Source organism: Globicephala melas, chromosome 12 (assembly GCF_963455315.2).
Source record: "Globicephala melas chromosome 12, mGloMel1.2, whole genome shotgun sequence".
Lineage (NCBI taxonomy): Eukaryota > Metazoa > Chordata > Mammalia > Artiodactyla > Delphinidae > Globicephala > Globicephala melas.
Genome location: NC_083325.1, coordinates 64,945,036 through 65,223,590, shown reverse-complemented (window position 1 = coordinate 65,223,590; position 278,555 = coordinate 64,945,036). Strand labels below are relative to the sequence as shown.

At 37.0% G+C, this 278,555-nt stretch overlaps 3 protein-coding genes and 1 pseudogene across 8 annotated transcripts; 2 read left to right on the top strand and 2 right to left on the bottom strand.

Annotated features, from left to right (window-relative positions):
• Window positions 1-37,333: 37,333 nt before the first annotated feature.
• MEMO1 (mediator of cell motility 1) lies at window positions 37,334-179,876 on the bottom strand. Of its 2 annotated transcripts, none has more exons than XM_030858001.3 (10): window positions 179,802-179,876; window positions 179,030-179,107; window positions 114,805-114,886; window positions 97,545-97,613; window positions 90,442-90,554; window positions 88,060-88,171; window positions 70,659-70,801; window positions 62,441-62,517; window positions 52,503-52,607; window positions 37,334-51,153 (listed from the first exon to the last, which is right to left on the bottom strand). In XM_030858001.3, the coding sequence occupies exons 2-10, from the start codon at window positions 179,088-179,090 to the stop codon at window positions 51,022-51,024; spliced, it is 894 nt and encodes a 297-aa protein (XP_030713861.1). In that variant the 5' UTR covers window positions 179,091-179,107; window positions 179,802-179,876; the 3' UTR covers window positions 37,334-51,021. The 2 variants fall into 2 exon arrangements, with proteins under 2 accessions (XP_030713861.1, XP_060165757.1); XM_060309774.1 differs by having other exon boundaries at window positions 179,561-179,850.
• Window positions 179,877-186,990: 7,114 nt separating this feature from the next.
• Window positions 186,991-198,349, bottom strand: DPY30 (dpy-30 histone methyltransferase complex regulatory subunit). 2 transcript variants are annotated; one of them, XM_030858009.2, is made up of 5 exons: window positions 198,268-198,349; window positions 197,959-198,030; window positions 197,826-197,873; window positions 189,350-189,492; window positions 186,991-187,335 (listed from the first exon to the last, which is right to left on the bottom strand). In XM_030858009.2, exons 2-5 carry the CDS (start codon window positions 197,992-197,994, stop codon window positions 187,263-187,265), a joined length of 300 nt encoding a protein of 99 aa, XP_030713869.1. In that variant the 5' UTR covers window positions 197,995-198,030; window positions 198,268-198,349; the 3' UTR covers window positions 186,991-187,262. The 2 variants fall into 2 exon arrangements, with proteins under 2 accessions (XP_030713869.1, XP_030713868.1); XM_030858008.2 differs by having other exon boundaries at window positions 198,130-198,337.
• Window positions 193,683-194,424, top strand: LOC115854147 (transmembrane protein 33 pseudogene; annotated as a pseudogene).
• Window positions 198,350-210,789: 12,440 nt separating the features above from the next.
• On the top strand, window positions 210,790-273,342 carry SPAST (spastin). Of its 4 annotated transcripts, none has more exons than XM_030857997.2 (17): window positions 210,790-211,488; window positions 227,805-227,888; window positions 229,883-229,966; window positions 236,498-236,593; window positions 241,699-241,886; window positions 242,931-243,064; window positions 243,345-243,438; window positions 256,019-256,093; window positions 257,476-257,547; window positions 258,981-259,056; window positions 259,304-259,395; window positions 259,539-259,618; window positions 261,686-261,728; window positions 262,931-263,010; window positions 264,800-264,870; window positions 266,235-266,275; window positions 270,368-273,342. In XM_030857997.2, the coding sequence occupies exons 1-17, from the start codon at window positions 211,074-211,076 to the stop codon at window positions 270,488-270,490; spliced, it is 1,848 nt and encodes a 615-aa protein (XP_030713857.1). In that variant the 5' UTR covers window positions 210,790-211,073; the 3' UTR covers window positions 270,491-273,342. The 4 variants fall into 4 exon arrangements, with proteins under 4 accessions (XP_030713857.1, XP_030713856.1, XP_060165073.1 ...); XM_030857996.2 differs by having other exon boundaries at window positions 227,802-227,888; XM_060309090.1 differs by lacking the exon at window positions 236,498-236,593.
• Window positions 273,343-278,555: the final 5,213 nt, after the last annotated feature.

Genomic DNA, 278,555 nt, shown 5'->3' with positions numbered 1-278,555 from the left:
AGGCCTCTTACTGTTGTGGCCTCTCCCATTGCAGAGCACAGGCTCCGGACGCACAGGCTCAGCGGCCTATGGCTCACGGGCCCAGCCACTCCGCAGCACGTGGGATCCTCCCAGACCAGGGCACGAACCCGTGTCCTCTACATCGGCAGGCGGACTCTCAACCACTGCACCACCAGGGAAGCCCTATCTACCTTATTTTAAATTACATTCCTGCTTTGTCTTCTTTGGAGTATAATTGAAGAAACATGAGCTTTGAAGTCTGCTAGAACTGGTTTCAGCTTGGCCCTGCCACTTGACAGCTGTGTGAATTTAAGCAAGTTACTTAACTTCTATTTACCTTGGTTTCTTTAATCTGTAAAATGAAACTGATGTGGAAGCTCCTTTGGAGGTTCTTCAGAAGAAAATATCCATAGCTTCTACAATCCCTGTTTCTACAACTGGTCCATCATAGATATCTATAACTTCCTTCTTCCACTACCCATTCCATGTTCCATTGCCCTCAGTCATCCCCTCATCTAGAAATGTCTCTTGATCTAATAGGGTAATTCAAAATTTCATTCCTGAAAAGTCTGAATCACTAGCCTGTATTGGGTTGCTATAGTATGCCATTAACTTTTACCACTGGTCATGGAGACATGAGGAGACACTCTAACTGGTTTATTTTATAGAAGAGGAACTCAAGGTTAGAGAGGTGAAAATGCAAGAAGATAACCTGTATCAAGGACCATATAAATAACCAGTGTCACATCAGTATGGAGTAAAACAAGTATTATTTAAGAAGGTAGGACTTAACCAGATCTCTAAGGGAAGAGTATGAAGAGAGCATTCCAAGGAGGAATGAGGGAATCAGCAAAATTATGGCAATCAAAAGGAACATGATATGTTGGGGAAAACAGTAACCAAGCCAGTTTGGAGGGAGCAGAAATTTCTTTCAGGGAAGTAGTAGAAGATAAGGCTCGAATAGTAGGTTGGGGTCAAAACCTGGGAGCCCTTAAATATCAGAGTTCAGACTATCCTGCAACATTGGGGTGCTCTTAAAAGTGTTTTAATATTAGGATGACTTGAAAAAGATGGTGATTTTGAAAGATAAACCAGACACCAAGGAAGGTCAGGGGACTGCACTGGAACCAGACAGACTAGTTAGAAAGTAGGAAGTGATGATGTCTGGGCTGGGGAGACTATAAAAGAAATCAAAAAGAGGAAGCAGACTGATTCATCATTAAAACTTGAGAAAGACGATGGGAGAGGGGTAAACATCAAGAGTGAATTAAAGATTTCCAGCTTATATGACTGGGAGGGTGAGGGTCTGAGGGGAAAAAAAGAGAGGGGGGAGGCAGAGAAAATAAACTCTTAAACCTGGAAAATTCCTTGCAGATTATCTCCTCCAAGTAGTGTGTTTTACAGATGATGACCAGGTGAATGCTGGTGCTGGAGAAAATGGGGAGACTGCTTTTAGTCAGAGTTCTTAGAATGTGTCTCTCATTACCTTAAAGGCCAAGAATGGAAACATCCACTGATGGAGAACAGCAACAGCCTTAGGCAGAGTTGCATCTGGCCCCTGGGTGGGGCTCATCCTGCTTCTCTTTCTTGTCTGGTCTGTGCAGCCCAGGATCTGCCCTGCGCATGGATGAAATCTTCTTCACCTGGATCTCTGTAGCTTCCCTGTTCCCTTGCCTGGAGTATTCTCTTACCTAAGTCCAGGCCTTTTATTCTGACCCCAGACTCATCCCCTCTGCTTAGACCTGCCCTGAGCAGATGCATGCTAGCTCCACAATATCCCTTTCTGCATTCTCCTTCAGTCACTCCTTCACATTCATTCATTCAAGGTTTTATAAGTCCTGGAAATACAATAGTAAGCAAGACATCGTTGGTGCCCTCATAGGGCTTACATGCTGGAATTGAAGGCAGGCCCTTCCCACTAACCCTTCAAAACAAGTAAACAAATAATTAAAACAAAATAATTTAAAATCATGATAAGTACTAGCAAGAAAAACAGGGCTGGGATGTAAAATTATGGAGGGTTTTTGCAATCTATGTGGGGAATCAGAATAGTCAAAGAAGGTGCTCTGGGGAGGTGTCACTTGAGTTGAGACCTAAAGGATGAGGAGGAGCCAGAATTCCAGCTATGTGCAAAGGCCCTGAGAATTTATGCACTCAAGGAATTGAAAGGAGGCCAGAGAGACTGAAGCACAGTGAGTAAGGGGGGAGACATACAACCATGGAACTAGACAGTGAGGAAAATTCTTTCAGAAAAATAATACAGAATTTTGAATACAATATTAGGTACAAAACTAAGTTTATTTAGAATGAGAAAAGATATCACACAAATTATAAATTTGTAAAAGCTTAGGAACTAAAATTTTAGAATTATTAAAACTTTCTAGTTGTTTGAACCTTTTATCATGAACTGAGCCGCTCTAATAATGCTTTCTAACTTAAAGTTTACTTGTCTGACAATAACCATACCAGTTTTCTTTTAGTTAGTTTTTTCCATGGTATCTTTTCTCATTCTTTATTTTCAACCTTTTGGAAACATTATGTTTTAAATCTTTTTCTGATAAACAGTCTATAATGGGTATTTCTTAAATTCCATCTTAAAAAAATCTTTATCTTTTAACTAGAGTACTTGGTTCATTTATATTTAATGAAATTACTGATAAATTTGAATTTAAATCTATCATTATTTTCGTCTATTTGAGCCACTTGTTCTATGTTCCTTTTCCCCTCCTTTCATGCCTTCCTTTAGATTGACTGTTTTTTATCATTCTGCCTTTTCCATCTATGAGTTTGGATATTGCACAGACATTTTGCACTCTCTTCATGATTATCCCAGTGCATCTTTGAAATATCAAAGTCTGATGCTAATCTTTACTTTTACCCTCCCCCTGAAAAAATGCAAGAAACTTGGAGTACCTTAACTATGTCTTCTTCGCCTCCAAAAAATCATATGTAGTATTATGTGTTTTGATTGTATATAGTTTTAAAACCCCACATGTTATTATTATTATTGTTGCTTTATATAGTTAATGGTCATTTAGATTCACCTACATATTTACCACCTTCTTTGCTCTCCTTTCCTTTCTACATCACAGAGCTTCCATCTGGCATCATTTTCCTTCTTAGTGAACAATATCCGTTAAATTTTTCTTTAGTGTGTGTCTGTTGGCAGGAATTTTATATTTCCATCAGCAGTGTATGAGGGTTCCAATTTCTCCACGTCCTCCCCAAGACTTACCATCCATCTTTTTAATTATAACCACCCAAGTGGGTGTGAAGTGAAATCTCATAATGCTTTTGATTTGCATTTCCCTAATGACTAATGATAGTGAGCATCTTTTCATGTGTTTATTGGTCATCTGTATATCTTCTTTAGAGAAGTGTCTACTCAAATTCTTAGCCCATTTTTAAATTGGGTTATTTATCTTTTTATTATTGAGTTGAATGAGTTCTTTATATACTCTGGATACCAATCCCTTATCAGATATACAAACTGCATATGTTTTCTCCCACTTTGTGGATTATCTTTTCACTTTTGTGATGGGATTGTTTTTAGCATAAAAGTTTTTAATTTTAATGAGGTCAAATTTATCTATTTTTTTCTCTTGTTGCTTGTGCTTTTGGTTTCACATCTAAGAAACCATTGCTTAATCAAGGCAATTAAGATTTACTCCTATTATTTCTAAGAGTTTTATAGCTTTAGCTCTCACAGTGAGGTTTATGATCTACTTTGAGCTAATTTTTGTGTATACTGTGAGTTACGGGTTCAAGTTTATTCTTTTGCATGTGGATATACAATTGTCCTGGCAATAATTTTTTTAACATCTTTATTGGAGTAAAATTGCTTTACAATGGTGTGTTTCTGCTTTATAACAAAGTGAATCAGCTATAGATATACATATATCGCCATATCTCCTCCCTCTTGCGTCTTCCTCCCACCCTCCCTATTCCACCCTTCCAGGTGGTCACAAAGCACAAAGCTGATCTCCCTATGCTATGTGGCCAGCAGTACTTTTTGAAAAGACTGTTCTTTTACCATTGAATTGTCTTGGCATTCTTATCAAAAGTCAGTTTACCATAATATAAGGTATTATTTCTGTATTTTCAATTCTACCCCATTTATCTATATGTCTATCCTTCTGTCGGTACCACACTGTCTTTATTACTATATCTTTGTAGTAAATTTTGAAATAGGAAAATGTGAGTCCTACAGTTTTGTTGTTTTTCAAGATTGTTCTGCCTTGCATTCTCATATGAATTTTAATATCAACTTGTCCCTTTCTGGGAGAAAATCAGCCAGGATTCTGATAGGGACTGTGTTGAATTTGTAGATAAATTGGGGGAATATTGCCAGCTTGACAACACTAAGTACTCCAATCCAGGAGCATGCATATTTTTCCATTTATTTAGATTTTCTTTCATTTCTTCCACCAATGTTTTGTAGTTTTCAGTGTACAAGTCTTGCATTTCTTTTGTTAAATTTATATCTAAGTATTTTATTATTTTTATGCCATTGTAAATTGCATTGTTTTCTTAATTTCATTTTCATAACGTTCATTGTTAAGTTTAGAAAAATGCAACTTTTCTTTGTGTGTTGATCTTATATCCTGTAACTTTGCTGAATTTACTAGTCCTAATAGTTTTTTTAGTGGATTTTTTAGGATGTTCTCTACACAAGATCACGTCATCTGTGACTAGAGATGGTTTTATTTCTTCCTCTCCAAGCTGTATGTCATTTATTTATTTATTTATTTATTTATTTATTTATTTATTTATTTATTTTTCCCAGGTGTCCCTGCTAGAACCTTCAGTACAATGATAAATAGAAGTGACAAGAGCAAATAACCTTTTCTTGTTCCTGATGTTAAGGGGAAAACATTCAGTGTCACTCCTTTTTTTTTTTTTAATATTTATTTATTTATTTGGTTGTTCCAGGTCTTAGCTGCAGCATGCGGGCTCCTTAGTTGTGGCATGCAAACTCTTAGCTGTGGCTTGCATGTGGGATCTACTTCCCTGAACAGGGATCAAACCCAGGTCCCCTGCATTGAGAGCACGGAGTCTTATCCACTGCACCACCAGGGAAGTCCCCAGTGTCACTCTTTATGTATCTAGTTCCCTGATGAAATTTTTAAGCTCCAAATTTATCTCTATGAAGTTAGTAAGCATAGTAGTTCTACAGTCCATATCTAATAATTCCAGTATCTTATGTCTCTGTGGAGCTACTTTTTCTGCTAGTTCTGGCTTATACTCTTTTATCTCTTAGTGTATCTCATTGTTTTGAAGCCATTTTCATTTTTAATTACTTGCAGAAGTAATTTGAGGCCTTAAATGGTGTTATCTTCCTTCAGAGGAAATTTTTTTTCCCCTTCTGCCAGGTACCTACAGGCCCCTTGCTGTTGGGAACCAAGGTTTTCTGAGTTGCCAAGATGACCTACCAAAGTATAGTCATATCCTTATTCCCAAGGCACATCTTGTTGAGGTCTCAGTCCTGAGCAGTGAGTGTTTCAACGTTTTTTCCACCCTTGGACTGTGCTGGACTCCAATCCTTACCTCTGCCAAGATAGAGTATAGTTCTACATTTCATTCTTTTCCCTGAAATGAGCATATGCCCCCAGGATAAAAACATTTTTGAATGGTGCAACTTTCATTTTGAATGGTGTGGGAGTCTCAACCTCCTGATTCCAAATCCCTCCTACACTAACCCGCAGAAAGTGTAGCTTTGTCCCAATCAATGAACACCTCCAGGGCAGAAGCAGCTGAGGCTTATCTCTCTGAACTATCTTTCTCAAGCTGATCACAACCTCATAATTATTCACTATCATTCTTCCTCACTATTACTTTTAAGACTTCTTTTTCTGTCCAGCATTTTTAGTTGTCTTCAGAGGAAATATTACCAAATCCAGAAAATTCCTTTTCATCTTAGTAAGTTTGCTCTCCAAATAGAAGAGGATATTTCTCTTCATAGATGAAGCCCAACTAATTATTGAAGAAAGAATGACAAATTTTGAATATCATTGTTTTATAAACCTAGTGAAGTAATGAATCTAAGTATTGAATTATTAGCTGCTAAGATCACAAGAAGAGGGACAATCAGACATTGCAAGCCTCCTAATAGAAAAACACAATGCCACTATGAAGTAGTAGTCTCACAAAAAAAAAAACACACCTAAATTTAATCAAGCCTCTAAATCCATCTACAAATCTATCTACAAGAAATACTAAGGACAAAGGGGCATATTAAAATGTAACATAAAGATGTAATAGGCAAAATCCAGATTGTGAGACACTCATGAGAAATAGCTTGGTTTCTTTAACAAATAAATTGCATGGGAAAAAAAGAGGATTGGGGGACTTAGAGATTAAAATAGATTTATGAGACATATGAAAGAATCACATTGCACAGATCTTATTTGGATTCTGATATTTTAAAAACTATTGAAACTATGAAATTTATGATACAACTGAGAATTTGAATACTGAATCAAAATTATTTGATAACATCTTTAAATATTATTACATTTTAAAGTATGCTAATACTATTGTGATTATGTTTAGCAAAAAGAAGTGTGTTTGTATCTGTGTGTGTACATACATATGTACATACAAATGTATATGTACATACGTACATACATAATATGTGTATATTATACTATACACACATATATAGTATAGAAGTTATAAGTGCAAATGTTACTGAACCAAACTTGAGTCCACTTGCTGGTGTGCAGTAAAGCCAATCTACTGACACCGGCTTGTGGTGAAGGAAAGTGCAGCATTTATTGCAAGGCGCCAAGCAAGGAGCTCGGACCTTTTAAACACTAGCTGCCCAGACTCCTTGCTTGGCACCTGCAATAAATGCTGCAAGATCCTTCACCACAACCCAGTGTCAGTAGATTGGCTTTACTGTGCATGGGCAAGTGGACCCAAGTTTGGTTCAGTAACACAAATATTAAGATGTCCGAGAGTTGTTTAAAACTAACACAGGAAGGTAAGAGGTGGATGGGGGTGTGGAAGCAGGGGAAAAAAAGAAGACTGTGTGGAGAATAGGAGAATGGGTTGGTAATAACAAGAATGCAGAAAAGGAGACCATTTGGGAGCCTACTGTTGTGTCCAGGTGAGAGATGATGGTGACCCAGACTAAGTCAATGAAGCAACGTGGAAATTTTTTATTATATGAAGGTGGCCTTGATTGTAAATTGAATGTCTGGATCAGGGAAAGGGAAGAACCAAAGGTCACTTCTTAAGGGAACCCTCATATATTGTTGGTGGGAATGTAAACTGGTGCAGCCACTATGGAGAACAGCATGGAGATTCTTCAAAAAAATTAAGACTATAACCACCAAACTACCAAATGATCCAGCTATCCCACTTCTGGGTATTTATCCAAAGAATACGAAAACACTAATTCTAAAAGATATATGTATCCCTATGTTTATCACAACATTACTTACAATAGCCAAGATATGGAAACAACCTAAGTGCCCACCAACAGATGAATGGATAAAGAAGATGTGAGATATATATACACACACACACACACACACACACATACACACACACACACACACACAGAATGGAATACTACTCAGGCATAAAAAAGATGAAATCTTGCCATTTGCAACAGCCTGGATAAACTTGAGGATATCATGCTAAGTGAAATAAGTCAGATGAAGAAAGACAGATACTGCATAATTTTACTTATATGCGTAATAAAAAAAATGAACAAACCAAACCAAACAAAAGCAATCACACCAATACAGAGAACAGAATAGTGGTTAACAGAGGGAAAGGGTAAAGGGGGTCAACTGTGTGGTGATGGATGGAAACTATTTTTGGTGGTGAAGACACTGTAGTGTATACAGAAGTAAAAATATAATGTTGCACACGTGAAACATATAATGTTATAAACTAATGTTACCTGAATAAAAAATAAATTTAAAAATAATAAAAATACCTAACAGCCAAAAACAAAAAAAGTGACTTCTCAGTTTCCAGTTTGAATAACTGAGTTGGTGTGATAACACTTACAGAGAAAACTTGAGAACAGGTGTGGGGAAGGGCAGGTTGGTGGGGAACAGACTTCTGCTGACATTTGTTACATTTTGACTTTGAGATTTCTGTGAGAAATCCATGAATACGTAAGAAGATAGTTGCCAAGGAAAGATTATATAATTTGGAATGAACTTATATCAATGAAAAGATGATTTTTAAATCTAGATGAATTAATAAGCCTAGTCAGGAGGAGAACATAAAGGCAAACATTTACTGAAGCCTAATATATCAGGCACTCAATAGATTTACAATCTAGATGGGGGAGACAAGTCAGTGGTAAATGCTGTGATAAACACGGGCCAAGTAGAGTTTTGAGTGGGGGTGTGAGGCAGGATCACTCTCTATTCTAGCTCCCCAACCAGTTACAGGGGATGGACTGTGAATATGGGTCGAGAAATGTAAACTGAATGATGTCTGAGATGTTGTCACTGTCTGAACTGCTCAACTTCCTCCAAAGGAAATCGCCATTTTTATTGATAAAATCATTCTTCTAGCCTTGTCTTTTTAAAAAATGAATTTTAAAAGCTTTAGGCACAGGGTAACATGTCATGCCCAGCATTTTGGATGCCCTCAGGATCAGGACAAGATGGAGCCTGAAGCTGCTGGTCAGAGCAGCCACGAGCAAACTAGGCTCCAATTTTCCTTGGTAGGAAGGCACTGGAACAGCCAAACAGGATGGGGGGAGAAGCCAGTCCAAGAGTACATTCTCGCTGGCTCACAAGGCCTGTTTATGCAACCTCTCATGCCCTTCAAGTTTTCTCCCACCCTGAATGCACAGGCTGTGAGTGAGTGCTAGTTTATAGGCACGGCTGATTCCAGTCTCTTACATATCATCTCCTAATGTTTTATGACGTGCTGAGAAGACCTCTGGCAAAAAGTCTCTGTTTGAATTCCTTTTATTATTTTCTCATTTGTGATGTATCAGGCCAGAGGATGTGTGCAACCTGATCAACCTAGTAAAAATTTTAATCCCTTCTATTTTTATGGCCTTCCAGGAAAAATTCCATTTAGGGGAAAAGTAATGAGTTTCAGAACTAATTCACAAACATCCTGTCAACATGTTACCAAAAATGGGGCCCAACCTTGTCAGGGGTCTCAACTCATCTAAAAGTTTTCCTAATAGTTTTTGTTTAAAACGTGGTGCGTTGGAGCACTTGGGAAGCAGAGACTTGAGCAGGGGACGGGTGAAGGGTTCACTGAGAGTGTGTGTGTCTGTTTGTGGGAGGAATGGAGGAAAAGACTTAGGAGTGAAGAGTTGTTAGGATGCCTATTTCCAAGACCTTTAGTCCACAGAAACTAAAGGTCTTTCTTGCTACCAGATCACTCAAAATACTAATCACAGCTAAAGTCACAATCTCTTTGGTTCTCACAAAAAGCCTGTGAAGTAGGTATTCCACACATTGCAACCCCATTTTCCAGATGGGGAACTAAAGCTGGGAAAAGCTAAATGACTTGTTCAGGGCCATATGGCTTAGTGAGCAACAGCTTTGACCTGGTCACTTCTGACCTCCATGTCTAGTTTTGTTCCTGCCCTGTGCATGGGCCAAACTACCTCCTACACAGAAGATTGCTCCCCAGTATAAACATTCCCCCACCTCTACTCAAAGAGCCTGGGAACCAAAGGAGGGCAAATTTGAGAGTAACATACACAAGAGCTGCAGCATCATTCCATGTATAGCATCTTCAGTCTAATGATTCTTACCTCCTTTTTATCTCACTCCCACGATAGTTCATGTACACCTGGGATCACCTCATCAGCATAGGATCACCCATCTGTAATTCCAGTACTTTCTCTCTCACTTAAAGAGAAGCATAGCAAAATTCAGGTAAGAGCGATATTAAATCAGCTCTAATTTATCTTCATGTCAGTCATTCACAAACATTCCATAATTAGTAAGAACAAGTTATTAGTAGCACCAATTACTTGCAATGTAGTTTCAAACTGTCACCAGAAGTGACACCTGTTGTTCCATCCCAGTGATAACCACTTATTCTTTTTCACATCTACTACTGTTTCCTATTCACAACCACACACTCACTTTCACTAATTGAGGTCAGACCACATGCCTGCCTTCAGATAATACCAAGAGAGACAAGAGACCTGTCCCCATGGAGGAGGCTATGCACGGAGGTGTGTCAGAGGAACCACAATGGTGAATGACTCCCAAACTGAATCCCAACACCGTAAGTGCAGGTATGACACAAGAGATAAATCAGTAATGGAGAGGCAAAACACAATGAAAAGCGAGATCATCTCAGGATCATATGTTAGTGAATCATCAAAGGATTGATAGGATTCTACCAGAGGAGTTAGCTATATTTATTCTATCAGCTAACGAATCCATTTTTAAAATCTTAAATCTGACACTGATCACTGCTCACTCAAAATCTATAATGGTGCTATGCTGTCTTACCAGGGATTCCTGTCCAGTATTATCTGTATCAAAAAATGAAGATATGATATGTAGCCTCAGCTGGTGCCCCAGGGCCACTCTCTTCACTGACTGACTCTTAAGCCCAGTTTTACAATCATCACTCCATACTTTTTCCACTCTCTTTAATCCCTCAAATAGAAACTCACACCATACTCCCACACTCCACGTCCAAATGTACAGATGACCTAGCCTCCTAGGAGGTTTTGTGAAGCCTGAAGCTTATACAATTTGGGGAAAGGGGTTCTTTAAGGAAAAGAATGCAAAATGATGAATACAATAAAGAAATAATGCAAAGCACAAATTTTTTAAACGTGAAAAATACCACATCGTCATAATATATATAAAAAATACATAATGTTTTTAGTAATTAACTGCCTGACATATCTCTTATATTTTTCTTACAATTTTTTGCCTGCAAACTCTGTGATCGTCTCTTCATATGACAATGGCTTTATAATATAATTTTTTTATAGAGAGAACAGAAAGGTCATTATCTTTCCCTTAGCATGGTTGATCAAACTTTGTGGGTTTTTTAAATTCATATTTTAGGAGAGTTTCTTTCAATTTCCCAATTCTGTTACTGGTGATGTGAAGCAAATTTTTAGGATCATTGTCAAATTTAGGAAAACCTCTATTAAGTTTCTTTCATATATAAGCTATAAGATATGGAAGAAATTCCCATAGATTAGTTTATGACTCCTTATTTTTCAAACTTTGTTTCTCCTCCACTATCCACACACTCCTGATGCCTAGCACTGTAGAAAATGTTCGTTTGGGGTTATGACCTTTGGCTGCACACCTTCATGTCATGATGCCAGGTTAAGTCAGCTCAGTGGGCTGTAGAGTATTCCTGGATGTCATTCCTACACCGGGATTGCTATGAATGACTTAACTATACACAGAAGTGACTGAGAACTGAATAAATACACCCCACTAAACCTAATTAAATATATCCCCAACTTACTTCCCTGTAGCCAGATCCTCAGAATGTCCTCCACACTCCAATGTCAATCCACATGAGGGAAAAGTGTGACAAATAGGAAGCTGGAGTGGAAAGAGACAGCAATCTTAACCAAACGCAGTTTAAATATTGTACTTTTGCAAATCTTATAAAAACATGTGAACACATTGCTAGACAAGGGAGGGGCCCATGAAAGTAAGGGGTTCTGAAGCTTTAAGTTTCATCAGATTCATGGTAAATCTACCTCTGTCTCTTAAGGGATTTGAAGTCATCCTACATAAACTTCCTCAGTTCCTCTCCCTTCTTTTTCAAAATGTGTCCATATCTTTAGCTATCCTCTGACCGTTCCCTTCTGTTTCTGGAGAAAAAGCATACCAACCTATTTGCAATAACAACCCTTCCATTTAATCCCATCTCTGCTGAGCTCTTGCCCAACCCATCATCCCTTCTTTTTTATCTCACCCTTCCCTGCACTATTAGTTTCTTTGACTCAGCCTGGAGATATACCAAAGTCCCAATACACCTTAAGGTGTTTAGACTGTGCTTTTTATCTTATCCCCATATCTGCTCTTTCTTTGTGTTCTCCTTTTTATTATGACTTCCATCATCATCCTAGACCCACAGGCTACAAGACTGACATATTTCACTCCCATATGAATCCTTTTGCCAAGTTTGGTCAAGTGTACATCCACAATATCTTTCTTAATCAGACACTCCATTTTTATATGACCTACATATAGTAAACAAACTAGGCTCTCAAGTCTATAGTCTTCCTGCTCTTACCCAGCCAAATACTGGGTTGACAGAGTGGACCGCTGTTGTTTTTTCTACCGAGCATTCACCCTCCTTTCTTACTGTCAATAACAATACCCCAATTTTTTGTTGAGGAGCCACCCCACTCCCATCCTCAGTCCATCTGTGGGCATAGACCTAAACATGGACAATCAGAGAATTCCATTTCCCTGGCCATAGTGATCAGTTCACATGTGGGCATAAACGACTTACCCAGACCAATGAGACTCCATTCTGAGTTTGGGGTGTTTTTTCTTAATTACTGGGGATGAGGAACTGGTAATGATATCTTACTGGATCTCTCACTAATAAATGGGTTAAATAAAATCTTGACACATTTATTTTACATTTGTATTGGAATCATGATTTTACCTTTTTTTTTTTCAATTAATGATCTTTCTGGAGGTCCTCCACCAAGATGCTCAGTGAATTCACCTGACACAACTGAGTAAACTGCATTGCCAGGAAAGTGCACCCAATGGATAGCTTGAGGCCAGACACATATTATCTTTGCTCCCAGAGATGAATGCCAAACAGCAATTTATCTTGAACTTTGCTGACTCTCCACTTCTCTAGTTCGTTTGATTTTTTTTTAATTTCCACTAATTGTGTATGTGTATATTTCATTTATGACTGATCAATTATTCCCCATCGGTGTCAGCAAAGATTAGGAATTTGGTTTGAATGTATGACCATTTTGGCAATCTCCAAAACTGCATTAATAGACTGTAGAGATCTTTTTATGTTGTTGTTGCGTTAGAGAAGACAGAGAATTTGTTTGTTTGGTTCGTCTATTTGTTTATTTTGAGCTCAAGCCAGTCAAGAATTTGTGCTCACTGGGAAGGAGAACTGTTCTTTGATATCTAGACCAGAGTGTTTTGCTATTTCTGTGCCAACTCTTGACTGGTGGCTGAAATTATAGAACTGAAGCATTAAGCTCTCCATCTGTATGTCTATGTCTATAATTCAGAAAGGCTTCTACCTCTCTTTGTGGGTGTGTAATGTTTTCCTAACTTCCAAGGGTATTAATAGATTAGATCATGAAATCTCATAAAGGAGCTCTGTTCTGATTAATTACACAAGAGACAAATAAGGCCAGGAGTCTCAGGCTATCTGAGCTACCTCAGGAAGGGAAGAATTCACCCAAACTTATAGACACTGCAGGTGGAATCTGATGGAGTTCATTGGCTTTGGTTTCCTAGCTTCAAGGTTCCCAAATAATAGATGCCTTTAAAAGTCCAATCTAAGATTCCTTTTGAAAATTTCCAAATAAAAATTAATTTTTTAACTCTTCAATACTGTATGACTCTTGATTTGGCAAAGCAAATTTAAGGAGGCCTGTATAGTAAATTAACATTCTTGCTTCACCTATGATAAATAATAAAGCCAAATCTAATGAGTCAGATTTATTATGTGATAACTTTTTTCTCTTTTTTTTTCAAGATTATTATGATCACAAGGTGGGGGAACTACCAGAAAATTTTGTCAAAACTTGGAAATGAACAGAAAAAGATTAGAGGGTATTTTGCCTAGCTCACCAGGTTACCTCAGCCTTTCCATGTCTTTGAGCTATTTCACAACTCTGTAAATTGTAAATAATTAATAGCAATGTAGATGATATTTTCCATAGTAATGCAAGTTATGCCTAGTGAAGAACCCATTGATTCCCAGCACCTTCTCCCCTACCCTTGTAGAAAAAGACAGTTTTCAAATTTAAAAATTTTTTTAATTGAAGTATAACTGAAAAATAACATTAAAATTTTAGAACTTTTTCTGGCTATTTTTACATGTCTCCCTTTCCCTCTAAATATTAGAATTAGTTTGTCTGGCTTTTAAAAATAATTTTGGAATTTTTCACTGGAATTGCATTAAATTTATAGATTAAGTTACAAATTATAACTTTGTGAAGTCGAGTTTTTTTTGTTTTGTTTGTTTGTTTGTTTGCGGTACGCGGGCCTCTCACTGTTGTGGCCTCTCCCGTTGCGGAGCACAGGCTCCGGACGCGCAGGCTCAGCAGCCATGGCTCACGGGCCCAGCCGCTCCACGGCATGTGGGATCTTCCCGGACCGAGGCACGAACCCGTGTCCCCTGCATCAGCAGGCGGACTCTCAACCACTGTGCCACCAGAGAAGCCCTAGAGAATTTTTAATTTCATTGATTGTGTTGTTCATCACTGTTTGTTTGCTCTTTAGTTCTTCTAGGTCCTTGTTAAACATTTCTTGTATTTTCTCCATTCTATTTCCAAGATTTTGGATCATCTTTACTACCATTACTCTGAATTCTTTTTCAGGTAGACTGCCTATTTCCTCTTCATTTGTTCGGTCTGGTGGGTTACCTTGCTCCTTCATCTGCTGTGTGTTTCTCTGTCTTCTCATTTTGCTTAACTTACTGTGTTTGCAGTCTCCTTTTTGCAGGCTGCAAGTTCATAGTTCATGTTGTTTTTGGTGTCTACCCCCAGTGGCTATAGTTGGTTCAGTGGTTTGTGTAGGCTTCCTGGTGGAGGGGACTAGTACCTCTGTTCTGGTGGATGAGGCTGGATCTTGTCTTTCTGGTGGGCAGGTCCACATCTGGTGGTGTGTTTTGGGGTGTCTGTGACCTTATTAGGATTTTAGGCAGCCTCTCTGCTAATGGGTGGGGTTGTGTTCCTGTCTTGCTAGTTGTTTGGCATAGGGTGTCCAGCACTGTAGCTTGCTGGTCATTGAGTGGAGCTGGGTCTTGGCGTTGAGGTGGACATCTCTGGGAGATTTTTGCCGTTTGATATTACATGGAGCTAGGAGGTCTCTGGTGGACTAATGTCCTGAACCTGGCTCTCCCACCTCAGAGGCACAGCCCTGATGCCTGGCTGGAGCACCAAGAGCCTGTCATCCACACAGCTCAGAATAAAAGGGAGAAAGAAAGAAAGAAGATAAAATAAAATAAAGTTATTAAAATAAAAAGTAAAAATTAATTAATAAAAAAAAATTTAAAGTAATAAAAAAAAGGAAAGAAAGAAAGAAGGGAGCAACCAAACCAAAACACAAATCCACCAATGATAACAAGTGCTAAAAACTATACTAAAAAAAAAAAAAAGTACACAACCCTAAGACAAATGGTAAAAGCAAAGCTATACAGACAGTATCACCCACAGAAGCATACACATACACACTCCCAAAAAGAGAAAAAGGGAAAAAAAAAATATATATATATATATATATACTGTTGTTCCCAAAGTCCACCTCCTCAATTTGGGATGATTCGTTGTCTAAAGGAGGGAAGGAAGGAAAGAAAGAATGAAGATAAAGTAAAATAAAATAAAGTTATTAAAATAAAAAGTAATTATTAAGAAAAAAAAAAAAACAGACGGATAGAACCCTAGGACAAATGGTGGAAGCAAAGCTATACAGACAAAATCTCACACAGAAGCATACACATACACACTCACAAAAAGAGGAAAAGGGGAAAAAATCATAAATCTTGCTCTCAAAGTCCACCTCCTTAATTTGGGATGATTCGTTGTCTATTCATGAATTCCACAGATGCAGGGTACATCAAGTTGATTGTGGAGATTTAATCCGCTGCTCCTGAGGCTGCTGGGAGATTTCCCATTCTCTTCTTTGTTCGCACAGCTCCTGAGGTTCAGCTTTAGATTTGGCCCTGCCTCTGTGTGTAGGTCGCCTGAGGGCATCTGTTCTTTGCTCAGATACGATGGGGTTAAAGGAGCAGCTGATTCGGGGACTCTGGCACATTCAGGCCGGGGGTAGGTAGGGGTACAGAGTGCGGGGTGGGCCTGGGGTGGCAGAGGCCGGCGTGATATTGCAACAGCCTGAGGCGTGCCGTGCGTTCTCCCGGGGAAGTTGTCCGTGGATCCCGGGACCCCGGCAGTGGCAGGCTGCACAGGCTCCCGGAAGGGGGGTGTGGATAGTGACCTGTGCTCGCACACAGGCTTCTTGGTGGCTGCAGCAGCAGCCTTAGCGTCTCATGCCCGTCTCTGGGGTGCGTGCTGATAGCCGCGGCTCGCGCCTGTCTCTGGAGCTCCTTTAAGCAGCGCTCTTAATCCCCTCTCCTCGCGCACCAGGAAACAAAAGAGGGAAGAAAATGTCTCTTGCCTCTTCGGCAGGTCCAGACTTTTCCCCGGACTCCCTCCCAGCTAGCCGTGGCGCACTAACCCCCTACAGGTTGTGTTCACGCCGCCAGTCCTCTCCCTGCGCTCCGACCGAAGCAGGAGCCTCAGCTCCCAGCCCCGCCCGCCCCGGCGGTTGACTAGACAAGCTTCTCCGGCTGGTGAATGCCGGTCGGCACCGATCCTCTGTGCGGGAATCTCTCCACTTTGGCCCCTCAACCCCTATTGCTGTGCTCTCCTCCACAGCTCCGAAGCTTCCCCCTCCGCCACTCGCAGTCTCCGCCCGCAAAGGGGCTTCCTAGTGTGTGGAAACCTTTCTTCCTTCACAGCTCCCTCCCACTGGTGCAGGTCCCGTCCCTATTCTTTTGTCTCTGTTTATTCTTTTTTCTTTTGCCCTACCCAGGTACGTGGGGACTTTCTTGCCTTTTGGGATGTCTGAGGTCTTCTGCCAGCGTTCAGTAGGTGTTCTGTAGGAGTTGTTCCACGTGTAGATGTATTTCTGGTGTATCTGTGGGGAGGAAGGTGATCTCCTCGTCTTACTCTTCTGCCATCTTCCGATCGCCTATGAATATTTTTAACACATTTTTATTAATAGAGGACAATCAAGAGTTTGTGACAGATAGATAAATGATAGACAGATATCCAAATACGTGTTCTTGTACAAACTGTAAAGTTAGGTGAATAGGAGTAACTTGGAAAAGTTAGAAATAAACTGAATAAAACTAACGGTGAAATGTTAAATACTTATCAATTGAGTTCTGTTTCCAGCCCTATGGTACAAATGAAGGTCAGAAAAATTCCTCTTTGTACTGAACATTTTTTTAAAAAGCTGGAATATACATAATTCATGGCTGAGCTGAAAGAAGAATGACAGTACATTGAAAAGACAGGAATAACAATACTAGAATCATATTTATCCTGCAGAAAAGCTGGAACAGCCTTCCAATTTCAGCCCTGAAATACAAAGCTTCTAAGTCATCATTCCTATCTTTAGTAAAGTCTTCCAAGTGCGAAATTTTAAACTAGGAGATAAGTAGTGAAGGTAGTCTTAGCTGTCTACAGAGGTCTGGGCTTGTCCTTGCTCAAGAGATTTTCATAAATTCAATGAAATTATGACAGCCCAAAAAAGAGATCATGCAAATTAACATTGTTTAAAAATAACTAGAGACAAGTGAAAAAAACCCACAACACACCAAACTTATGGGATGCATCAAAAGTGGAGCTAAGGGAGAAATTTAAAGCGCTAACCACTTACATTAAAAAATAAGAAAGATCTCTAATCAAACTAACTTTACAACTTAAAGAACAAGAACAACAAACAAAACCCAAAGCTAGCAGAAGGAAGGAAATAACAGATTAGAGCAGAGATAAAGAAAATTTAGAATAGTAAAACAACAGAGAAAATCAATAAAAACAAAAATTGGTTCTTCAAAAAGATCAACAAAACTGACAAACCTTTAGCTGCATAGACTAAGATAAAGAGGAAAGACTCAACTACTAAAAAACAAATGAAAGTAGGGACATTACTACAAATTCTACAGCAATAAACAGGATTATAGGCAGTTTTGGTCCAAGATGGTGATGTGGAAAGATCCTGAACCCACTTCCTCCCATGGACACTCTGAATCTATAACTATTATACATATGGATCAATTTCCACTGGGGGGGAAAAAAAAACCTAAAAGCCAGCTGAGCAACACCTACATATCAGGGAAACAAGAAAGAAGCCACATTGAGCAGGTTGCTGGTATAACCTGGAAAGGAATTTGTAAACTGAACTGGAACCTTGATTTTTGTGATTGCAGTCCAAGAGACACCTCTATATCACCTGGCTCTGGTGGCCAGTGGGACTTATACTTGTGGTCCACAGGACTGTATATATTTGCATACTTTAAAAGCTGCAGCCTGAGGGCTTGGCTCCCAATCAGACTGAATATAGGTGCTGACAGAGAAACTTCCCTTTAGGACATTGACAGGCCTTGGCACACCCTCAGATACGGGGATCCACTAAAAATGGGCTGTATGGATAATCACAAAGGTTTGAGAGATAATAAAGAGTTAGGGCAGGGTTGAACAATAAGGTTCATCTACACAAGGCCATTCCATTAAGACTGGAAGAGGTGGCTGTTTTATCTAATGAATAGAAACTAACAGAGTCAAGGAAAAAGAAGCAGCAGGGGATTATGTTCCGAATAAAGGACAGAAAAAACATCAGGAAAAAAAATAAAGTCCTTAATGAAATGAAGATAAGAGATTTACCTGATAAAGAGTTAAAAAATAATAGCCATTAAGATGCTAACCAACGCAAGAGGGAAGAGATATAGGAACATATGTATATGTATAACTGATTCACTTTGTTATAAAGCAGAAACTAACACACCATTGTAAAGCAATTATACTCCAATAAAGATGTTAAAAAAAATGCTAACCAAACTCAGGAATGATAAATGCAGTGAGAACTTCAACAAAGAAACAGAAAATATATGAAAATACCAAATAGAAGTCACAGATATATATATAGATATAGATAGATAGATAGATACAATAACCAAACTGAAACATGCACTAGAGAGGTTCAACAGCATGCTAGATGAAGCAGAAGAAATGATCAGTAAACTCAAAGACAAGGCAGTGGAAATCACCAAATCAGAGGAGCAACAAAAGTAAAAATAATAATAATAATAAATAAATAAAGTGAAGATAGCTTAAGGAACTTAAAGAGACAACACCAAGGTAACAAACATTTGCATTATAGGGGCTCGAGAAGAAGAGAGATAGAGAAAGGGGCAGAAAACTTATATGAAGAAATAATGACTGAAAACTTCCCTGACTTGGGAAAGGAAACAGACATCCAGATCCAGGAAGACCAGAGAGTTCCAAATAAGATGAGCCCAAAGAGACCCACATCAAGATACTTTACAATTTAAAAGTCAACAAAGACAAGGAGAGAATTTTTAGAGGAGCAAGAGAAAAACAACTTGTTATATACAAGGGAATCCCCATAAGACTGTCAGATTTTTCAGCAGAAATGTTATAGGCCAGAAGGGAGTGGCAAGATATATATCTCATGTTCATGGATCAGAAGAATTAATATTGTTTAAATATTCATACTGCCAAAGCCATCAGTAGATTAAATCTAAGCTCTATCAAAATTCCAATGATATTTTTCACAGAAATTGAAATCCTAAAATTCATAGGGAACCATAAAAGACCCCGAATAACCAAAACAATCTTCAGAAGGAAGAACAAAGTTGGAGGTATCACACTTCCTGCTTCTAAACTGTACTACAAAGCTATACTAATCAAAATAGTGTGGTACTGGCAAAAAAAAATACACATTAGACCAACAGAACAGAATAGAGGACCCCAAAATAAACAACCCCCTGCATATATGGTCAACTAATATTTGGAGCCAACAAGGGAGCCAAGAGTATTCAATGGGGAAAATATAATCTCTTTAATAAATGGTGCTGGGAAACTGGAAGACCACATGTAGAAAAATGAAACTGGACCCATATCTTACACCCTTCACAAAAATTAACTCAAAATGCATTAAAGACTTAAAATAAGACCTGAAACCATGAACTCCCAGAAGAAAACATAGTCTGTAAGCTCCTTGACATCAGTCTTCGTGATGACTTTTTGATCTGACTCCAAAAGCAAAGGCAAAAAAAGCAAAAATAAACAAGTGAGACTATATCAAACTTAAAAGCTTTTGCACAGCAGAAGAAATCATCAACAAAATGAACCTACTGAATGGGAGAAAGGCAACCTATTGAATGGGAGAAAATGTTTGCAAATCACACATCTGATAAGGGGCTAATATCCAAAATATACAAAGAACTCATACAACTCAATAGAAAAAAACAAACAATCGGATTAAAAAATGGGCAGAGGAACTGAATAGACATTTCTCTAAAGACATACAAACAGTAGATACATGAAAACATACTCAACATCACTAATCATCAGGGAAATACAATCAAAACCACAATGACATATCACCTCACACCTATTTGAATAGCTATCATCAAAAAGATGAGATACTAAGTGCTGGTGAGGATGTGGGGTAAAAGGAAACTTTGTGTACTGCTGTTGGGAATATAAATTGGTTAGCCATTATGGAAAAGAGTATGAATTCCAGCAATTCCAGTTCTAGGTATATAGCAAAGAGAAAACAGTGATATTGAAAAGATATCTGCACACCCATGTTTATTGCATCATTATTCACAATAGCCAAGACATGGAAACAACGCTAAGTCTCCATCAATGGGTGAATGGATAAAGGAGATATGGCATATCTTGAGGGCATTATGCTAAGTGAAATAAGCCAGACAGAGAAAGACAAATAATGTATGATACCACCTATATGTGGACTGTAAAAAAAAAAAACCATACACACTCATAGAAACAGAGTACATTAGTGGTTGACAGTGGCTTGGGGGGTGGGGGAATTGGTCAAAAGGTACAAACTTGCAGTTCGAAGATGAGAAAGTTCTGGAGATCTTATGCACAGCACTGTGATTATAGTCAATACTGTGCTAGGGCTTCCCTGGTGATGCAGTGGTTGAGAATCCGCCTGCCAATGCAGGGGATAGGGGTTCAAGCCCTGGTCCGGGAAGATCCCACATGCCACGGAGCAACTAAGCCCGGGCGCCACAGCTACTGAGCCTGCACTCTAGAGCCCGTGAGCCACAACTACTGAAGCCCCATGCCTAAAGCCCGTGCTCCGCAATAACAGAAGCCACCGCAATGAAAAGCCTGCGTACCACAAGGACGAGTAGCCCCCGCTCGCCACAACTAGAGAAAGCCCGTGCGCAGCAACGAAGACCCAACGCAGCCAAAAATAAACAAATAAATAAATTTAAAAAACTAATAATAATAATACTGTACTATACACTTCAAAGTTGCTGAGAAACTAGATCTTAAATCTTCTTATCACACACGCACACACACACACACACAAAGATAATTATGTAATGTGATGGAAGTATAAGCTAACACTATGGTGATAATCATATTGCAATATATAATTGTATCAATTCAACATGTTCAATTCAACCTTAAACTTATACAATGTCAATTATATCTCAATTTTTTAAAAAAGAATTTTAGGTCAAGTCTTCCACCATGTCTACTTCCACTTGCCTCTTAACATTTTCAAAATATACAGAATACTAAGAATTTCTTATACTTCAGTAAAGCTCTTTTTAAAATATTTATATTTCACATGTCATTCTGATGACCCTGTGTAGTAGGTAAGACAGAGATTATCATTATCTACACAGCTAATAAGTAGTATTAAAGCCTAGAGATAAGAAAATGTTAGCATCCTAGACAAAGAGGAGATGGCTCTAAATTTCTGATATGCTGAGTTTATGGAGGGAGGAGGAGTCAAATGAGATAGGCAGCTCTCTCACTTTCAACAGCTTGCCAATCTGAAAGATTATTGGTGCATAGTAGCCTAAGCTAGTACATTGTTATATCCTTTTCCGGTTTTAGATCTGAATTTCCCAGATCTGCTTTTTTTTTTTTTGGCTGTGTCGGGTTGTCGGATCTTAGTTGCGGCACGCGGAATCTTTCATCGCGGCGTGTGGGCTTCTCTCTAGTTGTGGCGGGCAGGCTCTGTATTTGTAGCACATGGGCTTATTTGCCTTGCAGCATGTGGGATCTTAGTTTCTCGACCAGGGCTCAAACCTGCATTGGAAGACGGATTCTTAACCACTGGACCACCAGGGAAGTCTCCCAGATCTGCTTAAGTATCTTCCTATTCCAAGCTTGGATACCCTCTAAATAAAATCAGAGCAGGCATTTCGTGTACATGACTATTTTGAAGCACAATGCTGACACCTAGTGTATTGACTGATTTTTTTTCTTTCATTCTTTCTACTTTCCTTTTCTTTCATCCCTTCCTTCCTTCCTTCTTTCCTCCCTCCCTACCTACCTCCTTCCCTTCCTTCCTCCGTCCCTCCCTCCAAAAATGGCTACTAGGATATAGTTGTGTTTGTTTTTTTTTTCACACCACACGACTTGCGGGATCCTAGTTCCCTGACCAGGGATGGAACCCTGGCCCCCCACAGTGGAAGTGAGGAGTCCCAACGGCTGGACTGCCAGGGAATTCCCTAGGATACAATTTAATAATAGCAAACATTTATTAAGAACTTAACAGCATATCAAGCATTGTGCAAAGCATTTTAAAATATTTATCTTCATCAACTACAAACAATTCTTTATCATCATCCCCATTTCATTAAAAGAAAAGGGGGGGTGGGAGAGGTTAAAAGTTTAAATTTTATGACTGCAAAAGTTAGGATTCAAATGCAGATGTCTGACTCTGGAGCTTAGGTATGCACTCAATCACTATTTTTAAAGGCTTTTAAAAAATAGTTTGATTTGATGGCTAAGTCAGTTTACGTGTTATTCACGTGGAGTACATGTTTACAACAGAGACTATTCATAAGACTATTCATAAGAGTTAAGGCAGAAAATACGACAAATATTAGGTCTGCAACTTTGAGCCAGCCCTTCTCTTGATTTAATGTCTCTCTATGACAGGACGTCAGCCCTAGGCTCATCCAGGCTCTTTGCCCTTTCATTCTCCCTCTGAGGGCATAAGAAGACTCACAGAGTCTTCTAGGCAGGTTCTGGTTACCTCTGGCTTTTCAAAAAGAAGAGCAGTTATCCCGTGAACAATATACATTATAGTGTAGTTTCTTGTAGGGAGAGCCTACCTTTCCTTAGGTTAACTTGTTTCTTCTAGACTGAATGCTGCAAGAAGCCAGAACGTATGCCTTTCTCATTTTCAAAGGCAGAAAACTTGGCATGTAGTGGGTACTCAGTAATAATGTGCTAAATACATTAATGGAAGGCTGAGAATCTGTTATTTCTTTGCACGTTTTATTTAGAATATGCAGTTCTTTGAGTTCAGTTGCTTGGTGCTTGGTGTAAGACTATAGCTGTGAGTACAATCTCCAAGTGAGTAGCCTAGCTTCTCTCTGAGAAAACAGGGTCCCCAGGGCTTGACAGCGTCTCCATCCAAAGGCTCTTTCAAGAATTTTATTTCCCTTTCCCTTCTCCTTGCCTGACAGTTCTGATACTAGGATGCATCAACTGTTCTAATGCAATGGGAATAAAGTGGTTAGAGAGGCTAAGTAACATGCACAGTGTCAGGCTTTCCAGTTAGTTTGAGCAAGCATAACTTGGCTGCTTCCAGGACTTCCCTTTCAACTTCCTTGGATCAGCCTGTCACTAAATCTTTGTGTTTAAATCTTTGTAATTAAACCTGAAAAGAACCTGTCAAAATACTTCTAGCCTAACTCTTCTAGACTAGATTTTATTCTTCATTTCCAGTGTCTAGTATACAATGGATTCTCAAGGAGAGTTTAGTAATAGAGAAAATATTAAAAGCTAACATTGATCGAATACTTGGCACATGCAAGTTCATTGCTTAACACAGCACACACATTATCTCAGTTCACAATACTAGAAAAAAAACTATTATTATTGTTCCAATTTTACAGATTAGGAAACACAATAAAAGAAATTAAGTAATTCATCCAAGGTCAGGTTCCAGATTAATATTTGACTTAAAACCCAACACTTTACAGCTATGAATCCCAAGTCCAGAACTGAGCTTTCTTTTGCCCCTTTTGGATCAAAAAGGCAAGATGTTCCTGTCAGGCCTGGACTTTAGTTCGAAACTGTTCTCCAAACGTCTGTCTGAAAAAAGTAGTGATGACCTTTTAACTCTATTCAAAAATAGCCTCTGGATGCAGAACATCCCACAACGCCTTTTTTGGGAAACTCTGTAATAAATTCATTAAAATTAAAATGTATGTGATTAATGACTTGTTCACTTGAGGTACAGGCCTTTTAGGTGAAGTAGAAATTTAGAGTTGTTTTAATACCATATTATTTCTACAAAAGTTGGACAAATCCATATTCAGCAATACTACCTCCTTTTCCATAAAATCAGATTCATTTCTATCACTGACTTACAGTTTGTTTCAGGAAAGTATATTCCTTTGTCTCAAAACTGTAGGTATTAAAGATATTGAACATCTGATAGAATAACATTAATTTCCTCACACTCCCAATTATACACATTTTACAATCACTTCAGTAGTTCTCAAACTTCAATGTGTAAATTCTGTTGGGAAGACTGCTAAGAATTGGGGTTCCTAGGCTATTCTCAGAGAATTCTAATTAATGGCTCTTGTTTGGAGCCTATATAATAAACAACTAAGCTAATTGCTTTTTTTAAAATTTTCATGACATATTTATTATGTCAGTATATGCAAAGTGTTATCATTTCAACATGTAATCAATATTAAAACTATTGGGTTATTTTACGTTTTTTTGCACCAAGTCTTTGAAACATAGTATGTATTTTACATTTATAGTACACCTTTTAAAAATTTTTTATTTTATATTGAAGTATTGTTGATTAACAATGGTGGGTTAGTTTCAGGTGTACAACAATGTAATTCACTTATACATATACATGTTTCTATTCTTTTTCAAATTCTTTTCCCACTTAGGTTATTACAGAATATTGAGCAGAGTTCCCTGTGCTATACAGTAGATCCTTGTTGGTTATCTATTTTAAATACAGCAGTGTGTACATGTCAATCCCAAACTCTCAATCTATCCCTAGCCCACACCCGTCCCCCCAGTAATGATTAGTTCATTCTCTAAGTCAGTGAGTCTGTTTCTGTTTTATAAGTTCATTTTTATCAATTTTTTTTACATTCTGCATATAATTGATATCATATTTGTCTTTCTCTGACTTACTTCACTTAGTATGATAATCTCCAGGTCCATCCATGTTGCTGCAAATGGCATTATTTCATTCTTTTTAATGGCTGAGTAATATTCAGTCATATATAAGTAACATATCTTCTTTATCCATTCATCCATTGATGGACATTTAGGTTGCTTCCATGTCTTGGCTATTGTAAACAGTGCTGCAATGAACACTGGGGTGCATGTATCCTTTCGAACCATGTTTTTCTCTGGCTATATGCCCAGGTGTGGGTTTGCTGGGTCATATGGTAGTTCTATTTTTAGTATTTTAAGGAACCTCCATACTGTTCTCCATAGTGGCTGTATCAACTTACATTCCCACCAACAGTGCAAGAGGGTTCCCTTTTCTCCACACCCTCTCCAGCTTTTATTGTTTGTAGATTTTTTTAAGATGGCCATTCTGACCGGTGGGAGGTGATACCTCATGGTAGTTTTGACTTGCATTTCTCTAATGATTAGAGATGTTGAGCATTCTTTGATGTGTTTGTCGGCAATCTGTATATATTCTCTGGAGAAATGTCTATTTAGGTCTTCTGCCCATTTTTGGATTGGGTTGTTTCTTTTTTTGATATTGAGCTGCATGTGTTACTTGTAAATTTTGGAGATTGATCCTTTGTCAGTTGCTTCATTTGCAAATATTTTCTCCCATTCTGAGGGTTGTCTTTTCATCTTGTTTATGGCTTCCTTTGCTGTGCAAAAGCTTTTAAGTTTCATTAGGTCCCATTTGTTTATTTTTGGTTTTCATTACTCTAGAAGGTGGGTCAAAAAAGGTCATCAGTGTTCATGAGGGATATTGGTTTGTCATTCTTCTTTTAATGAGTTTTTCTGAATTTTTGTTTGGTTGTGTTTTGGTTTGGTTTGGTATCAGGATAATGTTGGACTCATAACTTGGGAAATGTTCCCTACTGTCCTATTTTTAATGAGTTTGTGTAAAATTAGTATTGTTTCTTTCTTAAATGCTTGGTAGAATTTACCAGTGAAGTCATCTAAGCCAGAAATTTTATTTGTGAGAAGTATTTAACTCCTTTAAAAGGTATGCCTATTTTTCCAGTTATCTAGTTTCTTCAGTGAGCTTTGGTTGGTCAAGTTGTGTCTTTCAAAGAACTATCCATTTCACCTAAGTTGTCAAATTTATTGGCATGAAACTATTAATTTCTTTATTTTGATATCTGTATGATCTGTAGTGATGTCCCCTCTTTCATTCTTGTTATTAGTTGTGTCTTCACTCTTTTTTGACCTACTTGGATAGAAATTTATCAGTTATATTGATCTTTCACAAAATCAGTTTTGATTCCATTTATTTCTGTTTGTTTTCTGTATCACTGAGTTCCTCTCTTATCTTTGATTTCCATCTTTATACTTACAGTTACTTTGCTCTTCCTTTTCTAGCTTCTGAAACTGGAAGGTTAGATTATTAACTTGAAATCTTTTCTATTTTCTAAAAAAAAGCATTAAATTTTTCTTTAAGCACTACTTTAGCTAAATCCCATACATTTTGTTTTAATTTTCATTCAGTCCAAAATATTTTGACTCATTATTTAAAAGTATGTTTTTTAATCTTCATATATTTGAAGTTTGTTCAGACAAGTTTGTTATTAATTTTAGTTTAATTCTACTGTGATTGGAAAAAATTTTTTTGAACTTACTGCGATTTATTGAGATTTGTTTTATGGCCTAGTATATGGTACATCTTGGTGAATGTTCCATGTGAGCTTCAAAGAAAATATATCCTGCTACTGTTAGGTGGAGTGATCTATAGATGTCAGTTAGGTTAAGTTAGTTAATAGTATTGTCCAAGTCTTCTATATCCTTACTGATTTTTCTCTCAACTCATTCTATCAGTTATGAGAAAGGTGTTCTGAAGTAGTCAACTATGATTGTGGATTTATCTAGTTCCCCTTTCCAATCTATCAGCTTGCGATTTGTGTATTTTGAAACTTTATTATTAGGTGCATCAGAGTTAAGATATTCTCATTTCCTCTTGATCAGTTAACCAGGCTGTCATAATACAAAATCCTTCATTATCCATAGTAATATTTTTCGATCTGAAGTATACTTTATTTGACTAACACAGCCACTCCAACTTTGGATTACTGTTTGCATATAACTGGGTTTTGCTTTTTCATCCAGTGTGACAATATCATCTTTTAATTCTGGTGTTTAGACCATTTTCATTTAATATAATTTAATATAATTATTCATATGGTTGGGTTTAAATCTACGCTTTTCATAGTTTTTTCTATTTGTCTCATGTGGTCTTTGTTCCTTTCCTCTTTTCCTAACTTCTTTTGGGTTTGCTGAGGTTGGTTTTTGTTTCTTAAATAATTCAAATATTTTTAAATACCTCTTTGTTTTGTTATTTTGTCTTAGTAATTGCTAGAGTTTACAATATAGTCAATCTTCAAATAACATTACACCACTTCACACATACTGTAAGAACCTTACTAATGCATGCTTCCCATCCCCCATTTGCACACTGTGATATTATTTTTAGACATTTTACTTCTACATATGCTATCCACCCCAAATGCATTGTAAATATTTTTGCTCTACATAATAGATTATTCCATAAGATTTAACAATTAGAAAAATTAATCTTTTTTATTTACTCACATACATGTGTCCAAATATCTGGTTGTTCTTGTTTTTTCTTGCTAGGAAAAGTTACTTGTCTTTTAGTATTGGTCTACTGTCAATTTATTATCTCGCCTTTTGTCTAAAAAAGTGTTTATTTCAACTTCCATTTTAGGAAGTGTTTTCTTGGGTCAAATTTGTAGGTTTAGGTTTTTTTTTAACTTTTTTTTTTTTTTTTGCGGTACACGGGCCTCTCACTGTTGTGGCCTCTCCTGTTGCAGAGCACAGGCTCAGTGGCCATGGCTCATGGGTCCAGCTGCTCCACGGCATGTGGGATCTTCCCAGACCGGGCCATGAACCCGTGTGCCATGCATCGGCAGGTGGACTCTCAACCACTGCACCACCAGGGAAGCCCTAGGTTTAGTTTTTTGTTGTTGCTTTTGTTTCAGTGCTTTAAAGGCATCCATTGTTACAGCCTGCATAGTTCCCGGTAAGTCAGTTGTCATTTTTATCTTTGTTTCTCTGTGTCTTACCATGTCTTTTTCCCCTCTGGTTTCAGATTTTCTCTCTATCAAAGGTTTTCAGCAACTTGTTTATAATACGCCTTGCTGTGGTTTCTTAGCATTTATTCTTTGTTCAATTTGCTTCTTGAATCTATGTGTCCAGTTTTTATGAAATTTGGGGAAATTCTGGACATTATTTCTTCAGATACTTTTTTTGTCCCTTCCCCAACCACCCCCCTCCTTTTTTTTCCCCACTGGGACGCCAATTACACCTAAATTAAACTGCTTAATACTATCCCATAGATCACTACTGCATTGTTTATTTCCTCTTCCCCTGACTCTTTTTTTTTTCATTATGGATAATCCTGTCTTTGATTTAGTGTCTAATCTGATAATCCCATTTAGTGTATTTTTCACTTCAGCTACTATATTTTTCATTTCTAGAAGTTCCAGTTTGGTCTTTTTTATATCTCCCACTTCTACCATGCTGTTTTCTTCTGCCTTCTTGGCCACGTGGAGCATTATTTTAAAGTCTCCAGTATAAGACAACACTCAATCGGCTAAAAGATTCCAGAGTAAGTCCTTATGATAATGAAGGCCACCAAAGGCTGGCCTTCATCCAAAGAAGGTGATATTGTGTATATGGTGGGATTGGAAGGGAGTCCTCTATTATGAGCCCCTTCTGGAAAACCAAACGATTAATTCCAACAAGTACTGCTCTCAGTTAGACCAACTGAAAGCAGCACTTGATGAAAGCATCAGAATTAGTCAACAGAAAACGCATAATCTTCCATCAGGATAATGCAAGACCACATGTTTCTTTGATGACCAGGTAAAAACTGTTACAGCTTGACTGGGAAGTTCTGATTCATCTGCCATATTCACCAGACATTGCACCTTCGGATTTCCATTTATTTTGGTCTTTATAGAATTCCCTTAATGGAAAAAAATTCAACTCCCTGGAAGACTGTAAAAGGCACCTGGAACAGTTCTTTGCTCCAAAAGATAAAAAGTTTTGGGAAGATGGAATTATGAAGTTGCCTGGAAAATGGCAGTAGGTCGTGGAATAGTGAATACGTTGTTCAATAAAGTTCTTGCTGAAAATGAAAAATATGTCTTTTATTTTTACTTAAAAACTGAAGGAACTTTTGGCCAACCCAATAGTATACATAATGTAATGTCATATATTTATATAGTTATAATTTATATATTTAGATGTACTGTTATATATGTACTATTTAATTTAGAAAGTAAATGCATACACACACACACACACACACACACACACACACACACACCCCTATCTATATATCTATACCTATCTGTCTATTTCTCTATCTACATATATCCTTTCTAACTGCCCAGGGCTCTTTTTCTCAAAAGAATGCTGTTCAAACTAAAGGGCACACCAAACATTATAACAATAGAAAAGACACTGAAAAATTTTTTTAATTACAAGAAAACATCTTGCTGCTTTATTGTGGGTAGTTTTGATGAAAAGAAAAAAAAATGACATGCTATCAGACCCTGTCCTTGCAACACCATTCTTCATCTGGAATGCCTCTGAGCCGAGATGGACAAGGCAAGGAACATGTAGACAGGTGTGAAGAGGGTTTTCCAGGCATCATAAATAGCAGATGTAAAGCCATAGAAGTGCTGAAGCGTAATTTTGGATGGTTAAAGAAGAGGATGAAAGAGGTCATAGATGAGGTTGAAGAAGAAAGCTCTTTAAGAGCCTTATAAAAGAATTTCGACTTTATCCCATGGATAATGAAATGGCATTCAAAAATTTAAACACAGAAAAAGCACAATCATATTTTCCTATTAGAGAACTCTGGTGCTGGTGTAAATGAGAGATTAGGGACAGTAGAAGACTCGAGGTGGGAAGACTAACCACAAGAGTCTTATCTATAAAATGTGGACAATGATATCTGCTTTGCCTATTTCACTTAGAGTACTGTGAGATGACCAAATGAGAATATATGTGAAAGTGTTTTGAAAACATAAGTAGTAAACAAATGCTTATTATATCCAGAAGGTGAACTGTGCATAAGATCTGAGTGTTCATACTATTTCTGAAGAATCAGACAGCAATAAAGATGGCAAAAGACCAAAAATTGGTAAATACTCTTCACTTTTTCAAAAGTAGTAAAAGGTGCATTTCCAGAAATGTAAGACTGGTAAAATTGACCTCAAGCCCCATTCCTACCAAGAATCATCCCTATACTTTTTAAGACATTCAGGGCCAAACACATGGGATGGTCTAAGTTCTCCCAGCCCACTGTGAATTTAGAGGTTATAAAAGGATGAACCTTAAATGCTGTGTGCAAGGCATCCTTATGATGTTGTATAGTCCCTTCCCCTTGAGTAACTTGCTTCTACCCAACTTTGAGAGGGTGTCACTTCCATAATTAGACTACAAAAGATTTTGACTTCTGTCTTGCTAGTAGACTTTCTCCCTTGCTCTGATGAAGTTGTCATGTTTGGGAAGCCTAGATGACAAGGAACTTCTGGCCTGCGGCCAGCTACACATCTGAGGCCTTAGTCCAACAACCCCAAAAGAACTCAATCCTGCCAAAAACCACGTAAGTGAGCTTGGAAGCAGACCTTTCTTCAGTCAAGCCTTCAGATGAGACTCCAGCCCTGGTTGACACTTTGAATCAATATGAGACAGCCATGAGGCAGATGACCAACCAGCTAAGCTGTGCCCAGATTCCTAACCCACAGAAACTGTGAGATAATAAATAGGTGTAGCTTTAAACTATTACTTTTGTTGTAGTTTGCTATGCAGCAATAGTTAACCAATACATACTAGTAGGATTACCTTGGACAAACACAATGGTTGTAGAACATTCAATTGAGCCAAAGTTTTTCCCAAAAAAAAGCAACTGACTATAAGCCAGAATACTCTAGCATTCCCTTGGGAAGAAAACTGTTACTGTCATGGCAACCTGATAAAGTGGCCTTATTTTAGGAGATAAAAGATGTAAACAGCCTGGCCCAGGACTTCATTATAACATCATGTTCCTATTATCAAAAGATGATAGGGCTTCCCTGGTGGCGCAGTGGTTGAGAGTCCGCCTGCCGATGCAGGGGACACAGGTTCGTGCCCCAGTCTGGGAAGATCGCACATGCCACGGAGCGGCATAAGTACATAAGGGATAAATGAATACATATGTACGGTTAGGTAAAGTTATAAAATTTCCCCCTAGAGATTTGAAAGGAAGAAAGAACAGGTTATTCTCCATAACCCAGTCAAGCTCTGTGCTTCTGGAATCTACACATCAATTCAAAACACCACAAAACAATGACATCACAAGTTTTAATATTCTGACTTGGCAAAAATATGGGAAGCAGCACTGAACAAGTACAGCCATGTGTCCCGATACTAGTCTAGAGAGTATGGGTTAGCAAATGTAGTCATGCCTATCCATAGGAGTATTAACTACTACTCTGATTACTGCTGCTATAATCTTTGGTTGTCTAGACAGCTGTAACTATCTTAAAAAACGCAACAAATACTGTATATAGATTTAAGATAAATTTAAATATCAAAAGAAAATCTTCCTTATCACCTGCAAGTTAACTCTGCCAGAAAGGAAACTTGTGAATAGATGGTCATCACTCAACCCTTTACTGTGCTAGGATACCAACAGATCATTACCACATTAACCACGTAACTGCACTAAATCGCCCAGGTACCTTTAAAAGACAGCTTTTCTCAAATCAAACCACTGCATCCAGAGTCTGAAGAACCAGAACTTGTTTCACTGTTTAAGAGAGGCCTTAAGAAAAGAAAAAGAAAATATGGAAAAAAAAACTATAGTGAAGTTGGGTTCTTTAGTTTTTTACAGTCTGATTCCAGGTAACAGTTTCATTCCAGATATGCCTCACACAGAAGACTTTAATTCTTCAGAGTTCTAAGTAGATGAACAAAGGAAAATAACTTTACAAGGTTTTTAAAAAATTTTTTTTTCTGGCCAGTTACCCCTTTGGTTAAGGTCTTGATATAAAAGCGCGCCATAGGAATGATGTCAGCGAGATGACAAAATAGGAAGCCTTCCCCCAACAAACACACCAATTCAACAACAATTCATGGATAAATTCCCTTTGTGACAAACCCTGAAACTAGTTAAGTAGCAAAAATCCAAAACACTGACAACACCAAATGCTGGAGAGGATATGAAGCAACACGAACTCTCATTCACTGCTGCTGAAAATGTGATAACAATACCACAGTCACTCTGGAAAACGGTTTGGCAATCTCTTACAAAACTAAACGCACTCTTACCATACAATCCAGCAAGCGCACTACTTGGTACTTACCCAAATGAGCTGAAAATTTACATCCACACAAAACCTGCACAAAGATGTTTATAGTAGCATTATTCATAACTGCTGAAACTTGGAAACAACCAAGATGTCCTTCAGCTGGTGAATGGATGAATCAACTGTGGTACATCCAGACAATGGAATATTAGTTAGTGCAAAAAAAGAAGTGAGTTAAAAAGCCATAAAATGACCTGAAGGAAACTGAAATGCACATTAGTAAGTAAAAGATGCCAATCTAAAAAGGTTACAATAGCCTATGATCCCAAATATATGACATTCTGGAAAAGATAAAATTATGGAGACAGTAAAAAGAACAGTGATGGCCAGGAGTATGGAGGTTGGTGGAATGAATAGGCAGGAGCATGTAAGATTTTGAGCAATGCAACTATTCTGTATGATACTATAACGGTGGATACATGTCATTACACATCTGTCAAAACCCATAGACGGTACAATATGTGATGTTGTAAACTGTGGACTTTGAGTGATTATGTGTCAGTGCAGGTTCATGGATTTTAACAAATATACCACTCTGGTTCAGGCCATGATAGTGGGAATGGCTGTGTACATGTCAGGGAAGGGGATATATGTGCACTCTGTACTTTCTGCTCAGTCTTTCTGTGAACCTAAAACTGCTCTTAAGAAGTCTATTTTTAAAAAATTAAAATTAAACTTCATAGGCGCAGGTAGTCTGACAAAAACCTCAACTAATTTCTTAAATGTTCCAACCTGTTTCCTGTCCTTCTTAAGGCTTAAGGTGATCATTGAGAAGAATCAAAAAGAGTATCTTGCAAGTTGTGAAGATAGTTATAGAAAGTGCCAAAGTACTGATAAGTGGTCAGCTACCCACAGATATTGCCACAAGGACAGCAGCTGTCTGTGTACATGAATTCGGATAAGTTGGTAGAAGACAAAGGTCTCTTCAGTTGACAGGCATATCTTATTCAAGGGGATCATCACATAGTATCCAAATCCTCTTTTCCTGAAAGTCTACTGTTTGTATATTGTTTAAATTTTGTTGTTATGCAGATTTTATTTTAAACAGTACTTTCTATAATGAGATTTAACCTGTAATATAGCCTCAAATTGGCTGAATATTACAAAGTTACATATCATTTTCAATTACTAGGTATATAATATAATCATAATGCTCATCAAATGCTTTTACCAAAAAAAAATATTTTTTTAAAATGTGACATTTTAAAAGAAATTTTATGAGAATCGCTAAGAAAGAAAAACTGTTTAAGAACACTGCTGTTTTAAAAGCACAGCTAACAGTTTTAAAATGACATTACTTCCCTGAGAATCACAGCTGTAGATGCCTTAATTCCTGTGCCAGATTAAAGAACATTAATTCGTTACCAAAAAGTAAAACTGAAGGACTTCAATACAAACATTTCTTTTAAATTTTAACGAAGTAAAAGTTAAGATTTTTCTATATCAAAATCACTAACTGAAATTTCCCCAAATTTCACAGTGGTTCTAAGGAATTCTAATTGTTAACAAACAAACAAAAAAAACTTTAAACTTTTGCATTTTCAAAAACTGCATTTTTATACCAGTTATCAATTTTCACTGAAACGTCTAGGAGTTTCACATACATAACCTCTAAGTATTTAAGTAATTTCAATTATGTTACATGGCCTAAAGGCTGTCCATCAAGTTAAAATCTTGACTATCCCGCTCACAGAAGTGAATTTAAGGTAAAGCAATGATTTGAAAACTTTTGAGGTGTATTCTTTCTTGCTTCCCTCCCCTCCCACACACCCACAACAGACAACACACAAAAGGGCTGTGGCATTAGGCTTCATAATGAATTCTACAATCTCACCTTGAACTAAGAGAAATTTCACTTAATCTTTGAAACTCCTCCTGGGCAGAACCTTACCTAAACCATTCTTGATGAAGCTACGTCCCCTCTTCTTCACCAAACCGTCCTATGACTGTGTGCTCTGTTATGCTCCTACAGCTGCACAAGTGTTTCCCAGGGTCTGGTCTGATTTATGACTATTTAAAACTAGCTATTGGGCTTCCCTGGTGGCGCATAGGTTGAGAGTCCGCCTGCCGATGCAGGGAACACGGGTTCGTGCCCCGGTCCAGGAAGATCCCACATGCAGCGGAGCGGCTAGGCCCGTGAGCCATGGCCACTGAGCCTGTGTGTCCGGAGCCTGTGCTCCGCAACGGGAGAGGCCACAACAGTGAGAGGCCCGCGTACAGCAAAAAAAAAAAAAAAAAAACCAAAAAACTAGCTATTGACTGAAATAAAAACAGCTCATTATCACCCAGAACATGTTCCTAAAGATAAAATCAATCCTGACCTCTCCTCTTTACTATTCCACACAGTTTTCTTAAATCTTCCTCCAAATCCTATTTCCTCAAATCACATGTGCCACTTACTCTGAACTTTTTTTCTCCTTTTTTCATGTGTGGAGTCCAAAATCAAGCATAAAACTCTTACAAATGTTTAAACGATGTGTAAGGACTCTGCAAAACACCGTTAGGATGGCCATTTTTCTCCCATCGTACCTATGATGCCATATTATAAGTGGATGGCAATAAGCAAAGTTTGTATTTCCAGAAGAGTTATTTTTTCTCTTTTTGAAAACTCAATGGGAAGGCTTGCATTCCTGGGTCCCTTGAAACTGAAACAGAGAGGCAGTTCTTAGTAGACTACCACCCCCACGGCACTGCGAGGACAGCAGACTGAAACACACCCCCGTCTTTCTGGAAAAGAGGCCTATTTGCTTGTCCTGGAACTTCAGCCTGAGGGGCAGCCTTCTGGTTTGGCACACACCTGGAGACTACAGAGGTGCTCTCAGGGAACAGGATGCCATCTTTGCACTCTCCATCTGCCTCACAACAGCTCTCGGATATTTTCCAGAAAGGAGCTTATACACTCATCTGGAGCACAGATTTGTGCACCTGTTGCCTAGGGAACACCTCCAGATTGCCCAGCTCTAGTGGCCAACAGGGCTTATGCTTGCGGTCCCACTGGTCCCACTGGTCCCACTGTATAAGTCTGCATGCTTCAAAAGCTGCAGCCTAAGGGTTTGGCTCCCAATCAGCCTGAATCTAGGTGCTGACTAAGATACTTGGACAATGACAGGTCTTGACACACCCTCAACTACTGGAAATTATTAAAGATAAAACAGGCTACATGAACAATCATAAAGCCTTCAGATACAACCAACAGCTAGGGCAAGGTTGAATGATAAGTTTCATCTCCTAAACAAGGCTACCCCTTCAAGACTGGAAGAGGTGGTTTTTAATCTAATGCACAGAAACGAGCAGAGAGATGAAACTGGACCACTATATTACACCATACACAAAAATTAACTCAAAATGCATTAAAAACTTGAATGTAAGACCTCAAACCATAAAACTCCTAGAAGAAAACATAGGTGGTAAGTTCCTTGACATCAGTCTTAGCAATGATTTTTTGGATCTGATTCCAAAAGCAAAGGCAACAAGAGCAAAAATAAACAAGTGGGACTTTATCAAACTAGAAAGCTTCTGCACAGCAAAGGAAAACAACAAAATGAAAAGATAACATACTGAATGGGAGAAAATATTTGCAAACCACATATCTGATAAAGGGTTAATATCCAAAATATATAAAGAACTCGTACACCTCAATAGGAAAAAAAAATCCAATTTAAAAATGGGCAGGGAATGTGAATAGATATTTTTCCAAAGAATACATACACATGGCCAACAGGTACATGAAAAGCTGCTGAACATCACTAATCATCAGGGAGATGCAAATCAAAACCACAATGTGATATCACCTCAAACCTGTTAGAAGGGTTATTACCAAATAGACAATAAATAACAAGTGTTGGAAAGGACTTGGAGAAAAGGGAACCCATGTACACTATTGGTGGGAATGTAAATTGGTGCAGTCGCTATGGAAAACTGCATGGAGGTTCCTCAAAAAATTAAAAATAGAACTACCATATGAGCTAGCAATTTCACTTCTGGGTATTTATCTAAAGAAAATGAAAACACTAACTCAAAAAGATATATGCACCACCATGTTCACTGCAGCATTTACAGTAGCCAAGATATGAAATCAATCTAAGTGTCCATCAATGCATGGATAAAGAAACTATGGTGATCACATACCAATACACAGTATTTATTATTCAGTCATTTTAAAAGTATAAAATCCTGCCATTTGCAACAACATGGATGGACCTTGAGGAGATTATTCTAAGTGAAATAAGTCAGAGAAAGACAAATACCATAAGATCTCACTTACATGTGGAATCTAAAAAAACAACAAAAACAAAACCGAGCTCACTGATACAGAAAACAGATTGGTGGTTATTAGAGGCAGGCAATGATGAGTGGGTGAAATGGGTCAAACGGTACCAACTTTCAGCTATAAAATACATAAATTATAGGGATATAATGTATAGCATGGTGACCATAGTTAATAGTACTGCATTACATATTTGAAAGTTGCTAAGAGAGTAGACCTCAAATGACCTCATCACAAGAAAAAACATTGTATAACTCTATAGTGACATGTTAACTAGACTTATTGTGGAGACCATTTTGCAATATATACTAATATACTTTATGCCAATTATGCCTCAACCCAAAAAAGAAGAAAAAAATGACATTCTTTCTTAGATAAAGGGAGAAAGAGACATAGGATAAAAAAATGACAAAATAGAGAAAGCTGTATCCCTTCTGATGTCATATGATGAAAGAAACTGAGATTTAAGTGTTGTTTTAGGCTTGCAAAATTTGCCCTATTACACACAAAGGAACCCCATTCAAGAAGAAACTAAAAATCCATTTTTATTAATGATTTTTGTAAGAAAACAACATATTTACATACATGTTTACAAACATTTGCATAAAATTTTCCTTTCCTTTTAAAAGGTGTTGTTCATTTGGCAAAAGATTAAAACATTATTTACCACTAGCAATGAAATCCAGTAACTTTATAAATGGTTATTTCTTCCCTTCACCCTTTTCCTTATATTAAATACACTTAAAGGCTACCCAAACTAACACTAATATTTAGAAGGACAATGAACTAAAGGAGCATGACTAATGGTAAGAATGCCTGTTAGGAGATAATGCTAAATTTATGCGTGCTAATTAAGAATATGAAATACAGCAATTGCATACTTACAAGGTCCTATTTTCCTTGATGTGTTTCATTGAAGGAAGAGGGAGAAACAGTAAAGGAGTGAGGGAAAAGGGGCAAGAAGGGGGTCGTTGCTGGTGGGGTTTTTTTGGGGGGTGGGAGGGATGGAAAGGTCCTTGGAGGGGACCACAAAAAAGCATCTGAGACCACAAGTACAGTTAGAGAACATGCCTAACACCATTCCTGCACACAAACATGGGGCTGCTGGGTATTATCTCCTGAGTTCCACTCTCCATTAAAAACCAGGACATGGAAGCAACCTAAGTATCCATCGACAGATGAATGGATAAAGAAGATGTGGCACATATATACAATGGAGTATTACTCAGCCATAAAAAGAAACGAAAGGGAGTTATCTGTAGTGAGGTGGATAGACCTAGAGACTGTCATACCAGAGTGAAGTAAGTCAGAAAGAGAAAAACAAATACTGTATGCTAACACATATATATGGAATCTAAAAAAAAAGGTCATGAAGAACCTAGGGGCAGGACAGTAATAAAGATGCAGACCTACTAGAGAATGGACTTGAGGACACAGGCAGGGGGAAGGGTAAGCTGGGACAAAGTGAGATAGTGGCATGGACATATACACACTACCAAATGTAAAACCGATAGCTAGTGGGAAGCAGCTGCATAGCACAGGGAGAACAGCTCAGTGCTTTGTGACCACCTAGAGGGGTGGGATAGGGAGGGTGGGAGACGCAAGAGGGAAGAGATATGGGGATATATGTTTATGTATAGCTGATTCACTGTTATAAAGCGGAAACTAACACACCACTGTAAAGCAATTATACTCCAATAAAGATGTTTTAAAAAAAATGAATTGTAGGGAAAAATGAAAAAAAAAAAACAAAAGTCAAGCCTAAGGATACAAGAGAATGAATAGATTACCTACTGCCAGAAGCCACAGGTTGTGAGCTATCTTGAAAAAGTTTCTCCCAGGTTAAAGCAGCCTCTTCAGGACTACAAAAGTAGGCTGTCGTCGTTGTTTTCAATATACAGGAAAACAAAAATACAATAAAGAGAAAAGAAGAACGGATACAGATCAGTATCTTTCTTCACATCACCATGTTTTATCTTAGAGGTAATCTTTTTTTTTTCCAACAGCTTTATTAACATTAGCAGCTTCATTCGCATACCATACAGATCATCAATTTAAATCAAAACAGTTCAATGGTTTTTAGTATATTCACAGACTTAAGCAACCATCACCAAAATCAATTTTATCACCCCATAAAAGAACACCTGTGCTTTTTATTTTTTGGGGGGGTGCTGCATTGGGTCTTCATTGTTGCATGTGGGCTTTCTCTAGTTCGTCTAGTGGGGGCTACTCTTCATTGCGGTGTGTGGGCTTCTCATTGGGGTGGCTTCTTTTGTTGTGGAGCACAGGCTCTAGGTGCACAGGCTTCAGTAGTTGCAGCACGTGGGCTCAGTAGCTGTGGCTCACAGGCTCTACCGCGCAGGCTCAGTTGCTCCACGGCATGTGAGATCTTCCCAGACCACGGCTCAAACCCATGTCTCCTTCATTGGCAGGCAGATTCTTAACCACTGCGCCACCAGGGAAGTGCCACCTGTGCTCTTTAGTTATCATCTCCTTCGTCTCTCTGTCTCTAAAGATTTGCCTATTCTGGACATTTAATATAAATGGAGTCATGTAATTGGTCTTTTATAATTGGCTTTTTTCACTTAGCATGATGTCTTCAAGGTTCATCCATGTTGTAGAGTGTATCAGTCTTTCATTCCTTTCCATTGCTATGAATATACTACAATTTATCCATTCAGCAGTTGATTTATACTTTTTGGGTTTTATATGAATAATACTGCTATGGACATTCATGTAAAACTTTTTGTGCAGGCACGTTTTCATTTCTCTTAGGTATGTAGGTAGGAGTAGCACTGCTGGGTCAATCATAAGATACCTCTCTGCTTAGCTTTTTAAGGGACTGCCAGACTATCTTCCAAAGGGGCTGCACCATTTTATATTCCCACCAGCAATGCACAAAGCCTCCAATTTCTCCACATCTTTGCCCACATGTTGTTATCTATCTTTTTTATTATAGCCAGCCCAGTGTGAAATAGTATCTCATTGTGGTTTTGATTTGCATTTATTTCCCTGATGTCTAATGATGGTAAGCATCTTTGCTTATTGGCCATTTGTACAACTTCCTTGGAGAAATGTCTATTCAGATCCTTTGCCCGTTTTTAAATTGAGTTTCATTTTGAGTTGTGAGTTATTTATATATATATAAAATACAAGTCCCTTTCCAGATATGTGATTGCAAAATTTTCTCCGATTCTGTGGGTTCTTTTATTTTCTTGATGATGTCCTTTGATGTAAAAAAGTTTTAAATTTTGATGAAGTCCAGTTTGTCTTTTTTTCCCGTTTGTTCCATGTGGATATCTAGTTGTCCCAGCACCACTTGTTGAAAAGACTATTCTTTCCCCATTGAATTATCTTTACACTCTTGAAAATCAATTGATCATACATGAGGATTTATTTTTAGACCCTCAGTTCTATTCCATTGATCTATATGTCTATCTTCATGCCAGTACCTCCCTGTCTTGACTACTGTAGCTTTGTAGTAAGTTTTGAAATCAGGAAATGTGAGTCTTCCAGTTTTGTTCTTTTTCAAGATTGTTTTGGCTATTTTAGGTCCCTCGCCTTTCCATATAAGTTTTAGCATCAACTTGTCAAAATCTATAAAAAAGGGCAGCTGGGATTGTGATAGTGATTGTGTTGAATCTGTAGATTACTTTAGGGACTGAGGCAATGTCTTTTTAAACGTTAGGGGATAACAAGTATTATAGAATTAAACCAGTAATACTACTGTTGAATTACTTGTATCAATTAACTAAAAGTGGGGAGAGAAACAGATAAAACTTGGCATTTACTGCTTTAGTTCCCAAATACATGAAAGATAGATACTCCTAGGAATAACCAATTTAGTTTGCCTTAAAAAGGGTTTAAATTTTTTAAACAATATTTTGACTATTCATATTATTTTCCATTTATTATATAAACCTCATTATCTTTATTTGAAAGACTATTATTCTTCAGTGAACATGATAAAATCCCCAAGCTCAGTAATCTCAGCATCTCTATTTTGCTACACAATCCACTGTTGCTTTCTTGAGGGTGTTCCTAGGCTGATTTGCAAATAAGTACAAAATTTGGTAAAGGTTTATTTTTTAAGAATATTAAGTGCTGCAAACTCTGTTATAAGAGAGAGAAGTATAGCTCCCTATCACAGTGCTGCTCATCTTGGGCAGAAAGACTAAAATTCAGTGAAAATAACTCCACTTTCAAATATGTAGTTTTCCTTAAATTGTAGAGAAGGTACTGGCAATGTAGACTTTTTTTTTTTAAGGAGGGGAAAATAATAGGATAGAAACTAACAAGAAAAGCTAAAGATTCTAACCAGATAGCTTTTTGCTACCATGTGGTATTGAAATTACTATAAAATTTTGCTAAAAATAATTTTTATAATTCATTTTATATCAAGAGTAACTTCAATCATCTACGAGTTGGTTACAGAAACCTGAAGCTATTATAGACAGATATAACTTCAGTTAAAGAGGTAAAATTTCAATGAAAAAAAAAGGAAATGTAGTTGTACCACATAAAAGCTGTTATCGCACACTGAACGAAAGGAACAAAAGTTCAAGTAATAAACTACTAATGATTTAAATACTGTACATTTACCTAAATTTCTATTAGCTAAAAATTTTTTTAATCTTCATTTTATGAACAAGCCTAAATGAAGGTAGAAATTTAAAACAACACTAATAATGCAAAACCTCTACATTACACTTAAAATGTAAATTACAATCAAGCAATTTTGAATCTAGTATCAATTCTAATGTAAATACCTGAGTGGAAACTGATATCCTTCAGATATTCAATCACAAACCTAATGCAAAACACTAGACCTAAATTTAGACCAGTTTTAGTAATAACAATTGGTTCAACTTTCCTCATTCAATAATGTAAACATTTAGTTAAAAATTATTTCTGTTGAGACAATAAATGTGAAGATTTTTCAAACAGCAAAAAATGTAAATCAAGCACTGCAAGGTACAATATTTTCCTAACACAAAAACAGTAAGAACCAGAAATTACAAAATTATCTGTGTCAATTATGGAGATCTACTTTTTAAATAGAAATTTTAAAATATTTTAACTATTAAAACATGCATCATTGTTTCATCCAAGTTAATTTTCTCTGACAACTGTACCAAGTAGAACTTTCAGGAACAGACTAACACTATAAGATTCATCAAATTAACAAACACTCAGAAATATAACATTGTTAAATACAAGTACTTAACATTAATGTAGGCAGGGAGCACTTTTTAAACCTTAAAAAGTCCAGGTTGTACTTGAATACTTAGTACAGAGGTATTGCATAAGTGGCCTACTGGTGATGGAAAATATGTGAACTTTTGAAAAGAGACAATTTTTCAAGCTTGTTTTACATCAAGTTATCATGAGATTGTTCACATTTAGCACAAAGAATCAGCTTCCAGTAAAGACTGTAAAAAGATATTTCACATTTTTGATCTAACATTCCTTACAGAAAATATTTAGTGTTCAGGAAATGGGACAGCCTTCTTGACACATTTTAAAAATCATCTCCGGTTCTTACTCCAAATTTTCAATCTATCATATTGAGATATTTGAAATGTCAAAAGCCTTGACTGGATTTGATAATAAATTAGTTGTTGGGAAGTAACACGTCTAAAAAATAACAAGATTAATGTTTTTGAAATAACAGAACTTATATTTACAAATGAATAGTTACTTTAATAGACTACAAGCTTTTTCCAATATGCCACTGCAGAGATTCTGAGGAGACAGTTTCCACTTTAGACCAGTTTGATGTGTCCCAGGAGAAAGTCAGACTTACTCCTTTGTAACTATTTTCCCCCTAGACCATATTATCCAATTTAATCACCCAGCTGACCTTTGAACATTTCTAACAGACAAATGTAACCTCAAAGGTCAATAAACGCCCTGTCATATATTCAAAAGAACATGGCAGAATGTGAAGTTACCACAAGGCAACTGCATTGAGGGAAAATACTCTGTATACACTCTCTGGTATTTTTGCTTAAAAAAAATACAAATGTTTAAAGATGTTACTTTACAAAAAGGATAACTAATTAAAATACATTCTTTAAATGTTTTGTTTTTTCCTATGGAAAAATATCTGTGCGTGCTAATCTTAGGATGGCCCTATAAATAGAACTATAAACTTGGTTAAATTCATGCATGTTCCATCGCATAAACCAAATCAATAGAGAATACATTTCAGACATACAAACACAATTTTTACATGGAAAAAAGAAGAAGACTGATAACTAACATATACCTAAAAGGAATACAAATCTCCCACATCAATTTTTTTAAAAACATAAAAATCATTATTTCTAGTTCAAAAAAAAGGTATCCAAGAACTACAAAAGATGTACTTACAATACACTGAATTTAACATAGCGCTTATTCAACTTTAAAACTCCATATTCTTAATCTTTAATAAATCAGAAAAAGTTTTGAGTTAACAAGGACCACAGAGCAATCTTTGGGGAAATTAGCCAGGAACTAAATTTATCCTTACAATCAATGTTCATCAAGGCTAATCCTGGTCACAGATTGTGAATAAGCAGGTCCTGGTAAGAGATGAGAAGGCTGGATTCAAGTAGAAAATAATCTATAATGTTGGCTGAACCAAATTCCATGTTAATTCAATTTCTACCAAAATAGATAACCAGTGTGTCCTTATAAAGCATTTGGAAAATCAGGCCATAACTTTTTTTAGAAGGACAAAAAGATATGGTAGAAATATTTCCACATAAGATATTTACCCTGAATTTCTACTTAAGAGTTTTACCTTGAATCTTTCCTTTGTTAGGAAATGAAGCTAAGGAAATTAATTTGAACATGGATGTGATTATGAGACTAATTAAAGACAGAGAAGAAGAGGAAGAAAATAAAGAATGCATATTTAACAGTCTCCTGTTGTGGGCAATGAGGTCCAGCCCCACTGGAAACTCTAGGAAACAACATGAAACATGCCTCAAAGTATACCAGAAGGGCAAGGAAGCTGGAATAATTATTCTCCGATTCCCATCTATCACTGGCTGAGGGATGCTCCCAGAGGATTATCTTCCTAGCACTTCCAGTCTGCCCTGTGTGCAGGTGAGAAAATCCAAGGCAGAGTCGCAGGTGCTTGCAGGACACGTTAATGCATGAACTGGAATGGTGAGAGTGTCTGCTGCAAAGTCTCACCATCAGAAATCACAAAACTTAAATTCATTTTTTGTCACAGTCGCATTACAAAGAAGAAGTGCATTTTTAACGATGCAAGCAATAGCACAGAATTTTGAGGTCTAAAAGCAAACCTCCCAGCAAAGAGAACAGAAGTCTGCAGTTATTAGGAGTATTTTAATCCACCAAAAAAAATCTATTTTTGCCTGAATTAATCAAAGTAGATGTTTACATGAATCATTCCCATTTTCACTAAATTTGCACAAACCCATTACTATTTGAATTCAATATGATATCTCAAAGAGCCAGCACCAAAAACAAAACATAGAATAATAATATGGTGTAGCATTTGTAACACACAAGACTAAAAATTAGAAGAGCTGAATTCTTGCTAGCTCTTCATACTAACTAGCCATGCAAACTTATATAAGTCATGTTATTTGTATGGGCCTCGGAGTCTCTATCAGTAAAAATACAGTAACGTCTGGCCTACTTATTGTTGAGACTAAGAGAAAAGAAAAAGGTGTGAAACATATTTTTTAAATTACAATATGTTAAAAGTACAATATATTAAATAATAAGGTATTTTTATTATCATCATAAAAAGTCAAAGGTGGAAAGGCCCTTAGGAGTCATACTATTCACTTCTAACACACATTAATAAAGAGATAAACTCTGCTCTAGGAAAGACCAATGATTTGTTCCAGCAAATCAGTAGCAACTCACTGGCAAAGCTGAAAATGGATTCCAGTGCAAAGCTTCTAGCACCTCAAAACATCTTTTTACTTGAGAGTTGGCTAGACATGTCATTGGACAAACAGCTAAAACACAGTTTAATAAGCTGTTTTAAAAACTCTGTAACACTTTTAAATAACAGTAAACACCATAGGATATTATAAAATATGAGCTAAGAATCATGGGCCAATGGTTTCAAATTTACCAGATCACTTATATTATCATTCATTTGGCATTACATAGAGCCTAGGAATATTAAATTCTACCATCTTTTAAAATTAATAAGGAAGCTGGTTTCCACAATCAAAAACTGAACATGGAAAAAGCCAATTAAAAATTGCTTCCAGTTAAAAGGTTTGTTTTCCTGTCCTTTAGAAAACACTTCATATAAAGATTGCCTTTTGTTCTCCTTGCTTTAAAATTCAATTCATCAAAGTTGAACCAATACCAACTGAAGTCTCTTATGTGCTAGATTTAAATGGGTAAATTTTAAATGGAAAAAAAAACTTCTTAGAAAAGAATTTCCATTTATAAAATTGTTAAGGTAAAAATATTTTATTAAATCTAGTTCAACAGTCTAGGTATTTAATTTTAAAACTCACAAAACTCAGTCTTGTCATTTATATGATGTCATTCACATGTCATTCTAATTTTCTTAGTTTTCATCTTGCTTTAATATTTTTTACTTAAATGTATATAATATCACATTCAGTAAGTAATTCAGAGAATACTGTGGTCACAAAAATTAAAATATTTTCCAAAGTTTACATTGGCAGACTTAAAGACCAGAACTAAGGTCTTACTCATAGCTGAATACACTTGGCCTTGAATAAGTTAATAACATTCTCTTTGGTTTCCTTATTAGGCTGATAGGAAAAAAATAGGACTGTATCTAGTAAAATTACAAACCTCACTTTATACAGTATGAAATATACATTTCAATATAGTGTACAATTTAAAAACCAATTGCATTATATGGCTTTCAAAATTAGGAGAACTGGCTTTAAATTTTTTCCATTATTTTTCTAGGGTGATGGCCAAAACCTTGCATTAGAATTAAATACAAACACTGTAAATGTGATAAGCCCTGGGTACAAACCACTCTGTGACCACTGGAGAACCCTTGAACAAATGACAAATCTAAAACTCTACGGTTCTTCACAGAGGACCCAAAAAACAGAACATATCAATTAACTTAGGATAGGCAAACAAACTCCATACACAACAATTACGTTACAAAGGCAGAAGTTCCAGTTACCAGCATTACTTTTACCAAATGTATATAGCATGGTCAATGTAATACTGTGACATGCCACTCGGTCATATTTACAGCATAGGAAAAGAGGAAAAGGGCAGAGAAAACTTATCTGCCAGCTGCTCTTGGTTCCCCTCCCAATATTTTGACATTAAAATAATATAATATAAAAAGAGCAAGCTCCCTCAATACCCTTTTCTGATACTGATATAGCTCTGTTTTAGATTTAGGAAAGCTAAGTCACTTTCACTAACAATTAAGTAACAATCATCAATTTATAATCTCTGTTGAAAGTTAGTGTTAAATGATCAAAATCAGTTTTTATTTAAAAATGATTTCCCTTAACAGTTTTATACAAATGAAATAAGTTCCATTTTATTTATACTAATTCCATTAGCTTTTTTTCAGCTTGGTGATCCATAATTTCAGGTCTACACAGGTAATATACCCCAGTGGTGGTGCTGATGCTGATAGTATAGGGCTCCTACTTTGAGAACCACTGATCTAGCTTTTGTGCGAATACTTCCAATGATTTTATGAGGACAGAGCTGATTTTCATGTAGAAATTCTCATACACATAATTCTCCTTAAATGTGGAACCAGAAACTTCCATTTCTTATAATTAATTTTTCCACCTAGAACAAGACAGAACAATTCTATTCCTTCTTACACATGGCAGTCACTCAAATATCTGAAGAAAACTCCCTCTCTTTAAACTTATTTTCTCCAAAATAAGTATCACCAATTTCTTTGCATCCCACTCAAGACTTTCAACATTCAGTCTGCCTCCTTATGAACACTATACTTCACAATGTCATTTTTGGTATGTGGCGCTTACAATTTTCAGTCTGCCTCCTTATGAACACTATACTTCACAATGTCACTTTTGATATGTGGCACTTACAATTTAACACAATAATATAAAAGTTTTAGTCTGAATATCAGAGTACATGTGGTTTACTACATCTCCTTATCAATAATAATTTTATAACTACATTAGATCTTTCAGCAACTGTATCACAGCACTTTCCAACTGCCAGTCTGTGGACTGATACTACTCCTTGATGAAATTTTCAGTGATACAGAGTAGATGAGAAAAGAACAGGTGGAGCAATTTTTCCATCAACTTAAAGTCATTCAACTTAAATAACTCTCTTTTATCCTAAGTTCATGTTCTTCCTAAATATGGGAGGAATTTGAGGGGGTCTTAAACAAAGTGATGGTGATGGAAGATGGTAGTTATTTTTCCAACAGTCTTTCTTTATATGGCAAAATAAAGTCACATTTCACAATTTCTCTTATCTGTTCCACCCTCTACTATCATCTAGGTAGCCAAGTGCTTAAGAATAATTTATATAATCTGCAACCACCAATCACAACCTCCACTCATCACTCTTTTGATTAACTATGGCAGCAAAGCAAAACTCTAATGGGCTCTAGCAAATAAAAGGGCTTCAAAGTGCTTTTTTCCCTAATAGTTTCCAGTTTCCCATACCCACTTCCCACTTACCTTTATAATCCTAAATAACATTCAAACCCAGCCAGCCAGACTACATCAAATCAAGAGAGGGCTGGAATGACAGAAACTCACAACCATTTGTTGCAGTTTAAATTACTAGCCAGTAATTTGAACTACAAGTGAACTATACCATCTAGGACAGCAAACTACGGCCTATGGACCAAATCCAGCTCACCATCTTTTTGTGTAAATAAAGTGTGAGTGAAGCACAGCCATAATGACTCATTTACACATTGTCTATGGCTGCATTTGTGTTACAATGGCAAAAGTGAATAGCTGTGGAGCGACTAGATGGCCTGAAAAACCTAAAATATTTATTATGTGGCCCTTCACACAAAACATGTACCAACCTCTAATCTACGATAATGAACTATTTGCTACCAAAGAAAAATTTGAGATCTGCAATAATAACCATTAACTAACTCAGGACACCTACTATCTCCATTGGAATATCTAAACACTGGAATCTGAATAATCCTTTATCCCTACTCTGTATAAAAGATTTGTTGCCCACCCAAGACAGGAGCATTTACTTACCTGCTCACTGAGCTAATCTTTAACATACATTTCTCAAGGACTCATTACCCGAATAATGAAGAATCCATGAATATACTGCTCTGTGCAATCTAAGGTTTAAAAAAAAGTTGCTGCTAATAACTCAAAAGTATATCAAAAAAAAGAAACTGTATAGAACTACATAAAATTTCCTTTACATTTTATATTTCAAATAAAAATACTTTTAAAGGCACTTAAAGCAGGAAAGCTTAAGTTCAACAATTTAGGTACTATTAACTGCATTAAGTAATGCAAATTAATTTCCCTTTTGTATTAAAAAAAGGACTTTCGTTTTCATGTATGTAGAGTTGAAATCAAAAGATAATACTTCTAATCCAATTCAACCATGTAGTTTTTTAAACATAAATGACATTAGAACCTCTAGAGAGCAAAATCACAAGATCAAAGTACTTTGAAACCGGAAAGTGCTTAAAAGATCACCTCTACATTTTACAGTTAAAGTTTTGATACAACATGAAATATTTATGGTGAGACAAATAATTAGTGGCAGAGGCAGATCCAGAACCCAACACTTAACTATCAGTTTGGAACTCTTTCTACTTTATGACTAAGAAAGATAGCTCATATTCCAGGATAAAGTAAAGTGATGTTGAAGTACTTTGGAGATTTAAATGTACAGTAAACATACTCAGAGGGCTATAGCCCACTCAACCTACCAACCCTCTTGTGTTTTTTATTAATCAATTAACTATAAAATTACAGAAGGGAAAAAAATAATTCATTATAAAGCCACTCTTAATAGAATGATCAAAAGAACAACCAATTATTTGCTTAACAAATTGTCAACGATTAGAAAAAATAATAGTGGAAAAGCGGCAGTATGATGAGTACTCATAAACTGCTAATTTGGTACAATCTTTCTGAAGGATAACTTGGTCATATTTTAAAGAGCTTAAAAAGTTCTCACCATCTAAACCAATTATCCCATTCCCATGAATATATCCTAAAGAACTAGTCTAATATAGAATTCAAATTTCACATACAAAGATGTCCATCCCACTATTATTTATAATTGTCAAACATTAGAAACAATCTAATATCCAAAGAGAGAACTGGTTAAATCATGTTGTATTCATACAATAGAATATTAGGCAGCCATTTCTAAAAATCACATTTTCAAAGACATGGGGAAGTACTTATGATGGTCAGTTATAAAAAGTAGGATATACAACTATATGATCAGCATAATCTCAATTTTGTTATTACGCACACACACAAACACATATACACACTCATACATATAAATAGCATAGACAAAGACCGAAAGGAAATACAAAAAATATTAACAGTGTATATCTCTGAATAGTGAGATTGCAGGTAATTTTTTTTCTCTTCTTTATAGCTATCAGCATTTTCTAAATTTTCTGTAATAATCATGTAATTAGTTTTATACCCAGAAAACATTAAAAATGTACTCTGTAGTCAATTTTGAAATTTTTATAGTCTATATAATAAATAAGGAATAAATATTTACAGTACTCAAAAGTATATCTGAATGATGAGAAATAAATCACTAATATGTAAGAATATAATTTCCACATATGGATTGGTGGGTAATTTTGAATCCAAAAGATTACAGTATTTTATCTCAGTTCTTGAGTATAGAAAGTTGGTATTTAGTAAGAAATGCAAATCTTTAAGTAAAATTGGTGCAAGGCATCTAAAAATTGTGCTATTCTGGCATAACACTGAAGATATAAATGCTCTCCAATGTAATAATACCCACTGTTATATTAAAATAGGTATAATCTAGTACATACATGATGGCCAATATTAACTAATTGAATTAACTTTTTTTTTTTTGCCAAAGTGACTACGATTGGTCTATGCTAAAGGAAGAAATACAACACCATACCATTATTTTAGTTGGAAGAGCCGCACCAAAAATCATGACAAAAAAAATTGTAGAACTGTAAGAAAATCCAGTGGTTTTTTGTTACTGTTAATGACTTCTTGCTAAAAATTCAAGTAAGACAGTCAAATTGCTTGAAGCACTAAAAAAGCATAGCAGCAGTGTATGGTCTGCAATGATTTGAAAACCACTAAGAACATTCTTCAGTATTTCCTCATTTGCAGACTACTGCCTATCAAGCACTATCTCTGAATTACAGGACTACACCTATGTTCTTTACCAATCTTGAATTTATATTGTGTTATAATACAGTAATGACACAAAGTGATGTCACACATAAAAAGGCAAACTGTATGTAATTTTAAAAGCTAACTTTAAAATATGATTCTAATATCTGTGATAAAAAAATCACATAAATATGTAAAATATAAAAATACATCTTAACATATTTTTACATAAGAGCTAAAGTTTACCACTTTTAACATAAAAATTCTGAAATGGAATTAATAAAAAACAATTTTCATATGTACCACAGAGCAATAAGTTTAAATCAGACTATTTTGAGTTGTGTAGCCCTTTATTAGCAACTAAAATAGAAGGTATCTGTTGTACAACACGGGTAGTAATTGACTATAACTGGAGATTTTTATATTCTAATACAGATCATTTATAAATGCAATTTCTTTATTAAAAAGCTTCCACCCTTTTTGTTTGTTTGTGTACAATTTGCAAAACTATTCTGAAAGCGGAGTATATGTGCACAAGTCTGCAAAGAGTGCAAATTTAGGATATGGTAAATGCTTTACAAGTTAACTTTCAAAAAACTGACTGCCACAACTGTGCCTTTACATTGCCTTTTTTTTTTTTTTGATCAAAATATTTTGATGCCAGCCTTCCTTCCACTGCTCTAAACTATAAAGCATTTTTTTAATGAGTTGAAATTAAGGAAGGACTACACCTACTAGAAAAGAAGAAAAGAAAGTTCCATTAGTTTGAGGTTTCAGAATTCCCCCAAACCAGGACCAGTATCTTGGTAAGGGTTAGGCTGGGACCCTGGACAGAGTATGAGTATGTGCAGGTGGCATCCCTGAGGATTCAGAGCTTCAGTGAACCGTGAGTGCTCCAGCTGCATAACTCACTGAACTGTCTTGCCAGTTTCGACACTGGCTTGACTGGGCATAATTCAAAAAGGAAAAGCTCATATTCATTCCATTCTTCTGCAGCTCTGTGATAGCCTAGAAAAAGAAAAATTTGGTTATGACAGACATCACACAAAAAAGTGAGCACTCTTTGAATGTGCTGGTAGCTTAACTTTGAAGCCTAGATCTCTCTCTCACTCTTAGTTTCTTGAATTTCTCGTCACCCCATATTAAATAGGAAAAAGAAAGAACTCCTTATTTCATTCTCTCAAAGAACTTCTCCTAATCTAGCTTCTTGATAAATATCAGTCATCTTCCACTCTACCTCTCCCTGTATTTAATAAGGCACTTTAAAAAATAAATAAATAAAAAAATTTTAAAAATCATAGTATCTTTCTTTCTATTCTCTAAACCAAACCTTGGCCACTTTCGTCTTGAAATGTTGGAGTCTTTTCTTTGTCTGAAATTTTAAATGTATATAAATTGACTACCAAATCTAAGAGGTATACCAGGGTTTTTACTTTAATTGTGAATTGGCTCATCATTTATTTTACTAAAGTTTTATTTGACCCAATTCAAACTTTGGTAAATTAGTATAGCTTATTCTAGTTTAAATTTCATAAATCAATTTAAGCCCTTAACAGGCTTTTCTCCCAGTCAATCAACACTGCTTAAGAGAAGACCTTTCCTAAAAATCCACAATGTACTATTTTTCAAATCACAGTAATACTAGACCTTTAGGTTCCTACCCTAGACTATTCTAGACTACATTACCAACTCCAGTATTTCTCTGCCTCTCCAAACAATGAACCCATTATTACTTCCTCTAACCATTCCTGAGTGTACACCGTCTTCTTTTTGAGTCTCTCATTTTCTTTCAATTTCAGTTTTATTAGGAAAAAAATTAATGTTATTATCTCTTTAGAAAATCCAGCTAACCAAAACTTCTGCCTCTTTACCAGTCTTTAAATGAAATATTGTTTTTGTTATAAGTAGAAAAACATATACATGTCATCTGCCTTGCTTTATTAAATTATGAATATCTAAAACTCAAGAGCAGAATCTTCCATTTATTTTTTATAAAGTCAAGAACACTAAATAAAACCAAAAAATTAGTAAGACCATATTTCTTGAGACGTTACTTTGGTTTATATTTGTAAAGAGCATATTGGAATTGGCTCAGAGTCAAGAGAAAAAAATGGGTTTCTCTTCTAAATAACTTTCTGTATTTAAAAGAAAGTATTGACCTGTCATACAGTGATGTATAATTTTATTTAAGTAACCAAAACAATGGAAATTTAAATTATCTTAAAGGAACTAGAAAGAAAATTGACTATATATCTAAAATCAAAGCTAATAAGGTATGACAGATGATAACAATTAAGACATTTTGAAACATAATAGGATCAAATTTTAAAAAATCAAGGCTTCCTAAGGATACTCACATTTAATAACACCCCAATGGGATGTCTTCCACATATAGTATTATGGTATTTCTTCAAGTAATTGCTAAAAGATACAGGGTCTAATTGTTCTATAATACTCATACCCTAAAAAAAAAGAAGAAGAGAAAAAAAAGAATGAAAGAAAAAGAAAATAAGACAATTTATTATTTCCTAATTATATTTTAAAACTGTTACTTAGAGCTAACAATCATAATTTTTCAATTAAGGAGAAGTAAAGAAAATACATTAAACATTAAACTCTGTGAAATATCAAATTCATTCATCCAAGATAATCTCATTATAGTCAACTCTCAATAATATACATACTTTATTAAGTATGTATATTAAACATACTGAAACATTTAATCTCCAGTTTTCTCTGACCTCCTGGCATGTTTCTACACCACCTTCCCCAGTTGTCACTCAGCTCACAAATCCTCAAACATTTCATGATTTTATGTTTTTCATATATAATATTTACACAAGTAAACATGTTGTGAAAATTTTCACACAAAATCTAAAATTAAATTTGATATATGGCTGTTTTTCCAATGTCCATTATACTTCTCATACCACTGGTATAAATAATCAAGAGCTGATTATAATTTATCTTTTTCCATAACATATACTTAAACATCAACAATGTGTAAGGCATTTTGAATTATCAGTATTTAGGTATGTGATAAAAAGAGTCCACGAACTAAGAAAATAGTTAATGTATTTTAATCAATTTAAAGCTCATAAAAGACTGATAAAAGCTTAAGCAAAATGGGTCTTTAAAAATAAGTGGAAAAAATAAAAGTTCTTTATCTCTTCAACTAGAATGCTTTGCTTTCAAGATTTTAATTGAGAATCAAAATTTTTAGACTACTATTGAAACAATAACTATCATTTGGACACTTGTTTATACTTAATTCTGTATTCTGCAAATGCATTCAAAATAATGTGCTCAAAATACATCAATACAGAGCAACTTTAACTCATTTGAATCAAGCAAATAAATCAATGATTCTAACTCATCCATTCACCAACTACCTTACCTTGTTTTCTTATTCAGGTGAAATACTTTACATTTGTGTTTAATAAACTGGCTTAATATCCTCTGGGAAAAATGTAAATGGTGGTTTAACTCAGGAATTAACTGATACATTTTTGTGTTTTTTTAATTATATTTCAACATGTTTTAACAAGCACAGTGTAAAATCACCTAGAGTAATCAGATGAACACTCAACTGAAAAATGATAGCCATCAGTAGGTAACACAGTACAAATATTGCAATGGCGGTATGTAAATCAAATTTTAATTTTATAAAGAATCTTTCTTCAGAATATCCAAGTCTTTCATAAACATTATCATATTTTTCTACAAATATATCTGAAAGATAAGCGTATGTGTGTATAGTCAACTTTCAATTGCTTGCACATCAATTAGCCACTCTCAGATTTATCCACAACCAGTGTTTAAGGCTAAGTTGGTTTTCCCCTGTCAACTAGGAGGCTTACAGGTCACCATTCTCCACTGACATTTGGTGCAAACCGAGTGAAATATGAACTAATTTAAAAGTTAAACCTAAGATAAACAATTAGTATTATAATTCTGGTACATAGAAAATCACTCATATTTCTAAACCAAGTAGTAATGCAGAGATGGGGTTACAAATCTCTTCCATAAATATGCATAATCAAGGTAGAACTCCCTAAAGATGAAGAAACTAAGGCATAAAAAAGGTTAAAAGCTTGTCTCAAATTTCTAATCCTAGGCTACTGGATTTCTAATCCTAGGCTTCTCATTGACTTACTCTGCTTCATATAGAATAACAAGAGACATACCAACAATTCTTTAATACTCTCACATAGGTACAATTGGTATACATATTATAAAAGAACTTTCAATGCTCCTGGGTGAAGTCTAGGACAGCTTACCTTAAATAGAATTCCACTTGTTAATAAATCATGTAACACTGAAGTTCAAATGTATATTTTAATACTAAAATCTCAAAGCACATTGTGAACAAACATCACATTTATATATATTAACATGAGTAATTCAAAGAGAAGAAAACTAATGATCACATTTGTAGAAGAGAAAGAATTAAAAGTAACTGGCCAAGAAATTTCACACAGAAAATATAGAATTATAAATGTAGAGAAGTGTAAATAAATAAAGTGTTAAAAATGAAGATATAATGGTTAAATTACAACACAGAAAGTAAAAAATTCAGGTGATGGAAGTTAAGGTATTACATTTAAAATTTTAATTTCCTGAAGTGTGCTATGTACCTACCAGGGCAAGAATCAATTCCATTATACTCAATTCTCTGACAAATATGACAGTTAAGAGGTATGCCTTTTTGGGACTTCCCTGGTGGTGCAGTGGTTAAGAATCCTCCTGCTAATGCAGGGGACACAGGTTCGAGCCCTGGTCCGGGAAGATCCCACATGCCGCGGAGCAACTAAGCCCGTGTGCCACAACTACTGAGCCTGCACTCTAGAGCCCGCGAGCCACAACTACTGAGCCCACGTGCCACAACTACTGAAGCCCACGCACCTAAAGCCCGTGCTCCTCAACAAGAGAAACCACTGCAATGAGAAGCCCGCGCACCGCAACAAAGACCCAATGCAGCCAAAAGTAAAAAAAAAAATTTATATAAAAAAAAAGAGATGCCTTTTTATAAAGGAGGGATAGAGAGAAAAATTAAGGCACTTCTCATGAGTGAACCTCTCCAAGTGGAAAATTCATGAAGTTTGTAAACAACAGCAAAAATGATTAGTAAAACTGCAAACTGGGACACCCATTAACTAACACAGAACACTGACAAGCACTTTTGTATATATTTATGTTTTGATGCAAACAATTTTGAAATTACTATTACCAAAATTCCAAGAAGATAAAAATGCTAGTTTGATACTACTGCACAAATTCCAAAAAGATGAAAAACAAAAATGCTTCCCAAATACGCCTAAAGAACTTTTTGATTTCCTAACATACTGGAAGATATGATCAGTAAATCTAAAGTCCAGGTGATAGAAAGCTTGCCTAGGGCCTGGTATATTGAGAGTTTGTTCATATGAACTTAATCTAATATGAAGCAGTGAAGTGGGTTACTACCCATTCAGCTCTAAGATACAAACAGACATTATAAACACCAAGAGCCTATCCATCACAGTACGGGTTTCTGAGGAATTTTAACAGTTTCAGCAAGAAATTCTCAGACTGAAAGCTAACTCCCTACCTTGAGGGGAAGAAGGGCGGAGGGAATCTATCATTGTGCTGACTCTCTCCAAGTAATGAGTGAAAGCTTGTATTGTCAAATCCTAAATGGTAATCCCAAACCTACTAGGCAGTTTTAACTGCCTATTTAACAGAGCTGCAAATTCAAGACTCGACAACAAAGGTCTTCCCTTTTTAAAAGTTTATCTATATATAACAAATTATTTAATTTAAATTTTATTTAATTTTAAATACTATCACCTAGATGTAATCTAAAGTAACACACACAAAAGAGTAGCAAAACATTCTTAGAAGTCTTTGAGAAATAAGAACTAGAATCATGTCTATCAATTATTAACAGATAATTAAAACCATATTATCAAATCATTAGGACTGTGGCCTTATTTTTTAAAATAAGGATATACATTTATGTTGAAGAGATGGGTACACATTTAGGAAGATGAGGTAGGAAAAGGAAATATTCTAGTTTCTTTAAGAGGTATCAAGATAAAATCTTCATTAGAAAGAAATTTTATGGAAAAAAGAAATCACCCTAAATACAGCAGTGCTAAGAACCAGTGTACTAATAAATAGCTACCTTAAAGATGATGCTGTAAAACCGACTAAAGACTACTAAAGAAACTAAACTACTGGCCTAAGTTCAAGAGAAAGAAGTACGAGTGGACAAACATGAACAATTTCACTTTCAGAAGAGTAAAAGGAAGAAAAGAAGTTGAAGTTCAAAGTAAACAAAGTGACTACTAGTAAATTTGGAAGGAAAAGAAGTTACAAAGCTGACTACAATGACATTTTCAGATTCTCTCTGCCAAATCATAAATAGTATGCCAATAGCCATAGAAACACTGGTCTATATCAAAAGTAGTACGGAAAAAATAACCTGTGGTCATGTAATATATATAAAATATGTATAAATGTGGCTAATGTTTCCAGTATGCGATCTAAAAGGTTCACAAAAATCAACATCTTAAAATATGTTCTGCTTTGGTCACTATAATTACTGAAATTGCAAAGTACTAATTTCCAAAAAACATGGTCAGTAGTCAGTAATATTCTAAGACTTTCAGAATCTATATCTCTTATAACTAGTTATTTTCTCCCAAATACAACATTTGGAAGATTGTTTGTTTTCCAATTCATTCTTCCTTCCTTATGCGTTTTCTTCACATAATTAACTTCCAAGATGTTCAAATGCTGGACATAAAATTTTTGCCAAAAAAAAAAAAAAAGAATTAGCAGTTTTTCTTTTGGAAACTAAAAACTTTCAATTATTTTCTAGCATTTTAATAACTATATTTAATAAGACTTTTCTGATAACAAAAAAGGGACCAAAACTTAATTAACATAATAATATTTAAAAATTAAATCTAAAATTTTATACTTAAAAATAATCTTTTCACTCTATCAAACTTTCCAAACGTATAATTACAATTCAGAATTGCTAACATTTTTGCAATACTTGTACAGAGAAGCATCCTACTATATTTTGCTCTGAAAAGATTGCATATAGCAACTAAGATATTAATTCTGAAATGAAAGAAATTATTTACAACATAAAATGACACTTGTGAAAAGCAATATACAGTGGGATATTCACCATTTGGTTATATAAACCAATTAAGAAAACACATTGTATAAGAGTCTGCCTAATAGTGAGTGTACATATACTCATACATGTATAAAACCATATATACATGAGTATATGTACAGACCTAACCATGCTTATTATTTTAATCCATTTATTCTAACTCCCAGAATGGACTTATAACTTGAATTAATAGCATGCTAATAAAAGAACAGACCATTTTAGACCCCTTTAAAAATTCTATATATTATAAAAAAATTCTATATATAAATAGAAATGTTTCAATAAACGGACCACAAAAATCAAGTTCAAGTCAAATGTTACATCAAATACTAAATTCAAGCATATTAATATGAAGCAAATACTCAATAATTCACTGATTTACAAATTTGCAAAATTAAATGTTGCCTGATTAAAGTTTACAAATGATTTACAGAGCTGAGTAGAAAACAAAGGGAAAGAAGATGAATAGGAAATTTTCTTCTACTTCAACAGATCAGGGGCCATAATAGGCTAGCTCAAACTCACCTACGAAGCTATTCTGGAATAAAGTTGTTGGGACTCTCTCCATATTACTGAAAGTGGATATCCAGGGGTGGGTATGGGCAGGTCTATTTTGAAAAAGTTCCACAAGTGATTTCAGTTGTAAAGATGGGGTTGAGGATTACTATAGTAGACAACCTTATCTCTGCCCTGGCTTTGATTACCATCTACATGTTGAGAATGCCCAAACTTACTCCAGACCTCTTCTCTGAGCTCCAAACCAATATAGTCAATCCATTAGCAAAGCCCTGTTGAATACAAGAACTCAAATCTATGAACTTCTTTCTATCTCCACTACTACCACCCCAGTCCAAATTACTATCTTCTCTTCCCTAAACTCCTGCCAATGCCCACTGTTACTATCCCTGACCCTCTTGTAGAATCTATTCTCTACACAACCGCCAGACCGACTTTTAAAATAATTATTTCATTACTACATCATTTCACTTCCCACTGTATTCACATAAATTTCTTACCCTGGACTATAAAGCCCTACATTATCTGATCCCTGCCCACCTCTCTTACCAGAGCTGTGTCACTCTAACCCCTATCTACTATATTCCTACAACCCTGACCTTTTTCCCATTCTTCTAACACACTAGCCTCTTTCCCATCATAAAGTTTTTGCAATGGCAGTTCTGTCTAGAATGCTCTTCCCTCTAATCTTCACTTGGTTTGCTCCTTCTTATTTGTATCTCAATTTAATATTCCTTCTCAGGAAGTCCTTCTCCAATCATTCAATCTAAAGCAGCCTAGAATTATATACTGTTTAAAAACCCTTTTAATATTTTCTGCATAGCACACATCACTATTAGAAACTAACTTCTATACAATATCCTTAACTTAAAAAAAAAAAATGTATCTCCTCCCATTAGAATAAAATGTCCGTGAGAGCAAGTTGGCTTGTTTACTGCCATATCTCCACCAGTGCCTAGAACTGTAAATGCACTCAAAAATAACTGGTGAGGGCTTCCCTGGTGGCGCAGTGGTTGAGAGTCCGCCTGCCGATGCAGGGGACACGGGTTCGTGCCCCGGTCTGGGAAGATCCCACGTGCCGCGGAGCAGCTGGGCCCGTGAGCCATGGCCGCTGAGCCTGCGCGTCTGGAGCCTGCGCTCTGCAACGGGAGAGGCCACAACAGTAAGAGGCCCGCGTACCGCAAAAAAAAAAAAAAAAAAAACTGGTGAAAAGAAAATCCAAATGCCTACTTGGTTGACATCTCCACTTGGATGCCTTAAAAGCAATAGCAAATATAACATATCCTAATACAATTTATGATCACCCTACCTTGTAAAAAATCTAGTCCTATCTTCTTGTGCTTCCGACTTAAGAGAACAGAACCAAGACTTAACCAGCAGCATAAGCCAGATATCTAGGAAACATCCTTTTTTACTTTTTTAATTTTTATAAATTGTTAAAGGTTACATTCCATTTACAATTATTACAAAATACTGGCTTTACTCCCCATGTTGTATGATACATCCTTGTAGCCTATCCTACACTCAATAGTTTGTACCTCCCACTCCCTCACCTCCATGTTGCCCCTCCCCCCCTCCCCACTGGTAACCACTAGTTTGTTCTCTAAATCTGTGAGTCTGCTTCTTTTTTGTTATATTCACTAGTTTGTTGTAGTTTTTAGAAGGAATTATCCTTGATACTTCCTTCCCCTCCAAGTTCAATTGATCTCCAAGTTCTATCATCAATTTGTCTCTAAAATATACTGGATACATCCACTCTGTCCCTCTCTTCCACCATCACCAACCCATCCACTGTCTAAATTACCATGTCTCACTTGGATTATCAAACTAGTCTACTCATTTCTCCTCTGGCATCCCTCCAACCCATTTGCTGCACTGTAACTATACGATCTATTCACATACAATCTGATTTTATCACTTTCCTATTAGATATCCTTTAAACAGCCTGTTCTAGATTCTCTAGCCTAATTTCTCACTACTCTCCCATCCACTCATCCATTAATTTAACAAATACATATACTGAGTACCACAAACAGGCTGATACAAAATGGACAAAGATCCTGATCTCACGAAGCTTATCTAATAGGGCAAGTTTTCATCAACAAATCAACAAATAATAAGTCACACAGTAATAAGTACTAAGAAGAAAAATAAAGCAGGGTAAGGTCACAGAATAACTGTTCACCACAGGGGCATAATGGAAAATTGTGGGCACATTTCTGGGTTGTGCCAATAACTAGAAGATACTGTCAGGGGATTTGGTAGATGGAATCCAGGGATGCTGACTGTCCTGCAATACAGGACAGTCCCACACAGAAAGAACTGTTCTCATCCTATAACACTTTCACACGTCCATGTATGCGAAAAACCTGCTTATAATTATCTACACTCTAACGCCATTTTACATACAAACACAAAGAAGTTTTGCATGATTTTAATATACAATAGATTTCCCAGGAACAAACTATCATATAAAGTGAGGGAAGACTGTACTTTGTTTAGTTTACAGTTTTGCCAAGAAATGTTCACCATTTTGGAAAATCAAGTCACCCACCAACGTAACTTGGTAAACGTAAGACAAATATAAACAACTGTTTGTATGTGGCTGTTATATTAAAGATACTATGTGTAAGCATCTAACTACTTCATTGTCTCTTTTAGTACAGTTGGTGCCTGAGCATTTACATTATTAAATATATATTAATATATTATAAATTACTTTCCTTTTATTTCTTTCTCAGAGTACACTTAGGGTATTCATTTAACTCAATTATGTATATAGGAAGATTATAGTCACCAATTCATTCATTTGAAAAGTATTTGTTGAGCACCTACTTATGTTCCAATTGCTATTCTAAGCACTTGGATACATTAGTGAACAAAACAAATATCCTTATGTAATAAATAAGTAAAATATTCGGTTTCTTAGAAGAAAAAGTGGAACTCGGTAAGGTGGACTGGGAATGCTGAAAGGGTGGAGTGTAAGATGTCAAATTAAATACGGTGGTCAGGGCTTCCCTGGTGGCGTAGTGGTTGAGAGTCCGCCTGACGATTCAGGGGACACGGGTTCGTGCCCCGGTCCGGGAAGATCCCACATGCCGCGGAGCGGCTGGGCCCGTGAGCCATGGCCGCTGAGCCTGCGCATCCGGAGCCTGTGCTCCGCAACAGGAGAGGCCACAACAGTGAGAGGCCCGCGTACAGCAAAAAAAAAAAATACGGTGGTCAGTAGGCCTCATTGGGAAGGTGAAAACGGAGCAAAGCCATAAAGTAAGTGAGACAGTCCAGTGCAAAGAGGGCAAAAGCCCTAAGCTAGGCACACATATGGCATTATCAAGAAATAGTAAGGAGACCAGTGTTTCCACACTGCCTCATAAATATCTTATATCTCTATATTGTAACAGCTTCTTTCTAAATCTGTTCGATGATTAGACTGTAAGATCCATTAAGTGGGAGATCAGGTTTTCTCTTCTTAGTATCTTCAATACTTCACATAGTACCAGACACACAGTGGATACTCATTAACCATTTGCTATATGAAGAAAATAAATGATATAGAACCAGAAAGTTTTCTGAGGCAACTAAGAACTAAACCTCAGAAAAATAAGATTAGAATAATAGCCAGAAAAGAATTAACTGACTGAAATGGCAACATAATAAAGCCAAAAAAAAAAACAAAAGTCAGTGAATTAAAATCCAAACAAAATTCCAAAGGTAAAAGCATTAGGCCATAATTGGATTTAAAGTAACAGAATAAATTTAAATATGATAAAATCTCCTAAGTAACTATTTTGTATGATAAAATCTCCTAAGTAACTGCATTCATTCCATTTGACTTTTAATAAAATAATACTACTCAATATAATCTACTTATAGTTTCAGATCCAGATTCCTTAGTAAAATGTTTTATCTACTTTAGACTAAATATTTTTATACTAAAACATATACATAAAGCTTTTCACACACTGGTAAAGTTGACTTTAACTTTAACAGATTACAGACTTAAAGGCTGGTGGAGTTTAAAGACAATTTAGAGACCAAGCCTCTCCAAGTCTCTCATCTTAGAGATGACAAATTGAAGACTAGAAAATTGAAACGATCTATTGAAGGTCAGAGAGAATTAGTGATATATCTGCTAGATTCAACTCCTGGACTAGTTAAGAATACAATAATGCTTTAAAATTCTAATTTAAAACAAATTAAAATTCCATTTAAGAAAAACCCAAATGGCAAAAAAATATAACTAAATAATAAAATAAACTTAGAATTTGTTATGGTTGTTTCTGCTTAACAGTAAGTAATGGAATTAGTATCCCATTGTCCCTAAAACTAAGACATTCCCCAAATAGTATCTAAAAATCTGTATCTAATTATTCAAGGTGTAATTAATCAAATAAAATTAAGATGAAGGAAATTTCTACTAATAGAACAGGGATTATTTTTATAATCAATATCACATGACTACAAAATATATATTGCACATTTAGTTAAAGATAGGGAAAGAATTATTAGCCCATTGTATATTTTAACATATTAAGTCTTGAATCACTAATCTGAAATTAAAGAAAAAACCTTAGAGCAGTAAAACCCCACACCTGAAGGACTTACCATTTTATCTAGATGTTCAATGGATCTATAAATCTCCCCCTGGGATTCATCATAGTAACTGTAACGGAACCTTTGACCTTGAAACAAATATCATGTACAAAATAAAATAGGGAAAAATTAGAAGCTAAAAAGAAAGCAAGCGCTTACCAAATAATTTCAGTTCTCATGGAAGGCAAAGCACAGCTTAAGCCTCTGAGAGAATCATTCCCAAGAGCCCTTGTACATAAAAATAAAAGGCATATTTGGGAAGGTAATAAAGAAATGATATATCACCAGTGTTTCATGATGTTGAAAACTATTTCAAACTGTAAAACCTTAAAGTCACGAGCAATACAAAAGACTATGGAAACAAACAGTTTAAAAGTTAGAAGCATTGTTAAACATATTATATCGGTCTATAATGGAAAGTAAACGCCAAGAATATGATTCAAGAAAATTTGGCTTAAGGAAACTATCTCAATTTAACAAATCAATGAAAGCTTAGCTTTTGTTGTACAAATGCAAAGATTTAATCTCTACTACAGAAAAGAAAGAAAAAAAGTAGGTCAGAGATATATGTGGCTTGTATAATTTTTATGACCTAGATTTTAAAAATTTATCTCATTTTTGCACAATTTTCTACTTGGAAAAGGATCAATACAAGTGCCTTTAAGTAGGATACACAGAAGTATAAATATAACAAATAGTCCTACTCTGACAATAAAATCTCAACAAAGGTACAAGCACAGGACATTCAATGTTTAGCTATTCTCCAAAGAACAGAGAGGGTAAAATGGAAGAAGTTTAAAAAGAAGGTAGAAAACAAAAGGCTCAGGAAATAAAATTTGCTTCCTACTATAGTCAAAGAAAAGCCAAAAGTTAAACATATTCATAATTAATTACATATTATTATTCAACTGATTATGTTGTATTTCAGATATATCTAAACCTATTTTTCAGCAATGCCTTTATTTCCAAGAACTCATTACTTTTATATTCTTTATTTTTAAAGATTCACCAAAACGCAATTTTGATGGTATCAGAGTACACTAATCATACACACACATACTATGCATCTTGTGCTTCAATTTTACAGCGAAGTTCACATATCCAATTATTATCCTCCCATCTGAGGAGGCGGGTTTCTTTGGCTGGATAATTATGATTTTTAAGTTTTCTGTTTATCTCACTAAAAAAATCACCTTATAAATAATGAGACATGTAAAATTATAACACCCTTTTGATGTCCTTTTTTAGAGAAACTACACATCACAGTTCTTAACATTTCATTAACTTGTTGATGCTAATCATCTCTGATGGTCACCTTTCTACAATATACCATATTTCCTTTACTTTCACATATTAACTTTTCACATACATTAACATGCACAGCTACTCAATGTGGCAGTTCTTATTTCCCTGCACCCCCTGCCCAGCGCCACTATTAAATAAATATTTCATCTTAAAATTCATGATATCCTATAATCAAGCAATAGGGTTCTGAGACAATTACCTGCATTCTGAATATAACAACCTTTTCTGGTAAACACTGGAGATTACTGCATGTTGCTATAACTATCAGATTCATTACAGTCCTTGCACTAAAAAAATTCTTAAACAGTGACAATTCTATCACTGAGTACCCCTATATTAAATAATTCATCAGACATTTCTTACAAAATTTAGAGTTAAGTATAGCTTTGTTTTTCTTTAAAGAATATATGTACTTCCTCCTAGCTAACAACAGGAACTATATAATTCACCCTATTTTTCCTATTCGTCAGCTGGCTGCCAGAAGATTCAAAGCCAAATGTAATGTCTGTCATAATAACTTAGTGATTCAATTCATTGGTACTAAATTTCTACTTCTGTTTCAAAGTTCTTTTGATGAAGCTGCCCCAAATCTTCTGTGAAATGAATAAACAATTAAAAGAATAATCTTAGACAAGAAAATTCTAACTCACTGTCACTGTAATAAGAGTAATATCCTTGGATGAAATCAAGATGAATATTCTTTGAACCCGAGCTGCTTCAGGTTTATACTAACACATTCTCTTTTTCTTGCTTCTGGTGCTGTCAGTTTTAGTTGTCAATAATCCCTGTGACTGGGACATAATTGTCTTATCTCAAGACTGCTACTCTCAGGTGCAAAGAAAAATGCATGTACTTTGTGACATTTACTATTCGAAAGTCCTTTCTATTTATTTCCAAGTTCAGAGCCGCTGTTTCAAACGCTGAAGTTGGTCAAACCTGCCTTAATCATAAGTCAGAAGTGTAACTATATTTTAAAACTCGGTCTTGTTCATATGGACCATTTTCAATGTAACTTTCACTTAAAAACTACTTCTGAAGTAAGAGAGAAGTACATAGAATGTTTAAAGTAAGTTAAAATACTAAATCAACATGTGATTTAATAAGAATGAAAATATACACAGAAAATCAATGAGCAAATGTTTAATATTTTGCTATCTACTTTTTGCTACTCTTTAGTAGCCACCTCCCATTTAGTAGCTGAAGAACTGAGTAGAAATATTTGATAAGTGTTAAAGGATTTATCAGTTAAGAAGCTAAATTTACACTACTAAGCTACTACACTGAAAAAAGTATCCTACTTATGATAGCTCAAATTGTCTTACGATCATTGTTTTTAATTATACAAACATTTCAAAATTACTTTTCAAAATTACTACATTCTGGTCAATATACTTAAAGAAAGCATCTTATTTGAAGTAAATAGTTGCCATCATCCTAGCCTAAATGTATATACATACATATGTATGAATATATGTGTGTGCACATGAGTACACACACATACAAGTTCAGTTAAATACTACTTGGAATTTGAGTTCAAAAGATTTTTTTGTTTCTAATTATTAAAAAAAAAAGTTTGTCAAAATTTTATTTAACAAGAAATAAAAAAGACAATCCTAGTGCAATACACTGATCATAAATGCAATTTTAAGTATTTATTGTTCATTTAAAATATATTATGATTTCATGTACCTCATGAGTTTTGTTTTACAATATTTCTAACATTCAGTTAAGTTTATGCATCTAAACTGAACAAATATAGTTGCCTATGTGCCTGGAGAACTGGACTTGTGAACTTTTATATTAAGTATGAATAAAGCATATCACATAGTAAGAGAAAATTACTTACCTGAAACTTATCCTTTCAGAAGGTACACTGGGAAAATGGATTCTTTGAGCCCCTGTTTCAACTCCAAGTATGAGCTTTCTAGCTTTAAGAGCCATTGACACTGCCCCTAGGGGCAGCACAAGCTTTGGAACTCCCCTAGTGAGTATGTCAGTAGTTTCTTCAGGTGCCTTCCCTCAGTTCTTTTCAAATTCAAAAGATGAGAGGAAAAATAACCCAAGAAAAAAATCCTGTAAAGCAGAAACCTTACTCTTTGAGGGAAGGAGGGTAGCTCATTTGTGAATCCATTCCAGAGCACGCTTTCTGAGAAAAAGAAATACAGGTAAGTAATTTTCCCATCTCCAAAGGTGACTGGTGATTAATGAGTGGATTCACAGAGTGTGGAGAATAAGCTCCAGGGATGTCTGTTTAACACACAACAATCAACTAATGAGGACAAACATAACAATGAATGGTACAAGAACCAACACTACTTTTGAATTACCTCAAAACAAAAAGTAAAAAAAATATTAAATACCTCAACATTAAGCTATACACTAGATTGCAGAAACAAACATGAGCTTGGAAAGTTGTTCAATAAAGCCCCCAAAAGATCAGTCAGTAAGACAGACTACCAGACTTATGTCCAGTAAAAACTGTACTGTTATACATTTACTTAATCACTTTATGTTTATATGTTAAAACGTTTTCAAATATTTGAGTTAAACCTCACAACAACCTGTGAGATAGACTATTAAACCACAGTACACTAAGGATCTAAACTGGGGACACTCATAATTGACGTCACTACCAAAGAAAAAATGTACTTCACAAAGAAAATATTATCTAAGTATCTCAAATAAGGTAATCATTTTCATAAGCAAAATACTATAGTCCTTTCATTCTGAAGTCTTAGTTATAATGTAAAATTATTGGCTTTATCTCAAACTTGTAAAAGATTAAAACCCTAAATATGTGAAATCAGTATGTACCAGTATTTGAGAAGACAAATGTGAAAGCCTGAATAAGATATATTTCAGGAATTAGCTAGCTTACACTCAAACCAATTTAAATATTTAGAAAATAGTAATACCCTCAGACCCAAGAGACTAACAACAGAAAGGAAGAAGAGTATGCATGAATAATCACGTGTTAATATATATTAAACTAGAATTCTGAATAAAGATATAAATTTCATAAACATTGAAGGAGAATGCCAATTTTAATAAGTGGCACATATTTATAAAAAAGAAATTACGTAAACCTAGACAAATATAAGTTTATAGATAAAAATCCAAAACTGCTGAAGTGACTGTAGTGTAAACTCCATTCATATTTTAACAAAATAATATAATTTATCATTAACATCTACCAAATAAATTTACTGAAACTGATTTGAACTTAAAACTACCATTTAAAAAGAAAATTAAATAGAAGCATGAACCCACTTTTAAAGAATCAATTTGTTAGGTCCAGTTTCATTCAGAAACTTCTTAGAAGTTAACTGAAAGTTATGTTAATGAAAGTTGTCAGTAATCTAAATTTGGAAGTATAAAGTTCAGGGTGATCAGGAAAACACAAATATTAACAGTATATACGGAAAAGAGCAAAAATGAAACTCAGGAAAATAGAATAAAAATTCTACTAACTAGAAAAACTAAAATAGGCCCAGACAAAATCCTCTTACACGGAGCCATCCTCTAGGATGTGGAACTTGGTAAGTACACAAAGTATGGGGACAATATTACTTCACCATGGTAAAAGTCAAATACTAGCAGCAAGTGTATGCCACTCTTCCTGGTAGTAGTAGGAAAGGTGAAAAGAGGTGGGATCATTAAAACATTACCAGGGAAACATCATCCTATTGGACTCCCTAATGATCAAATAAAACGCAGGAATTGAAACGCAGGGGGTTGGCAGGGTGATTCAAGTGAGGGGATAGAAAGACAGGGCACAATAGAATCTAGGTTCCCAACTCTCCCTTTGCTTCTCTCACCCAAAAAGAAAAATTGAGAGTATTTTAATCTTTCTATTTTTTCTCTAATATCTCTTTCAAGTCTAAATAAGAGCTAAATGGTATCTGAAAGATGAACATCTTTAAAGTAAAATACCCTTAAAAAAAAAGTCATTCTTATAATGGACATTGGCTAACAAATAAGGTTGACAAAGGCAAAATCCTTCCAGTTACACACATATAGGTCTCCTAACTGTCTCTATCATCAAGTTTCTCATTTTATTTTCCACAGAAGCTGGACATTATATTATATAAAGAGAAATGACCACTGGAGATGAAAGATGTCGTCACTGCCAGTACTCTATTGTTCAACAAAAACAAAAAAATTCCACTGTATATATGTGAGTAATTGATCAACTGTACCATAATCAATTAAGTGATTTTTCTTCAAAAACCAGCTATTCAGAAATGTGGAGTGTGTTAAGAGCATAACTCAATGAAACTTCTAAGATCTCTGAGTACTTGAGGAAATGAATCCTTCCTGTGAAATGACTTAGAATTCAGTGTCATCATTATTTAGTATGGTAAGATCAATCTGCACAGCATCTTTAAAACAAGAAGAAACTACTAAGTATTATTGTCATGAGAAAAAGCTAGACTTTTGAGATGGAAATATACCCCTCATTAATTTAGGAAAGATGACCAATGCCACTAAAGCATGAATTTGAAAAATACGAAACAATTTCTAAGTAACCACAGTTTAACCCATAACTAGCCAATGATTCATATTATTTCAACAGGCATATAAAATAGAAAATGAAGCTTATTTTACAAGAATGACAGTTACTATTACTATTGTAGAAAGAAGTCTACCAATTTTGGAATAGTGTCCATGTAACTCTTTCCACTTACTCCCAAACCTCCATCAAATTTCCTAACAAGAATTAGTACAGTGCTTTCCATAAGTACAAAGTAAGCACTTAATGAGTATTGTTAGTGATAGTGATACTGAAAAAATAAACACTTGAAAAAGTTCCATTACTTAATCACCAAATGTAAATATAAATATGTTCTAGTCTCTAGATGATCCCCATAGCTAACAATCATCAACCTCTGGAAATTTTGAGTTCTTTTTTGTAATTATCACCAAAAAATTCTATCTTGCAATTTAAATTCCAAAATTTTCAAGAAATCATGAAAATGATTTCTTGGCCTAAATAATTTTCTGAGGACCTAGATAGAATATAAGACAAAATTCATCTTTCTCTCTCAACATTCTACTTAAATATAGTAGTGGCTTAGGATTTGCTTTATAATCATCAATGAGGTAAAAAGGATGAGTCCACATAAAAGAGCAATATTAAAACATCTACTCATGTTTTATGTGGATTTATGCTGTGGTTGTACGTGCTGCCAAACTTGAGGGAGGGCCCTGAAGAACACTATCAGGGGAGTGAATTATTCAAATCATAAAAGTGATTTTAAATGATTCATAAGAGCCTTAATTAAAAGTGAAGAGGGAGGGAACACATGCTTCAGGAGCTTTTAATTTCTAAAACATGCTTTATTATCAACACAAATTCATAACACTAAGTAAAATAGCCTTTTTTTCAATAATGATACTCCCTAGTTTTATTACTAAACTTCAAAGTTCCCAAGAAAAGAACTCTTTCAAGCATCTACCTACTCAGATCTAAGTAATATACTTATATCCATAAAAAATAACTTCTGCCAAAGGTAGCAAACCAACTAGCAAATAGAATTCATTATTAAAGAACCCTGAGAGCCTCTTAATGAGTTTGACAAGGTAGCAGAGCTACATGCATACCCTAATCCAGGGCTTCCAACCTGAGCACTATCAACATTTGGGGCAGGATAATGCTTTGATGTGGGGGGCTGTCCTGTGCATTGTAGGATGTTTATTTAACAGCTTTCCTGGACTCTACTCCTTAGATGCCAATAGCATCCCCACCTCCTTCCCCACCCCAGCTGTGATGACCAAAAATGTCTCTAGGCATTTCCAAATGTCTCCTGGGGGGACAGTCAGCCCCAGCTGAGAAATCAGTGCCTTAAACAGAAATACTTATCTAGACCATTAGGGAGGATGGTTCTCTTGAACCGAAATCTCAAGGCCATGCATAGTGCAGCATGAGGTAAGAGAAGAAGAAACCAGCCTATCCAGGCCTGATAAATGTTGAATAAACTCCAGCAATCAATGATAAGACATGTAAAAGCCAGGGCTCCCTATATCTCATTAAGAATGTTTTTCTGGCCATTCTGTATCTGAAAATTTATGGTGTTGTGCCTTATGTCTTTACTATAATCAAAGAAATAACTAAAGAATGAACAGATAATGGCATCCTTAAACCATTAAAATAAATGAGTCAAAGAGATGTCCTAAAAGGAATAGGATTCAGAAATATTCTACAACAGTAATGGATAAATGAGAACAAATTGTATCCAAAGAATTCAAAACACAAAATTTACTAAACAAGGCATCCATAAATGTCTCACTTCCTTTATGATCTATTCACTGTGAAGCTTCCTTATTCTTTTAATTCACAATAATAACAAAAATCTCTTAGGAGTCCTTACCCTTATGAACCATTACCAATTTAGACCACAGTGCTAATAGCTAACATGTAACAACCATTGGAGGGTAGTTCTAAACTGGCAACTATGGGCAAAAATTAAGCACCAAAGGAAAAAAAGAAAGAAGAAAAGACTAATTACAAAAAAGGAAATGTGGAAAAGGACTTGCATAGCACACAGTGCTCTTCTACGGTCTAAAGAACATTTGTTTTATCTACCAAAAATTTAACTTCAGAGAATCTATCACACAACTCTACCTGGAAATGGGGTTAAAAAATCTTAACTCCCACTAACCTAAGTGTCTAAGCAAGGATGCCCTCACAGTGTGAATCCAATTATACCAGTCGCCTTTGGAAATGTATCCATCATCCCCTATTACAATCTCATCCTTTTTAAATGACCAAAAGACTTTTTTATTCACCTTTAAACACTGTTGCTAAAAGTAAAACTTTCCACGGAAAGTGATAAAGAACTGAAAATCAGAGCTTAGAATGAAAAGATACCTTTAACCACAAGTACATAATATCTACCATGAAATGTTAAAATCTAGAACTTACCCCAATGGCAGAAATCAGAAGAAACCACAAAGAGATTACTAGGATCCGCTAGATATTTACTGAAGAGTTTTCCGAATTCCTGTTCTTTTGACTCACTCAGAGCTCCAACCAATACAGGAATAATGGTAAACTCATCCTTATGGCTTAAAGAAAACAGAAAACAGAAAAAAAAAAAAAAAAAGTCATTTAAGAAATATAAGAATAAAAATAGTTTTCCAATGTGTTGGCACTAAAAAGTGGAACATTTATTAATAGTGGAATGGATAATATACATAATATTGCTGAATTCTTAAAATCTATAAATTAATGTTTAAAGAAAACCATTTAAAAATATGAGGTACAGAATACTAAAAATATCTATTTAAATTACAGAAATGTACAATACTTCTTTAGGTAAACAAAGCTATTTTACTACTAATAATATCTTCGAATGTAAAAAGAAGCCCATCAAACCATCACCAAGTCAAGTCTTCTCAACTACCCATAAAAACTACAGTCATCTCTGCCCAATGCTTCTGTAATTTTAAAAGAGTATTAAATTCTTCCTCACTTATTTTAATTCTATCCGATTATAAATACCACCATTTCTGGCACTTGTTCTATAAACCTGCCAAGTGAGACCTACAAAACTTATCTTGGCTCCTGTAAGATTCACCAAATGCACCTTACTCCTATACTAATAAACAGATACAGGACAGTCTGAAGATACAACTCAAATTTCACTGGCATCTAGGGTGGACATAGAATTCAAGGAAATAGATATTAATTTCTAGCAACAAGAAAAAGACGCCACGCCCATCCACAATGTTTATGGCATATCCACAAGTCCCTTTTTCACTCTATAGATTGAAAGATTTATGGAAAAGGAACAGAGCAGATTAATTAAGAATAACTGTGACGGGCTACAGAAACAGACCTTTTAAATTTTTCATTGTAGTGAAATTTTGTTTACATATATTCAATATTATTTATATTCTAAAGGATCCCAGATTTGGAATTTTAGAAGCATGAATCATGTTTGTCTGACTTGTTCTAAACAGGACTTTTAAAAAAATCATTGTAATAAATGCTTTTTAATATAATCCGGCACTTAATTGATGTTGGACAAACAGAATTCATAAAAGGGTCTGTAAAAACACTAGGTTTAAGTATTACCAAAATAAATGTTAGCTCAGCTTCATAAAGCTAAATTCAGGGCACCCAAGCGCCTCCCCCAAAAAGGCCCCCTTACCCTTGTCAATTGCGAAATAAACAGATCATACAGATCTCCAATCCCTCTGCAATGCAGGGGCTTCTTGGGCAGAATCTGCATCTATGGAGTAAGAAAAAAAGAGGAAGCTGGCAGAGGAAGCTGCCATGGGATATCTCTTTCTCTGATTCTTACCACTTTGCTTAACAACTGCATGAACGAATAGGGGCTCTTCAGTAAGTTAAGAGTGATTATCATATGAAAGAAAAGAATTTGAGCGCTAGTAAAAATTCAAGAAGATTGTTATGAATTGTTCTAACTTCAAGTACTACCTACATAAATAAATACACTAAGATCATTAAAGAGTCTGCAAGTAATTATGACATAGTAGGGAAGCAGTTATATAGAGTATAAAAAACAAGAAGTCAGAAGAAATGGACTCAAGTACTATCTCTATCACATACAAATAAATGTTGAGAGCATAGGTAAGTTACCAACCTAAAAATTTATATTATTTGTAAAATGATCATAATTACAATACCCTTTTCATAAAACTGTTATGAAGTAAGGAATACTACAAGAAAAGTACTTTGTCAACAATAGTTGCTTCACTCTGAGCAAACATGTCTCCTTCTCCATAACAGCCACCAAACTATTCAATTAACCTGTCTGAACTATCTACACAGAGGTAAAAGTCTAATACTACTTAGAAATCTAAGCTCTGAATCAAGATTCATCCATCCACCTCTTTGTTATTTCTCTTTTTAAAAAATTGCTTGTTGTTCTCTATCCCCACAAAGCATGACTTAGAGAAAAGAGCATTTGGCTTTGAAATGTAATATTCCTAGGTTTTAGAATCCAAGTTGTGAAGTTGGACTTCCCTAGTGAAGGAGTATAAAATCTCGCCCTCAAATAACAATTATAAAAACTGGATAAAGCTGTCAAAAAAACCAACCATTTTGTGCTTTGGAAATCAACCAAGGGCGAAAAACACAATGAGAAGAGTTTATTCATGAAAAATAAACTGATTTCTTGGGAAGAACAGTGGAAGTCTGGCATCTTACCAGGAACTGACTCTATCTCCCTTCCCTGCTCCACCAACATTATGGTGAAAGCAAGGTGAGATTGCCTGTGAAAACCAGCAGCTTCACCGCTGAAGGAAGCTGACTTTGATTTGGAGTAGAGAGCAGAATACCCACACCCAGCAGGAAACAGAAAATCCTGCAGCTTTTGTTGCCTGAAATTACCATATCATTTGAGGCAAGCCACAAACCTGAGGACTACCTAGAAATCTAACAGGGAGGTCTGGGAAAGGAGAGACCCATATAGGGACTGAATAAATTCATATATTCTGAAGAGATGCCCTGATGGTGACCTGGCTGAACAGGAGGCAGCACATGTGTACAGGGGAGGTCCATAAGGCCCTAAGCTCTCGCCAAATTGGGAGGATGGGCTTCTTTTTACTTATGGGAGGTCCATAAGGCCCTAAGCTCTCGCCAAATTGGGAGCACAAGGGTAAGTGGAGACCTGAGAGACACCAAGCTCTTACACATCCCTGGCTGACTGGAAACCTCCACACACGCACAGGGAGACCAGAGAAGATCCAACAGAAAGCAAAGGAGGCAAACTTGAAAATTTCATATGTGCTCCCCAAAACATACACAATCCAGCAGCAGAGGGTGAAAGGTATACAGGTTCAACATGTTTAAGCACAACATCCAAACAGTAGCTAAGCACTAAGCAGTGCAGATACAGGGGTGAACTCTAGAAAGCCAGGGTAAAAAATATAAATAAGAATTTTTTAAAAGCTAAGGAGATACATCAGTAGCCAAATACTGTGAGAGAGACAAATTCCACACAGAGTCCACGAAAGTTACTTTTAAAAAAATTAACGGGGGCTTCCCTGGTGGCGCAGTGGTTGAGAGTCCGCCTGCTAATGCAGGGGACATGGGTTCGTGCCCTGGTCCGGGAAGATCCCACATGCCGCGGAGCGGCTGGGCCCGTGAGCCATGGCCGCTGAGCCTGTGCGTCCGGAGCCTGTGCTCCGCAACGGGAGAAGCCACAACAGTGAGAGGCCCTCGTACCGCAAAAAAAAAAAAAAGGTACAAATGAACTTATTTACAAAACAGAAACAGACTCACAGACTTAGAGAACAAACTTATGATTACCAGGGGGGAAGGGCAGAGGTGAGGGATAGCTAGGGAGTTTGGGACTGACACTACACACTGCTATATTTAAAATGGATAACCAACAAGGACCTACTGTATAGCACAGGGAACTCTGCTCAATATTATGTAACAACCTAAATGGGAAAAGTATTTGAAAAAGAATAGATACATGTATATGTATAACTGAATCACTCTGCTGTACACCTGAAACTATCACAACATTGTTAACTGACTATAATATAAAATAAAAAGTTTAAAAAAAAAGAATAAAGTTGCTATAATATACTATTGAATTGGCTAAAAGGTTCGTTCCGGTTTTTCTGTAAGATCTTATGGAAAAACACAAACAAACTTTTTGGCCAACCCAGAATGTAAAAAGTCCAGTTTCAAGAAAAAAATTGTGAGCCAAAGAAAAAGGAACCTGTGACCCACTCTTGGGTGTAGGGTGGGGGTGGGAGTGGAAGTAGAAGCTGTATCCAAATGGGACCAGATATTAGATTTAGCAGACAAAGATTTTAAAAGTTATTAAAAATATGTTCAAAGAAATAAAGGAAACTATGCTTGATATATACAATATCAAACATACGAGGATGCACACAATGGGAATCCCAGAAAAGTTACAGTAAAAGTATTAGAAAAAAATAATGGCTGAAAACTTTCCAAATTTCATGAAAAACATTAATCTTCAGATCAAAAAAACTAAACAACCCAAAGTAGGTAAGTATAAAGAGATTCCCAACCTAGGTACACCATAATGAAACTGATGAAAATCAAAGACAAAGAGAAAATCTTGAAAGCAGCAAAAAGAAAATGACTCATTACTTACAGGATAGACTTTTCAACAAATGGTACTGGGATAATTGCGTATCCATAGGAAAAAAGTGAACTCAGACCTTTACCTCATACCATACACAAACTGGTTAATAGCCACAACTATAATCTAAAACCGTAACACATCTAGAACTGGGTTCAGCAAACATCTTTTGAAATGGGCCATACTGTAGGTTTTCTGGGCCATACAATATCTGTAGAAACTACTCAACTGTCACTGTAAAGAGAAAGCAGCCATAGTCATTAGGTAAATGAATGGGTGTGACTATGTTCTGATAAAACATTACAATAACAAGCTGTGGGCCAGATATGGTCTGCAGAACACATTCAAGAAGAAAAAATCTATGTGGCCCTGGATTCAAAAGCAGAATCCATACAAGAAAAAAAAAAAGATAAAAATTCATCAAGAATGTTTGCTCTTCAACAGACACCATTAAGAAAACAAACAGACAGCCATACAATGGGAGGAAATCTTTGGATATCATATATATGAATAAAAAAACCTGTGTCCAGAATATATAAAATCTTGTAACTCAGTAAAAAGATGAATTATCAAATTAAAACTAGGGCAAAATATATGAATAGGCATTTGACAAAAGAAGATACACGAATGACTAATAATCATATGAAAACGTGCTCAACTTCATAAGTCACTGGAGAGATGCAAATTAACACCACAGTGAGGTTACACTACACATCTATCAGAATGGTTGTAAAAAAAAGACCGACAATAACAGGTACTGGCCAGAATGTGGAGAAACAGAACCCTCATGCATTGTTCCTGGAATATAAAACAGTGTCATCACTTTGAAAAACAGTTTGGCAGTTTCTAAAAGAGTTAAAACACAGACTTATCATATGACTCAGCAATTCCATTTCCAAGTAACTATTCAAGAGAAATGAAAACATGTGTTCACATAAAGACTTGTACAAGAATGTTTATATCATTATTCCTAATAGCCAAAAATGAAAATGATCCAAATGTCCATTAACTGGTGAATGGTTAAACAAAATGTGGCATATTCATACAATGGAATAACTACTTGGCAATAAAAAGAATGAACCATGGGTACATACCGCAACATGGATGAATCTCAAAAACAGTATGCTAAGTGAAAAAGGACAGACACAAAAGACTATATTTTGTATGATTCCATTTATTTAAAATTTCCAAAAACTACAAATCTATAGAGAAAGAAAGAAGGTAAATGGTTGCCTGAGGTTGAGAATGGGAGCAAGAATTGCCCTCAAATGGACACAAGGTTTCTTTTTTGGGTGATAAAAATGTTGTTTTAAAACTAGATTGTGAGATGTCTGCACAAATCTATAAATTTACCAGAAATCAGTGAGCTATAATCTTATGTGGATGAATTTTACAAGATATCACTCATATTTCAAACTTCAATAAAACTGTTAAAAAAAGAAAAAGAAGAAAGAAAGAAAATCCATCTTTGCCACTTGCAAACTGTGCTACTTGCACCAGGTTACTTAACCTACCCTAAGCCTCAACTGTCATCAGTAAAAACAGAGTTAATAAAATGTACCTTGCAAAACTCTTGTGAGCACTTTAGTAACGTACATGAAAGTTTTATCCCTTTTTCTGTCCTATACTTTAACCCGTGCTGCAGAAAACTACTATATCCAAGATGTGTAACAAACGATAATTGAAATCCCAGAACCAATAGTGAAGCACTCTCTTTAAAAACAAACAATATAGGCTTCCGTGGTGGTGCAGTGGTTAAGAATCTGCCTGCCAACTACTGAGCCCACATGCCTCAACCACTGAAGCCAACACGTCTCAACCACTGAAACCCACGCACCTAGAGCCTGTGCCCTGCAACAACAGAGAACTAGAGAAGGCCCGCACACAGCAACGAAGACCCAATGCAGCCATAAATAAATAAAAATTTTAAAAAACCAAACAAACAATATTGGGACTTCCCTGGTGGGCCAGTGGCTAAGACTCCGCACTCCCAACGCAGGGTGCCCGGGTTTGATCGCTGGTCAGGGAACTAGATCCCACATGCCGCAACTAAAGATCCCGCATGCCACAACTAAAAGGTCCCGCGTGCCGCAACTAAGATCCCACATGCTGGAACAAAGATCCCACATGCCGCAACTAAGACCCAGCGCAGCCAAATAAATAAATAAATATTTTTTAAAAAACAATATCACCGTATCACCAATGCTCTTAATGGTAGAGAGCACAAAAAGTCTAAATTCTAATGTAAAAATTCTAATATAAAAATGAGAATTTGTAGCTAACATAGTTCTACAGTTAATGCTACAGTTAATAACACTATTGAATATTCGAAACTTGCTAAGAGTAGATCTTAAAAGTCCTCATCAGAAGGAAAAAATGTGAACTCTAATATGAATATTCTAAGTGATAAGAAAACAATTTAAATGACAGTGTTTTTACTTAATTAGTGATATATAAGTAACTGAAATCTTAAAACTGATGACATTTTAAACTAGATGAAATACTGTATACAAATAGTTATTTGCTTATTCTTTCTATGGCATTAATCTGAATATTTCTCCCCTGAACAACACTGATGAACATGAGAAATTTCTTTTCTATACAAGTTCCAACTTCCCAAAGATTTTAGAAGCAGTCCAGAGCTACTCAGGTGAGAATTTAAAAAAAAAATCATAGGTACTTCCCTGGTGGCACAGTGGTTAAGACTCCGTGTTCCCAATACAGGGGGCCCGGGTTCGATCCCTGGTTGGGGAACTAGATCCCACATGCATGCTGCAACTAAGAGTCTGCATGCCACAACTAAGGAGCTGGCAAGCCACAACTAAGGAGCCCGCCTGCCGCAACTAAGATCCAGTGCAACCAAATAAATAAATAATAACTAAGCCAGTCAGAAGAAAAATTATTCTTATCCCTAAGGTGCTGAGGCTGTTGCCACAATAATATCACTATATAATTTACTCTCCTCTCCTCTTTTAGACAGAAAATATTCATAGGGAAAAAAGAGGACAAAACATATGTAAATATAAAAAAATCTTTACTCTGATAAAAATAAAATACATCCCAATCTTCTCAAATGTCTTATGCTACCTCTTGCTCATCCTTTTCATGGTCATAGAAACTAAAATTATTCCATTACGACCAACAGAGAATTTGTACTTATTATTCCAGAGATTCTCCATGTTCTATCTATAATTCTAAAAAATGCTCTCTTCCGGATACAGGTAATACTCAAAAGGAAACTTCTATGTTCATGAAAAAGGGAAACTGGGGAAGGGAAAGAAAAGGGAAAAGGGAGAAGGTAAACTAGCTGTCAATGACAACTAAAATTACCATTAAGTCATTATAAATCTTTACTGTTGGATCAGGTAAGTGAATCTAATGAGATTATCAAAACTAATTTCAAAGGTTTTACCTTTCTGAATTTCCATTCCAGTAGGAGTACTTATTAGAAAGGTTTTACAAGAGCAGGCATATTTCAGGTACCAGAGAATCGTACTAAACTCTGTTTTGGAAACTCAACCATTTGAAGCAAGAGTCCTATGATAAATTGGCCCAAGTCTGCTGTCAGAATTATAGAGACATTCTAGTATTTTGAGAGAAACAAGTCAACATTTATTTCCATGCCCTATGCTCTCCTAAAATTACACCCGGGTTTACATCTAAAACTTAACAGCTTTACCATCTCTGATAATTGTATACTCTTAGGCCTTAAACTTATCTTAAAATTATCTTACTCTACCACATAGAAATATTTACCAAGTTTTGCTCATTCTAACCTTTAAATGTCTCCCATAATCTGCTCAGTCTGCTACCCTATCCACCACTACGTTAGTTCAAAGCCCCCGTGATTTCTAAACTATTTCTACCAACCTCTTCCAATTCTAATCCATCCTTCACAGTACCATCACGCCATCAAAGAGTAATACTCTTATAGTCAAGTTCTAATCATCTCCCTCTTTTGCTGAGGAACTTTTACTAGCTCTATGCCAATCATGGAATGAAATACAAATATCTTAAAATGATATTCAATGCCCTTCATAATCCTGTCCCAACCTACTTTCCAACTTTCTAATCTTGGCCCTCTTACTCTACACCTCTACAAAGTTACCTATTCAAATGTCTCCAGTCCCACGTTGGTATCATATATGTGTGAAAAGTCAGATAAGGTATAAGATAACAGGAAGTGGCAGGACCAATATCCAACTAAAAACATTCATATCTGTGAAAAACTTCTTCTAACTATGCAGGCCAAAAAACATCTACAGACAGACCTCAGTTACTAGTTCAGCCTTCTGTAACTCCTGCAAGCTAAGTCGATTAATTTTCTGTTCTTAAAATAAGCCCTGGGCTTTCTTACTCCTATACTTTGTATTTACAGTACTCCCTTTCCCTCAAAAAATTCTGCCCCATTCTGTGAAAATTATAGCCATCCTCAAAGTCCACTCAAATATCACCTTCTCACAAAGCCTTCTGTGCTCCCCTAACTCAGTTATCACCTACACCCCCCCTTTTCTGTTCCTATAAACTCTTCAATCGTACTTATTACATTTTGAATTATATTACATTTATTTATATAGATATCTCTCCTACTAGACTATATGCTGAGGAAACACAAAATATTTACTTATTTTTTATCACCTGTCATTCCTTGCACAATTAGGCAACTCTACTAATACCAGAAAAATTCAGATTAACCAAAATTTTTAAATTTTGAGAGTAAATGTCATCTTAAAAACAATCAGGGCTTCCCTGGTGGCGCAGTGGTTGAGAGTCCGCCTGCTGATGCAGCGGACACGGGTTCGTGCCCCGGTCCGGGAAGATCCCACATGCCACGGAGCGGCTGGGCCCGTGAGCCATGGCCACTGAGCCTACGCGTGTCTGGAGCCTGTGCTCCGCAACGGGAGAGGCCACAACAGTGAGAGGCCCGAGTACCGCAAAAAAAAAAAAAAAAAAAATTAAATATTTACATCAATAACTAGTAAAACTGAAGGCAGGGGGAATTACGATTATGGGCCAAAATGAGTTTTGTTTACTAGCCTACTTAATTACTCCCCATGAATAAAATACATTATTCTTAATCTGTGATTAACAGCAACATTGGAAAAGGAGTCTCTTGTGTATTCCTGAGAAGGTGACAAAGGTAAAGGAAAAGAAATCCTTTTTCCAACCCAAAATAACAAGTTTTAAATAATAAAATCAGGAACTTCCCTGGTGGACCAGTGGTTAAGAATCTGCCTTCCAATGCAGGGGAAGCGGGTTTGATCCCTGGTTGGGGAACTAAGATCCTACATGCTGCGGGGCAATTAAACCTGAGGGCCGCACTACTGAGCCCATGTGCTCTGGAGCCTGTGCGCCACATCTAGAGAAGAACCCGCACGCCACTACTAAGACCCAATACAGCCAAATAAATAAATATTTTAAAATAAATAAAATAAAATCAGAGCTATAAACTGCCAAAAAGTCCTTCTGAGACAAGGAAAATGATATAGGTCATAAACTCATATCGACATAAAAGAAAGGAAGCACATTAGAGAGGGATAAAAGAATGTAAAATAACATCTTTCGTTTATTTCATTTTATTTTTCTTATTCTTAATTGATCCAACAGATAACAATTGTTCAAAATAATTATAGCAATAATGTGTTTGGTAATTATAGCTTATGAATGATAACAATGTTATAAGGGACAGGAAGGAGAAATCGGGAATACTCTGTTATAAGATACTTGCACTACATGAATCCGTACAGTGTTACTTGAAAGTACACTTGCATCAGTTGCAAATGTATGTTGCAAACTTTAAAGCAACCACTAAACAAAGTAAAAAGAAGTATAATCAATATACAAAGAGAGGAAAGAAATGAATTCATATTAAATGCTCAATTAAAACCTGAGCAAGAAGAAAAAGAGGGGAAGACAAAAAAGAAAGAAAGAACAAGGGCAATGAACAGAAAATGGTAACAAATATAACAGATATTAATCCAAGTATATCAATAATCTCTTAATAGGTAAATGGATACACTGTGATACACCCATAAAATTGACTATTATTCAACATAAAGAAAAATAAGCTACCAAGCCATAAAAAGACATGAAGGAATCTTGAAAATATATTACCAAGTTAAAGAAGCCAACCTGAAAAGGCTACATACTGCATGATTCCAACTACATGATATTCTAGAAACTATATGACTATGAAGACAGTAAAAAGATCAGCAGTTACCAGGGGTTGGATGGAGGTAGAGAGGGGGGAGAAGACGAATAGGTAAAGCGCAGGGGATTTTTAGGGCAGTAAAACTATTTTACAGGGTACTATAATGGTAGATACATGACATGAGGCACTTCGCAAAACCCATAAACTATATAACACAAAGAGTGAACCCTAATTAAACTATGAACTTCAGTTAATAATCATGTATCAATATTGGTTCATCAATTATCACAAATGTATTACACTAGTATAAGATGTTACAAATAGAAAAAACGTTCAGTTAATAGTAATTAATACCATACAAGGCATCTGACATTCTCACTCAGGGAACTCAAAAATATAATTAATACAAATAAACACAAGAATTACAAGAATTAGGTTTAACAATTTGGATTAAACTATACAAAATCAAGATTTTCTAGATATATATAATGGTATAAGTACTAAGTTACCAAATCCTAACCATGGTGAATTTCTAAGATTGGCTAGAACCTGAAACATAAGATGAAACAGATTTAAATACATGGTACTGTGCTTTCAAGTTGCCCATGTTCCAAAATATTAGTAACAAAAAGCATTATATGGCTAAAAAGATAATAATGATATTTTTACAGTGAACATGAACTTTTTTTTTTTTTTTTTTTTTTGCGGTACGCGGGCCTCCCACTGCCGTGGCCTCTCCCGCTGCGGAGCACAGGCTCCGGATGCGCAGGCCCAGCGGCCATGGCTCACGGGCCCAGCCGCTCCATGGCATGTGGGACCCTCCCGGACCGGGGCACGAATCCACGTCCCCTGCATCTGCAGGCGGACTCTCAACCACTGCGCCATCAGGGAAGCCCTAACATGAACATTTTTATAGGGTCATATTTCTCAAACACTTTGAAAGTTACTAAAGAACTCTATTTACTTTGCACATTTTTCTGAACAAAAAAGAAAAGCACTGAAATTAGGGCAAAGGAATTGTTCTATATCTTGACGGTGGTGAATATTTACAACTCTGCATTTATCAATATTCACAGACTTCTATGCCATAACGAGCATATTTTACAGTATGTAAATTACCTCAGAAATCAATTAAAAATTTAAACTGTAAATAGAGTAAATGGGAATGATACAGAGAAAGGAATAAAAGGGGCGAAAGATAACTGAACAGAGTAAAATGCAAAGAAAAAGAAGAGGTGGGATCATGTTGTTAATTTTAAGAGTGAACAGTTTTTTTCAAGATAGACGATTTCTACATATCCAAACTTAACTCTCTCAAATGTAATTATATGCAATATTAAAAACTATGAATTTCTGGACTTCCCTGGTGGCGCAGTGGTTGAGAGTCCGCCTGCCGATGCAGGGGACATGGGTTCGTGCCCTGGTCTGGGAAGATCTCACATGCCGCAGAGCGGCTGGGCCCGTGAGCCATGGCCGCTGAGCCTGCGCGTCCGGAGCCTGTGCTCCGCAACGGGAGAGGCCACGACAGTGAGAGGCCCGCGTACCGCAAAAACAAAAACAAAAACAAAAAAATACTATGAATTTCAATCGTAAAGATAATATATGGAAAAAAAGGATCAGAATAAAATACTTAAGATATCATCTCCTATTTACATGTTTTAATTTTCACAAAAACATGTGTATGTATAAATCTTATACATATATTGTACATACACAAACATATATGCATACATATATGTTAGCATATCTATAATAATTTTTACTGTCAGTAAACACTGGTTGAGGAGAAGCAAAGCGGCTTTCACTGCTCATTTTGTACTTCTTGATGTTGTTTACACTTTTAAACCATGTACATCCATTTTTTAAATGTCAACAGAATTAACTGAGCAAGGGGATTATGGGTCATTTTATGTTTTCTCCTCTATAACCTCTAATGAATATCATTTTTAAATCTGTTTAAAATAAGAAAATTATAAATAATAGATATTTAATTGTTAAACCTGTTTTTATAGTAGTGAAAAATGAGGGAAAAGTTTTAAAATTAAATGATCAATTGAAGTATTACAGAGACATATACTAGAAAGTCCTATGTATACCCAATAAAAAGGAGTTTAAAAAATGACATGGAAATAGGTTCATGATATGAAAAGCAGTTAATAAAAAAAAACTGATCTCATTTTTGGAAAAAATATTTAATAAAAGTATTAAAAATAGATTGTTATTAATTTATTCAACAATTAATTATTGAGATCCTTTTGTGTACCAGGTACTGAGACGGGTACAGAAGATACAGGGTAGACTAGCTGCCCTGGAGTAGGGAATAGGTTAGGGAAGTACCAGAGAAGGGAGATAAAGAGTTATTTAATTGCAGCTACTGTGGTAGGTTGTCTACAAATATAATCACCAAAATTCCTCCCACTTCTGAATGCTCATGCCACCCCTCCCATTAGGTATAGAGCCAATTTCTCCTTCCCTTTGGACCTAGCCTTCCAACTTACTTTGCCAAGTAGAATGCAACATAAGTGATACTGTGCCAGTTCCAAGCCTAAATATTAAGAGGCCTAGAAGTTTCTACTTGTTTTCTTGTTACCCTGAACTGCCATGTACTTCAGGATAGTCCAGCAGGAAAGGGAAACCATGTGTAAGAGACAGGCCCTGAAGGAAGAGTAACAACAAGTGGAGATAGCACCAAGATGAGAACTAAGGTGCCCAGCAGACAACCTGCATCATAGCCCCAAACAGAAAGTGAGAGCACCTTGGAACATCTAGCCTAAGTCAACCTGTCTCAACTGGCAGCAGATAAAACAGAGATGACTGGTTGCCACTCATCCCTGACCAAATATCTAGCCCAAAGAATCATAAACAAAAAAAAAAAAGGTACTTTAAGGTGATATGCCATGCTGCAATAGATAACTGAGACCAAAAAATAGTACCTGGAAAGCGTATTGCTGTAAGAGAAACCTAAAAAATATAATATTGGCTTTGTGGACAAAGAGATAGGTGGAAGTTGAAAGGGCAACAAGGAGCCTGGAAACTGGATGAGCAGTAAGGACACTGCTATAGGAGGCTAGAAATAGGGTTATCCATATTATTTACTGGGAGAACAATTAGCATAACGTAACTTAGAAGATTAAAAATACACTTAAAGATTAAAAATAGCTAAGAAGATTTCCAGACAAAATATTCAAAGTGTCAATGGCTTCTTTACAGCCAAGTATGAGAAGGTACAAGAAGAAAAACATGAGCTAAAGAATTTAAAAGAAATAAGCAGAATTTAAAAGAAATATTTCCAACCAGGAGTTGCTTGGTTGGAAAATAACTTTCTCATCGCTAGCCTCTACAGATAGCAGAAAACTGTCAAAGAAACAGCATAAGGACAAAGATCAAATCCACAGTGCTACCAAGAACATGGGCTCAGAGGCATCAAATCAAAATGCATCTGTAAAATGTATTAGGACCTCAGGAAGCCTTAAGACAGTGCTTGTATACTCTCTCAGGCAGGTAAAAGGGCTTCTAAGAAACTCCAGGCCCCTAACTTGAGATCCAAAGTAGAAAGAAGCCTGTCTCAGAAAGAACTGTGGATGTGACTTTTGTCTAATGGAATGCACTTATAATCTGATGTACAGAAAACCCACAAAGTGTTTAATGGAGTTCAATCAGTTTGTACTAAAAAACAAAACAAAACACTGTTCCAAATAAAAAGAGGCCTTTAGGCTCTTAAACTGTCACATACATGAAGTAGACTAAAACTGCTACTTAGATGCAAACAAGGCCCATTTCTTATGGAAAAGTAAAAATGACTCAGAGAGGAGAGCCAAAAGCCGAAAGGATCCAGTCAAGAGCTAAGAATAATACAGGTCTTCCTCAACTTAAATGGAGTTAAGTCTCAATAAACCCACTGTAAGTCGAAAATACATTTAATACACCTAACCTACTAAACATCATAGCTTAGCCTAGCCTACATTAAATGTGCTTAGAACATTTACATTAGTCTACAGTTGGGCAAATCATCTAACATGAAGCCTTTTTCATAATAAAGTGTTGAATCTCTCATGTAATTTATTGAATACTGTACTGAAAATGAAAAACAGAATGGTTGTCTTGGTACAGAGGATTTTAAGTGTACCGGTTGTTCACCCTTGTGATCATGAGGCTGCCTGGGTGCTGCGACTCACTGCCACTGCCCAGAAACATGAGAGAGTAAGCACACACATTGCTAGCCTGGGAAAAGATCAAAATTCGAAGTACAGTTTCTACTTAATATGTATCACTTTCACACCATCAAAAAGCCAAAAAATCTTAAGTGGAATCATCATAAGTCAGGAACCATCTGTAATGAATTATGAAGCCACTACCAGAAGACAGAACCAAGCCATAATCAAGGATATTTTCTATTTCCTGGTTAGAGTTCAGAATTGCTTTGGACCAGAGACTACTACATGCTTCCCATTCTTTCACTCTGCAACGGAAGTAACTATTGTGCTTTACTGTCCTTGTCTCAAAACTGTATACTGAGTGTATTGGGAGGGGGAGGGGGAGACTTGCCTTCTTAGTGCACAGGTATCCAAATCAAAAAGAGCTACACCCAAGGAGCCTCATCCATATCCCAACCTAATGCAGATCATAAGATAATGGACTTCGAACCTGAGGTCATAACTGGATGAGATTTCTGGGCATCTTAGGAGAGCTGGGGGTGCCCTCCATGTTGGAGAAATGTGAATTGTCCACCAGAGGAAGAATTGTGGTAGCCATCTGCAAAGATGGCTGCCAACAATACCTCCTACTCCTGTACACATATGCTACTCCTCCTGTCAAGAGGTGGCATCTATTTCTCCTTTGAAAAACAAAATACAGTTGAAATGATACTATGTAGTTTCAGGCCTAGGCCTTAATGGGCCAAGAAACTTCTGGTTTTGTTCTCTTGTTATCCAGAATCACCATGTAAAGAAATCCAGACTATCCTTCTACAGAGAAACCAAGAATATAGAAAAGCCCTGGTTGGTAAACAAACAGGCCATCTAGAGAACAGATGAGGTGTCTCAAGTAAAAGCCAGCACTAAGGCCATCTTGCATCCTCAAGGCCCACTCCAGCCATCTCAGTCAGTATCTTGTGGACCAGAGCAAGGTATTCCCTACTCAAACTCCTGATCCAAAAATTGTGAGCAATAAAATAGTTATGATTTTAAGTCACTAAGCTTTGAGGCAATTTGTTACTCAGTAATGAAAGACTGATACAGGTAGTGAGCGCAGCAAAGACTACAAAGGAAAAGTACTAGGTACTTTCTAAGAGTCAGTATTAGGAATCCTAATGTAATCTGAGATGTAGGGAAGGTTTTCTTGAGAAGTGATATACTTAAAAGTGGTTATTTAACACTATTTAATAGGAAATTATGAACAAAAATTTTGTTCACTGGTTTCAAATTTCTATTTTCCTAAATTTCCACATTATGCCTGTTTTACTTTTGAAATAACAACAAAAATGTTATTTTATTAAAGCTTCCTTAAGGATACTGTTGGCAGTTTACTGGTCCTATTGTATTGAAATTTATTAAGTCTAAAATATATTTTCTTATGACAAAATATGCAAACATTTCAGCAAATAACCAAAGTTTTCTACTGTCCTATGTAGTTGAAGAATGGGATGTTCTGATTACACTAGGATTCCAAAACTTAAACGGCCTATATTGGTTTAATAACTTCTAAAGAATTAGAATGTATTAAAACAATTAACCTAAAATTATACTGCTTATAATTTAATATCACACTATTTTTGGAAACTTCTTCAGGTTTATGTTAATTCCTCATAGTTATCATTGTGAAAAGATGTGGATAACATAAGACTGAGAGAAGTAAATAATACTTTGATAACAGAATTAAGAGTGGAAATAACCCCCAAAACTGCAATAATGGAATAAAAGCAACATGGAAATATTAAACAGAAATAACTGAAGAGACAAACACATTTAGGGTTAAAAAGAAATCAACCACAAAAGTACAAGAGGAGAAATAATCCAGCTTAACAGTGTAAAAAAGCCTTGGGGTTTCAGCTGACCACAAGTATATCAGACAATAGTAAGGTAAGCCATATCAGCATAATAACTGCTTAGATAATCTCAGACTTCATTAATGCATTTAATTGACAAATATTTACTGAAAACCTATAATGCACTACTTATTTTCCTAAGAGAATACAGTAATGAGGACCAGAGAAGGAATAATCTCACCATATTTAGAACTAGTCAAACTACATATGGAATATTAAGTCCATATAAAGGAAATGGTTGAAAAAATTAGAGAAATGTGACCTATAAAAGGAAAACTTCCTAATTTGAATATTGCCCTAAAAGAAGAAAGAAAGCTCTTAAAACAATTCTTTCATTTTACCAAAATAAATTGACTACTACGTGACAGGCGTTGTGCTAGGCACTGGGGTATAAGTGGAAAACAAAATAGATATTTTCCCTGTCTTCACTCTACTTATAGTCTAGTGAACACCCTATCACTAGAAGACCTTTTAGCAGGTACCAAATAAGAATCTGTCAAGCACTTTTTATAAAAGAGATCTCTTTTATAACAGATCTATATTATATTTAGATAATCTCTTTTATTATATATTATTATACAATAATCTCTTTTATAATAGAGATTCATGTACTTTGATTAAGGCTGAAATAAATTACCTCCAAAGTTACTTCCAAATCTAAAATTTTATGATTACTTACTTATAGCACTATAACATGAAAGAATGTAATTGTTACTCTGAGATAAATGAATGTATAATGAATAAGATAACAGGCAAATCAATACACACAAACACACACACACGGGTTGTTGTTTTTTTCTTTTAATACTTCTACCTAATAAGACAACCACGTCACTTTACACGTTAAGCCTTCAAAGGCAAACTACTCAAAACCAACTTCAATCCATATTCAGAAAATCCAATCCCAAATTTTTATTTCATTTCAACAAAAATTTTAAAACTCTTTATCCTAATGATTATCTCACCCTAGTTAAAATAATTCCAAAGAAATTAATATCCATGATTTCTCTGGGATTTCTTATATTAATTAATATACCTTTCCATGGCTTTAGCTGTATAAGGCAAATGCATTTCAATACTGTGTTCATCTTCATCTGTCTGCAGAGACATTCGTTCAAACATTCCTGTCTTCCACAGTTCTCCGTAAACTAGAGATTTCAAAATATAGTAAAACAAATATATTAATGTATATCCTTACCCTGTGAGACTCTATCCAGTAACACAAAACTACATGCTTTGGCAAGAGACAAAAAGCACCACATAATATTCTCCATTTTTAGTTTAAAAAAAGGAAAAAACAACTAGCTTCTTACATACCAGACAAAACAGTAAGACGTGTAATGATTTATTCAGCACTTTCATATGTTACATAGTTACATAAAAAATAGTAATTTTAATTTTTCATCAATTCCTTTCATTATATCTAAAATCACCTCTGAGTCTAAGCTTATCCTTGACCTTATTCAATCAGTAGATATTAACAAGAACAGTTGATTAGAAATCTTACTGAAATATGGAAAAATCCCCTGGTCTACTTACTCATGAGGTTAATAATATAGTTTTTGAGTTTTGTTTTGTTTTTTAATACAATGTACAGACTTATTATTTTACACCTCAGGTTCCTGTCATACTAAGATAAGAAAAGAAAATTCCTTCTGAGAATGCTATTTTCCTCAACATTAAAAATTAAGCTCGTGGTATAGACTGGAATATAAATTTACCACAGTACCATGCCTTAAATAATTTTAAAATTTTAAAATGATTTAGTAATTCAAATCCTTCTGATGAATTACACTTAAAACTAAATATTATCAATATATAGCAAGAAAATGATGAAATATGTAAAAAAAGATATAAGAATATTTTTATTTTATCATTGAACAAAACCAGCATTTTTATAACTACATCCATAAATGGGTTTACCAATAACAAAGAAACGAACAAATAACGGTATGACTTTTTTTTCTATAAAATTATACCTGATTAAAAATCCTCCATTCCTCATTGTCAGTCTATCCAAAACCAAAATTTTCTGAATGCCCCAACAAGGTTTTAAAAAAAAGCGTGTCCCAGAGGAAAGGGGAATTGGAATGAAGGTCGTAAAAAGGTACAAACTTCCAGTAATAAGATAAGTAAGTACTAGGGATGTAATGTACAACATGATAAATATAATAAACACTGCTGTATGTTATATACAAGTTGTTGAGAGTAAATCCTAAGAGTTCACATCACAAGGGAAAAAAATATTTTTTTCTATTTCTTTAATTTTGTATCTATATGAGATGATGGATATTCACTAAACTTATCATTTCATGATGTATGTAAAGTCAAATCACCATATCGTATAACTTAAACCTATGTAGTGTTGTATGTCAACTATATCTCAATAGAACTGGAAGAAAAAAATAAAAATTTTAAAAGCATTTTAAATATTTGAAAAATGTGTACCCTAAAACCATTCCAGGGAGTAAGGCTAGTTTCATTAATAACCTATATCCTAACAACAAATTGCTAATACTCTATAATACTTAAAACCCCAAATTATGAAAATTTAGGCCTAAAAATTAAAGAAAAAGAGGTGATCATTTCCTCTGCAAATGGCTTTCTTCATTCTACAGAAGAATTTGTTGCAAAATTTCTTGAAACAATAAAAACACTCAACGTACTTAAAATATAATTTGATGAACTGGAAGGATACACACCAAGTTCATGAATGTGGTTACTTTGGGGAAATCAAATTGAGTTCAGATGAGGGGAAATTCTGAGTCAAGTGTGGATGATAAGTACATGAGTATTTGTTATAGTAGTCTCTGTATTGTTTGGTATTTTTTAAATTATGTACAAAATGAGACATGATTAAATAAAAACTGTGATTTCTAGAATTCTATTTAAAAATCAAAATAATAGATATGTTTTAAAAATAAAATGCACTTAAGATTTATGTGGCACCCTTCTTGCAGAGTTTCACAACTACGGTCTCAATTTTTTTCCCATAAAAATCATATATGAGGATATAAAGTCACTATCACCATTATCCATTTACGGTGAGGGAACTGTTATACACAGAGGAAGACAAACATGCCCAAAATGTTTCAACAAGTTGTTATGGGTACCAATTTCTTGTCTCACTGTACAACAAGTACATGGTACTTCCCTGATTATAAATGTAACCACTACACTCCAAAGACTAGCGGATCTGACAGATTTTTGCGGCTGGCAGAAAAACTATAGTTGTCTTTTAGGCATATGGAAGATTTTCTTTCTTAGTTTTTGTTTTTTGCAGATTAGTTATAACAAATTTTATTTTTACAATTCAAATATTACTATGATACTAATACTTTTAACTGTAAATTAACTTATAGTTCCTATTTGTAAAAACTTCAGCTGTTTACAAACTATAAAATTTCTATATACTTACTCTTTTGGTCAATACGAAGGTCATACAGAGGTGTCCTATATATATCCACACTGGAAAGTGCACATCGAGAAAGGGGCACATGATGAGAAGGCCCAAGGATGAAAATTCTCCGGCTAGGAGATATACAATAAAAAACACAGAACAATTGCACTTCTACAAAAACTTTATTAAATAAAAAGGAAAAAACAAGTAATTTTTAAAAATTACATGTAATATTGTTTTCCTTGATTGAGTTCATTACCTACTGCTATATGCTAAACTGTGTTCTCTTGAAATCATACGTTGAAGTCTCAACCCCTGTACCTCAAAATGGAACCTATTTGGAGACAAGGTCTTTAAAGAGGTGATTAAGTTAAAATGAGGTCATTACCGTGAGGCCTGAATTCAATATGACTGGTGTCCTTATAAGAAGAGGAAGAGACACCAGGGGTGCACATGCACAGAGAGGTGATTGACCATGTGAAGAGGCATCAGGAAGACAGTCATCTGCAAGCCAAGGAAGAAACCTAAGAAGAAACCAACCCTGCCAAACCATCTTGGACTTTTCCAGCATCTAGAACTGTGAGAAAATAAATTTCTGTTGTTTCAGTCCCCTAGTTGATGGTAGTTTGTTATGGCAGCACTAGCAAACTAATGTTCCTACCAATGACTTGCTCCTCAGTTAATTAAGTTCAATTACTTATCTCTTTTTGTTGGAAGGTCTTTAAAAGAACCATGTTTAACACCTGGGAATACTAGTTACTGATTATCTACAGTAAACCAACCCACTATGCTTAAAATCACCTCTGTATTCACAATGGCTAGGCTACAAAAAGTTTTCAATAGCTGTATTAATTGAATTTTAAACATTTCATCTATTAAAATCTCAAAATAACAAATTCTAAACTTGACTACAACATTAATAAAAATCCATAAAAGTATAAATTCTAAAAATCCAAAATATCATTACAAAGAAGCATTCTGTTAAAGCTATTTCTACATTTCTTCCATGGCAGAGAAAAAAGGTATCTTGTTGAGAACTCTGTGTAATAAGCTTTCTCAGTTCCCATTCAAGTAGAAGTCATTCTCAAAAACAAAGAAAATTATGTGTTATTTGCACTGTAGGCTAAAGAAAAGAACTAGGCTAAACTGTAGATTAAATCTTTACAATCCTTTTATCTTAACATCAAGAGTAAAATTAACTTATTCTCCATTTTATCTCAAACATCTCTACAATCTAAATTCCAAACTCTCCATTTTCGTTGTTTCTCCCAGATTCATATGAACAAAATTTTCCCCACAACACACACACACACACACACACACACACAAAGTTACAGACACAAAAGAACCAAAACTATAAAAAAAAAGGAATATATGTAAGCTATATACCTAGAAAATTAAGTGCTACTCATTGCTCATCTAATGGACAAAAACACAAAGACTGAATCACAGAGCTATATCTCTTTCACATCAAACACTTGCAGGCCAAGGAATGTGTGCTTTAGCAATATATTTATTTTGACAGAATTCTATTACAGCTAAGAAAATTAACCTACTGTCAGCTATATCTTACTTGCTATATGGGGTGTTGGGGGGCAGGGGTGGATAAGAAACATGTGGATAAGGAAAAGGTAATTCTCAGTTTAGTCCCAAAATCTCCTCAAGATGTTGCAATCCTCAAGATGTCACTCAGAGCCCACATGTAAGACTTCACTCACAGGCCATTTCTAGTCAGAAACATAATCCCTTTCCTCGCCTCCCCTGCCAATACCCACTTCTTGTCACCATCTCTATGATCAACTCAATAACCATTTCAGAAAAAAAAAATCAGATCTATAGATTCCTAAATGAACAAAAGATACCACTATGTTCTTGTATCTTAACAGCACAAAAATACCACCACATTTTTAAAATTAAAGTTTAATGAGGGACATAGAAAATGGTAAATCTGAGTGCTTAGGAAACTTGCTTAAGGATAGGTATTATATGAATCAAGAATCAAGTAAGAAAAAAAAAGTATTTTTATGATTGAGGAATGTATTTCTATGAAAAGAGAGAGGGATAGAATATTTAAAATCAGAACACTCCTGGGAAATTCAGAATATATAATTAAAATATGAAATGACTTTTAAAAATCAATCTAGGCATAGATATATTTCATAGGTAAGTATAACAAGGTTCTTCTAACAGTGGCTAAAAGATGAGCGTTACTCCAGAAATAAAGACCCGAGGTCAGCTTCGAAAGCCTAACTGCCTCCTCTAATACGTGACTATTCATCTTGCTTGCCTTTTTGTCAGACCCAACCTAGATGAAAAGATAAAGTCTGGTGGGGAAAAGGGGTCCCATCAGTCTGAATTATCCAACTGTGTACCCAAAGGTTGAAACTCATCCAAAAGCAACATAGTGAAGTTCCACATTTAGTTAAGAGAGATAATAGGAAAAAAGAGATTTAGGTCCCATCAATATAAAACCCTTAAAAGTGATATACCCAAAAACAAACCAAAAAAGACTTCTTTTCATTGAGAGAAGAAAAAAGAAACTGGATATTGAACAAGTAGTAATCTCAGAATGAGTCTCTGTGTTAGCTATATGCTATAAGACAATTAATAGTGTAAATAAAAGATAATGCATTTTTCCCCCTAGATTGCTAGATCCATAAACACCAAGACCATACAAATATTTTGGAGAGAAATGTAATACAGGCATTGGAAGTAATGCCACTTTCTCTCCCTTCAATTAATTACAAAGTTCTTTGTCTTAAAAGAGTAACTTTTAAATATTGGCATATAATCACTGTTGCCATACACGTGAAAGAAACCTTTAATATAAAAAAATAGAAAAAAATCAGTAGGCATTCTTTCAGAAATAAATGTATTTCACATATAATAATACCTCCAGAGAATCCACATTTGTGGAGTTACTTACTATGAGGAGTGCAGTCTGTACACCTAACACATGAGTTACCTGAGTGTCTGTTCTCATAAATATTCAACTACTTATACTAAATAATGGAACACAAGTAATTTTTTTAAAGTGTTTCATGGTTAAGTGGAGATATTTTAACTAAAGAATAAAATGTCATGTGGCCCCAAAGAAGATTCCTTTTGGCATTCTTTTTCTGCCCTGCAAGGTTTTCTGAAAGATATGAATCAAAATCAAGTTACTATCTAAGTAACATCCTGAGTTCCGGTTTTTAATCAAAGTTTTAGTAATAGGAAAAGACTTTGCAACTCTAAATATGGGAAAGAACTTAATTAAATGTATAATTTTTAAAATTCCTTAAACAGCCTGAGTATTCTTTCTAAAACATGAATCAGATCATATCACTTCCCTGCTTAAAAAGTCTTTCAATGGCTTTTCTTGGTCAGAGGATAAAATACAAAAATCCTTAAAATGGGTTCTAAAGTCTCATATCAACTGGCCCCTTCTTGTGTTATTCTTCCCCCGCTGGATCTCAGTACTTTATGCACACTGGTCTTGCAGTTCCTTGATAACAAGACTATCTTTGCCTATTTCAAAACTTCTTCACGTGTAATTGTTTCTTTTGCTTGGCTTAAAAATCATTTCCCCAGAGATGCCTTCTCCAATACCTTATCCACAATATAAATCCAATCACCCTGAATCACAGCAGTTCGCAAAGTGTGAACTGTGAATTCACAAGAACCTTTCAAGGAGTCCACAAAATCAAAACTATTTTCATAATAATACAAAGAAGTTATTTGCCTTTTCAACATGTTAACATTTGCACTTGTAGTACAAAAGTAAGACTGGGTATACTGCTGGCTACAACCAAGGTAACGGAATCAAAATGTACTAGTAGTCATGTATTCTTCACCTTCACCCATGCTGTATTTTTTTTTAAGCCAGTTTCATTTAATTTCATTAAATTTTGAACTTCGAGTACAGTTTTATAAAAATATTCTGTATGACAAAATGCATTCAATTTGTGGTGATAAACACATAAAGCACTTCTACTGCATACAGAAGTATGTCTCAAGGAAAAAGCATCTGTGTGATTTTGAGTTATGAGCTGAAGTAGACTTTTTTCCACGGAACACAATTTTTACTTCAAAAAAATGACTGTAGACAAATTGTGGTTATTCCAATTTAGGTATCCAGCAGAAATTTTTTAGAAAATGAACAAAATGAGCCTGACACTTCAAAGAAAATATTTGACGTATTTGTTGCCAATGATAAAATTGAAACTTTTAAGTGAAAATTAGACTTTTGCAAAAAGCTTCCCAATAATTAAAATTTTTTCTCATGAAATTGATGGTGATATTAACAAATGTGATTTTTTTTTACATCGTATGATGAAATGTCAACATTTGAAAGATCTGCATGACTCAATGAACAAATATTTTCCAAATGTTCATGCAAGATGTTACAAAATCATGCAAAGGTAAAAGATCCATTCAAATTTTAAGGACAAAAGATGATCCTGGTTGACACATAGAGAATGGGAACGGGAAAGAAGAATGGAAGCTAGTGGTATCAAATTTATCCTTCTCTCTTGGACTGTTATTTTTTCTCTATACTTATTATTCCCAAAAGGATGTTTTCTCTATTTTCTTAAAGAACTATGAAGATATTGCAAATCTCAGGGAGGGCCACTTCCAAGAGAATACAACAAGACTGTCCATGATTATTTTTAACACTGAGACCTTCACACTTATTTATTCAGAATTCAATTACTATATACTAATTATAAAAATAAACTGATCACATCATCATCCATCATTCGTATTTCTTTTTACTGATCTCCTTTATTGTCACCTTCTTAGTCCTTGACTCTCTTCCCTTATTATTTTTTTCCTTTCCATTCTCACTGTCCATCAACTTATTTAACACACAATTTCCACTTATATCAATATAGGCTCTCTATATATTCCTAAGCCAAATTTAATTCAGGGGTACCCTTTTAGCACATATCATCATCAATAAAAGTTCTGCCAAATAGAAAAAGGTTTGGAAAAGGCTGTTATAAAAACTAGCCTTGATTATGTTGGTTTATAGGCCCAGGGTCAAATAAAGGAAGCTTCTGAAAAGCTTTACAATCTAATTTCTATTTTACTCTTATTCATGAAACAAGTTAAAATTATACATTAAATATGTATTATGAATTATTTGTTAAAGATATGCATCAAAACATCATAAAGGAGGTGGAGCTAACCAAAACCTCCTCAATCTGGCAATATTATCATTTTATTTATTATTAAAAACTTACTAAAAAATAATTTTCAATAAAGGCCTGATAAAATGTGCAGAGCATACTACATAAAAACAAAAGAGAGCAGCTTTTTTGCTTTGACAATTTGAACTAATTGCTCATAAAGGAGTAGGCTGTGGGTGAGATTTTCTTTTTAAACTCAGGGCTGTTGTGAGTTACTTCTGAATGATTATCCTTCATCTCTACTAGTACGGGTCTAACCTAACAACATTTGACAGAATTAAAATGATCAGTTTCACCTATTCACACAGTGTATGTACAACTGGCAATATAGACTAGAACCTGACACTGGTTCACATGTAGTGAATTAACTATTTAAATAAAATGTTGGTCAGCAAATTAAGTAATTTGGGTGGCTAATTCCAGCAGAAACTTTTGAAATTTCACAAGTTTCTTATTTTAGAGAGTGGTATACTAAGCTTTTAAAGTTCACAAATTTCTCATTTTAGAGAGTAGTATACGACTCAGTCTCAATTTGACAGAAAGATTTTTTTAAGCTAATTTCAGAGCTGTCATTAAATTATTAAGAGCTAATATACTTCAAAAACCATATTAAATTCATTGTCAGATTCTAAAATAACTCAGGTACCTTATCCTGTCAATGAGAAATTATTCTTCATTCATTAAACACAACCTAACACGTGCAATAAAGAATTTTCAATTATAAAGTGATTAAAATAGAACAAAGGGCTTTGAATTTTTCTTAAAAGTATTCATCTCCAGGTTTTCAAAGAAAATTTTAAAAACCAAAATATTTAACTGTTAATGTTCCTGGACCCAATTCCACTGTGTGCATTCACGTGAGTGGAAGAGGGGGCACACTCAATTCTGACACTATCTACCTTGAGATAGCATCAGATTCCACAGGTTACGGGTTCAGTCCTACAAAAACGTCCCCACACCCACACCCATCCCCCATCTCAGATGCCAGTCACAAGCCCAGGTTGTCACTTGTGCTTCTGACCAACCAGTTACAGATTGGCGATTCCAACAACCACCTCCTTGAATTTCAATTCAGAGGCCAATCATAAGTCCAGGTTGTTACCTATACTTCTGACAGACCGTTTATAAATCAGAGGTTTAATTTGCTAGAGCGGCTCACAAAACTCAGAGAAATATTTCACTTACTAGGTCACCGGTTTATTATAAAAAGATATAACTTAGCAACAGCCAGATGGAAGAGGTGCATAGGACAAGGCAAGGGGAAAGAGCCAGGACCTTCCATGCCCTCTCCAGGCAGGCCACTCTCCCCAAATCTCCACATGTTCACCAACCTGGAAGCTCTCCGAACCCTGTCCCTTTGGGTTTTTATGGGGGCTTTATTACATAGTCATGATGGCAACTGATTCAACCTCCAGGCTCTCTCCCCTCCCCAGGGGAGGTCAGGGATTGGGAATGAAAATTCCAACCCTCTAAACACAAGGTTGGTTATCCTGGCAACCTGGCAGCCCCATGCTTAGGTGGGGTCCGAAAGTCACCTTATTAACATACAAGAAAAACCTTTGCCATTCTCACCACTTAGGAAATTCCAAGGGTTTTGGGAGCTGTGAGCCAGTAACTGTGGAAAAAGACTGAATATATATGTGAAATATATTTTGGTCATCTAAATGACCAAATACATATTTCGTATAAATCACAATACTGTATTAACCTTCTAACACTTCCAGAACTAAACATTTTACCAAACAAAGGGAAGGTAGAAGCTAAATGTTCAGATAATGAAAAATAGTATTAAAGCTTTTCATAACCTATATAAGGTATAATCAAATTTATAAAGTCAAATTCTTAATGAAATCAAGTATATAAGTATGTAAAACAAATTACTTCAGTGACAAAGCAATTATAATTCCCAACCACCTAATCAAAAAGGTATCTAACTATATTACTTACGTAATAGATGGATCCACTTGTTTGTAAGCATGAGCAGCACAAGACCCACAGTACGTATACCCTGCATGGCTACAAAACAAAAAAATGTTTAACTTAATCATCAGATTCAAAATCAAGTTATTCTGGGAAAAAAAAAAACTTTTGAAAGAAATCTAATAATTATGGTAAACATTATGTGTACAGATTAAAAAGCAATGTATTGATAGATAATGATGCAACTTCTAGAAGATAACAGGGAACACATCATTGTTCTGTGTTCCACTGTTATTTTATTTATTTATTTATTTATTTTGTGGGGGGGCCATGCTGCACAGCATGCAGGATCTTAGTTCACCAACCAGAGATCAAACCCGTGCCCCCTGCAGTGGAAGCTCAGAGTCTTAACCACTGGACCGCCAGGGAAGTCCCCCTGTGTTCCAATTTTAAATGTTAAAAAGTATTTGGTCTGAAGGAAAATTATATTTGGAAATATTCAAGGCTTATTTGAAGTTGCTAATGTAACATTAATAATATGTGAGCTCTTAACATTCCTCTTCAATACCATAAACAGACTATTACATACATAAAAATGATAAGACCAAGTCAAATCAGAGCAAAACAAATAATCTACAAGAAACAACTCACGTCCCTCTGTGTCTTTAGTGGTAAGAGAATTGACCTGACCTTCTGTGTATTATGCCTTTCATTTTCTCTCCCTACTACTCATCCCATCCTTTTCCTCCTCTGGTCTCAGCTTTACATTGGTTCTCTGATCACCCATACAATGACTTGGTTTCATAACTTCATTTTTCTTTCTTGACTCAAGCTATGTGAGTCTAGAAATATTTCCCTTAATGCTTACTATTTAGTGTACAGCCAGTAAATGTTTAACAAATGGCTCTGCAGGAAAAAACTGTATACATATGTACATAAGCTTATTATAAATTTTACTGAAATAAAGAGAGACGTATCACACAACTGACAAACAATGAAAAAATATAAAATACTCTTTACTGCAAATTCAGCTTAGGCAACTGATTGTCCCAGAATGCTTTCACTGATGGTAGCTGAACTCTTTGACCCACAGCCAAGCAATGGCTGCAAATGACAAGAGTGAAATAATGAAGACATATGTCTGAATTTCACTCATTCAACAATGACTTGAATGACTTCTTTGCTTATTAGACAATAGTTTTTCAAATACTGGAAAGCATATTTCTTTCCTCATTTTTTCGTGCTTGTCACAGTGTAAAGGTTACAGACATAACATAATTTTAAGTTTCATCTGCCTTATTAACCTTTCCCCATTACTTTTCTTGAGTACAGACAATAAACAAAAAATAAAGTCCTGATTTATAGCAATCTGTCTATTAATGTGGATTAAATCATTCCCATCATGGACAATTTCAAGATGCACAGTAAACTGAAAACACAAAACACAGACTGGGAGAAAATATTTGTAAAGCATATATCTGACAAAGGATTTATATCTAAATATATAAAGAAAAAGCATATATCTGATAAAGCATTTATATCTGAATATATAAAGAAATTTCAAAACAACCTAATACTTTAAAAAATATAGGTAACTGTTTTACAAGACAAAAAGAATTCTGAAGATTGGTTGCACAACAAAGTGAATGCACTTAACACTACTATATAAATGGTTAAAAGTAGTTAAGATAGTAGATTTTATGTTACTACAATTTTTTTTTAATTGTTAAATAGGAAAAGATGTGAACAGATACTTTCATCAAAAAATACACCGGGGGCTTCCCTGGTGGCGCAGTGGTTGAGAGTCCGCCTGCCGATGCAGGGGACACGGGTTCGAGCCTCAGTCCGGGAAGATCCCACATGCCACGGAGCAGCTGGGCCCGTGAGCCATGGCCGCTGGGCCTGCACGTCTGGAGCCTGTGCTCCGCAACGGGAGAGGCCACAGTAGTGAGAGGCCCGCGTACCGCAAAAAAAAAAAAAAAAAACACCAGGATGGCAAAAAGCACACAAAAGAAGGCTCTACATCAGTTAGTCATTGAGGAGAGGCAAATTAAAACTACAGTGAACTACCACTGAACACCCACTAGAATAAGCTAAAATTAAAATGAGTGACCATACCAAATGTGGCAAGGATGTAGAACTGAAAGTCTGTAGGAAACGTAAAACGGTACAACTACTTTGGAAAATGGTTTGGCAATTTCTTAAAAAAAATAAAAGAAAGCTAAACATACTTCTGCCATAAAACTCCTGCCAGCGATTCCACTCCTAAATATATATATATATATATTTAAGCATTATGTGCACACAAAGATTTGTACACAAATGTTCATCCCATTTTTATTTGCAAGAGCCAAAAACGGAAACAGCCAAACGTCCCTCAAAAGGTGAATGGATAAACAAATTGAAGTATATCCATACAATGAAATAACTCTTCAGCAATAGAAAGGAATGAACTATTGACACACTCAAAATAATTATGGTAAAAAAATAAATATGCTGAGTGAGAGAAGCCAGACAAAAAAGAGTTCATACTATATGATTCCATTTAAATACTTCTACAATAAAAATTTTTTTAAAAGAATATGTATGTATAAAACTGAGTCACTTGCTGTACAGGAGAGACTGGCACAACACTGTAAATCAACTCTTCTTCAATTAAAAATAAAAATAAATAATTCTAGAAAATAAGAACTAATCTATAGTGACAGAAAGTAAATCAGTGGATGTGGGAGGGTGGGAGAAGGGCAGAGAGGGAAAGAAGGGCACAAGGAAACTTCTGAAGATGAAGAATATGTTCATTATCTTAATCGTGGTAATGATTTCACAGGTGTATACATATTTCAAACTTATCAAACTGCATACTTTATATGCAGCTGAATGTTAATCATACCCCAGTAAAGCTCTATTTTAAAAATGAGGGCTTCCCTGGTGGCGCAGTGGTTGAGAGTCCGCCTGCCGATGTAGGGGACACGGGTTCTTGCCCCGGTCCAGGAAAATCCCACATGCCGCGGAGCGGCTGGGCCCGTGAGCCATGGCCGCTGAGCCTGCACGTCCGGAGCCTGTGCTCCGCAACTGGAGAGGCCGCAACAGTGAGAGGCCCGTGTAACGCAAAAAAAAAAAAACACAAAAATGATACTCATCTGATATAGACACAGAAAAAGAGATTCACATAAGTCAATCACAACCATACAAGATAGTAGCGTCCTTAATTAGGAGTAAAGTAATATGGGACATATGCTAAGCACACTGAAATCACTGAGGCTTTATTGGTCAGATTAATGGTAGTCACTCCATCCTTACACCTCTGTCAAGGGAGCCTATCAAGTTGCCTGAATATAGCAATATTCTCACAACCCAGTTCTAATCTTAGCCAGAAGGTAATATAAGTTGTTCTGTGGCTCAGCAGATTCAGTTTTGCTGTCACCCTGCACTGATCTTGATATTCTAGGCTAACCAGGGGCTCTATTTTAACCGGTTATGTCCCCAATCTTCCAGTCCCCAAGACACCAATACCAACTACTTCAGATACTTAATACCTGTTCCTCATCTGAACATCACTGGCTCCTGTCAGTTCAGATATGCACTATCTTGCCTGGCCATGCAGACCTTAAAAACCATCTGATCCATCTGGATCCTCCCTGGTCTGTCACAAACCTGAAGGACATTCAGATTTTCAACACTGCTTTGCTCTCAGTTGTCCCTCACTTCACATCCCTCCACTTCTCAATCCTTACTCTTCTTGAATTTAAAGGCCCTGAACCCCAATCTATACTCCGATCTCTAAATCAACCTGTCTTTGTACTCTAAGTCTCTCCCAGTTTTACCAATGCTGTTCCTACCCAAGCTCAGTTCTTAAATGCCAGAAAGCCTTCTTAGAAACGTTAGATTCTTGAAGTATAGGCAGGAAAGAAATAGTAAGTAGAAGGGTAAGGGCATGAAAGGAATAAAGCCTGAAGGAAAAACATGAGCAAATGTCCAAGTGTATGATGTAAATGAGAAAATATGAAATTGGCCTGAATGGAACAAGAGAGTAATGTTAAGCCAGAGTCAGACAGAAGAGTCTGGGCTTGATAAAACAAGTTACTGAAAAACTGCTGTGTGCTCTTGGAACAGGGAGTGATAATATGAAACTGTTATCATGTACTGAAAAACACAAGCACAAAGGACGTGTTAGAGGCAAGATGAGTTACATGAAGCTCTCTTGGAAACTGTGGCGTGAGGTAGTAATATCACGGTCTAGGTCTAGAATGGTGTCAGTGTCAGTGGGAAATGAAAAATCAATGCTCTAGGGTCTAGAAAGAAACAGTGACATATCTTAGTGACCAAGTAGGAGGAAGAAGAAGAGGACAGTTATGATGATGGTGATAATTGAGTGCTTACTGCATCTCAGGCACTCTTCTACGTAACTCAAAGCATTACTTTTAATCCTAACAACTCTATGAGATAGGAATTATTATTCTTCTCATTTGATAGATGAAAAAACTGAAGCAGAAAGGTTAAGAAACTTGCTCAAGGTCATACAGATAGTAAATGGCACTCCAGGATATAAAGCCAGGCAGTAAAGCTCCAGAACCCATTCTTACGCACCGTTAAGAGACCTTTACATAGTTCAAGGAAGAAGGGAAGGAGTCCATGGAGTAGGAAAAGCAACAAGCCTAACAACTGGAAGAATACTTAAAGAATCATATATCCTGTAAGACTACAAGGAAGGATGATAGTTTCGAAAACACGATTAACTAAGGTAAACTTGTTTCATAATAAGAACTTAGATTTCATGGTTTCAGTCCTTTTTGAAGCTGAAGGTTTAAGTTTCCTTGACCTAAAGACAACATAGTGGCAAAAGGAAAGGAAGATTCTTTTACCTTTTTTAAAATTTTATTTATTTATTTTATACAGCAGGTTCTTATTAGCTATCTATTTTATACATCTCAGTGTATATATGTCAACCCCAATCTCCCAATTCATCCCACCACCACCACCACCCCACCCCCGCTTTCCACCCATGGTTTCCATACATCTGTTCTCTACATCTCTGTCTCTATTTCTGCCTTGCAAACCAGTTCATCTATACCATTTTTCTATATTCCACAAATATGCATTAATATACTATATTTCTTTTTCTCTTTCTGACTTCACTCTGTATGACAGACTCTAGGTCCATCCACGTTTCTACAAATGACCCAATTTCGTTCCTTTATATGGCTGAGTAATATTCCATTGTATATATGTGCCACATCTTCTTTATCAATTCGACTGTCGATACGCATTTAGGTTGCTCCCAATGACTTGGTTATTGTAAACAGTGCTGCAATGAACATTGGGGTGCATGTGTCTTTTAGAATTATGGTTTTCTCTGGGTATATGCCCAGTAGTGGGATTGCTGGGTCATATGGTAATTCTATTTTTACTTTTTTAAGGACCCTCCATACTGTTCTCCATAGTGGCTGTATCAACTTACATACCCACCAACAGTGCAAGAGGGTTCCCTCTTCTCCACAGCCTCTCCGGCATTTGTTGTTTGTAGATTTTCTGAGGGATGCCCATTCTAACCAGTGTGAGGTGATACCTCACTGTAGTTTTGATTTCCATTTCTCTAATAATTAGTGATGTTGAGCAGCTTTTCATGTGCCTCTTGGTCATCTGTATGTCTTCTATGGAGATATGTCTATTTAGGTCTTCTGCCCATTTTGGGATTGGGTTGTTCATTTTTTTAATATTGAGCTGCATGAGATGTTTATATATTTTTGAGATTAATCCTTTGTCCGTTGATTTGTTTGCAAATATTTTCTCCCACTCTGAGCGTTGTCTTTTCGTCTTGTTTATAGTTTCCTTTGCTTTGCAAAAGATTTTAAGTTTCATTAGGTCTCATATGTTTGTTTTTATTTCCATTATTCTAGGAGGTGGATCAAAAAATATCTTGCTGTGATTTATGTCAAAGAGTGTTCTTCCTATGTTTTCCTCTAAGAGTTTTACAGTGTCCGGTCTTAGGTCTCTAATCTATTTTGAGTTTATTTTTGTGTATGGTGTTAGACAGTGTTCTAATTTCACTCCTTTATAGGTAGCTGTCCAGTTTTCCTAGCACCACTTACTAAACAAGCTATCTTTTCTCCATTGTATACTCTTGCCTCCTTTGTCATACATTATTTGACCATAGGTGCGTGGGTTTATCTCTGGGCTTTCTATCCTGTTCCATTGATCTATATTTCTGTTGTTGTGCCAGTACCATACTGTCTTGATTACTGTAGCTTTGTAGTATAGTCTGAAGTCAGGGAGTCTCATTCTTCCAGCTCCCTTTTTTTCCGTCAAGACTGCTTTGGCTATTTGGGATCTTTGGTGTCTCCATAGAAACTTTAAGATTTTTTGTTCTAGTTCTGTAAAAAATGCCATTGGTAATTTGATAGGGATTGCATTGAATCTGTAGATTGCTTTGGGTAGTATAGTCATTTTCATAATATTCATCCTTCCAATCCAAGAACGTGGCATATCTCTCCTCCTGTTTGTGTCATCTTTGATTTCTTTCACCAGTGTCTTATAGTTTTCTGAGTACAGTTCTTTTACCTCCTTAGGTAGGTTTATTCCCTTGTATTTTATTATTTTTGTTGCAATGGTGAATGAGATTGTTTCTCCTTAATTTCTTTCTGATATTTTGTTGTTAGTGCATAGAAATGCAAGAGATTTCTGTGCATTAATTTTGTATCCTGCAACTTTACCAAATTCATTAATTAGCTCTAGAAGTTTTCTGGTGGCATCTTTTGGATTATCTATGTATAGTATCAAGGCATCTGCAAACAGTGACAGTTCTACTTCTTCTTTCCTGATTTGGATTCCTTTTATTTCTTTTTCTTCTCTGCCGCGGCTAGGATTTCCAAAACTACGTTGAAGAATAGTGGCGAGAGTGGACATCCTTGTCTTCTTCCTGATCTTAGAGGAAATGCTTTCAGTTTTTCACCATTGAGAATGATGTTTGCTGTGGGTTTGTTGTATATGGCCTTTATTATGTTGAGGTAGGTTCCCACTATGCCCACTTTCTGGAGTTTTTATCATAAATGGGTGTGGAATTCTGTCAAAAGCTTTTTCTACATCTATTCAAATGATCGTTTGGTTTTTATTCTTCAATTTGTTAATATGGTGTATCACATTGATTGATTTGCGTATATTGAAGAATCGTTGCATCCCTGGGGTAAATCCCACTTGATCATGGTGTATGATCCTTTTAATCATACACCATGGTGTTGTTGGATTCTGTTTGCTAGTACTTCGTTCAGGATTTTTGCATCTATCTTCATCGGTGATATTGGTCTGTAATTTTCTTTCTTTGTATCATCTTTGTCCGGTTTGGGTATCAGGGTGATGGTGGCCTCGTAGAATGAGATTGGGAGTGTTCCATCCTCTGCGATATTTTGGAAGAGTTTGAGAAGGATGGGCATTAGCTCTTCTCTAAACATTTGATAGAATTCACCTGTGAAGCCATCTGGTCCTGGACTTTTGTTTCTTGGAAGATTTTTAATCACAGTTTCAATTTCATTACTTGTGATTGGTCTGTTCATATTTTCTGTTTCTTCCTGCTTCAGTCTTGGAAGGTTATACCTTTCTAAGAATTTGTCCATTTCTTCCAAGTTCTCCATTTTATTGGCTTACATTTGCTTGTAGTAATCTCTTAGGATGCTTTGTATTTCTGCAGTGTCTGTTGTAACTTCTTGTTTTTCATTTCTAATTTTATTGATTTGAGTCCTCTCCCTCTTTTTCTTGATGAGTCTGGCTAAAGGTTTATTAATTTTGTTTATCTTCTCAAAGAACCAGGCTTTAGTTTTATTATCTTTGCTACTGCTTTGTTTCCATTTCATTTATTTTTGCTCTGATCTTTATGTTTTCTTTCCTTCTACTAACTTTGGGTTTTGTTTGTTCTTCTTTCTCTAGTTCCTTTAGGTGTAAGGTTAATTGTTTATTTGAGATTTTGTTGTGTCTTGAGGTAGGATTGTATTGCTATAAACTTCCCTCTTCGAACTGTTTTGCTGCATCCCATAGGTTTTGGATTGTCATGTTTTCGTTATCATTTGTCTCTAGGAATTTTTTTATTTTCTCCTTGATTTCGTCAGTGATCTCTTGGTTATTTAGTAACATTTTGTTTAGCCTCCACGTGTTTGTCTTTTTTACGTTTTTTTCCCTGTAATATATTTCTAATCTCATAGCGTGTGGTCAGAAAAGATCTCGATACGATTTCAATTTTCTTAAATTTTCCATGGCTTTATTTGTGATCCAAGATGTGATCTATCCTGGAGAATGTTCTGTGTGCACTTGAGAAGAAAGTGTCATCTGCTTTTTTTGGATGGAATGTCTTTTAAATATCAATTAAATCTATCTGGTCTGTTGTGTCATTTAAAGCTTGTGTTTCCTTATTATATTTCTGTCTGGATGATCTGTTCACTGGTGTAAGTGAGGTGTTAAAGTCCCCCACTGTTATTGTGTTACTGTCTATTTCCTCATTTATAGCTGTTAGCAGTTGCCTTATGTATTGAGGTGGTCCTATGTTGGGTGAATATATATTTATAACAGTTATACCTTCTTGGATTGATCCCTTGATCATTATGTTGTGTCCTTCCTTGTCTCTTGTAACATTCTTTAAAGTTTATTTTATCTGATATGAGTATTGCTACTCCAGCTTTCTTTTGATTTCCATTTGCATGGAATATCTTTCACCATCCCCTCACTTTCAGTCTGTATGTGTCCCTATGTCTGAAGTGGGTCTCTTATAGACAGCATATATATGGGTCTTGTTTTTGTATCCATTCAGCCAGACTGTGTCTTTTGGTTGGAGCATTTAATCCATTCACATTTAAGGTAATTATTGATATGTATGTTCCTATGACCATTTTCTTAATTGTTTTGGTTTTGTTTTTGTAGGTCCTTTTCTTCTCTTGTGTTTCCCACTTAGAGAAGTTCCTTTAGCATTTGTTGTAGAGCTTGTTTGGTGCTGCTGAATTCTCTTAGCTTTTGCTTGTCTGTAAAGCTTTTGATATCTGTGTCAAAACTGAATGAGAGGGCTTCCTTAGTGGCGCAGTGGTTGAGAGTCCACCTGCCAATGCAGGGGACACGCATTCGTGCCCCAATCCGGGAGTATCCCAACGTGCCGTGGAGCAGCTGGGCCCGTGAGCCATGGCTGCTGGGCCTGCGCGTCCGGAGCCTGTGCTCCACAACGGGAGAGGCTGCAGCAGTGAGAGGCCCGCGTACCACAAAAAAAAAAAGAATGAGATCCTTGCTGGGTAGAGTAATCTTGGTTTTAGGTTCTTCCCTTTCATCACTTTAAATATATCATGCTACTCCCTTCTGGCTTGCAGAGTTTCTGCTGAGAAATCAGTTGTTACCCTTATGGGAATTCCCTTTTATGTTATGTGTTGTTCTTCCCTTGTTGCTTTCAATAATTTTTCTTTGTCTTTAATTTTTACAATTTGATTACTATGTGTCTCAGCGCGCTTCCCCTTGGGTTTATCCCAACTAGAACTCTCTGTGCTTCCTGGACATGGGTGGCTATTTCCTTTCCCAAGTTAGGAAAGTTTTCGACTATAATCTCTTCAAATATTTTCTCGGGTCCTTTCTCTCTCTCTTCTCCTTCTGGGACCCCTATAATGCAAATGTTGGTATGTTTAATGTTGTCCCAGAGGTCCCTTAGGCTTTCTTCATTGCTTTTCATTCTTTTTTCTTTATTCTGTCCTGTGGCAGTGATTTCCACCATTCTGTCTTCCAGGTCATTTATCCGTTCTTCTGCCTCAGTTATTCTGCTATTGATTCCTTCTAGTGTATTTTTCACTTCAGTTATTATATTGTTCACCTCTGTTTAAATCTTCTAGGTCTTTGTTAAACATTTCTTGCATCTTCTCCATCTTTGCCTCCATTCTTTTTCCAAAGTCCTGGATCATCTTCACTATCATTATTCTGAATTCTTTTTCTGTAAGGTTGCCTATCTCCACTTCAGTTAGTTGTTCTTCTGGAGTTTTATCTTGTTTCTTCATCTGGTACATAGTCCTCTGCCTTTTCATTTTGTCTATCTTTCTGTGAATGTGGTTTTCATTCCACAGGCTGCAGGATTACAGTTCTTCTTGCTTCTGCTGTCTGCCCTTGGATAAGGCTATGTAAGCAGTTGTGCAAGCTTCCTGATGGGAGGGACTGGTGGTGGGTAGAGCTGGGTGTTGCTCTGGTGGGCAGAGCTCAGTAAAACTTTAATGCTTGTCTGCTTGTCTGCTGATGGGTGGGGCTGAGTTTCCTCCCTGTTGGTTGTTTGGCCTGAGGCGACACAGCACTGGAGCCAACAGGCTCTTGGTGGGGCTAATGGTGAACTCTGGGAGGCCTCACACCAAGGAATACTTCCCAGAACTTCTGCTGCCAGTGTCCTTGTCCCCGCGGTGAGCCACAGCTGCCCCCTGCCTCTTCAGGAAACCCTCCAACACTAGCAGGTAGGTCTGGTTCAGTCTCCTATGGGGTCACTGCTCCTTCCCCCTGGGTCCTGATACGCACACTACTTTGTGTGTGCCCTCCAAGAGTGGAGTCTCTGCTTCCCCCAGTCCTGTCAAAGCCCTGCAATTAAATCCCACTAGCCTTCAAAGTCTGAGTCTCTAGGAATTCCTCCTCCCGTTGCCAGACCCCCAGGTTAGGAAGCCTGACCTGGGGGTCAGAACCTTCACTCCAGTGGGTGGACTTCTGTGGTATAAGTGTTCTCCAGTTTGTGAGTCATCCACTCAGCAGTTATGGGATTTGATTTTATTGTGATTGTGCCCCTCCTACTGTCTCATTGTGGCTTCTCCTTTGTCTTTGGATGTGGGGTATCTTTTTTGGTGAGTTCCAGCGTCTTCCTGTCGATGACTGTTCAGCAGTTAGTTGTGATTCCTGTGCTCTTGCAAGAGGGAGTGAGCACACATCCTTCTACCCCGCCATCTTGAACCCATCTCCCAAGGACAGGGAGATTCTTAGATAGAGAATACACTGCAGTGTATCTATTTTTTGATCATTAAGTATATATACCCCATACTCACTTATCCCATAGTGAGGAACTCACTCTACTTCATGAAAGGATCAAGGTCACATTCAAAGAAGAGAATTTGTAATACTGTCCTTTACCCTGGCCCAGATATATGGTAATGAATAAAGCCAGAGTAATAATCATCAACTCTCACCATTAATCCTGTTCCTATCCCCTTCTCTTGCTAACAGAATCTATAACTCTACATGTATGTGGCAACAGGTTCCAGTAAGGAATCACTCACAATAAAGGAGGCTTCGCTAAGGGAACGGCTACGTTTTTTTCTTTAGTCGTTCTGCATAACAGCCAGAAAAGCAATGAAAATTTGAGCTCTACAGATATTTGAACATGCATCATAAAAGTGTGTGTGTCTAAGTCAGTCTTTCCAGAGTTCTTAAAACCTTTAATACAAAGTCATCCCTGCTAGGTGTTACAGGTAACTCTGATTCTCAATGTAACTTCTCATGAAAATAAATACAAAATTATACTATTATTATATATTATATATATATTATTATATCTATAATTTTTCATTAGGCTAAAACCATACCTCTAAAAACTGATCTTTCTTTTAACATAGAGTACTTTTGCTTCTCCCTTTACACCTACACAGCAGATCCTTTGCATCAGCAGCTTCAGCTCCTAACCTACCAGAATTTCTCTGCCCCTCAGAGAGCTGCAATTAAATGAGGATGCAAGGTCACACTGTCCACAATCATTCACTAGTTAAGTGACAGTTTCCCATACAGCAACCTTGCAGTGTGGTATAATTTAAATTCCTACCTCAGGAAAATTACTAATCACGACATCACATGGACTTTCACTTATATCAACTATGAATGCCAAGAGTCTACTAAACATTCTATGAGAGGCTTTTCATCAAAGTGGATATAGGGAATAATAAACACTTACTTGAATTCAACAAAGTCAGATTTCCGTAGTCCTAATTCTACTGAATAGCAGGAAAAATGCAAAATAAAAGACTGCCCTAGATGAAATGAGAAGACTGGACCAGATGAAATGAGATCTCCTCCAGCAATAAGCAAAGTTTGCAACCTTAAGTTAAGATATGATCTACAAACCTAGAAACTAAATTTAAAAACACCTGTAAACGTACAGGATCAACCTGAATGACAACTGGCCCCAAACAGTTTCCAGAAGCAGCAACCTCCACCTCAGTTTTATTTTGCTGCACGTAGCCTTTTATTCTTTTCCTTCACAGGCAATGCTCAATGGCCCTAAAGATTCCTACTTCGATAAAAAAATCAGCAAATGATTATATCCAAGAAATATTCAGGTAAAACAGTCATTATTTAGAATATTTTATTTTTACAAATGGAATCTCACAAACATTAAGCAAACAATATTATGAGCTAAAAAGTCAAGTAAGAATAAACTAACCACAATGTTACATATTGAGGGTTTTTTTTTTTACTGCTAGAGTATATATGATTTGAGATATTGCCATGAATAACCTACCAGTCCTTCTTACTATTAACAAGACTGGGAAAGTCTTGATGGTTTCTACCAGATTTAGCTCGAACTCTATGCTAATGCAAGGAGCCTGTCTTCTGGCCTATCATTCACACAGGGCACATCTGCTTTCACTATGTGAAAGGAAGTGAGACAAAACCAAAACCAAGCCAAACAAGCACACAACACAACACAGAACGCACTATGAGACTGTTTAAAAGATTGTTTGTTAACATTAACAAGGACTGCAAATCTCCAGTAACTTAAGTTAACTAGATAATTTATGAAGATTGTCTCATGACATGTACTGGTAGAGCTCTACAGGTATGCTTCACTATATACAACCTGGTCTTCTATATAAATGTTTCTTAGTTTTTAAATTTTTCAAACAGGTTTTTATACTAAAGGTATAATGTACGCAGTAAAAAAAAGTCAAACCGTAATAAAAGGTACGCAACGAAAAGTGAAAGTATCCTTTATTCCATACTATTCCTACTTGGTTAACTACTAAGAAATCAAATTCTGCTTTAAATGTATGGCCTTCAATATTCATTGTCTGTGCTTGACAGTAAAAAATAATTTCATCATGTAAATTAAGCCCCTTCCACAATTATCTGCTTATCTTTTTATATTCAATAAGATGTTTCTTAAGTGATGTATACCTGTACAGCTCCATTCTAAGGGTTGCTGAGTTATTGCTGAATACTGCAAGATAAACAACAATTTTGGCATCAAGGTAAACTGGCAGTCATGGTAAGAAGCCTTCTGGAACTCCTAGTTCATGAGATCATTTCAATATATATCCCAGGGCCACATACTGTCTCCTGTGCCTCAATATAAGTAAGATAGTTCCAAATGCAACCAAAGGATATTTTTTAGTCAAATTAAATTCTTTTGAATTCCTCTCCCAAATGTGCCTGGTTATGTTATATAGATTAGAATTCATTAAAATTGATCAACAGTTGGTTTATGGGTCAATATTTAATCTTTTAATAACGTCAACAATAAATGACATTATTCTATTTAATCTACATCCATATAAAAATAAGCAAACTGTTTAAACATTTTCAAAAGTGTGCTATCTAGGTTCTGAGTTTGTTTTTTTAAGGTTGCCCTCATATGATTTATTCCTATGAAGGCAAAATCTAAGAAAAGGTGGTCCCAGAGAGCTAGAATTTATAAAATTTTAAAAGTATGTTTTTGATTTGAAATAAAAGTAGAAATCTTAAAATTTTAAGTTGTCTAATTACTATATAAGCTCGTTCTTACAAAGACACTTTTGTGCCTATATAACAAGAAAATATTTGTTGTTGCTTTTCTACCTTAAAAAAAAAAAGGAGGGCTTCCCTGGTGGCGCAGTGGTTGAGAGTCCGCCTGCCAATGCAGGGGACACGGGTTCATGCCCCGGTCTGGGAAGATCCCACATGCCGCGGAGCGGCTGGGCCCGTGAGCCATGGCCGCTGAGCATCCAGAGCCTGTGCTCCACAGCGGGAGAAGCCACAACAGTGAGAGGCCCGCTTACCGCAAAAAAAAAAAAAAAACAGGTAACTCTAGAAAGGAAAATATAATAAGATGAACTTGACTATATTTAAAGTTTTCACATATTAACAAAGTAGAAATTGCCTATATATACATAAACATAACTACAAAGTCACTATATAGCAGAAACATGCACACCAAAGCCAAAACTATTTTCAAATATTCATTTTAAAACCTAAGGTAACTTGGAAATCTTTTACAAATTAATATATTTGTAACGTAGACTCAAACATTTCATTTCCAAGGGCATTTCCAAACATTTCAATTTAAAACTAACTACAAGAAGCAAACAAGTCTAGTTACTTTTTCATGAATAACTAACCTCATTTTAATTCTGTTGATTCAGTTCAGCTCCCACATTTAGAGTAAGTTTTAACTAGGAAGGTAGTATACCATAATAGTCAAATACCAGCAAAGTAATGGGAATGACAGTAGAACATACCTCATGAGATGTTATAAAGAGATGATTACTAATCCACTGTTTCTCACCCAACCAAGGATCTCACTTATACAAACTTCCCAACTTATCCTTGCATCAATTTTTCTTTCTCTACTAGATCATGTCATCAACATTATAAACACTTTAATATCTCCCACCTTCAATAAAAATTCTCCCCAACACCATATTCCCATTGCCCTACTTCCTTGATTTATAGCAAAATTTCTCAAAAAAACTATCTATACTCACTGTCTTCATTTCCCTCCTTGATTCTTTTTGAACCCACTCCAACTGTGCTTTCATCCCCACCGCCCCACAGAAACTGTTCTTACTAAAATAACCAGCAATCTCCATAGTATCCAATTATCAATCCTCATCTTATTTGACCTCTTGGCAGAATTTGACACACCTGATCATCTTTTCCTCCCTGACACATTTTCATCCTTTTGCCTCCCAGAGACTTCACTCACTCTTGGTTTTCCTCCTTCCCCACTGGTCCTCCTTCAAAATCTCCTTTGCAAATACTCATCTTCATCGTGACCTCTAAATTAAGCTGGCTTGCCTAACGCCTTAGTCTTTGAACCTCTTCTCTATTTTACTCCCGAGGCAACCATGTCTGATTAAAGTTACACACTTAGCTGTGTTAAGTGTGATATGCCAACACAGCCTTGGCCTTCTTCCCTGTACTCCAGATTCATATACCTAGCTGCCTCACTTGGATACCTAATAGGTATCTCAACATTAACACAGGCAGAATAAAATTTAGATTTTATATAAACACTTCAAATTCCACTCCCCACCTCCACCCTTGTTTTCTCCTTTAATTACTACAAACCCCAATTCCATCCTTCCAATTTCACAAGCCCAAACTTAAGAGTCATCCTTGACTTCTTCTATTTTATTGGTCCTGCCTTCCAAATACCCAGAATATACAGTTTCTCATCACCTCCACCTCTAGCTCCCAGCCAAAGGCATTATGTCATCTCTTTTCTGTACTATAGTAATAAGCCTCCGAAATTGGACTCCTTGCCCCCACAAAACAGAAAGTTCATACAGCAGCAAGAATAATCCTTTTCAAACCTAAGTCAGATCATGTCACTTTGCTGCTCAAAACTTCTCATTACTTGCCATATCACTTGGAATAAAAACCAAAGTTTGGGGCTTCCCTGGTGGCGCAGTGGTTGAGAGTCCGCCTGCCGATGCAGGGGACACGGGATCATGCCCTGGTCCGGGAAGATCCCACATGCCACGGAGCGGCCCCCACAACGGGAGAGGCCGCAACAGTAGAGGCCCGCGTACCGCAAAAAAAAAAAAAAAGAAGCAAAAAACCAAAGTTTTTATGTTCTCCTACAAAGCCTCCCTACAATCTAGCCCCCGCAGCCTACCTCATCCACTACTCTTCTCCACACACACGCCACTCCAGCTACACTGGCCTTGCTTTTCCTCAAACACCTTTAAGCGTATCCTGCCCCAGAGCCTTTGTCCTTGCTTTGTCCTCAACCTGAAACCCTTTTTCCCTGGGCATCTGCATAACTTCTCTCTCACATCATTTAGACTCAACTGTTACCTTATGAGGAAGACCTTTTCTTACTATCCTATCTAAACTAGCAACTCCCTACCCATACTGTCACTCTCAATCTTCTTATCTGCTTGATTTTTCTTAGCACCTGACACAGAATATAATTATTTATTTACTGTCTGTCTTCCCCAAATACTAAAAGGCAAGCACTACGAGAGTAGTGATTTTGTTTTATTCAAAGAGCAGTACAAAGAAGAGTATCTGGCATTTAGCCTGGTAGATATTTGCTGAATAACAAAATAAGTAATAGCAAGTCATTATGCTAAAAGTTTTATAAAGATTGGCTCACTTAATCTTTGGAAAAACTATATGAAAGTAATATTATTATTCCAATTTTACCAAGGAGACAAAGGCACAAGAGATTAAATAACTTATATGTCACAGTTGGTAAGTAGTATAGTCAGCTTCCTGAATCTTTTAAACGAGATGAAGTTAGATCATACAAATGGAGTATTTAACAAAGTGTGGCACAAAAAATACATAACATTTATGGAATACTTATTATGTGCCAAACATTAATGTAAGCTTTTTATGTGTATTTACTCATTTCATTCTCATATTGTTTAGTAAGTGGTTGCTATTATTTTTACTATTTACTATTTATCAAGGTACCAACCTGAACTCAACAGAAGTCACATAAAAGATGCTGCTGTGACAGAAATAGTACAAACTCCAACATTTACCAAATCAAAATTAACTGAATTCACATCATACACAGACACATAGTTAACTGTATGTTTGTTAGCCTGTAGTTCTCAAAAAGCCCTCTAACACAGACAAAATAGTCACAGATTTTCTTCATTAAAAAAAAAAAAATCTACCCCTCCCCTAAAAATCTGGCTGCTACTCCATACTGCACCATTTTATGTTTAATCCATTTTTTATTATAAATTTAAAATTATGTGATTAAAGTAGATCTTTTCAATGTTTAAAACAGAACTTATTCATCTGTACCAAATACTACTGAAATCACTAAGTTTATCTAATGTAAACAACTCTTTGTTTTAAAAGTCAGTTTTACTACCAAAAGTAAATTTTGATATTTCTGCATCTGAGAAAATAAAGTAGCCAATTCCTTTATCCTTGAGTTAAAGTGAAAGCCACAGAAATCATGATATTTAGTGAATATAACTTCTTCAGTTCAACACAGCATTTGATTTTTAATTTTTAATTCTATCCGTAGATACCCATTCTTTATTAATAATTAACATATGAAAGATTCTGGGTAAAGACCCTTAAAACTTACGGTGCAATAATGGCTCTAGCAGGTCTTTTCGTGGACTGTACTTGTGAAAGCCAACCTTCTAGCTGTGCATTCAGTTGCGGTCCTATAAAAAGAGAAAGAGAGAAACAGGAGTGAGCAAAGCAATACGGTACTAATAACCATACATGACACAAAGTCCTCACTGAACCTATTTGGAACTAAAATAGCTTAATGGGCAGTGGATCATCATTTTGGATGTTAATGTTTGAAACTTAACCAACTACAAAGTTTCTAGTAGCAAGCCATGTGATAAAGACAAGCACTGATTCAACAAAATTTGCTTTTATCCATCCACTTATTTATTTACAACCATCTTCATTCAAGAACAATACAATCTACAATTTGAGGCAATGATCAAACAAAATGAAACAAGAAAGAGAAAAATATAGTATATGAAAAGAAAATAACTGAATATATTTTAGAGTACCAAAACCTGCCTTAATCACTAAAATCACATCCATGGAGTGATCATTACCACACTCAATGATCTTTCCTGCCATCCACTCCAGCCCCCTATTCCCATCACCATATCAATAACCAGTGTAACTACACCACCTCAAAAATCTCAATTTCAAGCATCCCACTTTCTTCACTTCCTATCATTCCAGTTCACGTCTAGAAATCTGTTGGAGTCACTTTTCCAACTGTCCTTCATCCTCTCTTCTTCACTTTTTATACCCATCCTGAGATTTGATGATCCATCACTGTAACCACTCCCTTGCCTGTGGCCTCCCTCCTTTGCTCCTCTCTTTCTCCAGTGTAGTCAAATCATAGTTAAAACCAACCTTCCACTTAACAAAGCACCTCCATCTGAACAGCTGAATGAGACTGTAAAGAAACACAACCATATGAACTTTGAAATTATACTCATAAATTACAGCAGATCCTTAGCAAACAAAGCTCAGAAATCATACCACGACAACCTAGTGAATTTGCTCACCTATCTTTAAGATAGTTACTTCATATAGCTTCTCTTTTTACCTTAAACCATCATCCCCTTCCCATTCCCATTCCCAACAGATGATCAAACTTTTCATTTTGTTAAGGAAAACAAGCAGAATAACCAACCATCCTGGTTGCTCAGGACTTTGCCAGTTTTAGCACTGGAAGTCCTGCATCCTAGGAAACCTCCCAGTCTCAAGCAAACCTGAATGTTAGTCACCCTAAATTCAGAAGAGAACTACTTCCTCTTCCCACCATTTATTCTGCTTTCCCTACTGTTTCAACAAATTGTCCTTGCTCCTATCAAAAGCCAAACAAATTACTTCTGCACTGGATCTCACTTTGTTTTTCATACTCAAGGACTCTGCTCTTACAACTGTCCTTGTCTCCCGCACTAACTTTTCCCTTTTTACTAGATCATTATCATTACCATGCAAATATGCAATACTAGCAAATTGATTTCCCCCAACTACTGCCCCCTTTTTCTCTGGCTCTCTCTTTTTAAACTTTTAATAAAAAAATATTCAAACATTACAAAAGAACCTAGATAATAATATAACAAACACTCATGGATTGACAGCCCAAATTAATTAAACCTTAACATTCTATCTTATTAAGATCTTCTTTTATTAAGAAATAAAATACTGGACTTCCCTAGTGGTCCAGTGGTTAAGAATCTGCCTGCCAGTGCAGGGGACACGGGTTCAATCCCTGGTCCGGGAAGATCCCATATGCCGCGGAGCAACTAAGCCTGTGTGCCACAACTACTGAGCCCACGCTCTAGAGCCCGCGAGTCACAACTACTGAGCCCACATGCCTAGAGCCCATGCTCCACAACAAGAGAAGCCACCGCAATGAGAAGCCCATGCGCCAGGGAAGTCCCAAAAATTGTTTTAAAAATAAAATAAAAACTAAAATAAAAATTAAAGGGGGGCTTCCCTGGTGGTGCAGTGGTTGAGAGTCCGCCTGCTGATGCAGGGGACATGGGTTCATGCCCCGGTCCGGGAAGATCCCACGTGCCGCGGAGCGGCTGGGCCCGTGAGCCATGGCCGCTGAGCCTGCACGTCCGGAGCCTGTGCTCCGTTGCAACGGGAGAGGCCACAACAGTGAGAGGTCCGCATACAGCAAAAAAATAAATAAATAAAAAATTAAAGGGACTTTCCTGGTGGCACAGTGGTTAAGAATCTGCCTGCCAATGCAGGGGACACAGGTTCAAGCCCTGGTCCGGGAAGATTCCACATGCCACGGAGCAACTAAGCCCGTGCGCCACAACTATTGAGCCTGTGCTCTAGAGCCCACAAGTCACAACTACTGAGCCCGTGAGCCACAACTACTGAGTCCACGTGCCACAACTGCTGACGCCCACGCGCCTAGAGCCGGTGCTCCACAACAAGAGAAGCCACCGCAGTGAGAAATCCGTGCACCACAATGATGAGTGGCCCCTGCTCACTGCAACTGGAGAAAGCCCACATGATGCAACAAGGACCCAACGCAGCCATAAATAAATAAATACATTTATTAAAAATAAAAACTTTCTAAAAATTTAAATTAAAAAAAAGCTAAATAAGCCTCTAATCAGCAACTCAGGACCATCTTTCTCAAGGACCCAAAAGCCATCTCTTTGAAATGTGACAATCAAGGGAGATAGTGCCCCTTTCTGCCAGTTTCTGTGGGGTAGGAACTAACTTCAGAGGGCCACCTAGCCCCAAGTTGCAAAATTACCTCCTGTCATAAAAATATGTAAGTTTAGTTTTCCTTTGGATAAAGCAATTAGCTAATACATATGGTCACCTCAATTACCAAGTGAATTTAGGATGAACTATGTGTGACAAATGTTTCTATCAAGTCTCTTACTTGAACACTACTCATAATTTATCTTGAGAATATGCATATAATGGGTTTTATCTGCTTAGCTAAATAAAAGGATGAGCACTCTTCACATCTTTGCAATCTGTTAGCAGATAGCCGGTGACGTGCATCATATTGTAGCTTAATGCTTAGTCAAAAATAAAATTTTCTTTCTCTTCTACCTTTGAAGAGAAGTTTTCTGAGATGGCAGGAGGTTTTGGTTTAAATTATATTTCTCCAACATCAGCAATGGCTCAAAATTCCCATTTCCCTACATCCTTACCAACATCTGATACTGTCAGAATTTTTCATTTTTGCCAATTTGATATGGGTATGAAATTGTACCCCTTTGTTTCTTCTAATTTGTACTTGCCAAATAGCCATTGAGATGAAGCATTTACAGATTTGGAAATTCTGTGTTTAGGACTATATACAAAAACAAGTCAAGTTTATAAATGGCTAGCCCATCTATAAACTGCCAAAGTACAAAAAAGGTCCGATTCAGCAATCAAATGATGTACTTTATTTTCAAAACTTAGATTTAAGAACAGTTACCAAAAAACTTATATTAAATAATTTCATTACTAATTCAAGGAAAAATGGTTCCTAATTTCAAAGTAAATTAAAATTTTAGCTTCCTAATAAATTTCATGTTAACTTAAAATAAGTATTTCCATGTCACAGGAAGTTTACAAAACAAATTTAAAACGAAATAAAACAAAGAAAACAACATCTCCCAATTCAGCAACCCTACTGCCACCAACTTCACTGGTTTTAAGCACTAAACCAAGCTTTCTTAACAGTCCTTCTGTAAAATAACCAGTTTCTTCATAAGGATCCTAAGGTAAAAGTCAAACTCCAAGTTTCTCAATTATTTTTAAGTAAGATAACTGAGTGTATCTATTTATTACAAATGGCTGCTTAACTGTTGATCTGTAAAGTGTCAAATAAAAAAAAAATTTGCATTCTTCCACAGAAGCTGATACTTGGCAATATGGCATCCTTAATACATGAAGGTGATGTAGAATGCATGCTTTCTTTCTCAAATATCATGAATTTGAAGGCACACTGATGAATGGAAAAAATCAATCAAAAGGAAAAATCCTAGCAAAACTACTTCATGGCTGTGTGACCTTGCCCTGAGAGGAATAAATGGGCATGTACACCTTTGGATAAACAGTAAAAGTAGGTTCCCAAAGGATCAATGCTAAGGTATTTCCTTAAGAAACAGACAATAAATAATGTGCTGTAGGCAAGTCAGTACACTTCTGTTTGAGTCCCAATTAAATCAAACAATATTTCACAAAAAAGTTTATTTGCATAGTGACAAAACCACAAAGATACTAAACACACACACACATTTTCAGGAATTCCTATGCAACTAATTAACAGAACCATTCTAAAATACGGTAATTAAGCAAGCCAAATTGATTTTTAACTCTCTTTAGTCTGCTCCTCCTATTCCTCTTCGGAGAGAAAAAAAATTCAACAGCCTCCTGACTCTGAAAAAAATCATGTGTTCTATAAACTGTTCTCAAAAAATGTGCAGTGGAACCACCTGAGGATCTCATTAAAATACTAACTATGGGGGGGCTTCCCTGGTGGCGCAGTGGTTGAGAGTCTGCCTGCTGATGCAGGGGACATGGGTTCGTGCCCCAGTCCAGGAAGATCCCACATGCCGCAGTGGCAGAGGCCACAACAGTGAGAGGCTTGCGTACCGCAAAAAAAAAAAAAAAATACGAATTATGATTCTGTAGGTCTGCAGTGGGGCCTGAGATCCTTCATTTCTAATATACTCTGCAAGTAACAGCAACGTTTGCTGGCCTATAGACCACACTCCAATAGCAAGTCTAGATCAACGGTGGCCAACCAAAAAAGGGACTTGGACCGCAAAGACTCCACAAAACTATATGCATAACAAGTTTTACCTAAAGATAAAATAAATCTCTAGATAAATGTAAGATCTATCAATTACAGATTAAGAAATACATATTCATTTAACAGTGGTAATGAAACTTCTTTTACCTTTTTAAAATCATCTATTTTGTCAATCAAGGGATAGTAAAGAATAATTACTGTCCTCTAGGAAATTCCATACTTTCTAACATGAAGTAGGTTCCTTAAAAAGAGGAAAGTAGAGAAGAAGAACTACAATCCTGCAGCCTGTGGAACGAAAACCACATTCACAGAAAGACAGACAAGATGAAAGGCAGAGGGCTATGTACCAGATGAAGAACGAGATAAAACCCCAGAAAAACAACTAATTGAAGTGGAGACAGGCAACCTTCCAGAAACAGAATTCAGAATAATGACAGTGAACATGATCCAGGACCTTGAAAAAGAATGGAGGGAAAGATCGAGAAGATGCAAGAAATGTTTAAGAAAGACCTAGAAGAATTCAAGAACAAACACCTAGAAGAATTAAAGAACAAACAAACAGAGAAGAACAATACAATAACTGAGATGGAAAATACACTAGAAGGAATCAATAGCAGAATAACTGAGGCAGAAGAACGGATAAGTGACCTGGAAAACAGAAGGGTGGAAATCACTGGCAAGGAACAGAATAAAGAAAAAAGTATGAAAAGAAATGAAGACGGCCTAAGAGACCTCTGGAACAACATGAAACTCAACAATATTCACATTATAGGGGTCCCAGAAGGAGAAGAGAAAGAAAGGACCCAAGAAAATATTTGAAGAGATTATAGTCGAAAACTTCCCTAACATGGGAAAGGAAATAGCCACCCATGTCCAGGACGCACAGAGAGTTCCAGGCAGGATAAACCCAAGGAGAAACGCCAAGAAACATAGTAATCAAACTGACGAAAATTAAAGACAAAGAAAAATTATTGAAAGCAACAAGGGAAAAATGATCAATAACATATAAGGGAACTCCCATAACGTTAGGAGCTGATTTCTCAGCAGAAACTCTACAAGCCAGAAGAGAGTGGCATAATATATTTAAAGTGATGATAGGGAAGAACCTACGACCAAGATTACCCTACCCAGCAAGGATCTCATTCAGTTTCAACAGAGAAATCAAAAGCTTTACAGACAAGCAAAAGCTAATAGAATTCAGCAGCACCAAACCAGCTCTAAAGCTACAACAAATGCTAAAGGAACTTCTCTAAGTATAAAACACAAGAGAAGAAAAGGACCCACAAAAACAAAGCCAAAACAATTAAGAAAATGGTCAGAGGAACATACATATCGATAATCACCTTAACTGTGAATGGATTAAATGCTCCAACCAAAAGACACAGGCTGGCTGAATGGATACAAAAACAAGACCCACATATATGCTGTCTACAAGAGACCCACTTCAGACCTACGGACACATACACACTGAAAGTGAGGGGATGGCGAAAGATATTCCATGCAAATGGAAATCAAAAGAAAGCTGGAGTAGCAATACTCATATCAGATAAAATAAACTTTAAATTAAAGAATGTAACAAAAGACAAGGAAAGACATGACATAATGATCAAGGGATCAAGCCAAGAAAAAGATATAAGTTATAAACATATATTCACCCAACATAGGACCACCTCAATACATAGGGCAACTGCTAACAGCTATAAAAGAGGAAATAGACAGTAACACAATAATAGTGGGGGACTTTAACACCTCACTTACACCAGTGAACAGATCATCCAGACAGAAAATTAATAAGGAAACACAAGCTTTAAATGACACAACAGACCAGATAGATTTAATTGATATTTATAGGACATTCCATCCAAAAACAGCAGATAACACTTTCTTCTCAAGTGCGCACAAAACATTCTCCAGGATAGATCACAGCTTGGGTCACAAATAAAGCCTTGGAAAATTTAAGAAAATTGAAATCATATCAAGCATCTTTTCCGACCACAATGCTATGAGATTAGAAATAAACTACAGCGGAAAAAACGTAAAAAAGACAAACACATGGAGGCTAAACAAAATGTTACTAAATAACCAAGAGATCACTGAAGAAATCAAGGAGAAAATCAAAAAATACCTAGAGACAAATGACAATGAAAACATGACAATCCAAAACCTATGCAATGCAGCAAAAGCAGTTCGAAGAGGGAAGTTTATAGCAATACAATCCTACCTCAAGAAACAAAAAAAACTCAAACAATCTAAACTTACACCTAAAGGAACCAGAGAAAGAAGAACAAACAAAACCCAAAGTTAGTAGAAGGAAAGAAAACATAAAGATCAGAGCAAAAATAAATGAAATAGAAACAAAGCAGTAGCAAAGATAATAAAACTAAAGCCTGGTTCTTTGAGAAGATAAACAAAATTGATAAACCTTTAGCCAGACTTATCAAGAAAAAGAGAGAGAAGACTCAAATCAATAAAATTAGAAATGAAAAACGAGAAGTTACAACAGACACTGCAGAAGTACAAAGCATACGAAGAGACTACTACAAGCAAATGTATGCCAATAAAATGGAGAACTTGGAAGAAATGGACAAATTCTTGGAAAGGTATAAGCTTCCAAGACTGAAGCAGGAAGAAACAGAAAATATGAACAGACCAATCACAAGTAATGAAATTGATACTGTGATTAAAAATCTTCCAAGAAACAAAAGTCCAGGACCAGATGGCTTCACAGGTGAATTCTATCAAATGTTTAGAGAAGAGCTAATGCCCATCCTTCTCAAACTCTTCCAAAATATCGCAGAGGATGGAACACTCCCAATCTCATTCTACGAGGCCACCATCACCCTGATACCCAAACTGGACAAAGATGATACAAAGAAAGAAAATTACAGACCAATATCACCGATGAAGATAGATGCAAAAATCCTGAACGAAGTACTAGCAAACAGAATCCAACAACACCATGGTGTATGATTAAAAGGATCATACACCATGATCAAGTGGGATTTATCCCAGGGATGCAACGATTCTTCAAAATATGCAAATCAATCAATGTGATACACCATATTAACAAATCGAAGAATAAAAACCAAATGATCATCTGAATAGATGCAGAAAAAGCTTTTGACAAAATTCCACACCCACTTATGATAAAAACTCTCCAGAAAGTGGGCACAGAGGGAAACTACCTCAACATAATAAAGGCCATATACAACAAACCCACAGCAAACATCATTCTCAATGGTGAAAAACTGAAAGCATTTCCTCTAAGATCAGGAAGAAGACAAGGATGTCCACTCTCGCCACTATTATTCAACGTAGTTTTGGAAATCCTGGCCACAGCAGTCAGAGAAGAAAAAGAAATAAAAGGAATCCAAATCAGAAAAGAAGAAGTAAAACTGTCACTGTTTGCAGATGCCTTGATACTATACATAGATAATCCAAAAGATGCCACCAGAAAACTACTAGAGCTAATCAATGAATTTGGTAAAGTTGCAGGATACAAAATTAATGCACAGAAATCTCTTGCATTCCTATGCACTAACAACAAAATATCAGAAAGAAATTAAGGAGAAACAATCTTATTCACGATTGCAACAAAAAAAATAAAATACAAAGGAATAAACCTACCTAAGGAGATAAAAGACCTGTACTCAGAAAACTGTAAGGCACTGGTGAAAGAAATCAAAGATGACACAAACAGAAGGAGAGATATGCCATGTTCTTGGATTGGAAGGATGAATATTATGAAAATGACTATACTACCCAAAGCAATCTACAGATTCAACGCAATCCCTATCAAATTACCAATGGCATTTTTTACAGAACTAGAACAAAAAATCTTAAAGTTTCTATGGAGACACCAAAGATCCCAAATAGCCAAAGCAGTCTTGAGGGAAAAAAACAGAGCTGGAAGAATGAGACTCCCTGACTTCAGACGATACTACAAAGCTACAGTAATCAAGACAATATGGTACTGGCACAACAACAGAAATATAGATCAGTGGAACAAGACAGAAAGCCAAGAGATAAACCCACGCACCTATGGTCAACTAATCTATGACAAAGGAGGCAAGAATATACAATGGAGAAAAGACAGTCGCTTCAATAACTGGTGCTAAGAAAACTGGACAGCTACATGTAAAAGAATGAAATTAGAACACTCCCTAACACCATACACAAAAATAAACTCAAAATGAATTAAAGACCTAAATGTAAGACCAGACACTATAAAACTCTTAGAGGAAAACATAGGAAGAACACTCTTTGACATAAATCACAGCAAGAACTTTTTCGATCCACCTCCTTGAGTAATGGAAATAAAAACAAAAGTAAACAAATGGGACGTAGTCAAACTTAAAAGCTTTTTGCAAAGCTGAGGAAACTACAAACAAGACGAAAAGAAAACCCTCAGAATGGGAGAAAATATTTGCAAACAAATCAACGGACAAAGGATTAATTTCCAAAATATATTAACAGCTCACGCAGCTCAATATTAAGAAAACAAACAACCCAATCCCAAAATGGGCAGAAGACCTAAATAGACATTTCTCCAAAGAAGGCATACAGATGGCCAAGAAGTACATGAAAAGCTGTTCAACATCACTAATTATTAGAGAAATGCAAATCAAAACTACAGTGAGGTATCACCCACACCAGTTAGAATAGACTTCATCAGAAAATCTACAAACAACAAATGCTGGAGAGGGTGTGGAGAAAAGGGAACCCCCTTGCACTGCTGCTGGGTATGTAAATTGGTACAGCCACTATGGAGAACAGTATGGAGTTTCCTTAAAAAACTAAAAATAGGGCTTCCCTGGTGGCGCAGTGGTTGAGAGTCCACCTGCTGATGCAGGGGACACGGGTTCGTGCCCCAGTCCTGGAAGATACCACATGCCGCGGAGCAGCTGGGCCCATGAGCCATGGTCACTGAGCCTGCGCGTCCGGAGTCTGTGCTCCACAACGGGAGAGGGCACAACAGTGAGGGGTCTGCGTACCGCAAAAAAAAAAAAAAAAAAAAAAAAACTAAAAATAGAATTACCATATGACCCAGCAATCCCACTACTGGGCATATACCCAGAGGAAACCATAATTCAAAAAGACACATGCACCCCAGTGTTCACTGCAGTACTATTTACAACAGCCAGGTCATGGAAGCAACCTAAATGGTCATCGACAGCCAAATGGATAAAGAAGATGTGGTACATATATACAATGGAATATTACTCAGCCATAAAAAGGAAAAACTGGGTCATTTGCAGAGATGTGGATGGATCTAGAGATTGTCATACAGAGTGAAGTAAGTCAGAAAGAGAAAAACGAATATCGTATATTAACGCATATATGTGGAACCTAGAAAAATGGTACAGATGAACTTTTGTGCAGGGCAGAAACAGAGACACAGATGTAGAGAACAAACGTATGGACACCAATCAGGGAAAGTGGCGGGGGTGGGGGGTGGTGGGATGAACTGGGAGATTGGGATTGACATATATATATACTAATATGCATAAAATGGATGAGTAATAAGAACCTGCTGGGTAAAAGAATAAAATAAATTAAATTCAGGAAAAAAAAAAAAGAGGAAGGTAGAATACACCTCAAAAACCCCGAGGACCAAAATAAAATTAAACATTTTTAAAATAAATAAATAAAGCCTGAGGACCATTCTAGTCCTATCACTTACCTTTCCTAGAATTTTTTCTGTATTATGTTTCAGTCACCACACAGCTTTATGTTCCACTAGTTATTTAATAAACTATTACATCATAAGGTTAACTATGATCAATCATGTTATAATTTGCTTTCATTTGTTAACTGAATAAATATTTATGGAGCATCTATTTATGTGCCAGGAAGTGGGATGAATGCTGGAGTTATAGCAATAAAAACAAGACAGGAGATGGGACTTCCCTGGTGGTCCAGTGGTAAAGAATCCTCCTTGCAATGCAGGGGATGTGGGTTCAATCCCTGGTCAGGGAACTAAGATCCCACATGCTGTGGGGCAACTAAGCCCATGCACCACAACTATTGAGCTTGCCCGCCTCAACTAGAGAGCCTGCGTGCCGCAAACTACAGAGCCCATGCACTCTGGAACCCATGCCAGAGCTACAGAGCCCACAAGCCCTGGAGCCTGTGCACCACAACTAGAGAAGAGAAAACCCGCACGCCACAACTTAGAGAGAAGCCCGTGCACCGCAATGAAAAGATCCCACATGCCTCAACGAAGATCCCGCGTGCTGCAACTAAGACCCGATGCAGCCAAAAATAAATAATATTTTTTTAACTTAAAAAAAAAAAAAAGACAGGAGAGATACCTGCCTTCATGGCACTTTTTAAGTGTCAATGTCTTACATCCAAAGAATGGCAGAAAGATGATAAATTCAGACAACAGGACAAGCTAATAGGAAAGACAATTTTGGTTAGGAGAGAAGCCTTCCAGTGCTAATCAAAGTATTCCACATACATAAGGTAAAGAGTGATCAACTATCACAATTCTTTTAACATTCTCTTTTAATTGGTACCAGCATAGTAAATATAATTCTACGGGACTGGTTAAAACAAAGTAACCAGGCTTCCCTGGTGGCTCAGTGGTTAAGAATCCTCTTGCCAATGCAGGGGACACGGGTTCGAGCCCTGGTCCGGGAAGATCCCACATGCCACGGAGCAACTAAGTCCGTGCGCCACAACTACTAAGCCTGCACTCTAGAGCCCATGAGCCACAACTACTGAAGCTCACGTGCCTAGAGACCATGCTCCGCAACAAGAGAAGCCACTGCAATGAGAAGCCTGCGCACCGCAACGAAGAGCAGCGCCCGCTCGCCGCAACTAGAGAAAGCCCACGTGCAGCAACGAAAAACCAACACAGCCAAAAATAAATAAAATGAAAATTTTTTAAATGTAAAAAAACCCCAAAATACCAAAGTAACAAGAGACAAAGCAGAAGTAAAAAATACAAAGCCAAAAAAGTAGGTTGTCACCACCTAGTATTTTCTTCTTAATCACTCTAAATCTGTTAAATCTGTTAAAACCAAGCTAAGAAATAAACTCTAACCTGTGATAGAAAGTCTACAAATAATAAGATTAATATGTTAAGGAGTTCCTAGGTGGCCTAGTGGTTAGGATTTGGCGCTCTCACTACGGAGGCCCAGGTTCAATCCCTGGTTGGGGAACCATCCCGCATGCCGCGCAGCGTGGCCAAAACACGAAGATAAAGATTAACATGCTAGACTTTTTATGACAGTGGCTCCTGGATCGCTGAATGTTACAGGCCAATAAAATTTCAGTAGAAATTTAAGGGACCAACATAGGGTTGCAATTTTTTTTTTTTTTGCACATGTCAACTTTATTTGAAGTACTGACAGTAAACTTATTCAAAACAATGTAATGTTGCCTTGACGTATTTTGTATATGAGAAAGATGAATGTTAACATTTTCCATCACAGTACTGGTTGTACAATGATAATTATCATGATTATAAAATTTGTAGCAAGATGGATCCTGGTTTTCCATATCTAGTGCTATTCTAATTATATATTTTATATTAAAAAGAAGATTAAAGTAACGAGAAGTCCAAAATGTCAAAAACATGAGCTCTCATCTCAAAACAGATTTTTTCATTATAGATGGTCTAATTTCCATACCAATAATAATGTCATGTTACTTCACTATCAATATATTATGCAGGTAAAATGAGATGATACATTAGCAATTAAATTTTTTTTTTTTTTTTTGCAGTACGCGGGCCTCTCACTGTTGTGGCCTCTCCCGTTGCGGAGCACAGGCTCCGGACGCGCAGGCTCAGCGGCCATGGCTCACGGGCCATGTGGGATCTTCCCGGACCGGGGCATGAACCCGTGTCCCCTGCGTTGGCAGGCGGACTCTCAACCACAGAGCCACCAGGGAAGCCCTATCAATTAAAATCTTTTAATTGAAATATAGTTGATTTACAATTTTGTGTTAGTTTCAGGTGTACAGCAAAGTGATTCAGATATATATATATATATATATTCTTTTTGAGATTCTTTTCCATTATCGGTTATAACAAGATAGTGAATATAATTCCCCGTGCTATACAGTAAGTCCTTGTTTTTTCTCTATTTTATATATAGTAGTGTCTATCTGTTAATCTCAAATTCCTAATTTATCCCTAGCTCCTGCCTTTTCCCTTTGGTAACCATAAGTTTGTTTTCTATGTCTGTGAGTCTATTTCTGTTTTCTAAATAAGTTCATTTGTATCATTTTTTTAGATTCCACATATAAGTGATACCATATGATATTTGTCTTTCTCTGTATGACTTTATTTAGTATGATAATCTCTAGGTTCATCCATGTTGCTGCAAATGGCATCATTTAATTCTTTTTTGTGGCTGAGTAATATCCCACTATATATTGTACATATACCATATCTTCTTTATCCATTCATCTGTCGATGGACACTTTGGTTGCTTCCATGTCTTGGATATTGTAAATAGTGCTGCTGCGAACACTGTGGTGCATGTGTCTTTTCAAATTAAGAGTTTTCATCTTTTCCAGATACATGGCCAGGAGTGGGACTGCTATTGTAACTCTATTTTTAGTTTTTTAAGAAGCCTCCATACTGTTTTCCATAGTGGCTGTGCAAATTTTTTATTTTCTCAAGAAAGGACATTTAAAACACATCAACCATTTATCTATGATCACCATGATTTCTTAAAATAAATACTGTAACACCAAAAAGTAATAAATGCACAATTTTAAGATAACCTCAGTCCTTTAAACTGAATAACCACATTTCATTGATTCCAAGAAGGTGCACCTGTGTTTTATGTATCACTAAGAAAGAAAGAAAATAAAAAACCTTCCAATTAAAATAAGACAGACGGTTTCTTATCACTTTGAATTTTTATATTTATTGGAAAAGTTCTTAAACTTATTTAGATATGAATTCTCATAACACAAGTTTATGTAAAAAAGAAAAGCAAAATGAATTCAAGATACGCTTAAAATTTTCTTCACATTCAAAATCTAATACCTAAATTGCTTTTTTTTTTTTTTTTTTTTTTTTGCGGTATGCAGGCCTCTCACTGTTGTGGCCTCTCCCGCTGCGGAGCACAGGCTCCGGACGCACAGGCTCAGCGGCCATGGCTCACGGGCCCAGCCGCTCCGCGGCATGTGGGATCTTCCCAAACCGGGACACGAACCCGTGTCCGCTGCATTGGCAGGCGGACTCTCAACCACTGCGCCACCAGGGAAGCCCCTAAATTGCTTTTTAACTCAGTCATCAGTGACCCTGTTTGTCCATAATATCATCCTCTGTACCAAAGGAATTAGTGATGTAATATTCCTTTTAAAAATGTTCCTCTACTGCCTTGGGACTCTAGTGCAAGAAACTGACATACATTGTCCAAGTCTTGATGCTATATCTTTTCTGATCTTACCAAAAGGTATCACCAGAAGGTGCAACCAACAGGTTTCAGAAGACAACCCAGGCATGTTCATCTCTTTCATAAATGGTCCTTAAATGGTATGTTACCAGAAACACCAATGGGTTGCAGTTGTCTAGTCATACCAACAGGATTAATTATTGAGTTCGAGTATATGTAGGCAGTGACAACTATTTCACAACTGACAATGATGTAAAGATGCCATTGATTGTAAAACACATCTCAATTTCAGAAACGTTAAAATGTGGGAAAACGTACATCTTAAAATCAATGAAATATAGTAGCACTATGAAAACCACACTCTCCACAATGTTCTCCCATTTTTTTTATTTCAATGCAAAACAGTGAAAAAATTCATCAAAAAACAGCATTTGGGAACCACTTCTCACTACAATGAAAAGTATTTCTCAGAAGGCTTACTGACTATAATGACCTCATTTAATTAAAAAATAACATTTCAGCAGTTCTCCCTAAATCCTTTCCCTCATTACTGATGTCTTACTGTGACCATATACTTATAATTTATTGCTATGCTATTTACAAAACTAAGTATCCTATTTTTAGATACATTGCAAGGGATGCTGTTTGTTTTTATGTATCGTATGACAGGACTTCTCATATAGAAAAGAATATGCCCTTAGGAGTACAACACAAGAATTGTCTCACTGAATCTGACCCAAAACCCATCCAGAGCAGTACTGTATCAAACCAAAAACACAAAAATAAAAAAAACCTTGCTATGAAGAACACTATTGTTCTCCCTGATACAAACCTCAAAGGGTTAGACCAAATCTAACCAAATATCTTGGATTCCTTATTACCCACTAAAATTATAAACATTTTAAGAATCTGTTTATATTTTTTGCTAAACTCTGTAGTTCAGAATAGAATCCATAGCGGCAAATAACTATCCAAATGAACAATCTTTAGTGCATACCAACTAACCCATATCTGGCCAAGTGGACATCACTTACCACTTTTCTGCCCACTCATATACAGTCTCTCAAAATTTTCATATAGTTAATACCAATTCCACTGGCGTTTCATATGTAAAAGGGCTTCAGATTTGAAGGATCACAGTGCATTTCTCCCTTGAGGTGATTTACAAAACCATAATCTGAAAATAGGTTCAGCACTGATCCCTTTAACAGTCTATTAATTTGGACTCCCTATTCTTACTCTTACTCTGTTTATAAACAAATTTCCTATCCCTATCAAATGATGCCACTAAGTTCCTTGAGAGTGCCTGGTTATAGTATCTTACCTAAACTCCTTTTTAAGATCAGGATATTGATTTTTGTCTGCTATTTCTTCATTATAAAATATATATATATATATATATATATGTTCAGTATGGAAATTGTGGGGAATACATATTAAGAAGGGGGAAAAACAAAAATCCCATAATTATTTTAAAAAACCCACCAAAATTAATATTTTCCAAATTTCCTTCTAGTCTTTAAAATGATATACAATTCTGTAACCTGATTTTATTTACATAACATTATACATAGGTATTTCCCTGTATTATGAACTCTTTATAGACATTTTATGGCTAAATAAGATTTCTTTGTGTAAATGATCACTGTTTCCTTAAACATTAATATAAGATGTTTAGGTTCTTCTTTCCAATTTTTTGTGCTATTGTAAACAATTCTGTAATATGTATCTCTATTTCCATATTTTAAATTATCTCCTTTTGAGATTCTCAGAATGGAATTACTATGTAAATCAATGAGTCTTAAGATTTCAATACATATATTCAAAATGTTATCCAAAATTGCATCCATTCATAATCATGCAACATGCATGAACAATACCTGTTTCACCATACCCTCACCATTCTCCTCAAAACAGCATTTTAAAAGATTAATTTAACTCATCCCTTATCTGATAAAAATTTAATGCCTGACCTCAATTATATTTGACATTTCAGAATAAATTAATTTATTTCTTCAAAGTAATTTAAATGCCTAGAAAAAATACATTTTGACTCTTAAGATATGTATTTTCTACTTGGACCATGAAATAGCAACATAACTGTTGCTGCCAGTCACAAGTTATCCATTACTAATGTTTAGCAAACAACTACTATCTATTGGCCTTTACAGTAGGCAGGTCAAATTCAAAACCAAGCCTATAATGCTGCATCATGCTACTGTTTTAAATCACTCACAATCCTTAAGACTTTTATATTCTCCTGCCATTAAATCTTTTTAAGTAATGGGGTATTTTTTTAACCTTTTAGTTACGATAATTCTTTCTCTTATAATAGTCAAAAAGTGGTCTACAGACGAGAATCATCCAATAATGTGTTTATTTTAAAAAGAGATCACTATGTCATCACAATCTCTGGGGATGGTTATCTGGAGTTTTTAACAAGCTTTTAACAAGCTCTCAGGTGGCTGTGATACACACTAAAATGTGGGGGCCCTCCCATAAGGGCATTCATGTACACATGCTATATGAATGAATACATGAATGAATGCAGCTAACAGACTCTTGGACAGTTTATATTAGTTATAAACTGTTTTCATTACATAAATACATCACATAATCTTTAAGTTAGCAATATATAAATGCATGAAGTTTTACCTCTAAACTACTTTGAATCCATAAGTGATCCACTGTTTCTTAAAATTTACATAAGTTTATTTTTAATAGTGTTTCTAGCCTCTCACTTCAATCAATGCCTCTCCAGCTTTTCCACTCAAATAACAAATGAAAAAGGAAAATAAACTCAGATTCACAGAAACTGGGTGATATGCAAACAAATTCTTTTAAATCTTCTGTTTTAGTCCAAAAATTCATGTGAGGGGCTTCCCTGGTGGCGTAGTGGTTAAGAATCTGCCTGCCAATGCAGGGGACGTGGGTTCGAGCGCTGGTCCAGGAAGATCCCACATGCCACGGATCAACTAAGCCCATGTGCCACAACTACTGAGCTTGCACTCTAGAGCCCGTGAGCCACAACTACTGAACCCATGTGCCACAACTACTGAGCCTGCACTCTAGAGCCCGTGCTCTGCAACGAGAAGCCACCGCAATGAGAGGCCCGCGCACCCCAACAGAGTAGCCCCTGCTCTCCGCAACTAGAGAAAGCCCGCGCACAGCAACGAAGACCCAATGCAGCCAAAAATAAAATAAATAAATTTTTTTAAAAATTCATGTGAATGTAATAAACTAAATGACAATATCCATAGTAATTTCAAAATTCCCATGCTCCTATCTGCAATTTAAATGGAGGCTTCAAGAAGATACACCACATTTATCCTCTAACACAGGGTCAAGTACTCTAGTTAGGAAACACGAACCTGGATCATAAAAAGCAACAAGCTAAATGAGCTGAAGTGGTACAAATGCTTAAAGTTGGGTCCACAATACTTCCTCAATGCATATCTAACTAGGAATCATTATTTTCTTCCAATTGCAACTTTTTTTTTTTTAAATGTTTCTTTAGGTTACAACCAGCCAGTTGATACTAGTGAATCCGGATAATTCGGTCCCAAATGCAAAAACATAATTTATGGAAAAATAAAACAAGTCTGCTTTAGCGGAAAGAATCAGGAATAGGATAACACTTCCCACACAAGGAAACAATTCTCAGGCAATTGCTAAAAAATAAAAGTTTCTTAAGGTAAAAGGAAAAATTAGAATTTTCACTTTTCATATATTTCTACCACAAAACAGATCTGTAGATATTATCACATTCTCACCCTATTCAGTGTAATACAGATTTTCTTCTCTAAGAGTTTTCACTTACAGAGTTTGATCAGAAAAAGTGTATCAGGCCCAGTGGACTAGACCAAATCTAACTTATAATAAGACTGCACATATGTAAACTGCTATAACAAAAGATCTGAAACAATCTAAGCACCTACCAAAAAAGAAATTAGTTAAACTAATCATGGTAGATCCATAAAATAGAATACTCAGCAACTGGAAAACAAAGAGGCAAATTTTATGAACCTCTATGAAAGATCTTTTAATTGAGGGTAAAAAGAAGCATGGTACAGAAGGATACAATATGCTGCCTTTTTTTTTTTTTGCGGTACACGGGCCTCTCACTGTTGTGGTCTCTCCCGTTGCAGAGCCAGGCTCCGGACGCGCAGGCTCAGTGGCCATGGCTCACGGGCCCAGCCGCTCCGCGGCACGTGGGATCTTCCCGGACCGGGGCACAAACCCGCGTCCCCTGCATCGGCAGGCGGACTCTCAACCACGGTGCCACCAGGGAAGCCCTATGCTGCCATTTTTGTGTGTGCATATATACCATACATGATTATGTACTGGTTTTTATTCATGTGGAATTCCTCTAGGCAAATACAAAAGAAATGGATAACAATGACTGAATCCTGAGAAGAGGACCAAGAGTACAGGGAAACTTTACTTTTCACTGTATACCTTTTTCTATCTCTTGTATTTTGCACTATACACATATACTACCTACCCAAAAATTAAGTATAAAAAAAGACAGTGCAGTCATATAACATTAAATAATGATGCTGCAGACACATGTTTACTGACATGGAAAAAAACTTATAAACACTAAACCCAGGGACTTCCCTGGTGGTCCAGTGGCTAAGACTTCATGCTCCCAATGCAGGGGGCCTAGGTTCGATCCCTGGTCAGGGAACTAGATCCCACGTGCCACAACTAAGAGTTCACATACTGCCACTACAAAGCCCGCACACCACAACGAAGATCCTGCACACAACAACGACAATCCCAAGTGCTGCAACTAAAGACCTGGCGTAGCCAAATAAATAAATAAACATTAAAAAAAAAAAAAACTAAACCCAACTAACAACAAATCATTGTTAGACCTAAGACAATACCTACTTAATAATCTAGGTTAAAATAAATAAAGCCAAACGGTTGAGAATTGCTATTTGACCAATAAAATATGTATCAGAGTACTGGAATACATATGAACCAATCTGACAAGACTTCCCTGTTACCAAGAAGGGATTTCCCCTTTTACTTCACTTCCCTAGGTTTGACATTCATCACCAAATTTCTGGTAGATAGAATCAGTGAATACAGAAACATTCTAGAACAGAATGGTCCAGAAAAGATAACATTAAACACATTATTAATATTATTTTAGTTTATTTATTTTTATTGAAGTATAGTTGATTATTAATATCTTTCTTTATAATTCTTCTCCATTGAAAATGCAATGCTTTCAACAGTTTTTTTTTTTTTAATTTGTCTATCAAGGACTAGAGTTATTCTCCACTCTGAGTTCCTCAGCAATCATGTACCAGATAATCTAGAAAAGTCAAATTACTTTTTGAAGTAATTAACTATAATCTAATGCAATTTTTGTTTTTGTACTCTTGTGGCATGTTTGAGGCCTGTTTCCTTCTTTCACTAAGCGTTGGTACTGCATATGCCAGCTCATCCATCTAAAGAATTATGTTTCTGATTTTGCAACCATAAGATGCAAACAAAAAGAATCTCAGCAAGTTTTTACTTGATAACTAGCCAAGAAAACATGCCTAATGTGGACTGAGAGATGGGCATACCAGGTATCAGATATGCAGAAAAGAAAAAGATAGTCGGTCATAACAGCCATCAAGATAAAAGGATTTCCAAGTTCTGAGATTGATGATTTAGGAGAAAATTAAGTTTGGAAACAAAAGGATATGGTTCAACATGGAAGTTGAGGTATGTGCATGTGCATCCACTCTGCCAAACCCTTTCCATATCCTTTGTACTGTTTTTTGTTGTTGTTGTTGTTGTTTTGCGGTACGTGGGCCTCTCACTGTTGTGGCCTCTCCTGTTGCGGAGCACGGGCTCCGGACGCGCAGACTCAGCGGCCATGGCTCACGGGCCCAGCCACTCCGCGGCATGTGGGATCTTCCCAGACCAGGGCACGAACCCGTGTCCCCTGCATCGGCAGGCAGACTCTCAACCGCTGCGCCACCAGGGAAGCCCCTTTGTACTGTTTTCATCAAACTGTCTAACACTGAAACAAATGTGTTAATGTAAAAGCTGCCCAGATTGAAGAATACCTGGGTTTAAACCCAAGTGGCACCTCTCCCATTCCCAGATCATACCAGAAAAGTTTTGACAGGCTCAGCCATACTCAGGCACTAGCACCTTTAAGAGGCCTTAGACAATACCACTGGCACCTTCTTTTAAACCAGAGCCACCACAAAAATTCTATTAAAGAAATAAAAACTCCCTCCCAAACTCCTCTACACTTATGCCAATTCAAAAGAAATATAGATAACTACACAACCAATCTTAATTCTATAAGCCAACATTTCCCAAATTGTGTTAGCAAAATGAGAATATAGAATTTTGTGCCTAAATAAATTGGAAAGGGGTGAGTGAAAGAATCAATGATGACTAAACTTGGGAGCTGGATAAGTGACAGTACCACTATCAGTGACAGAATTAAGACCAGGAAGTTTGTTCCAAGATGAAGACTTTGACTTAGACACACTGAAAGTTTTAGCAGACAATAAGGCAACCAGGTAAAGATATGCAATTGGTAAAGAATAAGAGTCTTAAGTACAGAAAAATAAAGGATCAAGGACAGAAACAAAGAATTCAGAGTCATTTAATTAAGGTGGTGAAAGACAAGAATGGATAGGAACTGCCTAAATGTGTACAGATTGATGTTGACAACACAAATGTTAAAAATCTGAGGCTTAGGATACAGATATGAGTAAGAAATTCAGCCAGTGAAGGAGGGGAAAGAGGTGCAGCACAAGGAATAGAGGGAAAATACAGTACAAGGAAAGCAAAGAGGTAAAATCTTCAGGAAGATTAGCAGAATCCAATGGTCTCTAATGAATGAGCATGATGAGAACAGAAAAAATGCCAATCAATGTAGTATTTGCTGATTATGAGAAATCAGTAACCTTGGAGCAATTAGTGTTCAGTGGCTGGGGGTAAAACTTGCATTTACAAGTAGTTACAGACAAGATGAGTTACAAGAAAATGGAGTCATCAAATGAAAACCAATCCAAGAAGAATTGAAAGCAACTATCATTGCCTTCTTTTTCATCACCTCTAGGCCTCCCAATCTGAGGTCTCCAACACTTCAAATACATCAATTTACTCACTTTATGAAATATAACCTTAGGCATTAGTAATCATATTTTTATACCTCTCAATAAAGAAAGCCATCTATTAATGCCATGGGAAAATCAACATTCGGGTATGCTTTTGGAATTTTATCCAAATAGGTAGCAAACAACCTGAATCTGAGAGTGTATTTATTGGAAGATAAACACCTTCTAAGATTTTCTCTACACATTCACATTTAAACATGTATTACAGGGACTTCCCTGGTGGTGCAGTGGTTAAGAATCTGCCTACTGGGCTTCCCTGGTGGCGCAGAGGTTAAGAATCCGCCTGCCAATGCGGGGAACGCGGGTTCGAGCCCTGGTCCAGGAAGATCCCACATGCCGCGGAGCAACTAAGCCTATGCACCACGACAACTGAGCCTGTGCTCTAGAGCCCGCAAGCCACAACTACTGAGCCCGTGCGCCACAACTACTGAAGCCCATGCGCCTAGAGCCCATGTTCCGCAACAAGAGAAGCCACATCAATGAGAAGCCTGTGCACCGCAACGAAGAGTAGCCCCCGCTTACCAAAAGTAGAGAAAGCCCGTGTGCAAAAATGAAGACCCAATGCAGCCAAATATTTTAAAATTAATAAATAAATAAATTTATTTTAAAAATAAATAAATAAAAATAAACAGGTATTATAGGTTAACAATGCTGTAGCTAGTTCTACAGAAACGTAAGCCAACATTTCGTGTTAAAAAGGAGAGTGATAATTAAAAATATTAGCATTTGGTATTGGTAGTATAGCTTTCAACTAAGGACATAAAAGCAACCTTTCAATATCTATTAATAATGGCCTTTCTAACAATCCTGTTTCCTGGAGCAGAATACAAGCATGAACATGATTACAGTTTACCCAGATGACACATAAAATATAAGTTAAAATATTTTTGATTAATAGTCAATAATTACAATAAATGGGGATATAACAACCAAAATTATTTTAAAGTACTTCAGAATAAAAGTAAATCTTCTCAATTTGAACTTCAGTAACTGTCATCCAGAAAGTTCAGAAAAGGAGCAGACCAAATTTTTTATTCCAATAAAGAAAAAATTTGTTAAGTAAATACCATGAACAAGGTAATACATGCAACAAAAGCATGCTGTTTTCAGCTACTTTAGGTATATCTGATGTTCAGTCCAAACAGGAGGCAAGAAAAGAAACTGCAAACAAGAGGGACAGGAAAAAAACAGAATTTATAGTGTACCTGCAATGTGACAGGCATAGTACCGGGTTCCTTAAAATGTTACTCTTGATTAACTGTCATAGTAATCATATGACATAGTTATTATCTCTAGCTTACAAATACATTTAAAAAACAAAGTTTCCTTGGGAATTCCCTGGTGGTCCAGGGGTTAAGACTCCACACTTCCACCGCAGGGGGCACGGGTTCGATTCCTGGTTAGGGAACGAAAAACCTGCACACCACATGGCACAGCCAAAAAAAAAAAAAACAAACTTTCCTCAAGTTCATACAGCTAATAAACGGCAATGTCAAGATCTCTGAGCCATATCGGTCTGTCTCTGAACTGTGAGGTTGTGCTACTTCACAGCACAATGCCAACTCTGAGATGCAAGTGATCCAGGTGACAATCCTAGCTTTCCTACAGATCCAGGCCTCGATTTCCTTTCCTGCAAAATGAAGAGGGTAAACTCAATTATGTCTGTAATTCCAGGTTACTGTAACATACTAAGAGGTAGAATTGTTTAGGTTGATGCTTAAAGAAGATAATTATCAATCATTTTATATGCATTTTACTAGGTATGACTCCATGCCATCAGCTTTCATTCTACACTTTCCTCAAATGTTATATCAGAAACTAAGAAAGATCAAGGTAGGAATGACTGAGCAGACATCAAGAACCTCTTTCCCAAAAGTGAGAAAAGAACAAAATTAAGTAACATATAAGAGAATTTAATTACTCTTAAGAAAGTACACCTTTCTTGATAAAAATCCTGAAACAGAGACTTTTTATTTTTTTTTTTTGGCTGCGCAGATTGTGGGATCTTAGTTCCCTGACAAGGGACTGAACCCAGGCCACCACAGTGAAAGCGCCGAGTCCTAACCACTGGAACACCAGGGAATTCCCAACAAAGCCCTTTAAAGTAAAGCTTTGCGAAGTATGAATCTCAATGTACTTTCATCATTAAAAGAATCATCAACTTTAACAAACTCATTGATTAGTTCTAGTAGTTTTCTGGTGGCATCTTTAGGATTTTCTCTGTATAGCATCATGTCATCTGCAAACAGTGACAGTTTAACTTCTTCTTTTCCAATTTGTATTCCTTTTATTTCTTTTTCTTCTCTGATTGCCATGGCTAGGACTTCCTATACACTAACAACGAAAGATCAGAAAGAGAAATTAAGGAAACAATCCCATTTACCATTGCAATAAAAAGAATAAAATACCTAGGAATAAACCTACCTAAGAAGGCAAAAGATCTGTACTCAGAAAACTATAAAACACTGATAAAAGAAATCAAGGATGACACAAACAGATGGAGAGATACACCATGTTTTTGGATTGGAAGAATCAATATTGTGAGAATGACTATACTTCCCAAAGCAATCTACAGATTCAATGCAATCCCTATCAAATTACCAATGGCATTTTTCACAGAATTAGAACAAAAAACTTTACAATTTGTATGGAAATACAAAAGACCCCAAATAGCCAAAGCAATCTTGAGAAAGAAAAATGGAGCCGGAGGAATCAGGCTCCCCAACTTCAGACTACACTACAAAGCTACAGTAATCGAGACAGTATGGTACTGGCACAAAAACAAATATAGATCAATGGTACAGAACAGAAAGCCCAGATATAAACCCACGTACCTATGATCACCTAATCTATGACAAAGGAGGCAAGAATATACAATGGAGAAAAGACAGCCTCTTCAATAAGTGGTGCTGGGAAAACTGGACAGCTACATGTAAAAGAATGAAATTAGAACACTAACACCATACACAAAAATAAACTCAAAATGGATTAAAGACCTAAATGTAAGACCAGACACTATAAAGCTCTTAGAGAAAAACATGGGAAAAACACTCTTTAACATAAATCACAGCAAGATCTTTTTTAACCCACCTCCTAGAGTAATGAAAAGAAAAATAAGCAAATGGGACCTAATTAAACTTAAAAGATTTTGCACTGGAAAGGAAACCATAAACAAGATGAAAAAACAACCCTCAGAATGGGAGAAAATATTTGCAAGCAAAGCAATGGACAAAGGATTAATTTCCAAAATATACAAATAGCTCATGCAGCTCAATATCAAAAAAACAAACAACCCAATCAAGAAATGGGCAGAAGACCTAAACAGACATTTCTCCAAAGAAGACATACAGATGGCCAACAAACACATGAAAAGATACTCAACATCACTAATTATTACAGAAATGCAAATCAAAACTACAACGAGATATCATCTCACACCAGTCAGAATGGCCATCATCAAAAAATCTACAAACAATAAATGCTGGAGAGGGTATGGAGAAAAGGGACACTCTTGTACTGCTGGTGGGAATGTAAATTGATACAGCCACCATAGAGAACAGTATGGAGGTTCCCTAAAAAACTAAAGATAGAACTATCATATGACCCAGCAATCCCACTACTGAGCATATACCCTGAGAAAACAATAATTCAAAAAGTCACATGTACCCCAATGTTCACTGCAGCACTATTTACAATAGCCAGGACACGGAAACAATCTAAATGTCCATCAACAGATAAATGGATAAAGAAGATATGGTACATATATATCACGGAATATTACTCAGCCATAAAAAGGAACAAAATTGGGTCATCTGTAGTGATGTGGATGGACCCAGAGTCTGTCATACAGGTTGAAGTAAGTCAGAAAGAGAAAAACAAATATATGTGTAATCTAGAAAAATGGTACAGATGAACCTATCTGCAGGGCAGGAATAGAGACACAGACGTAGAGAATGGATGTGTGGGCACAGCGGGGGAAGGGGAGGGTGGGATGAATGGGGAGATTAGGTTTGACATAAATATACTACCATGTGTAAAATAGGTAGCTAGTGGGAACCTGCTGTATAGCACAGGGAGCTCAGCTCGGTGCTCTGTGATGACCTAGATGGGTGGGATGTGGTGGGGAGGGAAGTCCAAGAGGGAGGGGATTATACATACATAGAGCTGATTCACTTCATTGTACAGCAGAAACTAACACAACATTGCAAAGCAATTATACTCCAATAAAAGAAAAAAAGAACCATCAGATGGCACTTACTAACTGCCAACATTATTTAGAAGATTTTGCTACTTTGATTTTGTTTAAGAGAGTAAAGATCTGGGCTCCTTAGGAAAATGGTGGATTCCACATCTGGGGAAGGAAATGTAAAATTAAGCCTGGAACATGTTATACCAGTTGCAGTGGTTAATTTAATATGTCAACTTGACTGAATCATGGGGTGCCAGACGTTTGGTCAAACATTATTCTGGGTGCACCCAGAGGGTTTTTCTAGATGAGATTAACATTTGAATCTGTAAACAAGTAAAGCAGGACTTTACTGGTGGCACAGTGGTTAAGAATCCGCCTGCCAATGCAGGGGACACAGGTTCGAGCCCTGGTCCAGGAAGATCCCACATGTCACGGAGCAACTAAGGCCCCATACCACAACTACTAAGCCTGTGCTCTGGAGCCCGCAAGCCTCAACTACTGAGCCCGCACGCCTAGAGGCCGTGCTCCGCAACGAGAGAAGCCACCACAATGAGAAGCACTGCAACGAAGAGTAGCCCCTGCTCGTCCCAACTAGAGAAAGCCCGTGGCAGCAACGAAGACCCAACACAGCCATAAATAAATAAATAAATTCATTAAAAAAAAAAAAAAAGAAACAAGTAAAGCAGATTGCCTTCCCCAAACAGTTGAAGGCCTGAATAGAAGATAAAGGCTGACCCTCCCACAAGTAAGAGGGAATTCTGCATAAAGCCTTCAAGCTGCACCCTGGTTTTTCCCCTCCCTTCAGACTCAAACTAAAACAATTGCTCCCCTTGGGTCTCAAGCTTACTGGATTCTTGACTGGAACTACATCATCATCCTTCCTGGGCCTCCAGCTTGCCAACTGCAGATCTTGGGACTTGTCAGCCTCCAAAACTGCATAAACAAATTCATTATAATAAGTCTCTTTATATACATTTATATATGTATATAAATATATATAGATACATCTACAGATACATATATCCTATGTCCTACTGGTTGCGTTTCTCTGGAGAATACAGACTAATACACCAGAAAGCAAGAAAGCCGTCAAAGACTATTAGGGCCATGTCAAAAGGACATAAGAGCCAGCTTAATGAGGCTCCCACTGGCTAAAGGTGAGACAATCTGAGTATCTTCTATTTTTTTATTTACTCTTTTTTTTTTTTTTTTGGCTGTGTTGGGTCTTCCTTGCGGTGTGCAGGCTTTTCACTGTGGTGGTTTCTCTTGTTGTGGAACACAGGCTCTAGGTGCGCTGGCTTCAGCAGTTGTGGCACGTGGGATTCAGTAGCTGTGGCTCAAGGGCTCAGTTGCTCCGCAGCATGTGGAATCTTCCCGGACCAGGGATTGAACCTGTGTCCCCTGCATTGGCAGGCAAGTTCTCAACCACTGGGCCATCAGGGAAGTCCCGAGAATCTTTTAATTCTATGAGTTTACAATGACACTTGAAGAAAGAAATTTGCTGGTTACCTTTGGATACTGCTAGGGATCCAACTCATTATTTTGATAACTGGTAAATAAAGAAAAAGAATCAAGCATTACTCATCTCACTTTTTCTATATTAATTTTTCCTTTGGGTAGCCAAAACAACTGAGGATAGAAAATATCCCTTTAAAGAAGTATTACAGATAATAAATGAAGGTAGAATAATAAAGATATCACCACTTTATAAGCCTTAACGAATTAATAGATCTAAACAATGATCATGAATGACTACCAACATCACCAAAACAGACAACCAGACATGCCTTATTTCCTGACCAAAAAAAAAAAGTCTAAACCTGATGAAGTCTCTAGATCTGTGCTACTCAATACAGGAGTCACTAGCCACATGTGGCTATTGCGCACTTGCAAGGTGGCTAATCCTGACTGAGATGTGATATAAGTGTAAAATACAAACCAGATTTCTAAGATTTAATACCAAAACAATGTGAAATATCTCAATAATTAAATAGGCTATGCATTGAAATGATAACATTTTGGATATAATGGATTAAAAAAATATGTTAAAACCAATTTCACCTGTTTCTTTTTTTTACTTTTTTTTGAAGTGTATACCATAAAAATTTCAAATAACCGATATGTGGCTAAAATTTATGGCTTTCATTATATTTATATTGGACAGTGTTGCTCTAGATCTAATTACCAAAATTTATATGATACTGGGAGAGAAATATATGTTGAACACCACCACAGAGATGCAATTACCAAAATCCAGTCTATGGGAATCACTAAAAATTACAATATCCAGTTTCTTCAACAACACAGTAACAAAATTGCAAGGAGGGGGAAAGAAAGAATGAATAAGATAGAGGAGGAATATGTAGATTTAAAAAGACAATGTCAGGAACATGACAAGGATGCCCCTCTCTCATCACTGCTTTTCAACACTGTACAAGAAATTTTACCTAATACATTAAGACAAGAAAAGGAAATAAAAGTATACAGATTGGGAAGAAAGAATAAAAATTGTTCTTCTAAGCAAATGACATGATCACCTATGGAGAAAATCCAAGAGTCAACCAAAAAATTCCTGAAATTAAAAAGCGGGGGACTTCCCTGGTGGCTCAGTGGTGAAGAATCCACCTGCCAACACAGGGAACATAGGTTCAAGCCCTGGGCCGGGAATATCCCACATGCCACAGGGCAACTAAGCCTGTGCGCCACAACTACTGAGCCTGCACTCTAGAGTCTGCGAGCTACAACTACTGAGCGCACACGCCACAACTACTGAAGTCCACGCACCTAGAACCCGTGCTCCACAACAAGAGAAGCCACTGCGATGAGAAGCCTGCGCACCACAACGAAGAGTAGACCCCGCTCACCAAAACTAGAGAAAGTCCGCGTGAAGCAACGAAGACCCAACACAGCCAATAAATTAATTAATTCTAAAAAGTAATAAATAAATAAATAAAAATAAAAAACGATTATAGCAAGGCTGCAGGACAGGCTAAAATTAAAAAGTCAATTGCTTTTCTACATACCAGCAATGAACAAGTGGAATCTGAAATTAAAACACAATACTGTTTACAGTACCACCCCACAAAAAGAAATACTTAGGTATATATCCAGAAAAATATGTGTAAGATCTATATGAGAAAAACTACAAAACTGATAAGAAGACTCAATATTGTCAAGATGTCAGTTTTTCCCAACTTGACCTATAGATTCAATGCAATCCCAATCAAAATTCCAGCAAGTTATTTTGTAGATATCAACAAACTGATTCTGAAGATTATATGAAGAGGCAAAAGACACAGAAGAGCCAGTACAATACTGAAGGAAAAGAACAAAGTTGGAGGACTAAGAACTGACACAACCCAACTTCAAGAGTTAATATAAAGTTGCAATAATCAAGTGTGGTATTGGTGAAAGAACAGACAAATCAAGTAATGGAACAGAAAGGAGAACCCAGGAAAGAATCCACATAAGTACAGTCACCTTATCTTCAACAAAAGAACAGAGGCAACACAGTGAAGAAAAGATAATCTTTTCAACAAATGGTGGTGGAACAAGTGGACATCCAGGAGTTATATCGTAAAGCTCTGTGCCTTCTGCTCAATTCTGCTACGAAGATAAAACTGTTCAAAACAAAATCTATTTTTAAAATAACAATAATAAAATAATAATTTTTAATGAGACATATCAACCAATTGCAATGTACATAGCCCTTACTTAAATCCCACCTTAAAAACAGTTTTAAAAGAAATTATGACAATCAGGAAAATGTGAGCATTAACTGGAAATGAGGGAATTAATGGTTTTTTAACAGTGATAATATTACTATGGTGATGTTTTAAATTTTTTAAAAATAGTCTCTCTCTTTTAGAGGTATATACTGAAATGTGTGCATATGAAATGTTATGCTGGGACGTGTGTTAAAGTAATGTGGGGGGAATACGATGTGGGGGCAACCATAAATGGTATAGACGAAACACACAGGTAATGGGCTAATAATTTTGTAGTTCCATGTTAGGTAAATGGAAATTCATTATACTGTTCTCTCCACTTCATTAAAGTCACAGATTTTTAGAGGTGGAAAGAACTTTAGAAATCAGAACACCATAAACATGAGGGAAAGAAATGGAGACAAAGCCAGAAATACCTGAGTGTGTGACTTGAACAAAAAACTTTCTGACTTTGTTTCCACTTTTTTTTTTCTTTTATCAGCCACGCTGCACACATGCGAGATCTTAGTTCCCCAACCAGGGATGGAACCCGTGCCCCCTGCAGTGGAAGTGCGGAGTCCTAACCACTGTACCACCAGGGATTTCCCTTGTTTCCTCTTCCATAAAGATGAGGATAAAACACTTGCCTTACATGGGGTGGTTTAAAATTAACTGGAATAACACATATAAAAACATATGTTTCCTTAAAACCAACTCTTTTAACCCTTTCCTAAAGTACTAAACAAACACTAGCTCAACTGGCCCAATCTTATTTAAAAAGTGAGAAAATAGAAAATCTCCAAACTCCACATGCAGTTAGCTCCTCTTTCCTAATACCATCCCTTCATTCCCAGTTTATGCAGAGTATCTATGCTCTGTGTACCCTCTTGCTTAAATGCAGACTTATTTTAATACAAACTTGCTGGTCACCAGACAGTGATAGTTACTGCTACTGGTTATTTGGTGATTATCTTTAGAGTTCAAAACAAACACCCTTCTTTTGAATAATGGATGATATTTACAACCTTCTTCTCTCATAACTGTTTGCCATTAAAACTAACACAATATTGTAAATCAACTACACTTCAACTTTTAAAAAATCCAACAACAGCAGCAGCAGCAACAACTAGGCCTAATATTCATATCCCAAAGAAAGCTAAACCACTTGTTGCTAGCTCTACATGCATTTCAAGAATCTCACTTATATTGTTTTAGCTAAAATTTATTAAAGATTTAAGTTAAAAATCTTTGGAAAGAATATTACATTTACGCAAAACAACCTAACTTAGTAAATGCTGCCACATGTAAATGCTATAAAACCAATATTCTGTCAGCAGTTATTTCTGGGTGTCAAATTATGGTTACTTACTTTGGTCATCTCTATACATTCTAACTTTTTCTTTTTTAAAGGTTTGGTTCTTTTTTTAAACTTTATTTTCTTTTATTTATTTTTTGGCTGCGTTGGGTCTTCGTTGCTGGGCATGGGCTTTCTCTAGTTGCAGCCAGTGGGGGCTACTCTTCGTTGCGATTTGCGGGCTTCTCACTGTGGTGGCTTCTCTTGTTGCAAAGCACTGGCTCTAGGTGCGTGGGCTTCAGTAGTTGTGGCACACGGGCTCTGTAACTGTGGCTCGTGGGCTCTAGAGCACAGGCTCAGTAGTTGGGGCACATGGGCTTAGTTGCTCCACAGCATGGGGGATCTTCCCAGACCAGGGATCAAACCCGTGTACGCTTCATTGGCAGGCAGATTCCTAACCACTACACCACCAGGGAAGTACCTTTTTCTTCAGTAACTAAGTATTTTTATAATTGGAAAAAAGCTTTGTATAAATATAGGATAATGCAGGACTTCATTCTATAAAGGAAGAAGAAAAATAATGAATACTAAATTGTTTTACAGTTATCAGCATGATTTCATTAAATGAAACTGCTACGTAAAAAATATTAATATGGGTTTCCCTGGTGGCGCAGTGGTTAAGAATCCACCTGCCAATGTAGGGGACACAGGTTCGAGCCCTGGTCCGGGAAGATCCCACATGCTGCGGAGCAACTAAGCCATGAGCCACACTGAGTCTGTACTCTAGAGCTCACGAGCCACAACTACTGAGCCCGCATGCCACAGCTACTGAAGTCCTCATGCCTAGAGCCCATGCTCCGCAACAAGAGAAGCCACCACAATGAGAAGCCCGCACACCGCAACAAAGAGTAGCCCCTGCTCACAGCAACTACAGAAAGCCCACGTGCAGCAATGAAGACCCAATGCAGTCAAAAACAAAAAGAAATAAATATTTTTTAAAATGTTAATATAACAGGTCCCAATCATTTGGCAATCAATAGTAATTATTTCTAATAAAAATATAATTTCTTAATAAAACTTAATGGGTTTTTAATCTGTTAATGTTTAGCAGAGGGTTTTAAATTTTTGATTTGCTGTTTATGTATGTTCTGAAAACAGTTATTATGAAATTACTGTTCTGACCTCTGTTCTCAAGTATTATCTTGGAGAGCCATCTGAGGCCTCAGAACAATGAGGGATTGACCAGGATGATAAGGTAATAGGAATCAAACTCACAAGTGCCAGTCAACAGTCAAGACTCCTGCCTCTGTGTCTCAATCTCTGGTCCAAGAGCCACATTCAAGAGAACTGCTGATGTACTTAATAAAAATTCAGACACCCCGCACAACAAAGCCTAACTCAAAAAGACTGAATCAGAGTATACAGGAAAGTAACAAGCCTAAATCTGGCAAATAAAAGCACTTCATTGAAGATTATTCTATTTCTTCCTATAATCCTTAAATATCTTCCCCCCCCCAGCCAACCCATGAAACCATCTCACCTCATTTAAACAGTTCCAGGTATCTCATCTTGTGAAGTACCTGATTCTGCCTCACTTGGCAATAGGATGCATCTGCAGACCTGAGCTCTGCCTGGCTTCAGTTAACACCAAGGGTCCCAGGGCTGCCTACACCCAAGCAGGGCTGACTGCATACAGCTTCTACCCTGGGATCACCAACTCTGCTCAGGAACTCTCATGCTGATCTCCTGACCTGGAAGTCTCTGAATCTTGCACTGCCTGCTACCCTATCGGTATCAGCAGATTTCCATCTTCTGGTAGCAAACCTTCCAGTTATTTGTTTCTGCTCTGTTAGGGACCAATCGTAGCATGATAAATCCTCCAAGTGCCTCAGATTAATTACAAAGGAGGCCTCCTCCTCTTTCACTTTTTATCTTCTTGATTACAAAACTACCCTCAACTTCATATTCTTACATTCCAAACTCCATGCTTCCCCCCAAATTACTGACATATAAACTGTTTTGTTTCATAATTTAATCTCTATTTGTGCTTTTTGTTTTCATCCTAATTTTATTGTCACTGTCCATAATAGATAGAATTTTAGATAGTAAATACATTTTCTCCTTAAACAGGACATTTCCATTCCAAGTTTTTAACCCTTTCTCATAATCTAAAATATACTAGAGTCCTGGTTCAGTTTAGTACAGTATATTCATAATAACAAAATTTTAAATTTTAAACTAAAAAAATGGAAAAATATGGGTTCATAAAGTACTAAAAAATGTAAAATACTGAACAATTTGATTTGCTCTTATATACACGACATACTTTTATTAATATTTACTAATAATGTTTACTTTACATAAATGTTATAAACAATTCAATACCATCTATCCTTTATATATGGAAAAGCTAGTTATTACATCCAGTTAGCCATTTAAAACTGTACTAATTACACAGGAAACTTTCTGGCAGGATTCCTAATACCCAATATTTCAACAGAAAGTTTTGTACATGGTAGACTTATGGTTAAGGGAATACAGCAGGATACAAAGCCATATATATATATGAAATATATATAAAATTTATATATATATATAAAAACTTAAATGATCCCATTTTTATATACAGGCATAGAAAAAAGCTAAGAAAGGTTCTTTTAGGATGACAGGTTATTTACTTCTGCTTCATATTTATATTTTCTTAATTTTCTTTAACATACCTGAATTCCCTTTGTAATAAAAATAATACAAGTTTGTTTTTCTTTTTCATAATTTTCAACAGAAGGAACAATTCTCTTCCTGGGCCCTCACAACATTTTTACATTCAGTATATTAGTCCTATTACTTGAAAATGTAGTTTGTTTTAAAGAGTTAACATTACTTTAGCTGATCCCAGCCTCTTTCATATTTTAGACCACTGCTCAAGCAGTTTTATAGTTAAGTTTGTTTTTACTGATTCATCCATTTAACCAAACATTTATTAAATACCCACTCAATGCCAGACACTGTTATATAGCCTGGTTTCCTAATGAGTCTTAGGGAATCTGTCTGTTAACACCCTTCTTGACCAAACAGTATAATCCTCAGTCACACTCAGAATGTGCTATCATGCTCATCAGGATCAAGTAAAAAAAACACTGTAGACGCACAACCAAACGCTTCTTAATTACATGCACCCCAATGTTCACTGCAGCACTATTCACAATAACCAAAACATGGAAACAACCTAAATGTCCATCAACAGATGAATGGATAAAGAAGATATGGTACATATATACAATGGAATACTACTCAGCCATAAAAAAGAATGAAATAATGCCATTTGCAGCAACATGAATGGACCTGAAGATTAGCATACTAAGTGAAGTAAATCAGACAGAGAAAGACAAATAGCACATATATCACTTATATGTGGAATCTAAAATATGACACAAACTTATCTATGAAACAGAAACAGACTCACAGACACAGAGAACAGACGGGGTGGGAAAAGGATGGATTGGGAGTTTGCATTAGCAGATGCAAACTATTATATATAGAACAGATAAACAACAAGGTCCTACTGTGTAGCACAGGGAACTATATTCAATATCCTGTGATAAACCACAATGGAAAAGAATATGAAAAAGAATATATATATGCATAACTGAATCACTCTGCTGTACATCAGAAATTAACACAACATTGTAAATCAACTATACTTCAATTTAAAAAATTACTGCTAAGTATTCATTTTGATTCTATCATGAATGAAATTGTTTTCTTAATTTCCTTTTTGGATTGTTCATTGTTAATAAATAGAAATACAACTGTTTGTTGTTTCTTTTTTTTAATTTTTATTTTATATTGCAGTATAGTTCATTAACAATGTTGTGTTAGTTGCAGGTTGCTTTTTGCTTCTTGCTCTTGTATCCTTTATTAGCCCTGATGGTTTTAATGTGGATTCTTTATCATGAATTTATCAAAATTAAAAACTTTTGGGGGGGACTTCCCTGGTGGTCCAGTGGCTAAGACTCCACGCTCCCAATGCAGGGGGACTGGGTTCGATCCCTGGTCAGGGAACTAGATCCCACATACCACAACTAGAAGTTCGCGTACTGCAACTAAGACCCAACACAACCAAATAAATAAATAAATAAATTTTTAAAAACTTATGTACATGAAAAGATATTGTCAAGAATGTGAAAATACAACCTACAGAATGGGAGAAAATATTTGCAAGTCGTATATCTGACAAAGAATTAATAGCTAAAATACATAAAGAATTCAACAATAAAAAGACAAACAACCCAATTTTGAAAACATGCAAGACCTGAAAAAACATTTCTCCAAAGACGATATACAAATGGTCAATAAGCACATAAAAAGATGCTCAACATCATTTGTGATCTGGAAACATAAGTCAAACCACAGTGAGATACCACTTCACACTCATTAAAATGGCTATTTAAAAAAATTAAAAGGGGACTTCCCTGGTGGCACAGTAGTTAACAATCTGCCTGCCAATGCAGGGGACACGGGTTGGAGTCCTAGTCCGGGAAGATCTCACATGCCGCAGAGCAACTAAGCTCGTGTGCCACAACTACTGAGCCTGCACTCTAGAGTCTGCGAGCTACAACTACTGAGCGCACACGCCACAACTACTGAAGCCCGCGCACCTAGAGCCCGTGCTCCGCAACAAGAGAAGCCACTGCAATGAGAAGCCCACAGGCCACAATGAAGAGTAGCTCCCCATCGCTGCAACTAGAGAAAGCCCGCGCGCAGCAACGAAGACCCAAGGCTGCCAAAAATAAATAAATTTATTTTTAAAAATGAATAAAATAAAAAAATAAAAAGAAGAAAATAACAAGTGATCAAAGAAGATGTGGAGAAACTAGAATCTTCATATGTTGTTGGGGCTGTAAAATGGTGCAGCCACTGTGGAAAGCATTTTGCCATTTCCTAAAGAAATTAAACATAGATCTACCATATGACCCAGCAATTCCACTCCTAGGTAAAAACGCAAAAGCACTGTAAACAGGTATTCAAACAAATAGCTGTGCATAAATGGTCATAGCAGCACTATTCACAAATGCCAAAAGATGGAAACAATTCAAATGTCTATCAATGAATGAATGGATAAGCAAGGTGTGATATACATACAATAGAATATTATTTCACCATAAAAAAGAATCATGTACCAATACATGCTATAGAGTGGATGAACCATGAAAACACCAGACACAAAAGGTCACAAATTGTATGGTTCAATTTATATGAAATACCCCAAAGAGATAGAGACAGAGAGCAGATTGGTGGCTGACAGTGATTGAAGGTAGGCAGGAATGGGAGTAATTGCTTAATAGGTATGGCATTTTCTTTTGGGATTACGAGGATGTTCTGGAACTCGATATAGGTGATAGTTGCACAACATCATGAATGCATTAAATGCCAATGAAATATACATTTTAAAATGGTTAATTTTATATTATCTGAACTTTACCTCAATAAAACAAAGACAATTTAGACAAATCTTCATTCATAGTATGATAAAAATGAAACGTCAGTAAATCAGAAAGTGCCAATTATTCTCTCCCTCTACCTCCAATCTTTTGTACCTGCTTAATATCATGGAGAGCCATAAAATATACTACCTTGCTCCGTAACACTAAATAAGGGCAATTTATTTACTCACTTCATTGGTTTTTGTTTGTCTGCCGTACCGCACGTCATGCAGGATCTTCGTTCCCTGACCAGGGATTGAACCCATGCCCCCCAAGAGTGGAAGCGTGAAGTCTTAACCACTGGACTGCCAGGAAAGCCCCTACTCACCAAGTTTTTACCTGACACTCAACAAAGAAGCAAGGTCAGTGTACCACATCATTTGCAGTTAACAATTTAACTATGTGAAAATTAATTTCAATTAACATAATATTGGTTAGAAAACCATACTTTGTTTTCATATTCAAAACATGATTGTTAAAAAAAACATGACATGTACCTAACAAGATAATTTGTGTAATGGATATTAAAAGTGTTATGTACCTTTCTAATGACTCAAATTGGCTTCTAAGTAAAAGTTAAAACACATGCACATGCATACACATTTGTTTTCTCATGGCTTCAACATCTCTAGAAATCCAGCATTTCAAACTACAAAACACCAGCAAACTTATAAAAAAAAATCTATGGACAGATACAGAATACCAAAATCTAAATCAACTCAATCTTGTGTTTATAACCACATGCCACAGAGAAAAATAAAACAATGGTCATGAGTAATAGAAGTAGGTAGTGAAATCATAAAGTACCACGGGGTACATTGATTTTTCTTAAGCCAGAATAGGAACACCATAAAAACATAAGGTTTCTCCCATTTAAACAGTCTGCAGTAGGAAAGTAAAACTAATGTAAAAAAATAAACACCAACACATTTGGCAAGTATAATGACTCCTAAATTATGCATTCCCCTGGGACAACGCTCCTTTAACCAGACAAAGCTGGTGTTTGAGGAAGATTCTCGTGTCCAGATCTGTGTGACAGAGAGAGGAGTCCAGCAGTTAATGCATATACAATAGGGTTTTATCGGGTCAGTTCAGGGAAAGCCGAAACACCTAAACTCGTGCCCTACCACATAGACATACAGGAGATGCCACCTAGATTTAAAGAACACTTAGCTTACACATCCTTTACTGGTTATCTAGAAAAAGGCAATAGTGCCGTAGTTCCATTTCTTCCCCACCCCCTATGTGGGCTGAGTACTAAAAAACAGAGTGGTTTTGCCTAGAAACAAACTGTCTCTAGAAACAAATTGTCTCTAGAGAGACTGAAAGAAAAGGAAAGGAAGCAAGTACAATGCAATGATGAGCTGAGAAACGAGTCTATACTCCAAAACACATTTAAATGTAACAGAAATTAAAGATGCTGAAAATAATGTCAAACAAATACATTATAATGACCTAGCATTAGTGGTCACATTTCTAAAAATTACTAAACATATATACTCACATACTAAAATTATGAAGAGACAGTTTAAAAAAAGAACCCACAACGTCCAAAAAGTTGAATTGTGCATGCAAACCACATTCTCTTTAAGTGGCCCATAAATTGAGAACAAGGTTAAGTTTAACTACCATCTGGACTCTTTTTTTTTCCTTTCTCTTTTGTTCTTTTTTTTTGGCCACACCACGCAGCATCTTAGTTCCCCAACCAGGGATTGAACCCGGGGCCACAGCAGTGAAAGCACTGAGTCCCAACCAATAACCACTGGACCACCAGGTAACTCCCTCCATGTAGACTCTTAATATAGATAATTTCAATTACTTTTAATAAATATTTCTCCTAAGATTAGTGCTCCCTCAACTAAACACTAAATAGGAGAATGATAAAGTGGCAACTGAGGAAGCAAATTCTCAATTTGCTTTAAAAATTTTATATAAGAGTTCAAAGTAGAAAAAACATTAATGAACAGTGCAAACAAGCTGAAGTCAAAGCTTTCCTCAAGTACATTCCAGATTTAGAAAGTATAAGTCAAACCTATAAAGGCTATATATTTAAAATTAATATAAGGTATTCGAGAAACCGTTTTGAAGTAAAAATAATTAAATATATCAAATACCCATTTCTAAATACTCACAATATTAATTCCTATGATCATATTCTTGCTATTTATACAAACCAACACAAAATAATCTTTTTTTCCTTTCAGAGTTCCAACCTTTCATTTCTTGATGAAATTAAACACCAAAATCTTCCACAAGAATATAAATTTTCAGATTGTAAACTTAAGATTTATAATGAGAAAGGATAAAATGTAAACATTTATTTAAAAAACATTACTGATATTGCCATATATAGCTTTTTATCCTGTTTTTCACTAGCAAGCAATTATTGAGCTCCCTGTGTGTATAGGACACTACAAAAAGGTATCGGTGACAGCCACTTGCATCTAGAGGCTTATCTAGTTGGGAAAACAGCTAAACAAAACAAGGAGGATATACACAATGCCTAATGAGGGATTAAAGAGTTCTGAAGAAGGAAAAATGCTTGGAGGGACTTCCCTGGTGGCGCAGTGGTTAAGAATCCACCTGCCAATGCAAGGGACACGGGTTCGAGCCCTGGTCCGGGAAGATCCCACATGCCGCTGAGCAACTAAGCCCGTGCGCCACAACTACTGAGCCTGCGCTCGAAAGCCTGCAAGCCACAACTACTGAACCCCGCTCCCCACAACTAGAGAAAGCCCGCATGCAGCAACAAAGACCCAATGCAGCCAAAAACAAATAAATAAATTTAAATCATGGCTCTTCATTCAATGTTTATTACAAACATTTTAATTTTTGGTCAATATTTTTTGAGTTCTCTCTGCCATTTCACATGTATTCCCACTATAATTAGAATAAAACCCAAACCATTTTACCAGCCCTCCAAGAGTCTATATGATGTAACCCTAGCCTCCTTCTCCAACGTTCTCTACTATATTTTCAGCCATGTATTCTCTCTAACTAGAAATCTCTCTCCCCAAGAACTTCACAGCATTCTGCACTTCAACTTACTTCTACCTCTACAGAAAGGTCTCTTCTAATCCCCATCCATAGTTATTTCTCCCTTACTCACTTCTTTTTTTTTTTTTTTTTTTTTTTTGGCAGTATGTGGGCCTCTCACTGTCATGGCCTCTCCCATTGCGGAGCACAGGCTCCGGACGCGCAGGCTCAACAGCCATGGCTCACGGGCCCAGCCGCTCCGCAGCACGTGGGATCCTCCCGGACCGAGGCACGAACCCGTGTCCCCTGCATCGGCAGGCGGACTCCCAACCACTGCGCCACCAGGGAAGCCCCCTCCCCTACTTAATTCTGTATTACCGCTTCACCACAGTCAAATGCAGAGACAAGTAGTACGAAGTGCGGTTATATAAGGCATAATATTAAATAACCCTTCCAATCTGGTCACAGCTGACTAGAACAGGAATGGGGGTCTAAACCCAAGAAGAGCCCATTTATAGGCTGGCCAACAGCTGAGAAAGTAGCCTCAGGGGTCAAAGAATTCTACACAAAGCAGACATGGAGACCAGGTAACTAAACAGTCAGTTCCTTGGCTTCTACTTCTTATAGTTTGTTTGTTTGTTTATTTATTTAGCATTGAAGTATAGATGATTTAAAATATTGTGTTAGTTTCAGGTATGCAGCAAAGTGATTCAGTTATACTTGTTTTCAGATTATTTTCCATTATAGGTTACTATAAGATATTGAATATTGTTCCCTGTATTTTACAGTAAATCCTTGTCGCTTGTCTACTTTATGTATAGTAGTTTGTATCTGTTAATCCCATACTCCTAATTTATCCCTTCCCCCACTTCTCCTTTGGTAATAAGTTTGTTTTTTACGTCTGTGAGTCTGCCTGCTTTGTATATAGATTCATTTGTATTACTTTTTAGGTTCCACATATAAATGACATCATATAAATTTGTCTATGTCTGACTTCACTTAGAATAACATTCTCTAGGTCCATCCATGTTGCTGCAAACTGCAATACTTCATTCTTTTTTATGGCTAAGTAATATATTCCATCTTACACACACACACACACACACGGGCATTTGAGTTGTTTACATGTCTTAGCTACTGTAACTAGTGCTGCTATAAACACTGGGGTGCATGTATCTTTTCGAATTATAGTTAACACCATAAAACTCGTAAGCAAAACATTCTTGGACATAAATCGCAGCAATATTTTATTAGATCAGTCTCTCAAGGCAAAAGAAATAAAAGCAAAACTAAACAAATGGGACCTAATCAAACTTAAAAGCTTTTGCACTGCAAAGGAAACCATCAACAAAACATCAAGACAACCTATGAAATGAGAAAAAGTATTTGCAAACGAAGGGCCCAACAAGGGCTTAATTTCCAAAATATACAAAGAGCTCATACAACTCAATATCAAAAAAACAAACAACCCAATCAAGAAATGGGCAGAAGACCTAAACAGACATTTCTCCAAAGCAGACATACAGATGGCCAACAGGCACATGAAAAGATGCTCATACCGCTAATTATTTAGAGAAATGCAAATCAAAACCACAATAAGGTATCACCTCAAACCAGGTCAGAATAGCTATCAGATAGTCAGAATGGCTATCATCAAAAAGTCTACAAATAGGGCTTCCCTGGTGGCGCAGTGGTTGAGAGTCCGCCTGCCGATGCAGGGGACACGGGTTCATGCCCCGGTCCGCGAGGATCCCACATGCCGCGGAGCGGCTGGGCCCGTGAGCCGTGGCCGCTGAGCCTGTGCATCCGGAGCCTGTGCTGCGCAACGGGAGAGGCCACAGAAGTCTACAAATAATAAATGCTAGAGAGGGTGTGGGGAAAAGGGAACCCTCCTACACTGTTGGTGGGAGTGTAAATTGGTGCAGCCACTACGGAAAACAGTATGGAAGTTACTTAAAATTAAAAATTGATCTACCATACAATACAGCAATCCCACTCCTGCACACATACCTGGAAAAGACAAAAACTCTATTTTGAAAAGATACATGCACCCCAATGTTCTCACGGTTTAAATTAATCAGAGGGAGCTCCCTGGTGGCCTCGTGGAATTCCAGGCTTTCACTGCCATGGCCCAGGTTCAATCCCTGGTCAGGGAACTGAGATCCCGCAAGCCGTGTGCCACAGCCAAAACATATAAATAAATAAAACAAATAAGTCAAATAGCATTAATTCAGAAGAAACAGACCCTGACTTACCTAACAGCAAAGCACTAGAGCAAAAGTATTCATCAGAATCACCTGTAAAGCTTTTTTAAAAAGTAATAATAATAATAAACAAAGCCAGAATCCTCATTCCTAGAAGAGTCTAACTGACTCAACAGATCTGGTATAGGGCAGCACGGACAATTCTTATATACAACCTCTGGTTGAGAACCTCTGTAGCAGGGACTGAGCCAAGGACACTTGTTGCTAAGAGGGCAACAAAATAACCGAGAGCTCCCTGGTTTCCTAAATGACTGCTCATTCCCTCAGCCACTCTCAGTCTTACTTATACCTTGCCATGCAACAGCTGAGATTTCTGTGTCCTTTACTTTCCCATAATAAATCTCCATCATTTAAGGTAATTGAAGACTATATCTCTGGCTTATAACCTAAACAACACAGTATCCCACTTTTCCTGTGAAGACCAAATAATCCAGATGTTAAGAATAATCATCAGATAGATAGATGTTCTTCCTTACCACATTTGGTCTAATTTTCCAAATCACTGTGATATCTATGAATCTTGTACTCAAACTTCAAATATTTTTACCAACTGATAACACAAAGGAGAACCAAAGACAAAAGCATTTCATTGACAAAACCGGTATCTAAGTCTACATACGAAATTCATGCACTTTATCCCCAGAAAAGTTCCCTAGAATTCAAGACTTATTTCACTCAATTCTAATAAATGTATGCTAATACCAAACACCCTATAGATGAGAAGGAACAACTTAGAGGGAAAAAGAGACTGACTGCTACAAATTGGCCTGACAACATCTACAAGAAATGAGACATACACACAAACACATTTTTCTAAATAAACAGATTTTATGCATTTGCCAAACCCAGAGACCTGAAATCATAAAGAATGAACTTAAATGTATGCAAATTAAACAAACAAAGAAATGTACCAGCATGCCAGGATATTCCAAGATGGAACAGAAATGGTGACAAATAAATCTAACTGTATTTATTTATAATTTATGACACCACCTCACCCAAGGGGGTAAGGGGAAAAGCAGCTGTAAAATGTAGTAACTTTCCAAAACCACTTAACTTTGGAAAATGATGTTCTCATTAGAAATTGTAAGGCTAAAGACAAAAGGAACTGTACATACACACTTTAGTTGGTAAATGTGTTTCACATAGAGATATGGGTTAACAATTCTAAGCCTGCTTTATATATATATAAACTGGGGTTGAGCAAATGAGTACACGGATGGTGGATGGTGGTTAGGAGCCAGGTTTCTCACTATTGAAGAGGGAAGTTACAGATAAGCAAGGGGAAAAGAGTAAAAATGATGAATTAGAGTTGGAGAAATGAGTGTGAACTCATGCTTCGCTTAATAAAGAGATGGATAGATATAAAAATAGAGATATAGGTATATGAGTGAGTAAAAATAAATGTATTTCCTAGTTTATCCAAAAACAAAACCTAGAAGCAATAACACCCAGTAGCAGTAAATACATCCCAGTGCCCAGGTCTTAGCTCCTAAATACAATTACCATAAAAAAAGAAAGCAAGAATCCTTGCAGAAATGTCACATTCTATGACTAGGGCAGTGAAAATACAACATAAGCGAGGAGTATCTTGTAGAAAGAAAGGAAGTGCTCAAAAAGCAAAAGCATGGGGCATGTAAAGGGAATGCAGGAGCCAACTTGAATGTGCTCCCAATGACCAAAGGTGGAAATATGTGAGCAACAAAAAACTAGTGTGGGGCAGGATTACCCTCCAAAGTATGAAGTAAATATACATGTGTCCATACTAATACAAATGACTGAATAAATAAATGGGAAAATGGAACAAATCTTCCTTAGAGAAGAGCCCAAAGTATTATATGTAGATACATACCCCTCCAAAAGTGTGGGCTAGACTTCAGTGACTCACATCCAAAGAACAAAACATGAAAAGGGGAAGATAGTAAATTTACAGTGGAGATAATGATGAAAAATCTGCAAGAGAAATTAAGGAAACACTCCCATTTACTACTGCAACAAAAAGAATAAAATACCTAGGAATAAACCTACCTAAGGGGACAAAAGACCTGTATGCAGAAAACTATAAGACACTGATGAAAGAAATTAAAGATAATACAAACAGATGGAGAGATATACCATGATCTTGGATTGGAAGAATCAACATTGTGAAAACGACTATACTACTCAAAGCAATCCACAGATTCAATGCAATCCCTATCAAACTATCAATGGCATTTTTCACAGAACTAGGACAAAAAATTTCACAATTTGTATGGAAACACAAAAGACCCCAAAGAATCAAAGCAATCTAGAGAAAGAAAAATGGAGTGGAGGAATCAGGCTACTGGACTTCAGACTATACTACAAAGTTACAGTAATCAAGACAGCATGGTACTGGCACAAAAAAAATATATAGATCAATGGAACAGGATAGAAAACCCAGAGATAAGCCCACGCACACATGATCACCTTATTTTTGACATAGGAGGCAAGAATATACAATGGAGAAAAGACAGCCTCTTCAATAAGTGGTGCTGGGAACACTGGACAGCTACATGTAAAAGAATGAAATTGGAACACTCCCTAACACCATACACAAAAAAAAATTCAAAATGGATGAAAGACCTCAATGTAAGGCCAGACACTATAAAACCCTTAGAGGAAAACAGGCAGAACACTCTATGACATAAATCACAGCAAGATCCTTTTTGACCACCTCCTAGAGAAATGGAGATAAAAACAAAAATAAACAAATGGGACCTAATGAAACTTCAAAGCTTTTGCACAGCAAAGGAAACCATAAACAAGACAAAAAGACAACCCTCAGAATGGGAGAAAATATTTGCAAATGAAACAACAGACAAAGGATTCATCTCCAAAATTTACAAGCAGCTCATGCAGTTCAATATCAAAAAAACAAACAACCAAATCCAAAAATGGGCAGAAGACCTAAACAGACACTTCTCCAAAGAAAATATACAGATTGCCAACAAACACATGAAAGGATGCTCAACATCACTAATCATTAGAGAAATGCAAATCAAAACTACAATGAGAAGGCTTCCCTGGTGGCGCAGTGGTTGAGAGTCCGCCTGCCGATGCAGGGGACACGGGTTCGTGCCCCGGTCCGTGAAGATCCCACATGCCGCGGAGCGGCTGGGCCCGTGAGCCATGGCCGCTGAGCCTGCACGTCCGGAGCCTGTGCTCCGCAATGGGAGAGGACACAACAGTGAGAGGCCCACGTACCGCAAAAAAAAAAAAAAAAAAAAAAAAAAGGATATTTGGGTAAAAACTGGTGAAATTGAAGTCTAGAGTTCAGTTAATAGTATCGACCAATTTCTGTTCTTAGTTTTAACAAATGTATCATGGTAATCTTTTTTCTTTTTTTTTAATTTTTTTTTTTCTGGTTGTACCGGGTCTTTGTTGTGGCAGGCAGGCTCCTTAGTTGCGGCACATGTGCTCCTTAGTTGCTGCATGTGTGCTTCTTAGTTGTGGCTCACTGGCTCCTTAGTTGTGGCATGTGTGCTCCTTAGTTGCGGCCGGCAGGCTCCTTAGTTGTGGCATGTGAACTCTTAGTTGCGGCATGCATGTGAGATCTAGTTCCCCGACCAGGGATTGAACCCATTTCCACATGCATTGGAAGGTGGACTCTCAACCACTGAGCCACCAGGGAAGTCCTAACATGGTAATTTAAGATGTTACTATTAGGGGAAGCTGGGCGAGAGATATACAGAAACTCTGTATTACCTTTACAATTTTGCAGAAAATCTAAACTTATTCCAAAGTTAAAAGGTTATTAATAATAATAACAAACCAACACAAATAGCACAGAAACTGGGGACAGCAGTAAACACATTGAGAGTAGAGACAAATATCACCAGGCTCCTGACTAAATCCTGAGTGTCACTGGTTGTTTAAGAAAACAGGAGATGGGACTTCCCTGTTGGTGCAGTGGTTAAGAATCCGCCTGCCAATGCAGGGGACATGGGTTCGAGCCCTGGTCCAGGAAGCTGTCATATGCCACGGAGCAACTAAGCCCGTGTGCCACAACTACTGAGCTTGCACTCTGGAGCCCATGAGCCACAACTACTGAGCCCGCATGCCACAACTACTGAAGCCCACGCACCTAGAGCCCGTGCTCCGCCACAAAGAAGCCGCCACAATGAGAAGCCCACGCACCGCAACGAAGAGTAGCCCCCACTCACTGCAACTAGAGAAAGCCTGCATGCAGCAACAAAGACCCAAAGCAGCCAAAAATTAATTAATTAATTTAAAAAAAAAAAAAAAAAACAGAAGAGGAGTGACATCAGTAAGATGGCCGAATAAGAAGTCCCTTGCCTGTATCCCCACTCAGCAACGATTTGGCATGCATGCATCAACAGAAGTTCCTTTGTAGGAGCTGTGGGATCCTCCACAATATGCCAAGGGACCGAGGAGGAGTCTACCCATCCATGGGTCAAGTAATAGGCATACAGACCTCAGTCCTGGCTGTGGACCCATCAGTGACCCATCAAGTGGCTCCAGCCTCTCTCCAGTGTGGCACAGGAGCCCCTGGAGAACACTGTCTTAGACAATCATCCACAATGAGAGAGATTTTGTAGCAGTCTAGGAGTTCAGTGGAGAAGTTCCAGCATACCACTGGAGCAAAAAAATATGAGTTTGGACATACTAGAGACAGTAAGAGAAACAGTTTGACTTCATCCATGTCACTTATACCCTAAGGCAACTTAGCTCAGTGCCAAAAGAAACCTTCTCAGCCTGTGATTTCTCCCATGAGGGAAAATGAAAGGATGTAAGTGAGCACCCAGCTTCCCTAGCTGTGCAGGATTCTACCAGAGAGGCCCATGTCCCCGTGTACCATTATTCACAACAGGCAAGACATGGAAACAACCTAAGTGTCCACTGATGGATGAACAAATAAAGAAAATGTAGTATGTATATATACAATGCAATATTATTCAGCCATGAGAAAGAAAAAATCCTGCCATTTCCAACAATGTGAATGGGCCTTGAGATCACTGTGCTAAGTGAATAAGTCAGACAATGAAACAGACACTGTATGATCTCACTTACATGTGGAATCTAAAAGAATCAAACTCATAGAAACAGAAAGTATAATAGTGGTTGACAGGGGCTAGCGGGTGGGGGAAATTTGGAAGAGGTCAGTGAAAGGATAAAAACTTCCAGTTATAAGATAAATAAGTTCCAGAGATCTAATGCACAGCTATAGTTAACAATACTATATCGTATACTTGAACACTGCTGAAAGAGTAGATCTTAAATGTTCTCACCAAAAAAACGACATGGTAATTATGTGAGATGATGGAAGTGTTACCCTTCTGTGGTAATCGTTTCGCAATATATAAGGGCATCAAATCATCACACTGTACACCTTAACCTTACACGATGTTATATGTCAATTATACCTCAAGGGACTTCCCTGGTGGTCCAGTGGGTAAGACTCTGCGCTCCCAATGCAGGGGGCCTGGGTTCGATCCCTGGTCGGGGAACTAGATCTCACATGCATGCCACGACTAAGAGTTCGCATGCTGCAACTAAGCCCTCATGTCACAACTAAAAGATCCCACATGCCACAACAAAGATCCCAAGTGCCACAACTAAGACTCGGTGCAGCATAAGTAAAAAAATTTTTTTAAATATTATATCTCAATAAAGCTGGGGGGAAAAAGATATGCCATGTACTTTTCTATTTCCACCTCCCTAAAATAAAAGCTATAATGCTGAAAGCAGTAATTTACCTAATATACTTAATCCAAAATGACTTCTTGGTTATAAATAGCAATGGCTTTATTTTATTTACATACTTATTTTACATCAGAAATTACTGTTGCTCCCTCTTATATTAGTTTTAAAATCTGTTTAAATCACACTTATTTATAAAGAGAAATGTCTATTCCACAGGCAATTTTATAAACCAGAAACCATAATCTGTGACAACTAGTAGAACAAAGTTATTCATGTTAAGTCCTTAATTATTAATAAATATAACCATTACCTTTATTCATTAAGTTAAAGTTATTTGTTGAGTGATCAAATAATTTTCTTCCATACATTCTTTTCATTCATTCATTCATCTGTTTATTCAATAAATCTTATAAAATGTCTATTACATACCAAGACTGTTTCTGGTACTGTGGAGACAACAATAAACAAGACAGGCAGATTTATGTTCTCATGAAGCATATATTCTAGAGGAGGGAGGCAGACAGTAAATAAGTAAACAAATAAAGTAACTTCAAATTGTGATAAATGCTATGAAAGAAATAAACAGACTATTTCATTGACATTTTATGTGCAGTAAAGGGAGTAAAAACAAAGACAGGAAAAGCACCTCAAAAGCATGTGACACCTGAATTGAGACCTGAAGAATAAGAAGAAAGAGGCAAGAAAAGAACTGGGGGAAGAGACTTCTGGGAAGAAAGAACAGCAAGTACAATGGTCCTAAGGTAAGGAGCTTAACATATTAAAGGAACCAGGAGGAAAAAGGAATGACCAGTTTCATGAATCCTAAAATATAGTGAAAAGGGAGAGACTGACAAAAGATGAGGTAGGATAGGCAGGCATAAGCCAAATCATGTTAGGTTATCTAAAATCAGAAGCATAACACACAAGAGGAAACCACTGAAGCAGCAATCATTAAGCAGTACAGCCACATTATCTGACTTAAATATTTTTAAGTTCTAAAATATACTTGTAGGGCTTCTCTGGTGGCGCGGCGGTTAAGAATTCGCCTGCCAATGCAGGGGACACGGGTTCGAGCCCTGGTCCAGGAAGATCCCACATGCCACAGAGCAACTAAGCCCGTGCACCACAACTACTGAGCCTGTGCTCTAGAGGCTGCAAGCCACAACTACTGAGCCTGTGTGCTGCAACTACTGAAGCCCGAGCGCCTAGAGCCCATGCTCCACAACAAGAGAAGCCACCACAATGAGAAGCCCGCGCACTGCAATGAGAAGCCCGCGCACCGCAACGAAGAGCAGCCCCTGCTCGCGACAACTAGAGAAAGCCCGTGCACAGCAACGAAGACCCAACGCAGCCAAAAATGAATAAATAAAATTTTTTTAAAAATAAATTAATTAAAAAATATACTTGTAAAGTAAGCACAATACAAAATATAATGAAATACATAATTTAAGGCTAACTTTGTCATCATATATTTGGCAAGTTGGTGTCAGACAAATACCATAATAACCTAGTCAGATTGGTCATTCAATCACTCATAAAGCATTTAGTGAGCTCCTGCTCTGTGTCAGACACTTCTCTCAGTGCTAGAAATACAAAGATGATAGTGGTGATGTCACCTTCCACGCTGAACAGTAAAAACAAAACTGATAATGTGATGTCATCTTCTACTTTGAGCAACCCAGTTTTCTTCCTAAAGACTCAAAACAGTGTGGTAAAAATGAAGACACCTAGGTCCCACTTATCAGCAAATCTAATTCAAAAGTTTATGATAGTCCCTCACCATGCTTTTGAGAAACAGAGGTGAGGGAGGAAGCTTATCAAAACCACTTATGACTTATAAATTACATGTCCCCATTTTCCTCGAGCCACTGTAATTAGTAGAAGGAGTACGTAATATGGCATAGGGTGTACTGGGCTGTGTGTGTGTGTGTGTGAGTGTGAAGACAGACATTAAGATTGATAACCACTACAATAAAGAGTTCTTGGTGGGGGGGGGGGGCGGGGCAGGGGGTTGTTAATTATAATTGCCAAGGAAGAAGTAAGAATTTCTACAAACCAGAGCTTCTCAAAGTAACATGTACAGATTCCTGGAATCCCCAAGACCCTTTCAGAAGGTCCAACAGATCAAAATCATTTTCAAAATACTAAAAACATGATTGGCTTCTTCCACTGTATTGGCACTCATTGCATTTCACTCATTAGCATTTATTGATGGCTCAAAAGTAACAGTAGGTAAAAACGCTGGTATCTTAGCAGTAGCAGCACACTGTACTAGTAGTCATTACATTCTTTGCCACTACACTCACCACACTCTATTTAAAAAAGAAAAAAAAAACCCAGTTTCATTCAAGAATGTCTTTGATGTAGCTGTAGCTATAAATTTAACACATTTTATAAAATCTCAACCCTTGGGTACACACCTTTTAATATTCTGTGTGTTGAAATGGGAAGTATAATGGTTGTCTCAGGCACTTACACGACTGCACAGCAAGCTGAACTAGCCACTTTTCTATAGAACATCATTTTTCTTGAAAGAATGACTGATAGACAAATGATGGTTACTTAATCTTGGGTATTTAGCAAATATTTCCTTGAAAATCAACAGTGAGCCTAGGGACTTCCCTAGAGGTCCAGTGATAAAGAATCCGCCTTCCAATGCAGGGCATGCAGGTTCTATCCCTGGTCGGGGAACTAAGATCCCACATGCCACGGGGCAACTAAGCCTGCGCACCACAACTACTGAGGCCACATGCCACAAAAACCACAAAGCCCAGGCACCCTGTAGTGCACACACCACAACTAGAGAAACCCATGCGCAGCAACAAAGAACCCGTACAGCGCAACAAAAAGATCCCGCGTGCCTCAACGAAGATCTTGTGTGCTGCAAGTAAGACCCGATGCAGCCAAAAAATAAAGAAAATAAACAAATATTTAAAAAAAAAAGAAAATCAACTGTGAGCCTATAACATCAAGGAAAACAACTGTCAACATCTATTGCTAACTACAAAATTCAAGCTTTGAGAAAAATAGAATTTTGCAAACTCATTTCTACCAGTGCGGACTTAAAAGCTTCCTACATCAGAAAGACTTTTCTGATGAGAATGTGAAATTAACAAATGTGATTCTTTGACAACGAATAATGAAATGTGTAAACATTCGGAAGATCTGCATAACCCAAGGAACAAATATTTTCCAGATGATCAATGCATGGGGTTAAGAAATCCTGCATGGATAAAAGACACATTCAAAGTGGAGGACAGACCAACTGATCTTAATGAAAACAGAGTATGAAAACTTCATTTCATTGCTATGATTTCAAATTCCACATTGCAATTAAATCTTTCCGAAACTGGCTTTAGGAGTACACCATCTTGATTTCATTGATAGCTTCACAGGTATATTAAAAATGTGTAACTTACTGTATGTCAACTATATGTCAGTAAAAGTTTAAAAAGTAAGAAACTACCACTTGAGTTTTCGTATGGCATCAAAGAAGAATATTCACAATTATCTGAAAGGTCTATTAAAATACTCTGCCCTTTTCTAATTACATATCCGTATGAGACCAGAATTTCCTCATATGCTTCAAGTAAAATAACATATCACAAGACAGTGAATACAGCTACAGATATGAGAATTCAGCTGTTTTCTATTAAGCTAGACATTAAATATATTTGCAAAAATGTTAATAAATGCCAATCTCCTTACACCTGAAACTAGCATAATATTGTAAATCAACTATAATTCAATTAAAAAAAAAAAAGCTGGACTTTCCTGGCGGTCCAGTGGTTAAGACTCCACGCTTCCATTGCAGGGGGCACGGGTTCGATCCCTGGTCAGGGAACTAGGATCCCACATGTCGCACAATGCAGCCTAAATAAATAAATAATTTTTGTAAAAGCGAATCTCTTATATATTCCCTGTTTTGGAAAATAAAGTTATTTTCATTAAAAATGCTACTGGGGGGGAGGGATAAATTGGGAGATTGGGATTGACATATACACATTACTATATATAAAATAGATAACTAATAAGGACCTACTGTATAGCACAGGGAACTCTTCTCAATACTCTGTAATGACCTATCTGGGGAAAGAATCTAAAAAAAAGAGCTGATATATGTATATGTATAACTGATTCACTTTGCTTACAGCAGAAGCTAACACAACACTGTAAATCAACTATACGCCAATAAAAAATTTTTTAAATGCTGCTTATGTTATTAATATGGAATGGGTTTATTACTGTTATTTTAAATGAATTAAAAGTAAATACTTCTAACGTTTCTCAGTTTTAGTTTCTAATTTGACAGGTATTAATAGACATAATCCACATAAAAGTTCTTTGAGGTTATCAGTAATTTTGAAAAGTATAAAAGAATTCTGAGACTGAAAAATTTGAAAACAACTGCTGGAGATCTGATGATACTTTATTTAGCTATTCACCTCTGGATAACCTTACTGAATGCATCATAACTATCTTCCTTTGAAGAACCAGAATAAACACTGAGAAAAAAAGGAGGTATGATAGGTAGAATAATAACTCTCTGTTGTAATATGAAAAGATCTTCAATTGTTAAATTTGTTAAGTACAAAAAGGCAAAGGATACGACAAAATACGAGATATTGGCATTTATTACACTTCAGCTTCCATTTGCTGAAAAGAGGGAGAAAATGATGACGTGTCCATACGTGCTTGTATATGCATAAAGAAACACCAGGCACTTAAGAAACCAGTAAAGGCAATACCTATAAGGGAAGGGGAATATGGAATACACAGAAGGGTACAGGAATGAGACTTCTCAATGAATATCTTTAATTTTTAAAACATACAAATGTATTCAAAATTTTTTAATTTATAATTTAATTTAAACAACATAATCCTAAACCAATATTAAGCCATTAATTCAAATGTATTTTCAATTTTTATGTTGCTCTGATCTCAGAAAAACAAAAAATTTTACTCTTTTTTTCAGCTCCGAGGCAAAACAGTATCACTAGCAACTAAATACTCATGCCAGAAGAATAAGTATCTCATTTTTAAAACACAAGAGGGAAATGTTTTTTTAAACCTATAAATAAATCCATCATCTGAAAAAAAATAGTAATGAATAAAGTAATTATAAAGAAAATATTAGGAGTTTCCTGGTGGTATAGTGGTTAGGATTTGGCACTTTCACTGCCGTGGTCTGGTTTCAACCCCTGGTCGGGGAACTGAGATCCCGCAAGCCACACAATGCGGCAAAAAAAAAAGAAAAGATTCAGGTAAAACCATGAAATCAGCAGTTATTTTAATTCTTTTATACTTAAAAGATGTCATTGACAGAATTAAAAGCAAAATTAGATACTGCACAAGAAAAAAATCAGTGAACCTGAATATAAAGCAAAAGAAATTATCCAAAAGGAAGCAGAGAGGAAAAAAAGGAAAAAAATAATTCTCAGTGAACTGTGGGACAATATTAAGATATCTAACATACTTTTTTTTTATTTGGAGTCTAGAAAACAAAGGAAGTGAAAAAGAAAAATATCTGAGATGATAATGATGACTGCTTTTCCAAATTTGCTGCAAACTACAACCCACACATCTGAGAAACTTGACAAATTCCAAACAGGATTAAATTCAAAGAAAATTATTCAAAGGCACATGATAATAGACTAGCAGGAAAATGTTAATAATTTTTTAAAATCTTAAAGCAACTAGAGGAAAAAAGACACTCTATATTCAGAGGAACAAATATTTAAAAATCACATAATTCTCAGAATCTGTGCAAGCCAAAATACAACAGAACATTTATAAAATGCTAAAAGAAGTAATGTCAACATACCCACTGAATTCAATACCTACCAAACTACCTTTCAAAAATGGAGTAAAAAAGCTACAGAAATCAAGAGTATGGTAGTGGGAATTCCCTGGTGGTCCAGTGGTTAGGAACCTGTGCTTTCAAAAATAGGCAAAGGACCTGAAAACACACTTCTCCAAAGATGATATACAAATGGCCAATAAACACATGAAAAGGTGTTCAACATAATTAGTCATTAGAGAAATACAAATCAAAACCGTAACGATACAAATTCACACTCATTAGGATGATTATCCAAAAAAAGGAAAATAACAAGTGTTGTCAAGGCTGCAAAAAAAATGGAACCCCCAAGCATTGCTGGTAGGAATGTAAAATGGTGCAACTACTGTGGCAATCAGTTTGGTGGTTTCTCAAAAAGTGAAACACAGAATTACTATATGACCCAGCAATTATACTCTTAGATAGATATCCAAAAGTACGGAAAGCAAGACTCAAGCGGATACTTGTACACCAACATTCATAGCACTATTATTCACAAAAGTCAAAAGGTAGCAACAACCCAAACGTCTATCAACAGATAAACGAATAAACAAACTATGGTATATCATACAATGGATATTATTCAGCTTTAAAAAGGAATTCTGATACATGCTACAACATAAATGAACTCTGAAAACATGCTAAGTGAAATAAGCCAGACATAAAAGGACAAATATTGTATGAATCCACCTAAATGTCGTACCTAAGATAGGTGAAATCATAAAGAAAGGAGAAGAGTGGTTGCCAAAGCTGGAGGAAGGAGTCAGTAGGGAGTTAAGTGTTTAATGGGTGCAAAGCTTCAGTTGGAACAGATGAAAACACTCTAGAGATGGATGCTGGAGGCGGTTGTATTGGATTGGCCAAAAAGTTCATTCTGTAACATCTTACGGAAAAAACCCAAATGAACTTTTTGGCCACCCCAATAAATAATACAAATGTACTCATGCCAGAGAAGTGTACATTCAGAAATTGGTAAAACAGTAAATTTTGTTATATATATTCTACCACAATTTTTTTAAGTGTCTTTGTATAGCTGGGGCCTTGCCAAATAGTTTATGCTACAATGTGATTTATGGTGAACTCCTCTTTTTGTTCTCCTGCTACCCTGGGCCACCCTGTGACCTCTGCAGGAGAGAGGAGGGCTGGAGACTGAGTAGCTAAGGTCAGTCACAAGCTTGCTCCATGCCTACATGACCAGCTCCCAATAAAAACCTGGGGTACCAAGGCCTAGCTGAGCTTCCCTGGTTGGCAATACTGCACACTTGTTGTCACGCGTCACTAAGGGAACAACTGGACTCTCACACTTGGTCTCTCCTGCACTCCACTGTACTGTATGCACCTTTTCCTCATTTTAACCTGTATTCTTTCTCTGTAATAAAACCCGTCTGTAAGTATAACAGCTCTGATCCTTCTAACAAATCATCAAACCTGAAGGTGGTCTTGGTGACGCTGACACATATGGAAAAGAATATACCATATAAATATTAACCATGAGAAAGTTGGATTGGCTTCATTAATACAAAACAAGGAACACTTCAGAGCAAAAAATATTACCAGATATAAAGAAGAACATACACTGTGATAGTCAATTCATCAACAAAATATAATCCCTAACAGGTATATCAAATAACAGAAATTCAAAAAACTTGAAACAACAAATCAACAAAACTAAAAGAAAAAACAGACAAATCCAGAATTACAGACGGAAATTTCAAAACTGCTCTCAGGAACTGACAGGAAAAAAAGGAAAATCAATAGGAATGTAGAGATTTAAATATCCCAATTTAACCTAATTAACATTTAGAGAGCAATCTACCCCACAATGACAGAAAACATACATTATTTTCAAACAGACACAGAACACTCACCAAGACAGACCATGTAATAAGCCATAAAACAAGTCTCTTGTTAGTTGTCTGGGCCCAATGGAGAAAAACAGATGCAACATTTCCTAAACTTATTTGACCATAAACCCTTTCTGCAAAGGCATCTCCAGGGACTGTTTCTCAGAACACTTTGGGAAAACCTATCCCATTCATTCTCAACATCTCTCCCTAATTGTTCTCCTGGTTGTGACTAAGGAAATAAGAGAGTCAATAAATATACCTTTACCTTGACTACCAATCCAGGATTAATCAATGTTATGAAGTGCACACAAAAGTCCTAAGGCAGGAATAAGCTTGACATATTTGGGGAACAGCAAGGGGGCCAGAATGGCTGGAACAACATAAGGTAAAGGACAAGTGGTAGAAGATGAAATCAGAAAGTTAGGCAGAGGTCAAAGCATATAAAACCTTCTAAGCCTTGGCAAGGATTTTTAAGTGTGATTTTAAGTATGATAGGATTTTGAGAAAAGAATATTATCTTATTTACATTTTTAAAAGAGCTCTGAGGCTGCTGTGTAAAGAACAGAATGGAAACTAGGCAACCAGTTAGGAAGCTCTGGCAGCAGCATAAGAGATGGCTAAGACCAGAGTGGCTTAGACCAGATTAAATGTGTTTGTCAAAGAAAAAAAGCCCAGAAAAATCTACATAAATTGTGTTGAGATGCCTTAAAGCATTTTCCCTACTTGGCTCCCAGGACATCTCGTTCTTTTCCTCATGAGAAGCTTAATCTATCTTCCTTACATGATATCCCTCACCTCTTCAACCTCTTCAAGTTGGAAATGTTCCAAGGCTCACTCACAAGCCCCTTTTTTCTGGCTACTCTGATTCCTATGGTGATTTCATCCAGACACTTGGCTTTAAATGTTATCTACATAATGATAATTCCCAATTTTAAAGCTCCACCCTAGGCCTCTCCCCTAAACTCCAGACTCATGTATCCACTTAACTATACAGTAAACATCTCAAACTTAACAAACCAAAATTGAGCTCCTAACCTTCCCCCTCCAAACCTGTTTCTCTTAAGTCTTCCCTTTCTCAGATAATAGCAACTCCATTATTGCAATCTCAGGGATAAACCTTAAGAAATATCCATGACTCCTCTCTTTCTCTCACACTCCACTCCAAGTATATCAGCAAATCCTTTGGACTCTACCTTCAAAATATACCCAGTAATGAACCACTTCTTACCCACTTCCACAGCTATTACTCAATCCAAGCCATCATCTGTAACTTGGATTGCTACTTTCCTCTTAACTGTTGGTTCAGCCCTTGCCACTGCCTTCACCACTCCCCAACTGTAGTCTACTCTGAACATGGCAGTCAAGTGGTTCTAGTAAGTCTAAACTATAATAGATCATGTCACCAACTGCTCAAAACTTTCCAATGGCTATCTCACTCAAGTAAAGGTCCTTACAATGGTCTTCCAGACCTAATGTCATCTGACCACAACACTTTTGTGCCTCTGCTCCAGCTATTTATTTTCCTCTTAACCTCATGTCGAACTACTCTGCCCCATGTCACTTCATTCCAGTTGCAATAACCTTCTTGCATTCCTCAAATACTCCAGGCCTGCTCTAGCCACAGGACCTTTAAACTTGCTGTACCCTCGACCTAAAACTATCTAGCCCCTAACCCCTAAAATTACCTAGAATGCAAGGCTTGTTCTTTCACCTACTTCAAGTCTTCACCCAAATGTCAGTTCAGTGACATCTACCCTGTCCTTGCCATTTAAAATTTCTCCCATTCTTGGGGACTTCCCTGGTGGTCCAGTGGCTAAGACTCTGCGCTCCCAATGCAGGGGGCCCAGATTCGATCCCTGGTCAGGGAACTAGATCCCACATGCCGCAACTAAGAGTTCGCATGCTGCAAATGAAGATCCCGTATGCTGCAACTGAAGATCCTGCATGCTGCAACGAAGGTCCCACATGCCGCAACGCAGGTCCCACATGCCACAACTAAGACCCAGCGCAGCCAAATAAATAATTAAACAAATAAATATTTTTTAATAAAAATAAATAAAATTTCTCCCATTCTTTAACATTCCTTATGCACCAGCTCCACTTTATTTGCTTTATAATTCTCCATAGCATTTTCCTCTAACATACTATGTGTTCTACTTACTTGCCGTATTTATAGTCTGTCTCCCCCAACTAGAATATAAACTCTAGAGATTTTTGTCTGTTTTCATCTCCTGCTATGCACCTAGTCCCTAGAGCAGTACCTTTCACACAGAACTGAGTTTGTCCAATACTGAATGATGGAAAGTTAAATAAAGCCTCTGCAGAAGTGTCAAGTTTTGATAGGCCCAATTCAAATCCTAGGACTAGAGTAATTAAAATATACCAATTCCTTTGTCTATTTATACCATAAGAATAATATTCAATATTCTTAAGTGCTTTTAGTTATGCTTTTATTATTTTATTTTATAATATATTTAACCTGACACTTATAGAGGTGCTTACTGATTCCAAATAGTTCAACTTCTTACTTACTCTGGCATCACTATAAATAGAACACTAGGCTTCAGCTACAAGTCCTAGGTTCAAATTCTAGCTCTACCATTTACTAGTAGTATGACTCAGGCAATCTAGCCTCCTTCAAGTCTTAGTTTCTCATCAATAAAATAGAAAGGTGGGGATGGATTAAAGACCTGCCTGCCTTACCTATCCTGTACCTAATCATAAGATTATTGTGAAAGTCAAAAATGTATGAGAAAATGCTTTATAAACCATAAATGATACATAAGTGTTAGTTAAATGTCTATATTGTAGTTTGGGAAAAACCTGAATGGAACAGAAAAGTTCAGTGTTTGAGGCAGCATATCTCATCATACCTCCCTGCCCCTAACATTTAACTCTAGTTTTGGAGTCAGACTGGCTCTTCCACTTACTTACTATACCTTAAGCAAGTTACTCAACCTCTCTGAGTCATTGTTTCCACATCCATAAATGGAGAATATACCAACCTTGTAGCAACCTTTTGAAAATTAGAGGGTATACAGACATAAATGTAATGTAACTACAGAATACACTTAACAAATGACATTTTTACTTGTTGTCTTGACCTTCTTTAAAATGGACAAAAACCCAAAAGTAGATAATATAAACTACACTATGGAGGTAGGCAAGATGATTTTTGACTTGGAAATTGCATGTGAAAGGATAAGAAGGAAAGTGAGAAAGAGGTAATCAAGCAATAATCTCAAGTTTACCTATTAAATTTGTTCTTTCCTTCTTGCCTTTCTCCAAGGTTAAATAATAGGATGAGACGCAAACATCATCATACAGAAAACCATATTTAGTAACCTAAAAAAGTTCATTTCAAAACTAAATATTATATAGTATTTTCTCTTCAAAGGAGAATATTTGTATCAATTTTTTAATTTCTCACACACCAAGATATATTTTGACACTCTAGAACTCAAGGTACATGCCAAAAAAAAAAAGTTGTGGTTTTCCAATTATAGAACCCTGATATAATTTTATTAAATATATTTAGAAATATGACAGAAAGAATTAAAACAACTTAAAAAATAAAACTGCTACTAAGATATATACCATACAAACAGTTCAAGAATGCTTTATGAAATCATTAGACTCTGATATATTTCCTCACTTCTATGACACTAGTAATTATAAGGTATAACAACCACTTTCCGGGGGGGTGGGAGTGGGGGGGAACCTCCCACATTAAATATACACTTAAGATATAAAACATACCAATTTCAGAAAACATTAAAATGTGATATATCCCTCTGAGATGGTGAAAACGTTCTATTTCTTGAGCTAGGGGATAGTTACACAGAGTATATTTGTGGATATTCATCAAAGTGTACACCCATTTTGTACACCCATTTATACTTTTTCTATATGTACATTTATTTCAAAATAAATTTATGTAATGTACCACAACCATACAGATACAGCTATCAACCAGATGAATTATTGATCTTAATATGAAAGGTGAAAAAATAAAGCTTTTAAAAGAAAACATAGGAAAGTTAGCTTCATGACACTGAGGTAGGTAGAGATTTCATAAACGGAAACAGAAGAATACTAACCAGCTGATAAACTGGACTTCTTTAAAATTAAGAACTTTGACTCACCAAGATACCAAGATCCTGAAAAAGCTACAGAGTAGAAGGTATCTGCAATACATATACCTAAAAAGACTATATCCAGAATATATAAAGAACTACAAATCAATATGAAAAAAGTAAATACTCTAGTATAAAAAGGGCTAAAGACTTGACAGACACTTCACAAAAGCAGAGGTCCAAATGACTAATAAACATGGGGCCCCTAATATGAAAAGGTGCTCAACTTCATTAGTCATCGGAAAATAAAATCAAAACTACAATGCAATACCACTACACACCCTTCAAGAAAAACTAAAAATAAAAAGACTGACAATACCAAGTGTTGACAAACACGTGGAACAACTGGAATTCTCTCATATACTTCTGGTGGGAGTATAAGTTTGTAAAACCACTTGGCAAAACTTCAGCAAAATCTACTAAAAATGAACATACCATAGTCATAACCATGACCTAATAATTCCACTTAAGGTACATACCCAACAAAAATGCATATATACATTCATCAGGAAAAAGAGTACAAAAATGTTCAAAGCAGCAAAACTGTAAATAACAAAAATGTCCATTAATAGTAGAATGGAAAAACTGTGGTTTATTCACAGAATAGAACACAACAACAAGAATAAACAAACCACAGTATAACATGGATTAATCTCATAAATGTAATGTTGAGCAAAAGAAGCTCAAACAAGTTATTCCATATGATTTCACTTATACAGAGTTCAAAAACAGACAAAACTTTTCTATGGTGTTAGAATACAAGGAATACAGTGTGAGTTGGGAATTCCACTACTGATGTTTATTGAGCTGGGTGCTAGTTACAATGACACGCCTATTTTGTGAAACTTCATCTAGCTGTACACTTTTCTATATGCATGTCGTACTTCTTTAAAAATCTTACATTAAATAAGGTCCCCAACTAGTGAATCATGATTTCTAATCTTTTCCTACCACCAAGATTCTTCACCTATACTACGCTCAGAGACTTAACTAGCAATGGTCTTATATCACCCGCCATGTTCTTAGGGATTTAAATGTCAGTATCTCTGTCCATATGTACTATATGCTAAGCCCTTTAATGTTCACTCGTTCAGATACTTATTAAATTTATGTACAAAACCTGTGCTTGCTGAGAACTTGGGGTACAAAAAAATTAGTAAGACATAGTCCCTGTCTTCTAGGAGTTCATAATCTTATAGAAGACCACATACACAGATAACAAGGTAAATATATAGAGATACACACAGGATATTATGGGAACACAAAGGAACAGCCAGGGGTAGGTAAGGCATCAGGGTAGGCTTCTAGGAGGTGTTAACACCTGAGTCCTTAAAAGATGAGAAGGAGTTATCCTGGCAAAGTGCATTCCAACACAGGAAACAGCTTGAATAAAAACACAGTGATAAGAAACAGCACAGTGTATTTAAAGAAACAATGAACAGCTGCTAGACAGTTGCTGAAGCGTAGTAAAAGGGAGAACTGGGATGGGGTTGGGGGAAGTGGCCAAAGAGATAGGAAGATGCCAAGTCATGAAGAGACTTAGACCTTATCCAACAGGAAAGATGGGTCAGTGAGATTTATGCAAAGAAATTATGTGGTCAGATAGATTATTCAGGGAGCAATGCAGAGGATGGACTTAAAGGGAATAAAGTTGGCAGAAAGAAGGACAGTTAGGAGGCAGTTATAACTGTCCAGACAGAAGATCATAAGGGCTGAAATAATGAAATGAAAGATATAGCAAATCCGGAAAAAGTACAGACACATTATGCCGCTGATCTAGAGACCACATTTTGAGAACCACAAATATATACTATGGGTTGACAATTTTTTTCTGTAAAGGCCCAAATAAATAGTAAATATTTTAGACTTTACAGGCCACATACAGACTCTGTTTCACTTCTTGGTTCTTGTTTGTTTTTTAAACCCTTCAACAATTAAAAACCGGGCTTCCCTGGTGGCGTGGTGGTTAAGAATCCGCCTGCCAATGCAGGGGACACGGGTTCAAGCCCTGGTCTGGGAAGATCTCATGTGCCATGGAGCAACTAAGTCCATGTGCCAAAACTACTGAAGCCCACACGCCTAGAGGCTGTGCTCCGCAACAAGAGAAGGCACTGCAATGAGAGGCCCACTCGCCGCAACTAGGGAAAGACCACTCGCAGCAGCGAAGACCCAACGCAGCCAAAAATAAAATAAATTAAATAAATAAATTTTTTAAAAAATTAAAAACCATTCTGTTAGTGGACTTTACCACAAAAAAAAAAAAGGCCACAGGCTGGATTTGGACTGCAGACATAGTGAGTTTGCTGATCCCTGCTGTATACCCATAAAGAAGCAAGGATTAACCTTCCTATGAGATTAATTTTCCTAAAATGCTACTTGCTTATCAGTCCCCTACTCAGAAACTTCTGCACTGGTCCTGATTACCTACTGCATAAGTTAAATCCCTATGACGCATAGCATTCACAAGCATCTACACTCTAGCTCCAACCAGGCTCGTGAACTACACCCCGTGAGAACCTTCCATTCTTATTAAATTGGCCTACTTACGCTTACCTGCCTCTGTATCTTTGTGGTGTTCCCCAATGTACTTTCTCCCTTTTCAAATCTACTCAAATACCCTTCCTTCAAAGCATAATTCAAATCCTTTGAAGTGATTCCACCCTCGTCCAAACTCCTAAAAGCACTGCCTCAATTTATCTGATATTTATTTTTTGTCTTGAGTTACTACACTTCAGAGAGAAACTTTTAAACTTGAGTAATAATTAGGGTGAATTTATCCTCCAATATCTTCTTGGAGGGCAGGGAATACTTGATACTTTTATCAAAGGATCTAGCATATAACAAGGGGTAAATAAAAACGAAGGTGTGTATGTAGATATATAACACATATATGTATACACACTTTTTTTTTTCTGAACTAGCTATATAACTGAAGCAAATGTTATCTCACCATTTTATCAGTAATTGAGCACTTTAATTCTATGGACACAATCCGCATGCTGCAGAATTACAGAATGACAATCCAAAAGCACATCTGTCTCTCTCCCACTACATGTTTTTAGGCCTAGTTTAAGGGAACAATAATAATACAAGTAAAATTTTTCCAATGGTCAATGTTATCAATCTAGATACAGTGGGGTCTAGAAGTCACTAGATCAAGTCAAAATTTACTTACGTATATTTTTATTCATTTTTAAAATATGAAATCAGCTTTTATAACTAAATTGCCTTTTTTTTTCTTTTAAATTTGGCAGCGATGCATGGCTTGCGAGATCTCATTTCCCTGGGCAGGGATTTGAACCCACGCCCTCAGCAGTGAAAGCACAGAGTCCTAACCACTGGACCGCCAGAGAATTCCCCTAAATTGCTTTAAATTCACCCTAATTATTACTCAAGTTTAAAAGTCTCTCCCTCTCTCTCTCTCTCTCACACACACACACACACACATACCACACATGGTCTGAATTTTTTTTTTTAACAATAAGGTTCTCCATGACAATTCACATTCCAAAATTGCATTACTGATTTCATTCAGAATTTAGGGAAATAAGAATATATTTTAAAATTTTAAGAAAGTTGTCCATTTTAGTTCACTACTGATAAATAGTTTTAATCACAGAATGTTTTCAGCTGGATTAAAGGATTCTTATATTTGAGATTACTGAAGATGTCTTTTCAAGTCTGAAGTGTGAACTATGCCTAATTTTACTATGCAAAGAATGTTCAAGAATCTATAAAAATTCCTGCAGAATCATCTGGCCACATTTTCAGTGCAAAAGTTTAAAACACTTTTGAAAGGTATAGAAAACAAAATAAATTAACCAAAAAGTGGCCATGAAAATGAAAACTGTGACTTTTTATCTCTTCAAAACACATTGAAGAAAAAGTTTAGTGACTCACAACCCTGAAAAGACTATTATTCATGGACAACTTTAATAGTAATAATGCATTGATTGGAAGACAAAACCAGGAGCCAGGGACTCCCATTCCTGTTTTGCCACTGGTTTGTACAGAATCTTGGGCATATCCCCATAAGCTGAACAAGAAAGGCTTAACTGACATGCTAAGGTTGTGAGAACTGATGAAATGTTTATGAAGCACTTTGGAACCATGAGGGAAGCCACTATAACCATTAAAAGTCATCTGCTTAATGCAAAACTATAGCTACCTGTTAGGCTTGCAAATCCTTTATGTCTTCTTAACACAGCAAATCTTCAGTGAGTCAGTAAAGAGCATGTATTTAATGAGCGAGCTTAGCAACCTCAGAGAAATGAATTTTCTTCCAAATCTTTGTTTTCTCACAAACCATGTCTCTATCCAACCCAACTATTTGCAAAGGGAAACATGATCCGACCCACACTAAAGATTCGGGTCTAGGTATTGATAAGCCAATACCAAATGACTGAAAATTCAGGAATCACAGTGGAATTTTGTCAACTTATCAGAAATGTGACTCCTGAAAATAATCCCAGAAAACAGTCGTTCTAACAAGAGCTTTATTAAAGCGAAAGTCCCTACACTCTCTCACCTAAAGAGCTGTAAAGTATTTTTGGACAGTGTCGATAGAAGACTAAACTCGCTCAAAACCTGACCCAACGCGTTAAGTAGTTCCAGCACCTGCTTGGTGTTAAGCGACTGGAGACTGGGGAGGCTGCTCAGGAAAAAGTGCTGATGCCATCTCCAGCTGCCCCTTTCGTGAATGACAGTAACAATGAAAACACTGACAAAAGAGCTAGGAGGCCACCCCAAGCCTCTGCTTAGCAATACTTCTACCCTACCCCCAACAGACAGAGCAGCAAACCCCAGAAAGGGGCGTCCCCTCACAGACCTAACATGCCCAGACCCTGCCTCTGGTCTGGCAATGTCAAAAAGTACTACCCTTCACTCCTCTCAAGACGGCTGAGCACCTGAAAGGTGAGGGGGAAATGCGGCCTCTCGTTCTGAACTGCCAAGGGGAGCGGGAGAAGACTGCCTGGCAGGAGGCGGGCGAGCAGAGCCCGTGTGCACCCCGGGAGACTAAGAAGTCCCCGGGTCGCGGGCGCCGCTCGGAGCGTCGTGGGGAGGAGAGGCGAAGAGAGGAGATGGGAGGGGAAGGGACGGGAGGGGAGGGGAGGGGACGGGAGGGGAGGGGAGGGGAAAGGAGGAAGGCGCTTCCCTCCCGCGGCTGGAGGGCGGAGGGTCGCTCGGCTCCGCACGGAGGAAGCAGGGCTAGGGCGCAGGGCTAACCGTCCCCCCGGGGGGTGGCTGCGGCCGGCCGCCCGCTTCCCGGGAGCCGGAGGAGGCGACAAGTAGGCTCGGTCGGGGAGCACATTCTTTCCTCGAGCCTGGTCCTGAGGGAGGGCGCAGGCTGCCGAGGCGGCAACTCTCCCTCTCGCCCAACTCCCGGCAGAGCGTGAGGGAGGCCGACCCCGGGCTGACCGGCGGGATGCCGCCCGGGTGGGAAGGCGGCGAGGCCAGCCTCCGGCCCGCTCCCTCCCCACGCGGTCCGCGGCCGGCGGCCGTCAGCGCCCTCGTCTCTCCCGCCGCCGCGCGGGGCCGGGCCGCCGACCTCGGCCGGCCGGGCGCGGGGCCAGGCAGCGGCAGCGGAAGGGCCGGCCGGCCTGGGGCCCTACCTGAGGCTGTGTACCAGCTCCCGGCGTGACTGGCTTCCCGGCAGACCACTCGGTTGGACATCTTGGTGCCTGTGCCGCCTATGGTGCACGAGGATGAATGAGGAGGCGGCGGCGGCGGCGGCAGGAGCGGCTCCGCGAGGGGACGAGACACCGCGGGCCCAGCCCAGGAGGAGGCGGCAGCGGGGAGGGGATCAGCCCGGCCCAGGAGGAGGAGGAAGAGGAGGAGGCGGCGGCCCGGGAGGAGGAGGAGATGGCAGCCGGGGCGGTGGCGGCGGCGGCGGCGGCAACAATCACCTCAAACTCGGGCGGCCGCCGGAAGACGGGGCCCGCGGCGGCCTCACCGAAGCCCGGAAAGCCTGGCCCCGGCCCCCAAAGTCGCCGCTGCTCCCCAGCCGGGGCTGGTTCCGCCGAGCCACCCCCACGGCCCCCTCCCCTACCGGTCGGCCTCCCGGAGCCACCGCCGGTGACCCCACCCCCGTGACTCCGCGCCCGCCCCCTCCCCCCACCCCCCGCGGGACTCCCCGCACCCACCCCCACCCCCGGCGGGGCCCTCCTGCCCGCCCGGCTGTCGGCCCGCCGGCCCCGCCCCGCCCCGCTCCTCCTCCGGCCGCGCAGCGAGGTTAACGGCGGACACCGGACAGGCCACACGGCATCTGGGGTCGGGCGGCCCCGCGGGGAGCCAGCGGCGGCTGCTGCTCCGCGCACACAAAAGCCCAGGGCCGGGGCCTGAACCGGGGAAGGCAGACCCGGAGAAGAGCCAACGCTTCCTTACTCGCCACTCTAACGGGTCCTGCCCACTGAGCATGCCCAGCAGCCTCTGCCAGGCCCGCCGAGGAATCTCGACGTGCGCGGTCCGCTCTCCGGGGTTTAGCGGCAGCAGAGGCTGGGAGGGGGAGGGCGCGGGGAGTAGGACGCAGCCGCAGGGCAAGCCCCCTCCCCCAACCAACTTCCTTAAACGCAGAGCACCCAGGGCAAGACGGTGCGGCTTTCCACGTGGAAAGTCCCCTGCCTTCCCCGCCACACACAGGAATCCTTAGTGGATGCTCGCCCCCAAGGTTTCACTACTAGGCACGCAAGTCTGTGGCCACGATGGGAAGTTCATTTGTAGAAGCAGGCATGTGGTAGTGTGCCTGTGGTCCTGCAAATGCTACTTTTTGCTTCACCGGGCCACTCTTACCGTCTAATCATGGCTCTTACACTGTAAACAGTTATATTTATGTAATTGCATGTCTTAACTCCGTAACTAGACTACAGTGTGATATAGCTAGCCTCAGTTATTCTCATCTATAAAATGGGTATAACAATACTCAAGGTGTGTCCCTAGGATTATGAGTTAATAAATGTAAAGAGCCTGATAGAGTAGTCATACAACAAACATTATTTCCAACCCTCCATTATCTTTTAAATCCCACGTGTCAGGAACAAAGAATTACTTTAAAATTATACAAGAATCACAGCAAAGTAGAATATCTTGGACCTCCAAGGAAATGTCATGGAGTAGACCATTCCAAAACTGGGACGAGAGTAAGAGAAAGTTGCATACCTTCAATGAAAGACTTGGAGTTAAAATCATAAAAATTGTTATATCTGAATTTCACACTAAACAGATCCCCGGTAGAGTCCAAAACAAACGACTGACTGCTTAATTTTCAAGTTTTCCTAGTGTCATATAATAGATTTTTTTTTTCAGGTACTATATAGTTTCTACCCCTCCTCTCACCTTTTCAATTTTAAGGCTCAAGGATCTTGCATGAGATCCCAGTCCTGGTCAATTACTGGAACACTTCTGACTTTCACACCTTTTTATACACTGGTTTTAAGCTGGAAAAAAAAAATCTCCACTCTGTATAGTTCTTTACTCAATTTTTAACCCTCTCACTTCACCACTAACTTGCCCAAATATTAAGCTATTACACAGGAAAAAAAAAAAGGACATGCCAAGTAGTCAATTTAGGGATAACAGAAAAAGGAGGGCTGGAGTTGATTCCCTGGTACTCTTCCTGAAGAAGCAAAACTCAGTGATACCTGATGAAATGGTAAACTTTTCATTGTAAATTTCAAGAAAAGGAAATAGTTGATATGGTTGATACGGTGTAAGAATGTTGATTGCTATGTCACTCATCAGCTGTGTGATTATGGATATCTAGCAATTTAACCTTTTCAATGCTGTTTTCTCATCTGTCAAATGCAAACAGCAGTCATATGTAACTCACAGGCTTGCTGTGAGAATCATTAAGTATCATGAAAACAATTTATAAGCTGTTCTTTATAAATGTTTTATCATTATCCTCTGCTCCTAGCAACAATCCTAGGTCTCATTCCAAACTAGTAATGTAATCTAAAATTAAGCTTCCTCCCTATTAAAATGCTCAGTTGGAGGCTTCTTTCCCCAAAGGATTTTTCTTACTGATCAAACTCAGCAAAACCACAATGCCAAGCAAAGTGAAAGGTTAGAGGATCTTCTATTTCTAGAATGCTCTTAACATATCCCATCATTACTCCTCCTGTCCATTTTATTCTGGCTACCTTATTCAAGGATGTGCTCTTGAAAGAAATGTTGAAACTACTCACCCACATCCCCTAAATTAAGGAAGATCCATATAATGCAACATACTTCATATCCTAGAAGAAGCCTGTTTGGCAATACTGTACAATTCCCATGTTATTATTAACAATTTCCAGGGACTTCCCCGGTGGTCCAATGGTTAAGACTCCGTGCTTCCACTGAAGGGGGCGTGGGTTCAATCCCTAGTGAGGGAACTAAGATCCCACGTGCCGCGTGGTGCGGCCAAAAAAAAAAAAAAAATTTCCATTATATCCACCAGGGATTTGGGTTTGACGCTCCATAAACATCATCCAAGTTAAAGGCAAGGAGGAAATCTTCATTAACAGAGAGTCCTTATGAAGCACAGACTTCAACAAATAAGGCACCCAGAGCCCAACATTAATAACACATCTTCTGAAATAGCATGTTGGATAGTCACTGCATCAGTCTGTACTAGCAAACGACTAGAAACAACCACAGTGTCTGTCAATAAGACTTGTTAAATTAGGGTATACCCATACATATGCACCCATTAAAAAGAATAAGGTGATGCTATATCACTGTCATGGAAAGAGCTGCCCACCCCAAAAAAATGCAAAAGGCAAATTGCAGAACAATGTGTAAAGTATGCTACCATTTGTGTAAAAACAAGTACTTATATTCTCACACACTTGCATATACATGGTATACTTCTAGAAGGAAACAAACTGGTAACGGCCAATGTACATCTTTGTATATCTTTTGAATTTTGTGCCATATACATATACTACCTATACCCAACAATAATTATTTATTAAATAATTTATTAGGCTTGATTTTGGGAGCCTATATGGCAATATTAAATTGCCCATTTTTAGATTTTACTTATCCACAACTGACACCTCGAGGAGCCCCCTAATTACTAAAAGCCCTTTGTCAGAAAAATATTCTAGAATGATACCACCAGGTTTTGAAAAAGTCAAGGTTGAGAGAAGGGAGTTTAGTATAAAGATGCTCTTTTAATTTCAATTAACACTGGTACTCTAACCTAGTATCAGTTGACTTTGCTCTTTTCTTCTTTAGAAACCAAACTTAATAAGTAACATTTATTAAACACTTACTATGCACCTGACACTAGGCTAAGTACTTTACATAGTTAATGATTCTTACAAGATGAAAACTTGTTCATTTCCAAATTTTTGGAGTAAATTTTGTACACAGAGCTTTTTCCAAATTTGTTGTTAATATTTTTTTTAACATCTTTATTGGGGTATAATTGCTTTACAATGGTGTGTTAGTTTCTGCTTTATAACAAAGTGAATCAGTCATACATAAACATAGGTTCCCATATGTCTTCCCTCTTGTGTCTCCCTATTGTTAATATTATTTAGGATTCCCAGAAATTAAACAACTGAGTCAAAAGATTTGAAGTTTTTTTAAAGGCTGACAAGAGTTTTCTTAAAAAGAAAATTCTGATTCATTACTGATTGCCCCCTTTAGCTCTGGTGACCTATTTTCCACTATTATATTACTTTCCTTCTTTAAATCCAGAGATTTTAAACAAGTGGATTCTCAGTGATAGTTATTTACACCTTCCATCTTTTGTCCCTTGTTGCTACAGTTAGACAATATGTATCAGGCCTCCAATTTGTTACTGCCTTTCTGGAATCCAGTCCAGGAAAATACCTGGCTACAATATTTTATGCTGTCCCTACAGCCATCCTATCATGTTGCTAATGGGAAGTTACCAGTCTTAAAATCTCCTTTACCTTCTCCTAAACAAAGAGATTTAAACAAAGGTTCAATATTCTCCCCATAGGTTCATCAGAATTAGGTAAACAGTTTCCTTCTATCCAAACTATTTTTCTGTTCTTTCTTTTTCTTTTTCTTTTTTTTTTTTTTTTGTGGTACGCGGGCCTCTCACTGTTGTGGCCTCTCCCGTTGCGGAGCACAGGCTCCGGACGCGCAGGCTCAGCGGCCATGGCTCACGGGCCCAGCCGCTCCATGGCATGTGGGATCTTCCCGGACCGGGTCACAAACCCGCGCTCCCTGCATCGGCAGGCGGACTCTCAACCCCTGTGCCACCAGGGAAGCCCTGTTCTTTCTTTTTCTTTCTTTTTTGGCCACGGCTTGTTGGATCTTAGTTCCCCGACCAGGGATTGAACCCGTGCCCTCGGCAGTGAAAGCATTAAGTCCTAACCACTGGACCTCCAGGGAATTCCCTATTTTTCTGTTTTTTTCAATTCAAGGTCTCTATATCCTCTAGGAATCTATTCCTGATTTACTCTATTGGTCCTCCCACTTGTCCACATTTTTCAAGAATTCACTCTACAGGATACAGTACCTTTTACTCTATTACTGTATACGTTTATTAAACATTATCTTCCTGACTAAGCAGTCAAAGGGTAGGAATTGTTTCTATAGTATAATTGTCAGCTACACATGAAATACCTCATCAAAGTATAGTAGAAGCTTTCTTAACTGATTTCTATTTAAGCAACTTACTGGACTAAGTGATGCTGTCCATCCCCATAGTAAAATACACTGAACCATGCCCACCACAAGCTGAATTCTTGGAGATGGTAGACTACACTTTTTAGGAAACTCACACTGTTGCACTCTTCTCCCAGGTTTGTGTGCATAACTAACAAGGGTCAATCATGTTCTCCAACCTATTTATACGAGATGTACAAAGTACTGCCATTACATAATTTAATAAAATATTACATAAACCAATGAAACACAAACACATAATGCAAAAGGTGTTAGTACAAAAATTAGGTGGAATGCTTTGGACTCAATAAAAACAACTGTCAAATTAGAGGCAGATAAGATGGCTGGAGAAAAAAAATCATGAAAAAGTGTATCATTATACACTTAATGCCTTAAGAATTAAGATCTTAAATGTCTAAGATCTTACGCTACTGTCAAAAAATCTGAAACTGAAATTTGTAAACTATACATTATAGGAGTGGTTTGTGGAAGGAAGATACAGAATTCCAATCAAAGAACCCATACTCAGAGCAAAGGCTGACATCAAAATATTACCAAGTTAATATAGATTAATATTTTCTAAGTTTTTAAAGAAACTGTTCACAGTGTCATTTACGTTTCCTTACTATGACTCCTATTTTTCTATTTTTCATCTACCAGCTAGATAAGAGGGCTTCTATTGTATACACATAAGGGCAGACTGATTTTTCCCCCAAAGAAAAATTTTAAGCACATCTGAGAGCATTAGAGCAGAGAGTACTACAGCATTCAGGGCAGGGAGGTAATATAGCATTAAACTGGGTATGAATCCCTGCCTCAAACTTACTTCCCCTGCAGCCTTAAGCAAGTTAACCAAATCTCACTTTCCTCCTCTAAAAGTGAGGTATTAAAATTAAACCTACCTCACAGGGTTTTGAGGTTAAATGACAATTCATGTAAAGTATTTAGCATGGTGCCTGGCATATGGTTAAGTGCTAAGTAGGATGTGCACTGCCAGCAAGACATGCCTATTCTCAGCCCTTACAGAAAAAAGTATCGATTTTACGATTAATTTAAGCCCTATCTTGAAGATAATTCATTAGAACACTGGAAGCCATGCAGCGTTAGGCAGAGTACTGAATTACTTCTAAGTGGTCATTAACCAAAGGTGGTATCAGAATGCCTTAGAGTTTTTGTCAAATTCAGAAGTCCAGGCTCTATCCCAGTTGAATCAGGCTCTCCAGGATCCAGGTACGCATCGATATATAGATGTATAAAAGAGATATATAACACAGAGAGATATAATTTATATATTTTTAATATATTTTTATATATATTTATATATGAAAAGTTCCACAAGTGGCTCTGATGTGAATCGCTGATGAAGAACTGTTAAGAAGATAAAATTATTGATGCTTTAATAAAAGACTACCCAGTTAGGGCTTCCCTGGTGGCGCAGTGGTTGAGAGTTCGCCTGCCGATGCAGGGGACACGGGTTCGTGCCCCGGTCCGGGAAGATCTCACGTGCCGCGGAGCGGCTAGGCCCGTGAGCCATGGCCACTGATCCTGAGCGTCCGGAGCCTGTGCACCGCAACGGGAGAGGCCCACGTACCGCAAAAAAAAAAAAAAAGACTACCCAGTTAGTACTTACTCGAATATTAAAATATCATTAAAAGACATAGACAGATTAACTTATGAGTTAGTCAAATCACCAAAATAAATTTAATGAAATTAATAGTTAAGAAAACTACTACATAAGCATAAATATTGAGAGCTCAATATTTCCAGGTTTTTCCTATTCAAACCTATAGATCTGCAGATGTATATCAAAACCATCATATCACCTCCCCAAAAGTGTCACTCCTACTGAAATGTTTTTCCTATATTAAAGAGAACTATAAGACACACCTCATCAGCATTAAATTTCTAACTTTGCCTTCACATGTTTAGCTTGGAGACATGTCTTTAATATATGCTTCCAAAGCAGGGTTTCTCAACCTTAGCTCTACTAACATTTTGAGCTGGATGATTCTTGGACATGGGTGGGGCACCCAGGCTGTCCTGCGCATAGTTAAGATATTTAGCAGCATCACTGGCCATTACCCACTAGATGCCAGTAGAATCCCACCTTACTCCAGTTTTGACAACCAAAATGCTTCTGGACATCGCCAAATGTCCCTTGGGGAAAGGGGGGACAAAATCACTCCCAGCTGAGAAACCACTGCTCCACCGAATGTTTATCCTTCCTGGCTCTCTTCAATTTTCTCTTTTCTGAGCTAGTGCATTATCTGAATTTCTTCATACAGGACAAAGTGAGCAGACCCAAAAAAAAGGACTAGCTGGTGTGTTTTATTGCGAAAAGAAGCAATATGTTAACTAGTACAAGTACTTCTCACTTAGCTGTCAGCAGCACATTGGTAGAACTGGGTTTGAATGCCCGTTCAAGCACTTACCAGCAGTGTGGTCTTGAGCAAGTCGCTTAACCTCTCCAAATCTGTTTCCTCATCTGCAAAATGGGAATAACAACATCTACTTTGCAGAATTGCTACATCAGAGATAACAAATAAAATAGTTCTGTGCCTGACACATAGTAGAACTGCAATAAATGATAGCTATTATTATATTAATACCATAAAGGTTGATAGCATTGAAGGATATTGTACACCCTCTGCAATGCTTAACAGCACTCCAAAATTTATTGTGAAAAAAACCAATTTATTGTGCATTAGAATCACTGGTGATGTTTGTTAAAAATTGAAGATGTCCAAATCCTACCCTCCAAGAGGTCCAGGAACAACGCTAGAAAAACTGGCTGAGATTTTTTTATATTCTACTTGACTCTGGTGTATTTTCACACTGTTGTAAAACTCTGCAGCATTCTAAGACACAAGGAATAAGTAATACATGAAAACAACTGAACCACATAAAATATTTGTCATATAGAACAAACACTACTGTAAGATAATGATGTTTTAACAGTTTATTTTGAAGGTCATTTTAAAAACAAAGTTAAAGACAATCTGAGAAAAAACTGCACAGAATACACTCATTAAATAAGTATGTGATTAAATCAATAAGGGAGATATGTCTTCTTCTGCAACTCCAAAATAAGTTCTGCTGTCCTGATGATTCTTATACTTCCAAAATGGGGGGGGGGGGGAATCATGGCAATTAAAGTTGCCTCTTAATCATGTAAATCTACAGTGGAAACCAAATTTTTCTGTTCTTCCCAATAAGTCAGTTTCGATCTTCAAACTGTGCCTTGTTTTTTAAAAGATAGGATGCTAGAAATTCAATGGGATTTGGTGGTCTGTAAGGGAAAAGAAATCCAAAATTTAGAAATTTATATTCGAGACGTGTTAATTTAAATGTATTGTCCCATAATGAAAACATCTTTTTTTTTCTGTTTTTTTGGCCACACCGTGCAGCATGTGGCATCTTAGTTCCCCCACCAGGGATCAAACCTGTGTCCCCTGCAGTGGAAGCACGGAGTCTTAACCACTGGACCGCCAGGGAAGTCCCTTAAACATATTTTAAAATTAAAAGGTGAGAGAGAGGGGTTGTTGGAGGAAGGTGGTACAAAATTCCAGTTCTAAGTACTAGGGGTATAAAGTACGACATGACGACTATAGCTGACACTGCTGTATGATATACAGGAAAGTTGTCAAAAGAGTAGATCCTAAGAGTTCTCATCACAAGAAGAAAATTTTTTTCTTTTTTTCCTTTTTATTGTATATGTATATATTGTATATATGTATATATGAGATCATGGATGTTAACTAAACCTGTGTGGTAATCATTTCACAACATATGTAAATCAAACCATTATGCTGTATACCTTAAACTTATATAGTGACGTATGTAAATTTTTTCTCAAAACTGGAAAAAAAATTTTAATAAAATAAAGAGGTGTTATTTCATATTTATCACTTTTACATATGTTGCTTTTGCTGATAAAACAGGTCCAAAGATGAAAAGTTGGGGGAAACATCTACCTTAAACCCTACTATAAAAAGGCATATTTTTTTTAAAAAAAAAAGGCATATTTAGAATTGATTTACAATTATCTCAAAACATTCTCCTAGCACTTTAAACAACCTTTTGAACTAACTAGACAGAGACAATACTTGTTACATAATATTTACAGTTAATTTGATGAATTATTTTGCTAGAATGCTTACTTAAAAACTGTATTTACTAATAGAATGTTACCGTAAAACTTCTTCAAATTCTTTTCTTCTAGCATTTAAAGTAATATTTAGAATTTCTGATATATTGGCCTTCTTTAGAGAAAGAACAAAAATGCATAAAAGATGCCCATATTTTAATTGTCAGTAGTAGAGCCAAGACATATCTTGCAGTCAAAAATAAATCCTATTTTATAAATATAACAATCCAAAACAAATACTTATTGTTTATTCATTTAATTTTTTAACTTAACACTAAGTAATAAAAATAAATTAATTAAAAAATAAAACTAAGTAATACACCTATTCTAAATAACTCAGATATGTTCCATCAAGTTCCTTATCAAGTTATGTCAGTTTACTACAGTGTTCATTATTAGTCTTTGAGAAAAACATAATTTACACCCAATAAATGTTGACTAATGTAACTTACAACAAAATTTTCTTATTGGATTCACTTATACAAAAAGAACTTTTGTACAGAAAACATGTACAGCAAAGAGAAAAACTGTAATTGTGCTAACAAAGAAATGTAAATTTAAAAAACTTGGCAAAAAAAGTTTATAACACACATGCACTTGAGGCTATGATGACACCTGAAGAATTTTAAGGATAAACTTTTGGACAGAAATATGATATTATGTGTCAAACACTATAAAAATAGTCATGTCATTTGAAATAGCAAACCAATTCTTGGGTATTTATCATAAAGTAATTAAACAAAAGTAAAAGGGTATAAAAACAGATAAACTACCTGGTGATCAATAATAACAAAGGAAATTGGTCCTAAATGGTCAACAACAAGAAAAAGGCTAAGTTAACTGTGATACTATAATTTCATTTATAATCATGAAGGCTCTGTAAAGATATGGAAGAAGTTTTATCTTATAATTTTAAGTAAAAAGGAGATATAAAATTACATGTATACCATGATTACAAATATGCATATGATCTAAGACTAGTAGAAAAATAAGTGTCTTAATTGAGATTATGGCTGACTTGTTTTTAAAAAACTTCAGTATCTATAAATTCCTTATATAGTAAAAAAATAACTATACATAACTCATGATATTTCAACTAGGGAAGTTTTTATTTTGCTTTTTCTGGTAACTCCATTTGCAGACACTATTATCTTACCTTTCCTTTGCAAGCACAGCAAGTCCTTGTAATAAGATAGGCACAACTGTCTGATCCAGATAGGCACGAGTTGGCAAAGACTGGAGATCCACTTTCTGTTTTGATGACTTTTCTGCATTAATTTTCTCATTTTCTACTATCCTCTAGTGAATTCAAAAAAATGCATGAATATTTAAAAATAACTAGATTATTTTGAGTGCTAAACCAAAATTAATGGAAATATAAAACTAATAGAAAATGTAAATCAATGACTAGAAAGCTGATTGAACTGCAAATCTTTCTGCCAAAATAAAATCAGACCCATTTCTAAATTTCATTCAAGCATTTTCTGAAGGCACCATAATATCTCATTCTTTTAATGTCGTATCTCCAGATCCTACACTTACTTTCTCTCTTTCTTTCTGCCTTTTTAGGAATAAATACAAGTCCCTTTTCTTTTCTTCATGAGAATACACCTTCTTACAATGTGCTTCAAAAAATCTGGACATGACACTAAGTAACACTGAATCACAGTGAGAAAACTAGTCCTGTTTCAATTCTTTTATCACAGATAATATCAAGGACAATGTCTCAGTTTGGCACTAACATGTCTTTAACACTTCTGTAACACTTGCTAAACTCCCTTCTTAACAGAGAGCAGGCTTCAGCTTAGAGACTTCAACTGGCAACAGAATCTAGCTAAAATTTATTACCACTGTTTTGTACTCATTGTTTTCATTTTTACGGTTACCCTCTACAGCAATGAGAATGCTTTTCCATTTGTTTCTTTTCTAAACAAATGCATCTATGATTTTTTAAAAATGAGTAAATTTAAGAAAAAATATAAAGTAAAATTAGCCAAAAAATAGAAGAAATGACTAATATGGGAAAGATCATTAATGTGATATTTAAATGATGTTTCGGAAATGATGACTTACACTTCCTCCGTCTAAGAACCCCCCAAAATCTGGGCCTTTCATATAAATTCACCTGACATCCAGAGCATCAAAAACTACTTTACTGGAAAACTTTGCCTTCTTCTGAAAATCTGTCATTTCAGAAATTTAGAAATAAGTGGCTATCTCAAAGACAAAACACTATTAAGAGCACTTTCATTTAAATGAAATTTGTTCCAATCATACTAGAACTGGATAGTCAACGATTACAAACAAAAAAATTCTACACTTAATTTTTTTAAAGAAAATTTTATTTTGTAAAAACTGAGAAAAAACTTTAAGCATATAACTACAACATACATACCTTGCTTTCCAAAAACACTTGCCAGAACTATGTCAGGTAACTTGTCTAGTTTTGCTTGTGATTTTTCAATCTAATTTTTGGACTTAATAAAAATAATTACCTATACTTATTTAATGTATGAAACAGTTATTTCATTTGCCCATGAATTAAGAAACTTATAGTTCACCAGTAAATTTCAACAAATACCCATATATGATAAAAACTAGTCAATTACATGACATCCCAATACCTTCATTAAGAAACAGCAATGGGCCTTCCCTGGTGGCGCAGTGGTTGAGAATCTGCCTGCCAATGCAGGGGACACAGGTTCGAGCCCTGGTCTGGGAAGATCCCACATGCCACGGAGCAACTAGGCCCATGAGCCACAACTACGGAGCCTGCACGTCTGGAGCTTGTGCTCCACAACAAGAGAGGCCACGATAGTGAGAGGCCCGCACACCGCGATGAAGAGTGGCCCCCGCTCGCCACAACTAGAGAAAGCCCTCTCACAGAAATGAAGACCCAACACAGCCAAATAAATTAATTTTTAAAAAAAAGAAAGAAAAAGAAACAGCAATGCCTAAGCAACTCTGATAGATCCTATAATAAGCTCCTTGACCAAATCCTCTCATTTATTTCATTTAAACATTTACTGATTATCCACTATGTGCCAATTGCTATGCTTACTTTCAGTAAAGTCAAAATCCTAAATTAATCTAAAAAATATACAGTTGATGCCTGAACAACATGACCCTCTGCCCAGCCAAAAATCCACTTATAACTTACAGTTGGCCCTTTATACAGGCTGTTCCTCCATATCTGTGGTTCTGTATCTACAGTTCCATATCCGTGGATTCAAGCAACTGGAAATCGTGTAGTACTACAGTACTTACTACTGAAAAAAAATCCACTTTTAAGTGGACCCATGCAGTTCAAACCTGGGTTGTTCTAGGGTCAAATGTATATCCAACCACAAACACACACACACACAGATTAAGCTTTTAAGAGTGTAGAACAATGATCACAAAAATGGGAAAAAATTAGGTGAATCCTATGATTGCCCCAGCTTACTGCATCCTGCCTAGAGAACTTATACAACAAAACCCAGGGAGAAGGACCCCAAGCAGAGCCCTGAAGTCTCCCTAAGTTGAGAAGACAGAGTTGAAAATTCAGGGAGACCAAGAGAACTAGAACTTGCAGAGAAGAGTACTGAAAAGGAAACTTTCACAGAGAGGAGAGAGTTGCATAGAAAGAGACTAAGAGATTGCCTTCCAGTTTTCAAGTGAGTATTTATCAGAGCATGAGTGTGAGGGAACTCTTCTTCCAAGTGGTTTTTTCTTCTGGCCTTGAGTAGTCCCCTCTTTTCATGTATGGTATAAGAACCTTATAACAGTATCCTTCCATTTCCTCTCTCCTTGCCTTTATACTATTGTTATCTTATATTTCTACATATGTTACAAACCCTGCAATTGATTTTTATTTTTCTTTAAAAAGTCAATTATCTTTTTTATTTTATTAAAAATTTTTTATTGTTTACTTAACATTATAGTTACTTTATTGCTCTAGAAAATTTAGTTTTTAAAACTATCAGATTACATACATAGTGATAATGAGACTACCCCCCCCAACAATCAACTGTATATTATGAGGCTTCTCTAACTTGGTAGATAACTATTACAAAATTACAAAAATAGCTGGTTACAGTTGAGCTATCAAGTAGGTATCACATTTCTGTAGATTGAAAAGTTGAATAAAAAGAAAACTGATGTTACTGATAAGTCGCTGAGTGTATCTGAGAAATCCAAGCTACATGCACACAGAAAAAAAACTGGTTACAAAAACCATTACGTTACTCTGTATTAACATTTTGCAATGTTTTACAAAATGTTTTACAAAATGTGTGAGGGAACTACTCAAGGCCAGAAGAAAAAACCACTTGGAGGAAGCAGGAGGCACAAACCCTGGAGCTCACACAGGCCAGGAGTAGTTCATGTTCCTGTGACCCAGGATGGGAAAACCTCATAACACATGAAGCACTGGGTAGAATTCACAAGAGGAAGAAATTAAGTCTAAACTAAAGGTTGGTCTGGTCCCACCTAAAAAAGCTTAAAGGCAAACCTCAAAAGATCAAATTGTTTCCAAGTAACCTAACCAAGTCCTAGAACAAAGCCCAAGAGTATATGAAATAATACAGAAATAACCAGTACCCAACAAGGTAACATTCATGATGCCCAGCCTCCAATAAAAATTACCAGAGAGGCAAAGAAGTAGAAAAAATTACCCATAATGAAGAGAAAAACCAATTCACAGAAACAGACACAGAAATGATACAGATAGCATAGGCAATGCCATTAAACCAGTTATTATAATATATTCCATATGTTCAAGAAGACTAAGGAAAGAATTAGTAAATTAAGCTAACAAATACTTGAAAATATTTGAAGAAATAATGGCTGAAATTTTTTCAAATTTAATGAAAACTCTAAACCCAAAGATCCAAGAAACTCAATGAATCCTAAGCACAAGAAACATTAAAAAAAAATTACGCCAAGACACATTATAATCAAATTATTTAAAACCAGTAAAAAATCTTAAAAGCACAAAGAGAAGACGTTAACTACAGAGGAGCAAAGATAGGAATGATAGCAGACTTTTCAGCAGAAACAATGTCAGCCAGAAGACAGTGGAGCAAATACTCAGCAAAAATACCTCAAAAGCAAAGGCAAAATAATTACCTTTTCAGACATTCAGAACCTTAAAGAATTCCTTCCCAGCCAACCTCCACTACAAGAAATGTTAAAGAAAGCCCTTCAGGAGGATGGGAAATGATACCAGCTGGATCTACACAAAAGAATGGAGAACCCAGAAATGACAATTACACGGCTAAACGTGAAACGCTCCTTTCTCGTACTGTTCAAATCTCTTTTAAAAAGATAATTGGACGGAAGTCAAGGGAGCACTTCCGGGTTCAGCAATAACCTGGAGCCGGCGGCGTTAGGTCGGCCGTCTTGGGCCTTGCTCCGCAGCTCCGCCTTCACTCTGGCCTTTCTAGAAACCCAGCTGTGCTCTCGGGTGTGCCGGACAGCCTCCCAGACGCGTGTGTAATAAGCCCCCCATGGTGGACACGGCCCCGAACGGCCCCCAAGAGGCGGGCGCAATGCAATTCATCACGGCCAATAAACTGGCCACGGCAATGTTGCTTTCTCGCTTGTTCATAGTTTACTGCTCTTTGTTCTGCCTCTTCTTGGGTTGCATGAAGTAGCAAGCTTTTACCAACGTGCTTTGCTGGCAAATGCTCTGGCTAGTGCTCTGAGGCTGCACCAAAGCTTACTACACTTCCAGTTAAGCAGAGCATTCCTGGCCCAGGCTTTGTTAGAGGACAGGTGTCACTACCTGTTCTGTTCACTCATCTTTCTCAATTCCTACCCCGTTACAATGAGTATTTCCCAGTCTTGTTATTTTCTTCGCTTCATACTGCCACATACACGAAAAAGGTGCCTTGATGCAAAGGGTGCAAATAGTTTACCTCTGCTGAGACCTCTCGTATAAATTCAGCGCTAATCAACAGAATATTCTGAAATTCATTGCTTGTCATGAAATATTCTTGATGCCTGCTACAGTTTTAATGCTTTTTAGGGGTCAAGGAAGTTTGCTCCAGCCTTTTATATACCATAGATTGCTTACTGTTCGATACTCCTCTAGAAGAAATCCATATTATTGGACCTTGTTTAATGAACAGAGGATTGTTGTTAAACATCTAATAATGAAACCTGCTTGCCCACTGTTTGTGAGAAGACTTCGTCTCCAGAGCATTGTCTTTATAAGCAGACTGGCACCAACAGTTGCATAGTTTAACATCCAGCTAAGTTATGTGTAATATAAATAAGCACTGTTAGCTGCTGGTACTTCTGCTAGGAATGGTTAATTCCAGGTGTAAAACTGACCTCACTGCAATTTACATAATTTACATAAATGCATCTCAAAAGAAAAATAATCATTTTCCTGGCATGTTAAATCAAGCCTTTTAAACACTTTCTGAGAAACTTTATTGTAATGTGTTGTTAATAGTTAAGGAAATTTAAATCTTGTGATAAATGTACCAAAAATTCTTTAGACGCTGCTGTGCCTTTATCATGAAGTACGTTTATTTCTCTTGTAAAAATAGCTCTAAAATTCGTTTTCATCTAATTAGTAACTTGAATTTATATCTGGCATGAGTTCATTATGGTAATATTAACATGTAAATTCAGTATATTTTGAGACAGTATTCTTTTGCCATTCAGTAATTTTGGTTGATGATTTTAACAAAAACACTTCCCACTATTTAATTTCAAATTGTTTTTAAATTGATTTTGTGCTGCTTTGTTAGGACAGATTTATTTTGGATGTACCATTATAATAGGAATTCTATATGTATCTTATGCTATGATCTTCCAAAATTTTATTTTCATAATTACTTCTGTGGCTTTGAATATTTTAAAAGGCCCAACTGTAAGACTGTTAGCCAATTGGGTTAAATACTTGTGGTCACCTAAGCGTTTTACATCAAAGAGCAGTAGTCAGACAGTTTTCCTTTCAGAGACCCATTGAGTAACATTTCTCAAATAGGAAATCCTTCTTCTAGAAATGTGCACACATAGGTTTTAGTATTATTGTAGTTTACACAATTACTTAGATCAGATTCTTGACTGCCAGTTTTCTCGGTTTCTTAGGCTTGAATTTTCATAGACAATTGCAGCAGTTCAGATGCTTTCTGAAAGGAATGTAACTGAAGACTGAGCATGTGACTAAACTTGGTATCTGTTCTGAAATACTGAAGACTATACATACTTACCCATCAAATCTGATTTAAAAGATTAAACAGAAAGGTTTATATAGATAACGTTATTGAATAGAAATGGGGCCAGAGGAGGAGTTGTGGAGGAAATAGTGTGCATTTCAATGCTGTAATGCATAGATAAATTTGGGAGAACTGGATGTGTTACGATGTGATTTTAGTTGTATAATATGTTAAATACGTTTGTTGAGCTTCCATCAACTCCTTTATAAAATTCATTCTGATCTTTATTATTGTTGCATGATTGGAAATGTTTAAAACATTGCAAAATGTTAATACAGAGTAACGTAATGGTTTTTGTAACCAGTTTTTTTCTGTGTGCATGTAGCTTGGATTTCTCAGATACACTCAGCGACTTATCAGTAACATCAGTTTTCTTTTTATTCAACTTTTCAATCTACAGAAATGTGATACCTACTTGATAGCTCAACTGTAACCAGCTATTTTTGTAATTTTGTAATAGTTATCTACCAAGTTAGAGAAGCCTCATAATATACAGTTGATTGTTGGGGGGGTAGTCTCATTATCACTATGTATGTAATCTGATAGTTTTAAAAACTAAATTTTCTAGAGCAATAAAGTAACTATAATGTTAAGTAAACAATAAAAAAATTTAATAAAATAAAAAGGATAATTGACTTTTTAAATAAAAATAATCAATTGCAGGGTTTATAACATATGTATAAATATAATATATGATAACAATAGTATAAAGGCAAGGAGAGAGAAAATGGAAGGATACTGTTATAAGGTCCTTATACCATACATGAAAAGATATGATACCACTTGAAGGTAAATTGTGGGAAGTTAAACTTCCGTCCGATAAGTCCTAAAGCAACAACCTAAAAAAACTGTAAGTCAATAATGGACATAAAATGGAATTCTAAGACAAAAAGCAGCAGCAGCAGCTGTAGAGTAGTGGTTTCCAGACTCTGAGATATCACAAACAAGTAAATTAAAAATAAAATAATACAGTGAATGAAGGGACTAACATAGGGTTGTTAACTCTATTTTACCAAGTAAAAACTTACAAACAAGCATAATTATTATTTTACTATCACCATAACTCATAAAAGAACAGGCATTTTAAAATTATGGAAGAAAACCAATCACCAAATAATGTATCATCAGTACTCACTCCACTCTCCTTATTTTTTTTCTCACTTTACCATGGAAATTGGTCTGAGGGTTTGAAAAACAAAGCATTTGGTATCACTGCTCTACTGTATTATGGCTCTGCCTCCATACACAAGCACCATCAAGAAGACTGCTGATGCCTAAAAAGAAATCTCTTAAATGATAAGTGGCATAAAGTATCTTCACCTGATTCAGCACAGCAGTTCAATTAAAAACTGCATTATGAAAAGACTCAGATTTTCTTAACCCTGATAATCCAACCAACAAACATTCCTAGCAATTTTATAGGCAGAGAGTAGTCACTCCACATGCCAGGGAACTCTAGTAGTTGGTCAAGATCAGCAATACAATTTAATTCCACCTCAAAAATGTCAGCCTGCTTAGGTTTAACACACAGCTCTCCACTTACTTCCTAGTGATCTTAGACAAGTTACTCAAATTCCCTGAGCCTTGCAAGACTGAAAATACATGGAAGTTACTTAGGAGTGTGCCTGGCACATAGTAAAAGGACTAATATTAGCAGCTATTACTATTATTACTCTGCTTGGAAATGCTCCTGCCCTCATTTATCCAAACTTAATTATTGATGATGTCTCCCCACCCACCTCGTAAAACACCCACATCTCTTCCAGGAACTCTCTGTTTTCCTAACCAATCCCACCTAGCTCTGGTTAATTCAACTGTTCCAGCATTTATTCATTCATTTACAAAGTAACTTCTTTTAGACAGCAACTTCGTAGTACCTGTATGAAAAAGCTCTATAAAAGTATACCTTCTTTTGCACATTTTTTCACATGTACTCTCTGAATTCAGACTCAACCATGTAAGGCAAAAACAGTGTCTACTACCTGTTATAGCTTCCAATGGCACCTACTACTGAACTCTGCAAAGATATCAACATTTACTAAATGTTGACTTCACCAGCACACTATTCTGCTACAAATACAATGGGCTTCTTAATTGTCATGTGCAGTTTTTCCAATGCAGTATCCCAACAGAGCATTAGTAGCCACCAAGCAAAAGTATTCTGAGTCTCCATCAGTAATGTATGTTTGTTTCTCTATATAATTTTCAAAATTCAACCTCTCGGCTCAGCTGATGTGTACGTCTGCATACCACGAAGTATTAGTACCGCTAATAAAACAAGTTTCCCATAATTTGATACTATTTCGTTCGTGACGATAAAGTTTTCCCTTGTGCAAAGCAACCTAGTAAAAATGAAACCCAAGTTTTCTCCAGTTCATAAGAGACGCAAAGATACGGCATAGGAACTGGGCAAGTTACCTCGACGTTGTCTGTGAGACCGTACTCAGAGTGGGGATTTTCTGCAACCTAGAAAACAAAACACCGGTCACAGAAACATCAGCCACTCTTCCTTGCTTCACACCACCACCCTGAATCCAGGGCTTTCTGGTACCTGCGTCTGTCCCTCCAGCATCTGCTCTGGTTCCATGGTGGACCCTGCAAGTCACAGTCCCCGGATACCAGTCTTGGAAAACAAGAAAAACCGTGAGTTACCCGGGAGATTTCAAGACGAAGACACCAGGATGGAGTCCAGCCCAGCCGCGACCCCGCCCCTCACCCCCACCTGGGCGCGGAGCACCCCGAGCAGTAGAGGAACAGGGTGGGACAGTCCACGACCGGGCGCCCGCATCAGGTCCGGAAGCTCCGCCGTACTCCCAAGAACCTAGAAGAGGTAGAGAAAAGGGGAAAGGGAGCTGATTACCCGCGCCCAAGCCGTTCGTTCCTAAGAGCCCTGCACCGCGCCACCAACTCCCAGCACAAACCACTTCCGCCGTAAGTGACGGATGTCGCACGACTGCCGCGCCTGCGCAGAACTGCCAGCGGGGGCCGGGCTGGGAGGGATCCAGACCGGCCCTGATTCTACTACGACACTCTTTGCGGTAAGAAGTGACCTGGGGAAGTTGTGGCCTCGGGGTCTGCCAAAGACTCGTTCCTCGACCTGCCTACCCAGAGCAGGCGCCACTCCAGCTGCAGACCCAGTGACTAGGCCAGCCGGCAGAGGTTCGGCCTGGCCAGCCCTCCGTGCTACCTGAAATCTGCCGAAGCTCTTCGCGGAACCGAAACCACTTGCTGGATAGTTCTTACTAGAAAATCACAGACCCAAACTCAACTGTCTACGAAAGAATGTCAGTGTTTTACTCTAAAGCCAAAGTGGGGAAGAAGAAATGTTTTAGGGTTTCGTAGTAAGCTTTTATTCAAGCCCTTAAATATGTGAACATGCCACGTTAGTGCTACCTTACATTTGTATCAAGATTAGCAATATGCAACCGGCTTTCCAAACCGTGATGCTATTGATACTATTGCATTTGTAAAAATACAAAAGACAATTTGCCTCCTACACACATTCGTAAATACCAAACAGGATCTAGTAAATCGGATTGTTGTTGTAATTCCAATAAATTCCTTTTATTTTAATGTAAATATAAATGATACACTCATTAAAGTGCCTGCCGTTGATTCAGTAATCCCATTTATAGTTGCACTTTGTAATATTAAAATATTTTAACTTCATATAAAATATTTGGAGACTTAATTATGGCATATCAATATACTAGAATAAAGCCATAACTCTACAAATGCAGAAATGTTTGTGATCATAACACTAACGTGTTTGTTTTTTAAGGCCGCGCTGTGCAGCATGCGGAATCTTAGTTCCCCAACCAGGGATCAAACCCGTGCCCCCTGTGTTGGGAGTGTGGAGTCTTAATCACTGGACCGCCAGGGAAGAGGTAGAATACAACGTCATTTTACTACTCCGTTAAAACTGCATGGCTAAAAATCTAAAGTAAATAAAATTTGTTTAGGAGCCAGGCTTGTGGATACATTTTTAAAGTTTTATTTTATAATGTATATTTGATTGGGACTTCCCTGTGGGCGTGGCACAGTGGTTAAGAATCCGCCTGCCAATGCAGGGGACACAGGTTCCATCCCTAGTCCGGAAAGATCCCACGTGCCACAGAACAACTAAGTCCGAAAGCCACAACTACTGAGCCTGCATGCTGCAACTACTGGAGCCTGCGCACCTAGAGCCCATGTTCCAAAACAAGAGAAGCCACCGCAATAAGAAGCCCGCGCACCACAACAAAGAGTAGCCCCCACTCACCACAAATAGAGAAAGCCCGCACGCAGCAATGAAGACCCAACACAGGCAAAACTTTAAAAAAAAAAAAATCAGCTTATATAATGTATGCTTGATTAGCATTGTGATTGGTGACAGCTTTTTCATGTAGAATTGTTGCAAAGATGTGGATGCGTATGTACAGGATATAGAATTTTTCATGCAGAATTGATGCAAAGTTGTGGATGCTTATGTACAGGATATAGAAACTGACTAGTACATATATTGATTCAAATTAAGATTAAATGCTTTTTAGGAATGGAAAATAACAGAAAGTAAAACTAGAGAATGATTGGGAAAACTAGAGGAGAGTTATGTGGATCGTTATTATATATCCATACATTTCCCAATACATAGTAGGCACGCCATAAAAACTTCCAAATTAAAAAAAATAAAAAAACAAAACAAAAAAGTCTTCCAGAAAGTAACTGAGAGCTGCTAATTTACATTTTCTAAGTACTGACAGTATTAGTAAAGTAGGAAGCTAGACTGTGAGCTCCTTCAGGACAGAGAACTTGTTTTATATATCTTTATGCTTCACATGGTGCCTGGTACATCATAGGTACACAACATATATTGAATTGATTCACAGTTAAAACTGGATTTTAATTAAGACACTGACACTACTGAAGAAAAAGGACAGAATGTAAAAATGATTACTAAAGGAAACATCACAGAATAATTAACTATAGGCCAGGTTTCTCTCAATCAAAAAAAAAAGTTATCAGTGTGGTTTACAAAAAAGCTTCGCTAAAGTTTTTACATTTATAACATTAATTGAAAGATTCAGGGAAAAAGCCATAGCAGCAGAGAGCTGAGCAAAAATAAATAAATAAATAAAAGTAAATAACAGCTAGAAATGATAGAAACAAAGTAGCAAGAAAGTTATAGGAAGTATAAAATTAATTCAAAATACTGCAGAATGTTGTTTTGATATGAAATCAAAAATTCTAAAGAGTACGGCATAGAAAACAAACTTATGGTTACCAAAAGAAAAATGGGGGAGATAAGTTAGGAGTTTGAGATTAACATATACACACTACTATATATAAAATAGATAACCAAAAAGGACCTATTGTATAGCACAGGGAACTATACTCAATATTTTGTAATAACCTGTAACAGAAAAGAATCTGAAAAAAAATATATATATATATACATAGGTATATACATATATCTGAATCACTTTGCTGTACACCTGAAACTAATGCAACGTTGTAAATCAACTATACTTCAATAAAAAAATTAAAATAAAAAGATGGCCCTGAAAACCATCGTTATGACAGAAATTTGCAATATTGTGTACTATTTTTTTGTTGTTAGTTTCTGCTTTATATCTTGTGTACTGTCTAGAGTGGGATAAATTAAAAGAATGAGAATAACATTTAGCTCTTATCTAGACTTGTAGTACAAAACTTTGTTCAGTACTCCCCTCATCTACTTCCACTATGTCTATTTATTATGGTACTTACCTCATCCTGCCTTATATTTTGTTTACAGTTAAATACAATTAGATATTTTAGTTCTTCAAAGGCAAAGATCTTATTATATTCATCTTTTCATTTTTTCTTTCTTATATTTGATAAATATTTTTTTCAAAAGTGAATTTATAAGGAAAGCAAGCAGTTGCACCAAAGTACTAGTCTCTAGCCTTCCCTTCTTGGGGTTTTGGGGAGATAGTAGTTATAGATTCTAGAACTAGAATTCTAGAATTTAGAATAATTTTGCTACTGTTCTTGACCCCCTTTTTACAGACATGATGCAAATTCTGTTAATAAAATATTAACCTATTTAGACAGGCAATACCTATTTAGGAATAATACAATATGTGTAGTAGAGAAAGAATTGATTTGGGATTAGTTAAGTATTAAAACCTGGTTCCTTCATTTGTTTGCCATGTGGAATTAAGCAAATAGTTTAACACTTCTGAGCTTCATGTTTTTTTCACATATATAATTAGCATAAAAATTCTTCACAGAGAGAATCAAATGAGATTAGATAGATGAAACTGCTTTGTAAACAAAAGTTATATAAATCTAAGTGAAACCTAAGTACTTCATTATTGTGATATTGTTCTACCTGTTATTGTTGTTGTTTCTAATCTGTTTTTTTTTCTTTTAAATAATTAGTGGGAGAGAAAGTGCTCAGAGAAGTAAAGAACATGATCCAGCACACACACACACACACACACACAAATGTGTTTGCAGAGAAATACACAGAAGTTATTGAGTGTAAATGGAACCTCTGCATGCGGTTTGTGTGGAGGGACACCAACCACCTTTCAAGAAGACCTAAAGGGCTTCCCTGGTGGCGCAGTGGTTGAGAGTCCGCCTGCCGATGCAGGGGATATGGGTTCATGCCCCTGTCTGGGAGGATCCCGCATGCCGTGGAGCGGCTGGGCCCATGAGCCATGGCCGCTGGGCCTGCGCGTCCGGAGCCTGTGCTGCACAACGGGAAAAAAAAGACATAAAAGTATATATTCCAGATTTGGTAAATCACTTTCCAAGGAAGTATTTTTTGTTGTCTAATATAGGAAGACAACTACTCCATCTGTAGTTCCCTTGTCTTCACTACCAAACTCCATGTCCAGGCACACTTACCACCATCCCCAAGGAACATATCAAATGGGCTTTTCAAAGACATGAATATAGGGACTTCCCTGATGGTCCAGTGGTTAAGACTCTGCGCTTCCACTGCAGGGGACGCGGGTTTGATCCCTGGTCCTGGAATTAAGATCCCACATGCTGTGTGGCATGGCCAAAAAAAGACATGAATAAAGTGTATTATTGATTTTTATGATACAGACATATCTCAGCAATGAGAATAATAAAAATGAAGGAAAAGGCTAACCTTAATATCACTTCCCATCCCCAAATTGTCAATTACTTCAGCCGTTTCTCATAAGAGCCTATATTTATATTTCTTTTCCACAATTCAGGAGGGAAAGCATCACTTCTCATGGGTCTACCCATGAGAAAAAAGTCTGAAGTTTTCTTTCACCTATCCAACTTGAACCAGTTATTTCGATAAGGCAGATGCCATGTGCTGATTGCCACAGACCTAAATTACTGCCTTCCCTGAGCAATAATGAAGATATGACCTGGTGGTAGTTAATACCACCTGAATTGCATGACTGCTATGCAATGGGACAGGATGGGTTTCACAAGGGAAAACCTTAGAATGGCTAGGAAGAGGGAAGAAAGGTAATGGATTCTGAGTAGTGAGTCAACAAATGTTCACTATCACGTATTATGTAAAGAGCTCATACTCAGTATGAGCTTACCACAAAAGAGATAAAATAAAATGGAATGTTCACTTTGACACACTAATTCTATTTCTGTGATTTTAATCCCATAAAAATACAAAAATGTACAAGGGTACAAAGATACTTACTGTACCACAGTTTTTAGTAGAAAGAGATTGGGAATAGATTAAATTATGATATCTCAGTACAATGGACTACTGTGTAGCCATTGAAAAGAATGAGGTAGATTTATAGGTACTGGCATGTAAAAACATTCACAACATAATTTCATCTGAAAATTCATGTTGTAGGAAAATCTGTGTACTGAGATTCTTTTTTCTTGCATGTATATACTAGTATATGCATAGGAAAAAGCCTGGAGAGATATACAACAAACTATAAATATGGTTACCTGTGGAGCGGGAAAATGGGGAAGGGAAGTCTTTGATTTTTGCAAACTTTTATATTGTTTGAACTTTTTTTTTTTTTACCGAAAGCATGAATTTATTTTAAAATTAAAAGGCCAGGGACTTCCCTGGTGGTCCAGTGGTTAAGACTCTGTGCTTCCACTGCTGGGGGCATGGGTTCGATCCCTGGTTAGGGAACTAAGATCCCGAGTGGCATGGCCCTCCCCAAAAAAGACCAAAAATATTTGGATAATTTTTTTTTTTTTTTGCAGTACGCGGGCCTCTCACTGTTGTGGCCTCTCCCATTGCGGAGCACAGGCTCCGGACGCGCAGGCTCAGTGGCCATGGCTCACGGGCCCAGCCGCTCCACGGCATGTGGGATCTTCCCGGACCGGGGCACGAACCCGGGTCCCCTGCATTGGCAGGCGGACTCTCAACCACTGCGCCACCAGAGAAGCCCTGGATAAATTTTTTAAATTGGAAAATATGTCACCTTATTATTTGTAACACAGGCAATAATGGGGAAGAATATTTATATGAGTAATGAGTCTAACTGGTTGTATGACAGCATTAAAAGAAAAATCTTCCAGTTTATTCTTCCCTTTACCCATGTATTTATGAGGCATATGCAGAAAAGAGGTAACATAGCAGGCCTGAGACTGCTGGCCTTAGGAAGTCCTGCTTGCAAGATTGGCTGGTATCTAGGAATTTGAGTGATAAACAGTTCCCTACACTGATATAAAACTTTCCCTAAATGGTGAGAGTGACTCACTGGGCCTAAAATGTTTGTGCAAAAAATATGGTTTATGTTAAGCACGTGCTTTCCTTCTAGGAGTCTGGACTTTTAGTATGTATTAGGCATAGGGTGCCTACATGATCAGCAGGACTGAATTTCTTATGAGTGTCCCTGGTAGACAACATTTCACACATGTTGTCAGATCTCAATGCTGGAAGAATTGTGTCCTGTGTGACTCCACTGAGAGAAGACTCATGGAAGTTGATGCCGGGTTTCATTCAGACTTTGCTCCATGTGCCTTTTCCCTTTGCTGATTTTGCTTTGTATCCTTTTGCTGTCATAAATCATAGCTGTGAGTATGACTATATGCTGAGTCCTGTGAGTCCTAGCAAATCACAAAATCTGGGGGTTAACTTGGGGATCAGAAACTCTTGGAGAGCTTGAGATAAATATAAATTACAGTGCCCGCCCTCATAAATTTGTATCCTAGTTCAGCTCGATCAGACATACATATGTCATACATTTAAATTACAAAAAAGATAACTGACTAAAGGTTAAGATGAATGATATAGAGCACAAATTCTGAAGGAGTTCAGATGAGGTTGAGATAAATGTAAGCAGGTATCCTTGGAGCAGTTTGGAACAAAGAATAATTATTTAAGCAAAGCAGGGAGGAATGGGGTGGAGGGAACATAATACAGACTGAAACACTAACAAAGAAATTAAATGGAGGAATTCATTTAATATCCAGTATTAACTGACTCCGCTTACGCTTCCATAGCCTCACAGCTTTAAAAATTGAGCTGAGCAAATTAGGTAACAATTTATACTGTTACACCTAATACTATTTCAAAAACATGAGTTCATTTACACTTTCACTAGTAACAGATCCTCTGTAAACTAGAGAATCTCAAACTCGTGCCTCAGTTTTGTTTTGGTTTGTTTGTTTTAAAATTTTGAGCCAGAATCTCCTCAGCAATAAATTTCACATAAAAGTTCAGAATTCTGGTTTCTCTTGATATGTTTTAAACTTTGGCAACAGAGGCCACACGTTTCTGAAAGGCAAAAATCAGTGGGAGCTGAGTAACAGCTGTCCCATTTAATAAGGGAAGGCTACTCTCCAATTTCTCAAAATCTTTATATTCACATCATATATACATTTTTGAATTCCACACCCACACATGGAACTCATATATGTTATATGTCTGACCACTGTGTCTCGTTGTTATTTGAGTTTTTTAGCCATTGTATTAGACTGTAAACTTGCTCTTATTCCCTACTATATCCTGGCAACTTACTCGTCAGCTGGCACACTGTCTGTGCTTACTATCTATTTGTTGAACAAATGAATGATTAATATATGTCACAATGTGAACTCAATATGGGGAAATGATTAATTGTTCGCAACGATGTTTTTGCTTATTAACATAGCTATAGGATAATAATCCCCTAATTGTTACTCTACTCTTCCCATTCCCTACCTCCAACCATGACTTCTGTTTCTCTCTTTTAAGTTTTCTGCCTTTTTCAAAATCAGTCATCTCTTCTCTTGGTTCTAGGTGCTCCACTTTATTTTCCTTTTTTTTTTTTTTAATTGAAAAGAAGTCCTTAATAAGTGTCATTGGTCGCTACTTCAAATAATTCAGCATCTCTCCAACTGAAGGTTTGAGGAGCTCCTTAGAAAAGAAGGAGAGCTAAAATATCCAAAAAAACTATTTAGTGGTAGTCACTTTCTAAATAAATTAATGGGTTAAAGTGATAAAGTGACCAAATGTCCTGGATTAGTTAGCTCAGTACTCAGCTCCTCCTTTTTGTCCTGGTGAAACTGGCCCAGATTCCCTTCAAGATTAAGTGTTCTGCAAGTTCTTGCCATCTGAAAACTGGGAGGCTGTCACACTGTAGGTTAAATGGCTGAGAAGGTTAGGATCTTCAGTCCAGGGAGATTATAAAGCCAGTGTAATATCCAGGCACTATTTTTCTTGAGACAAATTTCAAAAGATGTTAATTTAGAAAATGTATTTGACTGGGATATAATTCCAAAAGGCAGAAGATGTGGACTGAGATTATTAAAAATTGAGATCCTAGTGGAGTCTGAATTCTGGAATGACATTGTACATGTAAGAGATAAAAACAAATAAAATTATTGAGCCCTCTTACATTGCAGGTATTATGCAGGAGGTTTTAGGTGTATTCTTTCATTTTGTAATTTAATTCTTATCCCACCCATTTTACAGATGAGTTAATTAAAGAACTTGCTCCATAACACACAACTAATAAGTGGCAGAACCAAAATACCAACCCCAGTCTTTCTGACTCTTAAGCCCATATTTTTACCAAAGAAAAAATGGCAAAGGTACAGAAAAGCAGTCAATATTAAGAACAACTGGATAGCAGGGACTTAGCAAGTGAGAGGCCAGGGGCCAGAAACTCAATACCTGGATGCTCAGGAATGAAAGACCACTCTTGTTCCAGGGGCTAATGATATATTTATTTCATGACTAATAAAATATAAAGTCTATGTAAAAATGTTTTTCTTTGGAAGCCTAGATTTTAACCTTAAAACCCTAAAGTAGTGTGTGTCATTAACTAATATGTGATGTTGGGCAAGTAACAGACTGTTAGAGCCTCAAATTCCTTATTTAAAAAAATGGAGACCATAATGCTTAACTCAAATAGTGATGATTGACTACAACAGTAAAAGTTAACCTGCTTAGCCTGGAGTATGGGTTCAATAAATGTTAGCTAGTAGTAGTAGTAGTCATCATCATCATGATTGTTGCTGTTGTCTCCTTAAACTTCGTTAATTTACCTCATGAATGAAAGTAGGAATGTTTTTATGACTCACCAAAGTGACTGGGAAATGCTTTTTTAGATGAGCAATCCATCTTAAGCTCTAATCTGAAATTGAGGTAAAAGGAAATTCTGCACATAATCACTGTGGTAGATTACTTGCAAAGACGGCCACAATAATTTCTTCCATCCCTACATATACACCTCTTTGCAATGTGACTTTGCTACTCCTCCATAAGGATGTAGAATTTATTTTCCCATCTCTTATGTTGGAGCTGGCCATGTGACTTGCTTTGACAAAAGAATGCAGCAGAAATTACATTGTACAACTTTGAAGTTTAGGCTTCAAGAGCCCTTGCATCTTCGACTCATTCTCTCTTGAAAGCCAGATGCTATATAAAGAAGTCTGGAATACCCTGCTGGAGATACATGCCCCAGCCAATAGCCACCACCAGCATCTGGACATGTGAATGAAGATAACTAGGCCACTCAGCCCTGGTCAAGCCTGCAGCAGATTACTGCATTCACATAAATGAACCCAGACAAGGCCAGCAGAAGGACCACCCAGCCAAACTCAACCCAAATTGCTGACTCACAGAACTGTGAGTAAATAAATGGCTGTTATCTTAAGTCAGTAAGTTTTTGAGTGGTTTATTACACAGCAACAGAAATCTACAACAATTACCATGTTTGAATCATTTTTCAAATTATTAATATTTATTAAATGAGTACCATAAACAAGGCATCAGGCTAGGTACAGAAAGTGAGTCAAAATATGTAAAGTTTGGCCACTGTCTTGAAATGAATTTATAATCTATATCAGGAGGTGATAAAGTATTTAAATAACAATAACACAAGACAATATATTAGAAGAGCCATAGAGTAACACAACTATATTGTTGTAAGAATTAAAAAATAGGGTAATTTCTGCTGGAGGTGATAAGGGAAGGATTTATCATGAAGATAATATTAGAGTTAAGCCTTGAAGGATTTTGACAGTGGAGTAGGAGGAAAAGAAATTCTAAGGGAAAGAAAAATGACCTGAGGATAACTGTGGTCTTGGTAAAGAGCAAAGAGTGCTCAGAAACTTGCCAATACTTTTTGTTGGATTATAGTATATACGTAGATGTGGGAGAACAATTCTTCAACAAATATCAAGTCACAACTTCATTCCAGGCACTGCCTACTACTACATTATTATGTATTGATGATAGATGTGGAAGCTGAACTACAGATGTGAAGGCCAAGTCACTAGTCCAAGTTCACAGCAAGTGGGGGAGCAGGGGTTTGAATGCAACCAGTCGGACTCTAGAGCCACTCTACTACTGGGCAGTGTCTTGGCTAAGTTAAAAAGTTAGTTACTTAAGGAAAAACAACAAAAAAAAGGCTGGCACCAAACTAAATACCCATTTAACAGTTGCAGTGAAAACAAATCAACAAGGAAGAAATTCAAACACTTAATATTGAGCAGAAAAATCAAATTAAGAAGAATAAATGCAGGGACTTCTCTGGTGGCGCGGTGGTTAAGAATCTGCCTTGCAATACAGGGGACATGGGTTCGAGCCCTGGTCCGGGAAGATCCCACATGCCGTGGGGCAACTAAGCCCGTCCGCCACAACTACTGAGCCTGTGCCCTAGAGCCCACGAGCCACAACTACTGAGCCCATGTGCTGCAACTACTGAAGCCTGCGTGCCTAGAGCCCATGCTCTGCAACAAGAGAAGCCACCGCAATGAGAAGCCCGTGCGTAGCAGCGAAGACCCAACACAGCCAAAATAAATAAATTAATTAATTAATTAAAAAAAAAAGAATACATGCAGTATGATTATATTTGTGTAAGGTAAAAACCAGGCAACTATACAGCATATTTACATATGTTAATGTATAAACAAAACTAAAATGAAAAGAAAAAAATGATGAGTACAAAATTCAGGATAAATTTTCTGGAGGTCCAGTGGTTAAGACTCTGCACTTCCACTGAAAGGGTTACAGGTTCGATCCCTTGTCGGGGAACTAAGATCCCGCAGGCCGCGGGGGCGGGGCGGGGGGGGGTGGTGGCCAAAAAAAACCCCCCAAAATTTAGGATAGTGGCTTCCTCTAGAGGGGGAGAAAAGAGTTTGAGATTAGGGAGGGGCTCACAGAGTGCTTCAAGGAACTGGTTACATTAGTTTTTCTTAAAATAGATGCTGTTTATTTTATTATTTTTCTTTAAATTATATATATGTTATACAGTTGTTCCTTAGTTTCCTGGGGGTGCGGGGTAGGTTCCAGGAACCACCCCCCCCAATACCAAAAGCCAGGATGCTCAAGCCTGTTACATAAAATGACATAGTTTTTGCATATAACCTACTCACATCCTACCATACACTTGAAATCATCTCTAGATTACTTACAACACCTAATACAATGTAAATGCTATGTAAATAGTTGCAGGCCATGTGGTAAATTCAAGTTTTGCTTTTTGGAACTTTCTGGAATTTTTTTCCAAATATTTTCCATCTGCTGTTGGTTGAATTCGGATGCAGAACAACGGATACGGAGGGCCCATTGTATACATCTTGTTTACATGATATATGTATAAATCTAATAGATTTCACACAACAAAAAGTACCACAGGGTTCAAAAGAGGGTAGTTAGGAATTGAAATGAATCAGATGTGAAAGAGAGAAAGCATTTCAGAATGAGGAACTGGCCGAAGCACAGAGGCAGGAAAAGGGGTGGGGAACAGTAAGAGGGAAACAGGGAGTAAGTCATTTTTGCAATAGCCTACACTTGTAGGGGAGTAGTGGTGGGGAAAAGCTAGATAAAGTTGTGGCCAGAATGTGGAGAGTCTTGGAAGCACTTGTAAACCTCACATTGTAAACAATGGGGTCTTTACTTCAATTAGTATTCCTTAGTTTTGGGCAACAAGAAACAAGAAACAATTACGGCTATTCCAAGTAAAAAGAGAAAGAGAAGAGAGAAAAAAAAGATAGGGAGATAGATAGTAGGAGAGAGAAAGAGAGAAGGAGGGAAGGAGAAAACAGAAGCAGAAAAATAGAGAAATAGACTGAACAGTTTTGGGATAGGTTATCAAGTAAGTGACCAGTCCAGGAACCTGGTAGTTCTGAGGATCTCAATGAAATAAACTGATAGAGCAGCTCTTTAGAACCCTCAATTCTTACTACCTTCTACCCCAGTGTGTTTCCATCCAAGATTCCAGTTTCTAGGAGAGTATGGTTAACCTAGTGCTTCCACCTCTGTGATCTGGGAAGCAGGGTTCTGTGCTTGCAGCTCATGAGAATACAGGAAGCGAAGTCGAGTAGAATTAAAAAAAAAAAAAAAAAAAGGCCCAGTCTGAATTGCTCAGGAAGTATGGTATTACTGAGCAAAACCTAAGGATTCCCTTATTCAAACATTAGTTCTTCAGATTAGACATGTCAACACGTACTAATTTAATTAAATCTCTGGAACTGATGATTTCATCACAATGAGCTAACAGTTTCGTTTTCGGTGACCTTAAGTTTTTGTACGCCTCTACAACTGCTGTCCTCTCATAATAATTACTAAATTGGGACCCATTACTTCTGTGATGGAACTCAGATCAACCAGCCTTTGCGGAAGACCTGGCAGAAAATGCTGAAAGAAATATAAGAAAACTATGACACCGTAAGATGGCCCTGAGAAGTAGCCGAGCGACCGCAGGCTGCAGCGGTCCCTCCAGTGAGTTGATAGCCTAAGTTCCCTGCTAAAGAGCTCCCAGGGTCAGCGAAGTCGACTGAGCGACCGGTCCCTATGGCAGACGTAGGCCGAACTGCGCACTGGGAAATGTAGTTCCATGGGGAAGGGACGGAGTGGCGGGAGCCGCACACGCGCACTAAGAGCTCAGGGCAACAAAGACGGCGGCGTGTGCGCACGCGCCTGAGAAAGACTCGGGAGGGCGTGCGCGTACGCGTGCGCGCCCGGCCGCGGTTCTGAGCTACCGAGCGGCTGAGAGGACAGAGAGGGAGGGGCAGGAGCTACCGACCGCAGGAGGAGGAGAAGGGGTTGTGCTCCTGGCCGAGCAAGGAGAAAGGGGCGGGGCTGGAGAGCAGCGCGCCGGGGTGCCGAGCTCCTGGGACCGGCGGGCGCGTGGGGGTCTGTGGCCCTTGCCGTCCCAGGGGCCGCCGCCGTCGCTTGGCTGCCGTCGGTCTGCGGGAGGCGGGTTATGGCGGCGGCGGCAGTGGGAGCTGTGAATGAGTTCTCCGGGTGGACGAGGGAAGAAGAAAGGCTCCGGCGGCCCCAGCAGCCCGGTGCCTCCCAGGCCTCCGCCCCACTGCCTGGCCCCCTCCCGCCCCGCCCCAAGGCCGGCCCCTTCGCCCCAATCGCCGCATAAGCGAAACCTGTACTACTTCTCCTACCCGCTGTTCGTAGGCTTCGCGCTGCTGCGTTTGGTCGCCTTCCACCTGGGGCTCCTCTTCGTGTGGCTCTGCCAGCGCTTCTCCCGCGCCCTCATGGCCGCCAAGAGGAGCTCCGGGGCCGCGCCGGCGCCGGCCTCGGCCTCGCCCCCGGCGCCAGTGCCAGGCGGGGAGGCCGAGCGCGTCCGAGCCTTCCACAAGCAGGCCTTCGAGTATATCTCCGTTGCTTTGCGCATCGATGAGGACGAGAAAGGTAACTGGGGGCCTGGGGGGAGGGGGCGGCGGCGCCGGGAAGAAAGCGGTGGGGTCGACGAGGGAGGGCAACACCTGCGTCCCTTTCCTGCGGGAGCCGGCGGTGCTCTTCCGTAATTGATCTGCCCAGTGAGACTGCTTCCTCGGGTTAGACCCTCATCCTCCACGATTCTCGGTTAAACACCTCTCTTCTCTCAGGCACCCTAGCCGGTGACTTTGTTTCAGACACTAGCCTACACCTACACTTCTGCATGACCCAAGTCCCTATGAGACACCCAGACGTGCTGGTGACAGTGACAGTTGTCCTAGAGTGACCACACAGATCCTTTCTAGCGCTGTAAACAGTGAGTGGCTTCCTCTGAGCCAGGTTTTCCAAAAGGTTTTGATATCGAAGAAGCTGTGCCTTGTTATAGGCTTTTAGTGAAAGCAGAGTACTGTAGTGTCAGAAAAAAAGAACAAATGGTGACTCAGTTTTGAAAGGAACAGCTGCATATGATTACAGCTGAATTTGCACTATTTTTAAAAGTTTCATAACAGTCATTTTTATGAATGTAATGACTTCTAAGTATTTTTCAGTAAAGTTCTATTTTAGTATAAAACTTTTGCTCCTGGTTAATTTGATCTCATCTAAGTAAGTATTTCAAGGTAACCTCTAAATTTTTAAATTGAAATATTGAGTGAGAACTTCCCTTGTGGGGCAGTGGTTAAGAATCCGCCTGCCAACGCAGGAGACACGGGTTTGATCCCTGGTCCGGGAAGATCCCACATGCCGTGGAGCAACTAAGCCCATGCACCACAACTACTGAGCCTGCGCTCTAGAGCCTGCAAGCCACAACTACTGAAGCCTGCGCACCTAGGGCTGGTGCTCCACAACAAAAGAAGCCACTGCAATGAGAAGGCTGCACTTGCAGCAATGAAGAAGACTCAATGCAGCCAAAAATAAATAAATAAATAAATATTTAAGAAATTGAGTGAATAGGATTAATTTATAATACCATTTTACAATAAAATTTAAAGATTTCTATTTCTGAATGAAAGCAAGGGTACTACATCTTTCAGATTTCTTTTAAGCTAACGTTTTTTAGTCTTTCTATAGGCTAGGCACTGTGTGCTCTTAGCTTTACATGTGTTACCTGTTTAGTCCTCAGAGTTACCCTGTGAGGTGAAGGTACTGTTAGTATCAGCATTTTACAGATGAACAAACTGAGGTTCAAAAGATTAAAGCAGGTCATTCCAAACCTATGCTAATTGCTAATGCCAATTTTTTTTATGGAGTTAGAAGGAGTCTTATAGCATTTTGAAAATCCCTCCTTTTGTCCCAACTCCAGTATGCTGAGATCTTCTTTTCCCTCTAACTACTCATTTTCATTGTCCATTAGTTTAAAAAAAAAAAAAAAAGCAATCTGCAGTTCATTTGTAGTGTCTCCACTACCAACTCCAGAAACTGTTCTAGAATGTCAGTTTTGTTGAAACTTATTTCCTTTGTGAGGCCTTGGACTGAGCAGTAGGATATAAGGAAAGAGGCAGGTATTCATGGGTTTTGGAGTGTAAGGACAGAGTGGAGGTTAAGAACGTTGAAGAAAGGAGGCGTGGGGCTTCCCTGGTGGCGCAGTGGTTAAGAATCTGCCTGCCAATTCTGGGCACATGGGTTCAATCCCTGGCCTGGGAAGATCCCACAGGCTGTGGAGCAACTAAGCCCATGCACCACAACTACTGAACCTGCGCTCTAGAGCCCATGCTCTGCAACAAGAGAAGCCACGACAATGAGAAGCCTGCGCACCACAATGAAGAGTAGCCCCCACTTGCCTCAACTAGAGAAAGCCTACGCGCAGCAACGAAGACCTAATGCAGCCAAAAATAAAAACAAATAAATAAATAAATTTATTTTTAAAACAAAGGAGGCACATTTAAGAAAAGAATACCGGGCTTCCCTGGTGGCGCAGTGGTTGAGAGTCCGCCTGCTGATGCAGGGGACACGGGTTCGTGCCCCAGTCTGGGAAGATCCCATATGCCGCGGAGCAGCTGGGCCTGTGAGCCATGGCCGCTGAGCCTGCGTGTCCGGAGCCTGTGCTCCGCAACGGGAGAGGCCACAACAGTGAGAGGCCCGCGTACCGCAAAAAAAAAAGAGAAAAAAATACCATGTGTTTTGGGAGGGAAGTCTTTAATCGCTTCATTCTTTTTTTAATATATATTTAAAATATTTATTTATTTATTTTTGGCTGCGTTGGGTCTTCGTTGCTGCCTGTGGGCTTTTTCTAGTTGTGGCGAGTGCGGGGTGCTGTTTGTTGAGGTGCACAGGCTTCTCATTGCGGTGGCTTCTCTTGTTGCAGAGCACAGCCTCTAGGCGTGTGGGCTTCAGTAGTTTTGGCTTGCAGGCTCAGTAGTTGTGGTGCCCGGGCTTAGTTGCTCCGCGGCATGTGGGATCTTCCCGGACCAGGGCTCAAACCCCTGTCCCCGGCATTGGCAGGCGGATTCTTAACCACTGCGCCACCAGGGAACTCCATGTTGCTTCATTTTTTATCTCTAAGGAGCATCCACGATCTCCTAGGGAGGATGAAGAAGCATATCATTATCCCTTCCTAGAGAAGCACTGTTTTATTGCACTATTTTATTATAATAGAGTCCTTTGAAGTTTACTAATCTAGGTCAAAAGTTGTTTTAGAATAGAGGGAATATATTTAAGGGTAGATCAATTCCAGTAAAGACAAGGAAATTTTGTTAACACTGGGTGATGGGAGTTGGGAGGTAGCATAAGAGGTCAAGGAAAACTTAGGTATTAAAAAAAAGGATCCTGGACTCTTAGATTTAAAGAGAAATCAGTTCCATGTGAGGGGTAAGTAATGGAAGTGGAATTCAGACCTTGGGTTTCATGCTGGTGACTTATCTTTGGGTATCACATATATACCTCTATTATATTTAATTCCTCTTAAAATATTTACTGTAAATATTCTCAGCAATCTCTGTACCACGTATTTCACTCTCAGCTGATAATGTTTCTATTCAAAGGTTTTTATTTATTTATACAGTTAGTTTATAAAGTGGACAGCAGAACAGGCAATGATAACTCTAGTTTGAATTCTACAACTGATGCATTATATGAGAAAATAAATTAGATCAAACCGAAACAAATTAGTTATATTAATTTTCCTTTGACAGTGAAGTAAAACTGAGTTTACGTTGTCGTGGTTCTCTTCTATCTCAAATTTTTCCTTTAGCATATTGAAAATTTTTTTACTTTACCTTTAATTCAGTGGTTGCCGGAGTTCACATTTGAAGTCTATTTGCCTCTCAGCCATCCTTGACAATACAGAACTTAATTTCAGAAGAATTTTATTCTCCCTCTTTCCTACTGCATCAAAATACATACGAACAAATTGAAATGAATTGGATAGTGTTCAAAGGTTTCCTAACTCTGTAGTTAGCCCCAAACCATTAAGGGGCTAGTAATGTCATGCAGTCCCTTTCTGTTAAAAACTTGACCTAGCTTCTAAATATACTGAAAGCCACTTTATTTCATCAGGTGAAGTGGGCTATTTCAGACTGTAGTGATATTAGTTAATTGACACATTTGGTGCCTTCAAATAATAAAGGCCAAATTAAATCTTATTTTAACAAGGTAATACATAAATGTGGTTTATAAGGTGGCTGTTTATTTTGAATTTTATTCTTTTTTATGGCATACTCAACTTTGACACTGAATTTTCATAAAGGCCTAAATTTATCTGAAACCAAGCAATTTTTTAAAAAAATAAATTTATTTTTTCTCTGCGTGTGGGCTTTCTCTAGTTGCGGCAAGCGGGGGCTACTCTTTGTTGCGGTGTGCGGGCTTCTCATTGCGGTGCCTTCTCTTGTTGCAGAGCACAGGCTCCAGGTGTGCGGTTTTCAGTAGTTGTGGCACATGGGCTCAGTAATTGTGCCTTGCGGGCTCTAGAGTGCAGGCTCAGTAGTTGTGGCGCACGGGCTTAGTTGCTCCACGCCATGTGGGATCTTCCTGGACCAGGGCTCGAACCCATGTCGCCTGTATTGGCAGGCGGATTCTTAACCACTGCGCCACCAGGGAAGCCCCTGTTTGTTTTATATGAAGCAGGTTCTCTGTCTTTTAATTCCAAGGGCCCCTTGGAATACTTGGGGGAGGAGAGAAGGTTGTAATAGTGGTTATTTGGATTAACCAGAACATGACCTAACATGCTTTGGGTGGCTCCTGCTGATAGACAAGCCTGGGGTCTCCTGAGTAACACAGTGGTGCAGGTTCTTCAGGTGTGGCTCAGTTACCTCAAGTGTGTAGGACTTGACAGACAGTAAGGGCCCAATGTATTGTATGAAAGAGAGAGAGCCAGTTTCTCAGGATAAGATAGGGCTGCAGCATCTGGCATCAAAGATAGAAGTTATCTAAATAAAATCCTTTTTTATTTATTCCTAGTCAGTTTATATTTAAAATGGAAGGTTTTTAAAAAAAATTAATTACCATGTACTATAATTTCATATAATCCAATGTAGTACTTTATTTAAAACACACAAAATACTTGCTTATCCACATCTATTTTCAGAAGGTGAAGCTAGAGATTAGAAATCAGAAGTATCAGATTTGGTATACTTTCTTTTATTCCTAAAAACTATTAGATACCATTTTGAAAGGATTGATTTCAGACAATTTTCTTGTGCCTAATTTCTGCTTTAAATGATTAGAACAAGGAAAGAATTATTTTGATGGATGGACATTCTGATAATATCATACTTTTCCCAGAGAATAACATTATTTTTTATTAAATAAACAATAAACACTTTATATTTCTCTTCAAGAATATTTAGTGGCATTTGCACTAAAGAGACAAAAAGGCAGCCACTTTTACGAACTTCATTCCTTGTTCTGTTTTTAGCTGATTTTTATTGCAGTTTATATTCTTCCTAGTACAGAATACAGTTGAACTGTATAAAACTCACCTGGTAACTAGATTCCTAAGATTATTGTTAGTCATCCTGATGACAATTAAGGGATAGTCAGTAAACGGATATTAAATTATTGAAGAAGGATCTTCCCTAACCCTTCCTGCCTCTTTTTCACTATCTTATTCTCTGTGCTCTACCCAATAGTAGTTGGATTTTTCAATTATGGCAAAGTGTAGATTCTCTACTTTTCTACTCGTTTTCCACTCTCTTGACCTGTATAAGATCAGTGAAGGTATTAAGCAGTGACCTAGGCTTTTTTTCTCTTGCTTTGTGAATTATTAACAAATGCTCATGCTAGACATCCTATAGAATAAAACATCTTTGAGCACACTCACATCTCAGTGGTTCATTCTGGTAGTGAGGAAAGAAAAATGTCAAAATCCACAATTTTCTTGGAACTAGTAAGTGTTTTACAGCTATATAGGTATAGCATAGACATTATACTTATTCACATATCTTTCTGTTCTTTTGCAGATATTTTATGTTGCAGTAGAGAGGGAGAGAATTAGTTTGTTGTTCTTAAGTGGATTTTGTCAGTTCCTTTCAGTGAGCTTTCACTAGAACACCCATCCATGGCTGAACAAGTGGGATTTATTACTTATTGTAACCAAGAGAACACACACCATGGGGAACCATGGTGTATCTCAGGAAAAGGCTAAAAAGAACTTACAGAATTTGGGCTTGTATTAGGTGATTTTAAGGAGGATTGAAGGAAGCAGGGTTTTGCTCTGGATTGGATGTTTTCAGGAATTGGGGATAATTCTGTGATTAAGTATCTTAAATCTAACCCACAAAGAGAGAAGACTAGAGTGAGGATGAAGCTGCAGTTGGTTAAGAAGTAGTCATTAGCCCGAAGAGGGGGATGTTTGGTGTTTCATGGCTTGGCCAATGTTCACATTTTGTCTGTGTTTAGACATGATTGTAGAGTGGTCTCATTTTTGTCTTCATCCATCATGATCACAGAGTGACCTTGTCTGATGTTGTTGTTCTGTGGAATTGTTTATACTCAGTAGAACACCAAGGCTTAGTTGTAATGTCAGGTCATTTCCTTGTCACACCAAGGCTTAGTTGACGGTACCAGCTCCTCGATGTCAGGGGCTGCTTTTCTTTATCTCAGGTTTGAGAGTCTAATTTTATCCTTTTTAAATTGCAGTGCCTCTTATCCAAATTGACATTTGAATTCTGGCTCCACAGGATCTTGGACAAGTTACTTATTATTAGACTGAGATAATGTTTGTAAAATACTTAGTGTCTGCACATAGTAGGTCCTCAGAAAATGGGAACTATTGTTATTTATTTATTTTACAAACTTGTAAAAAAATTTATTTATTTAATTTACTTATTTTTGGCTGTGCTGTGTCTTCGTTGCTGTGCACGGGCTTTCTCTAGTTGTGGCGAGTGGGGGCTACTCTTCGTTGGGGGCTACTCTTCGTTGCGGTGCATGGGCTTCTCATTGCGGTGGCTTCTTGTTGTGGAGCACGGGCTCTAGACGCATGGGCTTCAGTAGTTGTGGCACGAGAGCTGAGTGGTTGTGGCTCACAGGCTGTAGAGCACAGGCTCAGTAGTTGTGGTGCACGGGCTTAGTTGCTCCGCAGCATGTGGGATCTTCCTGGACCAGGGCTCGAACCCACGTCCCCTGCATTGGCAGGCGGATGCTTTTTTTTTTTAAGATGTTGGGGGTAGGAGTTTATTAATTAATTAATTTATTTTTGCTGTGTTGGGTCTTCGTTTCTGTGCCAGGGCTTTTTCTAGTTGTGGCAAGCGGGGACCACTCTTCTTCGCAGTGCGTGGGCCTCTCACTATCGTGGGCTCTCTTGTTGCAGAGCACAGGCTCCAGACGTGCAGGCTCAGTAGTTGTGGCTCACGGGCCCAGTTGCTCTGTGGCACGTGGGATCCTCCCAGACCAGGGCTCGAACCCGTGTGCCCTGCATTAGCAGGCAGATTCTCAACCACTGCATCACCAGGGAAGCCCTGGCAGGCGGATTCTTAACCACTGTGCCACCAGGGAAGTCCCAAACTATTGTTATTAATTTTACAGTTCTTTTAAGGTTAACAGCCTCTAGAGGTTATGTTAGAACATTGTTAAACCTTGATACCTAGTTTGTACTACTCTTTTTATGAAACAGCAACAGTCTAAATGAGATTTGAGGAAGAAGGCGTATTATCTGAAGAGTGATATAAAAATATTTTTGCTAATTGTGACCCTTTGTTCAGAAAAAACAGATGGAAGTCTCCCCTTAGCATCACTTAGTATCCTAGCTTTTTATTACAAAAGAGATGAAATGATTTTTTATTCTCATGTATGTACTCGTGTATGAATGCAAGCTCTTTTTTTTTTTTTTTTTTTTTTTTTTTGCGGTACACGGGCCTCTCACTGTTGTGGCCTCTCCCATTGCGGAGCACAGACTCCGGACGCGCAGGCTCAGTGGCCATGGCTCACTGGCCCAGCTGCTCCCGCGGCATGTGGGATCCTCCCGGACCAGGGCACAAACCCGTGTCCCCTGCATCGGCAGGCGGACTCTCAACCACTGCGCCACCAGGGAAGCCCTGAATGCAAGCTCTTGATAGAGAATTGGAAAATACCAAAAATGCACAGAAGAAAATTAAAATTACCTACCATCCATAGTAAATTAAACAAGACTTAAAGGAGACAAATTGATTGAAATTCTTAAGGTTTAAAGAAAATGTCCAAAACTGTAATGATTCCTTTACATGGGATTCAAAACTTTTCCAATTAAATGGGAAAAAATAAATCTTAACTTCAGAAATAAACCTTGATGGTTGAACATGAAAGCAAATATGGCCTTTTTTTGCTGAATTAAAACAGAGTAGAAAGATCCTTTCTGTGATAGTGAACTATGAGAGAATTAATCGGGGCTGTTAGTCTGATGCTTCATGGTCTCTGTGGTTTATTGTGGATTAGCACACATTAAAATGTACTGTAAGATTTTTAAAGATACCCGTTATTCCGCTAATGTGACACTTGCAAGTTGCTAGCAAAAAATTGTGTAGGAAAATGGATGTACTTACTCCCTGGAATTGTTTGTAGAATGATGCTTAAGAAGGACTAAATAGATAAGTTAAAAGCAGTGGGCTTTATGAGCTAAAATACAACAGTGCATACAGTTCCGGAGTAGAAGGATTTATATTTATTAACAAATTTACTAAGTATGATAAAGGTAATTTTTTACATATCTCTTTATTAAAGTATTATCCCATGCCCTATTTCATTTGATCTTTGCTACAACTCATGAGGTAAAAGAAATGTCATCTTGTTTTTAGGTAAGGAGACTAAAACTCAGAGAAATTGCCAGGCTTTGTCAAAGTCATACAGCTATTAAATGATGGAGAAAGACTTAAATCTCTGTCATCTAACTCACATACTTGCAAACTGACATCCTACCTCGCTACCCAAACTACTCACGTTTTGACCCTTCTTGTGGCAATCTGGGTACCACTAACATGTGAGTGAAAAGATTCAGTTGATGATTCACAAATTAGTCTGCTATTCTTTTTTTTTTTAAAACAGAATGTAGATTTACTTTTTAAAAAATTAATTAATTAATTTGGCTGTGTTGGGTCTTAGCTGCAGCACACAGGGTCTTCATTGTGAGATCTTTTGTTTCACGCATGGGCTCTTTGTTGTGGCGTGCAGGCTTCTCTGGTTGTGGTGCGTGGGCTCAGTAGTTGCGCGTGTGGGCTTAGTTGCCATGCGGCATGTGGGATTTTAGTTCCCTGACCAGCGATTGAACCTGTGTCCCCTGCACTGGAAGGTGGATTCTTAACCACTGGACCACCAGGGAAGTCCCTCCACTATTATTATCTTCATTTAAAGATGGATAACATCAGTATTTTTGTTGCTTGTACAGTAACACAACTCTAAAATAATGCACAGATATAGAAAGTGAAAATCTTCTGTAATCTTATCCTTAGGGAGATGATTACTGATAAGTTTCCTGATTTTGTCTAGTTACATAAACGTAAATATTCATTAGAGGCAAAGAACCATGTTACATAGAAACTGATCTGTAACCTTTTTCACTTAATGTATGGGGACTCACTTTCCGTTTCAATATATTTAATCTTCCTCCTCTATTTTTTTCAGTTTTTAAATACACTTTTATTAAAGCATGCATAAAGTGCACAGTTAGTGTGTTGCTTAATGAATTATTAAACTGAGCATAGCAGTTTGAAACCCCACCAGGTCAAGAAATAGAATATTACTCCAGAAGCCTGCCTTTCTCATCCTCCCTTCTGCTCACTACCTTTCCCCACCCTTCACAAAGGTATCTTCAATTCCTAACTTCTTACACCATAAATCACCTTTGCCTGATCTTGAGCTTTATCAGTGAAATCATACAGTATGTGTTCTTTTTATGTATGGCTCCTTTTGCTCAACATTATGCTTGTCAGATTAATCCTTGAGGTTACTTGTGGCAGTAATTGTTCATTTTCATTGCTGTATACCAGGGAGCAGCAAACTGCCTATAATGGGTCATTTAGTAATTTTTTTTTTATTGTAGTAAAAGATAGATAACAAAATTTGCCATTTTAGTCAATTGAAGTCTGCAAATCATTGGCATTAAATACATTCACAGTACTGTGTAACCATCACCACTATCCATTTCTAGAGCTTTTCATCATCCCAAACAGCAACTCTGCATCCATTAAACAATAACTCCCCATTTCCTCTTCTCCATACTCCCTTCCTCCCAGTCCCTGATTAACCTCTGTTCTGCTTTCTGTCTCTATGAATTTGCATATTCTGGGTACCTCATATAAGTGGAATCATACAATGTCTGTCCTTTTGTGTCTGACATTTCACTTAGCATTTCAATGTTTATCAGCCTTGTAGCATATAACAGATTTCATCCCTTTTTGAGGCTGAATAATATTCCATTGTATGTATATACCACATTTTGTTTATCCCTTCATCTGTTGATGGATATTTGGGTTGTTTCCATCTGTTGTTAATAATGCTACTATAAACATTGGTGTACAAGTCTCTGAGTTCCTTTTCAATACTTTTGAGTATCCACCTAGGAATAGAATTGCTGGATCATAAGGTAATTATTATGTTTAATTTTTTGAGTGACTGCCAAACTGCTTTCCACAGCAGCTTTGCATTTTTTAAGCATATTTTTAAAAATTAATTAATTATTTTCTTTAATCTTTGGCTGCGTTGGGTCTTCATTACCGCAAGTGTGCTTTCTCTACTTGCGGTGAGCGGGGGCTACTCTTTGTTGCGGTATGCGGGCTTCTCATTGAGGTGGCTGCTTTTGTTCCGGAGCACGGGCTCTAGGCACATGGGCTTCAGTAGTTGTGGCTCACAGGCTCTAGAGTGCAGGCTCAGTGTTTGTGGCTCAAGGGCTTAGTTGCTCTGCGGCATGTGGGATCTTCCCGGACCGGGGCTCAAACCCGTGTCACCTGCATTGACAGGTGGATTCTTAACCACTGCACCACCAGGGAAGTCCCCAGCTTTGCATTTTTACATTCCCAGCACCAGTGCACAAGGTTTTCTAATTTCTTCATGTTTGTTAGTTTCAAGATTTGCTTGTTTTATTTTTATTTATATTTATTTATTTTTACTTTATTTTTTCGTCTTTTGGCCACACCACGCGGCATGTGGGATCCTAGTTCCCCAACCAGGGATCGAATCCGAGGCCCCTGCATTGGAAGTGTGGAGTCTTAACCACTGGACCGCCAGGGAAGTCTCTGTCTTTTTAAATAATGGCCATATGTGAAGTGGTATTGCATCATGGTTTTGATTTGCATTTCACTAATGACTTATGATATCAAGCATCTTTTCATGTGCTTATTGGCCATTTGCATATCTTCTTTGGAAAAATGTCTATTCAAGTCCTTTGCCCATTTTTGCATTCTCTTGGTTTTTTGTTGAACCATTTAATAAATATTTCTCTCTTTTTTTGGAATTTTGAATTTTATTTTATTTATTTGTTTATGCAGCAGGTTCTTATTAGTTATATATTTTATACATATTAGTGTATATATTTAATAATTATTTCAAGTGCTCTTTCAAAACTATTCAACATTCTCATATAGGGGGTGTGATCCAGTAAAGCTTTATATACAAAAACAGGCAGCTGACTCTATTTGGCTCTTGGGCTGTTGTTGGTCCTAGATTATATAGTTCACTTGTAGTGCACATTATTGGCTATTAATTTTAACTACCACTACAACCATTGTAAGTTTCTGCCATCCCAATCTTCTCTTGATTTGATGTAGTCTGTTGGTTGAGTTTGAATGTTGTTGGGGCCCATATAGGAAAGAGGGAAATGTGTAAGGGAAACTAAGAACTGTTCAAGTATCTTGAAGGCCTTTTGTGTGCTGGACGCCATTGTAAGGTTTGATTTTTCTGCCATAATTTAGTCAAAAGGGGGAATTCCCTGACGGTCCAGTGTCAGGACTTGGCGCTCTCACTGCCAGGGCCTGGGTTCAATCCCTGGTCGGGGAACTAAGATCCCACAAGCTGCATGGCATGGCCAAAAGTTAAAAAAAAATTTAGTCAGAAGGATGATCACGTAGGAGCTTATGGGCTTGTAGTTTCCCCTAATTTAGGAGACTGAAGTGATTTGAGTGTGGGTGTCAGCCCTTGTACAGGCTGGCCTAGTTCATAACTCTTCAGTGATGCAGGGTCCCAACCAAAATCTTGGAATCATTGCCGCTTATTCTCCTTGGCATGCCCTGGAATTCATTTTTTGTCAGCTTAGTCCCATGAGTCTGCTGAAAGCTCTGCTTAGTTTCTTGGTCACATTTGCATTCAGAATTGACAATTGTTTCAAGCAAAAAAGTGCCCCAAGTCATAGGTTCACCTCTGTTGGCTCTTCTCTTTTCCATATTTTGGTAATTTTTTAAAACAGCCATCCTAATGGGTGTGAAATGTCCCCTCCTTCCAAATTTTAGTAATTTTCATACTGTTTTGAAAATTCTCTGATCCCTTCAAACAGATGTTTTAAAAATATTTTTCTAGTTTTTCTCTTCTAATCTTACTCTTGTAATCAAAATTTTAGTTCTGGTATTATAATTCAAGTCACAACAAATGTTCTTATACATAAATGTTGGAGTATTGCACTCTTAAAACATCAGATTTATTGAGGTATAATTTACATAAAGTTTACCCTATTTAGGGATCTATAGTTCAGTGAGTTATGACAAAGAGCTGTGTAAACCATCACCACACTCAATATATTGAATGTTTTATCACCCCAAAATCTCCCTTGTGCCTCTTTGTAGTCCGTCCCTTTGCCTCCCCCTTAGCCTCTGGCAATCACTAATCTGATTCGTCCCTCTAGTTTTGTCTTCACTGAATGTCATGTAAATGGCATTATATAGTGTGTAGCCTCTTGTGTCTGGCTTTTTTCACTTAGCATGTTTTTGAGATTCATCTATGTTCCTACATGTATCAGTATTTTGTTCTTTTTATTGCTGAGTAGTAGTCTATGTATGGTTGTATCACAATTTGTTAATATGTTCACTAAATGATGGACATCTGGGTTGTTTCCAGTTTTTAGCTCTTATGAATAAAGCTGGTAAACATTCATGTACAGGTCTTTGATGTTTTTATTTCTTAGGGTAAATACATAGAAGAAGGGCTGGTCATGTGGTAAGTATATGTTAATGTCATGAGGAACTACCGAAGTCTTCCAGAATGGCTGTATCATTTTGTAGTCACACCTGCAAATGTGACTTGTAACTTTTTTCCATTCAAAATTAAAATCTTGGAGTTTTAATTTGTAGTTCCCTAACAGCTAATGATGTTGAACATCTTTTCTTGTGTTTATTTGCCATGTATGTCTCTTCTTTGGTAAAGTGTATGTTTTGATCTTTTGCACACTATTTTTAAATGACTTTTTAAAATATCATTGTAAGAGTTCTCTATATATTCTGCTTACAAGACGTTTATTAGACATATCGTTTTGCAAATATTCTCTCCCAGTCAATCTGTGGTCTGTCTTTACATTGTCGGATCCATCTTTTGAAGAGCAGGATCTTTTAATTTTTATGAAGTCGGGCTTATCAGTTTTTTCCTCTTTTTTTTAAAAAAATTTATTTATTTATTTATTTTTGGCTGTGTTGGGTCTTTGTTGCTGCGTGCAGGCTTTCTCTAGTTGCGGTGAGCGGGGGTTACTCTTTGATGTGGTGCATGGGCTTCTCATTGCGGTGCCTTCTCTTGTTGTGGAGCACGGGTTCTAGGCGGGTGGACGTCAGTAGTTGTGGCTCACGGGCTCAGTAGTTGTGGCTCACAGGCTCTGGAGTGCAGGCTCCGTAGTTGTGGTGCACAGGCTTAGTTGCTCCGTGGCATGTGGGATCTTCCCAGACCAGGGCTCGAACCCCTGTCCCCTGCATTAGCAGGTGGATTCTTAATCACTGTGCCACCAGGGAAGTCCCACTTTTTTCCTCTTAAGGTTTGTGATTTTTATGTTCGAAGGAGTGTCTGCCTAAGCCAAGATCACAAAGAATTTTGTCTATGTTTTCTTCTGTAAATTTTATATTTTTAGGTTTTACATTTAGGTCTGTGATCCATTTCAAGTTAATTTTTGTATGTCACGTGAAGTTTTTTTGTGTATGGGTGTCCGTTATTCCAGTGTCATTTTTTGAAAAAGCTGTTCTTTCTCCATTGAATTACCTTGTCATCTTTGTCAAAGTCAAATCAATGATATATGTGGGGTCTATTTCTGGACTTCTGTTCCATTGATTTTTTTTTTTTTTTTTTTTTTGTGGTATGCGGGCCTCTCACTGCTGTGGCCCCTCCCGCTGTGGAGCACAGGCCCCGGACGCGCAGGACCAGCAGCCACGGCCCACAGGCCCAGCCGCTCCGCGGCATGTGGGATCTTCCCAGACCGGGGCATGAACCCGTGTCCCCTGCATCGGCAGGAGGACTCCCAACCACTGCACCACCAGGGAAGCCCTGGTATTTTTTTTAAATTTTCTTTCTTTTTTGTTTTTGGCTACGTCGGGTCTTAGTTGTGGCATGCAGGATCTTCGTTGAGGCATGTGGGATCTTTCATTGTGGCGCTCAGACTTCTTTCTAGTTGTGGCGTGTGGGTTTTTTTCTCTCTCTAGTTGTGGCACGTGGACTCCAGGGCGCGTGGGCTCTGTAGTTTGTGGCACGCGGGCTCTCTTGTTGAGGTGCGTGAGCTCAGTTGTTGTGGTGTGCGGGCTTAGTTGCCCAGCAGCATGTGGGATCTTAGTTCCCTAACCAGGGATCAAACCCACATCTCCTGCATTGGACGGCAGATTCTTTACCACTGGACCACCAGGAAAGTCCCTCTGTTCCATCGATTTATATGTCTATCCTTTCTCTGGTGGTCTTGTACTTTTAGGTAAGAAATATCTGTGCATTTTCTACTGTCACACTGACTTAACGAGATTCAAATAATGCAGTAAATCAACTTCCTGTTACCAACCGAATGTTAGGTAGTAGAGTAATTATTGAGCATGTGATTTTATTTGTAATCAGTCATTTCACTTGCCTCCCTGTAATGTGGTAAAACGCCTTAAAAGATTTTGTTCAGATGTTGCCAGTGAGAACTGTCATACACTGCTGTTAGGAGTATAAATTGGCACAAGCACTCTCAAAAAGCATTTTGTTGATTTCTGGTAAATGGAGAATATGTGATGAACTATGACTCATCAATTCTACTTCTTAAGCATATACTCAAAAGAAACTGGCACATGTACATGGGACAGGTACAAGAATGTTTATTGCAACTATTTGAAATATTGAAAAACTGGAAACAACCTATATATCTTTTAATACGAGATAGTTGAATAAATTGTAGGATGGTATAGGATACTATACAGAGTCAAAATGAATGAACTAATCTCTGTATAGCAACATAGATCTAAAAAGCAATGTAAATTTTTAAAATAAAATGATATCAATAAAGTAGGAACAATAGAAAAATATATACAAGTAAGGTAGACACTCAATTCACGATAGTGGTTTCTGGGAAGGAAAGGAGCATGAGAATGGGAAGAGGCACAAAAAAGGAACTTCTGTTGTATCTGTTAAGTTGCAGTTCATTTTTAAAATTTTTAAGTAAATACGATATTGTTATCAATATTCCCACCACACAGAATGCAAATGCTATTTTACTGTTTTCTGTAATTTACCCCTTTTTTAAAATTAAAAAACCAAAAATACATGTAAACAGATATTTTCTTCATAAAAAACTAGAAGGTAAGCATCCAAATAGTTTGAATTGACTTACAACAGATTCTTAATAATTTCTTCATGTGTCATTATCAAGTACTTATTGAGCACTTACTCTGGATCAGACACTGTGTAAAATACTAATGGCATTTTATATGGGTAATAAGTAAGAAATTACCCTGTCCAAGGGGCTAAATCTAGTTAGTGATTTATTTTGGGGGTAGAGGAAGGTAGGTAGGAGGTACACACTCATAAGGGGACAGTATTTCTTAGTTGTTGTGTGATGTTTATAATAAGACTTCATCTATTCTGTGTTATCAAGAGAGTCATGATATTTTATTGATTTTGAAATTTCAAATTAAAGAATGGCATGGGGATTTTTGTTTGATTAAATAGGGACATGAGTAGGGAAAAATGAAAAACAGTTCTTATGCATGATTTCCACCTTTGCTTTACTGTATCTCTATATTAGCCACTTATGAGGCTTTGCAGAGTCTAAGGACTAAGAAACTAATTTTTAAAAACAATGAAATTTGCATATAATTGTTAACACTTTAAAGAAGTATCCTACACATATTTTGATTATGCTGAATTTTTAGGTCCTTTTGAAGATTAATTTTGGATCAAGGATAAATGTTGTCATGTTTTAAAGAAAATAGAAATGTGTTACTTAATGGCCACACTTGTAATCTCATATACCAGTTCTCATGGTGCAATCATTTATGAAATAAAAGCTAACTCTGAAAGGAGCACCCGTGAACATGTTACATCATATTTGACTACAGTTAGATTAAACAATGCTTTTTTCCTCATTATTATTGAAATCGTATTTATTTTTCCTAATAGTATATATTTTAAAAACCATTTATTTAAAATAAAATCTTGAATATTTATTTCTCTAATACAACATTTCAGTAGTTATAAGCATCAATACCATGAGATGATAAACAAATAAAGAATCACAGCTCTAAAATTTTGAGAAACGTTGATGTCTGTATCTCCCTCTTGCTGAGCCACATATACATTAAGATGCTAAAGTCCTAAGAAGTCACAGAGTAACAGTTTTCAGACTTGTTTGATCACAACTCTTTTTTTCATGTATCTCCTAATAAGAGCATGCTTTGGAAAATGTTTAGTGTATTCTTAGGGTATACTTGTGATTTATACAAATAATTATTTCTATTTTAAAGTAGGACAAAAGGAGCAAGCTGTGGAATGGTATAAGAAAGGTATTGAAGAACTAGAAAAAGGAATAGCTGTCGTAGTTACAGGACAAGGTAAGGTTATATTTACGTTTGTTTAGTAGCATCCGAAATTGTGTTCACATGATTGTCCTGATTTCAGGTCCTTTTATCTTAATAAAGGTATTTAACAGATTTTTTAATGTTCTTGTTAAAGTTAATGCTTTATTACCTATGCTAAAAATGAAGTTGTAACCAGGTATGTTCAAACTTGATTATTGTATTACTTGTGTCCTCCTTGGAACCGCTGTTCATATGTTAACCCTATTTTTAAACCTGTTTTTGAAACCTCATCCTTTCCTCATTGTCGAGGCAGGCAAGGAGTGGTTATTTCACAGACTCCCTTTTACACTGTGGGTAATGCTTGACTGCATGTTAAAATATGAGCTGTAATGTCTGACTTTGATTCACACATGGCTTTTTAAAACCAAAAAATTATTTCTCATCTTTACTTTCCTGTCACATCAAATTAAAAATTAGTCTAAGGACTTCCCTGGTGGCACAGTGGTTAAGAATCCACCTGCCAATGCAGGGGACACAGGTTCAATCCCTGGTCCAGGAAGATCCCACATGCCATGGAGCAACTAAGCCTGTGTGCCACAACTAGTGAGCCTGCACTCTAGAGCCCACAAGCCACAACTACTGAGCCTGCGTGCCACAACTACTGAAGCCCATGCTTCGCAACAAGAGAAGCCATCGCAATGAGAAGCCAGCACACTACAACTAGAGAAAGCCTGCGTGCAGCAACGAAGACCTAACGCAGCCAAAAAAAAAAATCAGAGTCTTAACATTACCTTTAAATATGTAGACAACATTTCTTGCACACATACTATGTGCCCAAGCATCATTGTATGTGCTTCATACGTATTATCTCTTTTAATTTCACCACAACCCTACACTCTAAAGCTGCTACCGTTATCCTTATTTTTCGGATGAAAAACCTTAAGTGCAAAGAAATTAAGTAACTTGCGTGAGGTCTCATAGGCAGGAAGTGGTAGAGTCAGGATTTGAACCCAGGCAGTCTGACTTCAGAGCCTGAATTCTTAAATACTATGCTGTGAATAGTGGTATGTGGATACCACTATTATATGAGTAAAGTACTTCAGCTTATGATAGCTAAAATAAATTCAGAAGCAAAAATTACAATGTGTGGGCTGAGAATCTTAGCCTTATGGATCAGTCCACCCAGTGGATATTTTATCTGGTTGGCTGATTCTATAACTTATATCAGCTAATCTCCAGTAACTATAATGTGTCCAATATTTACCTTTTTCTGTAATCTCTCCTTTTTATTTTGACTGTTTCTCTAGCTACTGGTCTCCTGTATAAAAGAGAGCAGAATAGAACAAGTAAATATGGAAGATTGGGTCTTGGAGACTTTTCATGAGTTTATGAGCATGACTTTATGAATTATGTACAAAACATATTCGCTGTTCTTTGCCAAATGCATAGAAGAAGAGTTAGAAGAAAATGAGTTGGTTATAAGAAAAATAGTATTTCATTGAATCAAAAATGCCTTCAGCTGTACCAAGAGAAAAAACAATGTCAATTAAACGATGACACATCCTCTTCTTATCACATAGAATTTGAATTTTAACCTTATTGAATATGCTATCTTAATCTTACTTAGACATAGCTATAACAGAAGTATTAGTATCTATGACCAAATTTTTGTATGCAGAGGAAGTGACAGACTATGTTATGACTGCAGCCTGGCTGATAGCATTAGTAGGTTGGCACAGGTTTTAAAACACTTCCCAATTTCAAAGAGTTTTAAATGTAGGGGGAAAAAATATATCTCAAAACCCGTAAAATTCATGAAATACCACAATAGGTCTGAAACCATCATAAGGAACTATAACTGATTTTTTTAAGATATTATTTGAAACTGATATTTTGTTAATTTCATAGTCTTTTTATAAAGACTATGACTCCCCATGAGATTAGTTGGTATGATAAAATTTATCTTGAAGCAGCATTAGTAGGTAAATGTAGATATTTTAATTCTTTTTTTCTGCTTTTTCTTTCAGGTGAACAGTGTGAAAGAGCTAGACGCCTTCAAGCTAAAATGATGACTAATTTGGTTATGGCCAAGGACCGTTTACAACTATTAGGTATCAATTAATGAATTGTATAACTGGAATGAGATGTATTTAAAATCTTAAAATTTAAGATTTAAAATCTTAAAAGTTTAATGAAACTTTAAATGCAGATGGAAATCAGTGAACTTGAAAATGTGTTCTAGGCTTTCTTTTAACTTCTGAAAATTTCTAACGTATACAAAACAGAAGAGTTTATTGAACTAATTATCCATCACTCAGCTTTGGTAATTATCAACTCATTGTCGGTCTTGATTTAAGACTGGCAAACTATAGCCTATGGCCTAAACCCAGTTCACTGCCTGTTTTTGTAAGTTGGCACAAAGTTACTCTCATTCCTTTGTATATTATCTGGTTGCTTTCATGCTACAGTGAGAGAATTAAGTAGTTGATACAGAGATCATACAGCCTGCAAAGCCTTTTAATATATAGCTTTTAAAAATATTTTAATATTTACTACTGGCTCTTTACAGAAAAAGTTTGCCAACCACAGTTTATATCCCTGCTTACTTTCCCCAACTTCATATTACTATTTTGAAACAATTTCTCGATATCTTTTTGTTTCATTTATAAGTATTTCATATCTCTAAAAGATAAAGATGCTTTAAAAATAAAATTGCCAAAGTAAGGAGATTGTCGCTTCTAACGTTTCCCTTCTAACGTTTCCCTTCTTTCCGTCCCTTCCTTATTTCCTGTGTATCACTTAGTTTTTACTTTGATTTGTAACTAGAACAAACCTTCAAAAAGAAAACTCATTTCATTATAAAACGAAGGTAATGAGTCTTCCCTCTGGGGAAGCTGTGAGTATTAAATGGGATGATGGACATGACTGCCAAAAAAAAAAAATTGCCAAAATACCATTATCACACCTAAAAAAAACCAATAATTCTTTTAATACTAACATAAACATAAAAGTAATGGCCAAAAAAATGGTCAGTGTCCAAATTTATATATAATATATAAATAATGTGCAGTCAGTATCTCAAAATTTAATAACTCCTACTATTTTTTTAATAATTTAATTGTTTGAATCAGTATTTCAAGAAGATCCATACTATACATCTTTTAATATACAAGTCTGTTTTTTCTTTTTCTTGCAATTCATTTGCTGATGAACCAGATCTTTTCCACGTAGTGTTTCCTGCAGTCTTTCGCTCCATGCATCTCCGTGTTATCTTTTAGTATGTTCTTCTGTCCTCCCTATAAATTGATAGTTGGATATAGAGCCTTAATTGGATTGAAAGTAGATTTTTATTTTTTAATGATAAGACTACTTGATAGGTGGTTTTGTGTTTATCCATCAGTATTTCTTGTGATGTTAGCAGCAGTTGATGACTTACGCCTAGTGACATTATAATTGTCATTCTTTCTGCATTCATCAGCTGTAAAAGGTCTATAAAGAGAAACTTCTCATCTTCTGTTTGATGGTATAGGTTTTAAAAATATATTCTTAAGGTAAATCTACTCCTCAAACAAGGTGGAACTAAAACCCACCCTTCTTGGGTGGTTCTGCCATAGCTTGATGTGATAGAAATGGTAGCAACTTGGTATACAGGCAGACTTTATTTGTTGCTCTGTGCTTTTGATAAGTTATTTGGCATTTCTGAGTCTTCTTTATTTCATTTGTAATATGAGGCTAATAGATAATTATTATCTCACTGTATTTGTGACTATGAATTGTTGAAGGAACCTAACCCATAGTAAGTACTCGAAAATGCTGGTTTTTGTTCATCTCCTTACCTGTGTGTAATCACCACCCCTGCTTTTGTGTACATATATACACATATGGTTTTTATTAATTCACTTATTCATTCATTCCTATATGGTCCATGGTGTTTATAAACTTTGCCCCACATTTTTGAAAGAGAAACCCTTACTGTTTTCAGATAGCTAACAAGGCAGTGTTCTCCTGGCTTCTGTGGCTGACAGTTTGCTTTCTTACTTCCTAAGTGATGGTTATTACTGTGTCAAATAAAATTACATGTTACATCAAGGGTTGTTGTAGTAAAATAATTATCTAATTGTTCTAGTTGGTCCTTTCTATGTGTTTTAGCTATAACACCTTTTCAGTATATGTACAAAGTATCAATGTATGTGATGCAGATTAAGTTTGATTATGGAACATTTTGTAACATGTTTCAAATTGAATAATAGTTGGTTTTTATCTTTTATCAGTATTTGAAATTGTGATATGGTAAAACATTAGAAGCAACTCATCAATTCATAGACTTGTCTTTAAATGCAACTTAGTAATTTCTTATTTGTGTTGTTAGAGGAGAGGACAAAAAGATATATAATATAACATGAAGCTAGGCTTTAATAGAATTAATATTTGGTTGTTGTTGTTGTCTGTTATCCTCAAAATTGCTATATGTCCATTCATGAAAGATGTTACTTTAAAAAAGAGACGGTGGAATAAAAGACATCATCAACATTTTCCTGTCTTCTGAGAACGCAGAATATCTGGGAGTTATATACCAAAGACAGTAAAAAAGAAGTGTGTACAAGTGCATAGTAGAGCATATTTGTGTATTATGTGCTGGTTAAAAAAATGGAGCTTTTCAGAGGTGGGATGCCTGATAGGTATCTAAGTAGTATGGAGAATGATAACTGGGAGTTCCCCATACAGACTGGTTTGAGAGGATGTAGCATCTCTGATAAAGATGGGAAGAGTTCATATGTATTACATATCTTCAATTTAGTGATAGTGAACCTTAGAGCAAAGCTTAAGTGTAAAACCTGCTGTAGATAAAAAGATAATTTGGCGTTGGTGTCTGGTATACTTGGCAATTACCCTTTTTAAAAAAAATTTAGCTTCATTCAAGGTCCATTTATTAAGTCCTTACTCTGTACTAGGAACGGTGCCAAGGGATATAAACTGAATTTCTTTCTTTTCTTTTTTTTAATTTATTTTTGGCTGTGTTGGGTCTTTGTTGCTGTGCGCAGGCATTCTCTAGTTGCAGCAAGCAGGGGCTACTCTTTGTTGCGGCGCGCGGGCTTCTCATTGCAGTGGCTTCTCTTGTTGCGGAGCATGGGCTCTAGGCGCATGGGCTTCAGTAGTTGTGGCACGTGGGCTCAGTAGTTGTGTCTCGCAGGCTCTAGAGCACAGGCCAGTAGTTGTGGCGCACAGACTTAGTTGCTCCGCGGCATGTGAGATCTTCCCGGACCAGGGTTTGAACCTGTGTCCCCTGCATTGGCAGGCGGATTCTTAACCTCTGCGCCACCAGGGAAGCCCTGAATTTATTTCTTAACTCGGGAAATATTTATTGGGTGGTTATCATGTTCTAGGCACTTAGGATATAGACAAGGATCCTTGTGTCATAGAGTTTATATTCCAGCAGGGAGAATACTGACAGTAGGCAATAAACATAAAGAATAAATAAGTTATTCCATGTGTTAGAAGGTGATAAATTTGTGGAGAAAAGAAAACATAAAACACAGTACAGGGGATTAGGAGTAGATGGGAGATGGTCTGGGTTTTTAGTTTTAAATAGGATAGTCAGGGTATATGCCTCTTGGAGAAGTTGACATGACCTGTAAGTTAGCCTTACAGGTATCTGGGAGAAGAGTGGTCTGGGGAGAAGTAAGAGCTGATGCAAAGCCTTAAGAAAACACATCTGGTATGTTTGAGAGGAGCAAAGAGGCCAGTGTGCCACAGCAAGGAGAGTATAGTAGAGATGAGGTCAGAGAACTAATGGTGGTGGGGTAGGCAGAGGGGGCGGCCATTACAACATGCAGGACCTTACAGGCCACTGAAGATTTGAGCTTTTGCCACCTGTGAAGTGGGGAGCAGTTACAAGGGTTTTTTAGGAAAGGAGTAACATCATCTGACTTCAGTTTAAAAAGGATCCCTCTGGTTGTGATGTTGCAAGGGTATGTTATGTACCAAGGAGAGCAAGTAGGACAACTATTGTGGTAAGCTAGGAGAAAAATGATGGAGGCTTGAACCAGGATGATACCAGGAGTAACAAGTGGTTGGATTATGATTGTAGTTGAAACTTGAGCAAACAGATTTACTGATAGATTGGATAAAATGTTCCTGTGTTTAGGCTCTTGTTGATATAGTGGAGAAGGCAGACATAAATAGATAAATCATCATTACTGCAGGATGGAGATACACAGATATTTTGTAGAGTTGGGAAAATAGGTGTCTGAGAAATCTTCCTGGAAGAAACCTAAAGTGGGGATTTAAAAAGATAAATAAAAGTTATTAATGGTTGGGTGGAAAGATATTCCGTGAGGAACTAACAGCATGAACATAGACTCAGGGACAAGGAAAAGCATGGTGCTGGTAAAGACATGAATTTGGGATTGCTCAGGCATAAGAAGTGTAGGCAGATCATGGAGGGCCTTGTTGGTCATATAAAGGAGATTGAGTGCTAATCTGTGGGCAATGGGAAACTGCTAAAGGGTTGTAGGCACACAAGTTATGTGGTAAAATTTCCCTTATAAGTAGATCACTGAGATGATTGTGTGGGGATTGCACATGAGGGGATCAAGAAGCAAGGTGACTTGTTTTATTTTAAATCATTGGTTAATCTACACGACCTTTAGTCATTCTAAAAAGAAGCATTAGGGCTTCCCTGGTGGCGCAATGGTTGAGAGTCCGCCTGCCGATGCAGGGGACACGGGTTTGTGCCCTGGTCTGGGAGGATCCCACATGCCGCGGAGCAGCTGGGCCCGTGAGCCATGGCCGCTGAGCCTGCACATCCGGAGCCTGTGCTCTGCAACGGGAGAGGCCACAACAGTGAGAGGCCCGTGCAAAAAAAGAAAAAAAAAAAAAAAAGCATTAAACTAAGCTTACTTTCTTCAAAAAAAGAGAATTGGAGCAGGTTCACATTAGCTGTGTGCTGCTATTGTGTGTGTGTTTTCATGCATATAAATCCAAACCCTGCACAAAAGTTCGATGACTTATTATTCTTAGTTATTATCAAAACTAAGGATTTAATTTCTGTTTATTTTTTACTATATAATGAATGTTTATGTGAACTTTTTGTTACATTTCATTGAAGAGTTTTAATTGATAAATCAGACATTTACAAATCAGTTCTTTCTAATTTATGTCTTTTACCAACACAAATGGTTTCTTTCTCAATATGGTGATTTGAAGAGTATTATCTTTGAGAAAAATCAGATGACCTACCTGTTAACTAACAACAGAAAAAGGGCTCCAAGGTATATTGTATCAGCCAGTTCTAGGATACAAAAGCTGTGCAGTACTTTGTGCTTTGTGTAAAAAGGGTAGCTGCTATTTAACCTGTCCCAAAGGCATGTGTGGTTGTACCATAAGCCAAGCATGGCGCCTGCTTGTCTGACATTAGAAATGAAAGTTTAAAAGAGTTAGTATATATGTGCTACATTTTTGCATATATTCATCGACTTCTTAGTACCAGAGGAAAGAATCAGTAATGATAACTTGGAGTATTTCAACAAAATAAATACGGTCAAAATTGAGCCCTATTATGAATGACGCTCAGAGCAAGTACTTCACGTGTTATTTTATTTAACCCTTGAGACTCTCGGAAAACTGACGCTAAAGCAAGTTCGTACTAGTGAGTAAGTGGTAGAGTGTCAGGGTGTTCGTCAGCTAACAATATGGATTGACTTGACTGGGGAAAGAGTGTAGCAGTGATGTAGAGTGGCAAGGAAGCTCAAACCGATACACTCTTGGGCTTCAGGTGCTAGAGGTAGAGACCTAGATCTTGAGAGGATTTCTTGTTGTTATCTGAAGTGGGAGTAAGGTTGAAATAATCCTTTAAAATCTTTGATTAATTTAAAAATAGGCAATATATGCACATGCCACAAAATTTCAAAAGTTTAAGTTTGAAAAGCATCCATCCCATGCTATGCCCCAGCCACTCATTTCCCATCCCCAGAGGCAGCTGGTATTACCAGTTTCTCTGGGTCTTTTTTAGAGATAATTTTCATATATTACAAGTATACATGTGTGTATTTAAATAAATGGTAGGGTACTGTACGCACAGTTCTGCAGCATGCTTATTCCATTCTGCTTTATTACATTTATTTTCTGCCTGACATACATTAATGTAGCTGAATATGGCATTTCCTAGACACTCCTTACAGTTTCCTTCTGTGTCATTTCTCCTTTCCTAAATGTCCTTTTTTTTTTTTTAATCTTTACAGATCCCAGCCAACTCACAGCCCACTTCCTCTGTAAAGCCTTTTTAATGTTCTCTTTGTATCTCTATCCTGCTCTCCCTACACAATGATTTGGACATATTAGCTATTCAGAAAGTATTTGCTGGCGATGGTAGTGATATAGAATTGCCTCAGGTTACCAAACCTGAATAATGCATATTTTGAACATATTCATTCACTTGTTCATTTCTGTTGCTATTTTAATGTCTGAGTTTTTACTAATTATGTTGTTAAAGGTAATTCTATGTAAATGCCAAACCCTTCATTATGTAATAACTTTGTAACACCTTGAATCGTTTTTCATTTTCACATATACATTTTATTTTTTATCATGTATTTTTTTCTTTTTGTTTATTTTTTTCTTTTTTACCCCCCTCTGTTGCATAGAGAAGCTGCAGCCAGTTTTGCAGTTTTCCAAGTCACAAACGGACGTCTATAATGACAGTACTAACTTGACATGCCGCAATGGACATCTCCAGTCAGGTGGGTTTAGGTTAACTAACATGTAAAATAACAAAGCTTGCATGCAAAGTAGAGTCTTACTTAACCTGATAATGTTGATTTGATTTTATAGTGGTAGATTTGATTGGTTTTTGTTTGCACAGGGCTGTGTAGAAAATACAGTAGCCCTATCATTCATGGTGTGTAAACATTTAATAAATAGGGCATAGCCATTCTCAACATGTTATATTTGCATACTTTACAACCTCCAATTTTTGAAATTATAAAATATGAAGGTTCATTTTCCTAAATTATTAAAATATTCTTTTGTTTCTATCTTACTTTGAGCTTTTGTGTTTTTTTCTATGGGTACCTGTACCAAATTTTTATGAAGTAGTGTTTATTGAGACAGAAATTTTAATTTTTCTTTGTTATATACCAATTTTCAATGCATATATATTTTCATTTATATAATACATGAATGTTTTATCATAGCACCTGTTAGAAAAAGTTTGAAGCTGAATTCACATAGTGAGGAGAAGCATTAGAATACTATTTTTCTTTTTCTTTTGTCCATGCCGCGTGGCATGCAGGGACCTTAGTTCCCCAACCAGGAGTCAAACCCTATCCCACTGCAGTGGAAGCACGGAGTCTTAACCACTGGACTGCCAGGGAAGTCCCCTAGAATACTATTATTTACTATGGGTTAAATTTGTTTTCCATAAACTTTGGTCATCACATCAACTCCTACAGAAAATTAAATGCTTTTTTGTTTTGTTTTTTTCTTTGACACCTTCTCTAGTTTTATTGGTAACTTTTTCAGAATTCGTTCTGTGTCCAGTACTTAAATTTTATTAAAGTAAATATTACTTCGTTCAAGTTGTAGTAGAAAACCCTTAATATAGACTATAAAACAACTGCTTTCTTTACTCATATGTGATAAAAAAAAGTTTCAAGATTTATTTTTTTGTTTGTTTGCTTTTATCATTTTTATTGGAGTGTAGTTGATTTACAATGTTGTGTTAGTTTCAGGTGTACAGCAAAGTGAATCAGTTATACATATACATATATCCACTCTTTTTTTAGATTCTTTTCCCGTATAGGCCATTACAGAGCATCGAGTAGAGTTCCCTGTGCTATACAGTAGATTCTTATTAGTTATCTATTTCATATATGGTAGTGTATATATGTCAATGCCAATCTCCCAATTTATCCCCCCCCCCGTTACCCCTGGTAACCATAAGTTTGTTTTCTACTTCTGTAAATCTATTTCTGTTTTGTAGATAAGTTCAGTTGTACCCATTTTTTAGATTCCACATATAAAAACGATATTATATGATATTTGCCCTTCTCTGTCTAACTTACTTTACTCAGTATGACAATCTCTAGATCCGTCCATGTTGCTGCACTTGGCATTATTTTGTTCTTTCTTATGGCTGAGTAATATTCCATTGTATATATGTACCACAGCTTTAAAAAATATATTTTATTATTTATTTATCTATTTGGCTGCGCCAGGTCTTAGTTGCTATACAACATTTTCTTTATCCATTCCTCTGTTGATGGACATTTAGGTTGCTTCCATGTCCTGGCTATTGTAAATAGTGCTGCAATGAACAAGATTTCAATAAAGAAGAAATTGTGTGAGTGGATTTCTTGGGATGGAAGAGATAGTTGGTCATCAACTCTTTCCCTTGTGGCTTCACCTCTCCCTTAAGGAGTTCTCAGTCTGGTTTGGTCTTCCACTACAGAGCCCCACCTTAGTAACTATATTCATTTTCCCATTCCCTCCTGTATCTGATTTAAAATAACCTTTTCAAGTATAGAGAAGTATTTTGTCTGTTTCTTTTAGCATGGCTGTGAAGGGCTGACATCTTCATAATGAACTGTTTGAAAAAACAAAGAAATGTAAGAATGCACCATGTGTAAATAGTGAAGTTTCCAAAATACAAATTTGAGATCCTAATAATCCTACCTGAGTAAATAGCAAAATTTTCTAGCCCTGAGGAGCTGGTATGCCTTTCCCTTATTATCTTGATTTTTTTCTACTTAATTCCACATGTGAGATCCCATTGTATTTTTCTGCCATGTTGGGGGACAAAAGCAGCTTTCTCTTCTGGGACCCATTAAAAAAATCAAACTGTCTTATTTTAAATACCTAGTTATCAATTCTATTCTTTCTTCTTGTTGGGGGGACATACTGACTTCACAGCTAATTTATGCAGCACTGGTGTTTGATTCCTGTTGAGCCTTAGTGAATCAGCTGGCTCATTCATGCCTAGTTCATTAGTGTCACCCACTTATGGAACATTCTATGATGTTTCACTTGGATGAGTTACTTCTTCTCTCTTAGGAAGCAGATATGCCAAAGTCTGCTTACTACTTTATGTGTTATCTACAATGTCCAATTTTCAAGTCAAAATTATTAGACGTGCAAAGAAATAGGAAAGTGTGACCCTTACCCAAGAAAGAAATCAGCCTGTAAAAACTGATTCTTGACTGGGCCCACATGTTGAATTTAGCAGATAAAGACTTCAAAGCAACCATTATAAATATGTTCAAAGAATTAAAAGAAAATATGGCATCTGTTAACAAACCTGCAATCTTAGCAGAGAATATAAACTAAACAATAAAAATAATGAAAGTTTTAAAGTTGAAAAGTACAGTTGGTGAAAAAAATTGCTAGATAGCCTCAACAGCAGATTGGAGATGTCAAATGAAAGATTCAGTGACCTTGAACTTAGATTAATAGAAATTGCTAAATCAGATGACTCCAATATCAGAAAGCAGATTAGTCATTGCTTAGGGCTAGGGGCAGTAAGAGGAATGGAATGCAAATGGATACAAGGAAACTTTTGGCTATGATGGAAACATTTTGTATCTTGATTTTAGTGGCTATTTTGCCAATATATTATACATTTTAAATGCATGCAAAATATTATACATAGATTATACCCTAAAATGTTGATTTAAAAATACTGAAAAGGTTTATAAAGAGAAATAATATTCCCCTTCCCACCTGTTATATCTCCCTTTCTTACCTGCACCCCTAGTTTGGCTCCTCATACAATATTTAACTCTTTGCTATTTTTTCTCATGCTCATTTTACTTTCAAATATTATGCTTTTATTGCTATTCCTGATTTATGAGTTTTTGATATGTATTGACTTCTTTTTCAGGTAGAAGAAGGTTTAATTCTCTTATGCCACCAATATCCTTCATTCCGTGTGTGTTTGTATATATGTACATATATATCACTGTTTTTAGTTATATTGAAAAATTATATTTCATATTATTAGAAACTTAGTAAATATTGTTTACCCAAAGACAAATAATATATTTTAATTGTTTTCCCTTTTGGGTTTTTCCTCCCCCCAGGTTGTCTGACTTTTTTCTTGCTCTCTAGCTTCATATTACAGATTTTTACTTCTTTCTGTGTTTAATTTGCTTTTTAACTAAAAGGCCTCCTTTAGTATTTCTTTTAATGAGGGTTGTAGATAGTAAACTCTCTCAGCCTTTCTAGTGTCTGAAAATACTCTCATTCTTACGTGACTGGTCACCTGAATATAGAATAAATGAAAGTTAGCATTGATTTTTCCTTCAGCATTTTGAGCATACTCCGTTGTCTACTGACCTTTGTTATTTTTATGAAAAGTCTGCTGTCATTCTCACAATTCCTTATGAAAATTTCTATCCATTTGTAATCTTAGGACTATATATTTTCTGTTTGAAGAAATTCTTCTCCAGTCTCCTTTTTTCCCCTCTGAAATGCATGATACTTATCATCACCCTAGACAGACCTTGCTTTTATTCACACCTTGGCTTTTCCTTATTGTCATTCCCTTTTCTGGATTGCTTTCCTGCTTCTTCCTATAGGGTCATTATATTAGTTCCTTGAACATACGGTACAGAACTTTGCATTTGTTTACTAGAAAAGAACCCTTGGATCTCAATTCCCTGACCAGGATCTAACCTGCTCCCCCTGCATTGGGAGCACGGAGTCTTAACCACTGGACCGCCAGGGAAGTCCCTAATTTACTGTACTCTTAAGTTCCCGTCTTTTGTTTCCTTAAGCCATATTAAGGGATTTGATGACAAGAGCAACAATAAGGCTTTTGTCTTTAAGCTAGTCTTTTCTCTAGACTACTCTAATTTGCTGACTGATTTAACATCTGTCTTCACAGTGAACATTGTTATTCATAAACTCTGATGTTTGTTATATAGTATATGAAAATATTATTTAGAAGCAGTGAGATTTGAACATTCAGAAGTCTGTAATTTATGTAGAAGAGCACAGTAGCTAGGTCAGGTAACCTTTTAGATTTAATTGAAGGTGTCCTATATGTGTTTATTTGCATAGAGGGTAAAAATACTTGGCGATTTAACCATATCTTTATACCCTTTAAATTAAATTTATTTTTTTAAACTTGGTGGCACAGACTAGACTTTCATTCTATTTTGTAGTCTTAAAAGTTTGGAACGAAGTGCTATTTTTTTTTTTTTTCTCCATACAACCTATCCCTAATGCCTTTACTACATTTTGTTCGTTTAATTTTTGGCAGCTTTTTTTTTTTTTTTTTTTTTGCGGCACGCGGGCTTCTCACTGTTGTGGCCTCTCCCGTTGCGGAGCACAGGCTCCAGACGCACAGGCTCAGCGGCCATGGCTCACGGGCCTAGCCACTCCGCGGCATGTGGGATCTTCCCGGACCGGGGCACAAACCCGTGTCCCCTGCATTGGCAGGCGGACTCTCAACCACTGTGCCACCAGGGAAGCCCTGGCAGCTTTTAAACAAGGAAAAAAAAAAGAAAAAAACATTTTGGCAGCTTTTTGCTTGGTACCTTTTTTATATCCTCCTTCTGTCCCCACAAATAAAGTTATTTCTTTTTATAGCAAATACATATTCCTTATAAGAAAATTATAATATACATCAGGAAAAGGAAAAAGCTAAATAACCCATAATCTTGCCCACACCCAGTAATAACCCTTATGCACACCCTAGTATATATTCTGATTGAAATCTTATTTTGAAATATTGTTGAAGTAAAAAAAAAATTATTAGTTTTACAAATTTGTACTGGTCTTTATATTTTTATAATGTTTAGCCACAATTTTCTAACCATGATGATTTTATTTTTTTCCTTGCTAGAAAGTGGAGCTGTTCCGAAAAGAAAAGATCCCTTAACACACACTAGTAATTCACTGCCTCGTTCAAAAACAGTTATGAAAACTGGATCCACAGGTCTTTCAGGCCACCACAGAGCACCTAGCTGCAGTGGTTTATCCATGGTTTCTGGAGTGAGACAGGGACCTGGTCCTGCAACTGCCACTCATAAGGTATTTGGAGACAGTAACTTTAATTGCTATGCTGTTGCAAATAGAAAATTTTGAACATCATATGCTTGCTTAAGTTTATTACAAGTACTTTATAATACCTTAGAGAATCGATAAGTTTCTACAACACTGAATGAAATTTTTCTTTTTTTTAATTTAGATTTTTAAGACTCTTCAGTAGTAGCGGCAACTTGCTACTAAAAAGCAAACCTCTTTTTTTCTCTATTATTTATTTATTTTTGCGGTACGCGGGCCTCTCACTGTTGTGGCCTCTCCCATTGCGGAGCACAGGCTCCGGACGCGCAGGCTCAGCAGCCATGGCTCACGGGCCTAGCCGCTCCGCGGCATGTGGGATCTTCCCGGACCGGGGCACGAACCTGTGTCCCCTACATCGGCAGGCGGACTCTCAACCACTGCGCCACCAGGGAAGCCCTCTCTATTATTTTTTAAGCAAATTTTTTTTAACTCCTTTTGGTTCTAAATAGGTTTTTTAATAGTAAGTTTGCTTATCCAATCTGTTTTATATAATACTGTATAATTCTTTTTTAAAAAAATTTATTTATTAGGCCGCATGGTGCAGCTTGTGGTATCTTAGTTCCCTGACCAGGGATTGAATCCGAGTCCTTGGCAGTGAAAGCGCCGAGTCCTAACCACTGGACCACCAAGGAATTCCCTATAGTTCATTTAAAATTTGTTATTCTTTTAATTATTTAAATCTACATAAATGTTTTATAACATTAAACATACATAGAGTTTTGTTACAATTCTAACAAGGATCAAAATTGTATGACTGCATTGTGATACAGCCTTTTTATTTTATAGTAACTGAATCTCTGTGGATAAAATCTTCTATAAACCCACTTCATGCCAAATGTAGTTCTATAGTGAATGCTATTTTATCTTGGAGTAAATACACAATTTTTGGATTTTTATATCCATTTTTTGCTACTTTTAAGCCTTTAATTCTGTGAACATTAAGGATGACTCACATGTGAAAAGTGCAAACGTTATGTTGTGTTTTCACATTAAAATTTTGTGTCCTTCAAGAGTACACCAAAAACAAATAGAACAAATAAACCTTCTACCCCTACAACTGCTGCTCGTAAAAAGAAAGACTTGAAGAACTTTAGGAATGTGGACAGCAACCTTGCTAACCTTATAATGAACGAAATTGTGGACAAGTAAGTTTTGTCATCTAAAGTGTTTTATGGGGATTTTAAATTTTTTTATTTATGAAATATATCATGAGTGAAATGGATAATATATACCTTGTCTAATTTACATATGTAATTTTTATGATGGTTTTCAATTAGTGTAAATGTAGAAAACCATTGCTTTACTGATATAACTATAGTTTCACAGTTAACATAAAAATGGCTATGTTACATAGAGCTTAGACTTAATATTATAATAACTGAAGTATATTTCTGTTACGGAGCTAACTGAAATTCTGTTTCTTAGTGGAACAGCTGTTAAATTTGATGATATAGCTGGTCAAGAGTTGGCAAAACAAGCATTGCAAGAAATTGTTATTCTTCCTTCTCTGAGGCCTGAGGTAAGGATTTTATATTATCATTTTCCTATAGCATCATCCATTACTGAATCCATAGTACAGTAAAGAAGTGTTTGAGCTATACTAGAATGATTAGTTCATATAACAGTAGGTTAGATGTCTTTTAAAGGAAAAAAACATTAGCAGTTGATGTTGACTAGTTACTTATACTGGAAAGGAGAATAAATATAATGGTTCCTAATTCCCAATCCATTTTTAATTAAATTTATAGGAAAAGTAGGTAGGAGGAAATAATTTTTATATCAAGGTAAGAGAGATTTAAAGTTAAGAAAGAATCCTCCTGCCAATGCAGGCAACATGGGTTCGAGCCCTGATCTGGGAAGATTCCCACGTGCCGCGGAGCCACTAAGCCTGTGTGCCACAGCTACTGAGCCTGCACTCTAGTGCCCGCGAGCCACAACTAGGGAGCCCGTGTGCCACAACTACTGAAGCCTGCACACCTAGAGCCCATGCTTCGCAACAAGAAAAACTACTGCAATGAGAAGCCTGCACACCACAACAAAGAGCAGCCCCTGCTCACCGAAACTAGAGAAAGCCCACGCGCAGCAATGAAGACCCAATGCAGCCATAAATAAATAAATAATAAATAAATAAATAAATAAATAAATAATTATTTTCAAGATATTAAGTCATCAAAGTAAGTGGAGAGCTGGTGAATGATGGGTAGGGACCTCACCTTTCATCCCTTATTTTTAAACTCACTAAGGAAGTTAGGTAATCTTGCAATCGATAATAAATATTTAATTTTCCACACATAGCATTGTTTTTCTTTTTTCAGTGCTTCATTCTTTTTTATTGGAGTATAATTGCTTTACAATGTTGTGTTAGTTTCTGTTGTACAATGAAGTAAATCAGCCATATGTGTACATATATCCTCTCCCTCTTGGGCCTCCCTCCCATCCCTTCCCATCCCCTCCCATCCCACCCATCTAGGTTGTAACAGAGCACCAAGCTGAGCTCCCTGTGCTATACCGCAGGTTCCCACTAGCTATCTGTTTTACACATGGTAGTGTATTTATGTCAAACCTAATCTCCCAATTAGCATTATTTTGGATTCTCACAATTCACAGATTGCATGTTTGATGCTGTTCTGAAAATATTGCAAAAAATAAATATGAGGATCCAGCCTGGATTAGTTATTTCTCTTCTCCTAGGACTTTCAAGTCTTAATGGACTCATTTACAAAATCTCGTGAAAATAGATGTTATATGGCACGTTGTGATGAATACGCTTTTAAATGAATTTGTTGTGTGGCTCTATTTTTCTAGAGTCTATGTCACTCTCATACTACTTTCATGGTGTTTATAACTTGTGAGTACCAACTATACTGAAACTTACTATTTTTTGAGTCCACTTTCTTTATTTTTCCTTCTTGCCCACTCTAAGAAGCAGTGTGCATGAAATCACTGGTTTAATATACTAATTGAAATTTTCTTAATACACAATAAAATAGAGAATTATTAAAATAGAAGGCATTTGTCCTTATATGAACCAAATTTATCTCTTGTACAACCTCAGGCCACACTTTGAGGAAACATATTATAGCTTGTATTTGGACTTACTTTTTGCCTGGAGTTATATAAGAGTAGTAAATGTAGCAGAGTGAGTATTGACAAAAAAATGCTTGTTGAAAGAACTCATATAATTGTAGACCTGTTAAGGATCTTATCAGTCATCTAGTCCATTTGTGGATAAAGAAACTAATCCTGAAATCCAAATTTCTTGCTCAAGATTATAATTAAGTGGTGGTTCTAGGAAATGAAATAAATAAGATTCCTAACATTAGACTGCCGCCTCAAGGCTATAACTGCCAGCTAATTCTTGTTTTTTGTATTTGTTTTTTTACTGTATGTGTAATTTAATAGTAATTTTTTTACATCTTTATTGGAGTATAATTGCTTTACAATGGTATGTTAGTTTCTGCTTTATAACAAAGTGAATCAGTTATGCATATACATATGTTCCCATATCTCTTCCCTCTTGGCGTCTCCCTCCCTCCCACCCTCCCTATCCCATCCCTCTAGGTGGTAACAGAGCACCGAACTGATCTCCCTGTGCTATGCGGCTGCTTCCCACTAGCTATCTGTTTTACATTTGGTAGTGTATATATGTCCATGCCACTCTCTCGCTTTGTCACAGCTTACCCTTCCCCCTCCCCATATCCTCAAGTCCATTCGCTAGTAGGTCTGTGTCTTTATTCCTGTCTTACTCCTAGGTTCTTCATGACATTTTTTTTTCTTAAATTCCATATATATGTGTTAGCATACGGTATTTGTCTTTCTCTTTCTGACTTACTTCGCTCTGTATGACAGACTGTAGGTCCATCCACCTCATTACAAATAGCTCAATTTCGTTTCTTTTTATGGCTGAGTAATATTCCATTGTATATATGTGCCACATTTTTATCCATTCATCCAATGATGGACACTTAGGTTGTTTCCATCTCTGGGCTAGTGTAAACAGAGCTGCAATGAACATTTTGGTACATGACTCTTTTTGAATTATGGTTTTCTCAGGGTATATGCTCAGCAGTGGGATTGCTGGGTCATATGGTAGTTCTATTTGTAGTTTTTTAAGGAACCTCATACTGTTCTCCATAGTGGCTGTACCAATTCACATTCTCACCAGCAGTGCAAGAGTGTTCCCTTTTCTCCACACCCTCTCCAGTATTTATTGTTTCTAGATATTTTGATGATGGCCATTCTGACTGGTATGAGATGATACCTCATTGTAGTTTTGATTTGCACCTCTCTAATGATTAATGATGTTGAGCATTCTTTCATGTGTTTGTTGGCAATCTGTGTATCTTCTTTGGATAAATGTCTGTTTAGGTCTTCTGCCCATGTTTGGATTGGGTTGTTTGTTTTCTTGTTATTGATCTGCATGAGCTGCTTGTAAATTTTGGAGATTAATCTTTTGTCAGTTGCTTCATTTGCAAATATTTTCTCCCATTCTGAGGGTTGTCTTTTGGTCTTGTTTATGGTTTCCTTTGCTGTGCAAAAGCTTTGAAGTTTCATTAGGTCCCATTTGTTTATTTTTGTTTTTATTTCCATTTCTCTAGGAGGTGGGTCAAAAAGGATCTTGCTGTGATTTATGTCATAGAGTGTTCTGCCTATGTTTTCCTCTAAGAGTTTGATAGATTCTGGCCTTACATTTAGGTCTTTAATCCATTTTGAGCTTATTTTTGTGTATGGTGTTAGGGAGTGATCTAATCTCATATTTTACATGTACTGTCCAGTTTCCCCAGCACCACTTATTGAAGAGGCTATCCTTTCTCCACTATACATTCCTGCCTCCTTTATCAAAGATAAGGTGACCATATGTGCGTGGCTTTATCTCTGGACTTTCTATCCTGTTCCATTGATCTATCTTTCTGTTTTTTGTTTTTTTTTTGCGGTACACGGGCCTCTCACTGTTGTGGCCTCTCCCGTTGCGGAGCACAGGCTCCGGATGCGCAGGCTCAGCAGCCATGGCTCACGGGCCCAGACGCTCCGCGGCATGCGGGATCCCTCTGGACCAGGGCACGAACCCGTGTTCCCTGCATCGGCAGGTGGTCTCTCAACCACTGCGCCACCAAGGAAGCCCTATCTTTCTGTTTTGTGCCAGTACCATACTGTCTTGATTACTGTAGCTTTGTAGTATAATCTGAAGTCAGGGAGCCTGATTCCTCCAGCTCCAGTTTTTATTCTCAAGATTGCTTTGGCTATTCGGGGTCTTTTGTGTTTCCATACAAATTGTGAATTTTTTTGTTCTAGTTCTCTGAAAAATGCCAATGGTAGTTTGATAGGGATTACATTGAATCTGTAGATTGCTTTGGGTCGTAGAGTCATTTTCACAATGTTGATTCTTCCAATCCAAGAGCATGGTATATCTCTCCATGTATTTGTATCATCTTTAATTTCTTTCATCAGTGTCCTATAATTTTCTGCATACAGGTCTTTTGTCTCCTTAGGTAGGTTTATTCCTAGATATTTTATTCTTTTTGTTGCAGTGGAAAATGGGAGTGTTTTCTTGATTTCACTTTCAGATTTTTCATCATTAGTGTATAGGAATGCCAGAGATTTCTGTGCATTAATTTTGTATCCTGCAACTTTACCAAATTCATTGATTAGCTCTACTAGTTTTCTGGTAGCATCTTTAGGATTCTCTATGTATAGTATCATGTCATCTGCAAACAGTGACAGCTTTACTTCTTCTTTTCCGATTTGGATTCCTTTTATTTCCTTTTCTTCTCTGATTGCTGTGGCTAAAACTTCCAAAACTATGTTGAATAAGAGCGGTGAAAGTGGGCAACCTTGTCTTGTTCCTGATCTTAGTGGAAATGCTTTCAGTTTTTCACCATTGAGGATGATGTTGGCTGTGGGTTTGTCATATATGGCCTTTATTATGTTGAGGAAAGTTCCCACTATGCCTACTTTCTGCAGGGTTTTTATCATAAATGGATGTTGAATTTTGTCAAAAGCTTTCTCTGTATCTATTGAGATGATCATATGGTTTTTCTCCTTCAATTTGTTAATATGGTTTATCACATTGATTGGTTTGCATATATTGAACAATCCTTGCATTCCTAGAATAAACCCCACTTGATCATGGTGTATAATACTTTTAATGTGCTGTTGGATTCTGTTTGCTAGTATTTTGTTGAGGATTTTTGCATCTATGTTCATCAGTGATATTGGCCTGTAGTTTTCTCTCTTTGTGACATCTTTGTCTGCTTTCGGTATCAGGGTGAAGGTGGCCTCGTAGAATGAGTTTGGGAGTGTTCCTCCCTCTGCTATATTTTGCAAGAGTTTGAGAAGGATAGGTGTTAGTTCTTCTCTAAGTGTTTGGTAGAATTCGCCTGTGAAGCCATCTGGTCCTGGGCTTTTGTTTGTTGGAAGATTTTTAATCACAGTTTCAATTTCAGTGCTTGTGATTGGTCTGCTCATATTTTCTATTTCTTCCTGATTCAGTCTTGGCAGGTTGTGTATTTCTAAGGATTTGTCCATTTCTTCCACGTTGTCCATTTTATTGGCATAGAGTTGCTTGTAGTAATCTCTCATGAACTTTTGTATTTCTGCAGTGTCAGTTGTTACTTCTCCTTTTTCATTTCTAATTCTATTGATTTGTGTATTCTCCCTTATTTTCTTGATGAGGCTGGCTAATGGTTTATCAATTTTGTTTATCTTCTCAAAGAACCAGCTTTTAGTTTTATTGATCTTTGCTATCATTTCCTTCATTTCTTTTTCATTTATTTCTGATCTGATCTTTATGATTTCTTTCCTTCTGCTAACTTTGGGGGTTTTTTGTTCTTCTTTCTCTACTTGCTTTAGGTGCAAGGTTAGGTTGTTTATTGGAGATGTTTCCTGTTTCTTAAGGTAGGATTGTATTCCTATAAACGTCCCTCTTAGAACTGCTTTTGCTGCATCCGATAGGTTTTGGGTCGTCGTGTCTCCATTGTCATTTGTTTCTAGGTACTTCTTTATTTCCTCTTTGATTTCTTCAGTGATCACTTCGTTATTAAGTAGTGTATTGTTTAGCCTCCATGTGTTTGTATTTTTTACAGATATTTTCCTGTAATTGATATCTAGTCTCATAGCGTTATGGTCGGAAAGATACTTGATACAATTTCAATTTTCTTAAATTTACCAAGGCTTGATTTGTGACCCAAGATATGATCTATCCTGGAGAATATTCCATGAGCACTTGAGAAGAATATGTATTCTGTTGTTTTTGGATCGAATTTCCTATAAATATCAACTAAGTCCATCTTGTTTAATGTATCATTTAAAGCTTGTGTTTCCTTATTTATTTTCATTTTGGATGATCTGTCCATTGGTGAAAGTAGGGTGTTAAAGTCCCCTGCTATGAATGTGTTACTGTCGATTTCCCCTTTTATGGCTGTTGTATTTGCCTTATGTATTGAGGTGCTCCTATGTTGGGTGCATAAGTATTTACAATTGTTATATCTTCTTCTTGGCTCGATCCCTTGATCATTATGTAGTGTCCTTCTTTGTCGCTTCTAATCTTTATTTTAAAGTGTATTTTGTCTGATACGAGAATTGCTACTCCAGCTTTCTTTTGGTTTCCATTTTCATGGAATATCTTTTTCAGTCCCCTCACTTTCAGTCTATATGTGTCTCTAGGTCTGAAGTGGGTCTCTTGTAGACAGCATATATATGGTTCTTGTTTTTGTATCCATTCAGCCAGTCTGTTTCTTTTGGTGGTAGCATTTAATCCATTTACATTTAAGGTAGTTATCGATATGTATGTTCCTATTCCCATTTTCTTAATTGTTTTGGGTTCGTTATTGTAGGTCTTTTCCTTCTCTTGTGTTTTTTGACTAGAGAAGTTCCTTTAGCATTTGTTGTAAAGCTGGTTTGGTGGTGCTGAACTGTCTCAGCTTTTGCTTGTCTGTAAAGGTTTTAATTTCTCCATCAAATCTGAATGAGATCCTTGCTGGGTAGAGTAATCTTGGTTGTAGGTTTTTCTCCTTCATCACTTTAAATATGTCCTGGTAGTCCCTTCTGGCTTGCAGAGTTTCTGCTGAAAGATCAGCTTTTAACCTTATGGGGATTCCCTTGTGTGTTATTTGTTGTTTTTCCCTTGCTGCTTTTAATATGTTTTCTTTGTATTTAGTTTTTGACAGTTTGATTAATATGTGTCTTGGCGTGTTTCTCCTTGGAATTATCCTGTATAGGACTCTCTGTGCTTCCTGGACTTGATTAACTATTTCCTTTCCCATATTAGGGAAGTTTTCAACTATAATCTCTTCAAATATTTTCTCCGTCCCTTTCTTTTTTCTTCTTCTTCTGGTACCCCTGTAATTCGAATGTTGGTGCGTTTAATGTTGTCCCAGAGGTCTCTGAGACTGTCCTCAGTTCTTTTCATTCTTCTTCTTTATTCTGCTCTGCAGTAGTTATTTCCACTATTTTATCTTCCAGGTCACTTATCCGTTCTACTGCCTCAGTTATTCTGCTATTGATCCCATCTAGAGTATTTTAAATTTCATTTATTGTGTTGTTCATCGTTGCTTGTTTCATCTTTAGTTCTCCTAGGTCTTTGTTAAATGTTTCTTGCATTTTGTCTATTCTACTTCCAAGATTTTGGATCATCTTTACTATCATTATTCTCAATTCTTTTTCAGGTAGACTGCCTATTTCCTCTTCATTTTTTAGGTCTGGTGGGTTTTTATCTTGCTCCTTCATCTGCTGTGTATTTTTCTGTCTTCTCATTTTGCTTATCTTACTGTGTTTAGGGTCTCCTTTTCGCAGGCTGCAGGTTTGTAGTTCCCGTTGTTTTTGGTGTCTGTCCCCAGAGGCTAAGGAATGTTCAGTGGGTTGTGTAGGCTTCCTGGTGGAGGGGACTAGTGCCTGTGTTCCTGTGGATGAGGCTGGATCTTGTCTTTCTGGTGGGCAGGTCCATGTCTGGTGGTGTGTTTTGGGGTGTCTGTGGACTTATTATGATTTTAGGCAGCCTCTCTGTTAATGGGTGGGGTTGTGTTCCTGTCTTGCTAGCTGTTTGGCATAGAGTGTCCAGCACTGTAGCTTGCTGGTCGTTGAGTGAAGCTGGGTGCTGGTGTTGAGATGGAGATCTCTGGGAGATTTTCGCCGTTAGATATTATGTGGAGGTGGGAGGTCTCTTGTGGACCAGTGTCCTGAAGTTGGCTCTCCCATCTCAGAGGCACAGCACTGACTCCTGGCTGCAGCACCAAGATCCTTTCAGCCACACGGCTCAGAATAAAAGGAGAAGAAAAGAAAGAAACAAAGAAAGGAGGAAAGAAAGGAAGAAAGAAAGAAGAAGGAAGGAAGGAAGGGGATAAAATAAAATAAAGTAAGATAAAATAAAATATAGTTATTAAAATAAAAAGTAGTTATTTAGCAAAAAAAATTTTTTTAAAGAAAAAAAAAAAACGAACAAAAAAAACAGGACGGATAGAACCCTAGGACCAATGGTGAAAGCAAAGCTATACAGACAGAATCTCACACAGAAGCATACACATACACACTCACAAAAAGAGGAAAAGGGGAAAAATGATGTTGCTCTCAAAGTACACCTCCTCAATTTGGGATGATTCGTTGTCTATTCATGTATTCCACAGATGCAGGGTATATCGAGTTGATTGTGGAGCTTCTATCGGCTGCTTCTGAGGCTGGTGGGAGAGATTTCCCTTTCTCTTCTTTGTTCTCACTGCTCCTGGGGCTCAGCTTTGGATTTGGCCCTCCCTCTGTGTGTAGGTCACCAGAGGGTGTCTGTTCTTCGCTCAGACAGGATGGGGTTAAAGGAGCAGCTGCTTCAGGGACTCTGGCTCCCTCAGGCCAGAGGGAGGGAGGGAGGAGTGCGGATGCGGGGCGAGCCTGCGGCGGCAGAGGCCAGTGGGACGTTGCAACAGCTTGAGGCGCCCTGTGCGTTCTCCCGGGGAAGTTGTCTCTGGATCACGGGACCCTGGCAGTGGCGGGATGCACAGGCTCTCCGGAAGAGGGGTGTGGATAGTGACCTGTGCTCGCACAATGGCTTCTTGGTGGCGGCAGCAGCAGCCTTAGCGTCTCATGCCCGTCTCTGGGGTCCGCGCTGTTAGCCGCGGCTTGCGCCCGTCTCTGGAGCTCCTTTAAGCAGCGCTCTTAATGCCCTCTCCTCACGCACCAGGAAACAAAGAGGGGAGCAAAAGTGTCTTGCCTCTTTGGCAGGTCCTGACTTTTCCCCGGACTCCCTCCCGGTTAGCCGTGGTGCACTAACCCCTTCAGGCTGTGTTCACGCCGCCAACCCCAGTCTTCTCCCTGCGCTCCGGCGGAAGCCCAAGCCTCAGCTCCCAGCCCCGCCCGCCCCGGCGGGTGAGCAGACAAGCCTCTCGGGCTGGTGAGTGCTGGTCGGCACCGATCCTCTGTGCGGGAATCTCTCCGCTTTGCCCTCCGCACCCCTGTTGCTGCGCTCCCCACCACGGCTCCGAAGCTTTCCCCCTCCGCCACCCGCAGTCTCTGCCCGCGAAGAGGCTTCCTAGTGTGTGGAAAGTTTTCCTCCTTCACGGCTCCCTCCCACTGGTGCAGGTCCCGTCCCTATTCTTTTGTCTCTGTTTATTCTTTTTTCTTTTGCCCTACCCAGGTACGTGGGGAGTTTCTTACCTTTTGGGATGTCTGAGGTCTTCTGCCAGCGTTCTCTTGGTGTTCTGTAGGAGTTGCTCCACGTGTAGATGTATTTCTGGTGTATCTGCTAGTGTTGGAGGGTATCCTGCAGTGGCGGGGGGTGGCTGTGGCTCACCGTGGAGACAAGGACACTGGCAGCAGAAGTTCTGGGAAGTACTCCTTGGCATGAGCCCTCCAGGAGTCCGCCATTAGTCCCAGCAAAGAGCCTCCAGCTAATTCTTAAGTATGGATTTTAATATTTATTCAGTGGTATGCTTCTTAGGGTACAAAAATATATCTAAAATTAGAGAGGTAGTAAGTAAATATTTGGACTGTGCTAGAAGGCATTCAGCTTCTACTCTACCCATAACTTTAGGGAACATATCTAAAGTGGAAAGTGAGGTCAAACAGCATATGACTTTACATTTTGGCATATTTCCATGGTAGCGCCATATGTTAGAAAAAACTGGAATTTCAAAATTGAATAACCTAGCCTTGGGAGGGGCAGAAACCTTAGTAAATGTACTAAATTGGGGCTTGAGGAAGGACAGCATTTGAGGTAGAGCCAGACCTCAGGGTTTGGACCATTTGTGTGTCTCCACACCTGCCAATTGGACCATTTTTATAATTCTAGTTCAGATTCTAATGCAGAAAGGGAATATGATTGTTCTAGCTCAGCTTTTCACAGTAGACCCATAAAATGGATCGTGGTAAGCCGTGAATGGGTCAGACTTATTTCATAAAGCATCTCCATTGTGCAACAAATCAGCTTTATTCATAATTCTCCACAGTGGGGCGCTTGCATGGACCACGGTGGGGACATTGTTAGGCTAGATTGGAAAGTTGGGTATGACAGGCATCATGACGAACTTATTCATTGTTTAGTGTGCTAGAATTTTTATTTCATCATAGAAACACGGAATCATAATTAAGTCACCGAACACTAAAAATGCCTTTAAGGAGATAAAAAATTTTTTAAATATATGCTTGAGTTAATTTCTTCTCAGAATTACCTAAAGCAAGTACTTTAACCCTTGTTCATTCATGAAGTCATGGACTTGGAAAGGACATTGAAAAAACTCTTGTCCATCTCCCTGCCATCAAATAGGACTATGTTTTAAATACTTTAAAAGTAATTTTTTAAAATCACAAATATTAATCTTTGAAACAAGTTGAAACTGTAAGAAGAATATAAAATAAAATGTACCTTCCGACCCCAAAGCAGTACATTTCAAAGTATATCACAGTGATCTGTCTACATACTTTTCTCAAAAATTTTACAACGAAAGTATATATTCTTCTGTCCTATTTCATAGACCTCTTTCATATCCTGTCCAGCTTATTTGTTAGCATTTTTCTGAGCTCTTGTGTTTTTTTCTTAATTTTTGAATTTAATTTTATTTATTTTTTTATACAGCAAGTTCTTATTAGTCATCCATTTTATACACATCAGCGGGTAGATGTCAATCCCAATTGCCCAATTCATTCCACCCCCACCCCCACCCCCCGCCGCTTTCCCCCCTTGGTGTCCATACATTTGTTCTCTACATCTGTGTCTCAATTTCTGCCCTGCAAACCGGTTCATCTGTAGAGCTCTTATGTTTATTTTGTTATCTTGCTGCTTAATAATAGCATTTTCTTTCAGTTTTATAGAAGAATGTGACTGTTCTCTAATTTTAAAAGGTTCTACCTACTAGTAAAATTTCCATGAATTTCTAAATATGTTAGCTTGAACATTTGCTTTTTTAAAAGTTTTTGAACTTACCTCTTTAAGTAATAATCTTATAAAGCCAATTCTTTTTTTTTCATGTAGAATCTTTAATTTGATGAACCCTTAGCTCCATTATATCACACATTCCCTACCCCATCCTCCCAGTGTAGTATATCATTGCTGAGGTTAAATCAATATTCATTTCTTGTAAATGTTAAGTACCACGCTGAGTAGGATAGTGTGGTTTTTTTTCCCTTGTATAGGTTTTTTTTCCCCCTAAATAATTGTGTTACTTTTTTGCTTAGTTTTCATCTTACCAATTGTCAAACCAATTTGAAAATTCATTAGCTCAGTTGTTTTTTTTCTTGGAACCCCTTTGTCTGGAACCACCTTTTTCTGTTCCATTCGACCAGTTGTTCTTATTTCATAGCTGTTCTATAATCTTGCTTCACCATCATCATGGAACTTTTCTTTGTCTTTCTATTTTAATGGATCTCTGGGTTTTTTGGATTCCTTATTTTCTCTTTCATGGTTTATTTTCTCATTTTGATGGCATACATCCTCCTGTAAGTTCCTGAGAAAGGGTCATGTGAGACAATATTTTGAGATTTCACATATCTGAAAATATATTTAATCTACTGTCTTCCCTTGTTGATAATTTGATTAGATGTCAAGATTTAGGTTGAAACTGTAATGGTGGATATGTGACACAAATAGTGAACCCAAATGTAAAATATGGACTTAGGTTAATAGTATTATATCACTGTTCATCAGCTGTATTAACATATCACTATTCATCAGCTGTATTAAATGTACTATACTAATGCAAGATGTTAATAATAGGGGAAATGGGGGAAGTGAGGAGTTATGTGGAAACTCTCTATACTTTCCATTAAATTTTCTGTAAACCTAAAACCACTCAAAAAAATATTCCGTCTTTAAGTTGAATATCAGCCGCTTCATATGGTTCAACTTAAAAGTACATACACTTTCACTATTAAGTAAAGTGTTATCAGTCGGGTGCTTCACCCTTCATTCCTGCCATGCCTGGTGTCCCAGAGTTTGGAGACTCTGGTTAAATTTCTCTCCTTTGGTTGTGGAAGAGAAGTACTTGCCGGCGTGCTCTTGGTGGGGGCAAGAGCATGGGTTCCATTGTTCTTCATACAGATTTTCAATCAGTTCCCCTGTTTTTGGCCAGCTACCTTACTGCTGCTTTCTCTGGTACCTGGTGCCTCCAGTTCCTGAGATGTTCCAGGGTTTTTTGTTCACATCAGCTTGCTCCTTGTATCTAGGTATCCCTTCACAAGCTGGCACTTAGGTTTTAGCTCCTTCAACTCCGTTAAATAATTTACCACACTTTATCAGCTCTCCATGTACAAAAATTTGTGTCCTCTGTTGTCTCCTTTTGTATTTTTTGTTTTGTTTTGAAGATTTATATCTTTTTTATTCATTTACTATTATTTGGTGAGATTTCTAAAGGAAGTAGAGAGGCATACTATGTTCAATATGTCTTGTTTAACCAATCTGCTTTCATTTTGATCAATAAGGGTTTGGTTTTAATTCATTTTGTTTTCTTCTGTTTTTAATAATTATTCTAATTTATTGGTTATGTGTTCTCTTTAGAGCTCTGGGCAGCTCTCTTTGGGAGGATGCTATTGAAAGATGGTGCTTTTTAGATAACAAATAATACTTAAAATGTCTGGAAAAATTGTCTCCAGAATCATGGTTGTGAACTAAAGTGTGTATTTTTAAGTTGTTCACAGGGCTTAGAGCTCCTGCCAGAGGACTGTTACTCTTTGGTCCACCTGGAAATGGGAAAACAATGCTGGTAAGAATTCTTTTTATTTTTATTTTTTAAACTTAAAAAAATATATATTTATTTATTTGGTTGTGCTGGGTCTTAGTTGCAGCATGTGTGCTCCTTAGTTGTGGCATGCGAACTCTTAGTTGTGGCATGCATGTGGGATCTAGTTCCCTGACCAGGGATTGAATCCGGGCCCCTTGCATTGGGATTGCAGAGTCTTAACCACTGGACCACCAGGGAAGTCCCAAGAATTCTTTTTTTTTTTTTTTTTTTTTTTTTGCGGTACGCTGGCCTCGCACTGTTGTGGCCTCTCCTGTTGCGGAGCACAGGCTTCGGACGCGCAGGCTCAGCGGCCATGGCTCACGGGCCTAGCCGCTCCGCGGCGTGTGGAATCTTCCCGTACCGGGGCACGAACCCATGTCCCCTGCATCAGCAGGTGGAATCTCAACCGCTGCGCCACCAGGGAAGCCCCCCAAGAATTCTTTTTAAATGTGCATGTTCTGTTGAGATATTTGGGAGATAATATGAAAAAAGAAACTTTTCATTGTCCCTGAGTCTATTATTTATGACTTGCCTTTGCTATAATATACTTTTTTTTATGGCCACACTGCGTGGCTTGCAGGATCTTAGTTCCCTGACCAGGGATTGAACCCAGGGCCACAGCAGTGAAAACGCCAAGTCCTAACCTCTGAACCACCAGGGAACTCCCAATTTTTAAACTAGTTTTTAATGACGAAGTAGGTGGAAACCTACATACGTTATCTTCCATAGTATTTTGGGGCTGGCTAAATTTAATAGTGTAATTTTCATTATTTTCCCAAGTTAAATAATAAAATTTTACTGTAGAAGAGCTTACCTTACTATATTGAGTATCTTCCTAATCTTTGATTTTTTTTTTTACTATTGTAACAGGTTTATTTAAATAAAATAATCAGCATGATACAGATTTCTTTCTTTTTTTTTAAATTGAGGCATAATTGACATACAACAGATTTTTTTTTTCTGTGTCCTTTTGCCAAAAGTTTTTGGTAGGATTTGGATATCTTTCTCCTGCATAGCTCTCCTAGAGGGAAAACATAAATAGGGAAAGAGTAACTTTTTCCGTTAGCTGTTTGTATTTCTCCAAGCAGTTATCTTCTATAACTAGGAAGAGAATAATACCCTCTTTTTTTTTTTCTTTAACCTCTCCCTGTCACTTCTCTCTTAGAGAAAAAGAGAGTGGAAAGAAGCATAGCTCTTCCTAGAGCTTTTCCTCATTGCTGAGAAGAAAACACATTGATTGCCATATGTTGAGAATTGTGTCATGGCTTATATTTTTAGGAAATCTTTTCTAGAACTTAAATTGATCAAATGTGGTTATCTTTTTAAAGCAGTTGAACTAATATTTACCCTTGTGATTTTTAAAGGCTAAAGCAGTAGCTGCAGAATCTAGTGCAACCTTCTTTAATATAAGTGCTGCAAGTTTAACTTCAAAATACGTGAGTATTCTTTTTTCCAGTATTGTCATGTTCTAAGTTACTGTCTAAACGTTACTGTGTTAAGTATAAATGGTAAGAACATTACACCAAAATGTTTTTATTTGAGTTTTATATCTATTATTTAGATATGCTGAATATCACTCTTCAAAGTAGAAAGTTATGTGCATTTGCTAGGTTCTTTTAAAATTGAAATTATTCTGTTAAATACTGTATTTGTTTGCTAGGGCTGTGTATTAAAGTACCACAAACTGGCTGGCTTGAACAATAGAAATTTATTGTATTGTATTTTGGAGGCTAGAAGTCCAAATCAGGTATTGGCAGGGGTCTTAATTTTGTAAAGTAATTAAAAATAACTATAAAATGATACTTTTCCTGGTTAAATTTTACTTCCTGTGTGAAATTTTATACGTAAAATTGTTATTAAAGTAGGTTTACCCATATTATGCACATACTATAACAGAAAGCATTGTCTTGGAAGCTAGGAGGTAGGGATTCCAGCCTAACTTTTACATGCCAAGCTGGCCTTAAGAAAGTATCACTTTAGGCTTTACTTCATTTATTTTTTAAAAATATAAACCAGGTTCTATTTATTAAATACATAGATCTTCTTTCAAATTTATGTACGATTTGTTAGCAGTTATGAATAAGTCTTACTATATTTACTTCACTTATAAAGTGTTGATGTCATAAGAGGTGATCTCTTGCAGTTCCTTCCGGCTCTGAGAATATTTGTTTTGAAGATTCTAATTCTGGGGCCTTTCCTTTTTTCTTTTATTTAATTTTCAATAAAAAGAATAGATGCCACCTAGAGAACAAAATAATTTTTGCAGTAGATTACCACAAACCTCATGACTCTTTCGTTAGATGCTTTGGTGCATAGAATGGCTTTAGTATAGTATTTCAGCCCCTGGGAATGTCTTAAGGAGTGTTCATAGACCTCCTAGAAATACTTTGATATTTATTGACAGTGATATTGTGAGAATGGGTTTTCACGGTGTTCTCAATAGAGCAAGTTTTATTTAGAGCATTTTCCAACTTACCTGCTTCTATAAATATACCCTGCAACCTAGGGCTTAAGAATACGTGCCGCATCTCTCTCTTCTCTAGTATTCCCTCTTTCTCAGTAGTTATATCCCAATAGCTATTCCATTCTCAAGTCTTAGGAATGCAGAGTGAAACAAGACAGAGATATTTGACTTTTTTTAAAGTACTCACCAGACCGTCTTAAATAATAAATAAGTAGTCTATTTTCTAAAATTATAAGGGACAATTCAGGAACACTCCCATACCCCCATTCCTTAAACCAAATCTTTGGTTGTTGCAAAGAAAGGAAATTAAATTCCTAGGTTCTAGACTTTTAATAGTGAAATTTAAAAAGCTGGAATAATCTTGCATTTTATGGGTATAACAGTGTATATAATGCCTTGTTTTAGGTGGGAGAAGGAGAGAAATTGGTGAGAGCTCTTTTTGCTGTGGCTCGAGAACTTCAACCTTCTATAATTTTTATAGGTAAGAACATGTTTTCCAACAACTTAGTTGAGCATTTGTAAAATTCCCTTTTCCAAATGTGAGGGATATGATGGGAAAGATTATTCAGAAGTAAAAAGTTTTTTTTAATTTATTTTTTATTGAAGTATAGTTGCAGAAGTAAAAAGTTTTAAAGAAGCACAAAGTTAAAAACTGTCTAATAAATTGAGTAGGACCCATTATATTAATAACCTAAGTGGTAAACTAGAGATCCTTTTATTTCCTCTAGATGAAGTTGATAGCCTTTTGTGTGAAAGAAGAGAAGGAGAACACGATGCTAGTAGACGTCTAAAAACTGAATTTCTAATAGAATTTGATGGTGTAAGTATTGATTATGATATTTTTAATGTGGTAGCATTTTAGGGTATTTTCCTATTGAATGGCCCAAATTAGAAATAAATATCTTTATTATGTTTTTCTTTGTTATTTATCTAAAAGTATTGAAAAAAAAATTTGGCTTATAGGTACAATCTGCTGGAGATGACAGAGTGCTTGTAATGGGTGCAACTAACAGGCCACAAGAGCTTGATGAGGCTGTTCTCAGGTAGGGAGATTTATGTAGAAACGCACACATTTATTACAGATGTATTTACTCACGTGTTCATCTGACGTATTTCTTGTTTCCTTCTCTCTCAATTTTAAGACTAAATTCATTATTTTCCTCTCTATATCCATCTTCTGGTCTCTTGTTACCAACTGAAGATTTTGAGGACAGGACCAGCATGATATCAGGAAAACTATTTTTAACTTTATGGTTTTAGGGAAATTACTTATTTCTTCTGGGTTGGATTAAAGTATCAAAACACCAAAACTGATTTTTACCCTCTTTTACTGGGCTTCATGAGAAGCTGATAAAGCACAGCTCATGGGAGCCATATGCTCTCTTCTCCTGTGTTTGATCAAATGTATTCCCTTTCTACTGGGAGAATAGTTTGGCTCAGCGTAAAATTCTTGGATCTCCCGTTCTTTTCCTGAGGAATTTATAACATTGCCCCATTGTTTCTAGGATTGGATGTTGCAGTGTGAAAGTCTGAAGCCAGCCTGCTTTTATTCACATTTATGGGTTAATCCAGTAGGGTTAGTGTCTAATCTCCTTTCTAATACTACTACTACTACTTTTGTAGCCTTTGTTTCTGTGGTGGTTTTTGTTTTCTTTTTTATTGGTTTCCTGATCTCTGCAAACCCATTTTTCATCTTCTGTTGTCTACTTCTTTGAGCCTTTGTATGTCATTTCCTTGAGCCTTTATATCTCACTGAGCTCTTATTTCATAGGAGCCTTTTTTTTTCATCAAATTATTTTATTTCTTGGAAAGATATTTGGTCACAATTTTAATTTGCTTTAAGGCAAAATCCTCTTGTGCATGTTCTTCATTTTATCTGTTTTATGTTTAATGTATTCTTTCCCCTCTTTTTTTTGGCACTGTTTTTTAAAATCAGTCCTACGCTTTTGTCTCTTTTGCTTATTAATTTTATTTGAATAAGGGGAGTTTTCTTGGAAAACCTAATTTGGAAGGATATTGTAGAAGAGGTAGAAAAGTAAGATAGCAACCATGTATCTTGAGTTGTCCTATGAATACCCTGGACTGGTGGGCAGTCTCCCTGACTCACAACAAAGCCGTACCTGATAAAGAAGTATACGTGTATATAAATAAGCGATTGGGTTGATTTAGTCTTCTTCAACTGAAAAAGATTGGTCATTGCAAAACAGCTTGTCATCTTGCCAGACTGATTGATGTCGTCTTACAAAGATGATGTATCTTTGAGTTTCTTTGTTCAGACTCATCTTCCTTGCCATTCTCTTGCTACTGACTAGGGTCACATGATCTGCAGAGCCAGTCCTCACATGTTTGTTTAAATATGGGGAGGTAGTTTTATTATCCCTCAGAGTGTGCTCTCTGTTTCCTCTGGAAAATTCTGCTCTGACAGCCATGTCTAAAATTTGCAGTGGCAGGTGCTGTCTGTATTCACCTTTGTCAGTGTAATTTTCACTGCCCTAGGCAGCCCTTCTTCATACATTTTAGTTCTGTAAATGTTACGTAGTTTGTTGATGATGGAGTTTACATTTCTGTTTCTGTTGTCCTTGTTGGTTTTAATTGTTTTGTTTCAAGAAGACAGCAGAGATCTGTTTCTTCAACTTCTTATATCAGATATTTTGTTTTAAAGTGTTACTGCTGTTAAAAAAATACAAATACATAAATGGTTAATTTAATTCTGACAATATTGAATTAAGGATTTTTAAACATTAACTAGAATTTTTTTAACTCTTTATTGGAGTATATTTGATTTACAATTTTGTGTTAGTTTCAAGTGTATAGCAAAGTGAATCAGTTATACATATATCCACTCTTTTTTAGATTATTTTCCCATATAGATCATGACAGAGTATTGGGTAGTGTTACCTGTGCTATGCAGTAGGTCCTTATTAGTTATCTATTTTATATATTTAACTAGAATATTTTAAAAGAGTAACTTTTATACTGATAACTACTAAAATGTATTCAAATGCCTTCAGCATTATATTTAAAGCTTTGTTCTTGTTATGTGCTACTTGAACTGAATTATCTGTAAATTCAAAACTGTATTTCTGAGATGGCTTGAATCCTTTTTTTAGGCGTTTCACCAAACGGGTATATGTGTCTTTGCCAAATGAGGAGGTATGTATCTGTGTTTGAATTTTTTTTAAGGCAGAAACAAGAACTACCATCTTGACAGTATTAAGTCTTCCAGTGCATGGTACCGCTGCATTGGAAAAGTTTGGTGGTTTCTTAAAAAGATAAACAGAAAACTTACTGTAAGACCCCAAAACTTCATTCCTAAGAATCTACCCAAGAGAAATGAAAACATATGTCTACACAGACATGTACAAGAATTTTTATAACAGCATTATAAATAATAGCCAAGAACTACAGAGAATCTAAAATAGTCTTCAGGCTTCCCTGGTGGCCTGAATCCACCTGCCAGTGAAGGGGACACAGGTTCGAGCCCTGGTCTGGGAAGATCCCACATGCTGCAGAGCAACTAAGTAGACCCCGTGCTCCGCAACAAGAGAAGCCACCGCAATGGGAAGCCCACACACCACAACGAAGAATAGCCCCTGCTCGCCGCAACTAGAGAAGGCCCACACGCAGCAACGAAGACCCAACACAGCCAAAAATAAATAAATAAATAAATTTTTAAAAATCCTTAAAAAAAAAGTCATCAGTTGGTGAAAGGATATACAAATGTGGTATATCCATTTAATGGAATACTGTTTATCAATAAAAGGAATGAGCTACTTACACATACCATAATATGGATGAACCTCAAAAACATACTAAATAAAGATGCCAGATGCAAAAGATTTCCTATCATATGATTCCATTTTTATGAAATGTCTAGAAAAGGCTCACTTCTGGAAACAAAGTAGATAGTGATTAGGTAAGGCTGTGGGTGGAAGTTGGGATTAACTGCAAACAGGCACAAGTGAACTTTTTGGGGTGATAGAAATGTTCTAAAATTGGATTATGGTGATGGTTGCACAATTCTAAACTTACTAAAAGTCATTGAATTATACACTTCAAAAGGGTGAGATTCCATGTTACATGAATTCATATCTCTATAAAACTTTTTTTTTTTAATTGTGGTGTCTAGCTCAGACCCTTAGCATCCTTGGTAGTAACAGCAGCTACTTTCTTAGTGTTTTATTTGGATTGTTTTTAACTCTTTCAGGAACTCTCAAAAAATTGTTATTTTAACAGATATATGTGTGAGGCTCTAAGAGGTAGAGTGGTTTGTATAAGATCATTCAGTTCCTAAATCCTGGATATTTTATTAAGCCAATTCTTAGGACTGATAATTCTTTAAAATTTCTTTTCAGACACGACTACTTTTATTAAAAAATCTATTATGTAAACAAGGAAGCCCATTGACCCAAAAAGAACTAGCACAACTTGCTAGGTGAGTAATTTGATTTAGTCTATCTTGCAGTTGTTTTTTTTAAGAATTCTTTTTGTTTTCTTTAAAGTAAGCTCATGTATGAAATGAGTAATTTATCAGAAAACTTCTTATTGTTTCATTCTCTACTTCCTTTACCTTCTCTCATCTCATTTTCTTATATATATGGTGTCTAAATTTTAGTTTCTAGATCCTCTAGAAGACATGACCTAAACAGCTAATGATGGTAGTATATATTCTTTTTATAAATTTATTAAAACTTATAAGTGGTATTAAAGTAATTTTTAATAAATTTATTTTATTTATTTTTGGCTGTGTTGGGTCTTCGTTGCTGCATGTGGGCTTTCTCTAGTTTTGGTGAGCGGGGGCTACTCTTCGTTGTGGTGTGTGGGCTTCTCATTGCGGTGGCTTCTCTTGTTGCAGAGCACGGGCTCTAGGCACGCGGGCTTCAGTAGTTGTGGTACACGGGCTCAGTAGTTGTGGCTCATGGGCTCTAGAGCGCAGGCTCAGTAGTTGAGGCTCACAGGCTTAGTTGCCCCGTGGTATGTGGGATCTTCCTGGACCAGCCCTCGAACCTGTGTTCCCTGCATTGGCAGGCAGGTTCTTAACCACTGCGCCACCAGGGAAGCCCTGAAGTAATTTTTAAAATGTAAAACATCTCATATCTGCCTACACCAACACATATTTTCACTTAAACTTATTTTGCTTACACATAATTTTTTTTTCTTTTTTTTTTGGTACGCGGGCCTCTCACTGCTGTGGCCTCTCCCGTTGCGGAGCGCAGGCTCAGCGGCCATGGCTCACGGGCCCAGCCACTCCGGCATGTGGGATCTTCCTGGACCGGGCACGAACCCGTGTCCCCTGCTTTGGCAGGCAGACTCTCAACCACTGCACCACCAGGGAAGCCCCACATAATTTTTTTAAACTTTGACTTCTTCAGCTTTTTTTTATGAGTGGTGTATTAAGTAGAAACTGAATATAGGAGATACACTCATGAATTTTAGTCATTGAAAAAAATCTCATAAAGTAATTTAAAATGTTCAATAAGAATGTGAATAGCTAGTTATGTTGGTAAAAACTCTGAGTTCCCAGATACCTATGAAAAAATAACAAATTCAGTACTTGGAAATACTGAGATCCTTCTTTGAATTCCAATAAAATATTTTGCTAATAATGTTTGTGCAGTTATTTAACATAGTACATGATAAGTAAATGCTTTTTTTCCCTGTTTTATTTCCCTCTTCCTCTTTGCCTCCCTAGTTCTTAGTTCCCTTTGATAGTGTCTTGGCTGCCCAGGATCTCCACTGTGGCATCCCATTCAGGTGTGCCTCCTTTTGCCAATGTCTTCTATCCCAGACCCTTCCTTCACCCTGTCTGTCCTACATTTAAAGAAATCTTCCTTGATTGGCCCTCATTTCATCAAGGCAGTTCTCTTTGTGAAGATAAAGACTCATTAACTTATAGAGAAGTAATTGTGGTTATGTGTCAGTTGGCCAGCAATGGCTTATAGATGTTACCTTTCCAGGGCACAAATTTACAATTTAATGGAGCCTCCTGGAGATATAGTATACTTTAATCTAAAGGAATGGTTCTAATAATGAAAATTCGAGGCATTATAAGGAACCAGTCGGCTGTTTGTTTTTAGCAAGTAGGCCTTCCTCTGCCCTTCAAATCAAATCACATAGCTGTCTGCTTGATAACAAAGGCAAGCTAGGTTTTACTCTCTTACTCTGTGGAGATTTAAATCTGCAAAGGTGAAAATAAGTTGCTCTTTCTTCTTTCCCATTCTCAGAATGACCGATGGATACTCAGGAAGTGATCTAACGGCTTTGGCAAAAGATGCAGCACTGGGTCCTATCCGAGGTAGGAATACAAAAGCTTGAAACATTTACAACTGTTTATTAGACCACTTCAGAAGTTTAAGAAGTCCCTATTGAGAGGTATTTTTTATTAGTAAGAAAGCAGTAAAACTATATCAGTGGAAAACTTGATTAAAACTTGATACAAAGTTTCTAGACTTAGGGTCAACAAACCTTTCTGAAAATAGTTTTAGACTCATGGGCCACATATGCTCTGTTGCATCTTCTTCTTCTCACTCTTCTTCTGACTCCTCCTCCTCCTCCTGCTCATCCTCCTCTTTTTTTTTTTTTTTTTTTTCCAACAACAACAAAAAGCTGTGAAACCATTCTTAGCTCACAGACAATACAAAGACAGTCCGTGGATGAGTGGTGGACCATGAGCCCTGTTCTGGACAGCAGGTTTCGCTTCTTGATAGTAGGTTAGCAGCAGAAAACTCAAGAAAATGAGAACTTTTTAAAGCAAGTGGAAAAGAATAATAAAGGGAAGATTTTCTTATCTATTTTTTGGTTCTTTTCATTTCAGTATTCTAGTATGACTTGAAACTAATGTGTGTAAGGAAACATATAAATAGAAGTTTTAACTTTTATCATTATATGTTATCTTTGAAAAATTGCAGCAAAGTATATCATTCATTGCTCTGTTTTGATTCAAGGTAATTTGTTGACTCTGAAATACCACATCTATCACTTTTAGGTTATGTTAGATTAAACTCACTGTGATAATCACTTTAGACTAGATGTTCTCAGCTACTCTTCCACAGGCAGCATGGGCAGTGGATGGGTGATGCTCTCAGGTATGCACTCAGATTACTGGCTATGGTGGTGAAATTGAACATGGAACATTCAGCTTCTAGAACATATCTCTAACAGTGAAACAGGGTACTGATTAAGAACTTCTGCTTTAGAGAATAATAAATGTAATCTTGAGAATATAGTTTGAAACTCTGGGTAAAGCATTTTAGTCAAGCTTTCTTTCTGCAGGAGGCATGAAATCTTGTTCAGATACTGGACTCAGAATCAGTAGCTAATGTATAAATCGTGTATTTTTTAGAATATTTTAGCTGTTATTCTGAAACAAAGTTGTTGGCTTAAAACAACGAATGCCTTTTATAAAGAACAAGTTGTATTATTTTAAGTTTACTACGAAATTTGTAGAATCTGTTGTTCTTGAGCAATATATAAAGAAATTGAATGCCTTCCTAAGAAGGAATATTATTCTAAGCATTTATAAATTGTATGTGCTCTTAATATTAATGTATGTCTCTTTTAATATAATGATTTATATTGAACATATACTTTTAGATTATTGTACTTCGTTAGTTTAAACTTGGAAGTCTTTTTTTTGTAAGTGACTTTTATATTTTACAGAACTGAAACCAGAACAAGTGAAGAATATGTCTGCCAGTGAGGTATACTATTTTACAATTATCTTTTTTTCGTTCTGGTCCTCTAGATTGTAAAACATATCTTTTGTCTGGATTTTTCTAGTTTATCTGATTAGAAACTAGAAAAAGTTAATTTTGCTTCATTTCAAAATATGGAGGACTGTCCAACTAGTCTCTTATGGTGTCCTTTGGTAATACACAATAAATATAACATAATCATTAAGTCATTTTCTGTCAAATCATATTACATAAATACTAAACAGAACAAAATTATAGGCAACTTGAGGATTTTATACATTATGAATATAGCTTGTAACAGGTTAATCCCTTGATGTTCTATTTTGTCAGTTTTTCAGTAATGTTTATATCTTCCTTATAAAAGCAATACAGTTTCCATTGTAATGTAATTCATTACGTTTAAAAAATATGGGAGGTCCCCTTATGAGATGCTGAAGCATTTCTTCTGAAAAAAATTGCCAGCAAAATATAGAATTGGATATGTAGAATGATCATAACTATGTAACCAGCCAGTTTAAATCAGATTTGAATTATGTAACTTATCTCTCAGAGCTCAGATAGCACCGAAACATTACTAACCAAAGAGACTTCATTCTTGGAACAGAAGAGAGAATAGAACTCCAGTGGAGTCCAAATGTGAACTGAAAACAAAACAAACAAAAAAAAACAATAAAAAACCCCAGAGGCATGGGCTAGAGGCTGGTGGCTGGCTAGGGGATCTGCACATTACATTGCAGAGAGTCCTGTCCAAGTGAACTCTTAACATAGAGAATAAATGTACTTGAGTATGAGTACATTTTGGCAGTCTTTTTTCTTCAGGCTTCCAAGTAAATTTGAGGTTGTCTTCAGGCATCTTGTGCATGGTGCTTAACCAGCTACATTACTAAGAAAGCCTTCAGACTTCTTGCGACCACCTTTTTCCATTTCAGCAGTCTAGTTTACCTGGAGTGTGTTTGACATGAATGAAGCTTAGGAACAGAGAATTCCACATGTCATATACTTTGGTGTTTAGCTACTATTACCTTAAAAATTCATGTTTAAAGTATAAGTTTCAGGTCCCTTTTATCTGATTTCATAATTTTGATTCCACATTTTTCTAATTTTTAAAAATGTATTAGTACTGTCTTAAGGCTATAATTTATTTACAGTATCCCATCAATATATGATTTTTTAAAATGTTCTTATACTTATAGCATAACCTAATAGTACTTTTCTACCCAGAAAGTAAGCATTGTGCATGAATTATTTCTTTTCCACACACCATTCTCCCTACCTTGGACTCAGGACAGGTAAACTTGATATTTCATATATGTACTCTGGCCCCCTAAAGTTGAGGAAAGGCCCATTGTGTGACATTTTAGGCCTCTGTCTTTGTCCCTTGGACAGACCATATACTAAAATTAAAACTACTGAATGAATTACAAAAAATAACATTTTTTGGTACCTTTTGTGACCATTCCACTAATTATGTGTAGTCAGGTTACAGTGTTATAGTTTTTGGTTCTACTTTATGCTTTCATTCAGTTTAAGTTTATTTTTAACCTAATGATTTTAGTATTAATAATTTGATAATAGCTTTTAGTCATTAGTCCTGGGTTATGAGTTAATATTTTTAAAGAACTTAGAAAAGTCTGGCAATAGTGAATACTGCATAGGTATCCATTAAATAATTTTAAAATACATAAATACTAAATAATGGCAATTTATTATAGAGATCAAGGAAATCCATTCTATTTTCTTATTTATGAGATGACAGAAAAACACAAGTAGTTTGGTTTTAAAATTGTATACTAGAATTTTTTTCAGCCATTCTTCGGTACAATTTTAATAATTGTGTTATCAGGTGCTGGTCTATATGCAGAAATTTAGATGAGATATACCTAATTTGCCTTTTATAGTTTATGAGAATAGAAACTCAAATAATTGTGTTGGAATTCTGTGTTTTTAAAAGGTAGTGCTGAAAATCATTGGTTATAAATTCAGAGTATAATGTACTTTGTTTATAAAGCACACAGTTTGTATCCAGTTCAACTTTATTAGTTCTTTTATTATTTTATTTTGATAAGACTTCTTTGCTATTTATTTTTCCCTCTTTACTGAACTAGCTACCGGTTGATTTTTCCTGTTAATATACATTAGTCTCTTGGTAACTTTAAAATATCATATTTTCTATATAACTTTTAAAGGTTACTTTCCATTTACAGTTATTACAAAATATTGGCTATATACCCCATGTTGTACAATACATCCTTGAGCCTATCTTACACCCGATAGTTTGTACCTCCCACTCCCCCATGCCTACATTGCCCCTCTCGCCCTCTCCCTGCTGGTAACCACTAGTTTGTTCTCTATATCTGAGTCTGCTTCTTTTTTGTTATATTAACTAGTTTGTTGTATTTTTTGAATTCCACATGTAAGTGATATCATACAGTATTTGTCTTTCTCTGTCTCATTTAGTTCACTTAGCATGATATCCTCCAAGTCCATACATGTTGCTGCAAATGGCAAAATTTTGTACTTTTTTATGGCTGAGTAGTATTCCATTGTGTGTATAATATATGTGTGCATATATATATATTATACACACACACACACACGCACACACACCATATCTTTATCCATTCATCTGTTGATGGACACTTAGGTTGCTTCTATATCTTGGCAATTGTAAATAAGGCTGCTATGAACATTGGGGTGCATGTATCTTATCAAATTAGTGTTTTTGTTTTTTTCAGATATATACCCAGGTGTGGAATTGCTGGGTCATATGGTAGTTCTAGTTTTAGTTTTCTGAGAAACCTCCATACTGTTTTCCACAGTGAAATACACACACACACACACACACACACACACACACACACACACACACACACACACACACACACACACACACACACACCCGAACTATGAACATAAATTAGAATTTCATCAAAAGCTTTTGAAACCTTAATCTTAATAACAGATATTCAGGAGTATCATAGATTCAATTACATTCATCATTCTTCTAAATTTTGGGCTTTAGGAAGAGCCAGTGTGTGTTTTACAGTTAAATAAGGAGCAAATAGGGGTCATGCAGCGATTATGGTAACAATATATCCTTTTCCATTTTGACAAATTTTTCAGATTAGGCTACAAGTTACAAATGTAGTTGATTTTCTTTATCTATGCTATGTTGATATTAGAGAGGATGTGAAGTAGTTAGATTGGGTTTTATAAGAGTAATAAAAAGAATAATATAGATAAATATCAGTTGTTGAAGTTTTATCTCCAGTTCTTCTTTAACTTCTCATTTGGGAGCAAAATATACATGTGATAATACATAAGTGATAATTTTTAATACCGGTCATCTTGTGCCAAACTCCATTTTGCCTTTTGAAAATCCTTAGGTAAAAATTAGGTATTTATTAACTCAGTATTGTTTTATTTTACTTTCTTGAAGCCAATTAAAAATCTCAGAATATAAGACCAAATTGACATAAAAATGTATTATAAGCAATACTAATATTAGAAAATTTCAGACATAAGCCTCCTCCAAGAGCTCTTTAACTGCTCTTGTAGTTAAAGAGCAATATTTCCTTCAAAGTCCTGTGTACATCTTGTAAACTCCTCTTTCCTTTCTGATAAACCTGGCATGAATTTAGCTAGAGTGTGTTTGTGGTGAGTGAGACTTGAGAGTGCAAAATTCCGTGGAACTATACGCAGAAAAAAAACTGGAAGGAGATAAGCCAATAGTTGTTGTATATCTGAACGGTGGAATTGTGAGTGATTCTTTTTTCTGATTGTCTGTATTTTGTCAAATTTTCTGTAATGAGTATGTTTTGTTTTTATAATGGAAAAATATTGCGATTTAAAATGTTAATACCTAGGAGCTAAAACGTGAAATGAAAGTATATTGGTATAGCATTTTGGTAGGATTTCTTATATAGCAAACTTGCCTAATAAAGAATAATATATAAAATAAGATGATTGGCATGATTTTCTAAGAATACATCTCTATATATTTTAACATTAATAAACAGCATCATTACTTTTATCCATCATTGGGTTAACTATTGCATATGTGTTCATCTATCGTCATGTGTGTTTTTTTTAATCTAGATGAGAAATATTCGATTATCTGACTTCACCGAATCCTTAAAAAAGATAAAACGCAGCGTGAGTCCTCAAACCTTAGAAGCATACATACGTTGGAACAAGGATTTTGGAGATACTACTGTTTAAACCTGCAGAACGTTTTACTTTCCAAGAGAGAAACCTACCATCTTCTATGAATAGTTATCTGCTACAGAAACTCAGCCTAAGTTTACAGGACTTTTCAGAGTCTTACAATTATTTGTGCACCCCAGAAGATGAACCGTAAAATAAATTTAAATAAAGTATACAATGCAAATGGAATATTTTGTTTAAGGCCTTCTTGCCTTGATGGTCACAGATATCCCGATGGGCACTGTAAGTTAGAGCAGAACAAAAACTGATTCTGGTCTTCTTTACCAATATAATCATAATGTAAATAATAATTTGTATATTATGTTGCAGATGAAAGTATTCCAGAGACAGTGAATGGTAGAAGACACAAGAGCCTTTGGTTGTTTGTCTTCTGACATCTTTTCTTAAAATAGTAATTTTTTCTATTTTCCTTTCCTACTGTTGTCTTTACTACACTATGGGTGATTGGAATGCCAAACACTCTGTTTCTTTTTTTTTTTCTTTTTACAAATTGTGTGCCAAATGAAACTTTTTCCTATGTAACAGTAGTAGGAAAAAAGTATTTTGAAGGTTTTTTTCTTCTTCATAAATCTACAGACATTAAACAATGTATCCTTTTCACTTTTTATTTTTCTATTACCTTTCTACCAAACAATTTAGAAAGTAATATGATAGCAACAAAACAAATCTAGTGAAATGGAGAAGGAGAAATTTTGACGTTTTCAGACACTCTGTCATACAACATGTAGATCAGTCCTCCTGTGACCTGATGTATTTTTTTTTCTAATATATTTGTCAGAAATCTATTGTAGACTGTTAACTTATTCCTAATGGAATTTATTTTCTGTTAGAATTCTAATATTTAAGAAAGCCAATTTTAACTGCTGTAAAAGTGGTTTCTGTGCAAGAGAAGGGAAGTACTAGGAGCTAAGACATTTCTAATTTATTGCTTATTACTTTCTTACTGTTTATAGGATAATTACAAGCCAGTGGATTTACCATGTTTTATTCTTAATAATTATTAATCCCTCCAGTGAAACTTAAAAAAAAATTACTGAATTTTTATACATTGCATACATTTTATAGGTTTCTTGTGCTCACTTTGTTAACTAAAAAGTTTTAGTCTGTTAAGCTGCCTTTTGTTCCCCAAAAATGTACAGTAATTCTGTTTCTTGTTTGTATAAGTATGCCTGGGTTTTTATTATAAAAACCTCATTGTAGGAAGTAGAGACTCATATCATGGCCTTTTAAATATTGTAATAAAGGCAAATAGATATTTGCCCTTAGTTTACTGGTTAAAAGTTTGTTTATAGAAATTTTCTTTGGTGCTTTTATGTAAAATGTCATGGGTGGAAATAATAATTTTATAGTAGTAACAAATATTTTTCATTTAGGAAAAATACCTTTGGTTTAGAGAGAATATATTAAAGTTAAAAACTTGCCCCCACTAGATAAGAATTTTATAATGAAGACATACATTCTTCTTCACTTTACTCTTTCTCATCTTAAAGATTTATCTAAATATAGAAGATGATTTCTTAAGATCATGTGCTATCTGTAACCATAACTTAAATCATGTTTCTTCTAACCATAGAACTCCCTGGATAATAAAAATGAGGGTTGAGATAAATAGAAAAAAAATTTTTTAAGCCAGAACCATACATATTTTTAGGTCATGAGTAGTATCTTTCTAAGGTCTCAAACACTAAACCATCCAATATAAAATATTGATAATGACAGATGATGAAATATACACGATGACAAGAATTAGGAACATCCCAAATTAAAACATTTTCAATAAAGCTCATAAAATTTCATTTTTTCTTTTCATTTAGAAAAAGATTAACATTATTGATACTTGGATAACTGGTCAATCGTATTAAAAGTCTGTGTGCTTTAAACTCAACTTTTAAAATATAAACTCCTTTAAAATTATCATAAAATTATCTGCAATAATTGAATGTAGCTCACTTTTTATTGGGAAAGGTTTTAGGTAACAAAGACTTCAAATGTTATATAAAAGTCAAATTAATATTGTTATAAACATTGATTCAGAATTATATTACTGTATGAATATCCATCCGTGTATGGAAGTTACTTTAATTTCCTGATGAGGTCTAAAATTGAGCTTAGTGCTACAGAACTATTTTCTTTGACTTAACTATGACCAAGTTTTATTTTAAGCTGTGTTTCTCTCATGGAAGGGCCATAAACATAGAATAATTATATAGTAGGATGTGTAAGGGATTGGTTTGGTCTTTTTCAATAAAGATAGAAGTTGCTGAGGTTTCCCGAATTAGTATTAGGCTTAGATTGTGACCTTGTAGATTTTGCACTGAGCTCTGTGTCATGTTATTTCGTAAAAGGTAATGTTTAAACATTAAACGTTAGTGTGTTGTTCATGTAAATATGGCAGAGTTTCGTAAACTAAATTAAAACTTACTGATGTACTGGACTTTGAGCCAAGGGAAAGAATCAATACTGTCTTTCCAGATATCTTAAGGGTAAAAGCTTATTCTAAGACAGTCTGCCAATTGAGGTTATTAGATTTCCGACTTGCATATATACTTTGTGCTTGGGAAGAATTGGAGGAAAATCAGATACTAGAATTCTAATTTAATTAAATATACAGCAGTCTTTGTGTATAGTGTAAAATTCATTATATTTTGTACAAAAACTAATTCTTTTGGTAGAATGAACCATTTACAGTTTGTTTTTGGACTCTGAGTCAGAGGGTTTTTCCTTTAAATGCCTGTCTCAGTTTTACTCTGGTCTTTTGTACCTTTCTTCAGAAGAAATGAATTAAAAGGTTCAGCTGCATAAGTGGGTTTTTATCCTAATGGATTGGAAATAAATTATAAACTTTATTTTGCTTTTAATTTTTTTATTTGAAATTTTTCGAGATTTCAGAGGTTGCAGTCTGGTATTGAACGAATAGCTTTTATTGGACTGACTCTCTTGCCAATAAAAATGTAAAGTCTGAACAAAGTATAAAAAACTGTGATTAGAAGACTCTAGAAAGCAATCAAAAACAGGCAAAAACAGCACAAAATCATATACTAGAAGAGATCCACATTAACTAGCTTTTTACCATGAGGGCAATTTCCAGCTTGTGCAGTGTGCTTGGAAATAGAATTCAAGCAGAATGTGACAGTCTTGCTGGGCTGAGGAGTCATTTGGGGCTTCTAGGACAGCTTGAAATTAGGAGGGAAATTTTGAAAAGGAGAGAGCTTCAGAGATCTAATCCCCCAAATCTGCTTGCAAATTCTTTTCAAATGCTTGGTGGATTCCAAAATTGTACCTGTGCGGTGTGATATTCAAAGGAACCCAGCAGAAAGCAATACTTGAAGTCCAAGGAACTGAGTAGTGGTAACAACGGCTGGACGAATACAGAGCGAATAAGAGGGGTTTAGTAAACACTTCTGGTTTCCCATTGAAACCCAAAACGGGCCGTGGCTTAGGAGGAAGGACAACATCCCAAAACTAAGGGATGTACTTTAGGACTCTGGGCAAAATGGGAAGAAACTCACTGAAACAAAGCTTAAAATCAGGCTTTCACAGCATCAAGGTTATACATTAGTAAGTTAACAGCTAGCCAGAATAAAACATTGTTTGGAAGAAAACAAAATCCAGAGTCTTTACAACATGTCATTCACAAAGTCCAGTACAAAATAAACCTTAAGCATACAAAGAAAAATATGATCCGTAATCAACAGAAAATATATAGAAGCAGATACACAGATGACCCTATGTTGGAGTTAACAAAATTATTTTTTAACAGCTTTAAAATACATTTAAAAATGTACAGGGGAAAAAATGGTGGATCAATAGATTGGGATTCTTGGCAGAGAAATAGAAACTGAAAACCAAATGGAAAGTCTAGTGATTAAAAATTAGAATCTGAAATGAAACATATAGTGTCTAAATTTAAATGTTCACTGGATGGGCTTAACAGTAAACTGCACAAGCAGAGGAAAGAAAAGTGGAAGACAGCCAGTACAATTATCAAACTGAAGCACAGAGAAAAAAAGAAACAGCAGAGATTTGAGACCTGTGGGACAGTATCAGTCTAATGTAAGGTACTTTTGAGGTCCAGAGGAGAGGAAAGGAAAAGAATGGGGCAAGAGAAATATTTGAAGCAGTAATGCCTGAAATTTTCTCAAAATTGTTGGAAAACATCAACTTACAGGTCCAAGAAGTTCAGTGAATTCCAAGCAGAATAAATGCAACAAAGATCACATCTGGGTGCATAGTATTGCAAAACACACACACATGCACAAAACCAAACCAAATCAAAAAAATCTCAAAAGCAGCCAGAGAGGGGAAATGACATTACACTTGAATAAACAGTAAAAGTGGTGGCTAACTTCATCAGAAACAATGGAATCCAGGAAATGATGGAATGACATTCTTAAAGTGCAAAAATCATACACTACTATATAAAAAACAGATAAGTCCCTACTGTGTAGCACAGGGAACTATATTCAATATCTTGTAATAACTTAAAATGGAAAAGAATCTAGAAACTTTTATATATATATATATATATATATATATATATATGAGAATCACTTTGCTGTATACCTGAAACTAATACAACATTGGAAATCAACTGTATATCAATTAAAAAAAATAAAGTGCAAAAATTAACAAAAGTTAACCTAAAATTCTGCGTCTACTTAGAATGTTCAAAATAGTAAGACAAAATAAAAGCTATTCCAGGTGTACAAAACCTAAGAGAATTTGTTGTTAGCAGACTGACATTATAGGAAATGCTTTAAGAAATTCTTTAGGCTGACAGAAAGTAATCCTCCATGGGAATCTGTATCGCCAGGAAGGAATTAAGAACTTTGCAAATGATATATATGTCAGTAAATATAAAAGATAATGTTTTCTTAATTTCTCTGAATATCTATTTGTTGTTTTAAAAAAATTTACAGTGTGGTATTTATAATGTATGTAGAAGTAGATGATAAAGATAGCACAAAGGGTAGGAGAGGGCAGTGAATGGAATTATGTTGAAATAAGGTTATTATATTGTACATAAAGTTGTATAGTATTATTGTAAGGTAGATTAATGAGGATGCATATTATAATCTCACCCAGCAAAGGGAACAAGAGTATGGGGCAAAGTCCACAGGAAACCAAGCACCAGCTTCCAAGAGTCCTCTCCCAGTGGAATTACACAGGATGCACTTAATTACTCCAGCATCAAGTTATGACAACATGGGTGAAGATGTTAGGCCTAACTGTGTTAGGCACAGTGAACCACTCTCAGGGGATGGTGGAAACCCTCCCCCAAATCCAAGTTCCCAGATGCCAACCAAACTTGGAATCTGGCCTTTCAAAAGATAGCAATCTCAGCCCAGCTATGCTAGCTTCTTTTCCGCACAGTTGTTCAGGGCAGGTTTTGCAGTGGGAAGGAGGGAAACATGGTGGCCCAAAGTGGGGTGTCATAGACCAAGTGGGGTGAGGAGGGTGTCTACAATAATGGGCAGCTTAGTATGGGGTATTGGGGACAGAGTAAGGAAGTTATTCATATGCGTTGGGGCAACCTAGAATGAGGAATAAGTTCTCAAGAATAGAGAGGTGTGTATTGGGGAAAGGTGTCAGCAAAGATGACAAACTGCTTACATGCAGGAGACTTAATCAGACAAGTCAATATATTAACCATAGTGGAGCCATGCTTCTGTCAGAGAATGGAGTTATGAATACAAAAAAAATGAAACCTGTGGGGTTGGGCTGGAATTGGATTTAAGAGTATGAATTCATGATTTAATATATATAAAAACAGATGAAGAAATGTAGATGTAAATATATTTGTGTACACATATTCCCCAGTTCTTTGCACTGAGAAGGCCTTGGAGTAGTTAACACCCCAAAAGCAATGAGCACACATACCACTCCTGTCTTCTAAATTCTCTACTGTCTTAGTCTGTTCAAGCTGCCACATCTTTAGGTGTTTTTTAAAAGCAGCATCCCCCTTCTTGGTATCAAAATCTTAGTCTGCTTGAGCTGCCATAACAAAAATATCATAGACTGCAAGACTTAAATGACAGATATTTATTTTCACAGTTCTGGAGGGTAGGAAATCCAAGATCAAGGTGCCGACCAATTTTGTTTCTGGTGAGAGCTCTCACTGGCTTGTAAATGGCTGTGTCCTCAGTGACAGAGAGAGAGCAGGCTCTCTGGTGTCTCTTCTTATGAGGACACTAATCCTATCTTGAGGGTCCCACCCTCATGACCTCATCTAATCTTAATTATCTCCCAAGGACCCCATGTTCAAATACCATCATGTTGTGGTGGTAGGGTTTCAATATACAAATTTTAAGGGGACACAAACATTTGGTGCATAATATCCACTAAAGGAACCTGGGCTCCTTGGTGAAATGGCCAACTCCAGGTTTAGGGCAGAGAAAATACAGGATAACCCAGAATATCTTGCGCCAGAAAAGAAGAAAGTGCTTAAAGAAGGATGAGGATGAATTATTGATTAGAGGGGCTCCCACTGGACAATTTTGAGCATCTAAAGTAATTATAGTAATGGATTATAACCCATGATGTAAAATAAGAAACCATGAGCCAATGTGAACATATACATAAACACAAGAATAAATTGAAAGCGTGATTAAGTATGAATACATTCACATAGTTTCAAAGTACAGTTTTTACAGTGGAAAAACTTGACAGATACCACCTTAATCTAGTGATGAAAGTTATTACTGGGCCAAATTTCACATAATAGGGTCAATGAGAAAAATGCAGTACTACCGTGATATTCCTGTCAAAGATTCACAACCTGAATCTATTCCAGGAGCATTCTACAAAATAACTGGAATCTTCAAAGTAACTGGCAAATTCGTGAAAGTCAAGTGAAAAACTGAAGAACTGTTCCAGACTGAAGGAGACAAAATAGAATGACAACTAAATGCAACTTGTGATTTAGAACTGGTTCCTTCTGCTATAAAATACCTTATTGGAACAACTGACAAAACTTGAACGGAGTCTAAGGGTTAGATGACAGTAATGTGTCATTGTTAATTTTCTGATTTTGATGGCTGTTACTGTGGTTACATAGAAGTACGTCCCTGTTTGCAGGGAATACACACTAACATGTTTGGGGGTGATGGGGCAGCAGGTCCACAACTTAACATTTCAAGGAAAACAAAGTTATTTGCACTGTAGTTAAAACTTTTCTGCAACTTCCTCATTGTTTCAAAATCTTTTCAAATAATGTTTGGAGAGGAATTCCCTGGTGGTTCAGTGGTTAGAACTCTGCGCTCTCACTGCCAAGGGCCTGGGTTCAATCCTTAGGGAACTAAAAAAAAATAAGACCTCAGGAAACTTCCAAACATCATCATCATCATCATCATCATCATTTTTGCCGCAAACCGCACGGCTTGTGGGATCTTAGTTTCCCAACCAGGGATGAACCCAGGCCCCCTGTAGTTGTAGTGTGGAGTCCTAACCACTGGACTGCCAGGGAATTCCCTTTCATTTTTATTTAGTTTACAATTTTGAATCTTTGGTCAATCTTCCTTTAAAAGATGCTGAAATTAAATGTTCTCATGAAGGTTCTGCAGGATACTTAAGGCAAAGTTTCATCAATCACTTTTTCAACAATTGATCACCAATCCAATGGGACTTCCAATTGTTAGGGCTTAGGGCTGGCTTGTACTGAAGACTTATCAGGTTTATACTTCCATCTGTTTCCTATGGAACACTCCCTTATACATTAAAAATAGATAAAACAATAAAATATAAACAAAACACATGAAACAAGACTTCGTAATACAGACAAACAATAGCAAAAGCAAGAAGAAAGAGTAAGCAGGTTAATGGCAAAAATATATTCAAAACAAAATAAAACGTCTAATAACTTCATACAAAGATGTAGGCCTAATTATAGAATACACTCCAAACTAAAAGGTCTAATTATTCAACATAAGAACCTATGTCTGCGGTTCTATTCCTAATTTGTTGTTTATTCTGGTAGGGGTGTTAGATTTGTCAAATGTTTTTCTGCATCTATTGAGATGATTGTGTGGCGTTCGCCCTTTATTAATATGGTGTATTGCAT

Bases quoted from the DNA above. Each gene is read 5' to 3' on its own strand.
- DPY30 (XM_030858009.2), bottom strand. From the start codon at position 197,994: ATGGAACCAGAGCAGATGCTGGAGGGACAGACGCAG. The intron at 197,874-197,958 runs GTACCAGAAAGC...TTTGTTTTCTAG, and splicing joins TGCTGGAGGGACAGACGCAG to GTTGCAGAAAATCCCCACTC. The intron at 187,336-189,349 runs GTAAGATAATAG...TTTCCCTTACAG, and splicing joins GCTGTGCTTGCAAAGGAAAG to ACCACCAAATCCCATTGAAT.
- MEMO1 (XM_060309774.1), bottom strand. From the start codon at position 179,834: ATGCTCAGTGGGCAGGACCCGTTAGAGTGGCGAGTAAGGAAGCGTTGG. The intron at 70,802-88,059 runs GTATATTAATTA...GTTTTCTTTAAG, and splicing joins ACAGCTAAAGCCATGGAAAG to CCATAAGGATGAGTTTACCA. The intron at 52,608-62,440 runs GTAAGTCCTTCA...CTTTTTTTTTAG, and splicing joins TTGAACATCTAGATAAAATG to GGTATGAGTATTATAGAACA.
- SPAST (XM_030857996.2), top strand. From the start codon at position 211,074: ATGAGTTCTCCGGGTGGACGAGGGAAGAAGAAAGGCTCCGGCGGCCCC. The intron at 229,967-236,497 runs GTATCAATTAAT...TCTGTTGCATAG, and splicing joins GGACCGTTTACAACTATTAG to AGAAGCTGCAGCCAGTTTTG. The intron at 241,887-242,930 runs GTATTTGGAGAC...GTGTCCTTCAAG, and splicing joins CTGCAACTGCCACTCATAAG to AGTACACCAAAAACAAATAG.